The 243,793-nt window shown below is 48.3% G+C and overlaps 1 protein-coding gene across 4 annotated transcripts; it reads left to right on the forward strand.

Moving 5' to 3' along the window:
• The first annotated feature begins 68,639 nt into the window (after positions 1–68,639).
• Positions 68,640–242,531, forward strand: CNTN6 (contactin 6). 4 transcript variants are annotated; one of them, XM_080673339.1, is made up of 23 exons: positions 68,640–69,167; positions 106,920–107,051; positions 137,916–138,051; positions 144,997–145,172; positions 160,989–161,084; positions 169,851–170,054; positions 172,071–172,173; positions 184,421–184,605; positions 187,008–187,144; positions 189,966–190,095; positions 191,426–191,576; positions 211,890–212,017; positions 224,332–224,507; positions 224,856–224,973; positions 226,274–226,432; positions 226,531–226,680; positions 227,705–227,775; positions 230,242–230,476; positions 230,796–230,911; positions 232,906–233,092; positions 239,866–239,978; positions 241,259–241,427; positions 242,249–242,531. In XM_080673339.1, exons 2-23 carry the CDS (start codon positions 106,997–106,999, stop codon positions 242,347–242,349), a joined length of 3,096 nt encoding a protein of 1,031 aa, XP_080529465.1. In that variant the 5' UTR covers positions 68,640–69,167; positions 106,920–106,996; the 3' UTR covers positions 242,350–242,531. The 4 variants fall into 4 exon arrangements, with proteins under 4 accessions (XP_080529465.1, XP_080529467.1, XP_080529466.1 ...); XM_080673341.1 differs by having other exon boundaries at positions 68,748–69,167; positions 184,527–184,605; XM_080673340.1 differs by lacking the exons at positions 68,640–69,167; positions 106,920–107,051; positions 137,916–138,051; positions 144,997–145,172; positions 160,989–161,084 and having other exon boundaries at positions 169,992–170,054; positions 172,041–172,173.
• Positions 242,532–243,793: the final 1,262 nt, after the last annotated feature.

The raw sequence follows: 243,793 nt of genomic DNA on the forward strand, positions 1-243,793 counted from the left end.
AGTCCACAGGCCAACGCTCTATCTTCTGAGCCAAACCAGCTAGGACGTATGATTTCTATTTTAAATAAAACTACGTATAAAAGTGCTGGCAGTCAGTGGGAATTGGGACCCCTTTTACTCAGTGGCGTGGACAGGTGGGGGAAAGCGGTGCTTCAATGTCAGGCACACTTCGTTGATGAGGGAAGGGGATCCAGACATTTCGGCTGTAGTGAGCATTTTCACGAGTGCTGTGCAAATATTCAACAGCCTCTCCAATTATGTTTCTGTTTTCTTTTCCGTATTGAGTGTTTACATTCTTCAAGCATCACTGATCGATAGCGTTTATTGACTTTGTTTTCCCCTCTCTCAGCGATTTCTCGACTCGTTTTGTTCTCTGCGTTTCTTCACAGGGCGTTTTATTTATTTATTTCGTGGTTAATGCGAGGAAGAGGTTGCCCTCTTTTTATTAACAGCTCGAGTCATCAGCAGGCGCCCAGGCTGAGTGCCAAGTGAGGGGGAGGCAGGCAGGCTGGTTTGTTCTGGGAGCATTTTCAACCTTGACTGCAGGCCTCCGGTCACGCGCTGGGCTCTTGCTGAACACGCTGAATATTTGCTGAGGGTGCCTTTGTGCGCGTGTCTCAGCTTCGGTTTAAGGCAAGACCGGGGCTAGGAAGAGCGAGGCTGTCCCGGGAAAGGTCTGTCTTCCTTTGCCCTCTCTCCCCAGACATTCCAGCCACCGTGGCTTTCCCAGTGAGGACCATGTACGAGCTCATGGTGGACATGCCACGGAGCTCAGCATGACTCCATTCCACCTGACTCTCTATGCACATTGCTTCCAACATTGCATGGTCTCCTCCCGTGTCATCTTACACACAAAGATAAAAACACTGCCATCCACGCCTTGGGCAGCCAGAAACTCAGGGCTCATTCTTAGTGTCCCCTTTTCCTTTCTCTTGCTGTGCAGTTCAACAAAGAATTCTGGTGATGTCCGTTCCTAACTATCCCACCTGAATATTCACTTCTCCACCAGCACCATTAGGAAAAGGGCTCACGACCCAGTTGTCTGGAGAGGAAGGCTTCTTGTTGGTTTATCTATAGTCACTTTTGTGTCCTTATGGGGGTTCTCACACTGCATTTATCTAAACCAGCCTTGGGCAAACTACGGCCCGCGGGCCGGATCCGGCTGTTCTATCCGGTTCTCTTGCTCTCCCCTCTGCTCCTTTACTTTGAATTTATATTAGTTCACACAAACACTACATCCATGCTTTTGTTCCGGCCCTCCGGTCCAGTTTAAGAACCCATTGTGGCCCTCGAGTCAAAAAGTTTGCCCACCCCTGTATGGAGCTCTGTCACCGGCTCCCCCATTCCTGAGCACGCCAATGGATCCTGACCACCGTGAATATAGCCTATGAAATCCTAAACATTTTAGCTCCTTTCACAGCCTTAATGCATCCCACACTCTCTCCAGCCCAGGCGCCCAACCACCCATTTGGTTTCTCAGTGAGACTATGTCCTTTCTATTCTAAGGCCTGACTTAGCACATGCTGTTCCACCTAATTCACTCTTCCATTTAGCCACACCCTCATGACACACGGGTTTACACAGGCCCAAAATCATTTCGTCACTAAGTTAACTCCTTATTCATTCGTGTTTCAGACTTCAGATCAATGGTTTCTTTCCTGGGAAATACTGCCTGACCTCTCCAACCAGGTCAATTTCTCTCCACTAAATGCTTACCACATTTTAAATCTTACATTCATTTCTAGGATGTATTTACATGTTTTTCTGGGCTGAAATGTCTATGAAGGGTGGTGCTATCTTTGGTGTTGCTCAATATCTGGTCCATGCCCCCTAGTTTATTGTCTGACACATCATATCTACTCACTAACTATTTATGAGATACGTGGAAATACTTTCTTTAGTGCACGTGAAAGCGTGACTCATTTTCTACCCAACATTTCCTTGGGTGTTTGAGAAGCATCATGCTTCTCACCTGAACTTGAACCTCCGAACTTTAGGAACAATGACCTCCATTTGTTCAATCCACCTTCAAGTTAAATGTTGTAGTGACCCCTTATCACCATGATTGCTCCTGCCTGGACACGCCTTTCATTGCGAAGGTGACATTCAGGGCCCTCGGAAATGATGTGCCCAGGAATGAACCCAACACTCTAGGTAACAGGTCTTTCTTATTTCTTTGCACCTGTCACTCCAGGTCCCTGGTCATTCCATTCTGTAAGAACAGCAGAAGATTAGCTAATAAAATAGGCACCATGGGACCATAGGAATGGTAAGACTCGCTGCCCTAATCTGTTTTACCAGACAATTCATTTCATTTTCTGACATAATTCCCAAATTTGTTTCAGTGTACAGTGTAATAGCTCGACCCACGTTCAACCGTAGTGAACTTAGAATCATAAACCCTGTCATAGAGGATGCTTAAATATAGAGATCTTTTATTTTGATCTCTTTGTTTTTGCGATGAGAAAAAGGAGTCCCGAGAAACCAGAGTTATTTGCCTGAGGCTCTGGGCAAGATCAAAGTTAGAGCTGAAATGTAGCTCTCCTGACTCTTGGGGGAAATTTCTTTAAAGACAAGCCTAAGACAACTAATGATCAGGATAAATATAGGGAGGGTTTTTTAACTGCTTATTTTATTTTTGACAAAATGTTGTATCTACTTTACACCCACTCTCCAAGAATCTGTTTTGGTTTGTCAGAGTTGGAATCTGGCTGTCAGCAGGGAGAAAAAAAAATTTCCCAAAGGGATTCTTTTAATCTCACAATTTATGGAACCACTGTACTGAACAACTAGTATTTCATTCAGTCGCTAATCTGGTTGTTAAAACGATGATGATGATGATGATGGTGGTGGTGGTGTTGATGTTGATGGTGATAAGATGCAAAAAAGTGAAGTGATTCGATTGTTAAATAAAAGTGAACACATTTCCCAATGTTAAAAAGTTTAAATATGCAGCCAGATATGGACATTTAGGAAACGGATGCTTCTCCTTTAAACTGGGATCCCTGCTTCCAATTCCATATTTTTGTTGGAGTTTCATTAAGAGGTATTGAACCTCTCCTTTCTATTTGTGTGAGAGTATGTCCCACACCAGCCATATGGTCGCCTCCAGATGGCCAGCCTGCTTCTCGAAGCTCCCACCTGCCTGGCCTAGGGAGTGGAGCTCAGATGCCCCGCCCCCCCAAACTGTATTCCAGGGAAGAGGCTGGTGCCTGCTGTCCTTCTGCACCCACGGTCCACACCATCACTACAGAGCAAGGAGGGAAGCATGAAGTGTGGGCGAGGGAGAAAGGAAGGGGAGTGAAAGGAGGAGGAGAGGGTGGGAGGAGGGAAAAAAGGGAAAGGCAGTGAGGGAGGGAGGAAACGATGGCAATTCAATGAGAAAAGCATACTACTTTATGATAGCCAATCTTTTTTTCTGGCAAGTTTAAGAGAATACTGCACACTCAAATGCAGAGAGTATCCCTTAATCTGTGAGCTACAAGATTTCTTTTAACTCAGAGGATCCATGATTCATTGCTTTCCTTACCATTTACATCCCAAAGCACCTGACTATCTGTGACTTTATTCAAAATAAAATGAGAACTCCATGACCTTCACTTAGGCTTCCATTGATGTGTGTCTCTCATCTAAAACACAGACGGATGGACAGGTTGTGTTCAAGTACCATCCCATCCACTGGCTTACATGAAGCACTCATCCAAGAAGAATGAGTGGTGGCTACTCACAAAGCGATGCCTACTGTCTGATCTGGATGTTCTAGGTTTTTATATACGTAACTAGAGGCCTGTTGCACGAAATTGTGCATGGGTAGGGCCCTTAGGCCTGGCTGGCAATCAGGGCCAATCTGTGGGGTGACTGGTGGGGTGATTGGGCTCCCTTGCTCACACCCGCCTTGGACTGGTGCCGCCAGCTTACCAGCCCCACCCCCTGCCGCCACTGTCAGTCGCCTCCCTCTGAGGGGCTACCAGTGGGACGAACGGGGCCCCTGCTTGCACCCGTCTTGGCTGGCCTGGCGCCGCCCGCTGGCCAGCCCTGCCCCCCACTGCCGCCGCTGCTGGTCAGGGCCTGCAGGGCTGTGGGTAGCTCGTGCGTTGAATGTCTGCCCCCTGGTGGTCAGTGGACATTATAGTGACTGGTCTTTCTGCAGATCGCTCCACCATTCAGTCGATTTGCATATTAGGGCTTTATATAAATAAATTAGCTTGCAGACAATGCATCTATGAAGTCATAAAATGTAGGCATGGCTCTAACATAACAAGGTCTTTACATAAGAATGTTTAATAATGGAGAATGCTGTTTTAGCAATGTGCGGAACGCGATGCCATTTCATAATCTGAAAGGTCAACATTGAAGGGCCAACATCCCTGATGATTTAATCAGTCCCTTTCATGAAGAACTTCTCAGAAATAGGAGAGAACACTCACAGAATGACTGGTTGATAATATTTAAGCTACAGCATTCTAAATCCATCACTGGCCATAGCGTTTGTGATAACTTTATGGAATTATGCTATTTTCTAAAGAAGCAATAAAACACCTTAAATATTAACAACACTAAGACTAGCCTTTAGCAATGTAAAATCAATCGCAAGTGTCTATGGTGTTGAAACTTCTTCATGAGAACGTCAGCATGAGAGGAATATGGGGGTTCGGAACAGGCCTCCCCCAAATGGGCCACACTGGCATGTGAATTATTTGGACCTGAAAGCAATCAATACCGTGCAGGCTCCACACACATTTTATCTCTCCCTTAAAGAATGTAAATAGGGGGCTTGCCCACAATAAGAATTATCACCAGAAATAACTTCTTATGACCTATATGTAGAGCAGCTCAACTTCTGGTTACTGAACATCTGTTCCTATGGTCCTGCGATGATCTTCCAGCCCTCTGGAGCCCCACAGCTCAGAATGCTGTATGCACCCCAGTTTCCCTTCCCGTCTTTGAACCTCTCATGTACATGGGGTCTCTGACTCCTTCCTGTATCTAGAGTTTCCCTACGTGCATATGCAGTTGAATTTGGTTGTCTTCTCTTGTTAATCAGCATCGTGTAGGTTCAGTGGAAAGAACCTTGAGGGCAGAGGACACTTTCTTCCTCCAACAGAGGAGATAGCCCCCCTAAAGGACAGACACTGTGTTACTTATCTCCAAACGAGATATCTTAGACCACGCGTCCATTACCATACTCCATTATCCTGGGGTGAAGCAGTTAAATGTTCTTGTTTTGTTTTTCCTTTTATTTAAAGAAAACATCTGAGGAGACCCTTTCCGCCAACATATGCTTGTCATCATTCTTTCAGCCTCCACTGTGTCTGTTCTGTGGTTGCACACGTTTCTGTAAATGAAACTGGCTCCATGATGGCTGATGCGGGTTGGTGGTACGATGTTGTAGAACTTGCTTATGGACGGAAGGTGTTAGTGATGAAAGAACAGCAGTATAAAAAGTTCATCAACTGAGCATCCATAGTTCTCTGCTTCTCTTCTCCCATTTGTCCCTTCACTCTTCACTCCTAGAAGTTTCTGAGCTGAAGGGGGATGATGAGTTTTGTGATTATTATCCAAGTCTTCACAGCCCAGTGTGATTGCATATTGGAGCGCTCTCACTTCTAAAGGGGCTTCCGTGAGATGATGGGAAGGTGGGACCTTGTAAGGAATATTATTCCTTGAACAGCTTGGACTATTGGGAGAGAAATGTGTATCGACTGGCATCCCTTCTGCGATCCAGAGACCATGTCCAAAACTCTGCTTCAATCCTGGAGAGGCCCTCTCTCCACATGCAATCCCCCTTCCCAAACCTACACCCCAGACCTCCACACACGCACTCCCCCACATACCCCCTCCCTGCAGAAAAAAAATCAAAGCATCGGTAAGCACTCTAATCTAAAAGAAAAAGGCAATGAAAACGTATTGATTTGCCCTAAATCACCGGATGCAAATGTGTTTTGAGCCCGGAATGTTTGGCTAGAGCTACAGTGTAACAAAATAAACGACACGCCAGTCCTGGAAGGCTCTTGTCCATGGGGGTGAGGAGAAATATACAGTATTTGCTTATTATCTCCAGCCCCAGTAGTAAGTTATGAGTGAAATGGCAAAGACTGAAGTGGACATAAATTTGGGGTTTGCTGCGCTGAAGAGTTCGGAGCCTGGTCCATATTTCAACAGCCTTTGGAGGCGACCCATCATCATGATATGCAGCCGACGTGGCAGATAAAACGCGGAGGTGATTTCTGGTCAGAAGCTGAACCATGGTGCTCCTGGCTCACCGTGGAAGGTTATTTTGCTCCGGTAGAGAGTTTGCAGGTTACCTTTGATTTCCCTTCAGCTTCAGATCTGCTGCAGAAATGCCCAATTACTCCTAACACACAGCCCTCCGGGAAAGAATTGTAAAAATTAAGCTATCCATCATTTATTTTTATTTTGATTACAGATTGATTGAGCCCACAATTGCCGGTTAACTTTTCCCCTGCAGCAAGCAGTTCCAGGAAAGAGACAGACCTACCTCCTGGGAGGTGATAAGCCAGGGTGGGGGAAAGCAATAAAACAAATAGATGCCCGTGCAGTCAACCAAGAGGACACCATAGGAGCCATGACAGAGGAGGACATTTGACTGATGTTGCTTGATCCCCAGTGGAGGGCGAGCAGGAGGCCACTGGGGATGCACGTGAGTTTGCTTAAGGCCAGGGCCGCATGCATATCCAAGTCATGAGTGAGCTTCGTCTGCTGAGCGACCGATGTTGAAGAGAACAGGGTTGTGGGTCTCCTGCCTAGGTCCCATCTTCCCCACGGTGGCTGTTTGCTGGCAGACAACTGCTGTTTAGCACAAAGAATAAGGGACTTGGGACTTGCACGGCTGGGTCCAGACCCACCACCACTTCCAGGAAGGACATCCCAAGTGTGTGGCCTCCTGGGAGTTGCTGGGTGGTGTCTTCCCAGAAAGTCAAAGAGTTCATGGTCATCCATTGTCATTCTAGCACAGATCCCGTGCTCTGTGTCTGCAGCGGTCCATGGGGGCTGCTCTACTTATGATCCATATCAAAACGTTTATTTCCTCTTTTTTAAAAATATGTTTTTACTGATTTTTAGAGAGATAGGAAGGGAGAGGGAGAAAGATAGAAACATTGATGAGAGAGAGGAACATCACTGATCAGTTGCCTCCTGCATGCCCTCCACTGGGGATCAGGCCCACAACCTGGGCAGGTGCCCTGACCAGGAATCGAACTGGTGACCTCTTGGTTCCTGGATTGATGCTCAACTGCTGAGCCACAGCGGCTGGGACATCTATTTCCTCTTCATGGTGAGAGCAGATGGCTCCTCCCATCAGGCCATACGTCCGATGGCACTTCCATCCTCCACCCCCCGCTGCCTCCTGCCCAGGCCTCTTGCAAAGCAAACTGCTGTGATGCCCTCCAGAAGCCCGGCCCCCTGATGTCACAGAGACAGGGACTCATGAAGCTAAGGCGACCTCAGGCACCTGGCAGAGAGACTGTATCCCCTGGTTGCTCTGGAGAACCTTACTCTGTGCAATTTCTTCCTCTTTTTTTAAACAATTGAAGAATAGCTTATTGATTTTTGGAGACAGAGGAAGGGAGAGAAACATCGATGTGAGAGCGCAACATCCATTGGCTACCTCCTGCACACCCTTCACTGGGGCTTGAACCCACAACCTGGGCACGTGCCCTGATGGGAATTGAACTGGTGATCCTTGGATGCAAGAGATGACACCCAGGGAACTAAGCCACACCAACCAGGGCTCGCTGTGCAATTTCAGTTCCTGCTGTGCCCTGTGGCATCGTAAAGGACACATGGAGGTGAAGGACATTGGGCCCACGACTGACTCACCACTATCCCTGGAAATTAGGCCCCGGAGTCCTTTCTGCTCACCATGGCTCTGCCCTTGAAGACTTCCCAATGAGCCACACCAGGGGTCCTCAAACTATGGCCCGCGGGCCACATTTGGCCCGCCGAGGACATTTATCCGGCACGCCGGGTGCTGCTGCCTGTCCTGCTTAGCAGCCGACTCGTCCCGGGCCCGCAGTGCACATAGGAATTTGTTCATAGTTTGTTTTTTTAAACTATAGTCCGGCCCTCCAACGGTCTGAGGGACAGTGACCTGGCCCCCTGTTTAAAAAGTTTGAGGACCCCTGAGCCACGCGCTCTCCCTGTGTCTCCATGTGCTCAGGAAATGCGGGTAACGACGTGGGCCACGCTCAGATGGATTTGGGGAAGAAACCAATCGAACTCACTTGGGCAATGCAGTTGAGAATTTCAGAGGTTTTCTTTCCAGAAAAAATACAAGCTCCTACACTACTCATTAACAGCCAAGGCAGGGCCCCCGGAATTGCCGTCTGCTCTGTGGAGACTGGCATACTATGTGCTGGAGGGGAAAATGATCCCCAAACCCAAAGGTTCGTATCAACCAAGGAAGAGCACCCAGAGCGTACGTGGTGGGTCTCTTACAGAAGCAACAGCAGCTCCCGGTCCAGCTTCCCTATGCGGCTGAGCGGGGCCCACGAAAGGCCTTCCTCCGCTCGGCGTTTTGTGGGATCCCTCACGACACGGAGATTGATCGTAGCAATTTCTTTCCCATCAGCAGAATCCTCCAGACAAACGTGCTGGAGACACGCAGGGCCATGGATCCGCCGCAGACCGCAAGCTAGTATTTTGCCTGCGGTGTTTAAACGCGGTGCTGACGGGGCTCCCACGACTCGTATGGTGAGCGCGGCCGTCCGTCGTTAAGCACCCGATTTAATCGGGGCCCAGGACGGGCACGGCCTCCATGCTCCTCCTGCATCGGGGATCCATCTTCTCAGCCGGGCCCAGACACCGGGAGAAGAAGGACGAGGCAGGCAGCCGCCTCTTCCATCACCGGGGAAGCACCCTGCTCCGCGCCCTCATCCCCCGGAGCAGGACGCTGCGTGGGGAAGGAAGAGAAATGGGGGGACAGCGTTTCCCGAGACCCTGAACACTCGCTCATCTCAATGGCGGTCATTTCTGCCCCTGCAGCAGCCAGGACCGTCATTTCCAGGAGTGTCGTTCTCCGCAGACATTGGCCCTGGGGCTCCTCCTGCGTAGGTGACATGAGGCTGCAGGCCCGAGGTGTCACGCCCGCTATCTGTCACTGCTCCGCGGCCCGAGAGGGAGCAACCGCTAAATGACAATCAATAGGCTTATGCTATTACCCGGCCTGCGAGCCTTGTTTGAACTAATTTTTAGTTTGTTAATTATGGTTTAACTAGAGGCCCGTTGCAGGAAGATTCCTGCAAGAACAGGACTTCCAGCGGGCTTCCCTCCTGCCACCGCCACCCCTCCCGCGTCCCCACCCCCCACTTTCCCTCCCACCGTTGCCCCGTGCTTTCCCTTACCCTCCCGCCGCCTCTGCCCCCCACTCTGCAGTTTCCCTGGTTTCCTTCTCATCCTCACTGCTGCCCCGTGCTTTCCCTCCCGCCTCCGCCCTGCACTTTCCCTCCCACCGCCACCTCCGCCTCACTTTCCACTTTCCCTCCCTCTTCCTTCTATGCTGTCTTCAGTCTTCACCCCATCTGCATATGCAAATTAACCTCCATCTTGGGTTAATTTGCATACTCGCTCTGATTGGCTGGTGGGTATAGCGGCGTGATGGTTAATTTGCATGTTTCTCTTTTATTAGTGTAGATAGGGCACCGAAGGGAGAGGTGATTGAGGTTCCCCAACACAAGGAAACGGATCCCTGGGTGAGGAGGGCGTTTAATTGGGATGGCGCCAGACAATTTGTAAAGACACCCCCTTCCCCTTCGTGGCATAATGCGTGGGAAGCAGAGGAAACAGAGGAAGTAGCCTGCCTTGCAAACACCTCTGAAGCTGGACTGAGGGGTTTCTTTCACTTGACACACTTCTGGTCATGTGCTCCAGTTACATTTAAAGAACCATGACCCTGCCCTAACCGGTTTGGCTCAGTGGATAGTGCGTCGGCCTGCGGACTCAAGGGTCCCAGGTTCGATTCTGGTCAAGGGCATGTACCTTGGTTGTGGGCACATCCCCAGTAGGAGGTGTGCAGGAGGCAGCTGATCAATGTTTCTCTCTCATCGATGTTTCTAACTCTCTATCCCTCTCCCTTCCTCTCTGTAAAAAAGCAATAAAATATATTTTAAAAAAAAGAACCTTGACCCTATCAATACCTGTGTATGTTATCAAAGATGCGTTTTTGTGCTTTTTAAAAATATCTATTTTTATTGTGTTTATTCTGAAGAGTAAGGGAGAGGGAGAGAGAGATAGAAACATCGATGAAGTGGGAAAATCATTGGTCAGCTCCCTCCTGCATGCCTCCTACTGGGGATCAAGCCAGCAACCCGGACATGTGCCCTGACTGGGACTTGAACCGAGACCTCCTGGTTCATAGGTCGAGGGTCAACCATTGAGCCACGCCGGCCAGGCTGTGCTTTGATATGGATAAGTAAATTTTAGAGGTATGGAACAAACAGACAATAGCCATTAATTCAAATGTTGGAGGTCACTGCTCCTAAGACGCCACCTTTTCTGTTTAATACTCAGTAGGTTTGGAAAGGAAGGTTTGAGAGTCTTAGACTATTGGGTTTTTGTTGAACAGAGACAGGTTTTTAATAGAAATCAGCAGTAATGAGGTCTCTGTCTCCCGGGGTGGAATGACACGTTCAAGGTGTAGACGTGATGTACGTTGGGGTGTGGCTGAAGGAGGCCCCTGGAGTGAGCGTGGTCCTGAACCCTCCAGGGTAGACAGGATATAACAGTAGTGGCCTCAGAAAACGGACTTACTATTCCTTGACATTTGCTACTTAAATCATGTTCTTCTGAAAGATTGGAACCCATCTACCTCACCAAGGAGACACAGCCACAGCACATGTGGCATCCATCAAACGTGGTAGCATTTCTTAGGGTGTTCATCTTGTAAACCAAAAGTATGCATACATGTTATGGGCTATTTGAACCCAGGGGCATTTTGGATAGGGCTGGTTATGGAGGGCCCTTGGCGAGGACCAACCACACTCCCTGGACCTTTGGGACAGCTCCCAGTTTCAAGGACCTTTGGGCGTGGACCACACGTCTGCATGGGCATCGGGGGCAGGACTCAGTGTCCCGCCAGGTGTCAGACCTTCTGTGCGATTCTGGACAAAAGCAGTTGAACATGCTTCCATCCTTTCTTCTCTTCTTCCTCCCCGCACTCACAATGTTTACTAAAGGTTGCTGAGCTCCAGGCACTGGTCTGCCCCCGGGGGTACATGAAGGAATAACGCTAACAGGAATCTATCTTGAGGAGAAGGACCGTGATAGGAAAGTGAGGAAATCCGTGTGGTGGGGAAAATAGAGGCGGCTGGTCAAGATGCAGGAGCGTATCTGTCAATGTCACAGGAGAGAAGCCTCCTGGAGAACGGGACATAACAGCCACATGATGTCCTACAAACCAAACCAGAACCTATTATTCTTTTCTTTGTTAATCCTTACCCGAGGACATTTTTTAGAGAGAGTGGAAGGGACAGAGAGAGAGACAGAGAGAGAGAGAAACATCGATGTGAGAGAGTCACAATGATTGGTTGCCTCCTGCATGCACTCCAACCAGGGCCGGGGATAGAGCCTGCAACCGAGATACATGCCCTTGGCTGGAATTGAACCCAGGATCCTTCAGTCCGAAGGCTGAGGCTCTATGTCAGCCTTGGGCAAACTACGGCCCGCGGGCCAGATCTGGCTGTTATATCCGGTTCTCTTGCTCCTTTACTTTGAATTTATATTAGTTCACACAAACACTCCATCCATGCTTTTGTTCCGGCCCTCCGGTCCAGTTTAAGAACCCATTGTGGCCCTCGAGTCAAAAAGTTTGCCCACCCCTGCTCTATGCGCTGAGCCCCACGGGCTAGGGCCAGAAGTTATTATCTTTATATGTCATGTATTTCAATCCGCTGAGTTATCTCCCATTGAGTAACCTGGAGATGAAACGCTGTAGACTCTGGCTGCTTCTGCTAATAATTTAATCATAAAAATATGATAGCAGCCACTCTGCTCTGATTACTGTATGTCATCTCATTTAACTTTCAGGACAGCTCTAGGCCCTGGGCACCCTCAGTATTATCTCCCCTTCAGGAAAGGGAAGCAGACCATATCCCATTTGCCCTGTCCCGCCCTGAGCTCTTGATGATGCTGCTTCTGGGGTCCAGGAGGTCCGCTCCTGGCCCTGAGCCTCCTGCATCTGCCAGGCTCTCTCCGATGTGTTCATTACCAGGAAAGGGGTGCAGAATGAAGGATCCATGGGGTGCCCTCTGCCCACTCCAAGCGGGCCAGGCCTGCTGAGCTGGTTCTCACCCCCTCCAGAGAGAGAAAGCGGCACCCTAGTTTGAAGGGGAGATTCAGTGTACGTGTCAAAGGCAGAAAACATCCGCTGGGATTGTAAAGATGGCGAGTAAATTTATTTATTTATTGTTATTTTTATTTATTTATTTATTTTTATTATTTTTTTAATTGTTTGAAATATTACAAATAGTAGTGCCTATGTCTCCTTCCCCACCCCCCCCCCCCATTGACCTTCTGCTATGCGTAGTGCAAACCCGCCCTCACCGCTTCAGAATGAGTGGCGGCTATTGTTCAGATGAGCAGGAGGTCTCTTCAGCTTAGTGCTGGGAGGTTCTCACGGAGCCCCGCCCATGCCTCGGGTTCATTTCCCCAGGCTTACCTGGTGGTCCCTCCAGATGAAATAGTAAGCTCTTTTTTTAAAAAGAGATTCATGTGGGCGGGGGGAGGGGAGGGAGGAAACACAGACCTTTGTTCAACGTGTTACATCGGTGGTTTTTCTTTAAGATGGGCTGAGGCGTGCCCAGCCGGTGTGGGTCAGTGGTTGAATATCCACCTATGAACCAGGAGGTCAGGGTTTGATTCCTGGTCAAAGGCACATGCCCAGGTTGTGGGCTCCATCCCCAGTACGGGGCGTGCAGGAGGCAGCCCATCGATGATTCTCTCTCATCATGGATGTTCCTATTTCTCTCTCCTTCGCCCTTCCTCTCTGAAATCAATAAAAATATATTAAAAGAAGAAGATAGGCAGAGTTATTGCATAAAAATCGGGAAGACCGCGTAGGTGTGGGTAGCATGCGGGGATCTGTGGAAGCTTTTCCTTCTTGAACTTGACCTCTTCCTGCTCAGCACTCTCTAAGTAACGATGTTAATACCTTCTCCAAAATATGTTTTATTGCTTAGAATTTTGAGAAGACTGTTCATCTTCTACTTAGAAACTCTGAAGGCAGGAAATAATGGGAGAATTTCACACTTGACAACATTAAGCTCTAATTTGACTAGTCATCCTTTTCTGATATGAGGGGTTATTTGAAAATGAAAGGTTCTGAAAAGAAAGAGCTGGCATCCTAGGCTGTGGGCGTCCCTCCTCCTCGCTCTGCAAGATCCCAGTGCCCTCAGGGAGCCTGCGGAAGCGCCTCCTTTAGCTTAACGTCTGTGATCCACCCTTAATACCTGAGAATTAATAACCTCCCCCCTTCTTCAAAAAAGTTAATAAAAAGCAATGTACCGAGGAATCGGCTCCCGATTCCTTTTCAAATTATCTTTACTGGAAAATTAGAGCCGAGTGTCAGGAGGAATTAAAACGAACCTCCGCCTGGAAACATGTTCATAGGAATTGTGATTTGGGATTGTAAGTATCGTTAAGCAAAAATTTTAGGACAGTATGAAAGAAAGAGGACAGAAGATAATTAAATTTTTTTTTAAAGCACGTCTGGAAATAAACTGAACCAAAGAGTAAAAAAAATAATAAAGAAATAAATAGCAAAAACGATAAACAGCCCTGCCAGTGTAGCTTAGCTGTGCAGCATTGAGATCAAGGTGCACTTCCAGGTCAGGGCACATGCCCAAGCTGTGGGCTCGATCCCCAGGAGGGGGCGTGCGGGAGGCAGATGACAGATGATGTTCCTCTCTCATCGATGTTTCCCTCTCTCTCCCTCTCCCTTCCTTTCTCTCTAAAAACATATTTAAAACAACAACACAAAGAAGCATATGGCGCATAGTTTGTCAGAGGTTTGCACGTTTCCTTTCTGCCTGTAGAGACCACGGTATGTGGTGAATTCCGGCCAATTCTTTACGGCTGGAGTCACTTAGTAAAAATAATGTGAATTCCAGAGGGAGAAGGTCATGCTCCTGACCTCGAGGTGAGCTGAGCCGACATTGCTGCGCCACCTCCAGCGAGTGGGCTTCACAGCGTGGATATAAAAGGTCAACCACAGAACCCAGGAAGCACGCACAGGCCCGAGGGGAAGCATCAGAGGCAGAGCCGCACATCATGTGGACTTTCCGCTCTCAGGCCATCGGGATCCTTTCTAGCTCGAGAAAAGAGAGTCCCGCGCAGGAGAGCCACAGTCTGGGCCGTCCATCCATAGGAACAAGCCGACGGAGCAGCAGCCCCTGTTCCTTCCTTTCTTCTGAGGCCGTCTGTCCGGGGCTGTGGAGATAAAGGAGGGGGAAATGGCCAGAGTCGTAAACCCAAGAAGTCAATCATTTCAAAAGGGAGCGAAAACATATGCAAATATATGTGGTCATGTGTCCAGTGTGAAAGCAATCCTGTAAGATGATGCACAAAATAGGAGGCAGCTGCGGGAGGGAGGAGACTGGAGACTCTGTGGGGTGCAGGGCGGGGAGGCGTGCACCCCTTTTCAGGAGACCCCTGGCATTGGCCGTGAACTCCAAAGGCGGAACAAGGGAAAGTTGTAGGATTTCAAGGGAAAACAACCAGTAGGAAAAGACTGAGATGCGCCGGGGGAAGGACTGGGAGGTGAGGTGTGTGTTCCTAAGGACTGTGTGCAATTTCTCGCCCCGTGTCAGGAGTCACCCCTTCCGGGAACAGAAAGTCTTCCTTGAAGGGGTGGGTTTAGGAGGCAGATGGGGAGGGAGGAGAGAGCCTCTCCCTCCAGTGGTGGCATCTCTAACGCTCCAGCTCACCAGTCCTGACCTCGCAGGGGCACGTTCTGGCCCCTCCAGGAACTGTGGTCCCGTCACGTGGGAAGTCAAAGCAAAGGGCCAGGTGGCTCTGGGGGTAGAATTCCCACTAAAGCGCATGGAGAAAGCGGAGCTGTGTGTGTGTGTGGGGGGGGTGCTGAGCGGCTGTGGCTAAGCACCCACGTTAGCCCCCTGACGCAGCGCTGCAATGGTGAAGGCTGACCAGGGCAGGCCTGCGCTGATTGGGGTCTCCTCCCAGAAGGTGGAGAATTTCATGATAACGTTTTACCTCTAGATGAATCCATTAACTGCTCGCTCGGTGCAACCCGTGCTTCTTTTAATAGAATTTGGTCAATGTTTTACCCAACTTAGCACAGCGGAGCTCTTCAAAAAGGTGGGGTCCCCTGTCCTGGTGGCAGCATCTGTACACTAATCAGGACCTCAGACACTCAGACACGGGGTCTGAGAATGAATTGGGCCCCTCAGTGAGCTCGGCACCCAGGCAGAGGGGCTTACCTGGTTTGCCCAAGGTGGCCCTGCTAGGTAACTAGGACCCAGGTCCTGGGCTCAGGCTCCTGAAGTACTGTGGGGGAGGGGCCTGGCAGAGACCCGAGCCTCAGGAAGGCAGTAAGGGAGGCGCTGCTGATCACACCCTTGTGGGTCCTGGCAAAGCCCCCAGACGCCCAAGGGCCAGAGGGAGTCAGACAGGGGAGGGCATGGCGGCCAGGGAAAGGGGGCACAATCAGAATATTTTATGTGCACCACAGAATCTGATCCCCCAAGCCCCCAGACATATGTTACCAATTTAGAAGCAACTCCTAAGAGTTAAAAACGTGCCCATGTTTTTATGAGCAAGTAAAGGTGGGGAGCAAAAGTCCCAGCCTTCTCTTGAGTCTGACCAAGGAGGAAAGCAGAGAGAAATAGTTTCGTTTGCTATCAAAGGTTTTTTTCTTTTTTTAATATATATATATATATATACTAGAGGCCAGGTGCATGAAATTCGTGCATTGGGGGGGGGGGGTCCCTCAGCCCAGCCTGCAAGGATGCCAGCATCCCTTGACCCGGCCAGCCTCTGGCCAAAGACCAGCCCGCCCTCCCTCTGCAGGCTGGGGCATGAGGGACGCTGGAGCTCATTGCTGGGGCGACGCCACCAACATCCAGCACCCGGGCTGCTATGGGCACCACCATCTTTGTGATGGAGTGATGGTTAATTTACATATTACTGTTTTATTAGATAGGATATATATATATTCATTTCAAAGAGGAAGGGAGAGGGAGAGAGGGATAGAAACATCAATGATGAGAGAGAATCATGGATTGAGTGCCTCCTGCATACCCCACACTGGGGATCGAGCCCACAACACAGGCAGGAGCCCTGACCAGGAATTGAACCGTCACCTCCTGGTTCATAGGTTGATGCTCAATCACTGAGCCACACTGGCAGGGTTCAAAGGTCTCTTTCCATTGGAGGAAGGGGAGGCCTCAGGCAGCTGTCCTGGGCACTGCAGCTGTTCCACCTCAAAGGCCCAGGAGATGGGTGTGGGGGAGGGGGCAGAGCAGGGACAGAGGGGAAGGCCTGGGACCAGAGATGAACAGGTGGGTATGTTTACAGCAAAGACCATGAGGAAGAAACAAGAGAGACGGGAGGCTAAACAGAATGATCAACTCCTACGGAGCTCTCTGTAATTCTGTAAACATTTTAATTCATTTCTCTTACTCCCCAAGTTGTCCTTGAAAAAGATATTGTGATTATCTTTCTCCGTGCTGTTACTGTGATTTCCTCCTCATTTCACAGGTGAAGAAACAATTCAGACCCGGCAGGTGGTTCGTGCAGAGTCGGACAGTGAGGGCGTGGGGGGATTTGAATGCAGCCCGAGAGTCTGTCTGTGACCAGGAGTCTTCCCACCTGCATGAGGGCTGAGCTATAATTTCATTTCCTTCAGTCATTTCTCGGCTCCAATCTCCATCACTAATCCTGGCATGATAGTGAGCCACACATTCTCAGTCCATGTTTTTTGGGGGGAGAGGAATAGACACCCTATGCCCCCAAAAGAAAGCCCACAAACCTGGGTGTGGCCCAGGGCCTGAGAATCTGAATAGCTTCTTGGTTTATCTAAACCTTTTCCACCGAGGAAGGCTAATAAACCACTTCCCTCTGTACTCCATTTCCAGCACATGGGAATATTGCCTCTGGAGAGGAATGGCTCAGCTTTTCCATCCAGCGCACGGTAGGTTGACATTTACTCTCTTGGATTTGCAGATTTCCTGGGATCCAATGGGACTATGCCTTTGGGCGGATGCCCCAAGCCTTGGAAACTGGATTTCTCCAGGGGCAGGTCTGTGTATGCAGAGGGGCTGATCACACCCTTCAAATCCCTCCTCGGAGGGTTCGGTTCATTCCAATCTGGAAAACTCCAGGATGTTTCTTAGACTCTGTGTCCAGATGTTCCAGTTAAAATCATGACCACGGGGTCCCACGTCCCACGTCTCATCTTCTCATTCCGAGTAGAGGCCCGTGTGTTGTGTCTAAGAGGATTAGAGAAAGGACCCCCCCCCCCGCCCCCATCTATCAGGCCAGGGACAGGCTATTAATCCTCCCTTTCCCCCCAGAGCACCTGAGCCCGACACACACCCGGTGCTGAAGTGAGATTCGGTGGCGTGGTTTATTGACTTTGCAGAAATCAAGCGGGTATTTATTTCCATGTCAGTGCACGCGTCCTTCAGGTGACGTGCAGTCCTAGCGACGGAGGAGATGAGTTCTGAGGCCTGAATTATTTGCAAAGTATCTTCGTGAAAATGTTTTTGTTTCAGCCCAGCCGGTGTGGCTCCGTGGTTGAGCATCGACCTATGAACCAGGAGGTCACTGTTTGCTTCCCAGTCAGGACACATACCCAGTTTCAAGCTTGATCCCCAGTAGGGGGTGTCCAGGAGGCAGCTGATCAATGATTCTTTCTCGCCATTGATGTTTCTCTCTCTCTCTCTCTCTCTCTCTCTCTCTCTCTCTCTCTCTCTCTCCCCATCTCTCTCCCTTCCTCTCTGAAATCAATAATATATGTTTTTTAAAAATAAAATCTTCCTGTTTCAAATGATAGATGCCTTTGGAAGGTGGCTCAGCTAACAACACAAACAAACAAACACGATGGTCTCAAAGACCAAGACAACAGAGAGAGCTTCACTTTGGACTTTGTGATGATTTTCTCTCCTCTGAACTCTGTTTCTCCTGTGGCCACGCCATCGAACTCCACCTGGTTTTCCTTGTACCCCATTCGGGCACCTGCATAGACTGCAGGTTGACGGGCTCCTGTGGTGAAGTCCTAGGTCCAGGGGTCCTCAAACTTTTTAAACAGGGGGCCAGTTCACTGTCCCTCAGACCGTTGGAGGGCTGGACTATAGTTTAAAAAAAAAAACTATGAACAAATTCCTCTACGCACTGCGGGCCCGGGACGCGTCGGCTGCTAAGCAGGACAGGCAGCAGCACCCGGCGGGCCGGATAAATGTCCTCGGCGGGCCGCATGTGGCCCGCGGGCCGTAGTTTGAGGATGCCTGTTAGGGGAAGGAACCTGAGGGGCCCGACCTTGGTTACAAATCCACGCCTGATCCATGGAGCTGCTACCATGGCTCTGGGTCCTGTGGTGAATTCAGGGCACCCAGGGAGGCAGCGGTTCCCCCCAAAAGATGGGCATGCCTGGTGCACCCCGAACCGGTGCTGCAGGGCAGAGGGCGTCTGCTGGGACAGGACTCAGGAAAGTTCCCTCACTCCTCTTGTACGTCTGACTCTAAAACTCCTAGTATTTACCTCTGATGCTGGCTGTTCAATGCCCACCTCGCCAAGGTGACCTTGCCAAGGTGACCTCGCCAAGGTGACCTGGTCCTTGTTTGGAGGCATGGCCAGCCGCTGTCCCCCTACCCGCCCCCCCTCACCCCAGGGCTGACTTCTGGGGAAGACTGAGCTCAGCAGCCCTGCAGGGGGCAGTGCCAGCCCCACTGTTTTGTTCTACCTGCCAAAGCTTGAACCCCATTACTCAGACACCGGCATTGCCCAACTGACCCTCCCAGGCAGAGTCAGACCCACCCTTTCCATGGGATCTAATAACACAGTGGCCACACATAGGGGTGAAAGTTTGGGGAGAGGGCTCTTTTTCCCAGAGGAAGATGGGGCCGGCGAGGGGAGACACATATGTGGTTGCCTGCACGATGTGTTTACTGCCTCTCTTCTCCGCTCAGCTGGAGAGGTTTTAACTTTCTGGGCAGCAGAGTCTGAGCAGTTAAGATATCATGCTAAGCCCTCCACCTTTCTGTAGCAAATACACGAGGCAGCAAGACAGAGGTCAAGGAGTCAGAAATTCCACTTAGGAAACGGTTAGAAAAATCGGCCTCTCCGGGAGCATGCTGTGAGTTCCACTTTTTCTTCCTCAAAATAGAATCTCAATAATAACGCCATCCTATCTAGTTAACAGCTGCGCCTCAGGGGGACTACAGCATAAAGCCACCGAGGGGGAAACGCCACAGGACAAGCTTCCCTTGCTTTACAAGGACGAGAGGTGAAGCGATTTCTTCTTCCTCTCTGGTTGTGAATATTCACTTCAGATGTGTCACAGCAGCCTCCCTGGTCCGTGATTGGAGGCATGGCCAGCCGCTGTCCCCGGGATGGGGTGCTGATGCCTTCCTCCCGGTCCCAGTTATCTGCTTGGGTATCTGGGCTGGTAGGCAGATGATGCAATGCATCCGCTTATCATCACCATGGCTGTCTCTGTCCAAAGCTCCATCCAAAGGCTTGTGTTCTCATAACATGAGACAAGTACATGGGCCTGGCCTGCTGCAGCCATCACGGGCTTCATCTCCTGAGTTATCCACAGATAGGGGTGTGGCTATTGTCAGACACCACAGAGGCGTTACCTTGGGAACTCTAGGAGGCTGACAAGGCATCTGGGTCAAACTCCCAGCAGGTTCTGCCTCAGGTCTCAGAACAGCAAAGGTAGAGAATAGGGGGCCTTGTTCTCCTTTATATATAAAACTAATGGCCTGGTGCATGAATTCATGCACAGGTGGGATCCAGCTGGCTGGCCCCAATTGGGCCAATTGGGCCGGGCCGGCAGGGGGAAGAGACACAGGAGGTTAGCCAGCTGGCCCCACCCCCTGGTGGAACTCCCAGTGGAGGGGACAATTTGCATATTAGCCTTTTATTACACAGGATAAACTGTTTGCCATCAGCCCTGTGATTAGGAATTTATCCTTGTACTCATGATTAAACAATAATAGAACAGGTTATGTGGTAAATGTTCATGACCAGCCCAGCTAGCATGACTCAGTGTTGAGTATCTCCCTATGAACCAGGAGATCACTGTTGGATTCCGGGTCAGGGCACACGCCCGGGTTGTGGGCTCAATTCCCAGTGTGGGGCATGCAGAAGGCAGCTGATCAATGATTCTCTCTCATCATTGATGTTTCTATTTCTCTCTCCCTCTCCCTCCCTCTCTGAAATCAATAAAAATATATTGAAAAAATGTTTGTGATTAAATAGATGCATGGATGGATGGATAAACGCATAGATACATGGACAGATGAATGGTGGTGGTGGAGGGATGAGTAGATGGATGGACCGGTGAATGGTGGTGGATGGATGGATGAATATATGGATGAATAAGTGCAAGAATGCTGAAGGCCCTTTAGAATTGCAAACCACGGTTTCACTACCCGATTTTCACTTATGGATAATAACTCTAACTACTAGAAGCTAAGAAACGTGCTCAAAGCTATGGCAAATACTGACATAATTACACACATACCTACTCTCAAATGGTGAAACATTTTTGGCAGGACGAACCCATAGCCAGGAACACAGCTGCATAAAACAGCCTCTATTCTGTCTCCTTGGAGAAAAAAAATGTTCACAGATGAACAATAAAGACCAAACAAAAAGTGATTGATTTAGCAAACAAAGTGTCTAGAAAATGTCATTTCTGATAAGCATGCTAATGAAAACGTTGCTTTTTCTGGGGGGCTCTGGCTACCTGCGGGATGCATGGGAAAGTGAAAGCCATTCTCCGAGGTCCGCCTTCTTGGTCAGTAAAATGGGGATAAAAGTAGGTGCCTAACAGATTGTGAGACTTAAGTGACCTGATGGGGGGTTTCCAAACATCCACAGGCTTATGAATTCCCTGGGGATCTGACTAAATCCTGGCTGGGATTCAGTGGGACTCAGCGGGGCTTGAGATCCTGCATTTTAAAAAAAATGTTTTATTGATTTTCTAGAGAGAGAGAGAGAGGAAAGGACAGGGATAGAGAGCTAGGAACATCCATGCGAGATCTCCGACTGGGGATCAAACCCACAACCTGGGCACCAGCCCTGATCCAGAATTGGACCTTGATCTCTTGGGTTCATGGGTCAACCACTGAGCCACCCCCGCTGGATGAGATTCTACATTTTTTTTTTACAAAATCTCTAGTAATGGCTAATAATTCTGCCTGGAGACGACTTTGAGTGGCAAGGGAGTGAGTTCCCTGGCAAATCAGAAGAAAGTACCTTTCCGGTGGCACCTCTTTCCCCTCCCCCTCCCTCCTTCCTCTCACCCCCCCTCCCCCTTCTCTCCTTCAATTTCCTTTTGCCTTGGCTCCCTTTGGGACTCGCTTGCTTTTTGTATTTCTGAGTCCCAGCCATTTCACTTGTTCCTGGGTTCGGGGAAGAAAGGAAGTGATGAGATGTAGATTGTTTAGGAAAATAAGAATTAGTCCCCGGCAGAAAGAACATGTTTGAATAAGCTTCTTTCTTCCTCCCACACTCCAGATGTCGCGTTCTTTATGTCCCTTCGCCTGGGCTCCGAGCGGCCCCACTGCGTGCCCATAGCCAGTGATGGAAAGGGGAGGGTGTGATCGTTATTTTATTTTGGAGCAGCACCCCTATCTACGAGATGAATGTAAATCCATGTATTGCAAGCAGCCTCGAATTTGTAAGGCATTTTGCAAAGCAGTTTTGCCACTCCTCAGCCATGAGCGAAAAGAGATCTGTTTTTGCTTTTCTTTCATTTTTCTTTAAATGAGAAGAAATGATAGAAAGAGGCACAAAGCAGTTCTATTAGCCTCGAAATCCCCCCAGACATGGCTTCTGCAATGGATCCTATAAGAATGAAAAACAGTTTTAGAGAAATCCAATTCCAAGACATCTTGTATTTCTCAGTTTCACCAACAGGTGACGCTAGCGATTTCTGGAATCTTATTTATCTTTTTCCTTTTAAATGGCATTTCAAGGAAAATCTTCCAGGCTGCAGCTTGGGCAGTAAAAGCCCAACCTACAGAAACTATTAACGCCGCAATCTCAGCCGACGGATCGTATTGTTTCATACAGTTGCGTTGTTTTTGGTTTTTCTTCTCCTACAATCTGCGAAAGCGTAATCAAAGGTTGTTCTTGCGGCAAATGAACACCTCAGTCCTCTCACCCGCGCTCCGGTTTGGCAGCAGCTCTGAAATGAGAACTTGTCTCGGGCACTGGCGGGGAAGGGACACAGAGACATATTTCATGTTGTGAAATTGGATGTCTGCTTCTTCATCCATAAAGCAACATCGTCGGCACGCGGCCTCCGGCGTCTCCCTCTGGACCCTGGACACCTAGCGGTCCTGTGCCCATGCCCCGCCTCCCTGCTGGTGTTCCTGCCATCAAACAAGCTGATTATAGTCGGAATTGCAAATTGGCAACTAAGTGGGTGCTTTATGGAATTCCCTCTCCACCCCCACCTCCCCCCGCCCCATGTAACTCCATGTTGGACACGGGCGGGAGTCAGTTTGTGGGGTGAAATTTATGAAAAAGCCAGAGGTGTGGGGTGCGCATTAGAAGGAAGACAGTGTGGCTCAAAAAGAGAGCTGTGAGCAGGACATGTGCCCTAGGGAACCTTCTGGAAAATCGCATCTACAGTAGCCTGACAGAAGAAGACCTCCCATTTTAACTAGCTTTTTAAGAATTTTATAGAGACATGAGACACAGCAGAGCTCAGCTCATACTGAAACCCTATCCCAGTGGTCGGCCAACCGCGGCTCGCGAGCCACATGCGGCTCTTTGGCCCCTTGAGTGTGGCTCTTCCACAAAATACCACGGCCTGGGCGAGTCTATTTGGAAGAAGTGGCGTTAGAATAAGTTTAAGTTTAAAGAATGTGGCTCTCCAAAGACATTTCAGTCGTTGTCCTGTGGATATTTGGCTCTGTGGACTAATGAGTTTGCCGACCACTGCCCTATCCTATGTTCCCTTAACGGGACGTTTCTAGTCCGAGGAGAGGTGTGGCCCACAGGTGTGTGTTAAGGCAACAACGTGAAAGCACATCACCATTTGGTTAAGAGTTTTTCTTTTTTTTTTTTTTTAAATATATTTTATTGATATTTTACAGAGAGGAAGGGAGAGGGACAGAGAGCTAGAAACATCGATGAGAGAGAAACATCGATCAGCTGCTCCTGCACACCTCCCACTGGGGATGTGCCCGTAACCAAGGTACATGCCCTTGACCGGAATCGAACCCGGGACCCTTCAGTCCGCAGGCCGTTGCTCTATCCACTGAGCCAAACCGGTTTCGGCTTGGTTAAGAGTTTTTCACACTTATTCCTAAGGCCTTTCAGGGACTCAGGGAAGCCTAAGATCATCGGGCCATTGAAGGATGTTGCTTGGTGCCTTCAACTCCTCTGTGTTCGAAGTTGTTCTCTGATGTGCTGGAGAATCCTTAGCTCGATGTGCCCATTAAAACACACACACACACACACACACACACACAATTCACACATTATCAGCAGATAATGAAATTCCATGTCAAATTTCTGGGTGAAGAATTCATTATTGGACTCTGTGAGCCCAGTAGCAACTTCCCTGAGAAGGACAACAGGGGAAGCAGGACACATTGGATCACATGGGTCCTGGGGGCATGAGAAGGGCGGACAGGGGTCTGCAGGTCCTCCGCGGGGACTATAAAGAATTCGGCCTGCCTACTGTAAGATGGAGGCGGAAATCATTGCAAAAGAGCTGTTTGTTCTTGTCAGATCCTCCAGACAACTCGCAGTTCACACTAGCATAACCTGAGCGATATTTGCAAGGAATTGCTAAGCAGTGAACATTCACCCTGCGGTGCCCGCCAGATCTGAAAGGACCGTGCCAGTGCCGCTCCTTTCAGATGGTCTTTAGATAAAGATTCCGGGCTTTTAACTTCATTTGTTGAAAAAAAACCTGGGTAATCAGCCTCGGAGTGCCATGGACTTTCATCTCCTGCGCCAGTAAATTATGGAGAGAGTGATGCACGCAGGAGGTGACCTACATCGTGTGTTCAAAAGGCACAGCTTAAAAGAGTGTTCAACCTTGAACCGCAGTTTGCACCTTCTCTGAGAAATTAGGGGGACGGACTTGGTAATGTACTGAATGCAAACATGTCCACAGAAGTTGTATTTTACTCCCGAGGCACTCGGTCCGGGTTCTTATTTTTGTGGACAGTCATTCTGAAACTGCTGGAAATATCTCAATCTACACCTGTGGTTGAGACGGGGACCTCTGTTGTGAGTGAGACAATGGCTGTTATTGGCGTAGACATTTACTTTCTGTGTGACCTTGGGGGACTTACCTAAGTTTTTCGAGCCTCATTATCATATATGTATGCAAAATAGGACTAGCGTTTGTCTGGCAGAATTAATTAGAGGAATCAGTAAAACAGTTGTAAAGAGATGGTATCCTTACGCTTGGCACCTTTTGAATCCTGGAACGTAGCTATTATTGTTGTAAATAATATTCATTTTTATTTTTTTAAATTTATCTTTTCCCCATTAACCCCTCCTAGTCCCCACCCCATGCCTTCATCACACTATTTATTGTCTGTGTCCATGGGTGATGCATCTATGCACACACGTTCATCACTTGTTCCCTTCCCACCCACCCATCCACCCCCGCCTTCCCTCTGAGACAGTCTGTTCCACGCTTCCATGTCTCTGGATCTATTTTGTTCATTAGATTCCACACGTGAGTGAGATCATGTGATGCTTGTCTTTCTCTCACTGCCTTATTTCGCTTAGCATGATACCCTCCAGGTCCCTCCATGCTGTCTCAAAGGGTAAGAGATCCTTCTTTTGTACGGCTGCGTAGTACTCCCTGGTGTCAATGTACCACATCTCTTTTATCCACTCGTCGACCGATGGCATTTAGTTCTTGCCATTTTGTTCATGGTTTTCTGGCTGTTTTTGTAGTTCCGGTCAGTTCCTTTCTTCTTCCCTTTTCTCCCTTCTCTGTATGCTGATGACTTTCTCTAGTGTGTGTTTGGATTCCTTTCTCTTTATTACTTGCATGTCTCCTGTACATTTTTGATCTGTGGTTACCATGTGCCTTTTACATACCAAGCCATGTTTATAGCGGTCTAATTTAGGTTGGTGGTTGCTTAACTTCACACACATCCCAAAATCACTACCATTTTTATTCACCCGTCCACGTTTATGTTTTTATCATTATTTTCCACTTCCGTTGTGCATGTGTCCTTGTGTGTATCCCTTAATTTACTGCTGTAATTACACGCGATCCCCCCACTTCCTTCTTCTAGCTTCACAGTTGGTTGATGCACTGCTTTTATTATGTGTTTGCCTCTGTCAGTGAGATTTTTTTCTTTGCGGTATTTTCTTATTTATGTTTTTATTTTTTTATTTTTCTTCTTCTTAAAGGTGCCCTTTCAACATTTCTTGGAATGATGGTCGGGTGGTGATACACTCTGCTGTGTCTTGTCTGAGAGGCCTGTAGCACTAACTATGGTTTTCCTTCAGAAGAAACACGCTGAAATAATAACATCTTCCTTGGTGTTATTATTTCAGGGAAAATGGGAGCATATGATCAGCTATAAGTGGCATTTCCTTAAAACACCAACCCCAGGGCTGTCTCGGTCACTCAGGGGGGTAGGGGGGCTTTGAAAAGGCTTTAATAGGCTCCTCCTTATGCAATGTTAGTGCCTTGAATTGAAGTCCTAGGACAGCAAGGTTTTTGCCCATTTTGTTGGTATTGTATAGATTTGTCCATCTCCAGCCAATAGTGAAGATTCAATGCCTATTTATTGTGTTAAATGGGTAGGAAAAGGGTTGTTTCAGAAAAAAACAAACGGTTACTATTATTTTTTAATATTTTTAAAATATATTTTGATTGATTTCAGAGAGGAAGGGAGAAGGAGAGAGAGATAGAAACATCAATGATGAGAGAGAATCGTTGATCGGCTGCCTCCTGCACGCCCCCTACTGGGGATCGAGTTGGCAACCAGGACATGTGCCCTGCCCGGGGAATTGAACCGTGACCTCTTGGTTCATAGGTGGAGGCTCAGCCATTGAGCCTCGCGGGTCGGCGAGGTTTTTCACTTCTGTCCTGGCCCTCACGTAGCTCAGCACTGGGTGGGCGTCCGACAGTGTGTGCTTAAGGGTGAGGAAGGATGAGAGGGTGGGAAGAGGCAGGCATGGCCACTCACACTCAGGCAGGGGCTGGCCATCCACGACTGAGCTTCTGCTTGGACCCTGGTGCGAGCTGGTAGGTGAGCCTCTGCGAATGCGGCCCTTTCCTGTCGGTTTTCAGGCAGTAACGGGGCAGCGGCATCTCTGAGCTGCGCTCAGGCCTCTGTGTTTGCTCAGGGTGAGGGGAACACAAAAGACGAGGTCTGCGCTGTCTTGGATCCGCACAGGGGGTCTGATGGAGTTTTCACTGCCTTTGAAAATTGTATCAGATGAAGCTTAACTTAGAGCACACTGACAGGGGCCAGCGTTTGACAGCTTCCTGTGATTTCTCTGAAGGAATGAGGAGAGGGTGCGGGGCTGAACTCACTCACCTTCAGTATGAATTGCTTGGGGTTACTGATCTCTCGTCATTGTACCACCACGCACACACACGCACACACACAGCCATACACAAACATACATACATGCATGCACACACACATATACACAGGCACTCCCCCACACATCTATGCACATACACCAAGCCACACAGAGACACACAGACACACCGATGTAGAAACATGCATGTGAATGTGTGTCTCATGAAACAAGAATCCCAAGCACACACAGATGTGATACAGGCTGGCTCCGGCACAGGTAAGCAACAGCAACGGACCGCCCAGAGTTTTCAACATGCCAACGTGCCTTGCCAAGCCCTCGTTGGCAATCTTCCAGTTTATTTGCCACGGGGCCTTTGACAAATATGTTCAGTGTTGAATCCCTCACTGTGGTGGTGTGCAGATATCTTCAGTAAAGTTAAAAAAAGAACCACAGGATGGGGAGTCATGTTGGTGATTTTAACTCCAATACTCCTTATCCAGGACTTGCCGTGCTTGGCAAGTAACATCTCTGATGCTGTTTCTTCATCCACAAAAGGGCACGTGTAACCCCGGCCATCGCCCATTGGAGAGTTATATAAGCACCAAAGGGCTTATCTGTATAAACCACTTATGTCACAGATGATAAACCCCAGTTTTATTCAAGGGACTTGCAGTTATGATGGGCACTTTCCAATTATTTCTAGTAGCAGAGAATTTGGATATTAATCACTTTTATTGTAAACCTGTTTCTCCTATGGAGAAGCTAATTAAAAAATTACCACAATCAGTATATTTGTAAACATAACAAAACGATGATTGAGTAGGTATATTAAATGCACTCGAACTATTTACATTTTCCTCCTATGAGAAGTTACCATAATAAAACAATCAAATCCACTTTAAAAAAAAAAAGAACAATATAGTCTCTCCATAAACACGCATTTTGTAGAATTTAATATTTCATCTCAATGGGTACATTCAAGTCATTGATTCTTTTAAACATAATTGACTACTTAATATATTTTCCTCAGGGAATAAAGTTATTTTTCAAACAAATAATACTTTGATTTCATCCAATTTTTCCTGCTCATGTCTATGAAATACTCTTGCTAAAGGGGGAGGGGGAGAGGCTACAGAAAGCGCCTGTAATTTATAGTTCCATTAGATATATTTCTAAGGGATAAAAGTGGCCGCTTAAAAGGAAATGGAGATGTTTATGCCCTAAGAGTGTGGAATTGATGTAAATAGCAAAAGCAGAACTAGGTTTCCCTGGACTCCAAGCCTGATAAATCCCAAGCAGCATGTGAATTCTGTGAGGGGAGGGGTATCCGGTGCCGTCCTCTCTATGGTGCGGCGTAACTGCCATCTCGCTGGGGTGCGACTCAGCTCAGCCTGGTCAGAAGCCTGGCCAAGGCCCCCAGGAAGGGTCACATACAGTGAGGCCGGCAGCCCTCAGTCCAGAGTGTTCTCCTTTACCCTACGTGCGATAGGTACCTTGTAGGGTATTACAAATAGATTTGTTTTTTGTTTTTAAATAAGAACCAGGCACAACTCTTCCTGGGTGGTCTTTAAAATACTGGAGGATTCAGCCAGGCCAGTGTGGCTCAGTGGGTGAGCGTCCACCTATGAGCCAGGAGGTCACGGTTTGATTCCTGGTCAGGGCATATGCCCAGGTTGCAGGCTTGATCCCCAATAGGGGGTGTGCAGGAAGCAGCTAATCCAGGATTCTCTCTCATCCTTGATGTTTCTCTCTCTCTCCCTTTCCCTTCCTCTCTCTGAAATATATTTTTTAAAAAATACTGGAGGATTCAAAATACTCATAGGTGAAATGATGAGAGACCAGCATCCCCTATAACAGTGGTCGGCAAACTCATTAGTCAACAGAGCCAAATATCAACAGTACAATGATTGAAATTTCTTTTGAGAGCCACATTTTTTAAACTTAAACTTCTTCTAACGCCACTTCTTCAAAATAGACTCATCCAGGCCGTGGTATTTTGTGGAAGAGCCACACTCAAGGGGCCAAAGAGCCGCATGTGGCTCGCGAGCCGCAGTTTGCCGACCACTGCCCTATAAGAAGGATTCCTTGTACCATAAAGGAAATAAGTCCTTGGCATCCACCGTGGACGTTCCCTCACATACTGTGTACAGGAAACCATCCCAAAGCTTGGCAGTTTAATATGCACTTACGGTTGCTCTTCCATAGGCAGGCACACTGGGTGGTCCTGCTAACCTGGGCCGGCTCAGCCCATCTCGCTGGGCTCACGCATAGGTCTGTGCTCAGCTGGTGTGTGAGCAGGGGTGGGGGGAGGTCAGCGTCCAAGGATGAACCTCTTTACCTCCTGCACTTGGTTGGGGTCATTGGGCACAATGATGACGAGGCCGTGCGGTGTTCATTACCCGGCAGGTCATTCTGAGATTGTTTTCAAGGTGGTGGCAGGACCTCAGGGGGCAACAGCACTGCGCAGAGCTTGGAACCAGCAGCTTTTGGTGCCATGCGTCCTCTCCGACAAGACAGTTCACACAACCAGCCTAGACACAAGGGGTAGGGAGGCGTTCTCCATTCTCAATCGGAGGAGCTTGGATAGAGAAGAGGTGACAGACTAGGGCCTGCTTTATCCCTGCCCCCCTCTTCTCCCTGGTAATCACCATAAGACTACCAGCCTACCAGGGCAGAAAATAGAATGTTTTGGATGTTATGAGAGAAAAGATCTCAGGAAAGGTCATAATGGAGCTAAGCCTGTAAGTTAGATGAATGCTATGTATGCAACATTAGAAAATGAATGTTTTGTCATATCTATAATAATAAAAGTGTAATATGCTAATTAGACCGGACATCCTTCCGGAAGTCCTTCCGGATGACCTTCCGGACGAAGCCAGGGCTGCGAGGGAAGCCCGGGTCCTGGGTGGCAGAGGGAAGCCAGTGTTGGCAGCAGGGGGTGGGGAAGGAAGGCCTACTCTTGCACAAATTTCGTGCATCCGGCCTCCAGAGTGTAGGTAAAGAGATAGAATACTAAAAATATAAATAATTGAAGTTTTATGGTATTAATTTTATGAAGAAAATGTTCTGATTTTAAATTCTATTAAATGTTAATGGCTGAGAAAATGAGGTAAAGAAGAAATTACGCTTATGAAATTAACTGCTAAAATTTGAGATCTAATTTTAATATAGTTCATCTTCTATTTGTAAGGTTTCTGTATTTAGCTATAGCTGAGCCCAAAGGATTTAAATGTGGATTCAACCTGAAAGGTTTGACAAGTATCAGACAGACACAGTTAGGATGGTCACCGGCATATATCATCATATCTTAGTTTATTGCACTTGAAAATAGTGGTGCTTGTTACTGTAACCACTTGTTCAAGTTTTCTCTTCTCACTAAAGGTTTTTTATTTTTAAGAAATAACAGAAGTTTTTAAGCATCCAATAAATAAGAAAATATATTAGAAAAGAAAATATATTAGAGGCTGAGTACATCAATACAAAAATAAAGAAAAATGGTCATGGACTTTTGTTTCAAATTATTCACTAATCTTAATAAAATATAAAGATCATTTGGTTTGAAAGGTTATGAAAGGTCATCTGGTTCATCTTTCTGACTTTATTTTTATTAAATATATTTTTATTGATTTTAGAGATGAAGGGAAAGAGAGATAGAAACATCAATGATGAGAGAGAATCATTGATTGGCTGCCTTCTGCACGCCCACTATTGGGGATGGAGCCTGCAACCCAATCATGTGCCCTGACCAGGAATGGAACTGTGGCCTCGTGGTTCATAGGTTGATGCTCAACCAGTGAGCCACACTGGCCTGGCTCATCTTTCTTTCTTTTTTTTTTTTTTTTTTAAATATATATTTTATTGATATTTTACAGAGAGGAAGGGAGAGGGATAGAGAGCTAGAAACATCGATGAGAGAGAAACATCGATCAGCTGCCTCCTGCACACCTCCCACTGGAGATGTGCCCGCAACCAAGGTACATGCCCTTGACCGGAATCGAACCCGGGACCCTTCAGTCCGCAGGCCGACGCTCTTTCCACTGAGCCAAACCGGTTTCGGCCTGGCTCATCTTTCTGACTTTCGGTGGAATCCTCCGATTAGAGTTCTAGATTTCACAACATTTTTAGGCCATGTATATAAAACAGCAAGAGACTAGTCATTTGAAATAATACAGGTTGAAAGAAAAGACTTTGAGTAAGTACAATTGATCCTCCCCTCCTAGTAGAACTCTGTATCTCCGCACAGGCATTGCGGCCTCTGACTTTGTAATCCAGGGACAAGTCACTTGACTGAACTCATTTTCTCATTTTCTATGTCCATGAGCAGGAGACCTACCTGCGGTCACAGTTGGATGCTAAAGCAATTCTAATTAAGAGCCAGCATAGTATAAACGTTAAGTGTGGGTTTTGTAATCAGCTCCTTGTTCTGGACTTTCTACGTATGACAATAACTTTCCAGTCTCTGGCCGGTCCTTGAGCTTTCTCAGCATTGATTTTGTCATATGCAGAAGCAGATTATAACATTACTCACTTTAGTTCCTGTAAAGAACACATGGGAAAATGCATCGTGTCCTTTGTAAACTTCCACACTTGGTAACAGCTTTCACATTAGCCATGAAAGGAATGAATGAATAAATGAGTGAATGAATGAATGGTTAGATACCTCAGTTTTTCCTAAATCAAAATAATTGATTATCTAAACGCCAGGATTAAAGAAAGATGGAAGAATGCGGTACTAAGTTCTGAGCAGAACTGAGAATTAGTCACCTGAGTGTGTGATTTGACTGCAGGATGAGCTCAGCTTATGGTTAAAATGGGTGTGCACTGGACATGGTATTATCCAATCATTACAACTTAACACATATACGATCTCCATAGAGGTATTTTGATGGACCATGTTAATGTTTTGTTTACTATAATAATTAGATCATTATTGCTAATGACTTCCGCATAGAAATGGTTTTTCTTTCCTGATTAGGAACCGTCTAGAATCTCTTTTTAAATTTTATTTCTCAGTTCCACTCCAAACAATAAATAGCCCAATCTGTATTCTAAATTTCTTCCTAAAACTTTCTTTTGCTAGTTTTATCTTTTTAAATACATAAACCCCAAAAAAAGCAGGTAAACTTGTGTTTCCACTGAGTCAGATCTGGGGCTCTGTCTGGGTAGCTAAGCCAGCCTGGGGTCAAGGGACAGTGGTTGATGTCAGACTCTTCTCCCCAACCCCGCCCCCATGCCCTCTAAGGAGTCCGGCACCCCCGTAGCTGAGACAATATCTCAAAGGCACAGTTTGCTTGGTCACCAAGAGGAAATTTCCTCCCACTAAACACTAATGCTCTCAGACCAGCTCCACACTCAACATTTCTTACAAAAGGCATGAGGACATGGACACAATTGTCACAGTTGCCAAGGAAACACCTGCTGGACCCGTAATCACCTCCTTTTCCACGGTGGCCATGGTTTGAATGTCCACTTAAGTGAATGTCTCTCTCCACTCTCCCCTGTTTGTGCAAATACAATATCGTGATCATCCCCCTCCGATTTTCGTTCCACTGTGCTTGGGTTCTCTTGGGGAGGCCACTCCTGGGGGAACCACGGGGCACCTGTCAGGGCAAAGGCAGCCTCTGTTCCAATTATCTCTGCCCCGCAGGGACCCCCCCCATAAAGGGCCTTTCTTTGCCAAGTTCTCATTATTACTTCCTGAGGCTCTTTATTCCCTTTCCAAGATACCTCTTGAGACCAAAACTTCTGATGGAGCCGAAACTCGATGACACTGGGTATTACAAGAATCTCTCATTATCGTGACTTTTCCACTTCCCGACTTTCCACACACTTCTAATTGCATGCGTCGCAGTCCTCCCATTTAGTTGAAAGCAGTATTCTTTGCGCGATTTTTCCTGGCCTTTGTCTGTGGTTATTATTGGGAAAAGAGGCTCCCTTATTGACAGAAACGGCCAATGTGTCTGATTCATTTTTAATGTTGTCTTAGATTCAATATGTTTTTAATTTGCTGTCTTCAGGATGTCATGCAATTTTCTGAGGAGAAGATGATGGCAAACCTTCACACCCACCCCAACCCCTGCCCACTGCATGTTCATAGACAGTTGCATTTAAAGGGAAGCTCTCCAGGGATGGGGGCGTGGGCGTTGAATCACACCTTGTCTTCTCTTACTTGTGTGTCTAAACAAAGGAAGAAATATTACTAAGAAAGAGGACATTCAAAGGCGCAGAAGTCCCAGATATGCCAACAGTTTGCATGACTCTGAAAATACTTTCCAGTTCGATCTTTCAGCCAAATCAATCGGGAGATTAATCATATTGCAACGTATTCAGTGAATCCAATATGTCTCTTGGGTGATACAGAAGGAGCATATATCTGGTTGTCATATCAGTAAGAACCTGATTAGATATGATTGAGAATCTGCTTAATCGTAAGACTGTTTTGCAGGTCTGGCCTGCTAGAGTTCAGGCCATAACATGTACCTATAACTGAAAACCACCCTTTGAAAATGACAGATCTGTCTCATTTGGATTCCACAGTACTGTGTGCATGCATGTGTGTCTGCATGCATGCATTTGTGCAATCACAGGTCACCTAACTCCAAAATAAACTAAAAATTGATCATTTTAATGATACATAAATGAATTTGGGATCATTGAACCAGTTCAAATCAATAAAGACCATAGAGACATTCACAATTAAAGCATGGATTTGTAAGCTTTAAACCCTGCCATGCTACTTAAATATCACTTTCTTTTAGTTCTACCTAAAGGGGAAATGGATGCTGATTAAGGACCACGTGGCTGGTTGATGCTAACTGATGCATCTAGGATCCCAGTCAGGGCACATGCCTGGGTTGCGGGCTCCATCCCCAGTAGGGGGAATGCAGGAGGCAGCCGATTCATGATTCTCTCTCATCACTGATGTCTCTCTCTCTCTCCCTCTTTCTCTCTCTCTCTCTCCCTTCCTCTCTCTCCCTTCCTCTCTGAAATCAATAAAAATATATTTTAAAAAAAGGAACAGCATAGCAGAGAGAGCCTTCACACTCAATAAAAAACACAAAACTCGCCATAGCAGGTTTGGCTCAGTGGATAGAGCATCAGCACCAGGACTGCTGGGTCCCAGGGGTCGATTCCCATCAAGGGCACATACATGGGTTGCATGCCCTCCTTGGAGAGCCTGCAGGAGGCAACCAATCAATGTGTCTCCCTCACACCAATCTTTCTCTCACTGTCTCTCCCCTCCCCTTCCATGCTCTCTAAAAAACCAGTGGGAAAATATCCTCGGGTGAGGATGAACAAAAACAACAACAACAACAAAAAGACATACTGCAACACCAGAGCCCATGGAGCACCGAGGCGATCAGAGTGGCACATTGTAAGCCACCGCAGCCAAATGAAGAATCACTCCCTTAGCGAGCCCCGGGAACGGAAGCCTGCAGTGTCCAAAGGAGCTCACCTCCAGGGGCAGCCAAAATGCGGCCCTCAAACTCTTCAATATTCACATTAAACTCGACGCATTTTGTACCAGATTGAAACAACTGTCATTTTTCTGAAAAATGCGGGGAGGTTACTAATGACTCGAATGCTGCTTCATGGAACACTAACCAACTCAAGTATCCAAGGATTGATTCCAGCTCCACAGAGTACTACCCAAGTAACACGGTGGTTCCCCGGAGTGCAGACACAGTCCTTTTCCTGCTCTTCCTCTTTTAATGCGACTTCAAGGACTCATCCGTAGTCTGCAGCTGCACGTGACAGACTTATTTGACCGAATGGATGAACCAGGCCTCGAAAAGCTGTGGGGAGTCTTTCTAAACTTGGGGGTACTTGGATTGTTTATGATAAGCACCTGTTTGTAACCCAGTTATCTGAGACCACAACAGGAATGAATACACCCACGAAATCCTCCCTGGAAAATGCTGTATTTTCTACCTAACTTCTGATTGGTAGGTTACCACATCCTATTTCTTCTAGCTGTATTCAGAAGTGGTCTTTATTTTTTCAAGTATACCGGTATTTTTATTGATTTCAGAGAGGAAGGGAGAGGGAGAGAGAGAGAGAGAAACATCAATGATGACAGAGAATCATTGATCGGCTGACCCCTGCACACCCCACACTGGGGATGGATCCCACAACCCGGGCATGTGCCCTGACCTGGAATCAAACCGTGACCTCCTGGTTCATAGGTCCACGCTCAACCACGGAGCCACGCCAGCCGGGCTGAACTCGAAAGTGGTCTTTAGATAAAGAGACTAGAAGATGTCTACTGTAGACTTTTGACAATGGAGATCACAAAGGATGCATCCGCGACCCTCTCCGCATGACCAGCTGGGAAATGGGTCTGCGGAAACAAACAGCATTCCATGTCTTCCTCAGAAAGCCCTGAGAAGTAGAGAGACTCGTAAGCACCAATGAGATGTGGGCCTCTGGCTTATAAAATAAGGATTGTGAGAATGGCAGCAGCAATCGCCTTGTCTTCAGGTCTCTTCCATTGCCAAAATAGGCAGCTCATTCCGAGATCCTCGGGGAGGCCTGGTGGCCAACGTAAGTGAGAACCCTCATCAACCCAATGATACTTTCCTAGAATGAAATTGCCAAAAGAGGGACATGTGACATCAAGCCCTACAGCTGTTCCTTTGTTGTTGTTTTTATTTTATGTATTTGGGATGTAGGAATCCCCAAGGAAGCTCTGAAGCCCCCTCTGGGACAGTGGAAAGAACATGGCCATGAATCCTGTGAAAAACAGGACGCTCCGGTAGGAAAAGTCTGGGTCAGCGTGTTCAGTGCCAAACAGTCCCTAGAGATCACCTCTCCAGTGCATTGTCCTCGTTTCAGATAACAGGAAACCGAGACCCAAGCTTCAAGGAGAGCACACAAGGAGAAAGCAGAGGAGGTTGGCTGAGTGAAGACCCATAGTATACAACCCCAGTAACAGGAAAGACGAGGTCAGAAAGGGTCAGAAACCCAAACGCATCCAAGGGTAGTGATGGTCTCTTCTCTGGGTCATGTTCAGGGCCAGAGAGCACGTTTGACCAACACCAGGAAGCAGCCTTGGTTCTGACGTCATTACATTTCATTGTTTTCTTCAAAACCGTTCAACATCATGTGCCTTGACATTAGGTGTAGGAATAGTGGTGGCAACTGTTTTTCTTGTTCTTTGTTTATTTTTTTATTGATTTCAAAGAGGAAGGGAGAGGGAGAGAGAGATAGAAACATCAATGATGAGAGGGCATCATTGATCAGTTGCCTCCTGCATGCTGCCCACTGGGGATTGAGCCTGCAACCGCGGTATGTGCCCTGACTGGGAATTGAACCATGACCTCCTGGTTCATGGGTCAACGCTCAACCACTGAGCCATGCTGGCTGGGTGGCATCTGTTGTTTTTTTATCCATCCATCCCTGTGGTCAAGACCTGTTTCTTGAGCCCCTTCGCTGACCGGAGACCAAGGATTATAGAAAACCAGACAACCCAGTCATTGCCCTTAGAGGGCTTATAGGGAGGTGGAGAAAAGACAGATGTTGAACACGTGACCCCAATAACACGTGATCCACACCTGGTCCAGCATTCTATTGGCAAATGTCATAACCAGATTCAGATGGTCCCGGAAGTTTTTTTCTGTAAGAAGTAACGTTTCCATGACATTCTGTAGGACAAAGACTTGTTAATTAGGAACTCAAAGGTAATGATCGAGGGTATTGAAGTGGGTGAAATATTAATGTGTCCAAGTGCCACTCATTTTGGCTACAGCATTAAAATTACAACTAATACTTGACCTACTTTATTTACTAAACACTTGAACTTCTAAAAGTCAATCAACATCGGTCCTTTAACATAATTGTTTTCACAGCTTAAGGGGACTTGTTGCCATATTCACAGGTAGATGATTCTCAGAAAGTGCTTCATGTAGAAGTGAAAATCTATTCAATTATGTAGTAAATCATGTTTGACAAGGAAACACTTTACATAATGAAACAAAAAGAATTATGTACCCTTCAATGAGATGGTGAATTTTCTTAACAATATTAGGTGGTTCAAAATGTTCGGATTTTAATTAAAAAAAAATTTAAATGCCACAATATAAGCAACTGAAGAGAGTCAGAGTGCCATGCAAAACAGCAGTCTTCACTTATTTAGCATCTAATGTGAATAGAGAGATTTTGTAATGGAACCTCTGAGACAGCACAGACTCTGTTAAAAAGGATTAATGGATGATGATGATGATGATAATGACAATGACAACAGGGGTGGTGTTGTCCACACACCTGTGTGCCTAGGAACACACTCATTACCTCAAAGGTTAACAAAACCCGCAGCACTTAAGAGCTTATTTTATCCCTCAATCTTTCGTAACAGTGTACCTGATCATGCCTTGTTCGCTGTCATTAAAATGAACGATGTGTTCAGAAACAATCCCCTAAGGACAAAAAATGGGGATCATCCTCAAACTTGAAATGGAAGTTATTCCATTTTAGGCGTGTATATTTTAATCATTTTTTTCTTAAACCTGACTAGATTTTTTTTGTTGACTTCGTTCCATGTCCATAGTTTTTATTTCCCTTGATTGTTCCATTAAAGATATGCTTCTGGCCTGGCCAGTGTGGGTCAATGGTTGAGCACCAACCTGTGAACTAGGAGGTCAAGGTTTAATTCCCTGTTGGGGCACAAGCCGGGATTGTGGACTCGATCTCCAGTGTAGGGGGTGTGCAGGAGGCAACCAATTAGTGATTCTCTCTCATCATTGATGTTTCTCTCTCTCTCTCCCTCTCCCTTCTTCTCTGAAATCAATAAAAATATAAAAATAAAAACAAACCAAAAAACATAGTTAGTTTAACAAAATGTGTTTCTTGTCTTTAAAGTTGAAGGATGCCCCACGCCTGGAAGATGTGCAAGTGTGGAGGCAGGAGGGGGGTTCCCAGGGGTGACTGCCTGTGAGGACTGCCTAAGACCAGGCAGGCCAGTTATCTGTTGCTACCATATTCTCACGAAACATTGGAGACAGTGGAAAAGGTTGAAAGTTAATGGTTCTGTGCCCAGTGATACCCTGTCCTTGCTATTTTGAATAATGTTTTCTTGAACTGTTCTAAAACCATAAATTCACAGAGAAAGTGCAGCTGACATTTGGTGCCGAATCTTGTTTTTAATTACTAAACATCAAGGGAGGCATGAGAGACAGAGCAGATTTTAATTTTCTTTCCAGTGTATAGATTTAAAAAAAAAAAAAGTTTAAATTATTTACAGAGGGGGGGAAAAAGTCACATTGGTGCCTAAACTGCAGCTAGAATTTTGTTCCCCAGTCATGGTTTAAGATAATTAGTGTTTCTATATGACTGTTGCTGTTGTGAAGTCCGACTAGAGACTATTAGGTACTTAGCATGTTGTGTGTCTCTTCCAGGACCATTTCTTGTCTAAGTGGCACTTAAGGAAATTAGACCTAATCCCACACTGAACCAGAATTGTAATCAGTGCGTTCAACAATTCTCGCCAAGCCGTGACCTCTCCTCGGTCACTCCCTTGTTGACAAGTCTTGATACGAAGTCGGTGATTCAGCGTTACCGACAGCCGGCTAAGCCCGGGGCACGATAGATTTGTCTGCTAGACACTTCTTCGATACTTTGACCTTGAAAACCTTCTGATTCTCCCACTGTGTCGGACAGCCGCTCCTCGAGGGGCTGACAGCTCCTGGCAGTTTGTTTCCCTTGCTCCTCTCCAAGAACCATTCGAGATAAGAGACTTGGGGTCTATTTTAAACGGAGTGACTCTGACCACAACACAAAGACTACCAAAGGGTATCTGTGCTGACTCTACCGTCTCAGCTGGTTTTCCTGCCCCTAGTGACAGCCTTTCCTCCATAAACTCTCTCTCCAGCTCAGTATGAAAAATAATGCAGAGCCCGGCTGGCGTGGCTGAGTGGTTGGGCATCGTCCTATGACTCAGAAGGTCACAGTTCGATTCCCGGTCAGGGCACATGCCTGGGTTGCGGGCTCAATCCCCAGTAGGGGGTGGGCAGGAGGCAGCTGATCAATGATTCTCTCTCATTATTCTTGTTTCTATCTCTCTCTCCCTCTGAAATCAATAAGAATATCCTAAATGATAATGAGGTAATATGCAAATTGACCATCACTCCAACACACAAGATGACCACCCCCATGTGGTCAAAGATGGCCGCCCCCATGTGGACACAAGATGGCTGCCACAAGATGGCCAGCAGGGGAGGGCAGCTGGGGCGGACCAGGCCTGCACGGGAGGACAGTTAGAGGCAACCATGCCTGCAGGGGAGGGCAATTGGGGGCAACCAGGCTGGCAGGGAAGGGCAGTTAGGTGCAATGGGGCTGGCAGGGGAGCAGTTAGGTGTCAATCAGGCTGGCAGGGGAGTGGTTAGGGGGTGATCAGGCTGGCAGGCAGAAGCGGTTAGGGGCAATCAGGTAGGCAGGCAGGTGAGTGGTTGGGAATGAGCAGTCCTGGATTGTGAGAGGGCAGACAGACATCCCTTGAGGGGTCCCAGATTGGAGAGGGTGCAGGCTGGGCTGAGGGACACCCCCCGCCATGTACAAATTTCGTGCATTGGGCCTCTACTATTTTATAAAAATATATTAAAAATGATGTAGAACTAGCAGCGTCTATTTGGAGTGTTTGAATTCACAGGTAACAATAATGTCTAATCGTTCCATACTTAACGAGAGCACCACAGTGATGTTTGTAAGAGCACTGTCATTGTTTGCGTGCGATCCTCACTTTCCGTGGCGTTGCTGTTTTTGTCTGAGTCGCTGTGGTCCTCAACCTGCCCACAGCTTGTGCTCCAAAGCAGCCGAGTGTCTCAGGCAGGAAAGGTTGCAGATTTTGAAAGGCTCCCGTTCCTTGTGGCTGTGTTGACCACTGGCTTCTGAATGCTCAAGACCCGTTTCTGAGCGGCAGCCAGGGAATTAATTACGAGTGCATTTCAGGCACAAAAAAAAACAGCCATGTCGGCCCCCAAGTGTACAGGATAATAAGCGGGTGCTGGGGAGCAGGTGACCCCGTGTGGGGTCACGGGAGCCTTCTGCAGGAAAACAAGACTCTGCTCATACAGGCTTCCTTCCTCTGCCTCTTTTCGTGGGGCAGCAGGAGGGTTCTCTCCCGGTGTTTTAATCCCCCCATTGAAGCTTTGGAGCTTGGGGTTTATTTTTTGAGTCTCTTCATTCTGCCTTTTGGAAACTGGGCCATGTACTGGGGAGGTTTTCCCTTGCAGGCGTCCTCAAACTACGGCCCGCGGGCCACATGCGGCCCGCCGAGGACATTTATCCGGCCCGCCGGGTGCCGCTGCCTGTCCTGCTTAGCAGCCGACTCGTCCCGGGCCTGCAGTGCACATAGGAATTTGTTCATAGTTTTTTTTTTAAACTATAGTCCGGCCCTCCAACGGTCTGAGGGACAGTGAACTGGCCCCCTGTTTAAAGAGTTTGAGGACCCCTGCTTAGTGTCACAGTGGGCGGCTCAGGTGGCTGCCTGGATGCTGCCGTGAATTGGCGATGACATCACAGGGGGCGGAATTTGTGAGACCCAAGGATGCGTGACTCACGGGGACTTGGCTTCCGAGAGACACCTTAAGGGGATCCCAGTTCATGCTCTCCATCCTGGGTCCTGAGGTCCCCGTATGTCAGCTGCAGGAAACTGAAACCCAACTCGAGGTCACTTAGAAAAGAGATACTCATCAAGTCACGTGGTCAAGGAGGGACACGGGGTAGTTCGTAGACTTGAACAAAGAACCCGAAGTCAGAGGGACTCACTCAGAAGGAACGTGGGGTCTCATGACTCCGGGGTTCCCTATGATCTCTCCTTTCCGTTTTGCGTTGCCCGCCCGCCGTGTTTCCTCCTGCTGGACACGAGTTAACAACAGCCACACGCGAGCAATTACCAGGGGAAAGCACCAGCATCTCTAAACCTCCGTGCGTTCATACGGGAAGGACTCTGGTTCCCTGTGGGCCAATCACCGCTGCTTGGAAAATAGGGTACAACTGCTGCCAGGCCCATGGCTCCTCCCCACCCCTAGGGGGCAGCGTCCGTGGAAGTGTTATAGGATTCCAGGGCAGACACAGGGAAACTGAGGCAGGAACGTTAAAGCCAAACAGTGTGGGCAACTTGCAGCCAGCTGGTAACCAACAAGCCATTATCTTCCCCAGCCAAGGACACAGAGCAAAGGGTTAAAAAAACCCCTCCCTGATGAGAGAATGCAGAGAGGGAGGGGAAGGGGGGAGGAAAAAGGGCCGGTTTACTTCCTAAGCAGAGAGGCCAGCGGTCTCAGGCTTGGCAAGATAAGGTTGCCAGGTGCTTCTGGTGAATTCTGGGAAGGCCACCACAAAGTAAACAGAGACCGTGAGAAGGAATCTGCACCAGAATAGTCAGCAGAGGAATGGTGAGAGCTGTAGGCAGGAGCGGGCATAACGCCTCAGACCCCACCCAACCTGCTCTTCCGATGAGCCGAGAGCCCGTCTGCGCGTCACGAGCCAGAGGCACAGGCTTGCTTGCCCTGCTTCTTCAGTAAAGGTGAATGCTTTCATTGCTTCAATACAGTGGCTTTTCACAGCGCCGTCGAGGTCTCTCGTATAAATTCATTTCTCTGAGAAGACAAGGATCGAGGTTGGGGACAGCCCTGTCCCACTGGCTCAGGGGGCTGTCCTGTCTGGTGACACCGCTCTGGTGTCGGTGAGAGGTGCCTCTCACAGTAGGAATCAGGATGGAGAAGCTACATGGACAGACAGAAAGGCAGCTGGCACAGTCCCACGGGTTCCCCGCTGAAAGGCCTCAACGGCATCAGTGCAGGTGCCCCTCCAAGTCAGCTGGAAACACACGGACTGTGACGCGCTCGCCAGCTGGGAAATGGGAGACCCGGCCCCTCCCCTCTCCGCTCCTAACCAGCCTCGTGAGGAGGAAAAGCCTCTTTGCAGCCCTGGCTGGTTTGGCTTAGTGGCTAGAGCAGCCGTGGGCAAACTACGGCCCGCGGGCCGGATCTGGCCCGTTCGGCTGTTCTATCCGGCCCGCGGAGCTGAAAGAGCGGAGGGTTCTCTTGCTCTCCCCTCCGCTCCTTTACTTTGAATTTATATTAGTTCACACAAACACTCCATCCATGCTTTTGTTCTGGCCCTCTGGTCCAGTTTAAGAACCCATTGTGGCCCTCGAGTCAAAAAGTTTGCCCACCCCTGGGCTAGCGCATCAGCCCACCAACTGATGGGTACCGGGTTTGATTCCGGTCAAGGGCACGTACCCTGGTTGCAGACTCCATCCCTGGCCCCCGTCAGGGTGTATTTGGGAGGCAACCAGTCCATGTGTCTCTCTCACATTGATGTTTCCCTCTCCCTGTCTCTCCCTCTCCCTTCCACTCTCTCTGAAAATCAATGGGAAAATATCCTTTGGTGAGGATTAACCAAAAAGAAAGGAAGAAAGGAAGGAAGGAAGGAAGGAAGGAAAGGAGAGAGGGAGGGAGAGAAAGGAAGGAAGGAAGGAAGAAAGGAAGGAAGGAAGGAAGGAAGGAAGGAAGGAAGGAAGGAAGGAAAGGAGAGAGGGAGGGAGAGAAAGGAAGGAAGGAAGGAAGAAAGGAAGGAAGGAAGGAAGGAAGGAAGGAAGGAAGGAAGGAAGGAAAGGAGGGAGGGAGGGAGGGAGGGAGGGAGGAAGGAAGGAAGGAAGGAAGGAAGGAAGGAAGGAAGGAAAGGAGGGAGGGAGGGCCCGGGAGGGAGGGCCCTGGACCGCATGGTCCTCATCCGCAGGGTAACTTCAAGCTTGTTGTTCTATCAGAGCAGTTGCTGTGAGCAGGAATTGCTGCTGCATTTGCCTCCCTGACAATGCACTGGAGGAGTCAAGACTGTATCCCGTGTCACCTGCCCTGAGGTTGGCTCCTGATATGTGGTCCTGAGCAATAAGCACAGTCTCTTTCTCTCTCTCTCTCTCTGTCTCCTTAGTTGTAAAGTCAGGGTAGTCATTGCACTGCCTGGTCCCGCTGTTCAAAGGATTTAATTAGAAAATGTTTACAAAGTGTTTGGCAAAGTGCCTCCTCCATGCAAGCACTGCAAAAATATAGCCATTGCTCTCATAGTTATCACTGCTTTCATTTTTTTTTAATTTCCAAAAACTGATGCTAGTCCTGCTCTCAAGAGCCAGACAGAATGAAAGAATCTCTGTTTAATTAAAGATCATTTTGCCCAGCCAGGGTGGCTCAGTGGTTGAGCATCCACCTCTGAACCAGGAGGTCACGGTTCAATTCCAGGTCAGGGCACATGCCTGTGTTGCCCAGTAGGGGGCGTGCAAGAGGCAACCGGTCAATGATTCTCTCTCATCCTTGATGCTTCTGTCTCTCTTCCTCTCCCTTCCACTCTGAAATCAATCAATCAATATATATATATATAGATATATATAGATATATATATACACACACACATACATATATATATATGTGTGTATATATATATCTATATATATTTATATATATATTGAAAAAATAAAATACAGAAAGATCGTGTTTTTTCACGTCCGTCCCCCTTCGCCCTAGTTCCTTTGTTCTGTGGTAACGAGGCCTTCAGCACGTCCTTGCAGGTTAGAGAAGGTGCCTCTCCTTCTAGGTGCTCCAGGTCAGCGGTGAACTGCGGTCATTGGCGTGGTGCTTTGAATCATTTATAATCCGGAGAGGTCACAACGTGACAACGTGTTTACAAGGGGCAGCCAAAGGCAGGTGGAGGACAGGGATGCGGGGCCCGTGGCAGCAGGCAGCTGGGTACCAACAGTTTGTGGATATACCGCGGTCACAGAGAGGGACCGCGCTTGTCTGGGAAGGAAGTGACCCGAGTAATTTGGTCACCTGGTTTTTCATGAGGAAAACTGCGTTTGAGAATTCGTTTCACAGCCGATGCTGTTGTCTGGGAGAAGGTAATGAAAGGTGAGAGAATAATTGCTATGTTAACTGATGTCTTCAGGACGCTCAAACATCCCATCCCTTGGGTCTAAAATTCCATCAAACCAGCTCAGAATTTTGCAAACCATTTTTTTTTTTTATGGACACTTTTCACCGAATGTGCCAAATAGGTTGCCTACATCTCTGCTTGTTTTTTGTTTGTTTTCTGTCTTGAGTTTATATACTTTTTAAATATATATTATTGATTTCATGAAGAAAGGGAGAGAGAGAGAAATATCAATGATGAGTAAGAATCATTGATCAGACTCCTCCTGCACGCCCCACACTGGGGATGGAGCCCACAACCCGGGCATGTGCCCTGACCAGGAATTGAACCGTGACCTCCTGGTTCAAAGGCCGATGCTCAACCACTGAGGCATGCCGGCCAGGCTTGAGTGTATATACTTTCATGAACAGCGATACCTCCCATTAATTTTCACGTAGGAATTTAACCTGGAAATTCCTGTTTCGTTATCCTTCCCTCCTCAAACGACAGGTAAGGCAAGAATGACAATGGCCCCTTTCATTTCCCCACAGGAATTTACTCCACGTGCCAGCGAGTAGATGTCAGACGCAGCCTGTCCACAGGGGTCAAAACTCCAGGGGTTCTCAGTGAGAGAAACGCACGCGGTGTATTTGCTCTACTGCTCTGATGCTGGGGATTCTTTCCAGGGGTGGGCAAACTTTTTGACTCGAGGGCCACCATGGGTTCTTAAACTGGACCGGAGGGCCGGAACAAAAGCATGGATGGAGTGTTTGTGTGAACTAATATAAATTCAAAGTAAAGGAGCGGAGGGGAGAGCAAGAGAACCGGATAGAACAGCCGGATCCGGCCCGCGGGCCGTAGTTTGCCTACGGCTGCTTTAGACACATTGGCTGGGCTGAGGTTGCTCACAGATGCATCCAAGGATCGATGGAATCAAGTGGGAATGAATCTAAAGCGAAAACACCGGCGTGATTTCCCCTGGAGTTCAGTGATCCGAGGTAGACACGCTCAGCTGGTGCAATTCTCTATTGTATTTTTCTTCTTTCTGTGCCCTTTCCAGTTTCTGTCACCCCGCCCTCAGAGAGAGGACTCATTCATTAATTACTGCAAAGGCCTACGTAGCCTCAAGGTCCATGGGCCAGTAGCCGGTAGCCCCCATGTACTGGGCTAGGAATGCCATCTCCCCCTTGACACGCTGGTCAAGGAGCGCTAAGTGGTCAGCGTGCAGGGGCCACGCAGAGGAGGGCGATGTGTGCGTTTCACGTCGGGGGTTGACGCCATGAGGCATGTGGACCAGGAAGAATGACCTCCCGCAGGAGCTGCACACAGCCGGCCAAGGCCGCGATGCTGAGGAATTGGCAGTTGTTGAACAAACGTCTGTTCCAGTTCATAAGCAGCCTCTCTTCACAACAGCCTCCTTTTCATAGCAGCATGGGGGCGCTGGATCCACAGAGGGAAGTAATTAAATGGAACAGACCGGATCCTCGTTGCGAGGGGGCCCTCTGTGTAACGTCACAGGGGAGCGCCGTTAAGTCTAATGGAAGCCGGGGCTTGAGGAGGAAGACACGCCGGCAAGGGACCACGGACCTAGTCGACACATCACCCCTCACCCACTCCGCCGGGTCACACGCTGTGTTTATCCCATACGACTCGGTCTGGGCAAAGCTGGAGGGTGGAGATGCGTTTGCTTATCCAGCGGGGATTGCATTGATAATGGAGACTGAGTGAATATAAACCGGGATATAAAGATGAGTTTAAGGCTCACACCGCACACAACACAAAGGAAAGTGAAGAAGTGGAATCAGGAACTGGGTGTTCCTAATTCAAATATCTTTATATTCTGAAACAGATAGGTATTTTTTTAAATATGTTTTTATTGATTTCAGAGAGGAAGAGAGAGGGAGAAAGAGAGAGAAATATCATTGATGAGAGAGCATCATTGATCGGCTGCCTCCTGCATGCCCCCTCCTGGAGAACGGAGCCCACAATCCAGGCATGTGCCTGACCAGGAATTGAACCATGACCTCTTGGTTCAGAGGTTGACATTCAGCCATGGAGCCCCGCTGGCCCGGCTGAAACATATAAATATTTGAATTAGAAGATGTCAACCCTAACCCATCGGAATAATGGTCTGTATTTCCCCTTCCTAATCTTACACAGTTTCCTCATGAATATATTTGAAGGGAAACGAAATCACGTGACTTTCAGGTAGATCAGGACGTAATACTGCCCGGTCTGCTGTGCAGAAGGTCAGCGTGGTGCCCTGGAAAGAACCCTGGTCTGGGAGGTCAGAGTTCTCGGTCTGGACCCTGTTTCTGTTAGTCGAACATAGGTTGCGTCGGCGAGGTCGAGGTCAGCCCGCAGAGAGGTGAGGGGAATAATTCCATGATTGAGATCCATCTCTCACCCTTGAAGAGCTTGTCAGATATTAGGAGAGATAAACACCTAAACAGAATTACGGTCAACTGTATTCAATGTGAGATGGATGCTTACAGAATGCATTGTGTAGCCCTGGCCGGGTTGGCTCAGTGGATAATCAGCCCTGAAGGGTCCTGGGTTCCTACCTGGGTTGCAGGCTCGATCCCCAGCCCTGATCAGGGCATGTGTGGGAGGCAACCCATCTGTGTGTCTCTCTCACATCGATGTTTCTCTCTCTCCCTGTCTCTCCCCCTCCCTCCCTCTCTCTCTAACACTCAATGGAAAAATAGCCTCGGGTGAGGATTAACACATTTCTTTCTTTCTTTTTTTTTTTTTTAAAGCAACGCATTGTGGGAGATAAAGGCGGGAGACGTGGTACCTCAGTCAACCAGACAGGAATTCATGAGCGACTTCATGTTTTTCCTGGGTGTGAGCGGGTAGATGAAACCCGGGTGGCATCGGCTGTGGAGCGTGGAGCACGCGCGTGTGTGAGGGTGGGCGTGAGCGTCCAAGGCATCCAGGGAGCTTCCGTGTGCACACGTGGAGGTGTGCGGGGAAAGGCAGTGGGGCTGGGGGGCTCTGGGTGTCGGGGGGGAGGAAGGTTTAAAAGGAAACGTGAGGCCAGGCGGCAGGCTGCTTTCTAGACGTGCCCCGGAGTTCGCTTCTCCCTTCGGAGACGGTCTCTGAGGCCCGGGGTGGAGGCTCTCCCTCCGTTCCTGCCTGAACCTGAACGTGAGACATTGTTCCTCTTTATCCAGACGGTGTCTCGGGCCCTGGGAGTTGAGTGTGAATGAATATTAACGGGAAAACAATTGGTCATGAGTGGTACTGCATCTTAGGTCATGATGTTGAATGGATGAATATGAGAGAATTTAAGGTATTATCCGCGCCTTTAGGAAATGTGTCCCCTGGCTGGCATTGCTCTGAGGTTGAGGTTCAACCCCGGAACCAAGAGCTTGGACCCAGGAACCCATTCAGTTCCTGGTCAGGGCACATGCCGGGTTGTGGCTCAACCCCCAGTAGGGGGCATGCAGGAGGCAGCCGGTCAATGATGTTTCTCTCTATCCCTCTATCCCTCTTCCTTCCTCTCTCTCTAAAAATCAATAAAGACATATTTTAGAGGGAAAAAAATTGCCATTGGGGGGTTGGGGGGAGATAGAAGAGGGTAAAGTGGTGGTAAATGGTGACAGAAAGACTTGGCATTGGGCGGTGAACACGCAACACAATCGGACATGATGTTATTAGAGATTTGTGGACCTGAAACCAATATAATTTTATTAGCCAATATCAGCCCCAAAAGTTGATGATTTTTTAAAAGAGAAAGTCATCACCCACAGCATCCCTGGACCACTTTTGTGCTCAGACACAACCGGGAAGGAACACCACCATAGTGTAAACTGGCCGTCATAAAGAAATGGTTGGAGAATGTGGGGGAGCGAGGCTCCCTCAGTAGCTCATGTACAGACACCCCTGGAGTTGAGATCAGCCCCGACAGGTTGACTTCCACGGGTTGTCAGTCCTCACCACCTGCGGCTTGAACCCCAGCTGCCGGGAGGGCTGTCACGCCGGAGCCAATCATTGCAGCGGGGAAGGTAGTCCTGGTGTTCAAGAAAAAGACGGCGCTATCAAACCAACCGCAAGGCCGTGGGGAGCCATCCTGGGGGGCAGCTCTCGAAGAAGCATCGTTCTTCACCAGCCCTGGGTTCCAAAGCAAGGAGGGTCAATGGGACAAAAAATTCATCCGACGCTCCATCGTCACAAAATTCAATGATTCCCACCCAGTAGAGCCGGAAGCATCCGGCAACCGAATAAACTGGTTCTTGACAAATTCCAGCGTGTCAGGGAACGGGAAGGGAGAACGTCACAGCACAAGGACACTTCCACGCAAACTGCCTCCTCGCAGGCACCTCCCACGACTTCTGTCCGCTCCTTATATTAGCTTCATTAATCTGTCCACGTCCATCAAAAGAAAACGAGTCTTTTCTACTTCACATTTGCCATTTCAAATAAAAATACTCAAATGAATGATAATCCTAAAGATAATTGAAGTAGCCACGTGGGGAAAATGGATGCTTTAATTTTATCCAAGCTTACTCAGCGTTGTAGAAATCCACGTACAGGTTTATCGCTGTAGAGATCCCAAAATCACTGCTTTTTTTTTTTTTTGCAATAAAGTTACATGGGTACAATTTCAGTTACTGCTACTATGTAAATGCCATGGGACATAGGTTTCATGTATTGTTATCCGGGCAGAGCCAAACCTAACAATATGTTATTTGTAAAACATTTGAGGTACATTTTAAAGAGTGAATTTATGATCCACTTAGATCTGACCCAGGTGTCCTCAAATATGCTGCTTTCACTTCCATTTAAGTGTTATTTGTACTTTGTTTTTAGAAGATTACAGCTTTTCCTTCTCTTTTAAAGCTGAAGAGAAAGGTCAAAGATCCCCATAGAACGATGGAACAGTGGGCTAAAGTGAAGCAAGGTTATCCACAGGAATTCTGGGTATCACATCCCACCCCACGTTCAAGTCTGGGCGTCTGGCGTCTAGCCTCCTGAGGCCAGTGACGAGAGCGTTTAGCGCACACAGGAGTGCCGGCTGCAGGAAGCAGGGCCTTGACCGTGTGGCCACTCACCACCCGAGGGCCATCCATCAACAGTGTTTACCAAGCCACTTAGGGCTGCTTGGCAAACCCATATGCCCAACATTCACAGATCTGATGGAACTTTCTAGAAACAGAAAGAGGATTTGAGCTATGGAGTTTTATAATTATGCCTCTGACGCTGGCAAGTGTTATGTTGTGTAAGTCAGATTTCTTGAAGTAATAAAACCTCAGTGGAGAAGGCTTAAGAGGTAGGATAGTGATGATGATGAGAGAGAGATGATGGGTGGATAGCTAGGCAGATACTAGTATAGACAGACAGACAGATAGATAGCTGATAGATATATAGATGATAGATAGATGATAGATATATAGATGATAGATAGATGATAGATATATAGATGATAGATAGGTATATATAGATAGGTAGTTATTATTTTTTTTTTGGGGGGGAGCTCAGGAAATAATGTTTCAGAAGGAGTTTGCCTTTGATTGAGGAACTCAGTGTTGTGGGTGAGCGTGGGATGGGTTAGCTCGGTGCTGTGGGTGAGTGTGGGATGGGCGAGCTCGGTGCCGTGGGTGAGTGTGGGATGGGCGAGCTCGGTGCTGTGGGTGAGTGTGGGATGGGCGAGCTCGGTGCTGTGGGTGAGTGTGGGATGGGCGAGCTCGGTGCTGTGGGTGAGTGTGGGATGGGCGAGCTCGTTGCCGTGGGTGAGCGTGGGATGGGTTAGCTCGGTGCTGTGGGTGAGCATGGGATGGGCGAGCTCGGTGCCGTGGGTGAGTGTGGGATGGGCGAGCTCGGTGCTGTGGGTGAGTGTGGGATGGGTTAGCTCGGTGCCGTGGGTGAGTGTGGGATGGGTTAGCTCGGTGCTGTGGGTGAGTGTGGGATGGGTTAGCTCGGTGCCGTGGGTGAGTGTGGGATGGGTTAGCTCGGTGCTGTGGGTGAGTGTGGGATGGGCGAGCTCAGTGCTGTGGGTGAGTGTGGGATGGGCGAGCTCGGTGCTGTGGGTGAGTGTGGGATGGGCGAGCTCGGTGCTGTGGGTGAGCGTGGGATGGGCGAGCTCGGTGCCGTGGGTGAGTGTGGGATGGGCGAGCTCAGTGCTGTGGGTGAGTGTGGGATGGGTTAGCTCGGTGCTGTGGGTGAGCGTGGGATGGGCGAGCTCGGTGCCGTGGGTGAGCGTGGGATGGGTTAGCTCGGTGCTGTGGGTGAGCATGGGATGGGTTAGCTCGGTGCCGTGGGTGAGCGTGGGATGGGCGAGCTCGGTGCCGTGGGTGAGCGTGGGATGGGCGAGCTCGGTGCTGTGGTTTGGAGCGGCATAAAGCTAACTGTTTAAATTCTGGCCCCACGTTGCCAGCTCTCTGCCAGACAGCCCCCTCTATGTACACCCCAGCATGACGAATCAATCTCTTTAAAACGAAATGCATTCCCCATTCCCAGGCTGAATGGATGCCCTTTCCTGCTGAGTCAGGAATCTTCCCGCTTCCCACTAAACGCTTTCGGAGTCCTCCATGGAAGCCTCTGCCGTAATGCCTTCCACAAGATGTTCCTTTTGTTGCTGATAACTTAAATTTCAACTGGACAGTGACTATACTTATAACTGGGAAAGGCCGCCCCCCACCTCTGTCCCTAGCTCCCTCCGCCCTCATGTAGACAAACACTGCCCAGTGTCTTAAATTTACCCTGTGCACAGACCTGCAGACTGATGGCCGCCGGAGATGGGTTCTCTTCAGGGCCCTGCCTTGAACTCTTTACAATGTATCTTCTGGAATATGTTATGTGGGTGTAAGAGAAACAGCTGCATTTTACAAACAGATGATAGCATGATACAGTAGCATGCACCATGTATGTGTACGCAGTCATCTTTGTTGAGTACAGATTTCCAACAGTTTTTGCTCTTGTAAGCAATGATGCAATGTGCGACATTGTACCTATACCATATGTCTATTTCTTATTGAGTTTTAACAACTCTTTCTATATAAAGGAAATTTGACTCTCATCTATAAATTTAAAAAATTTTTATCCCAATATGTAATTTGCTTTTGTGACTTTTTCCTGGTCACACAGAATTTGGTTTTACGTAGCTGACTCTGTTCATTTTTCTTGTATGGATTTGGGGTTTGATCTGATGAGAAAGGTCTTTCCCACTCTAAGATTATTAAGAAAACACGGCATCTAATACTTTTCTGAAAATCCCACAGCAGGGCTATGGCTCTCGGTTAGAATGACCCCATTCTCCGTCTCACCATGCGCATGGCCTTGCTCCTAACACTCACTGAATGCAATTTGTTCAGTGGAAATAAGCTGCGAGTGTTGGTTTTTTGAAATCTCCACAGGGATGGGTCTAATGCAACTGGGAAGCTCTCTGGTGCATGTGAACTGACTTTAAAGAATAATTTCAGGTGAGAATTAAGACGCGTATAAATCTCTCCTCTATGCAGGACGGTGGAAGATGTCTCTTAAATGATCAGACAGACACACTGACCCATTTTCACATGGACGACATGGGGGATAGTTTGGAAAGAGAGGAGAGATTCTTCGATCATGGATTGGTTCGGAATCCAGACAAACCCAGTGCCGAGTCTCGGCGTTACCTGTGGATCCTGGAGGGAGTGGGGCCAGTTTCCATGTAACTCAGTTTCTGAGACAGTCTCCAGGCCTCAGTCTTCTCATCTGTGTAATGGGGTTAGCAGGACACACTTCATTTAGTTACTGTGAGGAATAAATGAGGTGGTGGCCGTAAGCCACAGGCTTTGAAGCTGACGTGATATTCCATCACGGAGAGAGGGAAACTCCTCCATGACTTGGAATACCCACCTCGCTGCACCTGATGACCTTGGTGTCAGGTCATGGCCGGGCCGGAGGTGCAGGGGATTGGTGTGCCGCCCCCGTGGAGGGTGAAGCCAGTGCGGAGTGCGGACTAGGTTGTGAAGCAACACCTCTTGGCAAACAGACAAATTGCGGGGACGGGCATGGAAATCCCAATTAAATATTAGGAATTTGCGTTAGTCCTCAAGGAGAGAAATGGACAGAATATGCCGTCCATAGGCAAAGAACGGGAGGCTGAGGAGGTGCCCAGGATCCTGCTGGTTCTGTGACTCGGACTTAATGACCTCTCGGAGGTGCTCGGGCGAACGTCGGCCTCATTCCTGCTCCATGAGAACCCACACGCCTGCCAGGCTTCTGGGGGACAGCAGGCAGGTTCTGCTTCCGGTCCTCCAAGGATCAGCACCCTCGGGGAATCCGACCGAACACCTGAGATCCGCGTGCGTGGGCCATGAGTCCATAGTCCCGCTGGTGATCTGTGCGTGTGACCGAATGACCTGTGCATGTCATTCACCTGTAGGACTGTGCAGGCTCTGTGTGTCCGGTGACTGCTACTGCTGTGCACACAGGCTGACCGCGCCCCTCTCCTCCCCCTCAGGGACAGGACTGGGGTCCCTTCTCCTGGGCCCCGGCTTGCACACCCTTAAGTGGAGTTGCCTCCCGGTTCCCTGCTTACGGACAAAACAAAACAACACCCAGTGGCTCTGAACTGGCCGTCCCCTCAGAACGCCCCCTTTCGGTGGAAATAATTAGTCACCAAAAAACAGTCGGCTCCTTGCCTCGGAGACGGGGGTGTGAAAAGGCCTTGGGTTTCTGGACACGTTGAGAGCAGCGTGAGTGGGAGGACTGAGAGAGCCCGGCGTGCAGTTCAGAGAGGGGCCAGGCCAGCCGTAAGCAACTGGGCAGGACTCAGGCCCAGAGAGTGAAAGCCCTTTGTGTGTGTCCCTGTGTGATCCACGAATGGGGAGGGTCCTATGTTCGTACTTTTTGTTCAAAATTTGAGAGTTGTATGTGTGCATGTGTGCTTGTGTGTGGTTGGGTGTGTGTAAGTGTGTCTCTGTGTGTGCATGTGTGAGATTGCATGCATGCCTGTGTATGCATGTGTGAGGTTGCACGCATGCCTGTGTGTGCATGTGTGAGGTTTCATGCATGCCTGTGTGTGCATGTGTGAGGTTTCATGCATGCCTGTGTGTGCATGTGCGAGGTTGCATGCATACCTGTGTGTGCATGTGTGAGGTTGTGTGTGTGTGTATGGCTGTATGTGGTTGTGTGTTTCCATCTCTGTCTCCCTCTCCCTTTCTCTCTGAAATGAATAAAATATATATTATTTTTTAAAGAAAGAAGACTCCGGCTGACTTCTCCGGGAAAGGAAAAAAGCAGTGCTGTCAGTTGTTGGCGTTGCAGTAGCTGGACTGTGAATCAACCATAATTCTCCCTCCCCGGAGGGGTGCTGGGAGCTATTCCTCTTCTTTAAGGAATTTAATGTAAAATTAAAATGGTGTTTGCCTGTGCAGGTCTACCTTGCCTTCAGCGAGTTCTCGATATGAAAACATGGATTCATAAAATAAGATTCATCTGGGCCAGTGTTTGCTATGACATAAGGATGTGCAGCTGCATGAAGACCATGCAGGGAAAATTCTGTCGAAAGGGAACCAGGCACCTTAGAGTGTGGAGGCCACGCATGTTAACTTCAAAACTTTAAGATCATTAAAATTGGCCAACTGACTGCTGCTTTAACGAAACCGTCTGCAGGTTTTCTTTCTTTTTTTTAAAAATATATTTTATTGATATTTTTTTCAGAGAGGAAGGGAGAGGGGTAGAGAGATAGAAACATTGATGAGAGAGAAACATCGATCAGCCGCCTCCTGCACACCTCCTACTGGGGATGTGCCCGCAACCAAGGTACATGCCCTTGACCGGAATCGAACCCGGGACCCCTCAGTCCGCAGGCCGACGCTCTATCCACTGAGCCACACCGGTCAGGGCCGTCTGCAGGTTTTCTAACAACGTGACTACTTACCTTCCTGGGAGTGAGTGTGGTTGTTGAATGCAGAGGTTACGTAACCGCTGTGTCTATCGAACAGGGCGAACAGGTCCCGGAGATGTGCTGTTGTGCTCCACCCTGCTGTCTTCTGACGAGAAGTGCCAGCAAGGGTGAGCGTTCCTGTTTTCTCATCCGCGTACGTCCCTAAGGATGTGAACCCAACGGAACAGGTGTACATACAGCACAACATTGCGTCAGGGGCATGGTGAACATACACTGGAAATCAAAAGAAAGATTAGAAAGACACCATTAAATATTCATTCGGCACCAAGCGCCAGCAATTATTTTCAAAATTTCTGTAAAACTCACATCTCATTACTTTATTCTTCCATCCATGCTATCATCATCTGTAGTTCTGGTACCTACCAGGACTCAGTGCCTGGGAGTTACCTTCTAGCGCACGCCCGTTGAAAATCGCTGCTTTAAACTATTGCGATGGAGGCGGTTTGTGACAGACACAGTAGAAAACGATTATAGATTACACATACCCAGGTTCTGAGAGCATCACACGAAGGAAAAAGTCTGAATATGATGGATCCAATAATTGAACTCAATAGTCAGAGAAGGTTGAAAGCGAAAATGTGTTACTTTTCATGACAAAAGTGACACAATTAGTTTCTTTTCATACATACGGAATTACTATATAATTTTCAAAACTGCATTGGACACATTTTCCATCAGTAGGAAATGAGACCAGAGTAACGTGTATACAAATACTCGGAGGCATTTGTAATATGACATGCAACCATCACAGGGGCACTTCGGTCCCCAGTCGGAAGCTGGTCACTCTGTGTATGGGTAAAGTCTCTTCCTGGTTAAGATTCCAGCTCCTCTATACGTTGACTCTTTGTTCTGTAGGTTAATTCCGTGAGGGCTAGCATGGTAGGCTTGGAAGTTACTTCCAAATCATAGTAACTTTTCACCCATCGCGTACACACAGTGTGACCAATTTCTCCTTGGGCGGTTACATATCTCCTCTACATGTGATTTTGTTTCAAGTGGTTCGCCAGGAATCGGTGTCGAATTGTGTCGGGTCCAGGGGTGGGCAAACTTTTTGACTCGAGGGCCACAATGGGTTCTTAAACTGGACCGGAGGGCCGGAACAAAAGCATGGATGGAGTGTTTGTGTGAACTAATATAAATTCAAAGTAAAGGAGCAGAGGGGAGAGCAAGAGAACCGGATAGAACAGCCGGATCCGGCCCGCGGGCCGTAGTTTGCCCACGGCTGGTTAGGCAAAGAAAGCCTGTTCGAATTTCCCAAAACACACACCGTGTTGTCCCTATGGCTGAGGAGGTTCTCTCGTGGCAGGGGACTTGCGGGGGACAGGAGGCCTCCGATAGAAACAATGAGGTCAGAGGTTGGGAGAAGAGAGAACTTCTGGACCGCCTTCGCCTTGCTCCCTGTCCAGGGTGCTGACTGCCCTGGGGAAGGAGGAGCCGTGTGGCTCCGGGGAAATCAGTGTGTGGACCGTCCTGCGTTAGCATTCTAGGGCTTTTTTTGATTCCCTGACCTGGGCGGCTCCAATCAAACAACATTTTATTCTTTTCACTGGGGCGCCAGATGGAAGGAAATGTAAACAGCTGCCCGCGTGGTGATGGAGCCTTTTTCTTCCCCATTCTTGCATGTTATTATGCCCGGGATTTACTTTTTCAGCAAATTGAAACCGCTAAAACCTAGCAATCAAAATCTCCCCTCTCCCTGGCTTTGTAGTCCAACTCTCATCCGCGGCCGGCTTTCGGGAACAGTCCTGCAGAGACAAGGCTGGGAGGAGAGTGGCTGGTCATTACGTTGTTTACTGTTGTTGGTACCATATAGCATTACGCTGTTGGCGATAATTAGCGGCCGGGAGCCATCCTGCAAACAGAGTGTGACAGTCGCACGGAGGGATCGTCTCACTGAACGGACCAGAGAGGGCAGGCTGGTCTGGCTCCCGTTCGTGGCTCTGGGTTATGACTTCCAGGCAAAGTCCCAGGGAAACCACATCCCGTCCTTTTCACCAGGAGGCCAATCTGTGAGAGAAAGGACATTTCGTGGTTTATTTTTCAGTTACAGCTGACATTCACTATTGTGTTAGTTTCGGGCGTCGCGCATAGAGGTTGGACGTTTGTATAAATTACGAAGTCTCCCCCTGATACCTCGAGCAGCCACCTGGCACCCTCCAGTTACCACACGGTGGCTGGTGATGGTTCCCAGGCTGTGTTTCACATCCCCGTGCGCACTTCTCAACCCCTTCACCGTTCCCCCCCGCCACGCACCCTCTGCCTTCTGGTGACTGTCTCTGTTCTCTGTTACCTATGAGCTGCTCTCTGTTTGGTGTGGCCTTTCTTGTTTGTTTTGTTTTATTCTTGTTCTCTTTTTTAAAAAATCTTCCTTGTTGAAATTTCCCCCATGAACTTCTTCCAGCCCCGCCCCCAGACTCTCACTATCCCATTTTCTGTGTCCACCACGGGTTATGCATGTATGCATACAAGCTCATTGGCTGATCTCTCCCTTGCCTTCCTCTGAGGTTCAGCAGTCTGTTCGTGCTTCTGTAAGATTCCACTTGTAAGTGAAATCAGGAACGTGGAAGTTTCAAGGGTATCAGTGGGAGATGCATTTGTTTTTAGAGTTGACAAGCCAATTACTGTCACTTAAGTAACAATACCAATACGATGAAATTGCATAACTGTTTTTAACATATGCAAATTGATTTAATGCACTTAATTTCCTTGCTCTAGTACAGTGGTCGGCAAACTGCGGCTCGCGAGCCACATGCGGCTCTTTGTCTGTCCCCTTGAGTTTTTAGCAAAGGCCAGCTTAGGAGTACCCTAATTAACTTAATAAGATTGTACCTACCTATATAGTTTAAGTTTAAAAAATTTGGCTCTCAAAAGAAATTTCAATTGTTGTACTGTTGATATTTGGCTCTGTTGACTAATGAGTTTGCCGACCACTGCTCTAGTAAGTGGGGGTAATCACACCAGAATCAGCCAATGCCAACCATCAAAACCGGTGCCAAGCACGTAGGAAAGTTGAGTCAGGGTTTGCTGACCGTGGGAAAGAATTCCATGCATGGTGTGTGTGATCTTTGAGTCCGTGGTCATACACTGTCACTATCCTCAGGGAAGAAATGGAGGACCAGCGAGAAGCATAAAGAAGTGCTGACTCCTGGCATTCATGGAGCAGATTCATGGATACACGTTACTTATGCAAAAGCCCCTATGTCCCTCGATGGGGGTTTTACAAGCTGTCCAAGGATCATGGAAAGGCTGTGGGAGTGTTGCTGTCCGCACTCTCTCTGGACCCTGACCACCTCACCAGTGTAACGGCCCCGTCTATTTGCCAGTCACCAGCGTTCGCCGAGCACCTGCTGTGTGCGCGGCCCCGCCCCGAAGAATCCGGCAGCGTCAGGCACTGTCCTGCCTGGAGCTCACTGCCTCAGTGGCACCCACACCACCGGAACAAGCCGCACGATGTGATGTCGGCGTCGGCCACGTGCTAGCAGAGCAGGAGAACGCGGGAAAGCGCTGTGAGAGGAAAAACGACACACAATTTGTGCATGAAGTAGAGGGGCGTGTTTGCTGGAGTTTGAAGAGAAGTCAGATGATGCCAATTAGAGAACAGATGGGGGAAAGGTGCATGTTTACCAGCCTCTCTAAGGGACAGCAAACGTGTGTTTCTACCTGTGCATGTGGTTTGCTGTGTTTTTCTCGCAGGAAATAGGTTTTCAAAGTTGTTTCCTGGTCAGGTAACGAATGAACGACTTAGATGGTGAAACAAGGCAACGTTGGAGGAGTTCCTGGGAGTGTTTTTAGGAGAAGCTCTGGAAAATACTAACGGCAACTTTTGTTTTCTTTTCAGCGTGTACTTGTTGGCGTGCTGTCCGCAGGCCTTCCTATCGGGGGTTTGCCGCTGCGATAATGTGGCCACCCTGAGCACCTTTGTGTGGTTAGCGTGCAGTCTCCTGCTGCCACGGGGTGACAGGGCATCCTCGGAGGACGCTGCTGTTGTGGCACAGATGCCATTCCAGCCAGAGGTGCTGCCAGGGCTCCGGGGGCCTCTCCTCTGAGAAGTCCCCAGAGAGCATCCCTCACACCTCACCTTCCAAAGCCCGCAGCCACGCCCACGCCAGCCCACATGGAGACACCGAGGTGGTGGGTGCCAACACCACATAGAACCAGCTCTGTGGCCAGTTCACACTCCAGAACTTTCCACCGAGACAGGCAGTGGTCAGCTCACAGCGACTTAGCGCCCCCCCCCTGCCTGCCTCCCTCACCCCTTTTATCCAGACAGCACCCAGCCCCCAAACCACTCACACAAGAATCCCCACCTTGCACTTTCTCCCAGGAAACCAGCGCACCCGGCATCTGGGTGCCCCTGTGCCTCTGCCTGGCCCAACCAGTACTGACAGGTGTCCACCGGTCAGTGACGGTGCCTGAACACTGGACGTCTGCATTCGTCCTCTGAGCCACGGAGTGACTCCTGACTCCCTGTGGCCGGCGCTCTTTACACCACAACGCGGAGAAAGAAACAGTTTTTTAAAAAATATGTTTTTATTGATTCCAGAGAGGAAGCAAGAGGGAGAGAGAGTGATAGAAGCATCAACAGTGAGGGAGAATCATGGATCGGCTGCCTCCTGCACGCCCCACACGGGGGATCAAGGCCACAACCCGGGGCATGAGCCCTGACCGGGAATCGAACTGTGACCTCCTGGTTCATAGGTCGACGCTCAACCATGGAGCCACGCTGGCTGGCCTAGAAAGGAAATGATTGTAACGACCATTCATGGGGCACATGAGGCCCGACATTGCAAATCCATCGAGTTTTCTCAGGTTTTTCTCCACGTGAGGAAGTCGGCGTCAGGGGCAACCGACAGATCTGCCCGGATTCGGTGAAGCAGTAACAGCCATCGGTGAAGCAGTAACAGCCATCGGTGAAGCAGTAACAGCCATCACCAAAAAAGAACCAAAGACACCAAGTGGATGTTCAGGAGGCTCATGAAGAGGAAAGTTGTGAAATCCCTGCAGCGACAGGGCTCCTGTGAGATGCGGGCACAGCACAGGACACCCGGGTCCTGGGGGGCTCGTAATACACACAGGGCTGTTCGCAGGAAACCGTGCACGGAAACAGCCTGCTTCAGGGCGTCCTGTCTTCTCTCCAAACACGGCCAGTCTCTGCCAGCAGCCCCGCAGCCAGCCACGCGTTGGGGAGCTTGCATTTCCATCGCAGACAACACCAATAATTTGGTACCCTTTCTTTTCCCTTTCTTTTTGGTTATTCCTCACCCGAGGATATTTTTCCATTGATTGTTAGAGAGACTGGACGAGAGAGGGAAAGACAGAAACACATCGATGGGTGGCCTCCTGCACACACCTCGACCAGGGCCCCGGGCCAGGGAGGAGCCTGCAAACAAGGTACATGCCCTTGACCGGAATCAAACCCGGGGCCCTTTGGTCTGCAGGCCAATGCTCTGTCCACTGAGCCACACCGGCTAAGCCAGTGGTCGGCAAACTCATTAGTCAACAGAGCCAAATATCAACAGGACAACGACTGAAATCTCTTTTGAGAGCCACATTTTTTAAACTTAAACTTCTTCTAACGCTACTTCTTCAAAATAGACTCGCCCAGGCCGTGGTATTTTGTGGAAGAGCCACACTCAAGGGGCCAAAGAGCCGCATGTGGCTCGTGAGCCGCGGTTTGCCGACCACTGGGTTAGGGCGTGTGCCCTCTCTTTTCCTGGCGTGAGAGGTCATGGTGCGGCGGAGCGGGCAGGAAAGGAAGGGCCCCAGCCCAAGGCGGGTCTCTGCTGCTGACACAAAACGCACGTCTGGTTTCCCAGCACAGTCTGCGCAGGCCGGGTCCCTGCTGGTCCGAGGACGAGGATGTGCACAGGGCTCAGCACAGCGAGCTGAGCCGGGACCCTCGGTGTTCGGGGGACACGCGTGGACGGCGTGGCGCCAGGTGGCTGAGAGGGGTCCCAGCACTCTGCAGACTGGATGGCAGTCAGCGGAACAGAACCCACACCACCTGGGGTGCAGGCCCCCGGATTAATGAGTGTGTCCTGGGAGAGATTTAATGGGAGCTTCTGGGGGTAAAACAAACACCGGAAGGAAAACTCATCCTTCTGTGTCTCCTTACCCGCAGCCTCAGAAATCTATGTCATAGTGAATAGTGAGAAAAATGCTTGCTGAGTGACTACGTGCGAGGGTGAGTGAGTGAGACGCTGAGAATAATTACTAGTATTTGCTTGGCATGTGGGAGGGGCCATGTGGGGAGGCACGCCAGCCTCCCCACTCCCCCCCCCCCCCCGGCTCCTTGGAATTTGTGAATGCCCACCGCTTCCTTTCTGACTCAGGATCCAACATTTTAGCTCTTAGGGGACTTTTCCCCGAACTCTAGTTTTCATAATCATTTTTTTTTTTTTTTTACTTTCTACCAATTATTTTAATGTGATTTTAGGATTTTTTTTTTATTTGATAAGAGACTGACTTGAAAAGTTCAGTTTTATCATTAATTAAGTAGCCTTATGACCGTTCAAGTAAACATGGAATAATTGTGTAATGAATTCCAACACTGGGAACTACTAATTGGATAAACCACCTTGAAGTCATTTGTATTTTTCCTTTAAATTGGTTTAACTGTTAAATTTCTGCCAATGACTCCACTCACCTAACCTATCTAAGATAATCAGAACAATATTGGCTGTATTGAGCGATCAGATAATATGGACATTTTTAGTATTATTTCTACTGGAGAAGCAAGGCATTAGCTATATGAGGTATTTGAAATGTATTTTGCTTTTACTGTACAGTAACCTAGACATTTATAGCTATGTCTCTGTTTCTGCTATTTTTAGATTTGATTGGAAAACGTTTTAATTAAATGAGAACAAATAATTGTACAGAATGTTGAGGAATACACTTTATACTAAAGCTCATGTCAGAACTGACTTCAAGGGAAGTCAAGGCACAGATCCTGGGGCTGGTGAACCCCACTTGTTGCTCTTCATAAAGTAGTCTTGATGACTTGAGACTATATATATATAAATATATAAATTTATATATACATATATATACACACACACACATAAATTTATACACACACACACACACACACACACACATTAATTTATTTCAGGGAGGAAGGGAGAGGGAGAGAGAGATAGAAACATCAATAAAGAGAGAGAACCATGGATTGGCTGCCTCCTGCATGCCACCTACTGGGGATCAAGCTCACAACCTGGGCGTGTGCCCTGATTAGGAATCAAACTGTGACCTCCTGTTTCACAGGTGGATGTTCAACCACTGAGCTACACCGGCTGGGCTCTCACAGTCCTTTTAGATGGAGGCCCACCCTTAGATCCTCAGAACTTTAGAACCATGCACTTACCTCCTAACTGCCCATCTGGATACTTCACAGTGTGTGTGTGTGTGGGGGGGGGGGGGCGGAGGGAGGGGGGCGCATCAGCATATGAATTGGGGAGGAACAATTCAGTCTACAGCAGTATTTTCCTAGAATTAGGAATTGAGCCTGGTATTTAGACTCATGAAAACAGGATTCATGCTTCCAGAGAGAAGGTGGGTTTCTCAGTCACCTCAAATGTTGAGCTAAATCCTAAAGTAGAAATTATTAAAATTGAAAGTATTAAAAATACAATTAGATGTTCACACAAAAACATTGAGTGGAATAACATGGAGATGAAAAAGAACATATTTGTTTTTTAGAAGAAAGAAAAAAAACGAGCAGAGTAAAGGGAGGGAGAGAAGTAACCCAGAAATAATACAAAACATTCCCCGGCACACGAGAAATACACTTTTAGAGCTTTTAAAAAAATCTAAACTGACAAGTGAGGGGGATTTTTAAGACTGAAATGCCTACACATCCCATCATAAAATCTCAAAACGCCAGAGAAAGTGCTAAAAGTTGCAGAAAATAAAATAATGCATGAACATTGAGACTCTGGCTGGCCTCGGATATTTCATCAGTAAAACCAGTTTCTAGGAGATAATGCTTTCAGAGTTGGTAGGAGAATTATTTTGACTGTAACTCCCATGCCAGGAAAAAAACCCAATGTCATAATAAATATTTCTCACAGAATATGTGTGGGTACTTGCCAGAAGGCGAAAACCAAGAGAGAGGAAGATTTGCTATAAGAACAGAAATCAAGCCCAAGTTAAGTGAAAATAAGCTTTGCATGATGGTGGCTGGGAAGGGTCCAAATTATGCCAGGAAATCCTAAGAAGATCTAAGTGGAATGCCTTTTAAAAAGTAGAACGGGGTCCGTCCAGTGAAGAGAGGGAAAAGGATCGTAGCTAATAAACCCAACTGCCACGTGATTGGGGAAGAAATCCAAGACCTTGTCTGAGAAAGAAAAGCAAGCACCTGTGGTATTTCTGCCCATCATGTCAATGGCCTGACAGGTGATGCTATGTAATGGAAACTGCCATGAGTAACTCATGTTTTCTCCGTCCAACCTCCTTGAACACCCAATACGATAGTTTGTACATTTTCTAAATGAGGGCCAGGAGTGGGGACGGCAGAATTGTCATTGTGTGAGCAGCTCAACTGTGGATGATGAATATCCAGACTTTAGAGCTGGTACGGCAACCTCTTCGTTGTGTCTAGGGAATAGGATGCAGTCGTAATTATTATGCATGAAAAAAAGTCTCTCCGTCTTCAGGGTTAAAAAGATTAGCAAAGAAGAGAAGCTTCATTAATGAAATGCATTTCCTTTCACGGGAGCCCAAGCAATTTACCCTATAATTTAGAAAGGTCACGCAGGGCCTGGTGGTAGGTAATGCTCCTGAAATAGCCAGCATCCTGCCGTCCTGCCGTCCTGCCGAGCCATCCATGCTCATTAACATTCAGTGTGGGAAGCCACAGGTGGCAGGCAGCGCCGTGGATCAATTTCCCTGTCCCAGGGTTGCCGCAAACAAATCCTGTCACAGACCCCAGACCTTCCCCCTCTCTACTGGAAGTCACCACATGGAACACCTGCTTGGGGTGAATAGCCTCAGGGTACGTGCACAGAGTTATAGCAATAGCTTCCTGAAATACCCATTTCCTTCCCATGAGGTAGGAAGAGAATAGATGTTTTTCAGCGACAGTTTCCCTTCGAGAAGTACCACCTGTCAAGGCCAAACGCTGGCCCTTTTTCCCAGAGAAAGTCAATGTTGGCATATCTGTCAAGTTTTACAGATGTGGTATAAAGTGAAAAAACAACATGTTTGTGTTGGGCCAGAAGACTAGGACAGTTGTTGACGTGATCCTTCCACATGCCTTTTCCTGAGGGGACGTAAATGTGGCATTTCCCACGGTGACACTCCAGGCCCTATCTCTCCCTCCCGCTGCAGCATGGGAAAGAACAGGGAAGGGGAAAATGGTTAAGACATCCTGGTGAGTCAGGACAGGCGTCTCAGAAGTGATCGTTTGTTGCTGGGGTTGTGTCCTTTGAAGTCGATGATTGAAATCTCTGACCAAGTGAGATTGTGCCTTTGATGCTGGTCTATTTGCAAGCAAGCACACAGCTTACAAAGCTCCCCAGAGGGAGGGGGCCCAAAAAGGGTTGCCGATGGGGCTCCTAGGTCTAGGGATATATATCTGCGAACCAATAGTCTCTCTTGGTTCTCAAGTCCCCTCCCTCCTTCGCTCCTATTCTGGCCACTTGCTTAGTAACTCTCCCCCTCCCCCTTTCCTGTTATTCTCCCCAGTTTGCATACCCCCCTGGCTCTTTCCTTAGAATTCTGAGGACATCCTGCTGTACCTGGATGTGTGGCCTTTGTGGTTTGGCCAACCTGTCTGCTAGTTATTTTCCATCCGAAGTTACTCGCTGGTTATTTTCTAGCTGACCCCTGTCCTTTTCTGCCTAAATACTAAATATTTGGCCCAACTCCTCTCATGGGGACCATTTAACTCTCTGTTCTTCTCAAAGCACCATGGAGAGATGGGCCAAATATTTAGTATCAGATCATCCCTTCAAATATCTTTGGTGAAATGCCTGTTTGTATCTTGTGTTAATTTTTGTATTGGTTGTTTGTCTCTTTGTTATTGAGTTGTAAAACATTGTTAATGATGTATGTCAAAGATCAAGCATTTTTCATGTTGATGGAGCTCCATATTTCTATTATTCCTTTTGTTCTGTGTTTGTGTGGGTACAAATGTGTGTGGATGTCCTCAAAGAATTTTGCCTACCTCAGGGTCTCATATATTTTCTTCTATAAGTTTTAAAGTGTTGCCTTTATATTTGTGATCCATTCCAAACGAAATTTTTGTGTATGGTATGAGGCAAGGGTCAAAGTTAACGTATTCCAAGTGAAGATCCACTTGTCCAAGTGCCATTTCTTGAAATATGATGCTTTTATCATTGAATTATCTTGATTCCTTTGTCTAAACCAGTTGATCACATACGTGTCGTGATCTTCTTTTAGATGCTCCAACATGTTGTCTTGATCTCTCTGGCTAATACCAACCTGATGATTGCTTTAGGTTAGAAGTAAGTGATAAAATGAGAGTATCATTCCTCAAACTTGTTTTTTATCATTTTTCAAAATAATTTTTTAAATTTTCAATTACAGTTGATATAAATATTATATCCACATCAGGGGTGCAACCCAGTGATTAGACATTATGTAACTTATGAAGTGATTGCCCTGTTAAATCTAATATCCATCTGACACCATACATAGGAATTGCCATATTATTGGCTGTGTTTCCGATGTTGTATTTCACATCTCCGTGACTGTAACAAACAATTTGTACTTCTCAATCCCTTCACCTTTTTTACTCTTCGCCCCCAACCCCTCTCCCATCTGGCAGCCATCAAAATATTCTCGGTGTCTATGAGTCTGTTTCTGTTCTGCTTGTTTACTTGTTTTTAGATTCCACATGTAAGTGACATCCTGTGGTATTTGTCTTTCTCTGTCTGACATATTTCACTCAGCACAATGCCCCCTAGGTTCACCCATGTTTTTGCAGATGGCAAGGTTTCACCCATTTTTATGGCTGAGACATATTCCATTGCATCCCTGAACCATTTCTTCTTTATCCATTCATCTATTGATGGACACGTCAGTTGCTTCCATATCTTGGCTATTGTAAATAGTGCTGCCATGAAGATATGGATGATACATACGCATTCATTGTCATTTTATTATTCACATATATTTTTTAATCACAACTACTAGTATAACCAGTATTTATTCACATTTACATTGTGGCAGGCATTTTTTTTTCTGAGCCCTTTATCTCATTGAAAATCTTTCATCTTTAACTTCATTCAATGAAGGTAGGTTCTGTTATTATTGATATTTCATCTCGGAGGAAAGTGAGGCAAAGGACAAAGAGGTAAACTTCCCAAATCCACATAAGAAGGGAGTGATTGAGCCGAAACTGGTTTGGCTCAGTGGATAGAGCGTCGGCCTGTGGACTGAAGGGACCCGGGTTCGATTCCGGTCAAGGGCATGTACCTGGGTTGTGGGCACATCCCCAGTTGGGGGTGTGCAGGAGGCAGCTGATCGATGTTTCTCTCTCACCGATGTTTCTAACTCTCTATCCCTCTCCCTTCCTCTCTGTAAAAAATCAATAAAAAAATATATTTAAAAAAAAAAAAAAGGGAGTGACCGAGCCAGGATCATGCATTTGTTTCTGCTGCTTCTTGAAGAAGACCCTTCACGTTTCTGTCATACCTGACGGGGATGAACTCCTTCAGCTTTCCTTGCCTGGGAAGCTCTTCATCGGCCCTGCCCTTCCTCGTGGCTTCCTCTCTGAGTCTTTAGTTGTAGGACTTCGTTCGGCTAGATTGCAGGCGGTTCCGAGCGAGGTGGTTCTGTAGTTCAGTTGTAGGTTTGATGCGGTTGTGGGAGGGTTTGAGTACCATGTTTACTGCCGCCACCTTCTTGTCCAGAACTTCGTTTTTTTACCATTTTGATTTTACTGTTCTTGGTTATTTTTTATTTCCATATCCATTTTAGCATCCCTTGAAAAAATGCCATAAGAAAACCTGCTGAGACACTGATTGGAATTATTTTCAATGTACTGACCGACGCGGAGATCACTGACCTCTTAGAAATATTGAGTTTTCTGGTCCAGGAACATGCTGTGCTTCATTTATTCAGGTCTCCTTATTTCTCTCAGCAATTCTTTGTACAGCTTAGGGTATAGACCTTATTTTAGGTCCTTGGTGCACCTCAGTGACTAAAGATGAAGGGAATGAGAAAAAGGCAGTAAGATGGAAAGAAAGTCAGAAAGCCAAGGGAAGGCAGTGTCCACAGGAGGGTGAGTATCTGAGTTAAATGTTCCTGATGTAGCAAGTCGAACGCGGACGGAGGGTGTGCACTGGATTTCTCGGTGGGTGATTTAGTCTTAACCATGAAGAGACACTTAGGTGGGACACGTGTGGACACAGACCAATGAGAGTGAATCAAGGGAGAGTGGACACGGTGTTTCCTGTACAAAGAGGCAGGGAGGCCGAGCAGGAGCTGGAGGAAGGGAGGTTGCGGGGGACGATGCTGATTTTTGAGATGGCAAAGCAGCTGCAGGTCTCTCTGCTGTAACTATGCAGAAGGCAGGCTGACTGACGTGCTGAGGGAGGGACGGAGCTGGGACACAGTCACCAGAGCTCAGTGAGGCTCTGCCTGAGGCCGGAGCGGGCTGCACCAGAGGGAAGGCAATGTGTGTGGGCGTGGGTGGGCGGGACAGGTGTGTGAGAGGGGCAGGTGTGGGCGGGACAGGTGTGTGAGAGGGGCAGGGGTGGGCGGGACAGGTGTGTGAGAGGGGCAGGGGTGGGCGGGACAGGTGTGTGAGAGGGGCAGGGGTGGGCGGGACAGGTATGTGAGAGGGGCAGGGGTGGGCGGGACAGGTGTGTGTGGGCGGGGCAGGTGTGTGAGAGGGGCAGGGGTGGTCGGGACAGGTGTGTGAGAGGGGCAGGGGTGGTCGGGACAGGTGTGTGAGAGGGGCAGGGGTGGTCGGGACAGGTGTGTGAGAGGGGCAGGGGTGGGCGGGACAGGTGTGTGAGAGGGGCAGGGGTGGGCGGGACAGGTGTGTGAGAGGGGCAGGGGTGGGCGGGACAGGTGTGTGAGAGGGGCAGGGGTGGGCGGGACAGGTATGTGAGAGGGGCAGGGGTGGGTGGGACAGGTGTGTGGGCGGGGCAGGTGTGGGCGGGACAGGTGTGTGAGAGGGGCAGGTGTGTGAGAGGGACAGGTGTGTGAGAGGGACAGGTGTGTGAGAGGGGCAGGTGTGGGCGGGGCAGGTGTGTGAGAGGGGCAGGTGTGGGCGGGGCAGGTGTGTGGGCGGGGCAGGTGTGTGAGAGGGACAGGTGTGTGAGAGGGACAGGTGTGTGAGAGGGGCAGGTGTGGGCGGGGCAGGTGTGTGAGAGGGGCAGGTGTGGGCGGGGCAGGTGTGTGGGCGGGGCAGGTGTGTGAGAGGGGCAGGGGTGAGAGGGACAGGTGTGTGAGAGGGGCAGGGGTGGGCGGGACAGATGTGTGAGAGGGGCAGGTGTGAGAGGGGCAGGTGTGAGAGGGGCAGGGGTGAGAGGGGCAGGGGTGAGAGGGGCAGGTGTGAGAGGGGCGGGTGTGTGAGGGGCGGGTGTGAGAGGGGCAGGTGTGTGAGGGGCAGGTGTGTGAGAGGGACAGGTGTGTGAGAGGGGCAGGGGTGAGAGGGGCAGGGGTGAGAGGGGCAGGGGTGAGAGGGGCAGGTGTGAGAGGGGCGGGTGTGTGAGGGGCAGGTGTGAGAGGGGCAGGTGTGTGAGGGGCAGGGGTGAGAGGGGCAGGTGTGAGAGGGGCAGGGGTGAGAGGGGCAGGGGTGAGAGGGGCAGGTGTGAGAGGGGCGGGTGTGTGAGGGGCAGGTGTGTGAGGGGCAGGTGTGTGACGGGGAGGTGTGAGAGGGGCAGGTGTGTGAGGGGCAGGTGTGTGAGGGGCAGGTGTGAGAGGGGCAGGTGTGTGACAGGTGCAGTGGGTGGAGCCCCTGCAGTCCTCTTTGGAGTCCGCCCCTCCTCAGGAACGGGGAACAGAGCCGTCAGCTGTGCTGCACCTGGTGGGCTGCTGGGGAGGGGAAGGGGCCCTTAGAGCAAAGGAAGTCCTCTTCGCATGAAATCCCTGCGCTGGGTCATGTTCCTCACACCTCGGCAGGAAAACCCGTCATGTTGATATTTTTATGAATAAATTATATCTTGACTTTAAAAGAGGGAGAGGGCCCTGAAGGTGAAGACGTAGAGGCTCGGGGCAGACCAGCCCTTCCTGTGGGTCAGTGCCCCTGCTCTGTGGGTTCCTCCTGATGGGGGGCGGGGGGGGGTCTTAGCCCGTGTGAGTTGACTGTTAAGAAGCATGGACCCCTCCCTCAATGAAGTCCCTGGGCCTGGTGGCGGGAGCTGATGGAGAAACGAGGTGAGTGACCCACGGAGCCACACAAGAACGCGAGCCCAGCGACCAGAAGGGCTGGGAAAGCCGCCGGAGAAAACCCGGCTCCCCAGACAGCAGCCGCGGAGACCCACCGATGGCTGCCCACTCACGCACGCTCCACGGGGCTCGCGTCTCCCCAGCGCGGTTTGCTTTGAGACCCGGGGCGTCATTTCTTTCTCCTGCAACCGAAGTCCTGTCGGAGGCCGCCTCCCACCCTCCAGTCCCAGCCCCGTGCGACCTGTCGCTGTCCCAGTACCCGCGGGGCCACGTTCTTAGCTTCCATTCAAGGCGCAGTTCGCCTCTTCACACCTGGCGACTGAACCTGAGCAGACTGCAAAGTTCACCTCGGGCTGGTATTCACAAACAGCGCCTGTGATGGACACACACACACACACACACACACACACACGCACACACATATGCACACACGCGCGGGCGCCCTGGGCCTGGGAGAGGGACCGGTACCTGGCCGCACCCCTCCTGGCACTGGGTGGGCTGAGCCTCCTGCACCTGCCTGCCATTGGCACACTGGCACCTGTGATGGAGAGGCCTGGGGCAGCACCTGAGCTCACGGGCCACATCGCCCTCCCCCTCCCCGCCCCCCGCAGCCAGGCCGGGGGCTTCGGGAAGCTCGGGTTTGGGTGGAGGGGAGTCAGTGCGGACCCTTGACCTGCCCCATCTCCGCCTGCAAACGAAATGCGGTGACAGGGCAGCCAGAGTGAAATGACTGCCCCCGCCCGCCGCCGCCTGCGAGGGGTTAGCCTGACCCAGTTTCCACGGGAGAGGTTTTTCTGATGACCCCACAGAAGTGCGTCCCTCGTCAGAGGGAGGGGAGGAGATTTCCTCCGGCCGCGCGCACGGGGATGGCAGCCGCGCTAGGCGCTGCCTGGCTGGGGGGATGCTGAGCCTGCAGACAAGCTGAGCTGGCGGCTGGCTCTCGGGAGGGAGGCGTCTCCGTCAGATATCAGAGCGGAGGGGCTCGGCCGCCAGCCTCCCTCCCGAGCTGGCAGTCTGGGCTCCGGCAGGAAGGCAGAGGGAGCAGCGTGTCCTGCTTCAGACCGGAGGAGGAGGGACGGGCGGGCATCCTCCCTGGGCGCGGGCTGGCGGTCCCCACGGGAGACCTTGCCTCCCAGCCGCTCTGACGGTGGGTCCAGCGGCTCCTCCTGCCTGGATGCTCGGCTCTGCACGCCCGGCCGGAGCGGCAGAGAGACTTCCGCAGAGACATCGCCCGCAACGTCGCCCGCAGCGTCCCCCAGACATCTCCCGAGCCTCGGTGAGTACCAAGGCGTGCGGTGTGCTGCAGTGACCCGCGTGCGGAGACTGCAGCCCTCCCGCCCGGGCTGTGTGTGAGCATCGCTGGCAAAGGCGGGGCGGGAGCAGGCACCGCTGGTGTGGGCTCTGCTTCTGGGATGTGGTGCTTAGGAGGCACGGGTTTCTGGGGAAAGCAAAGGCAGGGAATCTGTATTGGGGGTGGGGTGGGGTGGGGTGAGGCGGGGTGCGGGAGGAGAGGCTGGGTTCAAACCCGAGAGAGACAACAGGTCTATTTGTCCGCGTTTCGCTGTCTGTGCTGCAGGGAAGTGATGGGCGAGACCGGTGACATTGCTGATTCTGTACTTCCTGACGGCCTCGCGCCCTGCCTGTAGGGCCGGTGGGAAATGGGGTTGCTATCTACATATATATATTTCCATGGAAGGGTCGAGGGGTGGGGTTTGACGTGTCCGAGGGGTGACTGAAGAGGAGAAGTGTCCTGGGGGAGAGTTTTGCTTAGGGCAGCGAAGCAGGACTGGAGGTCACAGGCGCCTCCTCACCCCCCACATTTCTTCTGACAGCGCCTCTTACTCATCTGCTACATGACAGCTTCTGGCGTTGCCCTCGACAACGGTTACGCTTGTCCGTGTCCAGGTGCCTGTAATACTTTATGGAAAGTTTCAGAAGTGGATGACTTGGAAACAAACTTTCAAGAGCTCTTAGATGAGCCACATACAAGCTGGGATGTTAGCGGGATGTTGTCATCGTGGGGGCTGGGGGACACTGGAGTCCCTAGTTCTTGCTTCTCCCAGATAAAACTACTGAGGTTTCAACCCCCCGCATCCTGACGCCTTCCTTCGGGAGCGGTTCGCAGCGTGGCTGGCAGAGAAGTGATGGTGAGAGAAGGAAGTAGGGAGAGCAGGAGAAGCGCACAGAATGGTTTGGAAAGTGGGGTATTCGTAATTTTATCCTCAGTGCCGGGAGACACTCCTCAAAGCCCTTCCTCAGAGAACGAGCCAGATGTCGAGTGTGGCATTGCTTCTTTCGAGCAATTTTCATTTATCTGATGGGTTTGTCATTTTTTGTGGGTTTTTTTTTTTGTATTGTGGTTGTTAAGGATTTCACCCATTTGCATGCATTTTGCTTTATAAGAAAGAAGATAGTTAAGCCCGCGGCACCCTGTCCCCCACCCACCACACGTGGGGAAACCGGCAGAGATGCACACAGCAAGCCTCCACATGGAAAACGCCGACGGGATGTGTCTGAAAACAGAAACACGGAGTCATTTCGCCGTGTTGCTTCAGCGACATGTGATGGCAGAAATGATGTCTGTGAAGCCGAAGATTCCAAACATATGAACCTGCACATTTTTATAGGAGGCTTTCTGTGAGGTTCCATAAATGCACAACTTAACTGCCTCTCGGCAAAAAGCCCCTCACCAACACACCGCTGCGTGGGGAAGGACCGGGCTGGTGTGTTAGAATTCTCCACGGCACTTTCCCCAATGAAAACAAATTCACTTTGTCATTTAGAAAATTATTGTATATTTGCTCTAAGCTTAGCCAAAAAAAAAAAAAAAAAAAAAAACAAAAAAAAATCAATTATCTTGTGAAAAGAATGTGAAGTTGTTTGCATATTTTTTGGCTTTAACGGAAAGATAGAAATACTCCGTAGGATAAAAGTAAATGTGTACCTTTTTAATTCTTGCATCAGGAGGAGGAGAGTTAGAAAAGATTTGCTTCGCTATTCACTGATGTATTTATTTTGACATCACGTTAATTAGAGGTGCGGTGGCGTAAGGCAGCCTCAGTAAAAATAACTCAGACTGAACACGGAAGTTCATGAGAGGAAACTCATCCCCCATACAGGCTTTCATTGCAGACATCCTGTGGCTCAATTCACACACGAAAAAGTATGTGTGTGTGTGTTCGTGTGAAAGAGATTGAGGGAGAGGGATCTTTAGTAAAATTGTTTTCCTACCATACATCTTTCTATTTTATATATATAAATAAGACATCCTTAGATAATATGATCAATGAGGGATAGGTAGGTAGATGTCCTTTTAAAAGAATGAAAGCTTACCCTACTCTTTCAAAAACATATTGAGTTTAATTTTGGGTTTGGATTAAGCAGGAAAAGAAAACACACACACGATGTGGCATACCATGGAAGAAATTGCTAGATCTCAGGTCTTTGTTTCTTCCCAAGGAAGATGTTACTTACAGAAAATAACTCTAGAGTCAAGAACATTTGTAAAAATACTAGAGGCCCAGTGCACGAAATTCGTGCAAGAGTAGGCCTTCCTTCTGGCACCTGGGACCCAGACTTCTCTCGCAGACCTGGCTTCTTCCAGAAGGACGCCCGGTCTAATTCGCATATTATGCCTTTATTATGCTAGATTAATGGAAGTCCATTTCAGGATGCATGTTTAGACATTAAACACTCTCTGACAAGTCCTTGTGCTGAAGGTTAAAAAGTTAGCACACGTGCTCTGTGGTCATCATCCTTCCATGCACCTCCTGAAGTTTATTATCAGTTTTACAGGATCGGGGCTTACCGTATTTATCTTCTGGCTTAATTCCCAGAGTCTTGGTTTTGACTTTTTAGTGTTTGAAAGGATTCAGTCCTTACCAACAGGCGTTCGCTGCTCCATTCGCCATTCTAGAGTCTTTTATTTTTAATTATGGAATGGGTTGTTGAATTCCACTAAGTGATACCCCACCACCAAAGAAATAGTCATAGATGCATGTTTTCTGTGTGCTTACGAAGAACATGCTTTCTTTTGCCTTTTGCACGGAAGGTAAGTCATCTTTCTTAAATCAAACTTATTTTTCCCTTCAGGAATTAGTAAGTATTTGTAAACGATGATGCGGATCCTTCCCGTGTTGAATGGTACCTTGTAGCAGTGTTTTATTATGCCTACAATTTCCATCCTTGGGTGTACTAGTAACTTGCTTTTTCTCTGCTGGATGTCCACGTGATTCTTTGTTTTATTTTGGCTGCAGTATGTCCTGGAATTAGTCTGTCTTTATCAACTTTTCTTGAATATGGCACACCCCATGGATTCTTTTATTCCAAAAGTGTTGCATTATACAATTGAATTTTTTAGAGAGAGGGGAGATTGTTGTTCTTTTGCTTTTTTCTTTTCTTTTAGGATCACCAGTTGTGGGCATGTTGGATCTCATTTGTCTGTCTTCCACATCTATCATATTTCCAAATTTACTTTTAAATTTATACTTTCCTGTTCATTTTGGTTGATTTCCTGAAGCTGTTTCTCCACTTCCCTAACAGTGATTTCCAACCATGAGTGTTATAATATCATTGCTTCTAATGTAGCTTTATTTTTTTAATTATCTTGTTCCCTTTCCCCCAATATTTTATTTCAGCATTGCTTTTCCTTTAAAAAGTATGCATGGAGAGGTGGTGTTTCGGAGATATTATATCCACGTCACATCAGAGCAAGTGTCTAAGCACTTTCCCCAAACTGTGGCTGATTCTCCTTCAGATTTGACTTTCCACTGCATTTTTCTTTATTTTCCTTTTGCTTTCAAAATAAGCCTAAGGGATGGATAGGCAGAACACAGTGCATTCCAAGGGCATTGAAACAATTCTGTATGATACTGTCACAATTGGTACATGTCAGTACATATTTGTCAGAACCCAGAGAATGTACAACACCAAGAGCGAAGCTTGATATAAACTATGGACTTGGGGTGACAGGGACATATTTGTGTAGGTTCATCACTGTAACCAACTGTAGAACCACGTGCCAGGTGACAGGTGTGTTGTGAGTGGAGGAACCACGTGCCAGGTGACCGGTGTGTTGTTAGTGGAGGAACCACGTGCCAGGTGACAGGTGTGTTGTGAGTGGAGGAACCACGTGCCAGGTGACCGGTGTGTTGTTAGTGGAGGAACCACGTGCCAGGTGACCGGTGTGTTGTTAGTGGAGGAACCACGTGCCAGGTGATAGGTGTGTTGTTAGTGGAGGAACCACGTGCCAGGTGACCGGTGTGTTGTTAGTGGAGGAACCACGTGCCAGGTGACAGGTGTGTTGTGAGTGGAGGAACCACGTGCCAGGTGACCGGTGTGTTGTTAGTGGAGGAACCACGTGCCAGGTGACCGGTGTGTTGTTAGTGGAGGAACCATGTGCCAGGTGACAGGTGTGTTGTTAGTGGAGGAACCACGTGCCAGGTGACCGGTGTGTTGTGAGTGGAGGAACTACCTGCCAGGTGACAGGTGTGTTGTTAGTGGAGGAACCACGTGCCAGGTGACAGGTGTGTTGTGAGTGGAGGAACCACGTGCCAGGTGACTGGTATGTTGTTAGTGGAGGAACCACATGCCAGGTGACAGGTGTGTTGTTAGTGGAGGAACCACGTGCCAGGTGACAGGTGTGTTGTTAGTGGAGGAACCACGTGCCAGGTGACAGGTGTGTTGTTAGTGGAGGAACCACGTGCCAGGTGACAGGTGTGTTGTTAGTGGAGGAACCACGTGCCAGGTGACACGTGTGTTGTTAGTGGAGGAACCACGTGCCAGGTGACCGGTGTGTTGTGAGTGGAGGAACCACGTGCCAGGTGACCGGTGTGTTGTTAGTGGAGGAACCACGTGCCAGGTGACCGGTGTGTTGTGAGTGGAGGAACCACGTGCCAGGTGACCGGTGTGTTGTGAGTGGAGGAACCACGTGCCAGGTGACAGGTGTGTTGTTAGTGGAGGAACCACGTGCCAGGTGACAGGTGTGTTGTGAGTGGAGGAACCACGTGCCAGGTGACAGGTGTGTTGTTAGTGGAGGAACCACGTGCCAGGTGACAGGTGTGTTGTTAGTGGAGGAACCACGTGCCAGGTGACAGGTGTGTTGTTAGTGGAGGAACCACGTGCCAGGTGCCAGGTGTGTAGTTAGTGGAGGAACCACGTGCCAGGTGACAGGTGTGTTGTGAGTGGAGGAACCACGTGCCAGGTGACTGGTGTGTAGTTAGTGGAGGAACCACGTGCCAGGTGACAGGTGTGTTGTAAGTGGAGGAACCACGTGCCAGGTGACAGGTGTGTTGTTAGTGAAGGAGGCTGTGCATGTGTGGGGGCCGGGAGTGGAAGCTGGCAGGTTGGGGGTCAGCCATCTCCTTCAAAGCTTCATTTAGCTTTGTGATGATAGTGACGAGAAAGGGAAAGAACATGTCTGTGCTCTCTGATCCCTCCGCTCAAACACGTTTGTGCTTCTGAGCTCTCGGCTGCAATGGAGATGAGCCTCAGAGTGTGGGTTTAGGGTTGTGGCCACGCCCACTTTTGGTTGAGGATGGAGCGTCTTGCTTCGTTTTTTACCCAGCCCCCCCTTTTTTCTTCCTCTTTGTTGTTTCTACAGAACAAGAGAGGAATTAGCATCTCTTCACTTAAGGAGCCTTAAGTAAAAACCTTTCCGTTGGCAGAATTCTCCTCAATGGAACTTTGGTTGGAAAATTAAATCGTTCTCATCATTCACATGGACAAGGGCAGGGGTAGTTAAAGGTGAGGGTGCACCAGGAAATCGTACGTTAAATATTGGTTATGGCGAGGGCGTGGCAGGATGTACTGAGAGAGCAGAGCCCTGGCACCTGCTTTTGGACTCCGATAAGTCTTTAAGGATGAAGGCTGTGGCTTAATTAACTATCTTACCTTCAATCCTCAGGGAATTTGCAGTGAAATTGGGTCCTAGGAGCGTAAATCAATTTTAGCAGGCTCAAATATTCCATGGCAGTAGGGTGGGTAGGAAAGTGAGTCAGCATAGGTTTCTAATTGAATAAATAAATGAGTGAAATGGCTGAGATACAGAGATTGTCCAAAGAAGAACTAAAGTAATGACGTATGCTCTGAAGTACAGAAGGAATGAGGATCGTACTGGGAGAACCTGTCCCATTCTCTGCGTGTGAAGGAAATGGGAGATCAGGGGCTGGGGCAGGCAGCGTCTCTAGGTTCAGTATGGATTCGCCTCGTTGCCCGAAGCCAGTAACTGAGCCTCCCTCTGCCTCAGTTTCCCCATCCCCAGTGGAGATCCTAATCATACTAATTTCCTGGTATTAGCAAAAGGACTAAATGGGTTCATAGGTGAAAGTGCCTTGGAAGAAGGCCTTGAGATGAATAAGCACTCTTTGTATTAGTAGTTTAATCATTTTTATATTAGTGTTACTGCTTGTAATTGGGACAAGGTTGGTCTGTGAGCCTTGGGATCAATTGGGGAAAACTAATAGAAAACAATGAAAAGAATGAAAATTATCATCTTCATCTAGTTAATTACATGGGGTGTCAGGAGTCGAGAATTAAATTTGGAGGCGTGAGTCGTGACTAGAGATGAGAATGGAGCTCAGAGAACGTGGGGAGGGGAGCTAGAGGAGCCGGAACTGGGTCCCTGCAGCTGAAACACAGACGTGGGGTGTCTGCAACGCCCCCGCCCAGGAAAAGCGTTCACATCCATTTAACGTTGCGATGGCAAACGCAATGCACAGAAAGATAAGGGAAAATGAACCACCATTCCTTAGACCCAAGAAAACCCCCACCTGGTCTGAATTGGGCTGCTTCTCCGTGGCTGCCTCACTTCCGCCTCTGGACGAGCTCAATTATTTCCCCTGTTTTGGGCTAGTGTCTGTGTTCATCTTTTGGCCTCACTTGGTGTCTATTTCCTGTGGCGTTTTCCTCTCTGTATTCTAAATGAAAAATGGGAATGTCCTGCCAAAACCGGTTTGGCTCAGTGGATAGAGCGTCGGCCTGCGGACTGAAGGGTCCCGGGTTCGATTCCGGTCAAGGGCATGTACCTTGGTTGCTGGCACATCCCCAGTAGGGGGTGTGCAGGAGGCAGCTGATCGATGTTTCTCTCTCATCGATGTTTCTAGCTCTCTATCCCTCTCCCTTCCTCTCTGTAAAATATCAATAAAATATATTTAAAAAAAGAAAAAGAAAAAGAAAAATGGGAATGTCCTAAAAAAGGAAGGCGTGCACCTGGAATCAGTGATAAAGTCTGAAACTACAGGAGAGGCGCTGAAATGAACGGTGAGCATCTTCCCCCACGTGCTCCATTCCCGCCCAGAAACGTGCCCGTTCCTTTCACTGCGTCTCTTGTTCGCCGCCTCCATGGGGTGCGTCGGGCATTCTTCACTCACTTTTCCCCACTGTTCCTGGATTAAAAATGGCATTCCCTCGTGTTTACCTTTTAGCGAACAGAACTATTTAAAAATAAAGCATACCTACATTTTTGTATAAAGCTAACGATCATCTCTCCTCTTCACAGACAGGACAGTAATGACTCGTTCAAATGTTCTCCAAGCGACGGTTGCCCACGTCCATGTCTCTACTATTCAATTCTCACTTTACTCTCACCGGCTCCCCAGGTTTTGCCCACGTTGAGTTGGAGTGATAACCTGTTTTTCTTGAGCTCGTTATGTACCACTTTTTCTTGCTACGTACATGTGCCTCCTGGGCTTATGTCTTGTGTACTAAAGAGCACTTAAAGATCATTCCAGAAACTGTAGTAAACTCTTCAAGTCTGTCTGAAAATCACTCCTTTTACTTACATTCTAAATGAGCCTGTCGTCGGTCCCAGATCTCCATGTTGAGCACTGTTTTTCTCTTGGCATTTTTCGCTTAGTCCGTTCCGCGATCTGCCGGGATGTAATTTTGCTCGTGAGAAGGCAGTTCATAGTCTGGTGATCACATCTTCCAAGACTTATTTGTCTCTCATCCTGGTAGATATGAAGAATTTCTCTTGAAATTGCTGCCTTCGGGTTCTCTACCATGTCTGCAGGTGTGCATCTGTTTGAAACGTATCCCATTTCTCCCAGGCAAGCTTCTGAGTCTGTCTTTCTTCCATTCTGGAGAGTTCTCAGCTCCTGTATCTTTAATCTCACCTCCTTTCCATCTCGATTTCCTCTTCAGGGTTTTCATTAAGTATTTGCATCTTCTTTACTCGCTGTCTTTGACTGATGTTATATGTTTCTAGATCTGCCCCTTTTGAATTGCATTCTGGATGATTTCTTCTGATCTATATTTCATACACTTATTGTTCTTTTCAGAAAAATACCTTTACTTTCTGGTCTTTCTTTTAAAATTCTCTTCCTGATCTGTTTGGGCCTAACACTTTCTCTTTTATCCTTGAGCTCCTCAAAAATTTACGCAGGCTTATGTTAAAAAGTTGGGTTTTGAGGGTTGCCCCATTTTGAGTTTTCAGGGATGAGTTGCCTCCTTACTGTGCCCGCTGGGGTTGCCTTCTGCCTTCACTCTCTCTGGTCTGAGACCCTGCTAGCGGTTCTCAACCTGTGGGGTCGCGACCCACAGGTTGAGAGCCGCTGCTGTAGAGCCTAAGACCATCAGAAAATACAGATATTTACGTTACGATTCATAACAGTAGCAAAATGACAGTTATGAAGTGGCAACGAAAATAATTTTATGGTTGGGGGTCACCCCAACATGAGGAACTGTATTAAAGGGTCGCCGCATTAGGAAGGTTGAGAACCACTGCTCCAAAGAAAGGGGGTCCCAGGAAATACTGGAGGGTGTAGCCAGCTGGCTGGGGGGAACCACAGTTCACACATTTGTGGGGAGCCGGAGGCATATTAACTCTTTCAGTTCCATGGTGTGCACATTCTCAAAATGCAGAGGCAATGATTGCAAAGGTTTGTTAGCACAGCAGGTCCCAATACACAGGGGGGCTGAGCACTGGCTGGACCCCTGTCCTCTGCGGATTGTAAGTAAGAACACTGGATGGACTTTTGCAAAGCCTTTGGTGAAGTCTTCTTTCAAAGCAGGACTAAGGGACTCAAACAAAATGTTTCTTCCAAGGTTCCTAGTAATCTATCACTCTTTGTGCACATTTTATTGTCCAGGCTTTGATTTGCATATCATTTCACAGATGAATTTAGTGGGTTGTCTTACATGTATCTAACTAAACAGATGCATAAGGCGCTGGGTGTGGAGGCATGCACAGTGTCTCTGTGAATATCAGCCAGGCAGTATACCTGTTGGAATCACACTGTTAACGAAAGAACCTAATTTGTCAGCAAAGAGCAAGAGATGAAAGAGGTCAGAGGTCAGGGATGCTGCTAATTTCCTATCCCCTGATGGAAGAGGAAATTAAAGTGAGGCCTTAACAGTCTGTGGGGACGAGAAAGGGTGCAATCACTCAAAGGTGGATATAAGGTCTAATTTTTTAATGTGTAGCATGAAGGTGTTTTCTAGGCGTTTAATGTCAGCAAATTCTTACCACACCTAATAGTGAATCCGTGGTGCTGACAGATATGCTAATTCTGACATTACTGCACATAAATGCGCACAGAATTATTGTGGATTCAAGAGTTCTCTTTAAGTCAGCACCCTTATGGTGTGTCTTGCTTAGAGGTTTTAACTTTATCTTATTAATTCAGGGAGAGGAAGGGAGAAGGAGAGAGAGATAGAAACGTCAATGATGAGAGAGAATCATTGATCAGCTGCCTCCTGCTCGACCCCTACTGGCGATCGAGCCCACAACCTGAGGAATGTGCCCTGACCAGGAATGGAACCCCGGCCTCCTGGTTCATAGGTCAATGCTCAACCACGGAGCCATGCCAGCCAGGCTCAGGGGCAATTTTTGTCTGAGCCCAACCCTGTGTCCGTCGTGTGATGGGCGCTGGACAAGTGCTGGCTTCATGAATGTCGGTTGTAAATATACTAGAGACACATAAATTCCAACACATCTGGGCTTGTTCCCAGCGTGCTATCAGAACGCCGTCCTGGTCTAATGGAGTGAAAAGTCACACGTATTAAGAGAATGAATGTGGAGTGGAGATTTACGCCCCTGCCCTTGGCAGCCACGGGATCCACTCCAGGGCGAGGCCAGCGGGGCGTTTAGGAAGTTATGTAAACGTCACCGCAAACGGCAGCGGGCCTGGCTTCGGAGATCGACGTGGCGGGCTTTTCAGAGATGTTGGCGGAATAGGACAATTCGGAGGTGGATACAGGTGACAAGCAATAGGTTGCAGGGTAAAAGCTGTCACTGGAAACACCTCTGGATTCAGAATCGATTTATAAATTACAGGCGGAGCATGTGCGAGGTGTGTGAAATCTCCTCTGGGGAACCTCCGAGGACGGGGGAGAGGCACGTTGCTCCTCGAGGCTCAGGAGGGCCGCTCGTTCACGTGTTACCCGCATTGAACGTGGCGGGGAGGCTCTCTGGCTCTGGGAGGGAAATAATGAAGTGAGGTGTTTGCTTCTGTGCAGCTGCGTTTCAGGAACGCATTTGCGTTTGCCTGAGACCTGTGTACTCTATTCCCACGTTGGCAGATTGGATAATAAAGACAGAAGCCTTCAGAAGCCATCAAACAAGGCCGATTCGTCTCCCGTTTAGAGTCCTGACGTCTGTAAACCAGCTTACGCTGCAGTAACAAGCAACCCCGGCAGTGCTGGTTTGTGTTTTTATAAACAAGCTCTTGCTCATCTTCTTCAATGGTTTAGATCCAGGAAACGTCAACGCAATCTGAGTGGAGACCACGCAGACACAAACAGGACATCCAACAGCATCGGGCGCCTGTGGCTGAGTGTTCGCGCCACACGCTTTTTGGTCCAGCGTTCCTGAGACAGAATTAACGTATAACCTGGTCCGAGTTCAAGGTGCACAACATCATAATTGGACGCGTGTCTCTATTCTAAAATGATGATGGTAATAGGATTAGTTCATGGACCCTTCCCGTGTGAGCTGCTCATCGCTCTCCCTTGGTGAATCTATGGATCACAGACCACATTTGTAAACAGAAGGGGATGGAGACAGGGAAATGGTACTTTCTATAGAGGATGGAGAATAGCAGACGAGACGGGGCGTGGCAGGAAGGAGAGACTGAGGCCAGGCGGGGGGGTGGGGGGGAACGGGGGACGGGGGTAGATGGGACCTGAGATAGAGGCCCCGCAGCTGGGCTGGGCTGGGCCTTTTCCTCCTACGGAAACACAGCGCGGTCGAAGGTTAGTGAGGAGGAAGCGGTGCCCTGAGACGCAGGCGATGAAATATTCATCCTCTCTCCCAGTGCGACGCCGCATCCCTGTCACCCAGGCACGTGGGCCGGGCGGGGTGGGAGTCAGGGCAGCGCACTGAGGTCCTCTCCCTCCCCCACGAGGCAGGACCGGTTCTGAATCCCACAAATCCTGAAATTCTGTTGTTTGTTCCACACAATAGTCCACGGACACATTTGGAAAAAGAAAAGAAAAAAGTAAAGAAAAAAACAACACCACCAAAAACCAAAACCACAGCTTACTAATATGTAACGTGAGGGTCTAGGACCGTGGTCAGCCAACCGCGGCTCGCGAGCCACATGCGGCTCTTTGGCCCCTTGAGTGTGGCTCTTCCACAACATGCCACGGCCTGGGCGAGTCTGTTTTGAAGAAGTGGCGTTGGAAGAAGTTTAAGTTTGAAAAATGTGACTCTCCAAAGAGATTTCAATCGTTGTGCTGTGATATTTGGCTCCGTTGACTGATGAGTTTGCCGACCACTGGGCTAGGAGAGCATCAGGCTCAGCGCAACGAGCCAGGCAGAGAAAGACAAGCATCTCATGGCCTCACTCAGAGGTGGAATCCAAGGAACAGCGGAAACTGGGGAAGAAAACACGTCCAGAGGCACAGAGGCCTGAGCAGACTGCTCTGGTTGATCCCTTCCCGCCCTCCCTCCAGCATCCGGGAAGGATGGGACATGTCCCCCTCCCCCCCCCCCCCCCCCCCCCAGCGAGCGGCTGCCAGGAGAGAAAGGGGCTCCCAGCTGAGAGTCTGGGCCACCCCCCGAAGGAGGAGGTTTTCTGGGACCCTCAGTTTTGATGTGAGGGACCCCGTGCCACCGCACATCCCCAAAGAACTCACAGAATGTTGTCCAGTGAACTCACAGAATTTCGAAAAGAGTGACTTGTTTCACCGCCGCTCTTTTGATGAGGTTTGTTCCGGAGCATCGCAGACATGAGCCAATCACAAGCACTTGGTCGATTTTCACAAAGAAAATACAATTCCCTGAAGAGCCTGCACATCTATTTTGCTCATTGCTGACCCCTCATGGATGCATTCCCATTTAAGCCCAGCCAGCGTGGTTCCGTGGTTGAGCGTCGACCTATGAACCAGGAGGTCGTGGTTCTATTCCCGGTCAGGGCACATGCCCAGGGTGCAGGCTCCATCCCCAGTGGGGGGCGTGCAGGAGGCAGCCGATCCATGATTCTCTCTCATCATGAATGTTTCTATCTCTCTCTCCCGCTCCCTTCCTCTCTGAAATCAATAAAAGAATATTTTAAAAAATATAGCAAGACTCACAGGCACAAACATGTCTCTGAAGGTTGGGTCGGCTTCGCTTTGTACTTTCAAGTCTTTGAAATCATAAGCTGCCACCCCAGACCAGGAAAAGGAAAACTGGACGGGCGTCCCGCTCAGCCTCCTCTACCCCTCCATGGCTCTTACATGTGCAGAGCGGGTCAGAACTTGAACCAAGACCAGAATATAAGATGACGCGTGCATTTGGGTCTTTGAGGAGGAAAAAAGGAAGAAGAAGAGTGAAGAAGGTTCACAGATACCCATGAACTTGGCGTCAAGAATACAGATGGCTTCTTTTCAACCTTGGGGATCTTCATACATCTCTTAAGCGACTTTTTAATACACTGTGGGCTTGAGTGTTCTTTTTATATCAGGTTATAAATACTGTTGGTTAGAAGTCTATCCATCGGGTGCAATATATTTTTATGGGCTCGTGGTTAGCCAGAACAATTTAGAGACGAAAATGTAACCAAGGACATTTATAATACATGTCGAAGCGCAACGTCATTGTGACAATGAGTGTCACAGGGGGTTTTTTGTCTTGTTTCTTTTGTTTCACTCACATATGTCCTCCCGGTCACCAATGAGAAGAAGAAGAAGAACACAGCCGTGGGTTTGCGGGGTGCTATGATAGTCACAGGCGAGAGGGGCTGTCCACACGGCCGCCAGGGAAATGGCCGTCCCATTTGTTACCCGGTGTCACATTATCATTATTGCGTACACGTTTTCCTGAGAGGCCTGTGCCTTTGAGGACTAAATGTTAGGTCCGCTCCATTCTCTGGATAACGACGACAGGCCTGCATATTCATTCGAAGCACTTTCCAGAACATTCCTTGGACGTGGCCATTCAGGTCGATGTCAGAAATGGCCCTTTCTATTGTGCGTGTTGTGCAAGGGCCAAGTAAATAACCTTCCTGCTTAGAGCGAGATTGCTTCTCACACGCGGCGTTCATCGTGGGAAGGATCCAGAGGAGCAAGACGAAATGGCCCGAAGTGAACCGGGCCGGTGGGAGAGGCTGCGTCGGGCGGGAAGGCCGGGCCAGGTGTGTGGCGGATTTCCCAAGAGGATGCCCGTCCCTGTTCAGCGGTTCTTCGGGGTGTTTGTTACTTTAGAGGGGCGGGACCCCGAGGACAGACAAAGGCCTCTGCAGGGTGGTGGCCTGGCCACGTGAGAACAGGAAGCAGGTGGGACGCGACGGAGCTGCAGGGTTTCCAGCAGGAACTGAGCTGGGCCGCGGGCCCCGGGCTGCAAAATCGAATTACACGGCGGTACCCAGAGCGTCAGAGTCCCCCTGCGTGGGAGAGCGGAGACGTGGAGTCTTCGGCTGTGTTGGAAATGCCATTAGAATCCAGGGCCAGCATGTCTGTCCCTGGCAGAGATGGGACCTGGGCCACGGTTAGCGCCAGCCACAGCCCGTCCTCAAGTTCTGCCCCCAAAAGTGTTACCTCCGTCCAGGTGGTAAAACTCCTCTGACGACACATCTCTTAATGGGGACGTTTGAGAATGAAGTGTGGAGGCCATGACAGAAATCAAACCTTTGAGGTCGCTGAGTGCTCAGTCACGTCGGTTCAGGACGGCCAGGCATGGAGCGCGTGGAGGATGCTCTCCGGGGAGGGGAGGAGCCACGGGAGGAGAGGGAGGGGGGAGACGGGAATGAGTAGCGTTGCAGAATGACGGGGACGCAGTAACAGAGCGTTCACGAAGGACACCGTCACTTTCTAGACACTTGGCCCCGCCGCCCCGACATTAGGCCCTGGGTGCAGCGATGAAGGTAGGGGCTGGTCCTCAGGCTGTGGCATCCCTGCGGTTCCCCACAAGGGACCCCCGTTCAGGCGAGCAGTAGGAGGTGAGGTTGGAAAGAAAAACAGAGGTGCAAGTAGTATCTGACTTTTAACTTCTAAAGAGCCCAGGGGTGCTCCAGCCGGTTTGGCTCAGTGGATAGAGCGTCGGCCCACAGACTGAAGGGTCCCGGGTTCGATTCCGATCCAGGGCATGTCATGTACCTGGGTTGCGGGCTTCATCCCTGGCCCTGGTCAGGGCAGGTGCAGGAGGCAACTAATGGATGTGTCCCTCTCACATCCATGTTTCTCTCTCTCTCCCTCTCCCCCTTCCCTTCCACTCTCTCTACAAATCAATGGAAAAATATCCTTGGGTAAAGATTAACCAAAAATAAATAAATAAATAAAATACAGAAGAGGGGCTCTTAGAATAATGAATACAGCCCTAATTGCTTCAGATTAACTGATAGCCAAATGCATTCACAAATATTGACATTATTCAAATCAGCTTCAGCGAATGAAAAGGATGCTGGGTGTTGGTGCCCCTGATGCATACAGGAGAGGCATGTGTATATTTTTCCAGAATCATGACTTATTCAGTTTATGGTCTAATTATTGGTTGAGAAGATAAGTAAATAACAAATTATCATATGAAAGATATGAGCCTGGGAGTAATTAATGCAATAAAATGGATTGCTTCATCTGGGATGAACTTGCAAATTCTAGAAAAAAAGGGCTTGATTTCTGAAAAAAAAAATATAACAACATCAAAGAAATATTAAGGATTAAATGAAGAGAGAATTACCCGGTTTGGCTCAGCGCATAGAGCATTGGCCCTAGGACGGAAGTGTCCCGGGTGGGATTCCAGTCAAGGGCGTGTGCCTAGGTGGCAGGCTCGATGTGGGAGGCAACCAGCTGATGTGTCTCTCACATCGATGTTTCTCTCTCTGTCTCTCCCCCTCCCTTCCATTTTCTCTAAAAATCAAAATCAATGGAAAAATATCCCCAGGTGAGGGTTAAAAATAAATAAATAAAAATTAACTAAGAGATCATTAAAAGGTCTGCAGGATACAGCGTTCAGCTTCAGGAGAGGGATCCAGGGGCTCCGGCACAGCGAGGCTCTTGGCTGTGTTTTGCCTGGGGTCTGGGGGTCGGGCCCAGGAGGTTGGGAAGCAGAGGTAACCCAGCCATCTGGACCATCCCATCCTGGCCAGCGCTCTCGTGTGACCTGGTGACCTCCGTTAGCTGCGGACTGTCCCGGGCTGCACACGGCCATTCATGAATGACTATCGTTGTATCCCATAGCTAAAACACATGGCCCTGAGCCCTCACCTACGAAGCAGGTCACAGAAACCATCTTTCCCAGACACCTCTCTCTGACTGTGGTATGGACACGCAGCTAGATCCATCCTGCCCCCACATTCGATCCCCACCCATTCATTACCCGTTCAATAGAGACGTGTGTACCCTCGGCCCGCCTCAGTGACAGCAGCGCCATTACAGATTCAGCAGGGAAACCAGGGCGCTCTTCCAGGAGGTGGCGGTGTACGATCCAGGTACAAAGAATGGACTCCTGCGTTGTGCGAGGTGCCATGAGCACCCACCGCCGCCCTGAGAGATGGTGCAGGGCAGGAGGGGAAGTACGACAGGGAGGGGAGATGGAATTTGCGGTCACCAGTGTGAGCTAGCTTCCCAGTGTGGCGCACCTCACCACCAGCTCCCGCGTGCTCCTAACGTCCACGGAACAGGAATCGCATCCACAAGACGTGATGACTAAGCGAAGGCGTGGGTGGCTGGGGGGCGGGAAGGATGCGGCTGAACGGCTCCCAAGTATCTGACTCATCTGATTAAGGAGCAAGCGATGCCAATAAACAAGAAGAGGGGAGGAATGGTCCCTCCGTGCCCAGTAAAACTGCCTCTTAGAAGTAAACACTTAAAAGTGCCTGGAGGCCGAAACCGGTTTGGCTCAGTGGATAGAGCGTTGGCCTGCGGACTGAAGGGTCCCGGGTTTGATTCCGGTCAAGGGCACGTACCTTGGTTGTGGGCACAACCCCAGTGGGAGGTGTGCAGGAGGCAGCTGATCGATGTTTCTCTCTCATCGATGTTTCTAACTCTCTATCCCTCTCCCTTCCTCTCTGTAAAAAATCAATAAAAAATATATTTTAAAAAAAAGTGCCTGGAGGAGGATGTTCCTGAGATATTTACATATTTGCTTGATAGAGGTTTGAACAAAGAAAAGTGGGAAGATTTGCTTAAAATGGGGTGTCAGGGTGAAACCAGCTCCCAACTCAAGTGAGCCAGACCTCGGGTGCAATCCTGGTGCAATCCCGTGGCCTCCGGGCAGGACACAATGCGGTGGGCGGCTTGTGCGCCGTCTCTCAGTTCACAGTCCACAGGCCTAGACCCCTAATCACCCAGGTTCCCACCATTGTTCCGCTCCCAGTCTCTGGGTTACTCTCCTGTCTCAGGGTGACGGGAGTGGACAGGCGGTCACCCGGTAACGTGACCCCCGAGAGGACGGATGTTTATTTCTCTCCCAGCTCCCCGCCCCCTCCCACCCCCCCCACCCCTCCCAGCTCCCGTGGCTTTCCTCAGTCCAAGCCCTGGCCACCGGGACTCCCATACGGTGACGTCTCTGCAGTTCAGGGTTTGATGGCAATGCTGTCTCCATCCCCTTCTGTTCACAAATGTGGTCTGTGATCCATTGATTCACGAAGGGAGAGCGATGAGCAGCTCACACGGGAAGGGTCCGGTCACTGACCCAGCCCACAGCTGTCCACCCCTTAGGGAAGGAGTTTGAAGAGCAGCCCCTGGTGGGGAATGAAGCGGGGAAGAGGCGGGTGGGGGGGCGGTTTGCAAAGTGTCATGGGCTCATGCAGGTTCCCTCTGCCCAAGAGTGGTGACCTGGATCTCCAAGCCAGAAGTGAGGATTCCAGTCCCTCTTACGTCAGTAGATGGACATTATAATAAGACTTATTTTACTCATTTGTTGATAGTGATTTTAGCCCTTAGAACATTAATGTCTGAGTGCAATGGAGAAAGAGGAAGACTAACATTAGAAAACCATGTGAGTGTCTGTGTGTGCACATGTGTGTGTATGTGTGTGCATGTGTGTCTGCATTTCTGTATGTGTCTGTGTGTGTGTGTCTGTCTGTATGTGTGTGTGATAGGAAATTGTTAAAGCCAAGGACTATGCCCTCTTGGAAAAGCTCAACTCTTAGAATCCTTTCAACTTAATAACTGCGTGATCACAATATTCACTAATACATATTCTGATACTGGCATATCTAATACATATTCCAGTACTGGAATATCTAATACATATTCTGATATTGGCATATCTAATACATATTCAGATACTGGCATATCTAATGCATACTCAGATACTGGCATATCTAATACATATTCGGATATTGGCATATCTAATACATATTCGGATATTGGCAGATCTAATACATACTCAGATACTGACATATCTGATACATATTCAGATACTGGCATATCTACTATATATTCAGATACTGGCATATCTACTATATATTCGGATACTGGCATATCTAATACATACTGGCATATCTAATACATACTCAGATGCTGGCATATTTAATACATATTCAGATATTGGCATATCTACTACATACTCGGATACTGGCATATCTAATACATATTCAGATACTGGCATATCTAATACATACTGGCATATCTACTACATACTCAGATGCTGGCATATCTAATACATATTCAGATACTGGCATATCTAATACATATTCAGATACTGGCATATCTACTACATACTCAGATATAAGCTCTGAGAAATGGTTAGGCTAAGCTGCCTTGGTACCAGGCTCTCAGATACTTTGAAAACGTTGTCAGTTGAACATGGTGCATTGAAAAAATGTTCAGTTTGTAGCAAAAGGTCAAAAGCCATCAGACTTGGCACAAATACTGGATCAATCATTGGATACTTTATCAACCACCTGTAAGGAGAATTGCGAATGTGCGTAAACACGTGAACGTCAAGTGTTACAATGCATACTTTCCCCTGCTTTTCCTACCTTTCCTTCATGTGTAAATGTCCCTTTCTCCATCTTACTTCCCTGCAGAGTATGTTTGCAGCCAAGTTTCTTGAGCTGTAATTCACATATAATGAATATACACGCTTTAAGTTCAATGAGTTTGAAAACTGTATATGCCCATGTAACTACCCACTGCCATCCAAATATAGACTAGTTCTATCTCCGACAAAAGTTCCTCCATGCTTTTCTAGAATCAACCCCACCACTTCTCCGACCCACAGCCTCTGATCTGATTTTGATTCCTGCAAATGATTTTTCTTTTCGATTCTAGAAATGTGTATAAAGAGAATCGCACTCTGTCAAAATTGGCATTCTGCTCAGGATAATACTTTGAGATTCATTCTGTATTTACATGTACCGCTAGCTTTGTTCCTTTTTCTTGCCGAGTTGCATTCCATTATCTGAACATACTACCATTTGTTTTCCTCTTTGCCTACTGATAAACATGTGGGTTGCTTCCATTTTGGAACTGATATGAAAAATATTGTTACTAACCCTGGTGGGCAATTATTTAGGAAGAGATATGTTTTTATTTGCCTTTAGTAATACCTGAGAGTGGAACTGAAGAGCTATATTTATGTTTAACTTAATGAACTTTCCCCAGCTATTTCCCAAAGCAGTTGTGGCATTGTGTATTTGTGCCAGCAACAGCTGAGAGTTCCCATTGCTGCTCAAAAGGATCATTGGAGTGTTGATAGGAATTGCTTTGAACTTGTAGATTGCGATGAGCAGGTGGCATTGACAACTTACCAATATTAAGTCTTCCAATCCATAAACATGGGCTGTTTTCATTTATTTAGGTCTTCTTTAATTTGTTTTAGCCATGGATTGTAGTTCTCAAGGCCCACAACTTTCTCCTCTTTAGTAAATTTATTTCTAGGCATTTTCCTCTGAATAGATGGAATCATTTCCTATGCATGTTGTTTAAAAGGAATCATTTTATTCATTTGCTTTTCAGATCATTGATTGCTGGTGTATAGGAACACAACTTATTTTTGTGTATTGATCTTATACCCTGTAACTTTGATGAATTAATTTCTTAGCTCCAGTTGCTTAGTTTTGAGGATTCTACGTATAGGATCATGCCATCTGCAAACACAGACCTTTTTTTTTCCTTCTCAGCTTGGATATTGTTTAATTTGTTTTCTTGCCTAATTGCTTTGGTTGGGCCTTCCAGTACAGTATTGAATGGCGATGGTGAAAAGGCACATCAGTGTTGTGATTCTGATCCCAGGATGGAAGATTTCAGCATTTCCCTATTGAGTATGATGTTAACCATAGTTTTTTCTTAAGTACTCTATCATTTTGAGGAAATTCCTTTCTTATAAGCGTTTTTATAATAAAAGAATGTTGGATTTTGTCAGAATCCCTTTTTACGCAATAATTAAGATAATCATGGGATGTTTTTCCTTCTTTCTTAATGTGGTGTATGCCAGTGGTTGATTATCTGATGTTGAACCATCCTTGCATTTTCAGGATAGATCTCAGTTGCTCATGATATATAAGCCTTTTAATGAGCTGTTGGGCCAGTGGTGATTTTCCCCCCTCGATGGACATTCGACAAAGCCCAGATATTATTAATGGTCACAACTGGAGGAAGATGCTAGTGGCATAGGTGTGTGGAGGCCAAGATGTTGCTAGACAGTCTATGATGGACAGGACAGGGCCCCTTCCCCCACAACCAAGGACTCGCCGTCCCAAGGTGTCTACATGACTCAGGCTGAGAAACTCTAAATGACCCCAGGCCTCCTTCCATTCCCCTGGCTAGGCCACCCTTCTCTCTCTAATGTGGCATCTTGGCTCTCCCCCCTCAGCGTTCCTATAGCACCCTACCCTCTCCCAGCCCTTCCTTTCATGCTCCAGCCACACTGACCTCACTTAGGGTCTTTTGTCAGGCAAGTTATTTTTTGCTGTCACCCTCCACACGTGTGCTTCCCTCTGATCAGGTCCTTACAGGGAACCTCCCTCCCTCCTAACCCGGTCTCTAGGTTTAACCTCTACTTATTCTTTGGTTCTCAGTTACTTCCTTTGGAAAGGCGTTCTGATTCTGCTAAGACTAAGAGAGGTACTTTCTTAGTATTTCCCCTCAACGTCAGCACTGATTATATCATAGCATGTCTCAGAATTTATTATAATCCCAGGTTCATATCTATAAGGTCTTAGAAGATGATACCCAACCTTTCCTGTTTGCTCATTGTTATATCTCCAAAACTTGGGTCTTGGCCATTTCTGCAATATATATGCATAAGAATAAATGAATGGCTCAAGAATAAATGAATGACTCAACCGAAAGGCCCTTTTCTTCATCTGTAACCTTCAGGAAATGGAGTTGTTAAAAAAAATGTAAGTTAATGCTTTGTAGAGATCCTCCTCAGATAAGTCTGTGGAATGGAAAGAACAAATTAAGATATTTTCATTTCGGTTACCCAAATCTTTACTCATCTGTCTCACTCATAACTGAACTATCAATATATCCAGTTTTTGCAAAGTATCCAATGATTGATCCAGTATTTGTGCAAAGTCTGAGACACAGACCCCGGGTGGTAGAGCACTCATTTATAGATTGGCTCTTGAATAAGTTATCAGGGCCACAAGCAAGATTTGAGAGTGGAACCTGGGGCAGAGGAAAGCAGCTCAACTCAGCCCTTGAGGTCGCCAGGCTTGGCGCGGGATTTCCCGGGACTTGCTGGCTTTCCCAGGCAGTGTCCAATTTCCGAGAAAGAAACAGTGAAATGCCAGAGGCGCCGTGAGCGCCGGGCAGGTTCAAGCCAGGTCAGCACGAAAATGACTGCTAAGCAGCCGCCAGCTTGTAAAATGATAGAGGAACTCATTCTTCCTTATTGCCCTTTACAAATATTAGCAAATAAGTCACAGTGTCAGCAGGGGCTGGAGCCTCGGCGCTGCCTTGAGGACCAGAAGTGTTTGAGAGTTGGCTGGGAGGCGGATTTCTGTAAATCAGAGCCCACCCTTCCATGTATTCTAATCCAAGGACGGATGCTCCATCCGAAGGGCTGTCTGACCAGCCCCAAGGCTCTAGGACAGTATCATCCCGGGGAAAAGATATAAGACAAGAGGCAAGCCATGTGGATATGGTGAGCGACGCGCTCTGCAGCGGGGGGTTATAGATTTTGTTGTGTTTGCTCTTCTATTTCATAGCATTTCCCAAATTCCAGCATCTCCCTGACCACCCACGGCCCTGCAAAACCCTAGAATCACAGGAGTCCTGGCAGGCTGAACTGTCTGCTAAGTCAGCATCCTGTTCCTCAGAGTGCTCTTCTCTCTCCCATGCTTGTCTAAATATTTAAATCCATAACTATTAGGGAACGTTTCAGCTTTCCTTAGTTCACTCCGCGGATAGGTGTTCTGATGGTAGAGAAAGGTGGATCAGTACTGGGCCTTAGGAAAGCAGGTTTATCCGTGTATACAAATGTGTGTTGATTATGGATGCTGGCTGGGATGGGCCCAGACTCATTCCCCACTTCTGGCTCATCAGGTAGTGGGAGGGTTTTCCTGAGGGACCACCTTCCCTCACCCGTTGACCTAAAGTACAGCAGGGACTCCTCCCCTCATTACCATCAGGTCACTGCTCCGTTTATGTCCTCCTTCATGCGAATCACCGTCTTTATTCCTCGAGACTCTGACTGCTGTCCTGTGTCTCCGGCACCAGCACCTCTGGACACCAGCTCCCGGGGGCAGGGACCGGTGTGCCTCCATCAAGGTCCTGAGCCTGACACAAACAGCTCTGAGGAGGCCACCAGCCAGTCCTGGTTCAGTGCGATGCCTTGTGTTGGTTGCAGACACCACGTTTTACCTGCGTCACACCGGAGGAGAGGAGAAAGGCTTTTACTACGATTGCATCATGTTGACATTTAGATGTTCCTCCCCTGTTTCTTCCACCTGCCTCCTCCTCCCAACACCACGTGGGAAGGACAGAGGGACAGTCATCTGGAGGCAGCACCTGTCCCATGGGTCCTGAACCCTCCCATCCCCTCACCATCTGACCGGTCACCCCCGCATCACTGGTGCCTCAACCACCCTAAACTATGTGCGTACAGTTATATACATGGTGCATTTATAATCAGATACATGGTGTATATGTAACTATACACCTGGCATATAGATATAACTTAGGATTTCTATACAGTATATATATATATAATATAATTTTATTATATGTTATATGTAACAGATATATAAATTCAGGATTATGTAATTAAACATATGGGATATATACACTAAATAGTTTCAGTTATACATATACAAACATGCAATTCTATATGTACCTGTAATATAAACTACATAAATGTACATACTTTTCATCTATTTATATAGCCTTAGAAAAGCATTTATTTGTTTATTTGCAAGTAAAATAGAAAAGTTTAAAAATGCTCATTTTCCTCTACTAAGGAATATGGAGACATGGTTGTTTAAGAGATACCCTAAGCACAGTCGGTGGTAAGTAGACAACAACCACAAGAAAGGGAAATTCATTTCTCTGACGGTTCCGACTTGGTATAAATGTTCCTGCTATATGCTAACAGTGCTGCTCTGGAAGGCTGCGAGGAGAAACATTTCCTAAGATTGGTACTTGTGCATTGTAAGCCCGATCCATTTTCAATTACATAAATTGTCTGAGTTCTCAGCTTTATAAGTCAGCTGTTTCATACTGGTATGTACTGTCGGCAGTATACATACACACATGGGCCTTTCTAAGTGACTCTATTTTATTCCCCTGCAATCGCGAGATTCAATCAGGGTCATGGCTAAGTAACCCTAGCAATCACCCGATTCAGCGACACAAGCAGAGGAGTTCTGTGGGGCCCATAAACCAGCTTCACGTCTTGTAAACAGAAATAATAGGTTGATTGAATTTTCCTAACTGTAATCTGGTACTTTGATATCGAGTGTTCTCAGTATTAAATATATCCTGTTGATTGAATTCCTGCCCACTGGGAAAAGGCAATCTAACATAGAACTAGAGGGTCTTCTCTATTCTTCCAGAATTCTTAGGACCTTCCATTAGGCTAAAGTGGTGGTTGAAGTGATATTCTCAGCATGTGACTCTTCAGTATCCGATACAGCCATTCAATGTTGTGTGGGTGTGTGGATACATGAAACAGATTGTTCCAGAAAAACACCTATGAGAGGTAGAGGGCAAAGGCCTGACTTTAAAATCGAGTGAACACACACTACAGGGCCCAGAGATGCAAAGTTTGGCAGCCAGGAATGGCTGCCTACAAGAAATGTCCCTACCAGATTGACACCATTGGCCTCCCATAGCTACTGCCAGCTCCTCCCTTGAGTGATCTGTTTATTGGTGGAATGACAGACCCACAGCCCTATCTGCATCCATACCTCATCCTTTTGAAATTGCTTCTCTCTTTCTTTCAGATCACAATACAATTTTTCAGACCCCAGCCTTCTACCTCACTAGAAATGTGTTTTGACATTTTGCAACATGATGCTTAATTTACTGCATGAATTCCCCCAGGATGGCACCTTAGGTGAATAGGATGGCAGGTGAGGCCACCCCGTGCTCCTCCCTTAACTGGGGGACAGCTCTGGGGTTCCCAGTCATCAGCTCAATGGTTGAGCATTGACCTGTGAACCAGGAGGTCACAGTTCAATTCCCAGGTAGGGCAATGTGTAATGTGTCCTTTGGAGAATTTGCAGGTCATCTTGTCCAACGGCCTCCCACACCACGATGTATCAGAGAAATGCATTCAAACAAGCCAAATGCATGCCTGAAGTCACACAGAAAATCAGAGATAGTACCCAGACCAACAGCTCAGGCGTGTAGATGAAGGCTAGTCTCAGAGAGGCGTCAGGGGACAAGATGACAGGGTTTAGAAGAGAGGATGTTCGTGTTGGTTTCAGGAGATGAAGTCGCTACCTCCACACCCAATTCCATTTTCTTCTGCATGTCAACAGCCTCCCAGGGGTACACACACGTGTTACCAGAGAGCACCGTGCGTGTGGTACCTGCTTGTTTCTGCCATTTTTGGTCAAATAAATGACAACATCAGAACTTCTCATTTTCCCTTGAGCAATCCAAATGTATTCAAGTGGTAAACAGAAAGATATGGGGCTTTTACTGTTTCAGGCTTTCTGAGTACCATTAAGTTCTATAAAACTAATCTGCATAGGTAGTTGTTTTCATTTCTGATCTCGTCCAACACTTATTTCAATATTGGAACAACCAGGGAGATACCGCCTTTTATTGGCATGGTTTTCCTTTTAGTGTTTATGTAAATGGTTACACGTGAAAAGGAGGAAAACCAATTCCGGGAGGGACATTAGAATAGTCATGTCACTAGTGCTACTCTTGGGAACCACTAGGGAAAAAAAGGATTTGTGTAAAAAGGGAAGTTATAGCACATTATCTATCTTGAGAGATGAGCTGTGTGCTCTTTAAAAAAAAAACAAAAACATTTTTATGGATTTCAGAAAGGAAGGGAGAGGGAAGGAGAGATAGAAACATCAATGATGAGAGAGAATCATTGATCGGCTGCCTCCTGCACGCCCCCCATTGGGGATCGAGCCCACCACCTGAGCATATGCCCTGACCTGGAATTGCACCATGACCTCCTGGTTCATAGGTCGACACTCAACCACTGAACCACACCGGCCAGGCAGTAGTCATTGATTTAAAGTCCCAGTTCATGCTTTTGAAATCTGTTTACACCAGGCAATATTCATTTGCATAAAATAAATGTTGTTTTCTTTCTTGACCTTGTTACCGTTCCTGACATTACATAATAAACCCTTTTGAATACATGGGCATGTCCATGTAGAGGTAGAGGCATGTTTCCCGAACATGGAGTTGAACAATGGACTGAAAGGCCAAGATTAACTTTCCGTGCGACTTATCTGGTCAAAGTCCTTCCCCTCTTATCTTCCCTTCACTTAACACAAAAGTCAATTACACAACAAGATGATTGGTTAGTAGCAATAATCTCGGTATTCCAGGAATACAAGTCTTTGCTGAGGTCCAGTCTTTAGGGACGGCACTGATGGTATTTCAAGGCTCATGCGTAACCCTCTGTCTAACAGACACGGGTTCAATGACTGAGACAGAGCTGTCCTCCAGCTCCACCCACTGCCCACCCCCACCCCCATCCAGGATTCCCCCTACAACCCCAATAACTGATACTAATGCCATGAAAACCTGTCCACCTCTGGGTGATGCTTGGCCTGGGAAATGCACCTTTTTCCATGTGGGACAACCTAGATTTGCCTGAGAGTTTAATGCTCCTGGAAGCGACACTCAGCCAACAATGGATGGAGAATGGATAAATGGAACCCCATCTTCAGCTGGGAAAACTGAACATTGTTTGGTACCCAGTTCTCCCCATGGAGACTGAGACCCGTAAGACCACGCTGACAACTGGCCTGAGAGCAAACCTTTACTGGCGTCCTTCTCCCTCTGAGTAAGCCCCTTCCCTCCCAGGGTTGCATGGAATCACCTCCCAAAGGAACTCCTTGCTTTCAAGTCCTTGACTCATCGTCTACTTTGGGGGCCACTCAGAACAAGGAAATAGCATTTGATACGTAGAGGAGTCCACCTGTGTGAAAAGATGCACATTAGACAGGTGAGCCTCTGCCCCTGGGCCCACAGGCACACCATTCGTCTCTCTCTGAGCTGGTTTACAGCAGCTGCTACACACGGACTCAGCTGAGAGTTGGGGGCAGTGAGTCCTTTCTCAATGAAGACGGGACTTATTACGGTATTTTGTCTGCGGAGAGTCTTTGAATGTAAACAATAGAGTTGAAATCATAGGATATAAAGAACAGTAGTTGAACATTGACCCATGAACCAGGAAGTCATGGTTGGATTCCTGGTCATGGCACATGCCCGGGTTATAGGCTCAATCCCCAGTAGGGGGTGTGCAGGAGGCAGCTGATCAATGGTTCTCTCTCATCGATGTTGCTGCCTCTCACTCCCTCTCTCCTTCTCCCTTCCTCTCTGAAATCTGTCTACTTATAACTGCAAAGGAACTGAGAACGCTTTCCTTTTCTCACCTGGGAGGTGGGCCCCTTAAGGGGAGAGGCAGACCCTGGGGGTGTTCCCCAAAGCGAATTTCTGCGGAGACCTGCTCTGCCATCACCCTGGTGATGGACGTTCCTGTCACTTCAGGAGGTGCTGTCTTGGGTCCTCCCTGTAAATGGCATGCCGGCAGGGGAGATGGGACAGCATGGCATCTGGCCTAGGAATTCAGCATTTGAGCTCAGAAGTACTCCCGCCCAGTCTGATGGTCACTTCTCCTGCCCAGTCCCGCCCTGGAATGCAGAGCAGGAGGGAGGGTGTTGCTGGTGCTGGCAGGCGTGGTGGGTGGGCTTCCAGGGGAGCCATTCACCCTCACAGTCTGCCTGAGGCTGCGAGGGCCGTGCTCCCCGAGTTCATGGGCGCGTGAGTGCTCAGTGAAGGGAGGGGAGTCCCCGAAGGCAGACAAGCAAATTCAACCTTTATTTTGACTTGAGTCAGGAATGAATACAGTGTTCACTGCTCACTAGACTCAAGTGAAGCTAACAGGCGAGAATGAATGGGGGCACCTTCTCTGCGCGGAGAGGTAACCGCAGGCCCTTCGCACCCTGCGGCCTCCCGGGACTGAAAGGTTGGAGGCGGCCATTCATCACACTCTGGTGGGGATGGGGAATTTCAGTGAATGCTGGATCGACGCAGCTCAGTCTTCCCAGAACCAATAAAAACGCCCTTTGCCTTCTCTCCCCTCTATTACAAGTAATTGCTATTCATCGCGCAATGGATGTCTTGGAAGTGTCACAGAGCGTCGGCGTGCCTGGAGGATGGAACGTTCGAAGGAAGAACGTAGCCATCCATCATTGGCATTCAGGAGAAAACCCCCATTCGATGTTTGAAAGGCAGGTCCCCAGGAGGCAATAGAGAAATCAGGAACAATATTGGGCCAAAAATACGGCTCGGGCCGGGTCGGCAGGGAGTTGGTGTCAGGCGGCGTGCGGGGAGGCGGTTTGGAAAGGGGAGATGTATGGGCGCTGCTGTGCCTGCACTTTATTTATACGTGCGCATGCCGCGGAGCCGGTTGTTCTGGGAATAGACGGGCAGATTAGGCCCGAAGCTTCTCAAATAGGCAGTTGTGCTTCTATTTCTTTTCCTCTGAAACCTCTCAGTCCCATCTTGCCACAGAACCAATATGTTTGCAAACTCCTCTCTTTTCAAAGTCTGTTTGCAACCAACACGCCCCCCAAAATGGGTTGTGTCAGGCACCACCTTCCACATGGGAGGCCCTGTGGCAGCCCTTGGTGACCTAGTGGCGGAATCCAATGCCATTGCCTTTCCCTGGGTGGGCACCGTTTCTGGGGCGTGCAGCTCCGCGGCCCCACAGGCAACACACCTGACCTGCAGGGGGCACAGCTGTGAGGAGGTGGGCAGGGCATCAACGGAGCCGGAGTCCCTTGGGGGCAGACGGGGCTGATCTGGCTGATTCTTGGGACTGTGGACACAAGGCATCAGAAGGCAGTCAGTCCAGGCTCTGCCTGCGTGCTGCCTCCGCTCCCTTGCTCAGAAGGTCTAGTGCCGTGGTCGGCAAACTGCGGCTCGCGAGCCACATGCGGCTCTTTGGCCCCTTGAGTGTGGCTCTTCCACAAAATACCAAGGCCTGGGCGAGTCTATTTTGAAGAGGTGGCGTTAGAAGAAATCTAAGTTTAAAAAATTTGGCTCTCCAAAGAAATTTCAATTGTTGTCCTGTGGATATTTGGCTCTGTTGACTCATGAGTTTGCCGACCACTGGGCTAGTGTGTGACTGTCCTAGGCAATGATACTGATTCCATCAAGACAGAGAGTCCTGCCTCTTACAATTATTCTCGTTTCTGGGTGGCCTTTTCACAGCCCCCCGAAATGATGAACGTGGTCTCTCATAAGTAGCAACCAATCACCCATTCACTGGGTGAACTAATGCAATCCCTGGGCCCACGTCATTTTTTTCTCTTCCCCCTTTTTATTTGTATTGTTTTGGAGATCCCAGCCCCTCATTAGCAGAGGAATCCCCTGGATTCTGCAGCCACAGGGTTGACGGGCCACGGCGTGGTCCTCCCAGGTGCCTCCTATTCGGGGAGGGCAGGGCTGCCTGGGGGAGCTCACCCCCGGACAGGCTGATGGGAGAGAAGGCGAAGATCCCATGCCGAAGGGGATGGGGTCGTAGGCACACAGTCCCCCTGACGCCTCGTATAACCCCGAACAGCAGGTGCTTCTTTCCTGCTGTGATTATCATGAAACTGGGGCGCAAGAGGCTATGGGACATCCTCTGAGGTCACGACGCTGTGAAGTAGGTTCTGAGAGAGAAGCCGGACTGTCTGGGTTCGAAGCCGCCCTCGGCGCTGGCTGAACCCCGCCACGTGTTGACAGGCTCCGGGCTGACATGCAGCTGAATGTGCTGCCCTGGAATGTCCACCTTTGGCCCAGGTCCGCTCTCCCGAGACACAAACAATAAGTCAAATCCTTCTTCCGCGAGAGCTTTTATCAGCTCCCTCCCGGGAGCCCTCCCCTCCGCGGCCAAACACACTCGTTTCTGCCCACTGACCCCGGCCGCCAGCCACTCCATCATCCTCGCCCTGTGCCCTGGACGGGGTTCCAGTTTCTGAAAATCCTCCCTTTAAACCAGGCTACTCAGGGGAGAACTGAACGCTGGCCTCACATCACCTGGGGGTTTCATGTGTTTTTTTGTGTGTGAGTGTGTTTTTTTTTCCTTTAACTTGAACTGATGTAAAATCACTTTCCCCGGATCCACTCCTCTTCTGAATAATTTAAGGAGATCACTTTTGTCAAGCTAAGTGCAACACAATCCACGGTCTTATTAAACACCATGTTATTAGATTTAGGTACTGTTTGGGCCTGGACCGATTGTTTTATTTGGCTTCTCTTTAATTTGACAAATGTAGCAAAGCAGGAGAAAAAGACCAATTCCTCAGTCTACTTTTTATTTAGCATATAAAGAAATAAAGGTTGTTTTTTTTTTCCCCTTTATGGCTCGAATATTCCCCAGATAAATCTGTTTATCCTTCCCCCAAAACAAAGCAAAACAAAATAATGTTTCCTATGCACACTTATTGTAATAGGATCATTCTGCAGCTCTTCCTATTTTAGTTGTGCCTGTTTTGTTGTTGTTGAAATGTATGAAGACACCAAAATAGTGAAGAGAAAACTGTCTGCCCCTTGTTGTCTAACATATTATGTTTGGCATCTCTGCATCTACTCATTCGTTTTTTAAAATACATTTTTATTGATTTCAGAGAGGGAGGAAGAGGGAGAGAGAGAGAGAAACATCAATGATGAGAGAATCATTGATCGGCTGCCTCCTGCATGCCCTCTGCTGGGGATGGAGCCCGCAACCCAGGCATGTGCCCTGACCAGGAATCTAACTGTGACCCCCTGGTTCATAAGGTTGATGCTCAACCACTGAGCCACACTGCCTGGACCAGTGTGTAAGATTTCTGATGACTACAGCTTGGTGGCTCTGCTAAAAAAAAAAAAAAAAATGTAGGAATGACTCTAACTTTTAAAATAACAAATATATTTGCATTTGCTTCGTGTTGTTAACAACTTAGCATGTAATCACGCCTCCTCCTCCAGGAAGCAGAGCTGCATCTGTGATTGCATTGAGCTGCTGCCTCCTGTCTGGCTGCTCATCCATCCTCTACCTGGACGGCCTGTTTGGAGAGCTGGCAAAACAGGTCCCCTTCGCCAGAGCATTATATCCTGGACACACAGAGGCAATGGCGCAATTCATCTCGCCCCTGCGCCTGACTCCATGGCGGTTGGCGTTTCCAGGTCTAGCGCAGGCTTTTTCAGATCATACATATTTCATTTTTAAATTTGTTATTGATTTTCTTTGATAGTAAATAACTCCGTGAATGCTGAGGTGGGGAGTCTGTTGTAAAAATTATGACGAGTCTCCTCCTCTATGTGGCCCCGGGTTGTTGTCTTATTTCATCTGATGGATATAGAACAGTGGGGCCACCTGGAGCAAATGGATTTGGGATTTTTAATTTATCTGATGTAGTTAATTAACTGGTCAATTAAAAACAAAAGGGCCATTAGTACTGAGCACATTCGTTCTGATGATGAACACGCCCTTGGAGAACGGGTCTGGATCCCGCGATGAAATTCTTCCACATCCGAGCAAAGGGGCTCCACGTAGGCAGTGGTTCTCGACCTTTCCAATGCCGTGACCCTTTAATACAGCCCCTCAGGTGGTGGTGACCCCCAACCATAACATTATTTTCGTTGCTACTTCATAACTGTCATGTTTGCTACTGTTATGAATTGTAATGTAAATATCTGTGTTTTCCGATGGTCTTAGGCGACCCTGCTAGCGGTTCTCAACCTGTGGGTCGCTGCTGTAGAGCCTAACAGCCGTGGGCAAACTACGGCCCACGGGCCGGATCTGGCTGTTCTATCTGGTTCTCTTGCTCTCCCCTCTGCTCCTTTACTTTGAATTTATATTAGTTCACACAAACACTCCATCCATGCTTTTGTTCCGGCCCTCCGGTCCAGTTTAAGAACCCATTGTGACCCTCGAGTCAAAAAGTTTGCCCACCCCTGGCCCTAAGACCATCGGAAAACACAAATATTTACATTACGATTCCTAACAGTAGCGAAATGACAGCTATGAAGTAGCAACAAAAATAATTTTATGGTTGGGGTCACCACAACCTGAGGGGCTATATTAAAGGGTCGCGGCATTAGGAAGGTTGAGAACCACTGACCTAGAGGAAGAAGGAAGGCCATCCGGAGTGACAGGCCTGCAACATGGTTTCCTCCTGTGCGGACGCAACACAAGCCAGACAGGGGGGCGAGGAATGGCCAGTCTCTTACGCACCATCCCTCCACCACCCTTCTCTTGCTCTGTCTTATCCAAGCCATTTCATGGCTGTTTCTTTTTCCTCCATCCAAAGTGAGACCATCATTTCAGAGAGCAGAGGGGGCGCGGCACAGGTGTGGTCTGGAGTGCGCTTGGGGATGTCCATAAGGAATTGATGTGTTAATGAGCACAGCTCTCCATCGCCACACTGCTGTCACCTACAGACAGGGAAGGGCTTCAGGCGGAGCGACACGGATATGGACACCTGGACACCTTCCCTCGCCTGCCTTGTCACCGAGCGTGCAGGGTATGGTCCCCCGAGTTTGCCATGGAGGTGTGACTGGCAAGCACCCGCTAGGACTCTTGGTGGTCCTTTCAAAGGTTGGATTTGGAGCTACCCAGGCCACCCACCTGCCCCACGGTCCCAGTGCCAAGAGGATTGGAAAACTCTCTTAGAAAAGAAAAGAATCAGAGACGCCCTCTCTCTTCTGGCTCCTCCCACCGTGCCCCTTGGCTGCTGGACAGACCACAGTGGATCGTGGCCACCCCTCCTAGAGTGCCCCGCTGCCTGAGGTCTATCTAGCCAATGTGGGACCTCCCTAATTCGCCCTGCCTTCCTGGCCACTGTACCCCCTGTGCACACCAAGTGGTTTTATGGCCAGGCTTGCCATGTCTAAATAAGTGCTTACTCTGACTTAAAGGAGTTGTTAGTGTTGTCTGGGTTGAGAAGAACTGGGCTTGGGTATGACCTGTCAGTCACAGGAATCGTCTCTGAATTCTCTCACAGGCCTTCTGGGGTCAGAGGCTGGCTGAGGCTGCAAAGCAAGGAGAGGTCATTTGAGGGCAGGACACTCCCAGGCTGGGGGAACTCCAGAATGGGGGACCGTTTTCTGCTGGACCCCTGGTATTTTTACTGAGGGCGCATACCTGGGTTAGAGGAGCGCCGTCCCAGCATCCTTCCCCCGAGGTCCTCGCAGCCAGGTGTGCGGGAGAGTTGAGGAAGTGTCAGAGCAGGGATCAGCACAGACCTCCCGGGAGCCCTCAATCTGTTAGGGGCAGAGAGGAAATAGCTTCAGTTTGGAGGCCGTGTGTGTTCACTTCGGCCTTTCCAGCACAAAGCGTCCATTGGCGGTATGTAAATAAAGAGTCAGATTGGGTTCCTGTGAATCTCTGTTTACAAAACCGGCGGAGGACCAGATCTGCTCACCTGTAGTGTGCGGATCCCTATCTTAGCCTTTAGCAACGTGGTATGAACAATGACCTTAGCTGTTGAACTTAACCACGATGTTGACACCCACCTCTAGGGGCCAGAATGATCTGCGGTAGGAATTTAGACAACCCCTTCAGTGGGTGAGGGCTCTGTGGTGAGCCAACAGTTTCGGTTCAGCAGAAAAACAGAGAAATATTCATGCTAAGTTGAATGAAATGGACCCAAGAACATCATAATGACTTAGGGCGGTTTCACCACAAAGTGAATTCTGTCACTCAGCTTATAAAGGTCTGACACATTTCAGAGACCATTTTGGAGCAATACATATCCTTTGTTGTTGTTGTTGTTAATCCTCACCCGTGGATGTTTTTCCATTGGTTTTCAGAGAGAGTGGAAGGGAGGGGGAGAGACAGAGAGAGAGAAACATAGACCTGGGAGAGACACATCCATTGGTTGCCTCCCACACAGGCCCCTACCAGGGCGGGGCATCGAGCCTGGAACCCAGGTAACTGCCCTTGACTGGAATCAAACCCAGGACCCTTCAGTCTGCAGGCGGACACTCTATCCACTGAGCCACACTGGCCAGGGTGACATATATTCTTTTGTTGACGTGTGTGAAATGGTCATGTTTGCATGGAGACATTCCATGAGAGAAAGAGGAAAATGCGTGGTCTAAAGGGGACAGGGTCTGTCCAGTGAAACAGAACAATGACCTTAGCTGTCAAACTTAACCACGATGTTGACACCCTCTTCTAAGGGCCAGAATGCTCTGCGAAGATCATGTGACCATAGACCTCACCTGATAGGGAGTGCTGGGGACGTGTGGTGGAAACTCTTTCAGAGTTTCCAGAAGTTCTTTTAAGTTTTCCGACTGGCCTCCTCTGTTTCAGGGTTCAAGGGAAAGAATTCCTGTGGTTGTTTTGCGAGTCAGTGACCAGCATACATTTTCCCTGCTGACTACCTCCACCCCATAACCAGCCTCTTCTTAGCTGGTTTGTTCTCATGGAACCAGCGTGTTCTCCTTGCCCGGTCAATTGAAACTTTTAAAAAATGGAACTTTTACAAATGGCGACGGATACATCGATATGAGCAGCTCAAGCTCTCTCTACAGAGCATCACCATGGGCACGTCTCCTGGGCTTTGCCCGCATGATGGACGCTGAGAAGCAATCAGATGGTAAAGGGCGATATTTGCTATCAGCCTATACACTGGGTTGCATCCAGCGATCTGAGACTATTAGAGCTAGGAGAAATTTAAAGGTCATCTCTAGGTCAAACCCTTCCATTCTCCTAGGAGGGGCTTTTTTTTTTTTTTTTTTTTCCAGAGACTGCTACTTCTATTCCTCATATTCCTCATTTTTTCTTCAATGCATTGCCATATTTACCTAATGTAACTATTTAGCAATGTGTGTGTGTGACTGGTTTTGCTGTTTTATTAAATGTCCTTGTCTCTCATAAAACAGCAAGAATGGATATAAATACATACATAGATATAAACATAAATATTTATTGAAAAAATTATAAATGAATGACTATATGGAATGTGATTTCATTTAAATGTACAAAGTTAACATTTTTGGTGTCAAATGAAATGGAAAGGGGATGATGGAAGATATGAGAGAATTTGTGAACGGATGATAGCAACTTAATATAACATAGTGACCTAAATATTGTTTATTTGGCCTTTGATTTTTATTCCTTGTTTAAATCTGAAAGCATTAAACTTAGACATTATAAAAACTTAAAGTTGAGTAGGGTCATTGTTTTTCGGTGTAAGTTGGAGTAATTAGTACCAGAAAGAAATGAAAGGTTATTAAAAGTTAAAAATATATCAGGAAATGATTAAAATGTCATTACTTACTAGTTTTACAGTTAAAATCCACATATTTCCAAAAGTATTTGAAGTCACAGGAAAATATTTCCATTAAGGTTAAAAGTTACCAAAGGGTTCTATTGTTTGATATATAATAATTTTATCAAATGTGACCTAGCTGAGTTTATTCTGTACTTTTTTGAGATTATGAGTTTCATGAGTCTCCTACTAGATTTGTCTTTGGAAGTAAAGGCCAAGCAAACACTTTATCTGGAGTTCATTTGTCATTGGAAAGTATAAATGTCAAAGTGAATTAGAGGAAATTAGGATGTATTCCCATAGGAAAATATGTCCATATTTGAAATATCACACTTCCAGAAATTGGTGTCCTGCACTATATTAATTTGACTTCTAGTGACATTAGGAAAAATAATGTTTCCTAATGAGCATATTATATATCTGTAATATCCCCCTATCTAATAAAAGAGTAATATGCAAATTGACCATATCTCTGCTATACCCACAAGCCACGCCCACCAGCCAATCAGGAGTGAGTATGCAAATTACCCCAACCAAGATGGCTGCGACCACAGAGACAGAGGCGTGTGTTTCCCTGGCAATGGAGGAAACCAAGCTTTCCACCTTCCCTTGCTGGCCCAGGCCACTGCTTAAGGGTACAAAGTTTCAATTATAGAAGATAAGTAAATCCCAACAAAAATGGCAGCAGCCACAGAGCTGGAGAGAGCAGGAGGCTTGAGTTGCCCCCAGCAATGGAGGAAGCCAAGTGTCTGCAGCCCTGGCCTGCCTCGGCCTCTGCTGAAGGCTACAAAGTTTCAATTATAGAAGATAAATAAATCCCAATAGAAATGGCTGCGGCCATGGAGCAAGCAGGAGGCTTGGCTCCACTCAAGGCTACCAAGTTTCAATTATAAAAGATAAATAAATTCCAGATACCAGGGCCTCTGCTTGGGTCGCCAGGGGGCGTGGCCAGCCTGTAAACCACCACAGGCCCCTCACCCAGACTGCCCCAGGCCCCAAGGGAACCCCCACCCTGATCCAGGACACCCTTCAGGGCAAACCAGCTGGCTCCTACCCATGCACCAGGCCTCTATCCTATCTAATAAAAGAGTAATATGCAGATTGACCATCACTCCAACACACAAGATGGCTGCCCCCATGTGGTCAAAGATCCTGCCCACATAAGGACACAAGATGGCCAGCAGGGGAGGGCAGTTGGGAGGGACCAGGCCTGCAAGGGAGGGCAGTTGTGGGCAATCAGGCCAGCAGGGGAGGGCAGTTGGGAGGGACCAAGCCTGCAAGGGAGGGCAGTTGGAGGCGATCAAGCCTGCAGGGGAGGGCAGTTAGGGGTGACCAAGCCAGCAGAGGAGAGAAGTTGGGGGCGACCAGGCCTTCAGGGAAAGGCAGTTGGGAGGGACCCAGGCCTGCAGGGGAGGGCAGTTAGGGGTGACCAGGCTGGCAGGGGAGCAGTTAGGCATCAATCTGGCTGGCAGGGGAGTGGTTAGGGGGTGATCAGGCTGGCAGGCAGAAGTGGTTAGGGGCAATCAGGAAGGTATGCAGGCAAGCAGTTGGGAGTCAGCAGTCCTGGATTGTGAGAGGTAGTCAAACATCCTCCGAGGGGTCCCAGATTGGAGAGGGTGCAAGCTGGGCTGAGGGACATCCCCCAGTGCACAAATTTCATGCACCGGGCCTCTAGTAAAAGAATAATATGCAAATTGACCATCACTCCAACACACAAGATGGCTGACCCCATGTGGTCAAAGATCCTGCCCCCATGTGGACACAAGATAGCTGACACAAGATGGCCAGCAGGGAGGGCAGTTGGGAGGGACCAGGCCTGCAAGGGAGGGCAGTTGGGGGGGGACCCAGGCCTGCAGGGGAGGGCAGTTAGGGGTGACCAGGCTGCAGGGGAGGGCAGTTAGGGGCAAACAGGCTGGCGGGGGAGTAGTTAGGCATCCATCAGGCTGGCAGGGGAGTGGTTAGGGGGTGATCAGGCTGGCAGGCAGAAGTGGTCAGGGGCAATCAGGACAGCAGGCAGGCGAGCAGTTGGGAGCCAGCAGTCCTGGATTGTGAGAGGGATGTCTGACTGCCTGTTTAGGCCCGATCCTACCTGGATCGGGCCTAAACGGGCAGTCGGACATTCCTCGAGGGGTCCCAGATTGGAGAGGGTGCAGGCTGGGCTGAGGGACACACACTCCTGTGCACGAATTTTGTGCACCGGCCTCTAGTCTATATATATAAAAGGCTAAGCAACCATCGGACCATCCAACCGGTAGCTATGATGCACAATGACCATCAGGGGCAGACACTCAATGCATGAGCTGCCGAACTGTGGTGACTTGGCAGCAGTGGTTCTTGGGTGACACACCCCGGAACCAGAGAGGAGAGAGCCTGATTCAAGGGTGCATCACCTGAGAACTGCCCTCTCACAATCTGGGACCCCTCGGGGGATATCAGAGAGCCGGTTTCGGCCTGATCCCCACAGGCCAGGCTGAGGGACCCCACCTGCTGTTGGGACCCTGCTCACTCTGCAGACACCCTTCGAGCTGCACCACTGCCCCAGGAGCGGCCAGCCAGAGAGGGACTGTGGGAGGTTGGCTCCAGGGCATGTCCAGCCTGTCTTGCCCAGTCCCATTCTAGTTAATATCCTTTCCATGTGCATGAATCCATGCACCAGGGCACTAGTATTACACAATGCTCTAATACAGTGGTCGGCAAACTCATTAGTCAACAGAGCAGCAAACCGCGGCTCGTGAGCCAGCCGCGGTTTGCTGACCACTGCTCTAATATAATGAGTTATGTTTTAGGAAAAGTGATTTCTTTATTTTTCATAAATTAAAGGGGTATTTTAATCTTATTTATTTTTGTTTATTCAATTTATTGGGGTGACATTGGTTAATAGATTTAATGTTTTCTAATGAACATATTCTCAACAATATTGATAAAAACACTATTGATGTTGTTTTCATTTATGTTGATAGAAATATTAAAAAAAAACAAGAAATGTATAAAATCACTGTATATATACACTGAGTGGCCAGATTATTATGATCTCTGAACGCATAATAATCTGGCCACTCTCTCTCTATATATATATAGCCCGGTGCATGAATTCGTGCATGGGTGGGGTCCTATATATAATAAAAGCTAATATGCAAATTGTCCCCTCGACCAGGAGTTCGACCAGCAGGCAGGCCGGCCAACCGCCCATGTCCCCTCCCCCTGGCCAGGCTGGCCGGACCCCCACCCATGCACAAATTCATGCACTGGGCCTCTAATATATATACACATACACACTGAGTGGCCAGATTATTATGCGTTCAGAGATCATAATAATCTGGCCACTCAGTGTATATACATATATATATGTGAGCAATATTTTATCTCATGTCTAATGGTGTAAAATCAAAAATAAAAACCAACAACAAAATTGCAGTAGTTATTTGATTATGTTTTTAATTTTCTTTAACATTTTCAAAACACTGGACTTAAAATTATACTAACAAAAGTTTTAATCCACATGGAATACATTCAATATAAATATAACTTCATTCCAATTCATTAACTGCTATAGCAAATTTGATGGCAAATGAAATGTATATCTGAGGTGTGAACCAAAATTATGAAACTTTGCCAAATATACACTTATGTAAAACATAGAACTTTAATTGCTTTATTTTGGGTAATGACATTTTAACGTTACATAAAAATGCAACAATTAATGTATATTTTAAAATACGTGTGTTGGTATATTTGTCATTTCATGGCAGTTCTGTTTCTTTCAGACTCTGGGGATTCTGACTGGAAAGCAGACCTTCTTTCCTGCTGAGTTTATGAGAAACTTCGACTTCAGAAAGTGGCAATGAGGTTGCTATGGAAACTGGTAATTCTGCTGCCACTCATCAATGCTTGCGCAGGTAGCATGTTCTATTGCTATAAAATTTGATTGATAATCTATTGGCGTTTCATTTTTTTTTTCTATAAGTGACACAGTTTGCAAATGTGTAACACATTATTTGAATGACTAAGTGATAAAACTGTGAAGTGAATCTCTATGGCTAATCCAGGGAGTTTAATCCTTTAATAATGTATGAAGTGCTATTTTTTAAACAGAACTAAGATTATTTTAATTATAAATGGTCAAATATTAAATTTTTATAGAAAAGAATATGATTAAATAATTTTGTCATCAATAAGCAATGAAGACTAGCTCCTTTTCATTTCCTTTATACTGAATTCTTTCCGAAGTTAAAATTTACATATATATTTAGAATTGGGTGTGGTGAAAAAAGCTATGTTTATATAGAAGAAACAGTGACATAGAATGTTATATCAGAACTAAATTAACTTTTGAAGTTTTTCTTTCCATTTCAATGATACATTGATTTGTCCAAGCTAAATATAACAATGTCTGTGTATCAGTCAGCTTTTGCTTTGTAACAAATCACCCCAAATCTGCATGGATGAAAAGAACAAATAACCATGTATTTAGTTTACAAGTCCGAAAAGTGACGATTTAAAATGGGCTCAACTGGGCTGTGCTTTGGTTCTGCTGGGGTGCATTGCGTCTGCGGTCAGCGACTGGGTCATCCGGGGCCTGGCTGGTCCAGGACATTCTCAGCTGAGACACCTGTGCTGCCACCGCCCTGGTCCCAGCGTCCCCCATCCTCTGTGAGTCTGCGCTCCTTCACACGGTGCGTGCTCCGGGTTCCGACAGAAAGCAGACGTGTGCAAGGTCTCCTGATGTGGAGCCTTGTGACTGAGGCAGTGTCATTGCTGCTGCCTTCTCCTAGTCACGAGGACCTAGTAAAAGTCACAGGGCCAGTCCGGATTCACGGGTCGGGACGTAGGTCCCATCCCTTGACAGAAACTGCAAAGTGACACTGAAGAGGGGGCCTGGGAACAGTAAAGGGAGTGACAGCGTCTGCCTTGGTCACTAACCAGCCACAGTCTGTGAAGATCATAGCCTTCTGTTCTCAGTCGTCTTACCTGTGTGAGCTGTCACGAAGCGTGGGCATGGGCTGGGTCCTCTGAATGTCAGAACAGCCCTCCTCCTATCGGGCCAGCTGGGCCCTGGGCACTTCCACCAGCTGGGCCCTGGGCCCTGTTGATTTCCATCCTATATAATAAAACCCTAATATGCAAATCGACTGAAGGGCAGAACAACCAGTGGGACAACTGGTCGCTGTGATGTACACGGACCACCACAGGGCAGACACTCAATGCAGGAGCTGCCCCTTGGTGGTCAGTGCGCTCCCGCAGGGGGAACGCCGCTCAGCCAGAAGCCAGGATCACGGCTGGCGAGCGCAGCAGTGGTGGACTTCTGCCCCCACGGCTGTGCTAAGGAGCAGCGAGCTGAGTGGTAAGGAGCAGTGCACAGGCGGGCAGTAAGGAGTGAGGGGTCCTGGATTGCAAGAGGACCGTCACTAAGCTGGCAGTCGGACATCCCCCAAGCGCTCCTGGACTGCGAGAGGGTGCAGGCCGGGCTGAGGGACACCGACCCCCCACCCCCCGCCACCAGTGCACGAATTTTGTGCACTGGGCCTCTAGTGTATTCATAACATTTTGGGAGAAACCCAGGAGCAAACAATCACTTACAGACCAGGAACACAGTAATTGTAAGAGCAAATCTACTGAATAGCATTTCCAAGAAGTGGAAAGATATACTGATCTTAAAAGCTATGGAAATGCTAAAATATGCAGAAATCAATCACTGGAATCAGAAAACCTTACAGATAAAGATATTTTCTACCACTGAGAACCCAGCGGCCAGAAAGGCTACCGTCATATTTATCCAAAGTTATTCTGTCACTTCCAACGCTGCAACAAAGAATCAAAGTCAAAGAATAACGGCCCTTTTTTGTTAATTGATTTAAAAAGAGAGAGTCGCCCATTTTCCATGTGTGAATAAGAATTCTATTCCTACACTCCAGTTCCAGAGTCTGTAAAAATTTAGCATGTTGCCCTTTAAATATGCATATTGAATCAGCATCGTATCTCTAAAAGACCTTTTGTGTTTAATTAAAATATACTACTGTTCTCGGAACACCTATCAGATCTGAGACATTCTCCAGTTCTTTGTTAATTTTTATTTATTCAAATCGAATGTGATTCAACATGTCCTTTTGCTTTATTCTAAAGCGGAAAAATAATTGTATATCCTTGGTGTATAATTTCCTTGTGAGCGTACAAGTCGGACCCTTTTTTTTAAAAGCCGCAGCTATTTGAATAAGATCTTCTTAGCTGCACGCTGCTCAGAGGTGAGGAAACCGGCGACTTACACAGAGCGAATCCCTTTACATCTGTTTGTTGATTTAGAGAGTTCCAGGCTGGCTCCCTACTTGCAGTTACTACGTTAGTTTATAAAATTACATTAATTATATTGTCCAATGATCAAGTCCTATTTCTATGCAAAGGTATATCTTTGATTTCCCCAAACGTGCTTTTTATTCATCCTGAAAGGCCAAGTCTTTTCGCTATTGTGCTTTTTTCTTCCTATTTTCCCTACCCTGATCTTCAAAACGTTGACATTTTCAATCTGCCCACACTCTAAATTGCCACTTCAAATTGTACCCCCAACCGCGCCTCCTGTTTTATTTTTTAAGTGAATGTACAACTTCTCTAGCACTTTTACTGTAGACACTGGCCTTTGAACCTTGACTCGGAATCCTAATCATCCGGGCATATGATTCTGGGACATTTTTCAAATGATCAGTGTTTAAAAGTCTTACTATTTTATTTTGGTATTTTTAGACTATTAGAAGAAAACCAAGGCCCATTTCATTAAGAAGCATTATTGTTAATAATTATACTTTTTAATTAGTTCATGGATATGTGTGATAGGCTGTCATCGCCCCCCAAAAGAGCCAGCTCCTAAACTCTGGGACCCGTGAATTTTACCTTAAACCGCCACACGGAGTAGACAGCGGTGATGAAGCTGGAGACCGTGGGCTGGGTAGGTTGCCCGGGATTCTGGCTGGGAGCTCCACAGAGGGAGGCGGGGAGAGGCCGGCAGAGGCCGTGTGAATCCAGGCTGAGAGGGACATGGAGAGGTCAGGCTGCTGACCCTCATGTGGAGGAAGGGACCCTGAGCTGGGAGTGGGGGCCGAAGAAGCTAGATGGTGGACCAGGCAGGGGAGCAGGCAGGGGAGGGGGGCGGCCCTGGGGAGAGCATGGTTCCCACCTGGGAAACCCCTTTTGGACCTCGGACCCATGAAACTGTGAGAAAATACACGCGTGTTGTTTTAAGCCACCGCGCCGTGGTCATTTTTACAGAAGCCACAGGAACTAACACACCGTGTTTCTTCCTCACCGGAGTATACACCAGGAGGGGGCGTGTTCCTCCTGGCACAGGGCCCGAGTTATAGACACTTGTTGAATGAGTGAGTGAACGAATGAACGAGTCTCAGTGTTGTTGGTCTTGTTTGGATTCTCGTCAATGAGAACAAAATCAGTCACCTAAGTTCTTCCGAGGAGGAATGGGTCCCGACTGTCCTACGCCACTGCCCCGGGTTATGAGGTGATGGTTTTAGAGATGGGACGGTGGTAATATTGAAAAGTTTCGAACGAGGCCCATTTGATGTAAACTCCACGAGGACAGGGATTTCCTCCTGCAGGGTTTGCTGCCGCTTCTCCATGACCCAGCAGAGGGGCTGTACGTGTTTATCAAAGAAACGAAAGAGAGGCGTTTCCTCCGGTCAGGAGGTGAGTTTCAGGACGTCAGACGGGCCGGGCACCGAGCTGGATGTTCGCCTGCAGCCACACGGGGCCTTGGTCCCTCCCCTCTTCATCTCGCAGCCTCAACACAGAAACCAGTAGGAGACAGAGAGCCCTGGCCGTGTGCGTCGGTTCCTTGGGTGTCTGCATGGAGGTCGCAGGTTCGATGCCCCGTCGGGGCACATGCCCGGATTGCAGGCTCAGTCTCCAGTGGGGGGTGTGCAGGAGGCAGCTGATCCATATTTCTCTCTCACATTGATGTTTTTCTCTCTCTCTCCCTCACCCCTCCTCCCTCTCTAAGAAAAATCAATATAAACATATTTAAGAGAATAATTGCAACAGAGAAATAAATCCAAGTTGCTGCTTGAGTAGCAGAGTAGGGAGCAGGTGACATCTGCTGTGTTGTTGGCGACCTTCTGTCCCTTTCGCTTCTGGGAAGAATCTTCGATGTGATTGGGGAGCCACTCTTTTCCGTCAGGCTTTGTGGCTCCCGTGGGTGGGCCGACCTCATGGGTCAGCCAGCTGACATGTGACGCCCCCGCGCCACACTGACGGGTTCCAGATGTGTCCTATCTGGGCAAACACCTGGGGACTTTGCTAAGATGAGATGACAAAGAGGCACCCCTGCGTGCCGTCCCGGGGAGCGGGAGGCGGCACCCAGGACCCCAGCGCGGGGAGGCGGCCTGAAGGGGGAATTCCCGCGGGAGCGAGGGGAGGCTCCGTTTCTGACTTGACCTTGGGGACTTTAAGTGACCCAAGCCCACCGGGTGGCCCGGTCCCCTGGAGGCTGACGTCAGCTGAGACGCTGTCCCTCACGATGGAAGAATCCGGTCTTCTATACATCAGAACGTTTGTTGATGCAAATTTTGGAAGATGCTGAGGTTGAGTTAAAATAGAAACTGGGATCAGCATCTCCTCCCTGCTGGGAATGGGAAACAGAGCAAAAAGGAGTGAAAAGAGGCACAGTTTCCCCTGGAAGGAAGAAAAAGCATCAGGGGTTTAATGAGGCTCCCACGGGTGGTTTTAGCCCAAGGTTCTGAGCCACCGACAGGCGTTCCGTAGAAAAACACACGGTGTTAGTAGAACAATGAATGCAGGGACCACGGTGGCCAGGGAAGAGAAACTTACAACGCGAAGGCCATTGTTTATCTTTTAGACAATGCACGGGGAGAGTTCATGGGGAGATATTTTACTCATAAATAAACACGAGCCAGAGTGGCTGGCCCAGGCGTGATGGGTGTGAAGCAGGGGCTGGGGGCGTGCGGGGTCGGATCCTGTGGATGTTAGAAGGTCCCCGGGGTGGGGTAGGGGGTAACCCAAGCTTTAATGATGTGGTTAACTGTTCAATTTCCCCATCGTGGACAAAGGCTCAGAATAGTCCAGATGCTGTTCTTTCTTTACATTTTTGACATTTTATGTAAAATTTGAGACATTACAGGCAGATTTCAAGTTCAAATCATTAAAAAGGTGAGTTTCTGCCCTAGCTGGTTTGGCTCAGTGGATAGAGCATCAGCCTGGGGATTGAAGGGTCCCAGGTTCGATTCTGGTCAAGGACACATGCCCGGGTTGTGGGCTTGAACCCCAGTAGGGGGCATGCACGAGGCAGCCAATCAATGGTTCTCTCTCATCATTGATGTTTCTCTCTCTCTCTCTCTCTCTCTCTCTCTCTCTCTCTCTCTCTCCCTTCCTCTCTGAAACCATTAAAAATATATTTTTTTTAAAATGTGAGTTTCTAAACGTTAACTAAGCACTTGACTAATAAGGTAAAATGATAGCTAAATCACATGCTCTCCATGTTATGGCGTGTGCTGTACATGTCATGAGGTGTCTAGGCTCAGAGATGGCAGGAGTTCAAACCCAGGCTGCATGGACATTCTGCCTGAGGGCATCCTGAAGGTCATAGGCTGGTGTTACAGACTCAGACATAACAAGAGAGGGTGCACATCACTCGTTACGATGCATTTTACTTCCGTGACATTCTGTATTCATAAGAATTCCTGCCTAACACGTTCGCTTTTAACTACCATTTTAATAAAACCCTATTGTTTAAATGGTAGTTTTAAAAAATATGTGTTTTGTGGGGGGTATTTTTAGTGATTTTTTTTTTTTTTTTTTAGAGAGAGAGGACAGTTGAGAGGAAATGGAGAGAGAAATAGAAACGTGGATGTGAGTGAAACACTCATCGGCTGCCTCCTGCACGCCCCCTCCTGGGGATCGAGCCTGAAACCGGGCCATGTGTCCTGACCGGGAATGGAATCGGTGACTTTTTGGTGCATGGGCAGATGGTCAACCACTGAGCCACACCGGGCTGGCTAAATGGCAGCGTTTTAAACAGGCCTCTTGGCCCATGCGTTTGGTAAGTGGATTATCAGCGTATTTGTTCTGGTGTGGGCTGAGCCCCTCCCTTCGAATCCTGTAAAACAGGCGTCCTCAAACTACAGCCCGCGGGCCACATGCGGCCCGCCGAGGACATTGATCCGGCCCGCCGGGTGCCGCTGCCTGTCCTGCTTAGCAGCCGACTTGTCCCGGGCCCGCAATGCGCATAGGAATTTGTTCATAGTTGTTTTTTTTTTTAAACTGTAGTCCGGCCCTCCAATGGTCTGAGGGACAGTGAACTGGCCCCCTGTTTAAAAAGTTTGAGAACCCCTGCTGAGACTACGGACTGAACACCCCCGGTCAGTCCTGAAGTCCTGGTGATTCAGGATGCCACTTAGCTTTTTCCCAGATAAACCGACTCCTTCAAGGTGGTGGCTGTGCACCGAGTGCATCCTTGGGCCGAGCGGCACCCAGGCCTCCGTGGGCCTCCTGACCAGGTGGGACCTCGTCTGGGCTTCCGGAGACGGTTTCCCCACCACCTTAATTACTCTCCGGACTACACTGAGACGAGACTCGGAAGTAGACTTTCCTGAACCATTTGCATGTCATGTCTATTGACAGAAGCACTTTTATTCCTTTCAGAACGTCTCCCACAGTCATTGATTCTTAAGACGCAAATGAAGTTGCTTTGGGGGCGTATACCCATCCGGAAAAAGTAAATAAAACCTGTTTGTCCTCACGTTGACACAGCCTGCGGTTTCCCGAACGGTCCAGCCGGAAAGGGAGTCTGGCACCACCCTGCCTCCTCCATCCTCACCACCCGAGGACTGGGGAGCCGGGGCATGGATGTACGCAGGGCCGCCTGGATGTCCCTCCCTCAAACACAGCCTTGTACTGGATTGAGCCCCAGAGTAAATGAACTCCCCGAGAGAGAAAGCCGCAAGAAGGGGCCGTTTTTCTTAAGAGAAGGTGATGGATCACACAGCCGACCTTGCAGATCGGCGCCCTCATCAAGCCGCTCTGCTGAGGATCCCAGGGGCACGTAACGGATGGCCCCCCGGGACGAGCGGGATGAATATTGAACACGCGCCAACACAGCCGCACTCAGCCGCCAGCCCCCTTCAGATGGATTGTTAGCATCACAGCGCCCGTAGGCCCGCGGCGCCCGCGGTGTGTTTAAGTCAAGTGACACCCTGGTCGTGTCTAAGGGAGACGGCCTGCTTCAGAAATGCTGAGAAGGTGGTTCCCGGATCACCAACGCTTCCTCCCGTCCTTGGTCCTGAAACCCTAAATGACATTGTGTTTCGGGGCAGATAACAATGTGGGAACCATGTTCTGCTGTGTCAGCATCCGGAGGTGATGTGTGTGTGTGTGCAGATGAGGTGTTCGTGAGGACATGGGGTGTGGGGAGCTCACGTTGTAGTTTAGGTTGTATTTTATCTCAAGGTGTATCCGTTCATTCCTTTTCAGCCTCAGGGTTATCGGTTAACTCAACCCCCATTCCCTGTCCCCAAGACTCTTCTAGAAGCTTCCTAGGTGTCCCCTGTTCCAAGACATCCCCTGTGTCTTTCCCAGGATGTCGTGTATGGACTCAGACTCCCACGCAGACGAACCTTCATGAAGACACCGATGTTGCCATTACCCTGTGACAGACCCGTCTTCTGGGACGTTGTTCAAACCGTCTAATCAAGCATCCAAATTCAATTTCCTTCAACAAACATTGAAAGTTCGCCAGTTAATTCAATCCAACCTGCGTCCTGAGCCACGTCTTCCCTCCTTCTTCCCTCCTGGGTCCTTCATCACGGGCTGTCCTCCTAGGAGACCCCCGCAAGGCCTGTCTCAGTCCCACGTCTCTGTTCGTACGAGTGTCTGCACCTGCACTGACCTGGGTTCTCCTCCTGAACCCACGCCCAGCCTTTCTCAGCCACATTCCCAAGTCTACTCGCAACAATCCTCCAAGCATCAAATAAGTTCCCTTTCTCCTCACCTCTCGTCCATGAAGAGGAATTTTATCATTCCTACACCTGTGCTTAAGAAGAGGTCCCCCTTCTCAAACATATTCTCATTCTGAGGACGATAGATTATTTATTTTTGTTGAAAATAAGTGAGCCCTGGCCAGTGTGTTCCATGGTTAGAGCGACAATGGGTCTTGGGTTCCATTCCTGGTCAAGGGCACACACCTGGGTTGTTGGCTCGATCCCTGGCCCCGGTCAGGGCGAGTGCAGGAGGCCACTGATGGCTGTGTTCTTATCACATTGTTGTATGTCTCTCTCTCTCTCTGTCTCCCTCTTCCCTTCTACTCTCTCTAAACTTCAGTGGGAAAAGTATTCTTGGCTGAGCGTTAACAAATACATGAATAAGCTCGCAGTCACAGTGCTCAATTCTAAAGGGAAAATAAAAACTGACCCTTCATGTTCGATGAGTTACACCCCGCGCCTTGTGCCTTCTGGTTTACAAAGCGTCTGACCTGCCCTGCGTCCTCGGTGCCGGCGGGGGGCCGGGCGGGCTGATCGCCGCCCTGTGCAGCTGGAGAAGTGGAAGGGCAGAGGTGCAAGGCCCCGCGAGTCCATGGAGATCGCCGGCGGCTTCCGGAGCATCTCCCCTCAGACTCACCCGCTTCTGAGCTCTGAGAGCAGTAACTGCATGAGCTTTCTGCTTCTCTCCTTCCTAACTCTGCACCTGCTTCCTCAGAGGGGCTTCAAAAGAGTACTTTTCACTTCTCTGAACCCCAATTCACTCTTTCAGCGGTTTCTGAGGGTCTCCCAAAACACAGGATGATTGACGTTGGCTCCGGCCATTACTGGTTATAAAAACTTAAAAACAAAGACAGGCTTTAAACATAAAAACTGTGTATTAGGAAGGAGGAAGCTAAGACAAAAGGGCAACAATGATTAATCATCTACCATGCACCGGCCTCTAAGAAGCCTATACGCATTATCTCATTTAATCCTGACAGCCAAACTTCCCCATGAAGAAACTGAGATGAGCCTGGCCGGTGTGGCTCAGTGGTTGGGCATCCAAGTATGAACCAGGAGGTCGAGGTTCAGTTCCCCATCAGGGCACGTGCCAGGGTTGCGGGCTCCATCCCCAGTGTTGGGCGTACAGGAGGCAGCCGATTGATCCATGATTCTCTCGCATCATTGATGTTTCTCTCTCTCTCTCTCCCTTCCTCTCTGAAATCAATAAAAATATATTTTTTTAAAAAAGAAACTGAGATGAGGTGGATGAAGTCACAGCATGTACTGTAGGTACACAGATCTCCCAGATTGTCCCACCTGAGCCAACACTCTGCCCACCTACATGGACCCTTTCCACTGGCATTCAGGAATTCCTGTGGGAGGTGGAGACAGCCCGCAGGGACCTAATGTGTGTGAGTGTGTGTGTGTGTGTGTGTGTGTGTGTGTGTATCTCACCATGTAATCCATGCTTTTGAAATGCGAACCATCCTCCTAAAAACCTGCACCAACTGTGTCCCAGAGGGTCACAGACCACAGTCAGACTTTGTGGTAAGCATCTCACCTGCGCTCGGAGCGAGACAGGTTTCTCTCAGCAGAAGTGCTAGGAGCCAGCCATCTCTTTGTAGATGATTTAGAGGCAGCCGGCCTGCGGGCTGCGAGTCGGCCAGCGCCCAGCCGGCCATCCATCATCAGAGGCAGCAATCACACGAGGGGAAGATCTGAGGCCGGGGACGGGTCAGGCCAAGGTCTCTGCTCGCGGGACAGAGAGAGGGCGTGGGGCCAGGCCTATTGCACTTGGATCGACTCCGTGCCCTTGCGCATTTAACCTCCTGCTCTTCCCACCTGGAGGGCCTCCCCTCGGGCCTCCCTGCCCGCGGGGCCATCTCCTCAGGCAGACCTTCCGGGAGGACATGGCTAAGAATTTCTCTCCAAGCACTGGACTCCTCACTGTCGTGGTGGGCAGTCCTTGCATGCTATCTTGTCTCTTCTCTGCAGTGGGCACTCATCACCCCAGGTGTGCCCATCACTGCCCATCGCTGCTTCTGTTTTTTCTTAATATTTTCTTTTATTGATGTCAGAGAGGAAGGAAGGGGGAGAGAGAGATAGGAACATCAATGATGAGAGAGAATCATGGATTGGCTGCCTCCTGCACACCCCCTACTGGAGATCAAGCCCAGAAACACGGCATGTGCCCTGCCCTGGAATTGAACAGTGACCTCCTGGTTCATAGGTTGCAACGCAATCCACTGAGCCACACTGGCCTGGCCATCTCTGCTCTTTCATCCTGAAATCCAGCCCTTAGGTCCGTGGTCGGCAAACCGCGGCTCGCGAGCCACCTGCGGCTCTTTGGCCCCTTGAGTGTGGCTCTTCCACAAAATAGCACGGCCTGGGCGAGTCTATTTTGAAGAAGTGGCGTTAGAAGAAGTTTAAGTTTAAAAAATGTGGCTCTCCAAAGAAATTTCCATCGTTGTCCTGTTGCTATTTGGCTCTGTTGACTAATGAGTTTGCCGACCACTGCCTTCGGTAAACGCTCTTAGATCACCTGGCCGGCCGCATGGACGCAGTGTGACAGCACCAGCAACAGCCGCCTTCCTTAAACTGTCCAGCCTGTGCCCAGTGAGGTGCTAGCGCGTTACAGGAATCTTCCGTTTAATTCTCAAACCTCCCAGGGAAACAGGCGTGGTTAATCCCATGTCAGACACAGGAACCCGGCAAAGCGAAGTGAAGCTCCTGCCAGGGTCACACGGCTGATACAGGAGAGCGATGGGATCTGAACCCCGATCTCTCCAACCCCAAAACAAGGGGGTTCCATCACCTCCCTGGCCACCTGCGAGTTTCCATGGGGGCCTCCTTTATTGTTTGATCGGTTAGCTTGCTTTCAGCTTCTTTCTGTTCTGTGGTTGACAAAGTGGAGGCACCTGTGGCATCTCCAAAGCCCTGGACACTGGATGGGAATGAAGCGGCTCGGGAAGTCTCCTAGCAACATGGGCCTGGCGTTACCCTCTCAGCCTCCCTGCTCCTCGCCCTCTGCCACCAGGGCCACCGCGTCCCGTCTGAGACTCCAGTTCCTTCATCTGCACACTCACACGCTGGACTTGGGCGTTTTCAGTTCCTTCTCACGTCGCATGGTCTGTGATGCTCTGGGCGCAGGGCGTTGTTGCTGCCCCACCAGGGGCTCATGACACCTGAGGAAAGGGCGGTCAGAGGAAATTCTGCTGCGACCTCCCTTCCTGCTCATTCGAGGCTCTCCCTGTGCCGCCTCGCAGGTTCCGAGCACTGACTAATGACACGGTCCTTTATAGAGTGGGTCCTCTGGCCTCTGCCCGTCTCGGCCTCGAGCATCTCGCTGGGACCCACACGATACCTTCACTTTTACAAGGGTTTTGTTTAGTCCCCGAAGAGCCCCCTGTTCGTTTTCTCCGGCCAGAGGTAGCACTAGCAGGTGTGCGCATCTCTCCTGTGACCACGACGAAAGACATTCCCTGAATGTCCTGTGATGGGCCTGCGACCCTGTGCAGTGCCCTCCCAGAGGCGGGAGAAGAATCGTGTCTCTCAATACACAGACACAGAGGACAGAGTTTCAGGTTCAACCGTTTCCTATGCCGGAGGGCGGACTCCACCCCAGACAGACATCATTAGCTGTAACTCAGGGACTTTCCAGGTTTCCCAGGCCCCAGGGGGTGGTGAGGAAGGTCACAGAGGGCATGGGGAAGGTCACAGAGGGCATGGGGAAGGTCACAGAGGGCAGTGGGGAAGGTCACAGAGGGCATGGGGAAGGTCACAGAGGGCATGGGGAAGGTCACAGAGGGCAGTGGGGAAGGTCACAGAGGGCATGGGGAAGGTCACAGAGGGCATGGGGAAGGTCACAGAGGGCAGTGGGGAAGGTCACAGAGGGAGGTGGGGAAGGTCACAGAGGGCATGGGGAAGGTCACAGAGGGCATGGGGAAGGTCACAGAGGGTATAGGGAAGGTCACAGAGGGCAGTGGGGAAAGTCAGAGAGGGCAGTGGGAAGGTCACAGAGGGCGGTGGGGAAGGTCACAGAGAGCATGGGGAAGGTCACAGAGAGCAGTGGGGAAAGTCACAGAGGGCATGGGGAAGGTCACAGAGGGGCATCGCATGGGGAAGGTCACAGAGGGCATGGGGAAGGTCACAGAGGGCATGGATGGTCACAGAGGTTGGGTGGGGAAGGTCACAGAGGGCATGTGGAAGGTCACAGAGGGCATCGGGAAGGTCACAGAGGGCGTGGGGAAGGTCAGAGAGGGCATGGGGAAGGTCACAGAGGGCATTGGGAAGGTCACAGAGGGCATGGGGAAGGTCCCAGAAGGCGTGGGGAAGGTCACAGAGGGCATCGGTAAGGTCACAGAGGGCGGTGGGGAAAGTCACAGGGGGCATGGGGAAGGTCACAGAGGGCATCGGTAAGGTCACAGAGGGTGGTGGGGAAGGTCACAGAGGGCATGGGGAAGGTCACAGAGGGCAATAGGGAAGGTCACAGAGGGTGGTGGGGAAGGTCCCAGAAGGCATGTGGAAGGTCACAGAGGGCAAGGGGAAGGTCACAGAGGGCATGGGGAAGGTCACAGAGGGCATGGGGAAGGTCACAGAGGGCATCGGTAAGGTCACAGAGGGTGGTGGGGAAGGTCACAGAGGGCATGGGGAAGGTCACAGAGGGCATGGGGAAGGTCACAGAGGGCAATAGGGAAGGTCACAGAGGGTGGTGGGGAAGGTCCCAGAAGGCATGTGGAAGGTCACAGAGGGCAAGGGGAAGGTCACAGAGGGCATGGGGAAGGTCACAGAGGGCAGTGGGGAAGGTCACAGAGGGCGGTGGGGAAGGTCACAGAGGGCATGGGAAGGTCACAGAGGGCATGAGGAAGGTTACAGATGGAGGTGGGGAAGGTCACGGAGGGCATGGATGGTCACAGAGGGCATGGGGAAGGTCACAGAGGGCATGGGGAAGGTCACAGAGGGCATGGATGGTCACAGAGGGCATGGATGGTCACAGGAAAAAGACCGATGAGGCTGAGGGGGAGGGACCACACACAAGGGGCTTGGGAAGTCCCTTCACCAATTAGAAGGCGTTTCCCCTTTGTGTAAGGATGGTGTAGACATGGAAGGGTCTCTAGCTGGAGGGGGAGGCGGGGGGCGTGGGGGGAGAGGAACAACAATCATGAACAAACCTGTGAACTGAAAAGACGCCCCGGCTGCTCAGTGTGAATCTGCGGACAGAATGGGAGGTGAGAGGCCGTCACAGTCACCACAGCACAGAAGCCGATACCCGGTTGAGGGATCTGGTTGCCGCGATGCAAGATGGGCGTCGATCTGGGATGTGGTTGCAGGCGGGACATGGGCCTTGGCATGGCCCTGTGCATGAAGGGGAGCGGAAGCAAGATGCTGAGGGCCTCGGGTGGGTGAGGCATCCTCGGCTTCATCGGGGCCCTTTCCTGCAGGGAAGGAGGAAGAGAACTAGATCTGGGGTCTGGCCATGAGCCCCTTCATCCATCTGTGGGCAGAAGAGTTTAGAACAAAAGTGGACACTGAGGAACAGAGAGGATGAGGCTGTGCTGGGGCCATGGTGAAGGGGGAGTCCTCCCGCTACAGTACGAAGAAGGACAGTGGCATGGATGGGAGGAGAGACACCTGTCAGGCCGGTGAGGCGAAGAGAGTGGCTGGGGGAGACTACGGAGCAGGTCACGGTGAGAAGGAAGGAGCAGCCACAGAGCTGGGAAGCACCCTGGAGTGATTTCAGGGGGTGAACTGTCGCTTTTGAGAGAGCCAGTAAGAACATCAGACTTGGAATTGGAAAAGCAGGCTGAAGGGCCAGCCTACGCCTTCAGCAAATGTTTATGGAGGTCCCACGATGTCCTAGTGATGGTTTTATTTATTTCTTAATAGCATTTATTTTCTTTTTTTAAACGTATTTTTATTGATTGCAGAGAGGAAGAGAGAGAGAGAGAGAGAAACATCAATGATGAGAATCATTGATTGGCTGCCTCCTGTACACCCCACACTGGCGATTGAGCCCGAAACCCAGGCATGTGCCCTGACCAAGAATCAAACCGTGACCTCCTGGTTCACAGGCCGACGCTCAACCACTGAGCCACGCCGACCAGGCTCCTAGTGATGGCTTTAGAGGCGCAGGAGACAGCAGTAGCCCTGTAGCCTCTCGTTCTGTGAACTTGCCCAAATTTATACCGTTGTCACCTTGGTCTCCATCTCCGTGAGGTACGGATGACAACACCTACCTCCCTGGTGAGGGTTAAATTCCCTGCTATTTGCTGAATGTTTTGTCAATCAGACACAACCACCCCAAAGCCTGTTATTATAATCATGTCGGGTTGATTATTCTCGTCCCAGTGGTAGAATTGTCCTGTTGACGCCTCCACATTTCCACAATGTCCTTGCCTTTGTTTCCTACTTTGCTTTATTACAACTGCTCACAGGTCATAGCCATTTGCAGCTCCTTGTGAATCAACACAGGAGCTTCACACCAGCCACCGGCCACCGGCCACCGGCCCGCCCACTCTCTGACCTTTTCCCCTTGGATGCTGGCATCCCAGAGCCTTTTATCCTCTCTAATTCCCTTCCATTTTCACAGCTCGCGGGAGCGGTGCTGTCTTCTTTGATAAGATCGCTGAAGGTGACCCGATGTTCTCCAGAGAGCCACACGGAGTCAGACTCCTCCCCCTACACACTCACCCACCCACACCACGAAGGCAGAGAGCTGGGAGCTGCTCTCTAGACAGAGGTCAGGTGAGGCGGAGCTGACCTCTCAAACACGTGGTTACACGCGCAGCCTCAAGTCATGCAAGCTGCTTCATTCGTTCCAAATCATTGCTCTTTAGAGATGTCTTCTTGTTTTACAAAGAAAATTGAAAAACAAATGTTTCTACAACAAGAAATATAGAGTTTTGCATGGCCAATGTGGCTCAGGAGGTCATGGTTCGATTCCTGGTCAGGGCACATGCCCAGGTTGTGGGTTCAATCCCCAGTAGGGGGTGTGCAGGAGGCAGCTGATCAATGAGTCTCTCTCATCACTGATGTTTCTATCTCTCTCTCCCTCTCTCTTCTTCTTTCTCTAAAATCAACCAAAAAATTTAAAAAAAAGAGAAATATATAGTTTATTTTTGTTGATGTATTTTTAAAGCATTCTGATCATACAGACATCTACACTTCTGGGCTGCATCTTACCGGGACACATGTTCTGTATACGCCTAAACATGCGTGCCCATCTGTGTCTCAGGTGTCACGTGTGTGCAGTTTTGGTCTGCGAGGTGACATCTTTCTAGCTAGGTGTGTCCACCAGGGGACTGGCCCTCTGTCCTTGTAATTCGTTGGTGTCATGTGAAGTCCTCATGGCATAAGCATCCAGGCTATTCACGGGTGTGGAAAATGGATATTTGAGAGCATGTTATTCTGCTAATTTGGAGTAACTCTTTACAAAGAATCCAAACAGTAATAACATTTATAAGACTACTCACTGGACTATTCAATGTTCATCTAGTCCACACATCTCTGCTCTTTCCACACACTCCATAGCAAATACCCTCTCTGCCCACCATCAGCCATCACCCCAATCACCCCACCAGCATCACTCCTGTCACCATAGAAACCACCCCAGAAGATCTTCGCCTTGCATTTCAAAGCTTTATACTTTCAAGGCACTCGTTATATATGGAATGATTTCAAGACAAGTTTATATTCACCTGTTATATTAATATCTCCTATTTCCAGCTACTCTTCTAAGACTTTTGTTCAGAAATGGTAGAAGAATCTACTCATTGTCTTATCCTAGGGAGACAAATGAAGCCCGCCTGGCATGCCCACACAGGAGCGATCAGGAGCTGTATGGGCCAAGATCAGGGTGGGGGTGAGGCAATGAGCATCTCCCTTCCCCGTTTTCCAGGAGGTCCTGGAGTTCAAGGACTTGGCACTGTGTTTGTTCCCAGAGAGCTGGAGGAGGACCTCGTGGAGGGGGGCGGTAGCGTTTTCCGAGGTCACCATGGGCCTTTACTCAGTAGTTCATTCTGAGCAAGTCTTGTGGAGTTTTTACTAATTGAAAATGGGAGCATAGCCCAAACCGGTATGGCTCAGTGGATAGAGCATCAGCCTGCGGACTGAAGGGCCCCAGGTTCGATTCCGGTCAAGGGCATGTTCCTTGGTTGCAGGCACATCCCCAGTAGGGGGTATGCAGGAGGCAGCTGATTGATGTTTCTTTCTCATCGATGTTTCTATCTCTCTAGCCCTCTCCCTTCCTCTCTGTAAAAAAATCAATAAAATATATTAAAATAAAAAGAAAATGGGAGGATGAAAGGTACACTGAGTGGGGGGTTTTAGTTTCAATCACAGCAAGCGCTCATTTGTCTCCTGTTGCCATTTTGCCTGGTTTTCTTTGTTCTTAACCTCAAAAAAAAAATGTAGCTCCTAGATGAGCTGTGCATGTATTTATAGCCTCTGCCCCACATCTCCTATGGATAAGAGAACAGGAAATTGATGAGCTATGCCCGAATGCGTGTGGCACCCAATGGTACTTCAGTCCCAGCTCTACGCGTGGAATCTGACTGGAATGTGGACCGCGCATCTGTGAAAACTTGTTCTTGCCTGTGGAATGGCGGTGCCTGGACAGTGTCACGTCTTCCTTTCCAAATCAGGACCTGGAGAACTGAAGGCCTGGCGTTGCTGTCCAAGGCGCGGCTGAACAGCAGGGCCACGGGAGCCACTAGGTCCAATGCGGTCTGAAGCAATCCTTTTATTTTCGTCGCACTGTTGTGTGACTTCCTGAAATTGTTAGCGTGATTTTCACAGGCATGCTCCCTTTTCTTCTTTCATGGGTGAGCCAAAGCTGTGATTTTTAAAAAGGCGGAGATGGGATATTCTACACGCACAGGCATTGACTTTGAAAGGCCCATGCCACGCTGCTAGCGTCATACTGACATGTGCAGTCCTCAGAGGAAGAGGGTCCTTCTCACGGAACGAGCATCCTAGACGCAGGACGGTGGGGCTGTCACAGTCAGCGGAGAGCAAGCCAAGGAACTGGGAGTCTGACCAGAGAAGGTGGTACATTCCTCTATGAAACGACAATGCCACCCATTTATTCAGAAAGATGATGCAGCTTAATATTGATGATCAGCCAGTTGGTAATTTTAAATGTAGGAAAAATACCACGTGAAAATTTAAAGTGAAAAAGATGCGGGTTGGTCAGAGGAGGTATGCCAGGCGCTGAGTCACGATCCTACTTTTTCTTCAGTGGCCGCTTTGTTTCACAAGGACCAGTATTTTGATTGTACAACTGGGTGTGTGTTTTGTCATCCTTGGTGTTACTTATTTTTGTCCTGCTCAGGGTTGCTTGCTTAATCTGTGAGGCCAGGGGACACTGGCCATTTAGGGCCTCTGGTTCATCTCCCTGTCTAAGTGCCATTTATCCACAATCAACCTACACACACGCACACACACACACACTCACACACACACTCACACATGCAAAATCCTTAATGATGACCCAACAGCCCCAGGTGAGAGCAGCAGCCGTACCTCGGGGAGGGAAGGACCCGCCTTCCTGGTCTCAGGGGCTCGTCTGTCCTCTCACAACCAAGGGCCCTGTTCCCATCTCCTCACCTGGGCATCCCCCCTGCTCCCCAAGGGGCTGACAGACTTCAGAGGAGGCACTGTTTTCTATACTCCATCCCCCAGCAAGAACGGGACTTTACATAGAAAACTTTGAACAGTCACAGATTTATATGCCTGCTTATGGAATTGGCAAGAATTGAATCCCTTCGGAATTGACAGAAGTTGATAGAGTAATAACAATTTTTAAAGTTTACATTTTAATAACATTAGAAAAATCGTAAAAGACGACTGGATGTACAGAATGAGCCACTTCATTGTACATTTGGTTGTCCTATGGCCTCTGAGGACTGGACTTCGGTTAAAAAATATAAATAAATCAATTGAACTTTTAAAAATGCTCTGTAATATCAAAAATTAATCTTGTCAATGAGCCAGATAAATAATGGTCACAAATACCGTTAGGAGTCTCCAAGTAAACGTAGAAAAAGGGAACATCCAGTTACCTCCGAGAAAGCAGTGGGCTTCCTGCCTGCCAGTACACATACACACACACACACACACACACACACACACAAGCACGCATGCATGCACATTTCTGGACGTCCTTCTTCGCAGTCAGCACAGTATACCTTGCTTTGCATCAATATACAGATTTGATGTAGCTGACCTCTAAGCCCTACAAGGTCAGGGCTAGTCTGCATCTGGGAAAATACCCGCCTCACTCACCTGTCTATCCCGCTCCCACTCAATAAATTGTCCTTTAACGAATGAATAGACGGACTCATCCGCCCACCAGTCGTAGACTTTAGAGCAGGGCACTCAGATGAGCTCAGCCTGAGCTGATGGTACATCGTCTCCTCGGCGCTGACTCCAACCTGCTCTGGGTACCCGCTGCAGGGGGAGCCGTTGAGGGACCGCTGAACTCACTGGGAAAGAACTCTGTGACTAAGTAATAACACCTGCCAAACCAACAGAACAGGAAAGAGGCCACCACCTCTGCCATCAAGTAACCCCCGACCCCAGGTCACAATAAAACAGTATGGAGGCTCCTCAGAAACTTACAAACAGAACTACCCTACAACCCAGCCACTCCATTTGCAGGCATCTGTCTAAAGAAAACAAAAATGTGTATTTAAAACTATGCATGCGCGTCTGCGTTAATCCTGGCATTACTTACAAGAGCCGAGGTATGAAAGGAACCCAATTGCCCATTAAGAGACTAGCAGATGAAGAAGAAGTGGCACAGTTGCACCATGGAATATTCCTCAGCCACGAAAAAGAAGGAAAGCCTGCCAGTTGTGACAACATGCGTGAGGGCATTATGCTTAGTGAAGTAAGTTAGACAGAGAGAGACAAATAATGTGTGTTTTCACTTACATGTGGAATCTAAAGAGCAAAATAATCAACAAAACAGAAACAGACGCATCGGTGCGGAGAACAGATGGGTGGTTTGCCGCGGAGGCTGAGGGGACACCGAAAAGGCGAAGGAGATGAGGAGATACACACTTCCAGTCATAACATAAATGTCACAGGGTGTCACGCACGGCCTAGGCAACTGAGGCAATAACATTGCAGTGACTCTGCTCGGTGACAGACGGGCGCTTGGCTTGTCACCGGGGTCACATCCCAAGGTGGGTAGGTGTCGGCCACTGTGTTTACGCCTAACACTCATACACGTTGTATGTCAACTGCACTTCCATAAAAATACAGGCTTTGATGTCAGAAATAGAGCTTCCAGGCTCAGCTCTACCATTTGCTGTCCCTTACCCTGTCCACACTCACCTTGCTCAGCAAGGTAAAAGTGGAGTCACCGCGGTGCCTTCTTCGCGGGGTGGGGCGAGCCATTGCACGCTATAGGAAATCTGCAAAGCTCACGCAGGAAGCTGTCAATGTGTGATCTTGATGGGTATTTCTCTTCTTCCGGATCATATTTGTAAAGTCCATTTCCTCTCTGGGCCCCCATATCTTCTCAAGAACGCCATGGTTCAACGTGATAGTCCAGTGGGTTTCATGTGTTAGATACACTTTCGGTCAGTGCTCCATTCATCCCCAGGCCGACAGCATCATTCGGCCTTCCCACGGCACTCACGTCAAAAAGTCAACGCAGAATTAACATCCAGTAAAACACAGTGATTGTGAGCGTTCCGTTCAATGAGTTTCAATGAATGTACTCACCAGGACGCCACCACTCGTAACAAGACATAAACATTCCCATCGCCCCAGGAAGTTTCTCATGTCCTTTTTCAATTAAAAAATAAAAATTAAAACAAAGGGGAATGCCTCAAAAACACGTGTCCTCCTGCAGAAGCTCCGTGCTAACCTCCTCCAGGCTTCCTTCTGCCGACCTGGGCTCCAGCCAGGGCGTGCCCATCGCCGGCCTCCTTCCCTCGGCTCAGCAGAAGGTGTGACCCAGAGGACGGAGCAGTGAACCCAGAAACACCGCGGAGGCCATTTAAGACCAGCCGGCCCGGGCGAGCACCCCCCGCTCCCCCAAGACTGTTGGAAGGTGGGAATCTGCACCTCCTGAGGCATCTGCTGAGTTTGCTGCTGACTTCGGAAAGGAGGGACACCTCTCACAGAAGTGGGGGTGCCCAGGCAGCATCCGGGCAGGTGGGCGCCACACTCAGCATCTGCCTCTCTGTGGAGTGAGGGTCTGGGCTGTCTCGGCACTAAATGGGCCAGGTCTTTACGGAGGAACCCTTGCGAAGCAAATGTATGTGACATTTTTGTATCAATTAGAAAAATAGACAGGGTGCCCCCCCAAAAAAATGTACACACACTTGGAATAATGATAAAGGCAGTGTTTGTATGTCAACTCCGTTCTCACACTTCCAGTGGCATTTGAGGACGAATTTCCTTTGTTCAAAGCTCAGTCTGGCTGGAAAGAAAGAAGCAGCAGTGAGCTACCAGCTGTTCCAGTGTGCACACGGGTTCTGGGGCACCTCGTATTAGTTTGTGCTCACGAATTGACTATGTCATCATCGAGATGGCTGTTTTCCAGATATTGTTTTTATTTTAGTGATTGCTTTTCTTAGCAGTGACCAGGTTCCTCACATGCATGATCCAGGATGCTGTCTTTCTCAGCCTGCGTTTCCTCATCATCTCCCCCGAGAGGAGCCCGCTTGGCTCCTGCCCAGGAAGGGTTAACACCCTGTCCATCTGAGCATCTGTTTATAGCACATGCACATCTGTGCTTGAGGCATAACAAGTCCTTTGTTTTCACCATCCGCTGTCACCTCATTGGGGGTGAAGTGACCCACGGGAAACATGTGCCCCACTCCCCGTGTCCTGCTACCTGACCGAGTGGGTTCCTGCATCGATCCCACCTTCTTATGCTCTGTATTTCTGATGCTTTGCCATCCGGGACCTGGCTGACCTTGGAGAGACTGACCCTCCGGGGCAGCCAATTCCCAGGGTCAGGAGAGGACTCGCTGCGTGTCTTTCACAGGCAAACCAACCAGTCCAGGGCCCACTCCCCCTGTGCCCTCCTCATAGGCCCCACACCTCTGGGCCTATATCCCCTGCCCTCATCCGCCCAGCACAGGTACCAGACAGGTAGCAACAGCCTCACCCCCAAGGCAGCTGCAATTATTCAAACTAGTGTACCCTAAATCTCCCCCAGCCCCCTCCATCCCCCGACTGTTCCACAGTGAAGGCTCCTGCCTGCATCCCTCCACCCCGTGTCCCTGGCTGACATGGCATGGCCTTCCCCTGGGGACTCGAACACCCTTTTCAGAGGCAGCCAGCTCCTGAGCCCGCTGTCCTCACTGCACTTGGATAATGGATCAGGAAGCTGGTGGGCCAGCGTGGGTCCTGCAGTTTTGAGAGATGTTTATTAGAGGTACGGTCAGGCCGTAGAGCAAGGGTGAGCAAACTTTTTGACTCTAGGGCCACAATGGGTTCTTAAACTGGACCGGAGGGCCAGAACAAAAGCATGGATGGAGTGTTTGTGTGAACTAATATAAATTCAAAGTAAAGGAGCGGAGGGGAGAGCAACAGAACCGGATAGAACAGCCGGATCCGGCCCGCGGGCTGTAGTTTGCCCACGGCTGCCGTAGAGTGTCCCCGTCCCTTGCAATCTTAGCGATCTCTATGCTGGTGGGGAGGATGGCAAAGGGATCGATGTATGGCCTTGACAGTCGCACTATTTGGGACCAAACCCTGACTTTGCTACCTCTGAGCGACGTGATGTAGAACAAGTCCCTGGTGCCTCATCTTCCACCTGAAAGACGCGATGAGTATGCCCCCTAGAGGGCCTGGGCTTGTTGGGAGTGCTAGACAACCTGTGTCAGGCGCTGCAACATCGGGGAGTCTCCAAGACCACCCTCCCTTCCGATATAACTGCAAGTTTAGGAGGCCCCCGAGCCCCTCGGGCTTGGTCATTCCCTGGAAGGACTCGCGGAGTCCTCATTATTCTCACATCCATGGTTTATTCAGTGAAAGGACACGGAGAAGAGGCACCCAGGGTGGTGTCCAGGGAGTCCCACGGGCAGTCTCCAGGCGTCCTGTCCCAAGGGGAGGCCCCACCGCCAACCTTTATTGGGGCTCGGTCATGGGGACTTGGTTACTGCACCTGTGGCCTACCCCACTACACCCCGCCCCCTGCAAAACCAGGAATCCCAGTTGGCAGAGGGGATCCGGCTGGCCAAGGCCCCAGATCAACAAACATTCTCACCAGACAGGACACTCCAGGACTCAGAGGTTACCCCCTAATGGGCAGACACTTCCTTGGGCCAGTTTAATTCTTTACTAAATAGCATTTAGACTATTCACACCCCTTAAACGCACAATAAGCATGAGGGTTATTGGGGTAGTGGTCCTGCTGGGACCTAACTCCCTGAGGAGCCCCATAAAAACACTGCCCCATTCTTACGCCACCTACTCCCCTTCGCCGCGTCTCTGCAGACACCTCTGCGCAGTTAGACATGTGAGTCACTCGTGGTGACATGGACCTTCGGTGGGACCCACCCCCGTTCCACCTCCTTGGGTCACCCCCCGAAGCACCCTGGTATTTCCAGACCTGTCTGGGCACATTTTTCTAGACACCCTGGCTACTCCACAGGTGGTTGGTTCGATTCATTATATTGGATCTCACTCTTCTCACCTCTAGAGCAATCCTACCTCCACGTTGTTGGGGACACATCCCTGCAACACCCTATGTTCTACCCAGGGACCTACCCGTTATGTCAGCCCCTGGAGAAGGTGGTTTTGCATGAGGCAGCGCATTCCTTTTTCCAGCCAGAAGTGTGCTCATCATCATCAAGCAACAAGGCGCATGAAAGGTTAGGTTCTCATGGCCCCATCTCATTATCGTTGATGCAAAATTGCCAGTTCATTTGCTTGTGGTTATGGAAATCTCTCCTTTAACCTTGGCGCCTCCATCAGAAAGAATGAGTCGCAGAGGCGGCCATTGCATCACAGCAGCTGGCGCTTGCTGGGGCTGAACAGCACCCGGGAAGCAAGCATCTTCTTGTTGCTTTAGGGATCAGGCTGAAATGCTCCCTGGAAGGTGGTGTGGGCAACCCCTAAGGCCGGCTGGGCAGCCACGGTGCGCTCACAGGAGAGAGGAGGCTCTGCGCCTGGACCTGGGTTTCCCTGGAACCTCAGACACACAGCTGGGCTGCTCTGCTCCAAAGCGGGGAGAGGGAAGGGAGATGCCACTTTCTTCTTTTCAGGCCCAGGAGGAGGATGGGTTTTATCTGGTCTGTGCCATGCTGTATCCCTGTCTCTAACAGTGACTGGAACCTAGAATCACTCAAAGATATTTGCTGATGATCAGAAAAAGGGCTGTGCTGAGGATAAACTCACATGACTCATGCAAAGCCCTTAGGCCTGGGACATGAAATAGGTTAAACTCTTTATACTCAATGAAGAGTTTGGTGGTGATTTTTTTTTTTTTTTTTTGCTTTTTGTTTTTAGTATATTTTTATTGATTTCAGAGAGGAAGGGAGAGAGATAGAAACATCAATCATGAGAGAGACTCATGGATTGGCTGTCTCCTGCACACCCCACACTGGGAATAGCGCCCACAACCTGGGCCTGTGCCCTGACGGGGAATCGAACCATGACCTCCTGGTTCATGGGTCAGTGCTCAACCACGGAGCCATACTGGCTGGGCCGGTGATGGGTTTTTACAGGAAATTCATTAATTATAATATTAGAATCTGACCTGTATTGTCATTTATTTATGTGTTCCTTAAATATGAATCGAGGGATTATCACAGGCACTATCGCAGGTCTCGGGGATTCAGAGGGAAACAAAAATAGCCCAAAATAAAGAACATCCACGAACCTTTCTGGCAGCCCAGGCAGCGCCATTCCCATAAGACTGTCGAGGACCGAGGGCCCAGGGAGAAGAATCCGTGGGACACTGATGAGATCAGGTCGCATGCTGAGATCATTAGCTTCATTACTCGACTTTCCCCATTGTTTCATCTGCCAGATTCTCTATAGCTCAAAAGACACAAAAGCATTGTCTGGGAGACAAGAGGTTATTCAGACCCCCCACTTCACCGCCCCCATCTGCCTTGGAGAATCTCCCCACCGGCGGTTTTGGGTTAGAAGCTTAATTGGCTATGAGTCACGTCAGAGCCATTGACCATGGATACGGACGGCAGCAACATCCATCAGCCGCGGGAAGGGCCAGGTCCGGCTCTCCGATTCATCCCTGGCTGGTCATTAAGGATGCTGAGGCAGCTCCCAGTTAATTGGACCATTGTCTCTCCAACCTCATCCATTTTCTGGCTGCGAGAGGGATAGAGGCGCCCGCTGTCCCCAGCACAGCCCTGGGGCCTTGCTAATCAGCCTTGGTGATTGGCTGGGGGGCCGCTGCTTGAACTGTTCAAGCCCCTCTCGGTGAGAGGTTATGCGGGGTGGACGTTTCATCTCCCAGTCAATTACAGTTCATGAAAACTGAAAGGCTCCTAAAATTAAAAAAAAAAAAAAGCAGCATTTACAACACTTCCTGATGCAAGTCCAGCACACCCACACACATACACCAATGCGGGCACACACACACACCACAGGGCAAAGGAGAGAAACGTGTGCTTACGGAGGGAAGGTCACGTGGTGATACAGAGCGTGTCCTGGCCAGTGTGTCTCAGTGGCTGAGCATGGACCTAGGAACCAGGCGATCACAATTCAATTCCCTGTCAGGGCACATGCCTGGGTTATGGGCTCAATTAAGAGAGCCCAGGGGAGGGCGTGCAGGAGGCAGCTGATCCATGATTCTCTCGCATCATGGATGTTTCTATCACTCTCTCCCTCTCCCTTCCTCTCTGAAATCAATAAAAATATTTTTATGAAAAAAGAGAGCTTGCCCCGCCAGCATGGCGCAGTGGTTGAGAGTAGACCTATGAACCAGGAGGCCACGGTCTGATTTCCAGTCAGGGCACATGCCTGCCTTGCAGGCTCCTCCCCAGTGTGGGGTGTGCAGGAGGCAATCAATCAATGAATTCTCTTTCATTTTTTAAATTATTTTTATTTTTAAAATATATTTTATTGATTTTTTACAGAGAAGAAGGGAGAGGCATAGAGAGTTAGAAACATCGATGAGAGAGAAACATCGATCAGCTGCCTCTTGCACACCCCCTACTGGGGATGTGCCCGCAACCAAGGTACATGCCCTTGACCGGAATCGAACCTGGGACCCTTCAGTCCGCAGGCCGACGCTCTATCCACTGAGCCAAACCGGTTAAGGCTCTCTTTCATTTTTGATGTTTCTATCTCCCTATCCCTCTCCCTTTCCCTGTGAAATCAATGAAAACATATTTAAAAAAATAATAAAGGAACAGCTTTAAATCTATTTACTTTGTTTTTCACAAATACCCCCTCATCAGAAAACGTCAGACACCGGTCTGCCTCTCATTCTGGAGTGACACACTGGGCCTCCCTGAAACTACTTTCCCTTCCCTGGAAATTAGATGGTATCGCCCTGAGGATTTTTTTTTTTTTTTTTTTTTTTTTTTGTAACTTGCTGGAAATACAAAGGGAAATTGGAGAGAGAAAGGAGATTGATTACCTCGCTAGAACCTAACTGCAGGGCATACATCCTTGACCTCAGCCTGGGGCTTGGACAGCTATAGCAGGTGGTCCGGAAACAGAGCAGAGGCCAGCCCTAGGAGACACGGCCAGCGGGAGAGGCCGGGCTCTGGGGGGCGCTGCAGGGGGAGCATCCCTGGACCCAAACCTGGCTGAGGACCGAGGACCGGCGGGGACACCACCCACAGTACAACCTGGAGCAAACACTGACCCTCCCTCAGTTGGAGTCCGGGTCAGCTACACAGCTCACAGCTTGCTGGTCCAGAAAACCGATGTTCCCCGTGCTTTCTGACAGGGTAGACGAAGCCAGGCAATTCTGCGATGCTTTACTAGCTTCATTCCAGCCCGAGAATCATCTAACAGTTCACCACAAGAGACCCAACAATGAACCGACAAGCTAGACTTTTCACTGCAATGAATCAAGCTTTAAGGCCGTGGTTCTCAACCTTCCTAATGCCGCGACCCTTTAATACAGTTCCTCATGTTGTGGTGACCCCCAACCATAAAATTATGTTCGTTGCTACTTCATAACTGTCACTTTGCTACTGTTATGAATGGTAATGTAAATATCTGTGTTTTCCGATGGTCTTAGGCGACCCTGCTAGGGGTTCTCACGACCCACAGGTTGAGAACCGCTGCTGTAGAGCCTAAGACCATCGGAAAACACACATATTTACATTACGACTCATAACAGTAGCAAAATTACAGTTATGAAGTAGCAACGAACATAATTTTATGGTTGGGGGTCACCACAACATGAGGAACTGTATTAAAGGGTTGCAGCATTAGGAAGGTTGAGAACCACTGCTTTAAGGTGTTGATAACCACAAATATCCAGGAATTGCCTGGCTGGCATGGTTCAGTGGATGAGCTTTGACCTATGAACCAGAAGGTCACAGTTCAATTCCTGGTCAGGGCATATGCCCAGGTTGTGGGCTTGATCCCCAGTAGGGGACCTGCAGGAGGCAGCCAATCAATGATTCTCTCTCATCATTGATGTTTCTATCTCCTATCCCTCTCCCTTCCTCTCTGGAATCAATAAAAGTATATTTTAAAAATATCCAGAAACAAATAAGATACCAACAGGTCATATCTCACCACCACCAAGCTATTGAGTCTTCCCAAGTGAGCCAGTGAATTAGAGAATGCCCGATTCTATTAGCCTTAAATTCATCAATTAAATGAGATTGGAAATGTGTGTCTCACCAAGGGGACCGCAGGGATTTCATCTCTTAATTGGTGCTTGTAATGTCCTTTGAAAACCACAAATCACCTTCCAAATATAAGACATCACTCAGTCCGGTTCCACTCCCGACTTAGAGAACACGAAGTCTGCAAGCACTTCCTGTGCTGGGCGGGAAGGAAAGGAAATGAATGAACATCTGTGGAGTGCCTGTCGTGTTCAGGGCACTGAGCTCTGTACTTAATCCACCCGACTTCATCCAGGATTTCTTTTCTGGGGGGGACGAGCATAATTGGAAATTTTAAAGCTGTAGCAAATGTGCAAAAAAGAACAGACAAGCCATTCAGGTTGACAAAAATTAGATTACCATATCAATATATTTGCTTCTAATTTCTTTCCATGATTAAAAAAAAAATCAGTTGTTTTATTTAACAGTAGAGGCATGGTGCATGAATTCATGCACCAGTAGGGTACCTCGGCCTGGCCTGCGGGATCTGGCCAAAACCTGTTCTCTGACATCCCCCGAGAGGTCCTGAATTGCGAGAGGGCGCAGGCCAGGCTGAGGGACCCCACCAGTGCATGATCGGGGCTGGGGAAGGACACAGGAGGTTGGCCAGCCAGGGAGGGACGATGTGAGGAGGCTCCAGGGTGTGTCCAGCCCATCTCACTCAGTCCCGATCAGCTGGACCCCAGCAGCAAGCTAACCTACCAGTCAATGCATCTGCCCCCTGGTGGTCATGCACATCATAGAGAGTGGTTGAGCGGCCTTAGCATATCATTAGCATATTAAGCTTTGATTGGTTGAACGGAGGACTGGATGACTGGACACTTAGCACATTAGGCTTTTATTATATAGGCTAGGACAATGTGTGTTAACTTTTCATTCAAACTATGGAAAGCTATGCAAAAAAAAATTAATTACCCAAATATAATGATTTTTCATCATAAAAATTATTAAAATTAGGAAATATTGCAGCCATCTTTCTGTGCATATAAATATAGAGAAGGTAGATTAACATGTAGACAGATTAATGAATAGACAGAGAAGAATATTTTCATTAAAATGGGATCATACCATAGATGCTACTTTTAATATTGCAATTGAATTTTAAGTTGAAATAAGTAAAAATAAAGAGAATTTTGAACTTTGAATAAATGATTTAAGACCAAAAATTTTTTTTCTAAAAGATTCCCCTTAGTTTTTATAAAGAATTCACTAAGTAACACTAATAGGTCAGAGTGCTTATGCTTTAAAAATTACATCTACACTAATAAAAGAGAAACATGCAAATTAACCATCACTCTGCTACACCAAGCCACACCCACTAGCCAATCAGGAGAAAGTATGCAAATCAACCCAACCAAGATGGCGGCCAGCCATGGAGCTGGGGTAAGCAGTAGGCTTGGGTTACCCAGGCAATGGAGGAGGCCAAGCTTCCCGCCTGCCCTGGCAGGCCCTGGCCTCCGCTCAAGGCTACAAAGTTTCAATTGTAGAAGATAAATAAATCCTAGATACTTGCTTCCAGCTGGCCCTGGCCTCCACTCAAGGAGGCGCTGAAAAAAAAAAAGAAAAAGAAAAAAAGGAGGGGCTGGGACCTTGGGTGATCAGGGGCTGGGGTGTGATCAGGCCAGGATGGGATGGCAGGGGTCATTGGGGTAAGCAGACCAGCAGGGGGACCAGTGGGGATGAGCAGGCCATCAGTGGGGGTCAGTTGGAGGTGATCAGGACAGCTGGGGGGGCAGTTTGGAGTGAGCAGGCCAGCAGGGGGGCAGTTGGGGGCAAGCAGGCCAGCAGGGGGATAGTTGGGGGTGATCAGGCTGGCAGGGGGCATTTGGGGGCAAGCAGGCCAGTGGCGGGAGTCAGTTGGGGGCAAGCAGGCCAGCAGGCAGAGTGGTTAGGGGCAATCAGGCAGGCAGGCAGGCAGGTGAGCGGCTGGAGCCAGCAGTCCCGGATTGTGAGAGGGATGTCCGACTGACAGTTTAGGCCCAATCCCTGTATACCAGCAGTAGGACATCCTTCGAGGGGTCCCAGATTGGAGAGGGTGCAGGCCGAACTGAGGAACACCGCCCTCCCCCACAACCCCATGCACAAATTTCGTGCACCAGGCCACTAGTCTATAATAATAAAAGCATAATATGCTAATTAGACTGGACGTCCTTCCGGATGACCTTCCAGACGAAGCCAGGCTGAAGGGAAGCCTGGGTCCTGGGTGCCGGAGGGAAGCCAGTGCCGGCAGCTGAGAAAAGGAAGGCCTACTTTTGCATGAATTTTGTGCATCAGGCCTCTAGTATATATATAAAAAGCTTATGCTTTTCATGTATATGTACTTTACATGTATATGTAAATGTAAATGTATGTAATTACCTATGACTGCGAAAGGTAATATTGGCACTCACATTTCTCACTATATTCCCATACCCGCTCCTCATTTTTGTATTTATATTGATGTTTTCATGTTTTCCGAGTTCACAGCATTTGTACCCTGTTCCACAACTAAAACTAACATGTGTTTATTTTCTCTCTAGATGTAGTCTATGTGCATCCTATTTCTCCTTCATTCTTGAGGCCTGAGAGCTTCGCTGATGGATTTCAGTGTTAGGTCATTTCTCCCAGAACAGACATTTAGGTCACATCCCGTGAGAGTTTCCTTTTCTTTGGGATGAATGTTGACTGTCATTCCATTTAAAAGGCATCTGGGTGGGAGGTAACAGTCACGTGACCCTTTCACTCAGAGTACCATGGACCCCTCTTCACTGTCTCCTGGTCAGGATGTTAGTAAATCGGCCATTCATCTCATTTCCTCAGTCTCTTATTTTTTTAAATATATATTTATTGATTTCAGAGAGGAGAGGGAGAGGGAGAGGGAGAGATAGAAACATCAATGATGAGAGAGAATTATTGATCAGCTGCCCCCTGCACACCCCACACTGGGGATCAAGCCCACACCCCAGGCATGAGCCCTGACCTGGACTCAAACTGTGACCTCCTGGTTCATAGGTCGATGCTCAACCACTGAGCCACTGGCTGGGCTTCCGTCTTCTAGATGACTTGCTGTTTCAGTCTGGCCTCCAAGAGTGTTTCTTAGCTTGAGGGCCATCAGTCAGCCAGCAGGTGCCTCTCTGAGGGCCCTGGAGGGTGTGTTCCATCCACTCGCAGGGACCCTTCCGGCTCAGTGACACCAAGGAGCGTCATGCGGGGTCATCGTATGTCTTTTTCATTCATTGCCTGTCCTTCAATTTGCTTTATCATCTGTGCTTTTCAACCGCATTCATTCTAATTATTTCAAATTACCCTCTTATGTCAGTAATTGGACTTTCAGTAGTTGTCTGTTTTGTTTCTTGCCTATTCTAATTGACTTATTAGTTCTTTAAAGATGCGGTTGTAGTTTGTCTCCTTACATTTGCAGTCTCCTAATTTAACTCATTCTATTGTTTGTTTTTTACGTTGATATTATGCTATTTTTTCTTCTTTATTTTTCTTTAAAAAAACAAACACAACACCTTTTTGTGTCTATAGCACGAAACAACTTAGAGAAATTCCCTAGGATTCCTTGAGCTGATTTTCCTCCGGGACGGGTACTGGTCTACCCTTGGCACGCCCTGTTTTTCCCACGTTCATTGAGATGAAACGGGTGATGCTCGGCATCCACTGGCTTGAAGGATTTCATTTGGGAAAATGGTGACATGGCACTTGAAGACTAGATGCTGGTGCTGGATCTGGATCGGCATTAACTTGCTGATTTGGGTGGCTTTGTTGTGGTTACGCACAAGACTACCCTTGCAGGACATGTAAGCTGATTTATTTGGGAGGAGGGACATCCATTTGCAAAATTACTCTACATGGCTCAAAACATTCGTTTGCACTCTTCTCCCCATGCTTTCTGCGTGTCTGAGATTGTCTCAAAGTACGTGCCCTTGACTAGGTGTGTGTTGACCTGACATCCCCCGGGCCTGAGGCCTCGCTGAGAGCCTGTGGTTTCTCACCTGGCGTGACTCCTTTCTTTCTCCAGGTGATGGGGGCGACGGTCCTTTCAGCCGCCCCGTCTTCACGCAGGAGCCGCAGGACGTCATTTTCCCTTTGGCTTCGTCACAGTCGGAAGTCACCCTGAGCTGTGCTGCGACCGGCTACCCTCCACCCCATTACAGGTAGGGTCCTGCCTCTTGGCACCTCGCTCGTTTCCTCTCTGTCTCTGCGGTAAAACATACCCATAAAAAGTGCTCAGAGCACCCCCATTTGCCGTGAGGGGCTCCGTGTCCCACTGTGTGCCCACTGCTCCATGATGATACTTTAGTTCCCTAAGTTTCCCACTCTCCAGGCAGCCACTCCTCGGACTGTGTGTATTGATCAGATTTGCTTAGAAGACTTATTCTTGACATTTTGCCACGCAGTGTCATGTTGAAGTTAGAATGGAAAGAAAAAAAAGGGGGAAAGAAAGAGAAGGGAGGGAGGAAGAAAAGGAAGGGAGGAAGGAAAAGAAGGAGGGAGGGAGGAAACATAGAAGGACAGAAAGTAAAAGGAGGATTAAAGGAACAGACAGGAAGGAGAGGAAGAGATGTCTCCTGACTCGGAAAGACCACAGTGCTGGCCCATTCTGTACTCCCCCCCCAGGGCGAGGCTATGCCTCCCTTGCCCGACACACAATGGTGATGAAGACGGTAAAGGTTCCCCTAAAAGCAGTTCATCAAGATGGAAACTTCATTGTAGCTGATAAATTCCCGTGGCCCCACGGCTGGGCCCCATCAACCCAAAAGCATTGATTTTAGAAAATGTCTAAAAGACAGCTCTGCTCGTTCGGAGGCAGCACGGCGCTTTTATTCTGGGCAAAGATGAGAAATAGCTGTTGTTTCCCACATGTAACCTGTGGACAATGGGGAAGAGGGGTCAGGAATGACTTTGTTCTGATAAGGTTTCAGGGAAGGCAGAATTTGATCCTCATTGTGGATGGAATGCGCAAATTTTAAAGTATATGCACGGATATAGTATGCTTGTGTAAATAATAATGATATTTGGTTGGTGAGAATTGCATATGCAGAGTGAATATAGGAAAAGGCAGAATAAATATTAGTATGACTCTCGTAACATTGGGTTTGAAAAGCATTTTTCAAAAATTATAATTTTTATTGGGGAAGTTGAATAAACACACACAGAAAGTAACAATTTCAGCCCATTAGGCAAAATAAACTGGTTTTGCCTACTTTTGATGTTGCATCAAAAATGCCATATTTATATGTATAACTACTTTGATCTTAAAATTATGTAGATTAATTACCTAAATGACTCCACTGCACAAAGCTAGAGAAAGACAACTGTCACTTTTATTTTAGAGCTAATTTCTGCATTTTTTTTTCAACAACAAAAGAGCTGAAAGGTGATGTCTCATCATGTAATTCTCATACACTGCCCCAGGCTGCCTGTCCTTATACCCCCACACCAATGAGGCCAGCTGTAGGTGAAAAATCACTCACTTAACAAATGGATTTTGTATTGTTGGTTGATTTTTTTAAATAATGAGCTGTCTTATTTAATTTAACATGTGGTTAAATTTATAAATATCTGACTAACACATTTTTTTCAATTCACCTAGTACTTAAAGTTGTAATTTTATTTCTGAGAGCTAATTTGATTGCTCATAAGAGTTGGTAGAGTTTGTTAAAGAAGGAAAAGAATATATGAGTCCCTATAAGATGCGTCTAAGTACAAGAAGCAGTCTATCAATCAATCAATCAATCAGGTACTTATATAAGATATCTATTGGTTTACAACAGGCAGAAAGACTATAAAACAATGGTTCTCAAGATAATTCACCAATTAGTTTTATCTATAAAGAAATACACAGAATGAAGGGACTACAAATCCCAGGATTGGCTTTTGTTTCTAAGATATTTGTAACGTAGGAGGCTAAAAGGCAGGCAATTTAATTCCAATCCCATAACCTGGTTAGCCCATCTCTACTATTATAGCATAAACCACTAGTAGGCTAGAGGCTTTGAAAGGAGGGAGGACAGAACGGGTTGGGAGTGCTGAAATGTCAGGCTCAGACCCAAATTCCTTGGTAATAAAGCAGAGGGCAGAGGTTGTCTCAGATAGTGCCCATTAGCAACAACATGTGAGGTTGTTTCAATATGACCCTTTCTAACTTAAATTTTATAGCAACAAACTCACTATAACCACCTTCGCCTTAGGTTGTGTGTGTGAGATGGGGAAAATCTTTGGGGTTCAGGTCCTCACAGGATCTGAGGTCACATGGATATAGTGGGAAGGAAGCCATAGGAAAGAGGTGTTGACTTGGAGTGAAGAAGGGTGGAGACGCTAGTACCCGCTCTGTCATCCTGTGTGTGACCTTGCGTGATCTTGGAAGTATCATTCCTCTCTCCTGGCACCGGTTTCCTTATCCAGTTGATTTTGAGATGTGGGGATATTTCATTTTATTTCTTTGGTAAATTCCCTTTAGCAAATTAAATCTCATGGGGAAAACAAGAGATATTTAAAGCAGAACTTTGGAACTAGTATAAAAGCAACTTATCTAGCCCTAACCAGTTTGGCTCAGTGGATAGAGCATCGGCCTGCGGACTAAAGGGTCCCAGGTTTGATTTTGGTCAAGGGCATGTACTTGGTTGCAGGCACATCCCCAGTGGGGGTTGTGCAAGAGGCAGCTGATCGATGTTTCTCTCTCATCGATGTTTCTAACTATCTATCCCTCTCCCTTCCTCTCTGTAAAAAATAATATATATATGGCAACTTATCTAGTGTCACTTCAGATAGAGTAAAAGCACCATTACAAGTGAGATCCCAGGAAAGCAAGAAGATATAGATGTGTCAGGCAAGTTGGGACAGAAAGATCCTTCTATTTTTTAACAAAGTCTAGCCAGGGAGCTTTGCAAAGGGAAGGAGCACGGGGTCCCAAAGATGGCACGTGGGTGGGATGGCTTATCCCTAGAAAGTCTAAGATCCCTGAGAGCAGCAAGCTTAGTTCTGGCTCAGAGGACGCATTTTACTTGGAAAAGTGAGGTGACACATAAGAGGTTTCTACATGGGCCACATCCACTCTCCTCAGAGACAGGTCTTTGAAGGTCATCGAGGACGTGTGCCCCACCTGCTCCAGGCCTGCTCACCGCAGGGGGCTCCTCTCTCCAGCTCCGCCTGCCCCACCTGGTCACAGAGGCACTCCTGATTCTGGGCGGGGCCCCGATTTGGAGTAAACCACACCAGTGCTCCCTCAGCTTCTCTCCTTCTCAGTCACCCCCACCCACGACCCCCATGAAACAGGAGGGAAGTTGCTGTGCAAATTTTAGATGTGATGGAGATGACTTCTGCGGAAATTGGATGACTTGTCCAACGATGCACTAGACCGAAGGTTCTCCCCACAAGGCAGTGCTGTCAAACGTACTAGTAGGGCACGTGGACCCCACCCCGCGAGGCTGCTCACCACCCAGCTTGTGGGGTTCTCTTCAGAGGTGCAGGGATGAGCCCAGGAACAGGCAGTTTGAAGGAGCACTCCACCCCGTATACTAAAGCAGGGGTGGGGAACCTTTCTCTGCCAAGGGCCATTTGGATACGTATAACATCATTTGTGGGCCACACACAATTATCCACTTAAAAGTTTGCCAAACATTTTTAAATTGATCATTTGGTCAAACATTCAATGAACTCACCCCTCATGCCTTAGCAGGGCCAGACCCAGTGATTTCTCGGGTCTTACACGGCCTGGAGGCCAGACGTTCCCCAACCCTGTTCTAAAGCAAGGCCCACTTCTGAAACATACATGCACACATACACATGCCCCCACCCCCCCACGCACACGCACACGCACATATGTGCACACATGCGCACCCACCCACTTATAAACACACACACGCACGCACTTGCATTATGGAAGAAAGCAGACAGACGTGGCCCCAACCATCCTATTCTTGACTCAGGGCTTAACGTCTCAACAGTGAAGAATGTTTCCAGCAAAAGGTGAAGATTTTAATTTGAGTCCATTATGTTTCCTGGGATTGGTATGATATTAATTAGATGCTTAAAGTGATCATCTAAAGCACATCTCCTCACCAGCTTCGTAGCAACATTCTCCCGGGTGTGCAGTCTTATCCGGAACGTGTGCACGACCACCACGCGGATCCATTCATACACCTCTCTCTCCATCGGTTCAGACGTATTAATTAGGACGGTGCCCACGCCAGGCGCGGGCCTGGTCTATGTGCCCAGGGTAATAATCATTGCTCCGAGTGATGGGAATGATTATGGGGCCACTGCGAGAGACTCACTGGCTGCAGCAAAGCCGAGCGCTTTGCATTTGTGCGGAGAAACAATTACAGAGCTTAATTAGGAGCATGTAAGGATGACAGCACTTATTCCAGTGATTGATTTCCAAATGAAGGCGACCTGGCCAGCCCAGGCCGTGTCTGCTTCGCTCTGAAAGGAAAGGGAGCTCGAGGCCCGAGACGTGTCCGGGAGCCGCTGTGAGGCTGTGCGACCCCCGTGGAGGGGAGGCCGTGGGGGCAGGAGACACGCCCGTAAAGGACACTTTTCACCACTTGCTTCTCCTAACGTTGAGGACAGGAAAAAGAACACACATTTGGCAGGAAGTTCAGCAGAGTGAAATGTAGCATTTTTGACGGTTGTCTTTCAAATTCTCTTTATTGAAAAGAAGTGGAGGTGCACAGAATTGGGTCAATAAGTTAAAAGTGACCAGTTGGTCCCAAAGCTCGGATGGAGTTGATGTTGGGTCAATCACTCTGAACTTTCCCGGGTGGAGGGTGAGTGACCCGTGTCCGTATTTCTTCCACTGCGGTAGACGTTGGCCGTCTCTCTCCAAGGGGTGTTTTAGGATGCCCCTGAAAAGGTCAGTGCTGTTTGGAAGAATTTTGTAAAATGTCATTCCTTTCTTACAGTTCACCACTCCTCCCCCACGCCCCCCTCCCCCCCGCCCCCACCCCTCAGTGCATGTTTAGTCTGATCTTAGCATGACCGGAGGAATCCTTGGAAACTGGCTCTATTCCATGAAAAAGGCTATCCACTCGTTTTTCTAAATGACTGATTGTCTAAACCAGGGGTGGGCAAACTTTTTGACTCGAGGGCCACAATGGGTTCTTAAACTGGACCGGAGGGCCGGAACAAAAGCATGGATGGAGTGTTTGTGTGAACTAATATAAATTCAAAGTAAAGGAGCGGAGGGGAGAACAAGAGAACCCTCCGCTCTTTCAGCTCCGAGGGCCGGATAGAACAGCCGAACGGGCCAGATCCGGCCCACGGGCCGTAGTTTGCCCACGGCTGGTCTAAACTCAGCATCTTTAAATGTCTGTTTTCCTAAATGGTTTTTAAATATATTTTTATTGATTTCACAGAGGAAGGGAGAAGGAGAGATAGAAACATCAGCGATGAGAGAGAATCATTGATGGGCTGCCTCCTGCACGCCCCCTACTGGGGATCAAGGCCACAACCCCAGCATGTGCCCTGACCAGGATTGAACCCCGACCCTCTGGTTTATAGGTTGATGCTCAATCACTCAGCCACCACGGCCAGGCTCCTAAATGATTCTTATATGAATACGCACACCTGTGTCCTTGTAATGCATCTGCTTAACTGGGCAATACCCACGCTTCTACATGCCTGGGTATGTTGACGAAACTTAGGGGGTGCGAAGTGGGGAAGTTAGAGATAATCACTGGGCATTCGCTCCTCTTCAAATGACCGAAGGGCATTTCCAGAGCATCTTACGGTTCTTAAAAATAAAGCATGGCGAGGCCTTCCTCCCACCTAATTCATGGACTAGAGCCGTGGTCGGCAAACCGCGGCTCGCGAGCCACATGCAGCTCTTTGGCCCCTTCAGTGTGGCTCTTCCACAAAATACCACGGCCTGGGCGAGTCTATTTTGAAGAAGTGGCGTTAGAAGAAGTTTAAGTTTAAAAAAATTTGGCTCTCCAAAGAAATTTCAATCGTTGTCCTGTGGATATTTGGCTCTGTTGACTAATGAGTTTGCCGACCACTGGACTAGAGCAGCGGTCGGCAAACTGTGGCTCGCGAGCCACATGCGGCTCGTGAGCCGCAGTTTGCCTCTCTGTTGACTAATGAGTTTGCCAACCACTGGGATAGGGGCTTAATCACAAGGAACAACAGCCTGTCATTATTGGAATGGAGAGTCTAGGTCAGTGGTCGGCAAACTCATTAGTCAACAGAGCCGCAGTTTGCCGACCACTGGACTAGAGGGTTGCTCACTAATAACGAAGCCGGCAGACTTTGCTGTCTAAAGCGAAAACTTCCCGAGCCACGTCAGTGCTGTACCAATATCAGGCCGGCTTGGCATTTCCAAGCCCCTGGAGCTGGTCCCAGCGTGATTAATTTCCCAGGAAGAGACCAGCAGGGACAGTCCTGTTCCGTGGCCGCGAGGCTGCTGTTGGGTTGTTATCAGCCTCCGCCCGGCACTGTGAGATCTCGGCCATCTTTCCTGGGCCGTTTGTAACACATTCGTCCGCATGTCTCTCCCTAAATCATCCTGACGTTTCATTTCGCGGTGTCAGCTGTGGGTGAGCAGGATGGTCACGCTGCTCGAAAAGTTGCTCGAGGAGTAAGATGGTCCGCGTTCTTGACAGATGGTTTTCTTTCTCATGTTGAGGGCTCTGTTGCCTCTTTGTACTCATGTAGGTGAATGGTTGTAATTCATAAAGCGTAGATCTTTGTTTAAAAAATGTTTGTATTCATTTCAGAGAAGAAGGGAGAGGGAGAGATAGAAACATCAATGATGAGTGAGAATCACTGACTAGCTGCCTCCTGCGCTTCCCCTATTGGGGATCAAGCCCGCAACCCGGGCATGTGCCCTGGCTGGAATCAAACCGTGACCTCCTGGTTCATATAGGTCGATGCTCAACCATTGAGCCACGCTGGCCGGGCAAGAGTAGATCTTTCAAATATCCTACTTATTGATTTTGCTGAGCTCGTGGGCACAGTTATCTTTGGTGGAACTGGTAGGACTGTCTCCACGTGGCGCCATGCTGCGTTTTCTAATTGATGCCTGGCATTCCTAAGGTTGTGTGTGACAAATAGTGGCCGACTCTGTATGATTAGCATAATGTGATTTTTTCCCCTTGAAGGTGGAGGCGAAATGGCACAGACCTGGATTTTTCCATGAGTTCGCACCACAGGTTGGACGGAGGCAACCTGGCGATCAGCAGCCCGCGCTGGGACCAGGACGCGGGCATTTACCAGTGCCTGGCCACCAACCCGCTGGGCACGGCTCTGAGTCGGAAGGCGAAGCTCCAATTTGCATGTGAGTTTGTGGGGGGAAATCTATAATTGCTGTGATTATGAAAATGTAGTATTTTTATTACATTCACATTAGAAGAAAATCCGGCTTTGCCGCTCAACTGCTTGCTGAGAACAAACATGAATTTACGGAGGCGAACGTTTTCACGGCCTGTTTTGCGAATCCAGACTCCCGGGGTTAAAGGGAATCTGGTTCAATAGAAGAAGACCATCGCACTGCTACTACATCTCGGGGATCATATTTAGAAGCAGCTCTAAATGTTCCAGATGGAAATATAGGCAAAGAGACAGGCTCCGTTACTCCCCGTCCTTGTCCTCTGTGTTGAATGTTGGGGTGCAGAGCCCGCGGTGGGGAGGCTGAGGGCAGGGCTGCCTGGGGAGGTGGCTGCTCTCCTGGGGACATGGTCTCGGGCCACAGTGTGATGCAGGTGGAAATACAGTGGTTGTCCCAGGCGGACTTTATATTAACTGCACACTGTCCAGCAGCGTCACATAAATGTCACCCAAGTAATTACCTCGGTGACATTTGGGGACATTAGCAGATGAGCAATAGACAGAGGGCTTCATGTCCTTTATAGGCAGTGCTGCTGGGACTGGAATGTTCCCTGTGGAATCCAGGTAATTCTCACTGCTGAGGTGGGTGGAGCAGGAGGCGGGCTGCCATGCCCCCACCCCCCACCCCTGCAGCACCCCCACCCCCACCCCTGCAGCACTCCCCCAGCCCCACCCCTGCAGCACCCCCCACCCCCACCCCTGCAGCACTCCCCCAGCCCCACCCCTGCAGCACCCCCACCCCCACCCCTGCAGCACTCCCCCAGCCCCACCCCTGCAGCACCCCCCACCCCCACCCCTGCAGCACCCTCCCACCCCCACCCCTGCAGCACCCTCCCACCCCCACCCCTGCAGCACTCCCCCAGCCCCACCCCTGCAGCACCCTCCCACCCCCACCCCTGCAGCACTCCCCCAGCCCCACCCCTGCAGCACTCCCCCAGCACCACCCCTGCAGCACTCCCCCAGCCCCACCCCTGCAGCACCCCCACCCCCACCCCTGCAGCACCCTCCCACCCCCCACCCCTGCAGCACTCCCCCAGCCCCACCCCTGCAGCACTCCCCCAGCCCCACCCCTGCAGCACCCCCAGCCCCACCCCTGCAGCACTCTCCCAGCCCCACCCCTGCAGCACTTCCCCAGCCCCAGCCCTGCAGGGGACCCATTGGGGCCCAGGGGCTAGTGCTCAGGGAAAGGGCCTGTGGTCCATTACTGTGAACAAGTAATCACTTTGAACCTTCATTAATAGAATATATGAGCAGAGTCCACCTTGTGGAATTACTTCAGCTCGTGGCAGTGTGTGGATTAATAACCCGGTCTAATTCCCCTGCAGGTCTTATGTCCCTCAGACCCTGCTTCACACATGGAGATTCCCCTTATGGTGGCCATTTGGGGCTGCCCTTGTTTCTGAAAATGTATACACACTTTGAATAATTATAAAGGCAGTGTTTAATAAATTACATTTCATTTCCAATTGGAATAGAATCAGCTGTCAAAGTTTGTATACATTTTTGGTGACACCCTGCATGTATGTGAATATATATATTCAGAAATAGATAAGGATGCACATGTACATATGTGTATGCATGTAGTCATAAACATTTAATTGTAGATGGAGGAAATAAAGCAGAATCCACATGAATAAAAAACCGTGGTCCCAGACAGCAGCATAGTTCTCCAGTGAAAGTCCCCCTAGAGCCCTCTCTGCCCCCTTAGCTGCGTTTTGAACATGTGCATTCAAGGTGAGGTGTATTTTCAATCCAGTCTCTTGTCCAAGGTCTTCACAGGAAGGAAAAAAACCCTCACATCCTATCTGATCAAAAAGTAATATGCAAATTGACTGTACCTCCGCTACACCCACAAGTCATGCCCACCAGCCAATCAGAAGCGAGTATGCAAATTAACTCAACCAAGATGGCTGTGGCCATAGAGAGAGCAGAAGGCTTGGGTTTCCCCGGCAATGGAGGAAGCCAAGCTTTCTGCACACCCTGGCGGGCCCAGACCTCCACTCAAGGCTACAATGTTTCAATTATAGAAAATAAATAAGTCCCAGATACCAGGGCCTTTGGTTGGGTTGCCAGGGGGCATGGCCAGCCTGCAAACCACCACAGGTCCCTCACCCAGGCCGCCCCACGCCCCAAGGGAACCCCCACCCTGATCCGGGACACCCTTCAGGGCAAACCAGCTGGCCCCCATCCAAGCACCAGGCCTCTATCCTATCTAATTCCATCCAATAAAAGAATATGCAAATTGACCGTCACTCCGACACACAAGATGGCTGTCCCCATGTGGTCAAAGATGACTGCCCCCATGTGGACTCAAGATGGCCACCACAAGATGGCCAGCAGGGGAGGGCAGTTGGGAGGGACCAGGTCTGCAAGGGAGGGCAGTTGTGGGTGATTAGGCCAGCAGGGGAGGGCAGTTGGGAGGGACAAGGCCTGCAAGGGAGGGCAGTTGGGGGCGATCACGCCTGCAGGGGAGGGCAGTTAGGGGTGACCAGGCCTGCAGGGGAGGGCAGTTAGGGGTGACCAGGCCTGCGGGGGGGGGCAGTTAAGGGCAAACAGGCTGGCAGGGGAGCAGTTAGGCATCAATCAGGCTGTCAGGGGAGGGCAGTTGGGGGGAACCAGGCCTGCAGGGAAGGGCAGTTGCGGGGGGGACCCAGGCCTGCAGGGAAGAGCAGTTGGGGGGGACCAGGTCTGCAGGGGAGGGCAGTTAGGGGTGACAAGGCCTGCAGGGGAGGGTAGTTAGGGGCAAACAGGCTGGCAGGGGAGCAGTTAGGCATCAATAAGGTTGGCAGGGGAGTGGTTAGGGGGTGATCAGGCTGGCAGGCAGAAGCGGTTAGGGGCAATCAGGAAGGCAGGCAGGCGAGCAGTTGGGAGCCAGCAGTCCTGGATTGGGAGAGGGATGTCTGACTGCCTGTTTAGGCCCAATCCTACTGGGATCGGGCCTAAACGGGCAGTTGGATATTCCTCGAGGGGTCCCAGATTGGAGAGGGTGCAGGCTGGGCTGAGGGACACACACCCCCATGCACGAATTTCGTGCACCGGGCCCTAGTTTAGAAATAAATGTTAAAAGCCTTGTGGGCTCTGATCACTGTAGAATATCTTAACTTTTTATGAGAAATGCAAAACCAGTTCAACATGATCCTGATGATATGGTGATAAAGTGCGTTTTTATCTGAAAGAGAAATTAAGACCCAGGAGAATTTTAAAAATAACACCTAAAAGTACATTTGGAAACTGGAAAGTCTCTGATAATCATGGAGTGTGTAAAGTGGGTAACGCATATCTAATTATAAATGGAAATGCTAGGTGGCTTCTAACTTTTTTTTTTTGGTACATCAGGACAGAAAAAGCTAAACGAAGTAGGCAAGGGAATAGTTTTTCTTGAGTTTCTTAAGTAAAAGAAAGTTGAAAATAAGTATTACTTTTTCACTCTCCTTTTGGAAATAGCACCAAGCAACATTGTAATGAATTTAATATTCGAATGCTTCCTAATGTAATAATAAGTAACCCCCAACTGGTATCATATCCAGGAGAAAGCTTTGTCTTTGCTTTTAAGAATAATTCACTTCTCAAACAAATGGACTTTGAGCAGTAGCGTGGTTGAATTATAGCGAGCCATTATTATATTTATTTTTGAAATCAACAGGGAAGTAGATCACCCAACACTTTATCTTCGTTTTTCCTTCATCATCACTGCTGGGCATCTATTTATGTGCCTCATCAGAAATGATACTCTTTCAAAACCCAGGCCTTTTCTCACCTACCACCTCTACTTACATTCAGCAGGACCTAATCTTTTGGGTCTATTTGAATAAAATTGCACATTCACGCTGCACAGGCTGAGCCGAGGTGGGAGAGGAGGTTGTTGGGAGATGAGGGGTCTGTTCCATCGAGATGGAGAGATCCCAATTTGTGGAGCTGAGAGAGAAACACAAAGCAGATACCCTTGGTGATGACTCCGTACTGTTGGACACATGCTATGGAAGTGTGAACGTGGCCCTTAGAGATTGCTGTTGAGATTTAGAGAATGGGCTGGGAATGACAGCAAAATTCTCATTTGCTCCAAAGAATCCAATGACATCTCTTCTGGGATTTACTACCCACAGATAGTCAATGTTACCTAAAGAGCAAATGAGAATCAAGGGCTTGGAGGTACCTATAAATCATGAAGAGGTTTGGGTGGCAAGCTCTGGAAGGGCTCACCACGGCTTAAGGCGTTAATGTCTGCACTGTCCTTACCAAGTAGCATCAGCCCGAGGGAAGATTACAAGACAGGTCAACAGACAGCAAAGCATGACTTAGCCGGTCCAGAGACAGGATGTGGCTGCCACCCAGAGGCCCCGGCGCCCTCTTCAGGTTCCACTCCCATCACCCTCCCGCCCACTCGCTGGACCTGTAAATTTATAATAAATACTGCCTTTTTAAAAAATTTTGTTAATCCTCACCCGAGCATATTTTTCCCATTGATTTTTAGGGAGAAGGGAAGAGAGAGGGAAAGACAGAGAGAAACATCGATGTGAGAGAAATACATCGATTGGTTGCCTTCAATAGGAGCCCAGACCAGGGCCCAGGCCGGGGAGGAGCCTGAAACCGAGATACGTGCCTTTGACTGGACTCAAAACTGGGACCCTTCGGTCTGCAGGCTGGCGCTCTATCCACTGAGCCAAACCGGCTAGGGCAATACTGGCTTTTTTAATTTTACATGAACAATACAAGATATGTGCCTTCAAGTCTGGCTTTGTAGCCAACAGTATTTCTGAGATTCATTCATGTTGTCATAGGTAACTTTAGTTCATTCAGTCCCATTTTATATAGTATTTTATTATACTATAGTATAGACTGTAATTTATTATGCATTATACTATACACTATAATTTATGAATGACTTGTACGGTCAATGGAAGCTGAGATGGCTTGTAGAGACAAGGCTGAATAACTTTGTTAATCTCACATGTGTCTTTTGGAACATTTATGCACACATTTCTCTGTTGCATGTACTGTAGAATAGAATCACGAGTTATTTGGGAATACATACTAGTATCTACAACTTCAGAGGGTAATACTGATTGTTGCCCATAGTGATTTTATTAATTTATTCTTTTACCAGCAATGTTTTCTGGGCAATTTTGCTATTATGAGTCTTATTGAAATGTTAGCATTTTGAGAGGATATATAAGAGTATCTCATTTTAGTGTGATTTATGTTTCCTGATAACTGATAAAATAGAGCCCCTTCCTGTAGGTGTCCTGGATCCTTGCAAGCCCTTCCCCACTTTAAAAAGAACATAGCCATCATTTTTTTTCCAGAGGAAATGCAGATGCTAATCTACAGTTCCAAACTCTAACTTCGCCGTTCTCTTATCCGTTCCCACAGGCCAATAATGCATGTTTATTGATCACTTGCTACATGCCAGACACATGTGGAAGCAGGAAGCAAAGTACAGTCTATTTTCTGCCTGTGCACATCTGCTCAAATATAACTGCAGGCACTTTTTAAAAAGCACAACAAATGTATTGGAATAAAAACAAAACAAATTCCATTGGAATAAAGAACAAGGAGAAATGCGGTTGAGCAATAGTTTTCCAACAGTGATCCCCAGCAGAAATACAGTTTTCCCAGGCAATATTTCTGCTCCTGACACTGGGAAATGCAAGTGAGAAAGGAGTCCAGGTCTACAGACCTGATTTAACAAGTCAATTGCAGGGTGATTCCCCCCCCCTCCCCTTTTTTAGAATCACCCACTTGAGAGGCCTACCTTCCTTGCATATTAATGAGCTGTTTTGCATAAATCAATTCTGTTTTTATGAATGGAGATTATAGAACCCTCATGGAATTCTTCCAGAAAGCCCATCCATAAGCGCTCCTGGAGTCCTTGTTACTAGGGTTTTCTCCCTGGAGCCCAAAGGATTTATTTTAATTATTCCTTCAGTTTTAAGCAAAAGTATGAAATGTACACAGCTGGGCCCAGGATCGGGCTTGTGCCAGGAGCCTCTCGGCTTTTTGGAAGGCTCTCTGCTTCCGCCTGTGTACTGTTCTCACTGTTCATTCAGAAAGTAAGCCAGTGATTTCATTAGAAAGATAGGGAATGCGGCCGAGTCAACATCAGGATTTGGGACATTGCTTCTTGGCAAGTCGGGCTGACGGAGGGCCCTGATAAGGCTATTAACATAAACATGAATATTAATGAAGTTAATCCCTGTCCGGTAAGCCCAGCATTGGGCAGTGCACGAACAGTGGTTCTGACTGATCCACAGGTGCCCAGCTTTGAGCCCTCCTGGAGTGTCCCCGGGGCAGGTGTCCTTTAAGCATCTCCTCTGCTTCTATGACTTTCCTCTATTATTCTAAACTAGAGGCCCGGTGCACGAAACTCATGCACGGCGGGGGGGGGTGTGCCCCTCAGCCCAGCCTGCACCCTTTCCAATCTGGGACCCTTGAGGGATGTCCGACTGCCTGTTTAGGCCCGATCCCAGTAATATCGGGCCTAAACGGGCAGTTGGACATCCCTCTCACAATCCAGGACTGCTGGCTCCCAACTGCTCACCTGCCTGCCTTCCTGATTGCCCCTAACTGCTTCTGCCTGCCAGCCTGATCACTCCTTAACCACCCCCTTGCTAGCCTGATTGATGCCTAACTGCTCCTTTGCCAGCCTGATTGCCCCTAACTGCCCTCCCCTGAAGGCCTGGTCACCCCTAACTGCCCTCCCCTGCAGGCCTGGGTCCCCCCCAACTGCCCTTCCCTGCAGGCCCAGTCACCCCCCAACTTCCCTCCTCTGTCGTCCTGGTCACCTCTAACTGCCCTCCCCTGCAGGCTTGATCACCCCCAATTGCCCTCCCTTGCAGGCCTGGTCCCTCCCAACTGCCCTTCCCTGCTGGCCATCTTGTGGCAGCCATCTTGTGTCCACATGGAGGTAGCCATCTTTGACCACATGGAGGCAGCCATCTTGTGTGTTGGAGTGATGGTCAATTTGCATATTATTCTTTTATTAGATAGGATAATTGGCTGGTAATAGATTTTGTGAGACGTCATTGGATGGTATCATTATATATTCCTTTACTCATTTGACCAATCATATCCTTAGAGTAGATACTAGGAAATTGAGTTGCTTGGAAAAAAAATAGTTCTTACATTTTAAATGTGAATGTTTTCTTTTTGTTACTTTGGTTTTTATAATTTTTTATTGATTTCAGAGAGAGGAAGGGAGAGGGAGAAAGAGATGGAAACATCAATGAAGAGAATCATGGATCATCTGGCTCCTGCACGCCCCCTACTGGGGATCGAGCTGCAACCCAGGGATTGAGCTCACAACCCGTCTCAGTGCTCAATCACTGAGCCACATCGGCCATGCCAGAAAGCCCGCTTTTCAACTAAAGGCAGACTTGCAACATGGTAGCCCTGACTAGACCTTAGCAGTTTCTGGTGCTTTTTGTCCCTGTGACTAGGTCAGATACTGAGGTTTCAAAGGCAGCCATTTGGACCAAACGGGGTGTCTGAGCTGGAAACAGTGAGGGGATGGTGCCTATGAGTCCGTCCCATCCGTTCCGTCTTATCCTGGTGTGGCTTGGTGTGCACCCTCTGCATTTCCTACGCCAGCCTATCGCAAACCCCTCCCTGCAGGTGGCGCTGGGAAAGCAGTGCCTGTGATTGAGATATTGTTAACCACAAAGCAAGTTCTGGTCCCAGAGCTGTTAAGTTCTGATGGATAACGTTTAATATTTTGAAAGGAGGAAAAAAGAGAGGCTATTATTCCAACTCCTTTATCTGCAGCGTGGGCGAAGTTCCTTTTATCTCCTTGACTTTCATCATAGTGCGTGACCGAGATCCCAGTAAATCGTTGGATGCGGTAGCCAGGGTCCTGGTGATGCTTGGCCGGTGCCGCTGGCTCTTCGGGGCCCAGAGGAAAGGGAGTGGAGGTTGTGGAAGTGTCAACACTTAGCAATAAAATAAGGATTTCATTGAACAGAAAGTAATGAAATCAGCACGGTTATTTCCCTGTCGCTCCTGTAATGCAGGTACATCTCTCTTTGGAGGAGTCACAGAGCGTATGTGTGCGATGGCCGGACCCTGGGTGCATGGTTTATGTGGGAGCCATCAGAGGAGGACTCAGAAATACCTTTAATAAAAGTGTCGATGGAAGCAGCTCAGTTTTTCAGATAAAAGAAGTTTCATTTGTATCCAGGGATTAGATCTGTGAAAACCCAACTTTCTCGACTTTTCCCCTTGTTCTGCCCTTCGCATATCACGGGCTCCTGAGGATTCACAGGCCAGCTGGACTCCGGTCCCTCTGCTCATGGCCACCCACCTGGGTGGAAGGGGACCTTTCGTTCCCGCTCAGAGCCCCTCCCAGTCTGTCATGCATCCATTGGGCTGGCGTGATTGAGGGCTAGTCTGCAGGGGTGTTGGTGACCGGGCAGAACAGGGTCAGCAAATCTGTTCTGGAAAAAGACGCTGCATAGGAAGATCTTTGATTGGCAGGCCAAGGTCGCCGCTGCCATAGGATGAAAGCAACCACACATACACTAATGGGCATCACCATCCTATCTAATAAAGAGGGAATATGCTAATTGACCCTCATGTCGTTGCAAAGATGGCAGCGCTCACAGCCAATAAGGAGGGAATATGCTAATTGACTGCCACACCCTCAAAGACGGTGGCACCCAGTCCCCTCAGCTCCCCAGTCGCCCAGGGCCGCCCAAGGTTCAGGTAACCAGGGCCGGCCAAGGCTTGCACTGCCAGCAGTGGCAGCAGCAGAGGTGTGATGGGGCGTCACCCACCCCTGATCGCCGGGTCACCTCCCACCCCTAGGGCTCCCAGACTGTGAGAGGGGGTAGGCTGGTCTGAGGGACACCCCGCTCCAATGCATGAATTTTCATGCACCGGGCCTCTAGTGTTCCAATAAAACTTTATTTACGAAAACAGGCAGGGAGCTAGATTTATAGCTCAGGGGTCACCCTAGGCTGCAGAGCCTTCACGTAGACTTAGAATACTTTTGAGCTGTGTTCTGCCAAAGGTGATGGCTAACGTTTATTGTTTATTGAGTATGTGCTTAAAATCTTATATCAGTCCGGCCGACCAGTGTGGCTCAGTGGTTGAGCATCGACCTATGAACCAGGAGATCACGGTTGGATTCCCAGCCAGGGCATATGCCCAGGATGCGGGCTAGATCCCCAGTGTGTGGTATGCAAGAGGCAGCTGATCCATGATTCTCTGTCATCATGGATGCTTCTATCTCTCTCTCTCCCTTTCCCTTCCTCTCAAAATCAATAAAATTATATTTTTAAAAAATCTCATATCATTGAGCTAAACTAACAGGTAGGTGTTACTGTAGACCCATTTTATAGATAAATAGATAGAAGCAGACAAAGATCTAGTAATTTGCAGGTCTGTTGTCGGAGGGCATCGGAAGTCAGGCTCGCTTCGCCCAAGCAGCTGGTGCCCAGGAGGCCGCCTTGCCCAGCCTGACCTACACCTGTGTTCCTGCCCGTCCCATGCCAGCAGCACACCGGGTGCAGCGTTCACTGGTGGGTGCTCTGATCTGCGTGTACTCACTGAGATCTCTTCTCTTCAGAAGCACCGACGATCTCCGCTCTGACGTGTCGGTTAAATGTCCGGCATCAGTCTGTCCTCGGTCCATGGTCCCCTCTGCTACTGTGTCTCACCGGTGTAAGGGCGGGGAAGATGAGACTCAATGAGGAGCAGCGTGGGGACTTGGGGACGGCCACGTTTCTCTGTATTTCCCTTTCTCTGTCATGGCATCACTGTTCTTATCACCACTAGGCAAATGTGACCATTAAAACACAAAGGCAATTTTATGTGGGTATTTTAATACCCCAATGAAGGATTTCATATTTGTTTATTTTTTTTTAATTTATTTATCAAGTGCTTGTCTCTCTGGAAACCTAGATGCTGGGCTCGCAGGAAAGATTGTACCACCCCCCAGATTGCTCTACTTTTTTTTTTTTTCTAAAACCCCTAAGACCATGGGTGTCAGTAAATTCATTATTCCCAGGACACCAAGAAGCAACTCACTAGTTTATGAATTTTTATAAAAATCCTTCACACCAGTAAACTTTGGGGTGCTGGCTTGGATGATAAATGGGTTTGACACCAGAAACCGAGAACACGTTCTTCCTTCCCGCTGGGACAGCGGCGCTCCAAGTTGGGGTCCCGCTCGGAAACTGAGCCACGTCCTCTTTTACCGGATTCGACAATAGCCTTGCGCTGTATCGGGTTATATCATGTTAGGTTACTGAGTGATGCCGGGAAATGTGAGAGCGTCACCGACGCTGTAACCAACACAGGCATCCTGGCAACGGTGATGGAGACGGAACGGGTCTGGGTAGAGGTAAATTTGTGTGCCACTGCATAGAGGCCTGGGAAATTAATGACAACACCAAGAACCTCAGCTTCCTCCCAACCACCCAGGACCTGGGAAACTGTGGCGTGAACAATGTCAGTTTCTCCTCTCCAAGGGAGAGAACTGGCGGAGAGCTAGGAATCGGAATAACTGTACTCTTGCATCTTGCGGTTCTTCAAGGAGCTTTGATTTAACGTTACCTGCTTACGTACCTGGGCTTCTGCGACACTAACACAGAATGAGGGAATGATTCTTGGCGTCTTTCACCATCCCCTTGTGCTGTGCAGGGTACTAACACCCACTAAAATTTTTTGCTGTGGGTCAGACACAGGCCATAGCTCTGCATGGGACCTGCGTGCTGAAGGTGAGCGGGGTTCCTCTGTCCTGGGGACTCAGCTTCGGATCTTGAGCCTTCTTCAGAAAGACCCGGGAAGGGGACTTGGTATTCTGTGGGTGGGAGGCCAGAAGGAGGGATGAAAAAAATCTTAGAGCTTAAAAGGAGACTCCACGTCCTCAAAATAGCAGATAATTGAAATTGCTTTCGAGGCGCCGAGAGAGAGAAACTGAGCACCGTCTCTGGTTTGGGGGCAGCTCCCAGGGTGTGCGTCTGGGGTGAAGCTCTGGTTAAGAGCCTCTCGTCTAGCCTGGTGGTTCAGCAAATGCCCCCAAGAGCCGCAGCGTTCAGAATTAAACTCTGTTTCCTGTACTTAGACGCTGTGGGAACTGGGGCACACCCACCCATTTCTGAGGGCGGCAACCAGAGCTGGAGGTAGGAAAGGAAGAGGAAAGTGGGGGGCATTTTGCTTTCCCTGCTCCTAAAAGAGAGGATGGTATCCAGGGATGTGGAAAACGGGGGGGGGGGGGGTGTGAGGAGGGGATTCTCAGATCTGAATGACAGGGGAGGGGCTGAGTGCTGGAGCCCTGCATATCTAATACTGGGCTTCAAGTGTTCAGGCAGCACCTTACTGAATTGGTAAGACTGACAGAGGCACAAGGGCAGTAACAGCATGTGTGTGCGTGTGTGTGCGTGTGTGTGTGCGTGTGCTTGTGTGCGTGTGCGTGTGCGTGTGCTTGTGTGCGTGTGCGTGTGTGTGTGCATGCGTGCGTGTGTGCTTGTGTGTGTGTGTGTGGGGGGGGGTGTCTCTGTAGGTTGGTCAAGTTGAGAGACTGAGGCCTAGTGGTTGAGCATTGACCTATGAACCAGGAGGTCACAGTTCCATTCCTGGTCAAGGGCACATGCCCGGGTTGTGGGCTCGATCCCCAGTGTGGGGCCTGCAAAAAGCAGCCAGTGATTCTCTCTCCTCATTGATGTTTCTCTCTTTCGCTTCCTCTCCCTCCCTCTCATAAAAAAAAATTATTTTTAACTTGAGTTACTGAGTACCTTGTCCACACAGATGCCAAGTTGCAGGATAAACTGAGAAATACACCCGGAGAGGAAAAACCAGGGATTGGGGGAATGAGGAGATCGGAAAGAGAGCTATTTCTAAAACTGAAAATACAGCATTCCCGGCGCAGGGAGCTCTGAGAAGGCCCTGAATTTCCGCAGTTTTGTTTGTTCCTTTGGACACTGAGTGCCGTTGGTGCCAGTTTTCTCTGCTGTGAGGCCAGGAGGGCCCGGTGGCAGCTGGACTGGCTGCGAGCTCTGACCCAGATGCGTTTTTCCACTCCGCCTGTCCTGACCTGCGGCGACTGTGGTCCCAGGCAGCTGCGGGTCCTCGGGAACCGCAGTCTCCGCCTCGGCTGGGTGGATGTGACAGTGGCACCTGAGTCCCAGCGTCGCCCTGAGGATGAAAGGAACTCCTGATGAGTGTCTGCGCATAGTGGTTATTCTCGATCTATTAAGAAAAGATTTAAAACATAAATAAAGTGACTCAAACCTGGCAAACAGAGGAAGGGCCGGTGAGTACGGTGCAGGTTTTGCACAGCTCAAGAGTCCCCTGTCCTCCTTGGCATGGGCGCACCTCCTACCCCGGCTGCTCAGCGGCCACCCTCTTGGTTCGGGTCAGTGAACCGGCTCCCCAGAGCCTTCCTCCCAGCTGACGAGGGAGAGCTGGCCGGCCAGTGCCTCCTTCTGTCAGGCTGGCGCCCAGCGCATCCTCCCATGTGGTCCTCAGGCTTTCGCAGCCAACACTCCGCTTTCCTCCTGGGATGACGCTGAGATTCGTCCCCACACGTGGCGGCTGGGGAAATGGTTTTGCCTTACCATTGGCCATCGCAGTCCGCAGCGGTGCCTGGGCCTCGTGTGAAGGCCATTTCCGCGGCCCCCGTCCCTCCCCTGCGCCTCGGTGGTGCCAGCGGAGAGCATATGGCCCAGTGATTCCGAAGGGCTCGTTTGATGGGCCCTCGTCAGGCACTTCCTGCCGGTCTTTGGAGAGAAGCCTTGAGTGCAACTGCACTTTTGCTTCTGCTCCTGCCAAAGGCTTCCTCCAAAGGCTTCCTCCAAAACCAGAGAGAAAACCACAGGGTGCCCTAAGCCAGCCGTGGGCAAACTACGGCCCGTGGGCCGGATCCGGCTGTTCTATCCGGTTCTCTTGCTCTCCCCTCCGCTCCTTTACTTTGAATTTATATTAGTTCACACAAACACTCCATCCATGCTTTTGTTCCGGCCCTCCGGTCCAGTTTAAGAACCCATTGTGGCCCTCGAGTTAAAAAGTTTGCCCACCCCTGCCCTAAGCCCTGGTCATCAGGGTGGCTGAACAAGGGCCCCCTGGATCATCGGGGACTTGAACAGCCACCAGCACTGCAGGACCTGCCCCTGAGCACAAGGACAGCCTGCAGGCCACGTGGGGGGTGATGGGAATCTTCCCACCTATTGCAGAGTTTGAGACCATCTCCAGCAATGAGCTCACCCTAAGCTGTATTCTCTTAGCAAAAAAGGACAGAAAAAAAGTAGAAACCAGTGCTTCCCTCTGGCCTGACCTTTGTAGAACAAATCTGCAGTCCTTGGCCCAGCCGGCGTGGCTCCGTGGTTGAGCATTGACTATGAACCAGGAGGTCACGGTTCGATTCCCGGACAGGGCACATGCCTGGGTTGTGGGCTCAATCCCCAGTGTGGGGCGTGCAGGAGGCAGCCGATCCATGATTCTCCCTCATCATGGATGTTTCCAGCTCTCTCTCCCTCTCCCTTCCTCTATTATATCAGTATATATATATTTTATATCTAGAGTCCTTAACAATTTTATAGAGCAAAGGAAATTTCATTGGATGCCCTGGTGGCTGCCTAACTCAGTGGCCCTCGCCTCAGAATGATCTGAATTACACGGTGTTTCCTGCTGGCAGGGCAGGGGGGGCGGGGGCTGAAAACCGGGTCGGACACTGAAAATAGATCTTGTTCGAAGCACATTCACAGGAAACGGCCCCTCCTGGAAGCAAGGCGAAATGACGTCTTGTCTCTGTTCTGTGCGACATTAAACAGCTTTGAAATCTGAATTATTAACGAAAACTTGCAAACCAGCCCCATTTCGAATGGCTGTTTGACAGCTCACAGGACTGAGGGACTCTGGAGAGAAGCGGGTTTCCTTGTATGTGGCGAATAGAAACCCCACGGCAACCCTCAACGGCACGGAGAAGTGGGGGCGCAGGTGGAGGCTGTTCCCGTGGAAGTGGGCACACGCCTGGTGGCATCGGCGGTGCCATCGAAACGCCCGGCTTCCGATGAGCAGGGAACATGACTGATGTGCCTGGGCATGGGGACCACTGTCATAGAGAAGGTCCCCGCACAGCTTCTTCATTTCATAGCATCACCCAATTGCTCATTGCTCCTTGGTGACAGTTTTTGGTTTTGTGACCGCTGAAAAGTAATGACAATGTCATGGAGCCTTTCCGTGATGAGAGTAAGAAAGAAAACGTTACTATTCTTCCCCGTTATCACTACTAGACGTAGAAACAATAGTTCAGTGTTTTGGCTGTTTTATTTTAAACACAGTTTGTTTGCCTGGTTCCTATTGAGTGACCTTTGAAGGGATGGAGACCCAAGTCACAAAGGACTCCCAGGTTAAGGCAGCAGCTCCGGCCACAGTGCCTGTAGAGGTGGGCTTACTTAGCGTCTCTCTGGCCAAGGAGAAAGGGGCGTAGTTGATTAGAAATCCTCTGTGAGACACACACAAGGCAAGCCTGGTCCTCAGTGAGGGTGACCCAAGTGGCAGTGGGTGAAGAGCAGGTGGGAGGGTGGGGAGCGTAGGTGAGGGGAATGGAGTCCCTCTGGTCAAGTACGTTTATTATTAAAAGCAGAGTATATGTAAGAGTTATTAAATTCACAAAATCAGAACTATTGCATCTATTTCACCAAACTCCTACTTTTTAAATACATTCTTATTGATTTCAGAGAAGAAGGGAGAGGGAGAGACAGAGAGAAACATTAATGATGAGAGAGAATCATGGATTGGCTGCCTCCTGCACATCCCCTTCTAGGGATCGAACCTGCAACCCAGGCATGTGCCCTGACCTGGCATAGAACCGTGATCTCCTGGTTCATGGGTGGATGCTCAACCACTGGGCCACACTGGCCGGACCAACTCTTTTACTTTCCATGAATAGAAAGCAAAGTGTATACAGAAAGAACACTTACTTGGGAAATAATATTTTAAGAGAGACAAACAGTGTGGGTTCTTCGAATGTAATCACTCACCTACAAAATGTCTCATTGGAACTTAAGTGAGCTGTTTAACCTGTATCTGTGGATTTGTGCATCTAAGGTTCATATCAGTTAGAGAAAAATATAATGGGGTGCCCTAATGACTGGGTATGTCATAATCAAAGTTGCTATCGCGTATTGAGGTATCGAGTACTTACTCTGTTCCCTGCTGATTCCAGATAAAATTAAACATTTTAATCCCCATAACAGCTCTGCTCAGCAGGTCTGCTTATTGCACCTCCAGTCTCCTCAAATGACCCACCCAACACTCTCCCACCCGTTTCACTGAGAAATTTGAAACTCCTGCCCAAAACGATGCCATCTACCCAGCACACGCCTCTGTGGTCCGTCTTGTATCAGCAGAGACAGCTTTTGTCTGCGTTCCTCCTTCCTTACAAGGCAGCCCTTCCCAGGGGCACTGCTCACCACTTTCCTGGGTTTTCAAGGACATCCCCCGCGTCTGGTCCTGAATCATCATGTCCTTCCCTTGATCGTGTGGAGCACCCTCACCCTCCAAACCCCCGTTCTTCCTCCCACATCTCACCTCCATTCCCGCTGGGCTCCCGGCTGCCGGGGAGATAGTGATGTCAATCCATGTGTTCCTTGCTGACTCTTTAATCAGAGTACTTAACGTGATCATCAACAAAATCTTCTGGTCCGTCAACGAGGAGCGTTCATGAGTTATGTTAATGACAAAAATAGTTTAAGATTCTTCCTTATAATGTTTTTTTTTCTTTCTGCAAAATAACTAATTCTAAACCTTTTCTTCTTTCTTTTCCAAGATATCGAAGACTTTGAGACCAAAACGAGAAGTGCGGTGTCCGTCCGAGAAGGTCAAGGCGTGGTGCTCCTCTGTGGGCCACCACCACACTTCGGAGGTACGGCGGGGTGACCGGGGTCCCACCGTCCACTTGGCCACGTCAGGTCCTGGAGCCTGATGTGGTAGCACTTCATCAATCCAAAGGGACTATAACCAGACAATCAATGGGTCTGTGCTGCCTGTCACTACTGGAGCCAATTAAGCAGAGACAGGGTTGAATCATATATGAGTGTTTATTCCAATCCTGCCGGCAGCATCCACAGAAATCTGCTCTCTCCACCCCACCAAAAGTCAGCTGCTTATATTGGGTAGGAGGACAGAGATGACATGGGGAAGTAGGCAAAAGGTAGGCCAAATGCGCAGTTAACAGGTAATGGGGACTGGAGATTTGCAAAGACCTACAGGTATGCAGAGGCTGGGGGTCTTCAAAGGGCTAGTGATGTGTAAAGGGCTGGGAGCCTCCAAAGGGCTGGGGGCTCTGGTTGCTGCAACAGGTTGTTAATCTTTCCATGATAATAGGCAGCTCCCGGATGGGGAGGATGGGCTGCATTTCCAGGTGAGCTCCCAGGTCCCACCTGCAGCTGCCAACCAGGTTAGAATGTGCCTTCTTTAATCAGAACCAAACAATCATGGTTAACAGAGCAGGATTAATATTGCCTACAATTCTAGCTGGTCCCCAATATTCTATTTCTGCCCCTACCAGGACCTTGACGCCTTTTAGGTTCATCCTCCCACATCCAAACAGTCCTCATCCAAATCTTTCCTTTAAACATAATGATTTAAGCAGCCACTCAACAAATCGGTCCTTAAGATGCAGCACGAACCCAAAGGGAGCAGGGAGCCTTGCTGTGATCCGCTGCCTGTCCCCCGCACCACAGGGACCATTGCGTCCACCTCTTCAGGCTCAGCTCTCTCATCAGTAGAACAGGCTCTGTAACTGGCATCGCCCTAGCAGTGCTGTTGCCAATGGTAAGTGAGCTCACGGGGGCAAGTTGATCAGTGCAAGACTGAAAGCGGAGGTTGTTAACTCATGTTGCTTCGCGGGCTCCGTGGAGAAGCACATTCCCACAGTCCTCTTGGCCACATCACAGTAGCTGTTGGGAGAGGAGCGTTCCCCACCACTGGCAGCCCGCGTTGGATGGCACCGACTCCGAGCATCTTCCAGCGATGGGCGCTGAAGCAGGAAATGCCAGTCTCTATCTGGAATGGATCCCAGCGAACTAAGCCACCCACTGATTCTGCCTCCGCCGGGGTTGCATTTTCTCAAACTCCACACGACTTGGTAGATTCTCAAGCCACAGGGAGCCCGGAGGAGGCGTGTAAAGATGTCACGGGGTCACCTCATTCGGACAGCCCCGGGTCGTGCTGAGGGTGTGAGAGTTGGCGCAAGAACAGCAGCGAGTACGCACAGCACAGCTCCCAACACTGTGCAGGCATGACCTCCTGGCATCCTCGCCACCGTCTCAGGGAGACGGGGAGGCATCTTGTTCTGCAGATGAGAACCCCGAGGCCGAGGGGGGTCAGGTACCTGTTCCAAGGTCACCGCGCAGCTGGTGGGCAGCGAGGCCGAGCGTCTGAGACGCCTGCGTGAGTCCCAGCCCCCAGCAGGTCCCCGCCACCTGCCTCTGACCACCTGCCTCGCCTACAGCGGGTTCACTCTGGAACGAGAGAAACTGGGAAACAGATGGGACAGATATTTAAAAATGAAATGAAAGCAACCCTCCCCCCAGTATGAAACCAAATCGTATTGTGTTTCTTTAAAATCTTGAAGAGATTTTTCCATCATTTCCATTCTTAAAGGAGTCTAATGGAATGTAGACATAAAAAGGAGAGGAAATTAATTACAACTTGACAGTGTTTTAATTCAATATTATCACTGAGTCGTGTGGCAGTCCACTCACCGGAAATATCACGGGACACGTACAACGTCCTCAAGGCTGTCTGGGGTGAAATAACATTATTCCAGAGCACGCAAAACCCTGATGGTGCTGCTTTTTTAACCGCAGGGGGACATTTTCCAGTGCCATAACCTAAGGTGACAGGATATGGACGTCACATCTGTTCGTCACATCTGTCTCCCAGGTCCCTTTAGGCTCTGACTGAGGCAGAGTCTTGGAGGAATCGAAGACTATTTTCAACTTTGTTTAAAGAAGGAGAACAGACATGTAAGCTGTGAGGAAGTCAATGTCACAGTTTAAAAAGGCAGCCCAGCAAGAGGCCTCCCCTCCCACCTCATCCCCAAGGACGTCAAAGAATATGTTGACCTTGGACGCAGGCCAGGCTTCCTGGGTACAGCGCCCTCTCACAAAGTCGTGAGACCAAACCTCAGACCTGCCCAGACGACCTTAGATGAAGGCTGAGAGCTGAGTGACTGACCCCTGTGCATGTAGCTGATGCCCGGTACCCAATGCCACTGTGTCCTCTGTAAGGTGGGAGCAGGACTCCACACGTACGTGTCGATGTTGGCCTCACCCGGGAATTGGAGGAGTTTCAGCGGTGACTCTGGGACAGCCCTAGGCTTCCTAGTGTCTGCAAGGCAGGGAGCTTGGACTGTGTTCTTCTCTTCTGTATAGCTCCCCCAGCTCAAACCTGAGGGGGTAGTGACAGACACCTTTTGACCCAACTATACAAGTAGTCATCAATTGGTTAGAGGGAGAAAGTATTAACCATCATCATCATTAAAATAGCTGCCAATTGTTCCCATGAACAAGCACTAGAAGGGCATTGATTTTATTTCCTTATTCCACCATTCCAATAGTTCACAATTATTATTTTTAAATGAGGAAACTGAGACCCAGATGAACTAAGGACATCATTTTTCAGTCTTTAAATTAGGCAAGATTACAACCTGGGACTTTCTGACGTCAAGCGATGCCGGGGGCTGGGAGGCGCGCCGTCTCACACATAGACCTCATTGCTCATCCCATCCACACACTCACACCTCCGGACTCGCCGAGAGCCTGGGAGTGTCTTTCGGTGACTCATTTAAAACAGCTCCTTATCCTTCCTTTCCCTTTCTCACCGCTGTGGGAAGGGGAGTTGTGCCAAGAAAGGCTTTGAGAAGGAAGAGAAACGTGTTGGCTGGATAACCTTCAAATGGAATGAACAGACAACTGGTTTACCGTGGGCCAACTTTAGAGACCTGGAGAGACATTTTCTGTCTTTGTCATTTGCCTTTGAGTTAGCAAGTAGGAAGGTTCAGGTTGGATGGATAGACAGACAGGCAGACAGATGCTAGATAGACAGATGGGTGAGAGTTTTCCATCACCATGTAAAAAACTACCAAACACTTCAAGCAACGCCCACTTATTAGAACAGGTCGTTCTGTGGTCAGAAGCCATGGGATGGGGATGGGCTCGGTGCTCAGGTTCTCAAGGATAAAACCAAGGTCACGACTGGACGGCACTCTTTTCTGGGAAGTCTGAGGAAGAAGCCACGTCTGAGCTCATTCCCTCATTCCCTCTGTTGGCTGGATTCAGTCCCTGCAGTTGTAGGACTAAGGTCCCCACTGTCCTGTGGCCGGATGTCCAGGGCCACTGTCCTCTTCCAGATGCTCCCACGTTTCTCGCCTCAGCCCCTCCATCCACAGGCACCAGAGGTTCTCCATGACGTCATGCCCCTCTCGTGACTTAGATTGCTAGCCAGGAGGAGCCTTGCCCTGTGCCAGACTCACCTGATAGCATCCTGGTCACCAAAGGTCAGGCCTGTGCCGTGGAACCAAACCGAACCTAATCACCTGCTCTCAGAAGGGACATCTGACCCCGTTCACAAGTCAGTGGGGGCAGGGGTCAATGGGTCATCTCAGAATTCTGTCAACAGCTGGAAGGAGGAGTGCCGTTCACCCAGAGGAGCCCCAAAAAAGGGGCAGCGGGTTTGGGGCTGGGGAAATCGGCAATTTGTTTGAGACATGCTCACTTTCAGAGGTCAGGTAGGTTGAGTGGCATTTGTGAGCAGGCAGCTGGATGTACGCGGCTGTGAGAGGTGTAGTTTGGAGAACTACGTTTGGAAGTTAGCATAGATACGTGACGTTTAACACCACGTGGCTGGGTAGAATAATGGGTGCCCACTGTACACTGGGCACAGCGCCGGGCACACCTCAGCCCATGCAACACTTCTTGGAAGTTTTCCCCATTCTACACATTGAGCAATTGGGTTAAAAAGGTCAGTGTCAACGTGACCAAGATCACGTGTCTGGAGTTCAAGGTGCCCTGTTCACACAGCATGTATTCCACTGCCTAATTCATCTGGCACGACCCGGCCCCCCACAGACACATACGTGCTAGATAAAGTATGTAAGAGACAACCAGTATTCTTATCCCTCCTGGAGAATATGTAAACACTGCCAGAGAGGCGGACTAATTTACCATGGCTTCCCCGTCCCTGTGGCCGACCCATGACCCGGATTTCCCTCTCCGGGCCCCGAGCTCTGGACCCCTCTACCACTGTCAGCCTCTCCTTCGCTCCCAGTAGGGCTGTTTTCCTTACTGTCCCGCACCTGGGACAGAACTCGCACCTTATAGCCCGTTACCAACCCCACAGCCCAGGCTTTCTCCACATGCCACTGTTGACCACTAGGGGGCGGTAACCCCGCAGTGGGGGCTGCCCTGTACCTGTGGGTGTTCAGCAGCCTCTCTGGCCACTTCCCACTCGATGTCCTAACCACTCCCAGTCTCCAGAGCAGGAGTGAAAGATGTTGAAGACGTTGCCCAGCATTTCCTGGCGGAAACATCACCCCTGCTGGGAGCTCCTGTCAGAGCCCCCCCAACATCACTGGAGTGACCTCCCCCAGAGCAAGGGCCTGCCTTCCAGGACCGGCCTCTTCCTCCTCAAGTTGGAGGTTCCCAGCAGCTCCCAGAATCTGGCTGAGTTTTCCTTCCTGTCCAGTAGGACCAGCCAGCACCGAGTCGGGCCTCTGGAACCTCGACTCAGAGGCCTCGGCCTTAGCCGCATGCCCCTCTGTGGACCGCACAGCGGCCGTCTCCGCTCCAGCCAGGAGGCCCGTGCATCACGGCGTGTGAAGTCCAGGTGGCCCAGCAGTAACTACAGAACAAATGGGGCCTCCAATCGAAGTGGTCGTAAAGGTGCGGCCGTGTCCCGGTTTAGCACCGATATTAACGACTTCAGCCCAGAAGAGGAATTCTTTTTCTCGGATTAGGTCTTTTTGCCCACTGAGCTAGCATCGCCGTGATGGACCGCCGAAAGCCTGTCACGCCTAACCCCGGAGCAATGCACAAGGTGTGCGGTAAAGTACATTCATTCTGGAATATTCCAAAGGGGGGAGCGGGTTTCCGCTGAATCTGAGCACTGTGCCTCCACGTGTTGACTCGTTTATTTTCTGCAGCAAGGAGCAGGCCACGGGGTCAGCGCTCCTCGTTCTTGGTCTCTTTCGTGCACCACGCTTCCTCGCTAATAAAAACTGCATCCCCGGTAATGGGTATAATTGGACCTATCTTCCGTGTTTGCGTTTTAAATATCACAGTACAAGATATAAGGCTGTAAAAGATGTCAGAACACCCTGGTGCTCGGGAAAACAGGGTCTGTGCAAGCTTGAGAGAGCAGCCAGGGAGGGAACGCAGTTGCCTCCTGCGGAGCTGCCATTTCAAATAATGAAATTGTGGAGGCTGTTGTGGGGGACGCTTTGGACTGATCACCAACAGACTCCAATGCCACTGCTGAGTCATCCCTGGACAGGCACCGGGGCCATTAATAACAGAGGGATGGCGAGGATGGGGGGGGGGGGGAGATATTTAAAAATGCAACGGTTTCAAATAAAGTGGCTCATGAATTATGCATTTAATTAAGGAAAGCCAAATGGGAAGGATTTTAAACTAGGGTTTTTCTTGCCCTATTAAAAAATAGACAGATTAAGCGCAGTGGCTGCTGATGAAACCAAGCAGATGAGGGCCCCTGCAGGCTGGCTGTGTGGATGAATGGGCAGAGGCCGTGGGGGAGGGACCGTGTGACAGCATCAGCCGTCACAGACAGCAGCAAGGGCCCCTGGGTCGCAGTTGCCGAGGGCACTGTCATGGTCCCTCGGCCTGCTCACCTGGACCACGTGGAGGCTGCGGGGAGACCTCTCAGGCCGCCTCCGTCCCAGACAGTCCCTGAACCTCTGTATTGAGAACCCGCTCTTCTCCCGGCTCCACAGCTCCCAGAGGCAGGACCATGGGGACCCCCATTCTCCCCAAGTCCTGCGCTTCCCTCCGGGTGTGCTCCTGCAGGGGAGATGGAGTTGACCTTGATGTAGGCAATTTTCAACGTGGAGACCTGGGCCCAGGTCAGCAGCACCGGGGGAATTGTCAGCAGTGGAATTATCTGTGTTAGGGTCGCAGAAGGAGGAACGCACGAGGCCAAGAGGAGTAAAGAATTATGAATTTAGTAGGTCATCTGGAGACCAGATGGGCTGAGCCCCCAAATGGCGACAGCCCCCAGGGACAAGGAGTCAGAGATTTTAAAGGACTCTAGGCAGGTGTTTGTGGGTGGGTCCTGAAGGGAAAGATGCTGATCTTAGCAAGTTGAATGTGGTCTAGTCCAGTGGTTGGCAAACTCATTAGTCAACAGAGCCAAATATCAACAGGACAACGACTGAAATTTCTTTGGAGAGCCAAATTTTTTAAACTTAAGCTTCTTCTAATGCCACTTCTTCAAAATAGACTCGCCCAGGCCGTGGTATTTTGTGGAAGAGCCACACTCAAGGGGCCAAAGAGCCGCATGTGGCTCGCGAGCCGCAGTTTGCCCACCACGGGTCTAGGCGAAAGGGAATGTCTGTTGTGAAGTGGTCTAAAGGTCAGGTCCCAGCGGAGGGTTATCCATTCAATCATTTGATCCAACCGAACACTCTGGCTCCTCCCACTGACCCCGCCCTCACGGGGCGGGGCCCAGAAGTCTGGGTTTTACCAAGTCCTCCTGGCCATTCGGACGCACACTCTAGTTTTAGAATCTCTGCTCTGGACAGGCCGTTTTGGAGAGAATTAGTTGTTAGGGGTTTCACAGGTGTGTTCCATTCCCTGATAATATTGACTATAGACACGTCATTTTGAGTGACAGGTTAACCTTCGATCCCACCAGATTCTGAGACGCTGAGCTCAGGGAAGGTAGTGTTGAGGGGGAGGAGTAGGAGGTGAGGACCAGTCCTCCCACTTGTGAGAAGGGCTGGGTATGCCCGGAGCTTGGGGGTTCGAAGGAAGCCTGAGGGTGAGGGAGGGTAGCTATGGCAAACACTGACCCACAAAAGAGAATCTTGAAGAAACAAAGAGAGGAAGAGTGGTGGTGCTGGAGGAGGGAGCAAAGGATGTGGTGTCTGAAGGATCTAGTCAGCCGTGGGCAAACTACAGCCCGCGGGCCGGATCCGGCTGTTCTATCCGGTTCTCTTGCTCTCCCCTCCGCTCCTTTACTTTGAATTTATATTAGTTCACACAAACACTCCATCCATGCTTTTGTTCCGGCCCTCCGGTCCAGTTTAAGAACCCATTGTGGCCCTCGAGTCAAAAAGTTTGCCCACCCCTGATAGGTTCTGGTCCTTCTCCCTTGTATCAACAATGCAACATCCACACCCTTTCATTAGAGGGGAGTATGAGCAACTGCCGCACCACACAAATCCTCAGGATGATGAAACAGGTATGACATGAAAGAGCTCTTTTTGTGGTTATTCTTCTTTGTGGAGTCATCCCTATTCCTGGGCCACATTCTTGCAGGAGCTCCTACAAGTTCCTCTCCTGAAGGACATACTACAAATAGGAACAGGTCGAAACGTTTTAGCAGCGAAGGTAGCAATGCATTCCCAAGGGAGGGATGGGAATTGTGGCCTCAGCTCCCAAGATTACAGGGTATAGGAAATAATGATTTGGAGGCACAAGAAGACGCAACCTGTCATTTCTGTCACGGGAAAGGGGTGACCTTGGCTTTCAGAGAGCGGGCGCTGGTGTCTCTCCCACGGCGGCACTGACCGCAGACCCCTCAGCTCAGCACTCCTGGACACTGGCTCAAGAGCATCTTCGTTCCACAAAAGGTTCGAAAGATGACGAGTCCTTGAATCCTGGGGAATCTGAACTACATTTGTCCTCCTCTTTATGTTGAAGAAAAGTTGACGATCTAGATGGCTCTCTGGTTTCCAACAGAATCCCTTGGAACCCCTTTTTGGTGGAGACGGAGGCTTGGACATGAGGCAGCAAAGGGCGTCGGTAAAGAAACTTAGAGACAAGAGACCCCTCGGGATGATGAAGGACGCCGGGAGGGACTCGCAGAAGAAAACAAAGGCTTGGTAACTGGGAATGGACGAGAATTTCAGAGCATGTTTTAAAAAAAATAAGAAGTGAATTGCATTTGTTCATTCTCGGTGAAACACAGACTCTTAGGGAGATCAAAGGAATGCAGAAGGCAGAGTAGGCCATTCACAGAAACATGGGTTCAACCTTCCGACCTCTGACCTCTGCAAAGAGAAATCTTGCAACATCTCAAGTGATGCTAGTCCGCCCTCTGCTTGGTCACCAGTAATGATGGAGAGCTCACTGCTCACAGTTCAGCTGCAGCTCTGACCTTTACCTGGATCTTCCTTATACTAGGAGTCAAACAGCACTCTGACATCTCCGCCCGCTCCAGCTCCTGCCTTTGCCTTCTGGCCATCATGGGCAGGATGACCATAGACTGTATCATCCAAACTGGACTACATCTGAATACAAGAGAACGTTACCGTTACACCAGGACCACAGACACGCACTGGACAAACCGGGGTGGGATCTTATTCTCATCATGGATAACTAGGGCGCAGAACTTCCAGAGAAGGAGGAACCTGGTAAGAATACGAGGTCTTTTTCCTGTTTTCCAGATTTGTCTTACGCATGGACCTTCAACGATAACCCTTTGCACGTCCAAGAGGACAACAGGCGGTTTGTTTCTCAAGAGACAGGCAACCTGTACATCGCCAAAGTGGAGCCGTCCGACGTGGGCACCTACACCTGCTTTGTCACGAACAGGGAAGCGCGGAGAAGCGTGCGAGGCCCACCCACGCCGCTGGTGCAGCGGCCTGATGGTAAGGGGATGAGTTCTCTTGGGGGTGTGCTCGGCCCATGGCTAAGCCTCGGAGGTCTGTGAGCGCTCTGCTTCCCTCTGGTTCAGGGCAGCCACACCATCTAGGAGCCCAGGGTCCATTCACAAATATGATGACCATCACAAACATAACAAAAAGATTCTGTAACTCACCCGGTGAGGCTGTGTACATGATTCTGGGTATACAACGCCATCGCTTCTAGGGCACTAGAATCGATCTGCTTTGCTTTGCTTAGGGAGTATTTTGTCAGAAACGCTATTTGGGGAGTAGGTGTGTATGTGCACGCATGCGTACTGCCAAACTTATTAATCCAATTGTTATATTTTTAATGAACATGGGCCACAGCTTCCCTTTGGTGCCTTTCTTTTCCATCTTTGTCTCTTTTGTTCACCCTTTATTAACCTGACTTACAAAACAGGGGGAAATTCACATCCCAGGGAAGAGAGAGAGCCAACATTAGTTATGAGCATTGCAAAGAGGAAGGAGAAGCATGCTAACTCTTGTCTGCCCAGAAACACACTTCAGATGAGCTGTGTAGCTTAATCAAGTCATCGCCGGTGCAAGACTGAGAGGATAGAAAACGTAAGGAAGTCATCCAAGTAGAAAAATCCCCCGGCAGATTCTTTAATTAAACATGCACGGTGGGAGAGGTGCCCACAGAAAGTCAGCTGGTGCATTTTATGTTCAGATTCTGGAATCGACAGAGTTTATATGGCTACCTGGTGATGAAACTGTCTGCAGGCAGGGAGTGCTCATGAGAGATCTTTAATGATCACTGACCACCCAACAGGTTTGTATGGTCTCCATTCAGAACTTAGCAACCACTAGATTTATCCGTGAGTCCAATGTCTCCCTTCAGGGAGCGCCCCGTTCCTGGAGGGAGGAGCTTAAGGTCAACCACATGCATAGAAATTCCACTGTGTTTCCCCACTTTTTCTGTTTCCCTTCGTTTCTGCTTCTCCCCTTCATACTTCCCTTCTTCTCCCACCCCTCTCTCCCTTCAACACATTCATGATACCAAGAGATCAGGAGCATTGTATGTAGTAAAAGTTGTCACTCAAGAAATATCAGATGTCAAGAGAATGGAAAGTGTGACACCCCCCCCACCCCTCATTTAGGTGAATGACATAGTACTCTACCCATGACCCTTTTGAATGTTCAGAATGATCAAGGTCTTAAAAATGAGGTATTTCTATTTCCATGTGTTTCGCAATTTTTGCCTTTGGTGCAATTGTTCTGGCCACCAATAACTTATTTTAGGAACCTATCACCCCAGGAAAACAGTGACCCAACTTTTAAAGAACCTCTGTGTGTCTTCGGTTAAATGAACGAAGCCAATGAGGCTAGAGCGGAGACACGTTGCTGCTGGTCACAGCTTATTGGACATTCAAAAACTATCAAAGCAAACATATTCTTATACATGTATAGCAAACCTATTGAGCAGTAAACGCTTAATAAAGTGACATAAGAATATTTACATCTTGGTTTATCCCAACCAGTGTTATCACTGCACAGGTTTTGTTGCAGAAATGCTGATATTTTGGATTAAGAGGTGCTGCCTCAGACCTCTCACCTTGTTAGCTGAAAATTTCCTTCTTCTTGAACCGACCTGGTCCCCGGGAGTCCCACCAAGGGAGACAGAGCTGGGTCTCGCTGAGAGAGATGTCTTGGTAACCCAGGAGCCTCTTAGATGCTGTGCTCAGTTCTCCGTCGGTGATGTTAATTCTTCTTATGATGTTGATGTGGGACCCAGGGAAGTGGGTGCCTCTTTTCTGACACTTCCATGTCCCGGACATTTGATTTTCAGGGGAGGGGAGATGCCGAACCCCTTAAACGGTATCATGACCTTCTGTTGCTCCCTGTCAGTCATGAAAGTATAGAAAAGTACTGTTAATTGAAGGACAAGACATCCGATTTGGGTTCATGAAGCATCGACTTCATGGGAAACTTCTGTTTTCTGTTCTCCAGAATGCTGCTAGCTCTTTTGATGTTTAACAGGTGTGATGGGGGAATATGAACCAAAGATGGAAGTGCGCTTTCCTGACACTGTGCAAGCCACAAAGGACTCGTCTGTAAAACTGGAATGCTTTGCCCTTGGAAAGTAAGGTTGTTTTGCTTTGTTTCCTGGTGTTTTAATGGAAAAAAAAAAACCCACAAAACTTTTTGTTATTCAAACACTGCTCTAAGGTAAATTACCAAACAGATTTCAAATGCTGGGGGAACGAGAAAGCTTCTGATTGGAATTTAAGCAAAATGCCGAATACTCTGAAAAGGATGGGGCTGCAGTTCTCCCCTAAATCGCCGTTATTTCTGCCAGTTTGACCCACTTAGGCAGCAGCTGCGTGAGAGTAAGTGCGCTGGTGTGTCACCGAGCCCTCCACACTCCCTGCATCCTGTCCCATATCCACAGCCCCCGGGTCGCCCTGCTTAATTAACCAGCAATAATTATAAACGAAAAGCCTGCACTGTAGTTCCCAAAATAAGACTAATTAAGGGCCATTGTTCACAGTGGACAATTAGATTGAGTCACACCTGCCGGGAGTGGGCGTGCTTTGTGAGACTCAGATACCTGTGTATCAGCCAACCAAAGACTTGCTTTTTTGCACATAACATTCAGACACCTCTTTACCTTTGGGGGATGGGCCAACTTCATTTTTATGCCTGTGGACACCAGTAGCCCAAGAACAAAGGCGTACACAGGGTCTAGATCCGCTGTTTCTAAACATGAGTGTGCAATGCACCGGGGACGTGCTTAAAGTGACATGTTGTAGGTATAGGTCCCATGTCTCTGTCCCCAAGAGCTCCCAGGCAGGGCCACTCCTGTCCACGGACCACACTGGACGGGCACAGGCTCTCTCCGGCCGAGTGAGGGCTCCCTCTGAATGCCGTCTGTTGCTGAGGGGTTCAGCACCTTTAGAAACGGTGCTTAGCGGTCCGAACTGCGGAAGCCACCACTTAAAGTGCCCATCTTGTCCTTAGGTAAATAGAGCGAGCAACTCAACCAGTGCTGGTTCATAAAGCTGCTAGGTTCCTTCCTATGCGTGGAATTCTGTAGGTATTTAAAGTTTTCAGTCTATGCGCTTTTCATGTATTTAAAAGATTCTGTTTTATTTTTACTCAGGATTGATCCCATAGTATTTGTCTAATGATTACTGGTAATTGATTGATTAACTTAAGGAAGGGAAAAACGGGGACTTTCTGTCAGTGTTTGTTTGCCTGCCTTTTAGTAAGATATTATGGACTTTGACCACTTTCAAACTTTCTCAGAATTTAAAGATACCAAAAAATAAATTAAATGTTTGTTGGAATACTTTAAAAATTAGGTGATTTATTTTAAAGAGGAAACCAGTGAGAGCATCTGAAACAGATATCAATAGCTTATTCTATGACACTGAACATCAGGAAATGTGGGTTCCTGAAATTTAAAAAAATACTCTTCCATCATAAATAACTAAAAATTATCGACGCTAGTTCTCAAGAATCCCACATAAATAAATGTTATTTGTTCGGCATGTCTAACTAAGAACGTATCGGCTGTATATTATCCTCAGAATTGTGCAGGGTGCACCCTAGCTTTTGACGTGTGAGAGCGTGAGGCTTCCATTGAGTGAGTCACCTGTTCCGTTTCAGCTTCCGTGAGGAAGGCAGGGCAAGGAACCCACTCCCTCTGGCTTTAGGCTCTGAGCTTCGAGCATTCAAGCATCCGAGTCGATGTTTCAGATAACTGCTCGTCAAGTCAGGGGAGGCCGATTCAGTCCCCAATTTTCTCAAGAGTTTATGGGGCCATCAGCACACACACGCAGGATCTCTGTGAATGTCCCAGTTCTTGTCCCAGAGGAGGTGCAGGGACACCTGCCCCAAGATTGTTTGGAGAAGAGGGTGGATAATACGCACAGGAAACACAGCACGGGCTGGGCGTGGAGGCAGTAAATGCTCACCGAGTTCTCGCCCAAAACGCCAACTCCGTTCTCTTTCTGTGCAACCAGTGCCAGAGTCAGTGGGGGTGGCAACCTAGAAGTGGGGTCTCAGGAAGGAGACAAAGCCCCTCCTCTCCACGGGGGGCCCCTTCTGCCCTCTCCACAGCTGCAGAAGCAGGGTATGCTCTCAGGTAGAAAGACTAGCAGACAAGGGGACCGCGTGGTTAATTAACATGGTCTGAATTGCTCACCTCTCAGAGTTACTAACTTTCCTTATTTCTCTATTTTATTTTTAAAAACTTCAAACCCACAGAGATGTTGAAAGAGCGATACCCAGACAATCATGCCAATCACATTACCTCTCACCTGAATTGACCAGGTGTAGATATTTGCCGCCTTCCCGCCACCCGTCCACACACACGCACCATACGCACACACAAACATGCAAGCCATCATGGAAAGAGAGGGGCGATGAGTAATGACAGCCTGCCTGTTGGGGCATGTTTTGCTATGAAATGGAGGGGTGGGGTGAGGAAAAGGGCAGAGTCAGGAAATTTCGCCCATCTTATTTAGAGTTTGTCGTTTGTCTTCCCTTTCCAGATTTAATCGGTAATTACTTAAAGTGCATACACATTTTGGGGGACACCCTCTATGTCCTCTGTTCATTTCCCTCTTTGCCCTTCTGGTATTCCCAGGACACGTCTATTGCTCCAGAGGAACTGGTGCCCCGTTTTAGGATGTTCTGTTCTGTTTTTATTTGTTGTTGTTGTTCTTGTTTCCATTCTGTTCTGTATTAACGTTTTAGCTCAGGAGGTTTCTATCGCTGGTCCTTCCAGGTCACTCTTCCGGGTTCAGTCCACAGATGAGCCTTGTGAAGGCTTGTTCCTTCGTATTAAACGGTCTCCTTTCCCCAGCATTCCCTTTGGTCCTTCCTCAGGATGTCCCATTCTGCTCACATCCGTCCTGTGCCCCTGCGTGCCACCTGCCTTTTCTGTTGGAGCCCTTGGCATAGTCTCCAGAGTAATTATTTTAAATTCACAGGCTCATAATCCAGAGCATTGCCCTGTTTGGGTCTGGCTCCAATGCTTGCTTTGTCTCTGCAGACCGCTTTTATGCACTTTTTATTGAAACCTAGACGTGCTGTCTCGGGTAAAAGGGACTAGGTAACTAGGTTTTAGAGAGAGGTTTATGTTTAGGCAGATACTAGTAACACGTGGGCTGTGCTTACTGTGTGCGGTGGCTGCTGCACCGGAGGCTGGCATGTCCCTGCTGTCTGCGGGTTTCCGTTGTTTCCCTGTCCTGTTTGGGTTTCTCTAGAGGCTCTTCGTCTGTGTGAGTCTGAGGTCTGCTGTTCTTCCTGCTGCAATCCCCACTCTGCTATGGAGCCCCCTTGAGGATGTGAGAGTCCCTGTTTGCTCATTCCATCATCCCTGTCACCTGTGGGTCTGTGTCTATTGACTGCTTTTTCTCCTAATCATGTTTCTCATTGGTAGGTCATCTAGTAATTTTCGATTGAATTGTAGACATGAACATTATGTTGTTGAATGCTGGACTGTGGTGTATTTATTCCAGGTGTTAGATTTTACTGATCAGAGTTAAGTTACTAGGAATCTGGGTGATCTTTCTGTGGCCTGTGAGTAAGCTTATTTCAAGTAGATTCAGAGTCAACATTCACTGCAGGCTGGTTTATGACTGAGATGCACCTTCGGTGGAATGCTCCCAGGGCTCACTGAGTCTCTCCTGTGGATGGAGGGAGGCCGTCTTCCATCTCTATCTGTGTGCTGAGAATTACTCTCTGCCTCGCCTGGCATGTCCCTCTTGAGCAGGCATCTGGAGCTTGTTCCATCTGTGGCCCCATTCTCTCCGATACCTACAACCCCAGTTCCTCAGTCCTCCGTGCCCCCTCACCTCAGTGAAGCAGGCATGTCCCCTGTCTGTCCTCCCTCCATATTCTCTGCCCTGGGGAGTGCCTGGGGAGAGAAACCAGGGACACCACAGGCTCCTTTCAGGGACCACGGTTTTGTGCCTCCCATTGTTACATTTCTAGAGTCGGGTTTGTTTCCATACATTTATCCAGTTTCCTAATGTTTGCAGCAGGAGAGTAAATGCAGACCCTGTTACGCCAACACAAACTGAAGGCTGGGGTTGATTTAACACAGTGATGTTTAGGAAAATGTAGACCTGGTGTTGAAATCTAAATCTCACTGGCTCTGACTTCAAAACCCACATCCATAGCCACGGTATTTATATCAAATTTTAACATGTAAATAAATTCCTCAGGTGCAGATAAAGCTAGCCCCCAATTCTGTACATGTTTCCCTTACAAAAAGGCTTGAAAATTTTCAGAAAAATGTTAAAAAGATTTTATCTGTTGAATGGAACCATGGAGATATTTTCTATTTATATTATCTGCAATTACTACTATATCAACAACCAGTACATTTTAATTTTATATATTAATGATTTTAAATTTTTCAAAAGATAACCATTTTCAAATTCAACCTTTTTTTTTTTTTATGAGAAGAAATATGTGATTCCCAAAAAATCAATCAGGGCTATTGAGGAGCACATGTCCTACCATTTTATGTATGATGATATCAATATCTACCATCTGTAATAACCTGGTATAGACCAGCGGGTTTGGCTCAGTGGTTGAGCATCAGCCCATGAACCAGGAGGTCACTGTTAGAGTCTGGTCAGGGCACATGCCGGGGTTCCTGGCTCAATCCCTAGTAGTAGGCAGTAAATTGATGATGTTTCTTTCTCATTGATGTTTCTATCTCTTTATCCCTCTCCCTTCCTCTTTCTAAAATCAATTAAAAAATTATTTTTTTTAAACCTAGTATAGAGGATTAGAGCGAAAGCACAGCTTCCTTCCCAGACACCACCTTAGGAGGCAGCTGCTAATGTGCAGGCAGGGAGGATGGAGAGAGGAAAAGTAAGGCTGGTAGGAGCGTGTGTGCACCAAGTCTAAAGATCCTCAACCAGCACAGGTTACCCTGAGTATAGAGTGACTAGAGGCCTGGTGCATGAAAATTCATGCACTGGACGGGGGTCCCTCAGCCCGGCCTACCCCTCTCACAGTCTGGGAGCCCTCAGGGGAAGAAAGCGATCGGTGATGGGGGAAGGCGACGCCCCCATCACACCTCTGCTGCTGCCACTGGCAGCAGCACAAGCCTCAGCCAGCCCTGATTACCTGAGCTCAGATGGCCCTGGGCATCTGGGCAGCAGCCATCCGAGGCTTGCCTGCACCTCGGGCCAGCCCTGGGCAGCTGGGGGGCTGAGGGAACTGGGGGACTCCAGAGGCAGGCACGCCGGTGGGGCTGAGGGGACTGGGCACCGCCATCTTGTGGCTGTGGGCACTGCCATCTTTGAGGGTGTGGCATTCAATTAGCATATTCCCTCCTTATTGGCTGTGGGCACCACCATCTTCATGAGGGTGTGATGGTCAATTAGCATATTCCCACTTTATTGGATAGGATTATACCAAACCTCAGATACCTGCCTCACCTTCGGTGGCTTTGACTTCTGGGGCGTGTCACTTACTTTCTGTGCTGCAGCTTCAAAGCTGTCCTGATTGCAGATTTAACTCTCAACTCTTCTCATTTGTTTCACGTGGCAGACTCTTAATTATCTGAGCTGCAAATTAATTGCGTTGTGAGGCACCCTGAGAGGCTCGGGGTGTGGGTGCTGTGCAAAGGCAGGCAGATTGGCTGGCACACCTGTCTCCTTGGAAGCAAACATAGGCCTGTGCTCTGGGTGCAGAAATGAAACCCATGTCCCTCGTAACTCTCCCGCCACTGGCAAACAACCCCACGGATTTCCTTTCTTCTCCTTCTTAATTTAGGAACTTGGCTGTCAGTGCGCTGAGAGGTAAATAAAATCCATAGCCCCACTGAGTGTTCCCGTGTCCCGGAGCCTTCGCACAGAGGACTGTATTTATGTAAACATGTATATCTTATGTATGTATATACATATTTTTCTAAATTATGGGGGGAAAATACCCAGCTTGGCCATTAATGTCAAGCAGTAAATCTGAAGTCTCGCCAAGGTGTTTCTAGGTGTTCCAGGACTTTCAGAGGCCTGAGCAGGCATCTGAAGTTTGCTTTTCTTCTCACACAGGGGACATCCTTCAAGTGGCAGCCCAGAGAGGTCCCTGAGAGTCCTCAGGACACCAGGCTGACCACAGTGTTGTTGAATTAAACTAGGTACATTCAGACTTTTTAGGCCTATGATGATGGGTGTAAAATCATCGGCAAGGTATCTTAAAATCCCCTAATTGAACATCTATTTGGCTCCTTGTGTTGAGTAGCTAGAGAGCAGAATATTTCCCCAGACATATTTGCCCCACGTGTCCTGGAACATATACCGAAGCCTAGTCTTTCTTTTATTACTTTAAAAATACATGTTTTTATTGATTTCAGAGAGGAAGGGAGAGGGAGAGAGAGACAGAAACATCAAGGATGAGAGAGAATTGTGGATTGGCTGCCTCCTGCACGCCCCACACTGGGGATCGGCCCGGCAACCTGGGCATGTGCCCTGACCCAGAATTGAACCGGCACCTCCTGGTTCATGGGTCGATGCTCAGCCACAGAGCCACACTGACCAGGCCCTGTCCCCGTCTGATAATCATGACAGTAAGCAATGAAGGAGCCTCCTTTAGGTACAGGCCTCACATTCTCAGTGATATTCCCCCTTTGACCTCTTCCAAAGCCTGCCAGGTGCCCATCATCTCTGGTTGCAGGGGGGGATCCAGCTGAAGCTGCGAAGGTTAGGGATCTACACTGTGTCACAGAACCTGCCCATGTCTCCCTACCCTGTATCAGGGCCACCGTGATCAGGAGCAAATGGCTGTGGCTCCTCAGTCCCAGGGGCAGCCTCGGTGGAAGGGCAGACCAGTGCCTGCCGACCAGCAGCCTCTTCCCAAGGGACCCGGGTGGACACTGACCGCCCCCAGGATGCCGATGACATGCGATCCCCCGGCAGAAACGTCTCCTCCCTCCGTGCACTGAGCTCGCTTTTCTGCAGAGCTCGCGGATTTATCCCTATTGTGTCACCACGGGACAGCCCTCCACTCCAGGCTCTGTATGAATATTTCAAGTCAGGGAAACGAGAGCAGCTGGCCCAGCAGCCTGAAATGTTAACAAAGGCTTTTTGCCCATTTCCTTTCTCCGCTTCAGTCCCTTCGATTAAAAATGGCCACTGACGGGATTTTCTGAAATGAGGTTCGAGTTCAGAATAATCCCAACGTAAGCATCTCTGAGAACGGGTTCTCTGGACCAGCTTCTACTTACAAACTCGGTATGGCCTGGATTTAAGCTGTGGATAATGAGGTTTAAGAAATCCAGGCGAGAAATAGAAGCTTTCTCAAATGGCACCAGTAATGAAAATTCTATTTATGGGCTGAAAGTATGGAATCGAAACACGGTTCCTACGACTGTGTGGAGAGCTTTCATTTAACTTCCAATTAAGGTTGAGCTCGGCCAGATGGTTAACGAATGTATCTCCATCTTTGATAAAATTACTAGAATGCTCACTCAGGAAAAGCATATGGAGGCGAGAATGGAGTGTCTGTCCCTGTTTAGGGTGACACTTATTTAAGAAGCAGGAAACCAGAGGGGTGGGGAGGAGGCAAAGAAAGACAGAAAGACAAAGAAAGGAAGAAAGAAGGGAAGAAAGGAAGGAAGGAAGGAAGGAAGGAAGGAAGGAAGGAAGGAAGGAAGGAAGAAAGAAAGAAAGGGAAAGAAAGAAAGAAGAAAGAAAGAAAGAAAAAGAAAGAAAGAGAAAGAAAGGGAGAAAGAGAGAAAGGAAGAAAGAGAGAAAGAAGCAGGGAAGGAGGGAGGAAGGGAGAAAGGCAGGGAGGGAGGGAGGGAGGGAGGAAGGAAGGAGGAAATGATTGGATGACTCTGCTCTTATAATCTGGTCATTTTCACAACTGTGAGGAGCCCCAGTTCAGGCCGACTTGGTTTAGAAAACAGGGAGGAAATGAGAAAAGGCTTTGGCAACGCTCCCTTTCACATCCAAGGTCCGTCAGGGGCTCACCTCTGGGCCAAGGAGACTCCGCATGAGAGACTTGTTTCAGATTGGTTTTCTTTGCTGAGGTTTGTATCCAAGCTCGACTTCTACCTCATATTTGTGAAGATAATAAAAAGGGGGGGGGGAGCGTGGGGGAGGCTGTAGCTGAAAGGGAGATGTGGGCCAAAATGGCAGAGGACTATAATTAGAATGAGAGCACCATTTATTGTGACTTGCCTTCTAACTAGTGGCCCAGTGCACGAAATTCACGCACATTAAAAGGGGATTAATTAGAGGAAATATTTTAATATTGCTATTTGCCCTTTCTCTATAATAGAAGTGTCAGAGATGAAAGAAAATTAATAAAATGTATTTGAAAATCTTCCTCCTGTCAGAGTTTGGGGCGCACCGTGGGACCCAGAGTCAAGTCCCCGCCCACACGCGGTGCCTCAAAATTACGCGAGACCCAGACCCAGCTAGCCCCACCCCCGTCAAGCCCTGCTGGGCCGGGTTAGGCGCAGCCTTAGGTCTCTCGTCAAGCCCCGCTGGGCAGGGGGCGCGGCCTGAGGTCCCCTGGCCCATCACTGGGGTGGGGGGTGTGGCCTGAGGTCCCTCGTCAAGTACCACCGGGTGCAGGCGTGGCCTCAAGTCCCCTTGACCAGTGCCGGGGTGGGGGCATGACCTGAGGTCCTCTGGCCTGATGCCAGGATGGGGGGTGTGGCCTGAGGTCCCCTGTCAAGCCCCACCAGGCTAAGCAAGAGGTTAGATCTGACCTCAATCTCAACATTTAAATAGTATCTATGGATCTTACAAAACTGCTTGATTTTTTTCCCCACTAGAAACTAGTTAACATGAAATGTGGCCACAGTATGCACTTGATAAGGCTTAAATTGAGAAAAATAAAAAAGGTTTTTTTACTGTTTGAGTGATTACTTTTGGATAGTGGAGCTGCTTTGAGAATTCTCAACTATCTCAACTATAAAATGGGATATCTAGAAGAAATGCACCAAATCCTGTAGTTCAATCTCACAGACAGACATGAGCCAGGCAGGTGTAGGACCCAGGTGTTCAGAATCTACCCATCAAGTCCTTGTTGACAGAAATCAGCAGGAATATAACTCAGACAGGCTTAAGCCAAAAGGAGAACCATTGACAAACTGAAACACTCCGAGGGAGATTTTTGGCCGGGGCATAGCTTGATCGACGCGTGTGAAGAATTCTGTTATTCTTTTCCCTTTGCCTGAGTTTTGGCTTTCACGGATCCTCCCTCCATGTGGGGAAAAGCTCCATGTTTACATCTTACAGTCTGAACAAATTCCCATGACAAAAGATTTGCTCTTCTGAAAGCCATCCCAGAACCGTGTCTGGCTGCCTCTGATTGGGTGGCTGTGGCTCCCTGGTAGACCAGTGACAGTGGCCACAGTGCAGAAGTCTCTGATGCAGGACCTGAATCACGTGCTCTGTCAGTTCAGGCAGCTGGAAGGGGATTGTCAGGAAGAGGGGTGGGTGCTGACCTTGAGGGTGGGAGCCATTGGGATCTGGGAGGCTCAGGGACCTGAAGGGACACTGACATTCCCTCCTGCACTGTTCCCCTTGGAATGGGGTCCTTATGAAGCAGGGGTGGGGAACCCTTTTTTCTGCCAAGGGCCATTTGGATATTGATGACATCATTCGTGGGCCATACAAAATTATCAACCTAAAAATTAACCGGCTGTATTAGGTCAAACATTTAATTTACTCATCCCTCATGCCTTGGCAGGGACAGACAAAATGATTTTTCAGGCGTCATATGGTCCGTGGGCCGGACGTTCCCCACCCCTGCTGTAGAGGACAGACACTTCATCCATCCAGGGAGTGATGCTCATCCAGAGAGACTTTGGTGGCATCACTGAGTTCCTTGTGGCAGAGGGAAGTCTGAATAGCTGAGGTTGGTGGGACTTGTTCTTTTTGCCCCCACGCAACATGGAGACTCACTTTCTGCAAATCCACAGATGTCAGAGCTACCAGAGGAGGGTCTTACAGTAGCTTTGGGTGTGTGAGGCAAAGAAGCTGGGACACAAACCCCAGGTCCACTGCCTTTAGTTACAGGGAGAGCCAGTGAAATCATATGTACAGGTCATCCACGTACATCGTACCTAGCACACCGTACTAGTAATCAGTAGCTATTGGTTGTGACAGTGTGACGATCATTATCATTAAATATCAAACCTTTCTGTTACTGGCTCAGCGATTTAGATGTTTCGTTAGGTGAAAAGTTGAGCTCTGTCTTCACAATCAAACTAATGGACTATGATATAAGCATGGACAGAACTCTCTACTGAAATTATTTTTTGTCTGAATGCCAGTGATCACAACTGTTTCCAGTTGGATACTGTGCTTGTCTTTGTCATAAACCTCAGAGACACACTGTCACAAAGAGAGAAAAGGCCAGGCATTCACACAAATATCACAGCCTCTATGATTTCCCTTCGTAAGTAAACATTCCTAGAATGTTTTTATTACATGGGTAATGCATGCTCATTGTAGGAAAATAACAGAAAATGGAGGTAAACAGAAAGTAGAGAATGAAAGACATCCAAGGCCTCTCAACCCAGGGGTAATACCTTCTCGCCTGTTCCCAGATGCATGATGTGTGTTGAAAAACTGGACAGCTCTGCATGGAGCACAGAGTTCAGACCTGGGGACGATGCCTCTGTGTGAACAAATTCCCCCGCAGAAGTCCATTTTCATGTGTGCCAGTTTGGTATTCCGTACAGCGAGTGGACAGAAAACCAGTTATCTGAGGTTAATTGTGGCAGGAACATGCCATTTTACTAAAATGTCAACCTCATTTTGTGCTAAGTGGGCAAGGCTTTTCAAAAAGACAGAAACTACATTTATGATAATAGTGATTTTATTTTGTGTTAAAATTCAAGGTTTGTAACTATCTGGTAATTCTGAAACAATAGATGAAATAAACATCGACTCGGGGTAGGTTTTCTGACAATATGTGCGCCCCTGTATGACTTTCTACACTGACAGCATCTGCGGCAGGTCCTTGCTTTCTTGGAGGCCTCCCTGGGTCATCACCACCCACTTTTGGCAGTGGGTGCACCATTCAAACTCCACAGACTCTTGCCACCACTTTTCATGTGGTTAGAAGTTTCTCCCGCGTCACTTTTGTCCACTTGAAAAAAATCCTGCTTCTTCTACAAAGTTGACACTTTGGCTTTGCAAAATAATAATTATTATTATTAACTCACAACATAGCTAATATAAATATTTAGATCACCCGACAATCTCAAAAGGAATGAAGAGGGGCATGCTTGGAGGAAGTGAGAGATGTTAATGTAAATGGATGGGGATCGGTTTTATAAATGACTAGAGGCCCGATGCATGAAATTCATGCAAGAGTAGGCCTTCCTTCCCCCAGCTGCCGGCACCGGCTTCCCTCTGGCACCCAGGACCCGGGCTTCCCTCGCAGCCCGGTCTTCAACCTGGAAGGACATCCGAAAAGATGTCCGGTCTAATTAGCATATTATGCTTTTATTATTATAGTTTGTTAGAGAATGTGGTCCTGTTGCGACTTTATATTAAACATGTAAAAGTGGGGTCTTCTAAGCCACAGATTTCTAAATTCACTCTTCATTGTCAGACATTAAGTTCACATATTAAGAGTATATTCATATTAGACTGAAGATATCAGATTTATGATATTCAGCTACATTCCCATAAATAAAGGAACTCTTTACACATTGTAACAGGAGACAAGGTACCATGCAGCCATTCATAGATTACTGTTGCTTTGCTTTTTGTAAAACAGGGTGATGAGTATTTTTTGAGGCTCATGGAGCATGCTTTCCCAGTTCACGAGGGTCGATCACAACACTGATCCCCTTGGTAATCCAGCTCACCCATCACCTACGTCTTCAGCTGCCTGCTGGGACCAATTTAGCTTTAGAGGAATCTACCTCTTTCTTAGAATCCACAAATACAGCCGGAGCTTGCCTCCTCTGAGATGCCATGTCCTTTGGGGAATTTCCTGAATGTGTTTAAATTGATATCATCTCAGGGCCATCTCTGCAGCCTATTCCCTTTGTTTACGTTCCTGCAATTTACAAATAGATTCATTTTTTATTATTTGTTTATGACACGTCACTCCACTAGTCTGTCAGCAGTGTGAGGCCAGAGAACATGTTTATTTTGTTCGGCAATTCATTCTCTGGTCAGAGCGCCGTGACTGCGCGTGGCAGGCCCTTAACGAGGTGTTACAAGCGTTGACTGAGTGAGTGCAAGTGGTCGCATGACCGGCATGCGAGCCTCCGGGGGGGATTCATTGGATGGTTTCCCTGAGAGTTCATGTTAAGGACACTCCCCTTTTACCCTGTTGTCACAAGACCGAGCCGGATCGTGTTCTAACGAGGTGTAACTGTTCAGTCCAGTCCCCGATATTAGTTGGAGGAGGTTGGACGGAAGCCCGTTGCCAGGGAAAGTCAAGTACAGCAAATCCCAGGCTACCCTTGAAATCCCGAACTTTCAACAGGAAGACGAAGGCTTCTACGAATGCGCTGCAGGCAACCTGCGCGGGAGGAACCTGGCGAAGGGCCGGCTCGTTTTCTATGGTGAGCTCACGGAATGTCACGGGCATGCGGGTATCTGTGTAGTAAACCGTGGTAGTCATGAGCGCATTGTGGAGACATGCCCCGGGACAGGTGGGGAAGCCACGTGTCCAGGTTGGGGTGCAGGGGGCAGTCTCGTGGTCTGTGCGTGCCGTTGCTTAAGTCTAATTGCCGGGCAAGATCAGCCGTGCCCTGTGGAGGCCACAGACCTTTATAACCTGAAGCACCATGGGATCCACTTACTTCCTGGAGGACAGTCGGCGGTAGGCCGTGACGTCCTTAGTTACAGAAGGAGAAAGCGACAGGAGCATAATGCTGAGTGTAGTTGTCAGTATCCATTTCTGCTTCCCAGATTTTGCCTACTCATATGTAGGTAATAGAAAACCACAGCCGCTACTTCATTGAAAAATAGGTTTGCCTCAGTTACCAGAATCTCTCGTGCACGTAAGAGAGATGATAAACGCACATATTCCCTAAAAGCTGTTTATGTTTCTCCCATCCGGCCAAGATACCACATTTGCCTTGAAGTCACTTAGTTTTTCATCAAATAAACTATAAAATAGGCCCCAGAATTATCAAAATGTTGGGTGCTTTTCAAATACTCTCACCTTCTGTCTTAAATTTAATATATCTTGAATTTAATAATTCTGTACTAGAAAACTTTTGGAAACTCTATTTACACATGGCCCAAAATGCCTTTCTCTATGACACGTTTGTAGATGACATGTTACTAATCATCGATGAAGTAATTGGAGAAAAATGCATTTTTGGTCACTAGCCATGTCAGAAGCATTGATATCAGCTCATAGGCATGCCACTCGAGTGTCCTGTGGGGACCAGGTAATGTGCCTCGGTTATATTAGCTTCCATTTCCTCCCGGATTTCAATTTTAACCTGGGATGAAAACTACCATTTTATATATAGAACATGATTCCCTCGTGATTATTTCTGTACGCCTGTATGTATGTGTATTTACCTTTCTGTATTTATTCTTCCCAATAGCTCCTTCGTCTTAAAGGAAAATCTCTGGAATCTAGCATCTTTTGTAAATAAAATAATAAGGATATGCCTGGGAGTTTTTGAGTGGCACCAGGCTTTTGAGCATGGGCTAGTTTTTAATAGATTTCTCATTTTTCTGTTAAATAGACAAAGATATAACCAAGAGGTTGGGCAGAAGATGGAGGTCTCTATAAATTGGAAATCAATAGGAAAGTGATCCCTCCCACCTGGATACAGTGGCTGTTAGCGTACATAGAAGTTTTCATAAACACAAGCTCCTGTAATTCTCATAATAATAAGAGGCAGAAATAATTTTCAGTGACATTACAGGTAGGAAGCCTTAGATGAATTGAGCAAGCTCTCACAGGTCACGTTTGTCAGGTCTAAGACAAGAACTGTGAACCATCTTCCAAAACGAGGCTCTTCCCACCTGCCCTCTGTTCTCAGCACGGCCACCTGCGCCTCTTCACGGGGATCTCACCACAACCAAATTAGTTTCAAAACATTAATTCATTCCCCACCTGTTTCCATGAATGACAGCCAGGATAACCCTACCTTCCCCCTGAATAACACGTTCACATCCACGATCCCAGGTGACCTTTGCCTCACGACCATGTAGAACATGCTCTGGTCAGAGATAAGCTTTTGGAAAACGCATGCCCGGGACTAAGCTAGGTGCAGAGCCCATAGCCTAGGGGTGGGCAAACTTTTTGACTCGAGGGCCACAATGGGTTCTTAAACTGGACCAGAGGGCCAGAACGAAAGCATGGATGGAGTGTTTGTGTGAACTAATATAAATTCAAAGTAAAGGAGCGGAGGGGAGAGCAAGAGAACCAGATAGAACAGCCGGATCCGGCCCGCGGGCCGTAGTTTGCCCAAGGTTGCCATAGCCACTCCACAGTCCTTATTCCCAGCATGAGTTTATCTGGGGTGGGAGGGAGGGGGGCAGGCTGGAGGGGGGCGGGCAGGGGAGGGACTGGGTTATCCTCCAACTAAAATGCAACGAGGCTCAGATTGGAGTTATACTTCCAGCTACTGTGTTTAATTATGTCTGATTCAGATGCACTTACTTTTAGTTAATTCAGGTCAAGTGTCATCGGTGGTCTTTGCACACAGAGGGTTCAGATGGGGTCTACATTTTCTAATCTGACCCACCCACTAATACTTGGCCTGGAATTATTACCTGGCCTCATTCTGCACTTGGACCTTTTCCGACACCCCCAAGTTGTCAGAGGCCCACTGAGAGCTGCAGCATCATTTCTGTGGCCCCACGCGGAGACCCGGCCCGTCCGGGGCTTCCACACCTGGTCGGCTGCCCCTGGTAGCTGCCGACCGCAGCACGGAGCAGGGCGCCTCAGATAACCAACTGACTTGTCAAACGGCTGCTCTGTCTCTCTTTGGAACAGCCCCTCCAGAATGGGAACAAAAAATCCAGGACACATACCTGTCCGTTTACGACAGCTTGTTTTGGGAATGCAAAGCCAGAGGAGAGCCCAGGCCTTGGTACACCTGGTTGAAGAATGGTGAGCGCCTCGGTGCAGAGGTAAGCAAAGGTGTCCACATTGAAACTCACCGACTCTGGTGGGGAAACTGTGTCACAGACAGTGACAAGTACTAACATTGATGGAGTGTGCAATATGTGCCGGGGAACGTCACAGACTCTAGATCAGGGGTGGGCAAACTTTTTGACTCGAGGGCCACAATGGGTTCTTAAACTGGACCGGAGGGCCGGAACAAAAGCATGGATGGAGTGTTTGTGTGAACTAATATAAATTCAAAGTAAACATCATTACATAAAAGGGTACGGTCTTTTTTTTTTTTATTTCAATAGTTTTATTCATTTCAAACATTTTAACAAGAAGAATGTAAACACTAATTATTATAATTTGAAACTTCAAAAAGTATAGGAATCATAGCACAATAACATACCTTATATTGAAGATGGCAAAGGCAAAATAAAATTGCCTAACAAAGGAAAGGTACAAAAGCCTTTCAAATTAAACTTAAATATAATAAAATAATTTAAAACTAAAACAAATAGAAAAGAACAAAATGTGTAAACAGTAAATTAAACATTTTCTTTAGTGCAACTTCCAAATTATGCCCGGGATGTAGATGTAGATGGCAATGTAGACTGGGTTGAAAAGTTTTTGGTCTTTAAAACATCAACTTCAGTGGGAACAGTGTTGTTGGTCTCCTTTTTAGCTAATGCTCTGATACTGTGCTCTCCAGGGGCATGTGTCCCTACATCACCACGATCAGGTGTCTACGCATTCCCAGGGTGATGTCGGGGGACGCGTCCGCGGGCATTACAAGGAGCCTCTGGAAGATTGAGAGGTTGTTCCTCCTACTGAATGGGCGGATATAAATCTGCCCACTCAGAAGAAGGAGCTGAGGCCGTGTTTCCCGACGTTGCCATGTTAACACTGCTGCTGGCAAAGGAGCGGAGGGGAGAGCAAGAGAACCCTCCGCTCTTTCAGCTCCGCGGGCCAGATAGAACAGCGGAACGGGCCGGATCCGGCCTGAGGGCCGTAGTTTGCCCACGGCTGCTCTAGATATACTAATTGATTTAATCCTTAAACAAACTCAAAGGAGCGATTAATAATGTCCCCATTTTGCCCTAACCGGTTTTGCTCAGTGGATAGAGCGTCAACCTGCGGACTGAGGGGTCCTGGGTTCGATTCCGGTCAAGGGCATGTACCTTGGTTGCGGACACATTCCCAGTAGGAGGTGTGCAAGAGGCAGCTGATTGATGTTTCTCTTTCATCGATGTTTCTAACTCTCTATTCCTCTCCCTTCCTCTCTGTAAAAAAATCAATAAAATATATATTTTTTAAAAATAATGTCCCCATTTTTCCCATTGAGGAGACTAAGGGGAGAGAAGACTTGCAGAGGTCGCATACTGTCAGCAATAGATTTACATCCAGGCACCACCACCACCATCACCACCATCATCACCATCACCGTCATTGTTCATGTTGACTGAACTCTCCTCTGAGACAGGCCCTGTTACATGTTCCCCTGCCTTATTGTATTACATCCTCATGACAGCCGCAGGAGAGACGCAATGATTATTTCCTTAGAGAGATGAAGAAAATTGGCTTCAGAGAAGTTTGGCCACCGATCAAGGCCGTGCAGCTAGGGAACGTTGGCATCAGTTTTCTGAACTTTGTCCACCTGGTTCCGGGACCCAAGGTCTTCATCTTACCCAGTATCGTGCTTTCGAGAAAACCAACAACTCTGTCTAACCCCGTTTTTCCGCATTTTCCAATCTCATGTTCTTCTACAAGCCACAGAAAGTGAGGCAGAGCTGTTGCTTTCACATCAAATTATCCAAATAATTGTGTTAACTCTCCCTTTTGCTTTGCACGTGGAGGCACAGCCAGAGACAAAAAAAAAAAAAAAAAAAAAAAGACACCTGTTATTTAGAGGCCGGACATAATGACGCTCTTTGTTCTGGCTTCAGTGGGAATTCCCTGCATGCCTTTCGCCCAGAATAGTGGTCGGCAAGCTCATTAGTCAACAGAGCCAAATATCAACAGTACAACGATTGAAATTTCTTTTGAGAGCCAATTTTTTTAAACTTAAACTTCTTCTAATGCTACTTCTTCAAAATACTTGCCCAGGCCGTGGTATTTTGTGGAAGAGCCACACTCAAGGGGCCAAAAAGCCGCATGTGGCTCGCGAGCCACGGTTTGCTGACCACTGGCCCAGAACACCCTCTGTTTCCTCAGCTGACTTGTTTCTCTTCAGAGGATGGTACTAGGTACCTTGAAATAGTTCATTTTGAGTTGTATTTGCAATGTTAAATGATTTCACAATGCACACTCAAAACTGTAACTCTGCACCCCAAATGGGAGTCCGTAATGGGTCTGGGCTGTGTAAGCTCACTTTATAGTTGGCTGTGGAAGAGAAATTCAGCCCCTGCTATGCATGATGCAATTAGAAAGTTACCGAGTGATCCATCCAGGTCTTTTTGAGACCTTGTGAGGAGAAGGCCGGGAACTATTCTAACTCTGATACCCGTGTCTAATACAGTCAACAATGGGAATAATTGCAGTGGTGATGTGTTCCAGATTAGACCCTATATAAAGGAATGTAACATACACTCTATGTAGATCATGCCAATTTCCACAGGAATGAGGTAACAGAATACACTCAAATGACACCGGGCATATTTCCATTTTTTTTTTTTTTTAACTTCAGGAAGCTGCTCGGGGCCCCTCTGTGTCTGCGCCTCATCTTCATAAGCATCAGTTCGCATCATAGCACAGCGATTGCACAGACGGTGCATAATCGGCTCTGATGAAGAGAATGCCCGCATTAACGTCCCCGCCTCTTTACATGACTCCTTTTTTTATTAGGGAAGAATTCAAGTAGAAAATGGGACACTCACCATAACTATGCTGAATGTGTCTGACTCCGGGGTCTACCAGTGTGCTGCCGAAAACAAACACCAGACAATCTATGCAAATGCGGAGCTGAGAGTATTAGGTAAGGCCTTCATGTATAACCATGAGATTCAGAATGAGATTTGAGCAAGCTGTGATTAGACAGAATGTTAGCCCAATGCTTCTGTGCATCAGAAATTGCTTTCCCTTGAAATAATGGGGAGACGTTTAAGCTAGCTTTTGAAAAACGCGGGTGATTCTTATTCTGGTTGGGGAATCCGCTAGGGCTCCCCGAGGCGCCACCCCTGGGCCCTCCCAGCCAAGAGGCTCCTCCAGCTGAGGTTTTGAATATAATCCAGAAAGTTCCATCAGGAATGCTTTCAGCTGCAAATAAAAATGAAACCGAGGAAAGGAGATCTCAGTTTACAGTGACTTCACAAGCAGGGGTTCCTTTTCTCTCTTAAGGAGAAGGTCAGGTGTGATGGCCGAGCCTGGCATGGCACCGTGGTGATGTCATTCTTCTTTAAAAAATATATTTTTATTCATGTCACAGAGGAAGAGAGAGGGAGAGAGAGAGAGAAACATGAATGATGAGAGAGAATCACTGATCGGCTGCCTCCTGCACGCCCCCTACTGGGGATCAAGCCCGCCACCTGGGCATGTGCCCTGACCAGGAATCGAACTGCGACCTCCCGGTTCATAGGTCGATGCCCAACCACTGAGCCATGCCGGCTGGGCAGGGTGTCATTCTTTACACGTTCCTCGGGCTGGTTCTGGGATGGCTGCTGTGGCTACCAACATCAGGTCCCTGCTCGAGGCAAATGAGAGGCAATGGAACTGACGTCTTCCCTCTCCTTAGAAGAGCAAAATCCCGAGTCCTTGCAGCATCCCTTTTAGGTCAGCAACCAGAACCCAAGCAGGGACCTGGGTGCAGGATGGGTGGAGTTTCCCACAAGTCGCCCTGCTTCTTCCCGGTGGCTGGTTCCCTCAGCAGACCTTTACCGAGTCTTCCAGGGGTCCTCAAACTTTTTACACAGGGGCCAGTTCACTGTCCCTCAGACCGTTGGAGGGCCGGACCATAGTTTAAAAAAACAACTATGAACAAATTCCTATGCGCACTGAGGGCCCGGGACGAGTCGGCTGCTAAGCAGGACAGGCAGCGGCACCCAGTGGGCCGGATAAATGTCCTTGGCGGGCCGCATGTGGCCCGCGGGCCGTAGTTTGAGGACGCCTGTTTTCCACAATGCAAGCCTGGGCTGCAGGGAGAGGAAGCTAAGCACAGTCCCTCTGGAGCAGCGGTCCACAACCGAGGGTCCACGGGTTACTGCTGGGCCTCGCGGTCCGAAAGGTTGACGACCGCTGCCTATGGTTTGCATTCCTGTAGGTTCATTGTGTGAGCGATTCAACAGGTTTTTACACGTTTTGTTTTTCAGCGTCAGCTCCTGATTTCTCCAACAATCCCATTAAGAAAACATCAGTGGTTCAAGTTGGCGGGGATGTTGCCATTGAGTGCAGACCGCGGGCCTTCCCCAGGGCCACCGTCTCCTGGAGCCGAGGTGCGCAGGGCCTGGGGCGCAGCCGCAGGTGAGTGGTCCGTGTGTGTTTTCACCGTTTGAAATAGCTGGGAATGCAATGCCTGGTTTGTGAGGTCTTTCCAAATCCCCTCCCATACCATACCCCACTACTGCTAATCCGGGGCTTCGGAAGTGCCCACAGGGCGGAAACACTAAAGACCTCCCGGAGCTGAGGCCGGCTGCGTAATGTGGCTGCCGTACATTCGGGGCGCAGGCTTGGAAGAGATAGTTTCCGAGCTCCTTTAAGACCTCTTCCGCTATCCCGCGTGAAGACTTTTCCTGACCCCCCGCCGAGGAGAAGAGTGTCACACAGGGGGAGGGAGACTCACACCCGCACACCTGGCCTGTGTCTTTCAAATGGTCACACAGGTGTCCGCTCCCGACAGCATTAGCTCCGCACCTGAGCCAAGGAGAGAGGTTCCCGAGGAGAAGAGTGTCACACAGGGGGAGGGAGACTCACACCCGCACACCTGGCCTGTGTCTTTCAAATGGTCACACAGGTGTCCGCTCCCGACAGCATTAGCTCCGCACCTGAGCCAAGGAGAGAGGCTCCCGAGGAGAAGAGTGTCACACAAGGGAAGGGAGACTCACACCCGCACACCTGGCCTGTGTCTTTCAAATGGTCACACAGGTGTCCGCTCCCGACAGCATTAGCTCCGCACCTGAGCCAAGCAGAGAGGTTCCCGAGGAGAAGGAAGTGGTTTCCTCCCAGAAGACCTGGAGGAGATTCCTGCCTGCCAGGAGAGTTTTCACAGAGAGAACAGGGAGGGAGGGAGGGAGGGAGAGAGGGAGAGAGGATAGGAGGGAGGAAGGAAGGAAGGAAGGAAGGAAGGAAGGAAGGAAGGAAGGAAGGAAGGAAGGAAGGAAAGGAGAGAAGGAGGAAGGACAGGAGGAAGGAAGGAAAGGAAGGAAGGAAGGAAGGAAGGAAGGAAGGAAGGAAAGGAGAGAAGGAGGAAGGACAGGAGGAAGGAAGGAAGGAAGGAAGGAAGGAAAGGAGGAAGGACAGGAGGAAGGAAGGAAGGAGGGAAGGAAGGGAAGAAGGAAGGAAGGAAAGGAGAGAAGGAGGAAGGACAGGAGGAAGGAAGGAAGGAAGGAAGGAAGGAAGGAAGGAAGGAAGGAAGAGAGGGAGGGAGGGAGAGAGGATAGGAGGAAGGAAGGAAGGAAGGACGGAAGGAAGGGAAGAAGGAAGGAAGGAAAGGAGAGAAGGAGGAAGGACAGGAGGAAGGAAGGAAGGAAGGAAGGAAGGAAGGAAGGAAGGAAGGAAGGAAGAGAGGGAGGGAGGGAGGGAGGGAGGGAGGGAGGGAGAGAGGGAGGGAGGAAAAGAAGGAAGGGAGGGAAGAAGGAAGGGAGGGAGGAAAAGAAGGAAGGGAGGGAAGAAGGAAGGAAGGAAGGAGGAAGGACAGGAGGAAGGAAGGAAAGGAAGGAAGGAAGGAAGGAAGGACAGGAGGAAGGAAGGAAAGGAAGGAAGGAAGGGAAGAAGGAAGGAAGGAGGGAAGGAGGGAGGACAGGAGGAAGGAAGGAAGGAAGGAAGGTAGGAAGGAAGGAAGGAAGGAAGGAAGGGGGGAAGAAGGAAGGAAGGAGGGAAGGGGGAGGGAGGAAGGAAGGAAGGAAGGAAGGAAGGAAGGGAGAGAAGGAGGGAGGACAGGAGGAAAGAAGGAAGGAAGCAAGGAAGGAGGGAAGGAGGGAGGGAGGGAAGGAGGGAGGGAGGGAGGGAGGGAGGAAAGGAAGGAGGAGGATTTTTAGTTCTTGACCTTGGAAATGCCTGTACCGGGAAAAGTACCTTTTTACTCTCAGTTATAAAATTTCTACATGGTCCTGTCTACTTTGAAATGTCATTGTCACTAACTCTTGCTTCCAATAAAGAGTAACTACCTGGGAATGGTTGAAAAGGCTCTAAAGACGCCTATTTAAAGGAATCGCACTGCATTGCCTACTTACATAAATGGTGCCGTAGATATAGGTAGGCAATTTCCTCCACTCTTGTGTGAACCCAGACAGCGCACACCACAGCCAGTAAGCGACGAGGCCGCGGTGTGAGGCCCGGTCTCCCGTCCCCCACGCGGGCCCTTCCTGCTGTGTGGATTATGGGAACTACTCAGCTCTGTATGTTCCAAAGGGCTGTCATCAAAGGATTTAACCAAACTTCACATCGAGCAACAGTTCTCAGTGAGGTTCACGTGTTCGTATCGGCCTGTGTGCACGACGGAAGCGGGGCTATTTCAGGAGCTCTGCCTTAGGGGTCTGTCCCCACGGTGGCTGTCAGAGCCGCGAGTTCTCCTCCCACTGACATAGGCAGACAGCATCGCAGACACACACCCACACAGAAGGGAGGCCCAGGCGTGTTCCTTCGGAGAGAGTGGGGTGTGTGACACAGAGCCCGGGGGGGGATGGGAAACCAGGGCTCTGGTCCCAATTCTATCACCGGCCAGTGGCCTGACCTTGGGCAAAAACACTGGCCCACTTGCTCCCTCTGAGGCCCCCGTTTCGGGGACTTATTGAAGACGAAGCGATAGAAAAGCGCCTTTACGAAGCATTGACCATTCTCCCTAGGCAGTGATGTCGGAAGAGAAATCACATATTCGGAAGCAGCGCAGCCGTTCACCTGGCAGGTGTGCTGGCACATTCTGTCCTGGTGATCATTGTGTCCCTGGTCCTGAATTTGCCCAGGTGGCCAAGTGACTGAGCCAAACATGGTCATTGCTGAGAATTGTCACAACAGGTGGCATGATCTGGCTGGATGGAGCCGGGGGTGACAGAGCCCTGGCAGCTGACTGTAAGCACCCCCAGGGTCCTGAGCCCCCTCTTCAGCACACTGCCTGAGGCCCAGCCCCAGCACAAGACTGGAGCATGGAGGAGAGTCAGTAGATAGTTGCTGGGTCGCTACATCAATGGATGACAGGACTCGCTTTGTTTTGCTTGTGTCCACCTGCCTTAAGTGAAACCCAAAACTCATTTAATAATTAATAGGCCCATGATGTGTTCATTCATTCATCCCCTAAATATTTAATGAGCTCCTATTCTATCCCAACGGCTCAACCAGGGAAAACGTTGTGGATAAGGTGTCAAGCCGCCCACCTATGCCACACACACCATCCTTTCCCAAGAAAGAGTTTTCTGTAAAGTTAATGGAGTGTGAGGATCTGCATTCAAGTCCCAACTCTGCTCCTCGCTCAGTCGATAACTTCCAGCAAGTCCTTTTTTTAAAAAAATTGATTTCAGAGAGGAAGGGAAAGAGAGATAGAAACATCAATGATGAGAGAGAATCATTGATTGGCTGCCTCCTGCACGCTCCCTACTGGGGATCGAGCCTGCAACTTGGGCATGTGCCCTGACCAGAAATCGAACTGTGATCTTCTGGTTCCTAGGTCAACGCTCCACCACTGAGCCACACAGGCCGGGCCTAGCCAGTCCTTTCCCTTCATGGGTCCTCGGCTGAGTCACTTGAAAAATAGGGAAAATCGTGCTCCTCTCAGATGGTTGAATGAGACTCGGTGACAGGGTAGTGTGTGTCGGGGGGCAGGGTGATTGGGCGGGTTTACTGCTGGGGTCCATTCTTCATGTGAACCCCAGGACAGGTCCTCACCTGCCCGCCTGCTGACACTGCAGCGCCCCCACGGAAGTCAGAGGACACAGATGACGCCGAGCTCTGGGGCATTCGCACGTGACCAGGGAACCAAGCCCACATCTGCCAAGTTTGATTAATGGCTCTTTTTTTCCTTGTGGATCCACTTAGCGAGTGAAGACGGAAACCAAAGGTCTGGATTTATCTCTGTCTGCCCCGTGATCCCTGGGGCATTGGCCGGGAAGTGTTCGCCCTGGACACACAGCCCAGATGTGTCCTCTGAAGGGACATTAACCGAGTGGGCATACGAGCTCAGAACGACAGCAATGAGAGAGGGAGAGTGATGTTTCCTATTGTTGAAGGTATAATAATTGAATTCATAAATACTCTACCACATTTCTTCGTCATTTTCCTAAAAAATAAAACACAACACAAACTCAACGCTATCCCAGTTCTCCCTAATTCCAAAATAAACACAATAAAATCCAGCAATGTGTCAGGCAAACGGCCATTCATAAAGAAAATAACCATTTTAAGCGCTTCCTGTATGCCGGGCAGTATACCAGACACTTTGAATATTCCCAAAACTTTAAGGACCTTTTTTTCACATTCCGATGCGTTTCTGAGAAAGGAAGTTGCCACAGAGCACATGGGTATGTTTGCACCACGTTTACCCCAAAGAGCCAGGTACAGACGTTACGAATGAGGCCGAGCTCATTCCTCAAGAACCGGTCCCTGGAGGACAGCGATTCTGTCTCTTGGCTGTGGGTCTCAGAAAGGGACCACGGGCCACAGGCATTACCAAGCGGACTCTGGACACCTAGGAACCAACTGCATCAAACATACTCCTCTCCCCCTCCCCGGCTCAGAGAGTATGATGGGTAGGTGCACCCAGATCTGCCATCGGGGTTCAGCCTGGATCACCCTACATCAATGATACCCTTACACCCTGCGTGGCCCTGGCCTTAGCAAAGGCATGTACCACGTGGGAACAGCTGACCCGGTGAGGTGGCGTGGAATCTAATAATGGGGCTTATTTAGTATTTTTGCCTTTAAGGTCAAAACTTGGAGGGCCCTGCCCTGGCCAGTGTGCTCAGGGGTTGGAGCGTCAGCCTGTGGACTAAAGGGTCAAGAGCAGGTACCTCGGTTGCACGCTGGATCCCCAGCTTCGGTTGGGGTATGTGCAGGAGGCAGCCAGTCAATGTGTCTCTCGCACATAGATGTTTCTCTCTCTCTTTCTCTGTCCCTCTCTCCCCCTCCCTTCCAATCTCTCTAAGAAAAAAATATCCTTGGATGAAGATTAACAAAAAAACGTGGCAGGCCCTCTCTACTTCCATCCGGGGCACTCCAGCCCAGAGACGCCCTCTTAGGCCAAGGTTCTGCGGTGGGACAGGGCTGGGGGCGGGGGCAGTGAGAGGAGTCAGGGAGAGTGGAGGGAAAGCAGAGACCAGGGGAAGGAGACGAGGATGCGAGGCCAGCAGGGCGTTCTCTGTGGTAGTTCTTGAGGGAGCACTCCATCTTTCTTCTCGCCGCCGTGGGTAGAAGGTGCCTTTGGGCAGACCTGTCTGGAGGCAGTTGGCACAGGCACACCAAGGGACCAGGATAAATTAGCTTGTCGTCATCCTGCCGCTTGGTCAACCCCACAGTCCTTCCTGCTGCCACTTGGTCAACCCCACAGTCCTTCCTTTAGTGACGGAGCCCGCTGCGCTGCATGGCGCGGCCCCACTGTCTCCCGGGGCCTCAGGCCCACCTGCCCCGGGGCAGCATGCTGGCGGCCTGGATGCCAGGGGCTGGCACTGCATGCTTCCTTCCCCCTGACCCTGCTCTGTGTGTCTCTCAATGTCTCCTTTTTAAAAAATATATATTTTTATTGATTTTTAGAGAGAGAGGAAGGGAGAGGGATAAAGAGATAGAAACAACAAAGAGAGAGGAACATCACTGATCAGCTGCCTCCTGCACGGCCCCTACTGGGGATTGAGCCTGCAACTGAGGTGTGTGCCCTGGACCGGAATGGAACCTGGGACCCTTCCGTCTGCAGGCCGGTGCTCTATCCACTGAGCCAAACTGGCCAGCGCTCAATGTCTCCTTTCTAAATCACCGCCACGCCTTTTTCTCTTGCCTTCACCCCCAAGTGCTCAGCCTTAATCAAGACCCCATCCACACGTGCCTCTTCCATGCAGCTGCAGCCAGGATGTGGCTACCGGCAGGCCGGCCACCCGCCCTGTTCTCTCCCCGGCAGGCAGAGCTCTGTAATCACCAGCACATCAACCTGATTGTATTTTGTGTCACCCGCTCCTTAATGCAATCGTGCTTAGTACATCAGGTAGCATGATATCAAGGAGGCAAACGAACCGTATGCCCAGTGTTCGAGGGAGAGTGACAGTCTGCATAATGCCTGGCTCATTCCCGCCTCCCCTTGGCGCTGCCTCTGTGTAATGAAATTTTACATCATTCACACGCGGCTCCTGAGAGCCTTGTTACGGCGAGGCCCTGTGAGGGGATACAAGCGAAGATGTCAGGAGAGATGTCAGCCGCCATCTGCCGCCGCTGCCTCCGTCCCACGAAGATGTCACGAGCCCAGATCCCGAGGGTGCCCGTCAGTCTGCCCTCGCTTTTCCCTCTCGCCACCCAGCGTTCCCGGCCTGGCCTCCGGGCTGGCCACTGACTGACCCTGGCAGGCTGCCTGCAGCACCACCTGCCCGCGAGCTCTCACAGCTCTGCTCAGGAAAGGTGTAAGGCCCGCCTGCCCGCACCTGCCCCGCCCCCCGCTGCCCTGGGTTAGACCCCCCGGATGGAGCCCCCCTTACAATCCTTAGTGATGGCAGAGGACATCCCGTGGCTTCAACCCAGGACAGAGAGGACAGAGTAGGATTCCACCAGCACACAGTCCCTCCCGTCCATCCCTGCACCGCATCCTGCCGGAGAGGTGTGCGCTCCTGTGGAGGGGCTGGGAGCGGGGGGACGGTCCCTGGGTTTCCCCGGTGATGCCAGGAGGCAGCAGGTGGGCACTCAGCTCCCAGGGCCGTGCCCACGGCTGAGGCCCTCGGAGGGAGCAGGGCGGGGAATCGCATTTTGTAAATTCTCCCTCTCTGCTCCCAAGAGAAGCTCCAGAGATGAAACACGAGTTGGGCGCAAACTATTACTTAAAAGCCACAAACCTCGGCGAGTCACTTTTTCTTCCAGAACTCGGCTCCCTGTACTGAAACACCCAGCTCTTCCTCCACTCACGGCCAAGGAGGCGCAAGTGCTCGGCCCACTTACCTTTTCTTTTATTTATTTATTTTCTTTTCGGTTAATCCTCACCTGAGGATATTTTGCCATTGATTTTTAGAGAGAGCAGAAGGGAGCGGGAGAGAGAGAGAAACATTGGTTGGTTGCCTCCCGCACATGCCCCAACCAGGGCCGGGGAGGAGCCTGCAGCCAGTACCTTCTCACAATGTGAATACAATTCACTCCGCCACGGTGTCCAGTCACTTTCCTGCTCTTAGGTAATTTCCGAGTGACATTCGTATCTTCCAAAGTTTACATAAATATTCAAGAGCAATGATTTCATAGGCACAAAAGGTCAGTTATTATTGCGGTTTAGACAAATAACCTTTTGTTCTTGGTTTGATTCGGGTTAAGGAAGTGATGACGTGGTGTGCTCACAGTAAAATGAGGCTTACTCAGGACAGGTGTACGGTCACACCCACACCTGCGGCCAGGCGCGGCGGGCCTGCAGCACAGAAAGGACAGAAGCAATCAGATAGAAATAGGATTGCTATCTGGACGGATTATGATCCAGCTGGAAAAGTAGCCTGGCCTATGTTGCTCAGTGGTTATGTGGACCTATGAACCAGAGGTCACGGTTCTATTCCCGGGCAGGGCACATGGCCAGGTCGCAGGCCCGTTCCCCAGTGTGGGGCGTGCAGGAGGCAGCCAATCAAGGATTCTCTCTCATCATTGATGTTTCTATCTCTTCCTCTCCTTTCCTCTTTGAAATCAATAAAAATATATTTTTTAAATAAGTAAAATGCATACCTTTTGTGTGGAAGCCAGTCTTTCAACATCTTTTCAATGAAGAGCAAGTCTGGGCATTTCCTGACTCATTGGCTATTATTTTCCTATTTCTGGATTTTTTTTTAATTTTTTTTTTTTTCTTTTTTTTCCACGGTCGAACTTGTTTCTTTTCCCAATGAAACTTATGCAAGCACCCATTTCAGAAAATATTTTAAATTGAAGTAATCACCTAATGTCCCGGAGGCCTGCTGCCTCTCCTCCCGCCTCCAAGAACCCCAGATCTCCTGAGAGCACAGTGTGAGGATTACTGCTTTGAGTGACAATTTGCAGATTCTCAAGTGTGACTTGTCAAACTGCTCATTTATTTATAAGCACAGTTGCAAACCCAGCTGACAGGCCTGCGGAACGTTCCGGGTTTATAAATGTGAATGCGCTCAGTCTCCTGGGAGAGGCGGGGAGGTAGGCACCACCTGTGCAGAGAGGCACACGTCACCATCACCACGGACGGAGATGGAGACACAGTCTCTCCCTCGGCTGCAGGCCCAGAGAGGCCGCCGGTGGGGGGAGGCCACCCAGCTGGCACCGAGGGCTCTTTCAGGACAGGAGGGCGTGGGGTTAGGTTCCTTACTCGGCTGCTCCTGCAGGGTCAGGTTCCTGAATGCGGCCAGGTCAAGGTTCATGCCACCTTCCTGTCTGTAAGGGACACATTTCCCCATGATCCCTCCAAAAACACATTTTGTGAGTCAGCCAACAGGTGACTCTGACTACGTGAGGAATGCTCACATATACTTAGCTCATACATTTCAATTCTACCTCAGATTAAGTTGACCAATCCAGACTTGACCCTGAGTCTCATCCTATATAATAAAGAGCTAATATGCTAATTAGACTGAACAGCAGAATGACTGTCTGGACGACCTTCCAGACAAAGCCAGAGCTGAGAGGGCTGGCCAAGGCTGTGAGGGGCTGCGAGGGCGGAGCCCCTTGCACGAATTTCGTGCACCAGGCCTCTAGTCATGTAATAATAATGGTAACAATAACATCCATCCGTGGAGTCCCTGTCATGGATAGACAGTGTGTTAAGATGTTAGAGACATCATTGGTTTTACTTTTCACAAGATAGTAATGAAGGAAGTATCATTTATTCATATTTTTAAAAATATATTTTTATTGATTTCAGAGATGAAGGGAGAGAGAGAGAGACAGAAACAGAAACATCAATGATGAGAGAGAATCACTGACCTACTGCCTCCTGGGCATGTGCCCTTGACCAGGAATGGAAACGTGGTCCTGGTTCATAGGTCAATGCTTAACCACTGACTTACACCAGCCAGGCCCTCCCGCTGTCTTTTCAGTGGGTTCTCCCCCAGTTTTTTCTTTTAAGTCCTGTGTTCACTACTTTTTTTGTCCTTGGCCAACTTCTTAATTTCCTATCTTTTGATGGCTTGAGCTGCAAGGCGTGTTAGCATCCGCATCTGCATTAAGTCTCCCTTGTGTTGTCTTAGGCACCCAAGAATATGCAGCAAACAGGTTGCTTTTCTTTCCCTTTCCCTTTGTCTCCCCACAAGCTCAGGGGTCCTCTTGCCCGTCCCCCCTCCCCTCCCCGGCCCCCGGGTTCAGGGAGCTCAACCTCACGTCTGATGCTGCAGTTTGTGTTCAAGCCGATTTCCTCACAGGGGCTAGTCATCAGCCCACATTCCCTGGTGGGTCATCGGCACAGACACATCGCGACCCCATAACCACGTCATTGAGCACTGCCCTCACCTGCCACCTCCGAATCTGTCATAACTCAGTCACCCCAGGTCGAGTCTGTGTTTGTGTGGTGTGTCAGCTGCCACAAAGCTGGTGCTAAATGATCTGCATGTGTAAAATGAGGAGTCACACGCAGTCTAAAGAATTATGAGCTCCGAGTGTTTGGTGCCTGGTGTTGGCTTGGAAGTTTAGGGCAGCAGAATGAGAAACTTGGCTTTGAGATGCGCGGCTGTTTATACCAGCAATTACGCCTTAGACATAAAGTACAACTGCAGATATTGGGGATTAAAAACAGTAGACACTGCGGCAGTCATGTTATTTCATGTAAATCGTCTGAGTCCATTTCTCCTCCCCACGTGTGACACCTCTGCACAGCCCTGGGCTGGTTAACCCCATTAGCTGTATAATGGCCTGGATCTCCTTCGATTGCTGGGTTTCTGGGAAGCATAACATTAGCTATGGAATCTGTTTAGAATATATATTCCTCCAGCGCGTTGAGAATGTTTTATAAAAAGGACAAATCAGAGCCCCACGCTGCCCGGGTTTCCCCAGACACCTGAGAAACACGCACTTCATGAGGAAACGTAGCAAAATTCAATTGATGTGCTACCCGTTTGGGAGGCCACCCGGGTAGGTTTCCATTTTGGTTTAATTTTTCCGTCTGCCCACCCCGGCCACGCAGACACAGTCGCACCACGGCCTGGTGCGACTCCGTGCGAGGGGCCGCGGAGCACTGTGATCAGTGGGAGCCCGGGACAGAGGTTCAGGACACACCACAGATGGCACTGCGTGTTTTCTGTGAACCGGCTGAATAACTAGGAGCCTGCCAACAGGGCCCACGTTCACATCATCAGTAATTTCATGACAGCCTTCCCTGGACCTTCAGTTTATGAGTGAGGGTTTACAGAAGAATACCCGCAAGTCTTATTCCTGATCAGCCAGATCTGAATGAGTTTCTCCACCTGGATCCATACCCTGTGTCCCACGGCGCAGACCTAACAGCCATTCAGTCCAGTCACCACCATGTTCATACCTAGAGCGAGCTCTCATTTTTAAACACAGCGGTTATTTGTCTAAGTGGCCTCCAGTTCACGGAATTCGCTGATAATGTTTATAAACATACATCCAGGCCTAGAAAGAAAAAGCCAAAGATTTTGGAGTAGATATAAACAGAAAACATATTAATTAACTACCTATAGCTGTCCGTATTCTTGGAGGATACAGGAAATAAAGAATGAGAGCTGCCATATTGGGGATTCTTTATCCTCTAGACCAGGGGTGGGGAACGTCTGGCCCTCAGGTCCTATAAGGCCCAAGAAATCATTTGGTCTGGCCCTGCCAAGGCATCAGGGGTGAGTTAATGAAATGTTTGACCAAATATAGCAACTTAATTTTTATGTTGATAATTTTGTATGGCCCGAGAATGATGTTATAAGTATCCAAATGGCACTTGGCAGATAAAAGGTTCCCCAACCCTTTTATGCTCTAGAGACTTATGCTCAGCATTTTAACATCCTTCTTAATTTTAAAAACAAACATACGTTGTTATTGCTACTGTGATCCATATTTTGCATGTAAAATTTACATAGAAATCAAGCAAGCAATCCCAAGCGATACAGCCAACAGGGGGAGCCAGAGAGTCAAAGAGAGTCCAGAGTCTCAGAACCCATCACTCCCCTCAAGAACTTGCAGTCGACTGAGGGAGTGAAGACTTGTCTGAACAGGAAATTATGACAAAGGAGTAAGAGTGTGAAATGGAGGAAAGATCATCTTTTCAAGAAATAGAGACCTAGACAACCATATGCCAAATAAATCCTATATAATAAAGAGCTAATATGCTAATTAGACCAAACAGCAGAACGACCATCTGGATGACCTTCCAGATGAAGCTGAGGCTGTGAGGGCCGAGCTCCTTGCACGAATTTCGTGCATCAGGCCTCTAGCAAATAAATAAAAGGATCTAAACACAGACCTCACACCCTTACCCCAAAATAACTCAAAACTGAATTACAGACTTAAAAGTGAGAGAGAAAACTATACAATCCAGGAAGATAATAGGAGGAAACTGAGACAACCTTGGATGTGGTGATGACCTTTTAGATACCACTAGGAGGGCAGATCCAGGAAAGAAAGGCATGATAAGCTAGACTTCATTCCAATTAAAATCGTGTGTCCTGTGAGAGATGATGCCAACGGAATGAACAGGCAAGCCACAGTTTGGGAGAAAATATTTGCAAAGGACAATAACCTGAAATATATAAACAGATCTTAAAGCTCAATGGTAAGAAAACAAACAACTCCAAAGAATAATGAGCCAAAGACCTTAGCAGAAACATCACCAACGAAGATACTCAGACGGCAAATAAGCACATGAAAAGATGCTCCACGACATATGGTGTCAGGGAAACACCAAGGAAAACAAGGAGACAGCACTGCACACCTGTGAGAATGGCCCAAACCGAGGCACCGGCAACACCCAGTGCTGGGAGGATGGGGTGGGGGAAGGGCAGCAGGCATCTCTTGTTGCTGGTGGGGATGCAGATGGTGCAGAATCTCTGGAAGATGGTGTGACGGCTCCTTACAGAACTAAATATAATTTCACTATACAACCCACCAGGCAGACTTCTGGGTATTTACCCAAACATACGTCCACACAAAAACTCACACATGGATGTTTATAACAGCTTTGTTCATAATTGCCCGAAATTCGGAAGAAACCAAGATGTCCTTCAGTAGGTGAATGGATAAACTGTGGTCCATCCAGACACGGGAATATCATTCAGCATGAAAAAGTAATGAGCTACCAAGCCATGGAAGACCTAGAAGAACCTTAAGTGTAAATTACTAAGCAAAAGAAGCCGCTATGGAAGGTCACAAGCCAGGGACTGCCACTCTGTGACTTCCTGGAAAAGGCAAAACTGAGAAGACAGGAAACAGACCAGTGGTTGCCAAGGAATGAGGGAGGGAGAGTGACGAGGTGGAGCGCAAACCATTTTTAGGACAATGAAAATACTGAATGATGCTCTAATGGTGGATACAAGCCATTATACACTTTTCCAAACTCTTAGGATGTACACCACCAAGGGTGAACCCTAAGATGAATTGTGGTATTTGGTTGACCAGAATGCATCAATGTAGGTTCATCAGTTGTGACCAATGACCACCTAAACGGGTGGGGAATATTGATAATGAGAGGTTGTTTTTTTTGAGGGGTGGGATGGGGGATATGGGAATCTCTGCCTCTTTCTCTCAACTTTTCTGAGAAGCTAACATTGCGGTGCTTTTTTGAACTCTCAAAAATCAAATTCAAAATACAGGGCAGCATAATGATTCGGTAGAAAGAGCACAGACTCAGGATTCGAAGACTGAATCCCGGCTGTGGTTACCTTAGGATTAAACCCCCAGAATATGTTTTATTGATGTGGAAAAACAACTTATCTTTATGTTGTGGGGGTACTGTGGATTGTAGAATTTATCTTCTGGGACCCATTCAATCATCTCCCTTGAGATAGCAGGTCCTTTTTACTCTCTCTCTCTACCTCTTTCTCTCTTTTTTGGTCTCTTTTTCTGGGTTATCTCTTTTGTTGTTGTTGTTGGGTGTGTTTTTTTGTGTGTCTTTTTTTTTTTATTACTCTGGTCTTCTAAGGAATGACAATGTAGGTTTTCATTAAGCCATTGATTACATCTTTACATTTGCCCTGGCCAGGGGTGTGCGATATTTTGTGTGTCTAATTGCGAATAGAGCCATTTAAAGTCATTGATGTTAAGGAGAACCTTTATTTTTATTTACATGAGCAAGCTTGGTATTTACTTGTTTGTAGATCATATATGTTATTGCTTGTAGCTTGTTAAAATAAGGAATTTTTAAAAGATAACCTATTAAATGAAACTGATATTAGCATAGATGTTTCACATTAACTATGATAATCAGGTGCTGAAATTATTAAAAATATATCAATATTTGATCTAAAATGGATTCCAGTGGGACATTTTACCTAAAATCTAAGACGTGCAGAGTTAAAATTCACACACACTTTTCTACTTCTTATCTAATTTTAGTCCAATTTATTTTACATTTTCTACAAATCAGTAAAATTAGACAGTCAATTAAAATTTCATGGTCCAGAGTATTATCTTTAGACAAAACTGGAAGCAATACTCTAGTTAATAATCTAACTATAAAAATAGCACTATTGCTCTAGTTTCAGGAATAAGAAATTTTAATGGCCCAATGTCCTAATTTTTTGTAGTTTAAGAAATTTAGCTATTGCTAGTCTTTCATATCCTTAAACTTCATGATGGCCTGTGGTTGATACAAACGAAAAATGAGAGCCTTCTCATTTTCTAGTTCCACAGTGGAGTCTACATAGATAGCTCTACTTTCTATAGGTAGACAAAGTACATACTGGATAGGTATTTGATTAGTTGTTGCCATAAAATGGATGATGTGAATGCTCATCCTAGCTAATAAAAAGGGAATATGCTAATTGCCCATCATGCCCTCACAAAGATGGTGGTGCCCACAGCCAATAAGGAGGGAACATGCTAATTGACTGCCACACCCTCAAAAATGGCAGCGCCCACAGCCACAAGATGGTGGTGCCCAGTCCCCTCAGCCCCGCTGGGGTGGCAGATGCACAGCATGGCCGCGCCCGCCCCTAGGTGGGTCCAGCCACTCTGCATGCCTGCCTCTGGACTCCCCCATTCCCCTCAGCCCTCCAGCTGCCCAGGGCCAGCCTGAGGCACAGGCAAGCCTCGGATGGCAGCTGCCCAGTGCCCAGGGCTGTCTGAGGCTCAAGTAACCAGGGCCAGCAAGGCTTGCGCTGCCAGCAGTGGCAGCAGCAGAGGTGTGATGGAGGCATCGCCTTCCTCTGATCGCCGGGTCACCTCCCACCCCTGAGGGCTCCCGGACTGTGAGAGGGGCAGGCCTGGCTGAGGGACCCGCCCTCCAGTGCATTAATTTTCATGCACTGGGCCTCTAGTGTCTATTATATTTATGAAGTTTAAATTAATGGATATCACATGCAACCCAGCAAAGCAAGGGTGAAAAGATTTCCTATTGGTCTTCAGGTAGTTCCCTAGAATGACACAAATCTGACACCTGGTCCAGGTGAGTATCCTGAGAGTTCACTTAAGGTCATCTGTCTTCCTGATGCTTCATCCCCACAGCTCCTCAAGTAGGCAACAGTGTAAGTCAGGCAAATGGGCAGAGCCACAATTTTATTCTTGGGGTCTGTCCCTCACATTCCTGACCGGGGGAGATTGCAGGGTTGTATGTTCAGTCATGCCATGGAGCCTGCTTTCGACTCCTTGGTTAACACTGACATGTGTACGCATGTTGGTGGCTCCGTTTTCCACATGTTCTATTTTCTAATGCCACTGTGAAATCTCCCAGGGTCACCTGACTGTCAGACACAGCTTATATTTCTGAATTTCTACCTTTTTATGCTCAGAATGCAATTAAAGGAATAGTGTGGTCCCTCACCATACTCATTATTAATTTTCTGTTGTTAAATGGTTATAATACATCTGCACATGTAAATGTCTTGAAATTCTAATATTTACAGAACACTTTAAATGCAAGTGCCTTAATTTGTGATTTATTCATCTAAATAGAATACTAAGCTTTGATAATTTGGGGAAATTTTTGTTCTATTCCATTGTGTAAACAATTGAACTATGCTAATTAAGTGGATATTTGAGAAGAAAGACCGGAGAGAAAGGGTATGCTCATTGAGCTGTGCAATGATTATAGAGGAAGAATTGTGGAGGAAACACATACCCTGTAAGGCAAGTGTCAGCTCAGAGAGGCCAAAACTAAGACAGTCCTGGGCTGCTCAGCATGAGTGAATTAAAGCCACAGACGTCCTGCAGGGTCCAGTCAGATGCAGGGCTTGAACACACCAGGCATGGGTAAGAGCCAGGCGAGAGTCAGAAACTCTAGTCTGTGACATGCAGGAAACAGAGGCAAAATATTAGTTTCAGGAAAGAATAAGAATAAAAGTAATCACTAGCACGTAATTAATTCAGTTCTCATAACCACCTTAGTACCATTCCCAAAATAAAAATGAGAGCACTGTGGATGGTAAAGTTAAATGCCAAGTACACAGAGAGAAAGTTGCATGTATTCAACAACTGGTCTTTGGAACATACCTTTCAGGTCCCTCTGTTCAAACTAAACTGTGACCCAGAACTCCCTCCTTTCCTTGTTGCTTCTGTCCATGTACATGGGAAAGTGCTTTGATTGTTTAGCAGGACCAGAAACCAGTTCATCAAAAACTGCATGAGGGACTGCTAACTAGGAGTCAGACTGAGTACTAGGCATGTAAACAGCTTATAGCATTCACTCCCCATTACTCTGTGACACAGACAATATGAACATTTCTAGTTTATAGAAAGAACAGAACAAAACTCCAGAAAAAAAAGACTAAACAAAATGGAGACAAGCAATCTATCAGATGGAAAGTTCAAAACACTGGTTATAAAAATGCTCAATAAACTTAGGGGAAGAGCAAACGAACTTCATGAGAACATCAACAAAGAGAAAGGAAACATAAAAAAGGAAGTAGAAAACATAAAAAAGAACCAGTCAGAAATGAAGAACACATTACAGGGATTCAACAGTGGTGTAGATGAATCAGAGGATCGGATCAGTGATTTGAAAGATAAGGAAGCAGAAAACACCCAAATCAGAACAGTAAAAAGAAAAAAAATCCTCCCTAAATGAAGACAGTATAAGAAGCCTCTCAAACAATTTTGAGCCTACCAACATTTGTATCATGGGAATGCTAGAAGGAGAACAGAGAGCAAGAAATTGAAAAACTATGTGAAAAAAAATGAAAGAAAACTTCCCTAACCTGGCAAAGGAAATGGACATAAAAGCCCAGGAAGTTCAAAGAGTCACAAACAAGATGAACCCAAAGAGACCCACACCAAGACACATCAGAAATGAAATGGCAGAGGTTAAAAATAAAGAGAGAATCTTAAAAGCAGCAAGAGAAAAGCAGTTAGTTATCTACAAGGGAACTCCCCATAAGACTGTCAGTTGATTTCTCAACAGAAACTTTGCAGGCCAGAAGGCAACGACATGAAATATTCAAAGTGATAAAAAGCAAGGATCTACAACCAAGATTACTCTATCCAGCAAAGCTATCACTTAGAATCAAAGGACAGATAAATAGCTTCCCAGACAATAAAAAATTAAGGAAATCATCACTGCCAAACCAGTATTATAAGAAATGTTAAATGGCAATAAATACATATCTACCAACAATTACTTAAATGCAAATGGGTTAAATGCTCTAATCAAAATACATAGGGCAACTGAATGGATAACAATACAAGATCCTTATATATGTTGCCTACAAGAGACTCACTTCAGATCGAAATTATTCATACAAATGTCCAGTTTTATCACCAGAATATTTCTCCCCTTTTTTTTTCAGGTAACCAAGCTTATCTGTAATTGTAGCTGCATATTGTTTCTAAATGCCAAGAAGCTTATATAAAATAAAGATAGAATATTTTGATAAATTATATTAATAAGTCCTTTACAAACCTTAGATACTATTTAAAATATCTTCTAAATATTCTAAAAAAGAATAGAAAAACCTCAGTCTTTATATTTCTCTATGAAAGTTACCAAAACCATCAATTAACATGTTTCAGTGTTTTTTAACGTTTAATTTTTACACGTGCATTCATTATTTCTTATCTGAAAATGGCAATTGCTTTGTTCAATTTGATCTCAGTTGGATTTTTAAAAGTCGTTTCTGCTAACCCAGATAGGATATGTGACAGAACTGGAAATTCTCACTTTTCTTTAATTTTTTTTTTTAATTATTATGCTTAAAAGTAGGGCTATGATTAGGTCATTTGATTCTATCTACTAGTATATTGTCACAGATTAAGTTTTCTTACTATATTTTAAAATCTGTTATTAATTAAAAAACATTAAATGATAAATTGAAATATTTTAGTTCAGAAGTAAATATCTGGCTTCTATATCCTAGGTCACTAGGGAGATTGATTGTTTAATAATCTATTTTTTAAATAAATTATAAATCAGTTTGGTTACTTTCATAAATGATTTAAATCTAACTTTTTTATTCTTATATACATTTTTGCATGCTGATCATATGAAAACAAGATGGCTTCTTACTTAGAAATAAAGATAATCTTTATAAACTGAAGTTCGATTCATAATGAATTGATCCATGCTTCTCAAATGTTATTGTGCATACCAGTCACTGGTTAACTTGATAAAATGCAAATTCTGATTCATATTCTGAGATTCAAACACATAAGACTCTAGGACATCTAATGGTAATTCAGCAGGAACTCTGGAGGGTCATAGTTAACATGCAGAATTAGTTTACTGTGAGTAAGGTGAGGTGATTCTAGAAAGAGCATGCATGCCAGAGATAATCAGAGATGGCCTTCCATCCCTTCTCTAACACCCATTCACTATTTAGTCGTAGATGGATTTTAAATGTTTTTGTCAGTCTGCCTTCTCAGTATTTCAGACACCACATGGCACTTGAAAAATAGCAATTGACTAAGAGTCCAAAAGAAATAAACAGTTTCAATGATGACAATTTTAATTCAATTTAACAAACATTATTGAACAATTGCTAGGAGCCTGCAAAGGGTGATTATGAAACTACTGTTAACATGACTTGTTCCTTTCTGAAAGTTAAGGAAAAAAATTACATGATATATAAACATTGGCATAACCAGTTGGGAAATTTGTCTGATGGCCTTTAGATATATTTTTTATTCATTTAAAATGTTTTATTAGCCAAAATGTAATGTTTTTATATTGCTGAACGTTCTTAGTTATCCCTAAATTTTGGTGGTAGATCACGCACCCACATGCTTCTCACTTTCACCTCTTCTAATTAAATCAGAGAAATTGTATTTGGCCAGATGTGTGCTGCATAGTATAATAGCTTTGTTACTGTGTCAATAATTGTAGGATTCAATTGTTGATGCAAATTGGGACCAAGAAACTAGACATTTCAGAAATTAAATAAGATATCTAATGTCTGCTGTTGGGGAATATTCCAAGATAATGACTTAGGAACAATCTGACTGTGTACCATGAACTATTCTAAACCCAGATGTGGTCCCTTCCACTAACCTGAGGACAGAAAGCAGAACCTGTCACTAGTAATAAACCCAATAGCAGCAGCTGGGTTTTTTTATTATTATTTTTTTACATATGTGTCCTTATTCCCCCATTCCCCCCCACCCCCCACTCATGCCCCACCCCCCTGTTGTCTGTGTCCATTGATTAGGCTCATATGCATGCACGCAAGTCCCTTGGTTGATCTTTCCCCCTTACTCCCACCGACCCCCTCCTTCCCTGAGGTTTGAGGTTCTGATCGCCGTTTCTCAGTCTCTGGATCTGTTCTTGTTCATCAGCCTATGCCGTTCGTTATATTCCACAAATGAGTGAGATCATGTGATATCAAACTGGAAAAGCAGCTGGTTTTATAAAAGTTATAGTTGGCTGATATTTGCTGTGTTTCAAATGGGGTAATTAATTGTATTAGTTACATTGCATGTAATACACATACTAGAAACAATGACATGTTTGCAATGCAAAAAATACTGTTTTGTTATTGTTAATGGATGTGACATGCATACCAACCCTCTTACCTTTCTTGCCTTCAAAACTATTGGCATTAAATTTTGTTTACATAGTCCTGGCCGGGTGGTGCAGTTGGTTGGAGCGTCATTCTGTACACCTAAAGGTTGCGGGTTTGATCCTGGGCCTGGGAGCGTACAGGGGGCAACAGATCCATGTTTCTCTCTCTCTTTTTCTCCCTTCCTCTCTCTCTAAAATCAACAAAAACATATTCTCAGGTGAGGACTAAAAAAAAACAAAACAACCAATGAATGCATAAATAAGTGGAACAAATTGATGTTTCTTTCTCCCTCCCTCTCTCTCTCTGTCTGTCTCTGTCTCTGTCTCTCTCTCTCTCTCTCTCTCTCTCTCTCTCTCTCAAATCAACCAAAAGAAAGAAAGGAAGAAAGGAAGAAACCAATTTCAGAGTTTCCCCTATTACAACAATCTGATGTTTGCCTTTGAGTATTTCTGAGTTTCAGCGAAGATATAATAAGAATCACTTTATGAACGATTGGGACTTCTTAAACAGCTACCCTTCCATTGTGACTGTATGATTATATGCATTTTAGGAACATTTGCTTGCGTCTGATTTAGGAAGCCTTCATCTTTCCACTCCACTAGGCCACATAACCAGTGGAGGGGGGGTGGGGTCTTCCAACACAGAACCCTGCGGGTGGCCCTAAGGCACTAGCGCTGGCAAACTTTGTCATGAGGGAGCACCTGTTGGCTGGAAGTGATAAATTAGAGCAGGTTTACAAAGCCAGCGAACTGGCTTCCGTTTCCCTAACACCACGTTCACTTTTCACCAGAAAGTCGCCTTTTCAAAACGCACAGCCAATAGTTGCTTTTGCTATTCTTCAAACAAATGGGCATTGCAGCGTCAAGCACTCTTCTGATTCTTTTCATTTTTAACCTTTATTGTTGAAAGTATTACATATGTCCCCTTTTCCCCCCATTGACCTCTACCAGCCTGCCCCGCCCCCCGGCCCAGGCCTTCACCCCCGTTGTCTGTGTCCATGGGTTATGCATATATGCACACAAGTTCTTTGGTTGATCTCTACCTCTCCCCACCCCCTGCCCACCCTCCCCGTCTTCCCTCTGAGGTTCCACAGCCTGTCCGATGCTTCTACGTGCCTGGAAGCCAACAACGACCTCCCAGGTTAGGGCACGAGAAGATCACCTCCGTGTCAGGTCAAAAGCAATGGCATTTATTCCAGTGCGCGGAGGCCAGCAGGCCTGCAGTGAGGGACGCGGTCCCGGGAGGCGAGTGTCACCAGCACCGGGCGGGTTAGGAAAGTGCTGGATGGATGGACGTGAGCAGTGAGGACGCCCGTTGTAGAGAGCCCGCTCCCCTCAACCACATCTTTTCTCTCTAGAGTGTTTGTCTTGGAGGACGGCAGCCTGAAGATCCAGAATGCCAGTAGGTCGGACGCCGGGCCCTACACCTGCGTGGCCACGAACCCATTCGGGGTGGCAAGGAGCACGGGCGGCCTCGTGGTGAAAGGTACGTGGTCCCGGGCTGTGCGGGCAGACTGGAGACGCATGTGCACACGCGGCCTCGGTCGTGTCAAACCCACATCCCACTGTGTATGGGTGACGTTTGATTTCACGATTTACTGAGTTGTGTCCCATGTTCATTAATAACGCGCTCTGCCAGTGGCAGGCCATGGCCGAGGGGAGCGTGTTGGCAGTGGAAATGCTCTCAGTCGGTAACGAGAGTTAAATCCTGCACCTAAATATCTGAATTTCCACAGAGGCCTCAGTGCAGGGCGGGGAGGGGGGGCATTCTGATCAAGTCAATGGAGACTATTTCTCTTGGTTAGATGTCCTTCAGAAACTCTCATTTTGTATGAAAGTTTTACTTGCACATGAGGCAGCTTGGTGCATCACCAGTTCAGTTAGTTCTCTAACCCCTGTAGTTATTGAGACGCAGGCTCTCTGGCAGACACCTTAAGGAGCAGGTGTTTCAAAGGGGAGACAATGAAAATATCAGTGTCGGTGCAGGTCGCTGTTGTGTCCCATCACGGTAAACAGACGCACTCACACAGCCCATTCTTCAGCTTCCATCCTGGCGTCACTCCAAACGCACCCCGTTCATCGCCCAGGGACACAATTAGGGAAGAAGTGTCTACTCCCCGACTCTGCCATTTCACTGTGTTGAGCCTCAGCTCATAAAACCAGCATGTTTACTGGGACCATGTCGCTGTCACGGTTCCGCCGCCTCCCGGATGATAAAAATGACGGTCTTGATAAAGCAGTTTGAGCAGCTAATTAAGCCCAAATGATTAAACACGGCCATTGGTGCTTTATCATCATTTTTATTAAGAGTAAATGTATTCCATAGGAAGGAATTAGCTGCTACACGCCAGCTACCCTGTAAGCTGCCTGCAGAAACACTGCCAGGGGTTCTGCCCACATTGCCTCGCACACTGTGCCTTTGTCTGAGACACTCGGGAAGTGTTGCTGGTGTCCACCAGGGGGCGCGATTTGAGGACGTCACTTCATTGATATTGTATTGTCTTAAGGTTTCTAAGACAGAAGTGGACAGTGTTTCAAGGAGTGTCTTTAGCTACTTTAATAAAAGGTGGTTTCTCCAGCCAGTGTCTGGTAAACACCACCCTGGGCTGAGAAGTGTAAGTGATCTCTGTTAGAAAAAATAACATGTTCATTAAGGGGAAAACAAGACTTACTGCCTCATTCAAACTTAGAAGAAACCCAGCCGGCGTGGCTCAGTGGTTGAGTGTACACAATTCCCGGTCATGGCACATGCTCTGGCTGTGGGCTTGATTCCCAGTGTGGGGTGTACAGGAGGCAGCCGATCAATGATTCTCTCATCATTGATGTTTCTCCCTCTCCCTTTCTCTCTGAAATCAATATATATATATATACAGTCCCCATATATATATATATATATATATATGTATGTATATGTATATATAAATTTACAAGAGCTCAGGGCTTGGTTCATTTCCAGCAGCAGGTTGGAACCTGGGGAGAGTAAGAAGTCACTGCAGCTCACCTTCCCAGGATGAGAAATCCAGGGGGAGTCGCACAGGAAGGATGAAGGATGGGGGCCGGCAGCCAAAGAAATGTCATTTCTCTGAGTTTCTGTGAAATACGGGGGGTGGGTGGAGGTGGGGGAGCTGGACCCATGGTTTTGCTGCTAAAATGCAATGCTAGGGATCTGTTCACTCCAGAGATTAAGAAAAAAAACAGCTCCTGGGTAGACTGAGCCGATGAAGTTTCTCTTCCTCAGATGTTTCTCGGGCCTTCGGCATCATGATGCTGGCGGGGAGTCATTAACGGGAGGAAGAGAAAGGAGAACACTCACTCATGGGGAAACTTGGGGGGCAGCGGGACTGTGCTTGGTTCTGAGGCAGAAAGTGGGTGTTTCAGATGAGCCATGTGGCCAGGCTTCTGCTGAGGCGGTTCTCAGCTCTTAGGATGGAGACAGTGCTCTTCATTGGGGCTGCCCCACAAACTACACCAAATTCCCAAGGACTCCTCTTTCTCTGTGAGAAAACAGCTAAACAGGAGTGCTCGGTGGGGAAAAACAACGGACTCACTTTTTTCCTTTTTTCTGGTGTTTCTCCCTGGGACTGTGAAAACAAATGATCCAAAAACAAATGATCCAAGTCCGCATTCCTGGTCGCCTTAATCTTCTCCACTCTTTCCTCTTCTGGAAATTTTTTCTTCTTCTAACAAACTAACAGTTCTCTTATTTATTAGGTCTGCGATTTTTCCTCTACCTTTTCCTTCCTCTAGTAGAGAAGCAGGAGGAAGGCAGGGACAGTCCTGGGGACTGTATGCGTCCAATAAATATTGATTGATGGAGTGCAAGAGTCCCACCTTCCACCCCTTCCTTCACATAATTTCTTCGCCCTGGAATCTGAAAGATTTCAATGTTTCAGGGTTTAAGCTTCTTAGAATACTTTGCAATACAGGGCGTCAAGCCCTGGCCAGTGGATCAGTTGGTTGGAATATCAGCCCCTAATCCAAAAGATCATGGGGTTCGATTCCCAGTCAGGGCACCTACAAAGGTTGCAGGTTCAGTCCCCACCCAGTCGGGGTGTGTATAGGAGGCAACTGATTGATGTTTCTCTCTCCCCATCTCTCCCTTCTTCTTTCTCTCTCAAATCAGTAAACATATCTTTGGGTGAGAATAGAAAAAAAAAGGAAGAAAAGTCTCTTATTGTCATACCTGCTTAATGAGACTCCTACCTGTAATTCCCTTTCATGTTAGAATGTTGAAGGTATCACTGCCAAAGAATTATTACTTTACAACCTACAGATGTGAAGTTTTAATCTGAGAAAGAATTACAATAGTATGCATGGGTGCAACCATTTTCTTGACTATTAAGAGCGTAGTCAACTGGTTGTTGGTTAAAATGGTTTAGTGTATGTGCATGTGTGTGTGTGTTCTCATCTAGAATGTCCATCCGATTGTCATTACACAGTCAACTATAATTATGTTTCTCAAACCCAAATCATCACATAGTGACCTACAGGGTGGTAAGGAGCAAATGAGAAATTTTAGCAAAGCTGACAAAACTATCATCTCTCTTTGAATTTCTTTATCAGCCTCGGTCAAGCAAGACGTGTTGTTGTTAGATAGCTTGTAAGAAGATAATAGTTACAAGAGGGAGATGCTCTCCAGCTTAGTTTTAGCTGATAAGGCTTATCTGTGTTTAGAGGGTTTGGAAGTTGTCTGAGCTGCACATCTGAGATTTCTGTTTCCCTGATGCTCGGGAGGAGACCATTTCCACCCAGACGTCAGAGCTTGTGAGCACCAGCCTTTCCAGGATGTGGAAGGCAGGGATGTGGAACGCAGGGGGCGTGGAACAGGGAGGTGTGGAAGGCAGGGCATGGAACGCAGGGACATGGAACAGGGAGGTGTGGAAGGCAGGGCGTGGAACGCAGGGACATGGAACAGGGAGGTGTGGAAGGCAGGGCGTGGAACGCAGGGACATGGAACAGGGAGGTGTGGAAGGCAGGGATGTGGAACGCAGGGGGCATGGAACAGGGAGGTGTGGAAGGCAGGGCGTGGAACGCAGGGGGCATGGAACAGGGAGGTGTGGAAGGCAGGGCGTGGAACGCAGGGGGCATGGAACAGGGAGGTGTGGAAGGCAGGGCGTGGAACGCAGGGACATGGAACACAGGGACGTCTTCCGTGGCACACACAGGGAGTCAGAGGAGAGGGAGTTTAGTGTTCTCGTCCTGGCACACTTGGATTAGAATTACGGGGCGACATACACTGAGAGTATATGAAGACCACACGAGAGGGGGAACTATTTGATCTGGCATTTGGAAAATTATTAAAAGCAGAGGAACAGCAGGCTGTGAAACGGCCTTGTTTGCAGGCAGCATTTGTTTTCCTTCCCCCACCGGAGAAGTTGGGGATGTTCAATTATAGGCCTCATTGCCTCAGCATTATTTTCAACGGAGACGTCGGAACTTGGAAAAGCATATCTAATGTGCGAATTAAGTTTATTGCTGTTCGTTTAGTTGTTTATTCTTCGTGCTCGGGCCCCTCCGACGCCGGCTAGGCCGGCCTCCACGCTCGGCGGCAGCATGAACCTGGCACTAACGTGGGTCTCCGTTACGGAGAGAAACTCCAAGGTGGGTGGCCAGTGAGGCTTCAGGGCCGGAGTGTGAGGTCCAGCTTCGAGTCCATCACAAGGACAATTTCGTGGAAATGACAAGAATTCACCCGCCAACTTATGGATGGAAACAGCTTCCAGGGACGTCTCCCAGCGCTGAAGTCATTGGTCCTGAAAAGACTGAATTCTCCACCCAATTCCCTGCCCAGCCCACTCTCAGGGTTTCTCCCCCGTGGATTTCATACACAGCCTGGCAGTGCCTACTCGACATGAAATACCAGCTCCCCGCTTCCTAGTTTTATTAAAAATAGATGAGTGACTGCTAGACTTAGCGGGGCAACCACATTGTGAGGCATCAAATCATTGTGAGGTACACCTGAAATGAATATAACCAATTTAAGATTGTAGACCAACTATACTTAGATTTAAAAAAAAAAAAAACTTAAAAATAAACAATTTAAAAGAACAAAACAAAAATTTAGCCAGCTGCCCATTTAGTGCCCGCGGTGAAGGTGTCTGAAGGACACGTGCCCCTGTCTGCAGTCCCCTCTGGAGCCTGCACCCCTCCCTGCGGAGCACTGGGTGGGGTTGGAAGAAACACTCAGGCTCCTGTGTTAGTGCAATTCTGTTTCTATTTTTTAAAATACATTATTTTTATTGATTTCAGAGAGAGGGATAGAATCATCAATGAGAAGAGAAACATCATTGGTCAGCTGCCTCCCACTGGGGATGGAGCCGAAACCCAGACATGTGCCCTGACCGGGAATCAAACCAGTGGCCTCCTGGTTCATAGGCAGGCGCTCAACCACTGAGCCACGCTGGCTGGGCGAGATTCCGATTCTACAGGGCCAAGCGGCCCTTTATTCTCCGGGGCTGTTCGGGAGGAATGTGTGTCATTGCTAGGCAAAGACCCTCAGACGTGCGTCTGGTTTTTCAGTCCGGATCCTGAACACTCAGGAGGCACGTGGCAGGTTCTTTCAGGCCCGAAGAGGAATGGGGCTGCGGGAGGGGAAAGCCATTCCCTGAGTGAAACTCGCCGGGGGGGGGGGGGGGGGGGGGGAGGGTGTCTCCTCTTCTGGCTTTTGTGATCTCATTTGGTCTCCCCTCGCCCCAACGCAAATGCAGAAGAAAGCGTCCTTTGCCTACTGCGCCCTGCACCAGGGACAAGAGTTCCCTCATCCCATCTGCTGCGGACCCAGAGAATCCGTCGGGCCCAGGTGTTGTGACAGCCGTCTGAGCGGACGCTTTCTCTGCATCAGAAATCTACAGGGGGATGCCGCAAACAGTCATCGCCTATTGTGTGTGAGCCGCTTAGAAGGGAAGAGTTGGCGTGTCGGCTTCATTAGCGGATCCTCGGCGCGGCCCGTCTTCCTCAGACGCCAGGCCCTGTTTTGATCGTTGGTTAACACGGGAGATCTGCGTCGACATGTCACACGACGACTCGCAGGGAACGGTGTTGTGTTCCCTCGCAGGATCCCGAAACATGTTTTCTCACTCAGATGCCTTGCATTTTGAACAATTGCCTTCCCTCGCCCGGTTCTTCGTTTGTTTCTTTGGCTCTGGGGTTCTTGGTCTTTTTTTTTTTTTAATATATATGTATATTTATTGATTGCAAAGCAGAAGGAAGAGGGAGATAGATAGTAACAATGATGAGAGAGAATCATTGATTGGCTGCCTCCCACTCAGCCCCCAAACCTGGGCATGTGCCCCTGACCGAAATCGAACCCGGGACTCTTCAGTCTGCAGGCCAACCGGCGTTCCATCCACTGAGCCAAATGACTAGGGTGGTTTTGGTCTGTGAGTGTGTGTTCTAAATCACTGAAACCCTGAAGTGGAGAGTGAATGGGTAAACTGGAAAACACTGAGTATGATGACCTTGTCGTTGAACTGAATTCTACTTGGCCTCGAGGTGGAGTGGGCGCCGGGTGCTGCAGGTGGGTCTAACCTGCGAAAAGCCGAGAAGATAATCTAGCACGTGGCTGAGGGATACAGCACGTGCTGGCCTCCTGCGAGTACCTGTACAAAGAGGAAAAGTATATTAAATAAAGATGAGCGACCTCTCTGGGGCTCACTTGCTAGAGGCACCGAGTCTGCGTCTCCATCCACCAATTGGCTCGCCTGTTTGCCTTCTCCGTGCAGTTTATTTCAGAGTCTTCGCTCCAGTGTCCTGGGTTTGCTTTCCCCAGTTAGTCCTTTTCCTGTTTGGTTTGCTGGCTTAGTTTTCTATGGACGTAACATGAACTCTCTCCTCAATCGATCGCACTGTGTCCCCTCCACATCAACCTGCCCTCCTGGGGTGGGGGAGCCCGTGGCCCGCACACCAGGGTTTCTCTTTCTTTTTTTTCTTTTTAAATATATTTTATTGATTTTTACAGAGAGGAAGGGAGAGGGAGAGAGAGTTAGAAACATCGATGAGAGAGAAACATCAATCAGCTGCCTCCTGCACACCCCCTACTGGGGATGTGCCCACAACCAAGGTACATGCCCTTGACCGGAATCGAACCTGGGACCTTTGAGTCCGCAGGCCGACGCTCTATCCACCGAGCCAAACCGGTTAGGGCCAGGCTTCTCTTTCTTGATGTAAACACTCCGTTTGGTAGAATGCATCTTCCCATGGATTTTTGAGAAAGAATTTGAGAGAGATGCACGTTTTTTGGGAATCTTCAGGTTAGCACATGTCTGTATGCCATGCTTACCGGTGCTGGCTGGTTTAGTGGAGCTAGAACTCCAGGCTGGGGTCATTAGTCTTCAGGCGTTTGCAGCTGTCACTCAGCTTGGAAGCCGGGCTGTCCGGACTCCTGGCCCATGGTGTGCACCGCTGCTGGGTCCCCCTGCACAGTCTGTTCTCCTGCTCCAGGGGCGGGCCGAGGGGCTCGGCGGCAAGTCTGCTGGGGGCTCTGTCACCTGGGGTCGCATCTTGCTTGGTCCTGGACTCTCTTCCTGAATACCTTAATCATTGACTCCATTTCTGTTTCTGAGATATACTGTTGAAAAGTGAGATTTCCTAAATTGCACTCTAGATTATGTTGTCTCTCTGTGCGTAGCTATGTATCTGTGTGTGTAATTTATTGTATTTCGTGTATTTAGATACATATACAATACAGACATCAATATAGGTTAGAGATGGATGACAGAGAGAGAGGTGTTTCTCTTTCCTGTGTACATTTTATAGCTTCCTGCTCTGCCTTCTGGGTGATTTTCTTAGCTGTAGCTTCCAGACATTCTATTTAATTTTGCTTTTGCTATTTTTTTAAAATTTCAGTTTTCTCTTATGTTTCCACTGTCTCTTTATATAATTTCTTGCTGTTCTGTTTCTTTCTCAGAAAATATTGCTGGTAGTTTTTTGTTTGTACTTTATTTTTCTTGCGGTCTCTGTTGTCCCACACTGCTTTCTTCTTTTTTTTTTTTTGTTTTAATCCCTATTTTTATTAAGGGAGGCACAAAGATACTTTGTGAACCTTAGTTGTTTGCTCATGTGAATAGTTGGGGCGCTAAAATCTCATGAAAAGTCTGAACAAGTGTGGGGGTTTATTGACCTATTGGGCTTCACGCTGAGATGTTGGGACCAGGATGGTTCCTTGGGAAATTCTTAAGGACACTGTCTTTAGGCCTTTATTCTTAGGCTTATCAGATCCTTAGGATAACCGTCCCCCCCGACCCCCACGGCCCCAGTTTCCTTCCTGAAGAGCGAAGGACCAGCAGCCAGCACCCTCGGGGCTGAGGGAGGTTCCAGACATGAATCTCTGCCTCTGACCCACGTCACCCTCATGTCCTCCCCCAGCTGCTTCAATTATCCGTGCAAGCTGTTCCCCAACCCCCCACTAATACGTGGCCTAGATTTTCGCAGCCCCACACATAATCTGTCCTTACACATTAATGGGGGGGAAACTTCTCTCCTGACAGTTGAAGCGGCTTTATCACAACAACATCACACCAGTGATGAGCCACAAATGCTGCTAACGTGTTTCTATAATCAATAAAAACACAAGAATGCAGGAACCGTGAGCATAACCATGGTGTTGGCAGCATGTGGGACCGCCCTCAGGAGAAAAGAAAAGCACAGGCCGGGGAGCCCGAGCTCCCAGTGGTTTGCTCATCCACCATTCGGCCGGTTTCTCAGTTGTACGAATCAGAAATACCAGCAAACAAATAGAAACAGAAAACACCTCGGCAGAAGTGGTTGGTTGTCACGCAGCGCAAGGAAGACAAAAATTGGGGCTCAGAACAAGCCAACAGAATGAGGCCTGCTGACTACTCCCGGTGAACTGAGGCACCTGAAGGGCTGCATCCTGGCAATAAAAACAGAACAAAACCGGCTAGGACCTACCATGACTGCCCGACTGGATTCAGCTCTTTTTCAGCTGCCCCTTCAAACAAGTCAATCTACTTGGGAAACATAACAAAACAAAGATGTTTACATTCCGACCCACGGGGCCTGGCGTTCAATAAAATGTTACCTGGAGTAGCCGGAGCAGGAATAAATGTTGGGACCAGAGAGAAATCCGAAGGCAGCAACAGCTGATAGAAATATAGATGCTATCAGAGAAGGGTTTCAAAACAATTGTGATGAATAGGGTCAAAAAAGAGATGAGATGATGAAGAATTTAAGAAGAGAAATGAACCCTGGCTGGTTCCTTTCAGTGGATAGAGTGTTGGTCCATGCTTCCAGGGTTCTCATGTTCAATTCCTGGTTAAGGGCATGTACCTGGTTTGCAGGTTCTATGCCCAGCCTCCATCTGGTCGAGTGTGAAAGGCAACCAATCAATCACTCTCTCTCACAGCAATGCTTCTGTCTCTCTTCCCCCCTCCTCCCTCCCTTCCACTCTCTGAAAATCAGTGGAAAAAATCCTCAGGTGAGGATTAGTGGGAAAAAGGAAGAGGAGGAAGAGGAAGAGGAGGAGGAGGAAGAGGAGGAGCAGGAAGAGGAGGAGGAGGAGGAGGAGGAAGAGAAGGAGCAGGAAGAGGAGGAGGAGGAAGAGGAGGAGCAGGAAGAGGAGGAGGAGGAGGAGGAGGAGGAGGAAGAGGAGGAGGAGGAGGAGGAGGAGGAGGAGGAGGAGGAGGAGGAGGAGGAGGAGGAGGAGGAGGAAGAGAAGAGAAGAGAAATGGCATCTATTACAAATCAATTTGAAGTTCCAGAACTGAAAAATACAAAAGGTGAAATTAAGAAAATAGAGTGATTTAATGCAAGGTTAGCCACAGCAGACAAGAAGATCACTAAATGGGAGGATTGTGAATAGATAATATCCAGACCAAAACATGGAGTGAGAATAGACCCTAAGGAGCGTGTGGGACATGGTGATTGGATCTGACACAGGTGAAATGGCAGTTCCTCCAGGTGTGGAGATGTAGGAGAGAAAGCAAGGCATCAGCACTACTGGAAGCAATATTTGCCATAATTAAAAAATAAACTGAAAATGACAGCAGGCATCCTAGTCAGGAAATTGTATAAGCCCCACTAAGGATACATACAAAGGGAAGTTTAAAGCACATAGTAGTGAAACCAAAGGAAAGATGCATTATTTTCAAAAGGACAACAATAAGTTTGAAAGTGGAAGTAGCAGCAGCAATAAAGGAGTCCAGCAGACAGTGGAATGGCCTTTTCAAAGAGCTGAAAAACAATACCAGTGAGAATTCTATTTCCAGCAAAAGTATCCTCCCATAGGAAGACAAAATAAAAATGCTTTCAGACACACACACACCAACCCTAAGAAAACCTGTCACTTTCAAATATACACTAAAATGCTAATGCTGTTCGTACGTTTAGAAGGAATATTATCCCAGAATGAAATATATACTAAATGGAAGAAATTGAGAGTGGTGTGAAGGGTTAGTATTTTTATAGGTAGGACAATTTGAGATCTGAAGAATTAGGAAGGGGAACAAATTCTAAAAGTATGTATTTCTAGTCTTCACAAGTTAACTCATGAGAGAAGAGAATGGGGAATGTTGTCACCTGTCTGAAGTGCTATTTATACACTCGTTGCCTTTCTATTGGTATCTTAGCAACATTTCCTACAATGTCAGAGACAAATGAAGGCAGAACCACAGGTCTGAACCGAGGGAGAAAGGTACGGTCATTTTTCTTCTGCATTTCTCCATCTTTTGAGGGGAGCTGATAACTTCAGAGACACCTGAGCCGTCATTATTCTGAACAGTGACACTGAAAGATTGTCACTCACAGATGGAGGTTTCAACTGAGCCGAAGGTACAAAAGAAACAAACAAAAATAGCATGTCGTGCATGGCCAGGAAAGACCAATTACACATTGGATTGGCATTCCCTGGCTTCTGAAAATATCATGAGGGATCCTGATGTGTGCTCAAGTGTGTTTGGCCATTAGTACAGGCACAAGCTCCACCTATGTTTAAAGAAATCAAGCTAAACAATTCTGACAGAAGTTTTGGAATAATTAGTTTGCATGTCTCCTGGGGTGCTCTGGACATACCAGACTCTATTAACGGCATGGATCTGAGTAAACAGTAAAGCTGTTCTTGGAAGGTGGCGTCTATTTTATGAATCCTTCCCTTATTCTTCTTGAGAATAGGATTGTTAGATCAAGTCACTTTTCTATGCTTTTCATCTCACAGAAATAGGTGGGAAATAATAACTATTAAAATTCTGTCACTTTATGAACTCTTCATGAATGTTGTCATTCGTATTTTGTATAATCTTCTAAAAGTGATCAGTCCTCATCACTTTATTTATTTATTTATTTGTTTGTTTGTTTGTTTATTTATTTGTTTTAGAGAGAGAGGATGGGAGAGGGAGAGATAGAGAAACATCAACATCGATCAAAGAAAAACATCATCTATCTGCTGCCTCCTGCACGCCCCCTACTGGGGATCGAGCCCACAAACTGGGCATGTGCCCTGACTGGGAATGGTTCCTGGGTGGATGCTCAACCACTGGGCTGTCCTCATCACTTTGAAAGCTGAATGGGAAAGGTGTCCCTCTATTCTGAATAATAAATATTTACTCCACCCCCTCCCCCCAATCATTTTCTTTCTGTCTTTCTTTTGTTGCTACTGAAAATTAACAAACACAGAAAAGTTGAGAAAATAGTATAAGGAACTTCCAGATACCCATCAGAAAGGTAGACAGCCACCAACTTAGGTCCCAATTTGTAGCATCAAAGATTGTCTTTCCGCTGCTGAGACCCACAGTCCCTCCTGTTCTCTGGGCAGTGCACGATACACTGCAAGTTCTGGCTGGAGTGGGCGTGGCCGTGGAGCGAACCCTTGTAGCCAGAAATGATCTGTCACTAGGAGTCTCTCAGTCAGAGAAATGGCAGGACCAGGAGCCTGGCTGGGACACGGCAGACCCCTCCTCTGACACTTTGGTGAGTGGAACAGGCATTGACGTTGGGGCCAGTATTTCTAGAGGGAAGACTGGTAATGACCGATGTATGATTCTAACGTTGCAAATCTGGATAACAAGGGACGTTTCCCATTGCATCTTCAGTGAAAATGGAACATTATTATCACAATGGTGTCTGAAGTAGAATCTGTTCTGTTCACACTCATAAGTGTAGACATCTGACTATATACATCTCTCTAAACTACTGTTGTTAGGATCTCAGGGACATAGTTGGAGTCATTGTACATGGGAGCACCACAGAGCACTCGGAGCTGGAGCCACTGTGTGACTGTAATGGGGTGGCTGGAATTGCAGGGATAAAACGGTGTGGTGCCTCCTCCGGGTACAGAATGCTGTCTTCAGAAGTCCACAGTATTTGTTTTTTCTATAAGCTATTTTCATATAAACTATGAATAAAACTGTATTTAGCTGGCCAGTGTGGCTCAGTGGTTGAGCATTGACCTATGACCCAGGAGGCCACCGTTCCATTGCTGGTCAGGGCACATGCCCAGGTTGTGACTTCATCCCCAGTGTGGGGCGTGCAGGAGGCGGCCGGTCAATGATTCTCTCTCATCATTGATGTTTCTCTCTACCTCTCCCTTCCTCTCTGAAATCAATAAAAATATATTTTGAAAAACAAACAAAAAACTGTGTATTCAATTTTATTGCACGATTACTAAGTAAGCTAAACTGGTTAATGCAAAGACATTAAAAAGGGGGTGGGATTTTTCATCTTGAAAAGAGCAAACTCCGAGTTGTATGTGTAAGATTTCAAACAACTGCAAAGCCACTCAGAGGATGTCTCATAGGCACGTGCCAGCACCTGATGAGCTTTTATGGGAACAATGTTCTTTCTCCACAGAGCGGACCATTATCACGGAGCCACCTGCCCCAATGGACGTCACGGTGGGCGAGAGCATCGTCCTGACCTGCCAGGTGTCCCATGACCCCTCCATGGAGGTCGCATTTGTTTGGTCTTTCAATGGACACATCATAGACTTAAAAAAGGATGCAGCTCATTTCGAAAGGATTGGAGGAGTAAGTTGCTGACAATTCTAAGTGCTTAATAAATTGACTCAAGCCTTTTCCGTGAATTAACGTCTTTTGTTGTGACTCTCCCAGTATTTATCTGCGCAGTAATCACTGTCTCTTTATGAAGCTGCATCTGTGTGTGTTTTATTTTGTTTTATGTCTTTCACGGACTTGCTTGCGTTCTAGAGAGAATTATGACAAAGGACACAGTCACAGGGGTCAGAAGAGGAACGAGTGATACTAGTGTATCTCCCAATTTCACTGCGGCCACGTATTGGATGTTGATGCAGCTGTGAAATCTTAGGACCTGCTGGACCTATTTGTTTTTACCCCTTCTTCCCTTTCTGCCTGCAGGGATCTGTGGGAGACTTGATGATAAGGAACATCCAGTTAAGTCACTCAGGGAGATATCTCTGCGCGGTGACGACAGCCCTAGAGAACTTGTTGGCTATGGCTGAAATCATCGTCAGAGGTGCGTGACATACATGAGCACATTGTCTAGTCACAGCGAGACATGTTCATCTGTAAATGGCCAGTCCTTGATTAGCCACAGCATGATAAAGAAGTGAGATAAATAGGAAAGATTTTTAAAATATATTCTTATTAATTTCAGAGAGGAAGGGAGAGGGGGAGGTAGAAACATCAATGATGAGAGAATCATTGATCAGGTGCCTCCTGCACGCCCCCTCCTGGGGATTGAGCGCACAACTTGGGCATGTGCCCTGACCGGAAATGGAACCGTGACCTCCTGGTTCCTAGGTCAATGCTCAACCACTGAGCCACACCAACTGGATGGAAATATTTCTAAATCCCAAGACCCCAGGGTCTGGGTGGTATGACACTGGATGTTGCATTTAGTAGGTTTTCCCTGTTCCTAAGGAATGGTCAAACTCGCCCGCACGGTCAGCCCCTTGGACTGGGCAGCCCTCTATCTATACTAAACCGTCACGCAAAGTGGGGCCCAAGCCTGAGTTCCCAACTTCTCCCCGAGAGCTGCATTCACTTGAGGGAGCTTTCGAGAGGAGCGGCCCCAAGAGGCTCTCACCATTTGAGATTAGCTTCTTATCGGATGATATTCCCCACCCCTTGGCTGGCATTTCCTAATCTTCAAAGGAAGCATTTCAAGCTAATCTCTGTGTGTACGCGGAATTAATAGGGCTTTATCTAATGTGCTAAAATATATTAGGTTCCATCTTTTATTTTTTTTTTATTTTTTTAATATATTTTATTGATTTTTTACAGAGAGGAAGGAAGAGGGATAGATAGTCAGAAACATCGATGAGAGAGAAACATCGATCAGCTGCCTCCTGCACACCTCCCACTGGGGATGTGCCCGCAACCAAGTCACATGCCCTTGACTGGAATCGAACCCAGGACCTTTCAGTCCGCAGGCTGACGCTCTATCCACTGAGCCAAACCGGTTTTGGCTAGGTTCCATCTTTTGTAAGTATAACAGGAAAAAAACACAAGAAATGATCCCTTATCCCAAATGGACTCATTTCATCAGTTCTAATAAGGTCACCATAAAACCTGTGTTTGGCCCTAACGGGTTTGGCTCGGTGGATAGAGCGTCGGCCTGCGGACTCAAGGGTCCCAGGTTCGATTCCGGTCAAGGGCATGTACCGTGGTTGGGGGCACATCCCCAGTAGGGAGTGTGCAGGAGGCAGCTGATCGATGGTTCTCTCTCATCAATGTTTCTAACTCTCCCTCTCCCTTCCTCTCTGTAAAAAATCAATAAAATATATTAAAAAAACAAAAACCTGTGCTTGAAGGCCCCCCAGGTCCCCCCGAGGAGGTGAAGGTGGAGCACATCTCCAGCACCACGTCCCAGCTCAGCTGGCGGCCCGGCTCGGACAACAACAGCCCCACCCAGATATTCACCGTCCAGGCGCGGACGCCGTTTTCCGTGGGGTGGCAGGCTGTCTCCACGGGTAAGGGCCTCACGTGTCCGGGACGATTCGGCAGAACCAATGGTGTGTTGTTTGCGGGATCGATGGCTTGTTTTTACCCAGTGTTCCCTTCGTTTTAGTTCCAGAGATTCTCAACGGTCAGACGTACAATGCGACCGTGGTGGGCCTGATTCCCTGGGTGGAGTACGAGTTCCGCGTCCTTGCTGGGAACAGCATCGGGATTGGCGAGCCGAGCAAAGCATCCGGACTGCTGAGAACCAGAGCATCCAGTAAGAAACCAATGGCTTCTCAAACCCCGGGAGACCCTCGAGGGCACAGTTCTTACAGAGCACACAGCACACCGCGCAGCATCCCTGCCCCAACCAGGGACAGAGAGCCAGCCTCGCCCCCGTGGCCACGGGCACAGAGCACAGGCATTTTCTCCCCAAGGGTACGGGCGCCCCATGGGAGATGGTGATGGTGTGGCAGACAGGGCAGAAGGGAGTTTTTTCTGAAGCTGCCCTCTGGTCTCTGATACTTTCAGAACCCACAGAGAATCTGCAGTGTCGTAGATGCAGATGGGTTTCTGCCTGTCGCATGAGAAGCTTGTCCAGCCGTCATGCATCCTCGCAGATTTGGGGTGCTTCCGTCATCCTTTCAGGAAAAAGGATTTTTAAATCATTTCTGCATATACAAGCCAAACTCCATTCTGATGACGCACCAGAATACTCACACACTCACCACTGTTGTCAGTGGCTCTTAGGGGGCGACAAGTTCGAGGCAGCCTCGGTCTGTTCTGTACCTGGCGACTGTGACTCAAACACGGGGTTATAAAACAGGAATTCCTTTAACTATCTAGCATTTAAGAATTTATTTTTAAACGTTCAAACATCCTGATGTTGACCAAACAGAAAAACGACTTTTGTGAGCTTATGAAGAAGAAAGGGGACTAATTAATATCTGGCTGGGAAACGTGTTCCTGGCACAGCTGCATAATCAGGCAGTAAATCACCGTGTCACTCTCCCCATCCGAATGGAACATCGTCTTGCCAATTAGCGGATGATGCATAATAATGTCAGATACATGATGTTACTCGCCTGTTAATTAATCCTGGAGCCGGGGTGCTCATGTCTCCGACACCAGGCTGTCCCCTCCGAAGCTTGGGTCTGAGTAAACATCATTTGTGTTCATTAAGGATGCCGGGCTCCCTCCCAGCTGCCGCGGGAGGGCCTGAGAGGTGAGACCCTTACGCCAACCCTCCTGAGGTAGACGCGCATCCCTAACCATGGCCACGTTTCTCTCCTTGCTTTCAGTCCCCATCGTGGCTCCAACCAACATCCAGGGAGGAGGAGGAAGCCGGTCGGAACTCGTAGTTACCTGGGAGGTAATTTCCTGTCCAGCTGAGTTATTTTGAAGGAAAACAATGTAGCTGGCCAGGAAGAACACCGAGAAATAAGCTGGGCCCATACAAACACTCGGCGGGAAAGACTCCTGATGTAGCGAGGGGCTGGAGACACCTCATTCCTGCTAAAGGGAGAGGGGGTGACTGAGCGAGCACAGTCCTCTTCCAAATGCCAGGAAACGCCCTCGGTGCCCGTGGAAGGGGCCAGCAGCGTGCGCATCAGCATCTGATGCTGGACGTGCTATGCACCGTTCCGTCCGTGAGTTAGACTCAGACAGCAGCAGTTTCCTCCTTGCTTTCAACCCTCCAGCCTGCCCCTCCCACACATAGATGGAAGCTCAGCAGGCAGAGTAGCTTGTATGTCATTCTTCTGAAGTATGAATGTATAGGCTCCTTTTGTGCTGATTAAAATTCACTCTGGCTTTTTAAAAAATAGATTTTTATTGATATGAGAGGGAGAAGGAGAGGGAGAGGGAGAGGGATAGAAACATCAATGATGAGGGAGAGGGAGAGGGATAGAAACATCAATGATGAGGGAGAGGAAAAGGGAGAGGGAGAGGGAGAGAGAGAGGGAGAGGGAGAGGGAGAGGGAGAGGGAGAGGGAGAGGGAGAGGGAGAGGGAGAGGGAGAGGGAGAGGGAGAGGGAGAGGGGGAGGGAGAGGGAGAGGGGGAGGGGGAGGGAGAGGGAGAAGGAGAGGGAGAGGGAGAGGGAGAGGGAGAGGGAGAGGGAGAGGGCGAGGGATAGAAACATCAATGATGAGGGAGAGGGAGAGGGAGAGGGAGAGGGATAGAAACATCAATGATGAGGGAGAGGGAGAGAGAGAGGGAGAGGGAGAGGGAGAGGGAGAGGGAGAGGGAGAGGGAGAGGGAGAGGGAGAGGGATAGAAACATCAATGATGAGGGAGACCCATTGATCTGCTGCCTCCTGCACACTCCACAATTGGGATCAAGTTTGCAACCCTGGCATGTTGCCCTGACCGGGAATTAACCGTGACTTCCTGGTTCATAGGTCAATGCTCAACCACTGGGCCATGCCAGCCCGGCTGTGTCCTTTCTCTTTAAATGCAAGATTCCACAAACCACGGCATACAGGCTGGATCTGCTTGCTCCCTGTTTTCATAAACGATTTCCCACCACCGTACCCAAGCTCGTCGTGTTACATATGACTGCTTTCACGCTGCTGGGAGAGACCATATGGCCCCTGATGCTTAAAATATTCACTACTTGGCCCTTTACAGAAAAAGTTTGCGGTGAAAATGGAAGTCATTTCCTCTGTGTGCGTTTTTCTTGGGATATCGGATATGCAGAATCTTGCAGGAGCTCCATTCATGGATTCATGAATGCAGTTCCCCACTTCTATTCATCCTGGCATCACCGAGCCCACCCCTGCTGGTGCCCAGGCCTCTAAGGAATGTGTGCATTTAGGAGCAGACACATGTATTAGTCTGAGCAGCAGAAGGAAGGCATGGAGTGACTCTTTCAGTTAGAAGAACACCAACTCAGTTCAAACAGCGGGGGTACCAACATCCTGATGTTGTGAATTTTCCAAAGGTCTGGGTGCTTGGGCAGGGATGGCACCTCATGTCAGGTCTGAGCTGTGGGTTGAAAAAGAACTTGGGGGGAGAGAGAGAGACCTTGTCAGGCCTAAGTCCTTGCTGCTGTGGGGGAAGTCATAGCCCTTGGTTTTTCAAATTCACTCTGAATTCAACCAGAGTCCCCCATTGTGTTCCTGATGACAGCTTGGCTGGTTACCCCAGATGGCTGCTCGTGAAGGAACAGCGAGGTACAATCCCCTGAAATGGACACCCTCCCTGTCTCCTCCAGAGCCAAATAATGTGGAGTTTGTGCTTTTTGCTTTGCTTCCAATAACCTAGACATGCTCTCTGATTTGGCGATGTGGTAACCACTAGTTACTTTTTAAACAATATCTTTATTCATGTTTTACCCTCATTTATACTTCCTAATACTTCCAGGTGTGAGCTGCAGGTGGGGAATGTCTCATATAAAACATGACTATAAGCCTGGCTTGGCGTGGCTCAGTGGTTGAGCATTGACCTATGAACCAGGAGGTCATGGTTCAATTCCCAGACAGGGCACAGCCTGGGTTGCGGGCTCGATCCCCAGTGTGGGGCGTGCAGGAGGCAGCCGATCCATGATTCTCTCTCATCACTGATGTTTCTCTCTCTCTCCCTTCCTCCCTGAAATCAATAAAAAGAAATTATAGGCAGGTAGCCAGCAGTGTGGCTCTGTTGCTTGAGCCTCCCTCCCATGCGCATGAGCATAAGCATCTTTCATTGGGACCATTTTCCCAACTGGCATTCCAAATTGCAGTAGTCCGATTTTTCCCTGCTTCATGAACCAGGGTGAATATCTATCTGTGGTTGGTAAACACGGTAAGCGCTCCATACACTAACTGCAAACACTCAGTGGTGGTCACTTCTGCCCAAGCCCATCCCGGAGGAACTGCAGAGCGGCGGGGAGTTTGGCTACGTGGTCATGCTGCGGCCCGTGGGCTCGGCCACCTGGACCAAGGAGAGAGTCCCGTCCGTGGAGACATCGAGATTCGTGTACAGAAACGAAAGCATCACCCCGCTCTCTCCCTTCGAGGTCAAAGTGGGCGTGTACAACAGCGAGGGGGAAGGGGCCCTGAGCACCGTGTCCATCATCTACTCCGGGGAGGACGGTAAGTGGTCCCCAGCACTGGGTGGTCCTCTGAGGCTCCAGGGATATTTGTTTTTAAGGTTTCTATTGGTTTTTAGAGAGGGAGAGAGAAACATCCACGATGAGAGAGAATCATTGATGGGCTGCCTCCTGCACCCCCCACACTGGGGTTTGAGCCCGAAACCCAGCATGTGCTTTGACTGGGAATTGAACCATGACCTCCTGGTTCATAGGTTGATGCTCAACCACTGGGCCACACAGGCCAGGCCCTGGGTGTATTTTATGTCCCTGTTCCAAAGAACCACTCGACTAATGATGCTGTGTCTTCCTCGGGATGGCAGAGCCTCAGCTGGCCCCACGAGGAACCTCTGCCCAGAGCTTCTCTGCTTCTGAGATGGAGGTTTCATGGACGGCCATCGCCTGGAACAGAATCACGGGCCGCGTGCTGGGCTATGAGGTGAGCCACTGAGGTCCCCTCTCCTCTGCACACTCCAGGCTCCCAGTGCCAGTCTGCTGCTCCGTAACAGCAGTGGGTGTCCAACACGTTAGGGGTGGTGGTGTCCGCGGCTGCGATCTCTCCATCAAGCACATCAGTCAAGGGTAGCACTTAAAAGTTGATCCAAGGTGACCTCACTTGATTATTTCTACTGCAGTCCTGTGGGTTTCCAGGGAGAGGGAACCTCTAATCCCCCTCCCCATCTTAAACCTTAGAAGGATTTCAAGGGGACGCCCGTTCTGAGCCAGAACACGGCTTGAAAAGAAGGTCATCTTGCCCGGCGGGCGTGGCTCAATGGTTGAGCATCTTACCTATGAACCAGGAGGTCATGGTTCGATTCCCGGTGAGGGCACATACCTGGATTACGGGCTTGATCCCCAGTTGGGGGCGTGCAGGAGGCAGCTGATCCATGATTCTCTCTCATCATGGTTCTTTCTATCGCTCTCTCCCTCTCCCTTCCTCTCTAAAAGCAATAAAAATACATTAAAAAAAAGAAAAAGGAAAAAAAGGAGGTCATCTTGGTGAAGATAGTGAAGTGTCATTTATAAATATTGCCTATGTAGAGTGAGGCAAATCACTTCTTTTGTGTGAACCTTCATTTCTACAGAGAAATAAGACTTATTCCTAAGTGGCACAGGTTATTTTGGAGTTGGAATAAAAGTGTAATTCTCAACCTCCTTCCCTGTGCCTCACACTGCACTCTTCTTTGTTTTTTGGGTTGTTTTTTTTTTGTTTGTTTGTTTTTTTCTTTTCACATGAAGCCTCTGGTCCAAACATAAAGGTGTACTCCCGGGGCAGGTGTCTCACCCCTCCAGGCCCGGAGCGCCTCACCTCTGCCTCGGAGCCCCTCACCTCCGCCTCGGAGCCCAGCCCCATTCCCCTCCTTGGGCTCACTCTAGTCTCCCTTCTCTGGGATCCTCTCATCGTGCCCCACGTGGTCTTTCTTCACATCCTCAGAGCACCGATTCCTGTACCACTTCCTGGAAACAGTCCTCGGCTCTCTTTTCACACACGCAGGGTGTTCCCCCAAAATGCCTACTCACTTTGAATAATGGCAGAGGCACTGTGTGTACTTCAACTGCATTTTCACACTATCAGTGGCATTTGAGGATGAATTTCCTTTGTTCAAAGCTTAGTCTGGCTGAAAAGGAAGAAACAGCAATTGAGCTACCAGCTGTTCAAGTGTGCACACATGTTTTGAGCAACAGCTTTTATATTCTAACCTCTTAACTAGATGGTAAGGGGCCCGAAGGCCGGTTCCACGCCTGATTCTCTGTTGTCTTTTTCAATGTGCCTGAAGCTGTGCTAATGCAGAGGAAAGGCTCAGTATTAGCTGAATTATTAATTAACCTGTTATTCAAAGAACTCCAGAGGAAATGTGGACAGCAAAGCATCATACCAGAAGTCTCTGATCCATGGTATGAATCCTGCTTGGGTCTGACTTATTATATATCCTTTATTCAAGCTGATAACCCTTATTTATTTTTTTTTAAGAGTGTAGGAGTTGTTTTTTTAAATATATATTTTTATTGATTTTAGAGAGGAAGCGGGAAAGAGAGAGATAGAAACATCAATGATGAGAGAAAATCATTGATTGGCTGCCTCCTGCCTGTCCCCTACTGGGGATCAAGCCTGCAGCCCAGGCATGTGCCCTGACCAGGAATTGTTCTTGTTCATCGGTTGACAGAGCTCATCCACTGAGCCCATTGGCCGGTCCAAGTTGATCATCTTTAGGTATCTCATGAAATGTTTTATTTTGTCAATCTAAAAAAAAACAAAACCCACAAGTTCTCTATTTCCCATCGTGAATTTGTATTTTTTGTTCCCTATAAAGAGTAGACTGTATTTTGCTGTTGTTGTATAACCCATTTAATGAGATGTTATCCTGCCATTTATGCTCCTGTCTTCTGCCTGCTGGGTGGCCGGGAAACCATGAACCCTCCCTCTGTTTCCAGGTCTTATACTGGACTGACAACTCCAGGGAACCCATGATTGGTAAGGTCAGAGTCCATGGAAATGTCACAACCAAGATCATCATGGGGCTGAAGGCCAATACCGTCTACTTTGCCTCCGTCAGAGCTTACAACACGGGTGGGACGGGGCCCTCAAGCCCCCCGGTCAACGTCACGACCAAGAAGTCCCGTAAGTATCCCTCACCCTCCAGGCAGCAGCATCCGCTGTGAACAGAACCGCGTGCCTTCATTCAGTCTCCCCACCTCCCCTCCCTCACATCCTTCACTGATTGCTTTGTTTGGTTGATTGGTGATTGGCTGGTCTGTTAAATCTGGATAATTGTTGAAACTTTCTGGTAACAATCAAAATAAACCATTTTGATATTTTTGGAATTCCAAAGAGGAACTATTCTAAGTATGTAGATCAGGGGTGGGGAACCTTTTTTCTAACAAGGGCCATTTGCATATTTATAACATGATTTGTGGGCCATACAAAATTGTCAACTTAAAAACTTAGTCTGCTACTTTTGGTCAAACATTTCATTAACTCACCCCTAATGCCTTGGCAGGGCCAGGCCACATGATTTCACAGGCCTTATATGGCCCGAGGGCCGGAAGTTCCCCATCCCTGATGTAGATGAAAAACAGATGGTACAGTGCTGAAGGACATGGACTGCGACGCCCCCTCCCAGCCTGAGCCCAATACTGGACCTCCCATCCCGGGAATGTTAGGTGTTTATATAACCTTTCAGTCTCAACACCCGCCCCTGCGCAGTGAGGACGGGGTGGAACTGTCCCCTCATAGGGTTTTGGGCAGGAGGGAGAAGGAGAAGAACTAGGACGGCGTGGGACATACTTTCATTAGTGCCTCCTGTCATCTGTTCTTGTTTGATCAGTTGAGTCCGAGAGTGCTCCAGTGGACCATCTAGGTCTTTCCTTCTAGGACATCTTCTCCCTCGTTGACCTGGAAGCCCCTGAGATCCAAGAATTAACTCCTCTGCTTCTTTATGTTTCCCTTAGTCATCAGCCACTATCTGTCACAGAGGCAGGACCTACTACATATGAATCTCGATTTCCATAACATGAGGCATAGCAACAGCTAGGGAAAGGTCTGATCAGATATGACTTAGGGAGAATTTGCAATATGTAATTTGCAATTCTCTTTTCATGACTGCATCATGTCTTATACTCCTTAGCACTGATGTACATAAATTATTTGTTAACAGGATTTTTGTAACACATTCTTTCGTCTCTGAGTTCTGATGAAAAAGAGTTACCAATTTCCTGAACTCAGAGCAACACAGTCATGGGCTCTGGGAGTCAGAGTCACATGGCCAGGGGCTCTGGGAAGCAGAGTACTGTAGCCAGGGGCTCAGGGACTCAGGTTATGGACATGTTTTGGAACCCTTATTCTTCCCATGAAAGTTACAAAATATTGAGCACCTCTGTGCCCCAGACCCTGTGCCAATTTTCTACGTCTCATTGAATTATTTAATCATTCAAGGTGCTTCGTATTTCAGCTCCTACATCTGAGAAAACAGGTGCTTGGGAAGGTGGTGTTGTGGCATCTGACCTGCTATGAACATAGGTTCTCTGAAAGTCTCCATCACACGGACAAAGTGCTGGTTTGCAATCTTCACCTCTAAGTATTCGAATAGTGTCTTTCCCTCCACTCTCCCCCATCTTCAGTCCAAACCTCAAACTGCCCTCACGTTTTCCTTCCTAAAATGGAACCATACCCCCTTCTCATCCCTAAGTTTTATTGTCTCCTCTACTGTGGAGGACAAATATGAAGAGAAACACATACAAAATCATCCACGATCCCTCTAGACTTCCTGTCCAGCCCCTTGCTCCTCAGCCCTGGAGCAGCTGGCGTGCTGATCTCGAGTTTCACATTCTGATGTCTGAATTCAAGTATTCTCTCATGCTAGTGCCCCTGCCATGCCTCTGAACACTCACATGTCTTCTCCTCTCACCAGAGGTCTCCCACAGTCTCCCCTTCAATGCAGGTGCATTTTCCTTGGTGCCCACAGCATTGGCTTATTGTGAGATTGTGCTGGAAAGAGGCTTCAGAGGGAAAGAAAGTTGGGGGATCTTGGCTCAGCCATGAACTAATTATTTGTTGACAAGTCTGATATGTTGATAGCTCAGAACCCATCTTCTCATCTGAGGAACAGAGGTGACTATGCTTTCCTAGAGTTTTCTCTGAGCACTGAAGGACATTATGTGCCCACTGTACCCTGGAGGGTGCCAGACTGGGAGGCACAGGGCACGGGAACACGGTGCTGTTGCTTTTTTGGAGGTGATTTCGCTCTCATGGCATTTCCTAAAGGAGGAAGGCATAGCTACCTCTACCTTTCCTTCTCTTTATAAACAGTGGTTCAGACATTTCCTTCAAGGGTCGCAGAAGGACACCCAAGGTAGAAATGAGAAATGGCTTTAATGAGACATTGGTGATAGCTCTGATTCCAAGTGCTGTCCCTGCATCCAACTTTCCCATGTCCTTGAGACGTCATCAAAGTTACCTCTGAACAGTGCTGACAGCCCAAATCCTGAATTCTTCACACATCCATACAGTATACAGTCACCGACTAGGTTCTCAATCAGATATGTGATCATCCATCATACGTATGTCCACTCACATTTACCGAAACCTCTGCCCCTTCTGATTGGGCTAAACAGAAGACAGAGACTTTGGGGGCGGGGGGGTGGGGGGAGAGGAACTAGGATGATTCCATCAATCATCCAAGAAAACAGTACCTCTCAGGAGCCATGCACAGGGTTCAGCGCAGTGCCTAATGGAGATGAAGACAGGTGAGTTCCCTGCCTCCCAGCAATTTCTCTTTAAGTGAAGAGTCAAGAAGAAAAGACAAACAAACAAACAAAAACAAACAAACAAACAAAACAAGGCCATGAAATAGCCATGAATTATGAGACGCACCATAAGGAAGGTCAGAGGCTGAGAAGTACGTAGGGTGGAGGGCTGCCTGGGGAAGGCCACGTATTTCCATGCAACATGAAGACGGGAGCTGGTGAATAAGGGGCCCAACACAGAGGGAACACACCAGCTTCTGTTTTCATTGCTGCTGGCAATGAGGACAGCTGGCTCTTTAAGCAAATATCAGTGATGTAACAGCCAGTGTAATAACCCAGTGAAAACGAGGTCTTTCCAAAAACCACTGAGGGGCACTGAAAATACATCGCGATCCACACAGACATCACTTCAATGGAATTTAGATTTATAGCTAAAGAGAGAAAAAACACTTCTATCAACTCCCAGGGGAAAAGAAAAAGCAAAAAGCACCGCTCCCACCGGAAAGAAGAGTGCAGGCACAGCGGCAGAAAGCGTTTGCAAGTGACCCTTCCATCTGGCCCCTGACCTGGACTGACCACTCTGAACTGGATTCTTCTGGTTGAAAATATGCAATCAACCCACATTTAGCCATAAAGGGAGCATTAAGCTTTTATTTCATCTTGCACGCATGTCCTCTCTCTCTCTTCCCCAGAAGTCAACCCCATGCTGTTACTTAGAACTGTAACATAAGAGGTTGTTTTCTGAATTGAGTTCGCAGTGTGAACCGCAGTTGAATGTAAATGCCATCTACAGGAAAATCGATGGGCTGTGGAGGGCCAGCGCCACTTGCTCTGTCATTTGATTAACAGAAAACGACTTACTCTGTGGAAATTGCCTGCAAATATATTTTTTTAAAAAATTAGAGAAGGGCTTGTTTGTTGAGATTCCTGTGGACCAACACATGTGAACACCCGCAACACGGCTTTCATGTTATCCACATGACCATGGTTGGTTTGTCAAGATAATAGAAATTTCAGCTTCATCATAGATATTTGCAATTCAGTTTAATCAGTTATATAAAGCTCATAGGAGACAGAGGGGTAGAAACATCAATGATGAGAGATAATCACTGATCAGCAGCCTCCTGCACGCCCCCTACTGAGGACTGAGTCCACAACCTGGGCATGTGCTCTGACCAGGAATCGAACTGTGACCTCCTGGTTCATAGGTTGACTCTCAACCACTGAGCCATGCCGACTGGGCTGAGATGGACCTCTTTATCTGCCTTTCAGAAAGCACATGAAGAACTCAAGCAGGAGTATTATTATTAGGAGGGAGTCTTGAATGTACTCTAATTATATTTAAGAAGTACATCATCTGCAAACTTAGAAATTGTATTATTAGGAACAAACCACTTTAAACTCAATTGAAAAACTGATTATGTCATAACACCACGGATAACTGCCTCTCTCAGCACAGAGAATGCACAGAGACTGGGCTGTTTAAGATGTACCACCAGCCGCATGAGGAATGGTCCGGCTTTTATTTCACGTAGGTGAAAACATTTATGGACCAGGGGGTTGGAGTCCCATTCCAAAGATGTGAAAACCAGGCCTCTCGGAAGAAACTGAAGACAGACTCAGGTCTGTCTGGCTGCAAAGCCCAGCTTTCTCTCCCTCTCAGACGGCAGTCCGAGCCATCCAGGCCACTGGCGTCTCGTCCCCATAGAACTGTCCTCCCTCTATGTGCACGGATGCCCTGCTCTGCTCTGCTGGGCACAGACACCAGGGCCGACTCACAGTCACGCCACAGTCCTGCTGGAGCTGGTGGGAGTCAGTTCTGTCCCAGCCTGGGCTTGCCCAACGGATTCACAGCGTTGAAAAGAGTTTTATCTTAACAAACCACCACACCAACCCCCAGGCACAGAGTAGATGAAACCCTCGGAATCCATCACTGTGACGTCGAAGGAGGGGATTTATCTTTCCTCTGTATTGATCGGACGATGTTGTTAATGATAGTGCTGTTTTGAAGAACAGATAAAAGAAATGTGTCACAGGAGTAAACTAGACATTCTCTCTGTGATAGCTTGAGAGAATTCTTATGCTATCTCTTTTATAGCCCAGAAAGGATTAGAGAAAGCACGCTGGGGTAAATTGAGGGAGGATAGTCACAAGATGATTATCACTGAGACTGTGTCCTTTGGAAATAAGCATGCTGAGCAGCAGGCACAGAGCTGACAGCGTGCAGAACCCTCGGCCCTCGGTGGTGACTGGGCTCATGTTGTCCAGGAATGCCCCGGGCCGGGCCATCTTGTGAATCCACGTGGGCGGCTGTAGGTGTGGCCGCGGCAATTAGCCTTGGTTACAGGACGGCATGACGAGTGGACTGGCCACGCTGTGTCACTGTGCATCTGCCCACAGCCCAGAACATGATTAACGTGACCTGAGAGGATCGCACAGGACCGACCCCGAGTCGTTTCCTTCAGCCATCTGATGGCAAGTCCTTTATGCAACATACAGGAAATGTGCTGCGGTTGGTAATGCACTTGAACAAGACACATGCTCTCAAGAAGATTAACAAAGCACACCGGCAAGAGTAACTACAAGTCAGGCTGATAAACTCTAATAAAATATGAACTCAGCCATGCTGCAGCACAGGGCAAACCTTTCTCTCTCTGCTAGGTCCCCTCTGATGTACGTGCAAGTGGCTGGTGAACACAGGGGGACCCCAGTGGGCTTGGAGAGGCTGGGGGACATATAACACAATGTCGGACACCCCGCCACCCCTAAGGGACACATCCAAGGTTACATAGCGGTTGAGTCCAAACTCCAAAAGAGATCATTTCCACTTCCACCCGTGTCATAATGAGTTAACTATTACACTCTTTCAGCCTCGCAAATGGAAGTCAGATGCCAAAACCATCCTGCTGGGCGGTTTTATCTCTGCCTCTGCCTCCCAGCCGAGTTATTTTTAGTCTCGCCAGCTTTTTAAATCTTGAGGATAATCATGTGGCCTCCGAGCTCTGAGAAGCAGAGTGTTGTCATGGAGAACACTAGCCTGCCATCAGGGGGCAAGACACTGGTGGGACTCAAGCTGTCCTTCGCCTCAGGCTCTCAGCTATGTGGCCTCCCAACCTGGACACCAGCTCTCTCGCACGTAATATTTTCCGGTGGACCAGATCCATTACTTCAGAAGGCCGATTCCAAACCTGGGCCCCCACTCCCCCATACTTCCCACGCCTTCTTCCAGAAAACAGTGAACCCAGGGAAGCAAACACCACGAGCTGGACGCTGATAGACACCTTTGGGGACGATCATCCAGTTTGTAATGACCTTCCTTTCTCTGTGTGTTACGTGACGCCCACCTCTCTCCCTCTGAGCCGTCAATGGGCTAAGACAGACGGTGGCCAGTCTACCCTGGTTGTCAGCTTTGTCCCACGAATTCTAGCCTGGCCTGTCTCTGACCAGAGGAGGTCTCCAACCTCGCGTGTGGTGGGCACTGCGCCTTCTGCAGCAACACTGAGGGTGACAGGGGTGACCCAGAGCGAGAGGCGCCACGGCACGCACTGTGACGCAGCGGGGAACTGCTTGGCCTTTTGGCATTCCTTTTACCACTCCTGAGGCTGTTCCCCATCCCGCCCTGAGTTCTAAGAGCCATCCTGCACCCTTCCCAACTTATTGCTAAAGTTTGCTTAAAAGATCTTAACTTGATTGTTACAAAGCGTCCTGGCACAAGATTAAAGAGCTAAAGATGACTAAGAAGGAACCCTCCGTGCTGATACGTGTAAAAGGTTTACAACCTGAATTTGTTTGACATGCGCACTGACGGACAGCCAAATGGGACACTGGGTAAGGGAGCACCCTCCCCGCGATCCAGTTATATGTGGCAGAGCAAACAAAATCAACAACAGCAATGATTAATAAACTGATACTTGGACATGGGGCAAGGCATTATTAATTCATAAGTTTGTCACAGACATTCCCAATTGACCAGAATTTGAATGCATTTGCTTACTCTAATGAGAATATGTTATTTCAAATGAACTTGAGAATATTTTAGCTTCTGCCATGCTAATCATCCAGCAGTTCCTGTCCCTTTCATGTTGATGTGTCATAGAGTAACCACAAGCTAATGAATATTCATCTAGATCTTTGGTTATCTTTTTAAAGCTCCTAGCCAACCCCCAGCTAACATTGCGTGGAAGCTGACTAACTCCAAATTATGCCTGAACTGGGAGCACGTGAAAACCATGGAAAATGAGTCTGAAGTGCTGGGCTACAAGGTGACTATTTGGTTTTCCCTTTAAGTGTGGCAATTAAGTTACTAAAGAACCAGGAATGTCGCAGCCAAACAGGAAACAAATTTCATGCGTATGGAAATTGAGGAATCTTTCTAAAATAGGTGTTGAAGATACTTAGAATTGCTGTTGTGAACTTCTTCACTGAAAAGTTTTATGTCCTGCCCAGCCAGTGTGGCTCAGTGGTTGAGCATTGACCCATCACCAGGAGGTTGTGGTTCAATTCTTGGTCAGGGCACATGCCCGGGTTGTGCACTCTATTCCCAGTAGGGGGCATGCAGAAGGCAGCCAACTGATGATACTCTCTCATCATTGATGTTTCTATCTCTTGATCCCTCTCCCTTCCTCTCTCTGAAATAATATATATATATATATATATATATATATATATATATATATATACACACACACACACATATATATATGAAAAAGAAAAAGAAAAAGCTGTATATCCTGAGGTCCATAATGTGTCATGGAGCATGAAGAAACAAAACTCTATAGTTTGCAAGAATTTTCTTCAAGTGGCTCTCCTGGCCATTAAACAACGAGGGTTTATGTGGGTGGTAAACCTGAGTGAGATGAGAGTGAGGTCAAAGAATATTATTCCAGTAGAATTTCTAGAACTGAGGCTGCAGTAGGATGTGATCATTTACCAATATTAGAGGAATCAAACAAGAGTCCAGTCAGATACCCAGAGCACATCCCTTCCATCTGAGCTACTGGATGTCCTCTGGCAAACGCATCTACTCAGAAATCTGAAATGGGGCCCGGCTAACCAGTGACTTCTCACAGCAGGCTTCAAAGATGATAGCCTGGAGCTATTTAATTAATAGAGATAAATCTACTCTCATTTCAGAAGCATTAGACAAAACAGCAAATCTTTTTCTTAACACTACATTTTCAAAAAAAAGGGCATAGATTGGGTACTTCCATCCAAGGAATACAGAATTTAAAATTTTTAAATTATTGATTGATTGTAAGAGAGAGAGAAAGAGAAAGAGAGAGAGAGAGAGAGAGAGAGAGAGAGATGAACATTAATTTTTATTCCACTTATTTATGCATTCATTGGTTGGTTCTTGTATGTGCCCTGACCAGGGATTGAACCCGCAACCTAGTTGTATCAAGACGATGCTCCAACCAACCGAGCATGGGCCAAATGCCAGGGCCAGCGTTTATTTATAATGATGTGTCTTTGGGTTCCTTAGAAGTGTGTGAACCTCAGAAAAGGAACATGTCCCTTTAACACGAGTTACCATTTTATTCAGATTCTGTACAGGCAAAACCGACAGAGTAAAACCCACGTTTTGGAGACGAACAACACGTCGGCTGAGCTGCTGGTCCCATTCGAAGAGGACTACCTGATTGAGATAAGGACAGTCAGCGATGGTGGGGACGGGAGCAGCAGCGAGGAGATCAGGATTCCAAAAATGTCCAGTGAGTAGCGTCACCATCGAACGCCGTTGTGGACTTTGATTCCAGCTGCAGCATGAAATCTGGGTTCTACAAATCATTCCAGTTCTTGTTTAAATGTTGGGTGAAAAAAAATAAAAGGTCTGTGTTTCCATTTTAAATTGTGAGCAAGAGGCAATGAGTCCATTTTTCTTTAAATAATCCCTCAGATTTGCAACATGTTTGTATAACACACACCGTATTATGTGTCCTCGTTCGAATCTCAAAAAAGAAAAACAACTGTGGGTCATCATGCATGATTCTTCCTATTGGACAGAAATCACAACGCTTTTCTGTGGACGTGTGCAGGCTTCCAAGCAGGGAGAGAAAATAGGAAATATGTGCACATTCAGCTTTTCCTATACCTGTGGCAGACATCACCAATCCATCACCGCATTTATGCTGAGCTGAGCCACAGACCCTCTCAGTACAGTGTTCTCAGCAGGTAACACTAGGCAGATAAAGCGTGGAACAATGATGTATTCTTTCTGCTGTGGAAAAATCACTCACCCATCTGCCTGAAGCTGTGTCTGCCACCACACGTTGGCCAATCCTCATCTTCTCTGGGGTCAGAGTTGACCAATTAGGGCATTTCCCTTTGTTCATTTTTGCATTGAAAACAGACATCCTGGGACAGAGGCTAGGGCTCTTCCTACAGTGAAACATAGTGTAAATGAAACAAGTGTTTGCTCTAAAATACACTGTTAGGAGAGAAATTATAGTATGCATTTGGGTCAGGAAGAATGAAGCTAACAAGTAATTTTACTTACTCTCAGGAGATTGCGTTTTCTTTTCGTTTTCTGCAGGTTTGAGTTCCAGAGGAGTCCCAGTTTCAGAACCCGGCATCCACTTCCTGTCTGCTGTCATGATTTTTTACTGTTTCGTGATTAAGCCACTTGAACGATGAATGAATCCATAAATCTTGTGAGGCTTCTGAAGGCAAATCATTCTGTAAATACCCTCTCCGGCCCCATCCCCAGATACATTCTTAATACCGACTTGTTTGGAAAGAAAAAAAAATGTATATTATTAAGAGCTTGTAAATATCTATGGTACAGTAATAAAGCAATTTAAACTCTTTTGAATTTTAACGTTTGCACATGATTACCCATGTTCAGGAGGTGCCAAATTAATCTGTGGACTTCTAACTGCTGTGGCTTTTAAATGACTTGTATGCAGAGTATAAATAAGTCCCCTTGATGAGGATGATAAATAGGAAATAGATTGCAGCCATCCGAGCTAAAATGTACATTTTTTACTTGCTCTTGGCAATTTACGTCAGTATTCAAAGTTTTCACCCTACTTAGAAATAAAATAAGATGCTGTGCGTATGATTGGGATGATTTGAAATGTAAGCATTCCAAGGGTGATGTGCTTTGATCTCTGAATCAAGTGGAGACAAGAAATAGTTGAACGCAGTAAGTCCATATACATGATCTTCCCAACACAGTTTTTAGGAGGTTCAGTATTAATCATGGAAGAAGAAGGGCCTTATGGCAAAGAAAAAGAAAAGGGAAGTAGCACCCACCTAAAATATTCTACAAACTCTGGAAGACAGTCAGCCATTCCTCATAGCAAAGTTTAATTTTTCAAACAATTCTGTGTTCTGCCAAGGAAAAGGTTGCATGAACAGATTTTAGGAAATTATTATGAGTTGTTAGCAATGGATGTGCCTTAGTTTTGTACAAGAAATAAGTATAGGAACGGCATTGTTTCATCAGGTTTTTGACATCTTGGTCCGGCTATTTCTTTGCCCATGTTCTCTCCAGCTCTAAAAATAATCCATACACTGTCCAAGGCTGAGAAAGAGGTTTTGGGTTGACTCCTTGCTGGACACCTATTTCAGTCCGGGGTCCAGTGCTCAGGGTCGAACAGCATGGAGGAGGACAGGTTACAAGTGGGCCGGGCCATCTGTGAGACCATTCGCTTCCTTCCTGGATAGCCTGGAGGAAGGCCCGGCCTTCAGGCTGTTCTGACTCCCAGCCCAGCAGGTGCTATGTCCTGGGAGCGAGGGGTGAGACAGGGTCCCAGGAGTGTTGCCTTGGTAACATGGTGTGAACTCTTCATCATGTTGAGAATACGCAAACTCTCCTCACAACCCTTGAATCTCACAATACTCACAATTGGATTTTCTCATTTTTTTTTTTTTGGAAGCTACTTTACTTACTATTTTTTTTAATTTAATATATCTTTATTGTTCAGATTATTACAATTGTTCCTCTTTTTTCCCCCATAGCTCCCCTCCACCCGGTTCCCACCCCACCCTCTGTCCTTACCCCCTCCCCCACTGTCCTGATCCATAGGTGTACGATTTTTGTCCAGTCTCTTCCTGCACCCCCCACACCCTTTTC

This window comes from Plecotus auritus (genome assembly GCF_963455305.1).
Source record: "Plecotus auritus genome assembly, chromosome: 6".
NCBI lineage: Eukaryota > Metazoa > Chordata > Mammalia > Chiroptera > Vespertilionidae > Plecotus > Plecotus auritus.

What these genes read in the sequence shown, in the direction of transcription:
- CNTN6 (XM_080673339.1), top strand. Translation starts at nt 106,997, where the DNA reads ATGAGGTTGCTATGGAAACTGGTAATTCTGCTGCCACTCATCAATGCT. An exon ending in TGCGGAGCTGAGAGTATTAG is followed by an intron (nt 190,096 to 191,425) that starts GTAAGGCCTTCA and finishes TTTGTTTTTCAG; the next exon opens with CGTCAGCTCCTGATTTCTCC. An exon ending in GTGGCAGGCTGTCTCCACGG is followed by an intron (nt 226,433 to 226,530) that starts GTAAGGGCCTCA and finishes CCTTCGTTTTAG; the next exon opens with TTCCAGAGATTCTCAACGGT.